Source organism: Dromaius novaehollandiae, chromosome 3 (genome assembly GCF_036370855.1).
Source record: "Dromaius novaehollandiae isolate bDroNov1 chromosome 3, bDroNov1.hap1, whole genome shotgun sequence".
NCBI lineage: Eukaryota > Metazoa > Chordata > Aves > Casuariiformes > Dromaiidae > Dromaius > Dromaius novaehollandiae.
In genome coordinates, this window is record NC_088100.1 from 81,737,488 (window position 1) to 82,025,845 (window position 288,358).

At 41.6% G+C, this 288,358-nt stretch overlaps 2 protein-coding genes, 1 long non-coding RNA gene and 1 pseudogene across 4 annotated transcripts; 2 read left to right on the plus strand and 2 right to left on the minus strand.

Moving 5' to 3' along the window:
* Positions 1-34,500: 34,500 nt before the first annotated feature.
* Positions 34,501-51,732, minus strand: LOC135327896 (uncharacterized). 2 transcript variants are annotated; one of them, XR_010388461.1, is made up of 3 exons: positions 51,246-51,732; positions 50,961-51,149; positions 34,501-34,662 (listed from the first exon to the last, which is right to left on the minus strand). It is a non-coding gene; the product is annotated as an uncharacterized LOC135327896 (long non-coding RNA). The 2 variants fall into 2 exon arrangements; XR_010388460.1 differs by lacking the exon at positions 34,501-34,662 and adding an exon at positions 38,844-39,093.
* Positions 51,733-51,871: 139 nt separating this feature from the next.
* Positions 51,872-151,579, plus strand: GALNT2 (polypeptide N-acetylgalactosaminyltransferase 2). Its single transcript, XM_026117264.2, has 16 exons — positions 51,872-52,092; positions 104,690-104,780; positions 111,331-111,484; positions 116,650-116,748; positions 117,364-117,431; positions 118,451-118,516; positions 121,891-122,012; positions 128,000-128,087; positions 131,812-131,899; positions 133,003-133,106; positions 136,073-136,199; positions 140,096-140,188; positions 140,397-140,480; positions 142,295-142,421; positions 147,101-147,220; positions 148,671-151,579. The coding sequence occupies exons 1-16, from the start codon at positions 51,982-51,984 to the stop codon at positions 148,824-148,826; spliced, it is 1,698 nt and encodes a 565-aa protein (XP_025973049.1). The 5' UTR covers positions 51,872-51,981; the 3' UTR covers positions 148,827-151,579.
* Positions 151,580-164,771: 13,192 nt separating this feature from the next.
* On the minus strand, positions 164,772-240,798 carry PGBD5 (piggyBac transposable element derived 5). The gene is made up of 7 exons (XM_064509266.1): positions 240,111-240,798; positions 208,929-209,356; positions 200,359-200,493; positions 187,199-187,379; positions 181,149-181,346; positions 174,437-174,542; positions 164,772-172,843 (listed from the first exon to the last, which is right to left on the minus strand). The coding sequence occupies exons 1-7, from the start codon at positions 240,775-240,777 to the stop codon at positions 172,648-172,650; spliced, it is 1,911 nt and encodes a 636-aa protein (XP_064365336.1). The 5' UTR covers positions 240,778-240,798; the 3' UTR covers positions 164,772-172,647.
* A 10,974-nt stretch (positions 240,799-251,772) lies between these two features.
* Positions 251,773-258,510, plus strand: LOC112993522 (T-cell activation Rho GTPase-activating protein-like; annotated as a pseudogene).
* The last annotated feature ends 29,848 nt before the right edge of the window (positions 258,511-288,358 follow it).

A 288,358-nucleotide genomic window follows, 5' to 3' on the forward strand; every position in this document is an offset into this window, starting at 1 on the left:
ATTCCTATGAAATAGCCAGCACTTCTGAAGCCAACCCTACTTTCTCTCCATTCTTAGAAGCTGCTCCCTCAGCTCTCTGTACGTGCATTGCCTGGGTCTTTTCCAAGTAATACGGGGTGTAAAAATGCCTGCTTGCGTACCTGCTGCAAACTGTTTACATTTTGCTTTCTTTGGCAATAAATTAGCTCTGCAGAGGAGGTCTGAGCAACAGTTGTTCTGAGCAGGGAGGGAGTCACAGATTCTGTGACAGCCTTTGAACAGCCAGCCCTTATCATTGCGGATGCGAGAGTGCAGGGAGTTTGTTGATGCAAACTAACATCAAGTGAACTGTGGTTGCCAGCAGAATGGCTTCCCATGTGAAAACCCTGATTTCTTTCTTCTTGACAGGGCTGTGGCAAAGCCAAGTCAAGGACAGAGTCTTTTTTTTTCAGACCAGCTGTTAATGGAAAAGTAATTCTGCAGACTTGCCTTTCACATCTCACTCACTTTATATGCATTCTAATTAATTCTGTTGGGGAAAATAATTGGCTTAGATCAGGTTGATCCGACTGAAGTTCTAAATAACTTTGGTTGAGTGGTATTTATATTTCAGCAACTAGTCTTGGGTGAAGCTCTCACATGCTCAGAATGCTAAGCCTGTGCTAACTTGGCATAAAAATAGCACTGCGGTCCATCAAGTGACATTAAGTACCATCTATAAAAAGGCACACAGCTGCCTCTGAAATGCAGCTATCTTAGGAGTGGGGCAGGGGAGCAGACCACCCTGTGTCCATGCAGAGTGGTGGTCGGTACAGACTCCCTGCCCGTTGATCGGTAGGGTAGCGCGAAATGTTTCTTAGTCTGGGAGGAGTGATAAGAATCGCCCTGTGGAGTGGTGGTGGCAGTGGGACACAGGAGCTGGTAAGGAAGGATTTCAAGGGTGCACTCGTGTTGGGAGGTTGTAGAAGCAAGGATCAGACAGCCAGAGGGAGAGAAAATGCTTTCAGACAGGACTGGAAGAAAATCTGGTGTATGGGAGGAGACAGGAAAGGGGAAGATAGGAGTACCTCAGGCAAATGAAAGGCTGGTGTAGCTGTAAGCTGTGACTGTTCTCAGCTGAGGGAGAGACCTGGCTGGAGACGACAGGCCAGGGTGCTGGCAGGGAGTTGTTATTGTGGCAGCCAGACTGTCATGTCCCGGGAGAGAATACCAGCCTCTTATTGTAATGTCGGGTGGGGTGCTCCCATCCAAGGTTATTTAGGGGATGAGCATCTTCATATAAGAAATACGCAGATGGAAGGCAGGTGTTACTGTGCTGAAGGTCAGAGCTAAGCTCAAAGTACCTTTAGTTTTCTTCATCCTACAGTTTCGCTGTGAACATTTGGGCCAATGCTCTTCTCCCCCTTCACCTAACAAATTTTAGATCTGCAGCCAGATCCTCACTCTCCAACTCAGCCTTCATCTCTGCTTGCAACAGCATCAGCCCACTCTCTTGGATCCTAGAAAAGGAAATTCATCTTTCCATCTGGTCCTCTTCATCTCCTTGTTGAATAGGCAGCATTCGCCTGAGATAGCTCACCCCGTACTGAAGAACAACATGTTTCATACTGAGCTGAGTGCCACAAATGGTCTTCTTTCTGTAAGCGGATTGTGTAAACTGGCTCTCCTACCGCAAACCTTCTCTACTAGCCTGGGATGGCTGCTGGTCTCCCTGGGGGAAGCTGGGTAAATGAGCAAGTGTGAAGAACAGTGTCACAGCCTTCTGCACTTCCTCCATCCCTGATGCTATAAATAATATCTCATTTGTAAATAAAGTATCTCCTAGTCTATTTTTACAGTGCTTTTGAGATTTGCTGGATTAACAGTCCCACATCCTGACTTCCTCTTCAATCACAGATCACGTCCAGCATGGGCAGTAGTCGTGCTTGCTGTGTCAAATCACGGCATGCAGTCAGTGTATTTCCAATCTGCTCTGGAGGATCCACCCTTGCCAATTAGAGTAGTTTTTGTTCCAGCTGAGTTTCTAATTTCTCTCCTGGGATTAGCAATATGACATGGACATGGACAGCTTTTGATTGCTGTAATGAGGACACCAGCCTGCAAGACCTACCAGCTCATTCGCAGGTAGCAGCGAGAAGCTGCAGAGACCTCAAGCAAATGTCACTGCCGCAGTCACTTCCCTGCTCCATTCGGGGCCAAAAGCTGCCTGCTGGCTGACAGGGTTTGCCAACACCATCCCAATACTTGCTGTCACTAAAGAGTCTTTATCCCCTTTCTCAACCCTACAGAGGAACACGCTGACATAAATGGTTCTTTCAACCAGCTTTCGTGTTGATGCTGTAGTTAAACTCCTGCAGAATTCAACAGCCTTGAAACAGAATCTGCAAACAGAAATATGGGGGTTATCGTCCAGTCCATAAACTACAGATTGGGCTGCCATCCTCCAGGTATCCTTAAGGTACTTGCTGAATGAGGTTAAGCTGTGAGACAGCATAGAGAAACCAGCTAGTTATTCTTCCTCATTGCTATCCTAAAGGAGCAAATGGGATCATTTTAAAGCTACTATAGCTACTGGACTGTGATTGCAGCAACCGCAGATAGAGTGGAACTAGTCTTAACCCAGCTAATTTGTATACCACCAGCAATAAAATCATGGCAACATAGAGCTCAGGGATGCCATGTAAAAATGTGCCTGGAACTGTGATACTTACTGCGGCCTAGGTCACCGCTGTTTCACCACTGATCAATACCTGAGCCAGCTGCATCAAAGCTATCCTGAGTATACATAAAGAAGCTGTTAGCCTGTCTTCTGTTGGGATGGGTCCTCCAGCTATGCCACTAGCTGTGAGAAAGACTAGACAGTCATGAGTGGCTTCAAAAGCAGCACTCATGGTGGAAAGATGTCCCTAATCCTTTGCAAAAAAAAGTAATTGTGTATCTCCCATGCATGCAGACACCCCATCCCAGTTTGGGCCCTCCAGCTAAGCCTGGACTGAGGGATTCCAGTCAGTTCAGCTGCGTCCCAGCGCCCTGCAGGTTTTTTCCTGCGCATTGCTGAAATCAGCAGTCAGTGCTAATGGGGCACTCCAAGTCTTCCAAGAAGGCTCCAAAAACAAAAAGGAATTTTGCCTCACTAAATTCATTGCTGAGGAATGAATCAAGCAAACACCTCTTCTGGTGGTGCCATTAAATGGATCCAAACTCAAATGCTCAGTGGGAGAGCATAGTAATCCTGCTGCCATCCCAGGATCCTTCCCGCCCCATCGTTCTGGACAGCCTGAGCAAAGCTTGTCTGCGATCAGTTCTCCATGCTCTGATACAGCCTTGAAGCAGGACTGACAGGATGAAATCCTACGACCTGTGCTACAAATGAGATCAGGCACCTTCTGCCTTTAAATCTGTGAATGCAAGAAAATAACCCTACATTAAAGAACACTCTGCCTTAGGAAATTTCTCAGTGAGAGTCTTACCTATTTCTCACTTTCACAGGAAGTATTTTCCCCCATTCCTCCCAGCCCCCACTGAAAGATGTATTTGGTTTCCTCTCTCTCCAGGCACAATCTAATTAAACAAAAAATGCTTTATTCATGTGAGTATTCTGTGAACTTTACTCAGGAAAAATGCTGAATATACCAAAAGCAAAGAACGGTTTTTATGTGACTGGGTTTTTTTCTGGGATATTTTTTTATTTTTTGCTCAGCAAAGCTCCTTTTCTCTTAAGTAAAGAAATGACTGAAACCTCACACTTCAATATACAGACTAGTCAAACTTCAGTAAAATGACAAAAACATGAAATGCTGTTTTATTGGTCACTGAATCCTTTTTCCACATTGGAAGCATTTCCATACCTAGCGATTAACAAAATTGCTTGATCCTTTGAATGTAAGAGGATTTTAAAATGGCAGAATTAAGCTCTTGAAATACAAGAATGGTTAGACTTAAGGTTGTCTGGGCAATATTCATTTGATTCCCATTTCCATATGTATTATCTTTCATCTTGAACCTACATACTTGCATACTAATTTTTCCCTGGGATCCTCTCCTACATTCACTGTCCAAAATAAATTGTGATCTCATGATCAGCTATTTCACATTTTTCATCATTTCTCCTCATTATTCAGAATGTGTCTCATGCCTTATTTACAATGCATGATTCAAACCATGCTATGGAAGAAATGGAGAGCAATTTCCTGATTAACTTTCCTGTGTAACATTTTCTTGTAGCATCCAAGTGCTTCCCAAGTCTTCATGAATTTGTCTAGACAGCTTCTGTGTGAGGTCTAGTGTCTACAGGGCTGCCAGAGGCAGGGGCGTCAGAAAAAGCCTTGGGAAATAGGACTGCTAAAACCCAACATTTGCACAGCAACGTGGAAAAGAAGGAGAAATGAGATACAAACGAGTCACGGTGCTATGAACAGAAAGGACGGCCCTGGTGGGAGTTAGATGGAGGACAAAAGTATACACAGGAGAACAGGAGTCCTGCGAGGAGCTTGGCCAGGCTGCACCAGTAGCTTCACTGTGCTGGGAGACCAAGCTCTCAGCAAAATAGCAAGAACGGTTGGCGGTACCTGCAGCCTTAGCCCAACTTTTCCAGTGACCTGTTGATACCATCATTAATTGTGGAGATACCAGTTAGCCCTCCCTTCCCCCATTGTATTTTTTCTATTCTTTTCATTGGATGAGGATGAAAATGCTACAAAAACTTGCTCTTTTGACTGCTAGTGGCTCAGTGGTAAAATCACTACTACGATGGGACATGCTAGTGAGGAGCCATTTGATGGGGCAGTTGTGCTGAAATCCCCACAGGGAAGTTTAAACCCACCTGACGTGCAAATAACCACGGTGAGATTACTGATGAGAAATCCCATCAATTCACCCCCCTCCCATTATACTCTCGCTTGCTGGAAATTGCAACCACAGCAGGCAGACAAGGGCTGAGTGCAACAGAAAAAAAAGTCTCCCTCTTACTCCTGTGGTCACAAGAACTGAGAGCTTCCCACTGGGACTAATTGCTGCAGCGAACCTAAGGCGTAGGAGTCGCTCTGCAGTAATTTCCAGTGTGCAGCTGTAAAGGGTAGGTGGGGATTTCCCCCTTGCAGAAGAGGGGGTGCCCAGCCCAGTGCAGAAACTCCACTTCAGCTCTCTCTCTTAATCACAGCGTGAAGTAGCCTTTCCCTTCTCCCCCTCAAAACCTGATGATATTTTTTTCTGATGTATTCACAGTTGTTCTGCTCAAGTGTGCTTCAGCTGGGAAATGAAAGTGTGAGTACACCAACGTGCTGAAAGAAGCAGGGATTAGCAAGGAGCTTTCTCAACATTTACAGTTTTCACACTGCTAGTGGTTGTATTTCATATCTTGACATTTGTAGTGATTATGACTCTGTTTGGTTTTTCCATTCCAATGAGACTATTTTTCAATTAAAAAGCAACCACATTTTCTTAAGATGAAAGAAAAGTGGCTCTAAGAATTAATATTTGCAGAGTCACACAGCTGCTTTATAAATATTAGTTGAATGCCCTGTGTGGGAGGAAACTTTTGATGTTCATTTATGAATTGGGTGGTTTTGTTTGTGTACTGGGCGAGAGGTGTGTATAGATGCCTGTATTTTAGGTGTGGTGCAGGTAGCTGTTCTTTAAGCGATAACGGAGTGTGATTATTCCTTGCTTTTCCGACTTTCCGGCCTCGTTACCATACTGCTTTTCTGGACCTTAGAGCCTCAAGTTCCAAGCTTGATGCAAGCGAATATGTTAAATGCTGAAACTTAGCCAGTGAGCTGTCAAACAACAGCGTTCCAGCAGGACAGGGTGTCATGGCAGGGTGACTGCGTCCCAGAGCCTCAGCTCCACATCATCGAAATAGCATGGTAGAAAATAGCATATTGAACCACGGAAAGGTATGGATCAATGAAGTCATTAACAAAGTGACCTTACAGATACGTGGGATGATGCAGAGGCCCCGCGTGATGACACCTGAGAGTTTCCTTTAAGCGCAGGCTCTACAGTAATGACTTGTAATGCAGAGAACAGCAACACATTAAAAAGGCCCTTAACAGCAGCCCCCTCATAACTGAACCTCCAGGAACGACAGGATTCCTCTCCCTCCTGCCAGCGCTTCTTGTGTCTGATACGCTGCAGGCTGCTTGCGGGAAGGCAGCCCCGACGCTGCCACCATCGGCACCGGGCCCCCTTCGCCTCTCGCCTGCCAGGCAGCAGGCAGGGCCCTGCTTGAAAAACAAGCAGAAAAAGGCAAACTGCAGCTTTCCAGAGAAGACCTGGCACAATGGAGCTGTGAGTGAGGCTTTAGCGTCAAGCTATAAACTGTCCCCCACCACATTACTTGGCTGGCTAATATCACGCATAATAAATTGGGTGAGCACACAAAGATTTACTGACTTGAGCATCTCTGTCCCTATTACAAATTCAGCAAGTGGAGTGAGGCAGGAGCCCAGTCTCTGCTAGGCAAAGTAAATAAAATAAAATTAAAACTTAATGGTCCCTAGATTCCTACAAACCTTTGGGAGGACAAAGAGGATCACACTTGGTATCTGTTTTCTCATAGATGTCCTGTCATACTTTCGTTGCCTCATATTACACACAGGCGCGCGCAGTGTCTGCGTATTTCTTCTCCACTCCATAAAAAATGGAAAATAAATTGGGGTTAGTCCAATTACTGAAACCTAATTAAAACAATTTAAAAATGACTTAAGCAATTATCTAACAAGTGATCTCTTTGGTAACAGCTGTACACAGGCAATTTATTAGTTAGTGAAGCCAACACTGTTTTTTCATATAAACAGACTAATTAATCAGTAGTTAACTCTTGTAATGACCAGCTCTGGCATTTAATTATTGCTGCTGTCATGAAGCATAATACCTTATTTCCCAGGGTTGTTATACTAACTGCCAACACTGACCACTGTGTAAAGTTTAAAGCACTTGCCATGGTTATCTCTTCTATAGAAAGACAGACCCTTCCAGAGGAGAGCTGTGAGCTCTCAACGGCTCAAAAGAAGGCAAAAGTCTGAGGCCCCTAAAAGGCTCAATCTGAGATGAACAGCAGAAGGTAAGAAACTTCTTCGAGTCCCCAGAGCTCTTGAAGAGCAGACCGAGAGCTCCCTGTCATTAGAGAAAAGAGAGAAGAAAAAACCTGAGAGAGGTCCTAGTCTTCTCCTTTATCCTGGACTTTAGAAAGGCTTTGGGACAACGAATAACGGGAGTATATCGTATATGGAATAACAACACTTGAAAGGAGGCACGGGCATTGAATAAGGTATATAAATCACTGAGGTGAGCATGCATACCTGGAGTATGTATCTGTGGCTATGGCATGGACAAGTGCGGATGCATGGATGCATGTGTGAGTATAGTCAGCCCTTAAAGCACCGCCCTGCTACTACCCACACTCACCCACCGGGGATGTGCCCCTGCTCTTGGTATTAAACCAGCAGAGACTGTGCGTGCACAGAAGCCTGGGGCTGCCCCTTCTGTTTCGCTGCGCTAATCCAGCCCTCTGTGCCTTATGGAGTTAAAGATTTTTTTTCACAGATTCAATAAACCTGAAATGTCCAGCAACAGATGCCAAATTTGATCATCTTGCTGGAGCTGACAATAAAGAGGCTCACATAAACTCGCTGGGAAGCAAAGCAGGGAGTGCAGGGGAGCTATTACAGCATAGGTTAGTGTGAAGCAATTGCAGGCAGCAGGCAGTAGGGCAGTAAAAGCTAATAAAACCTTGATGTACAAACCAGACTAATCAAAGCACAGCCTCGCATTCGCATCTCCAGGCTCCTTGGCCTTGGCACAGCAGTTGGTGAGAACAGCTTGATTGTTTTTATAGATAAATAGATCCCAAGTAAGCGCTACCTGAGCACCCCTGTCAAGCCGCTGAAGGGAAACAAGCTTTCAGACTTCCTAAAATGAAGCAGTGAACTTCCACAAGTTTTAAAACTGCCAGCTCTCCACAGCCTTGTGGTGGAAAAGAGCACAGTGGTGGCTTTGAAGGTCTGAGTCAGCATGGGGGAAGGGAGAGAGTGCCTTTTCCAGAGCATTTTTTCTGAAAAGGGCAAGTAAACAGCTAGTCTCCATCAATGTCTTTTCCCCTGGCACTTGAAGAGCCAGTCTGGTCTCATGCCACCCGAAACAAAGAGCAACTCCACCAAGCTAGCAGAGTTACTCTGGTGTTAGAAAGATTGAAATTAGGTGATAAAACAGTTGTTTGGGAAAGTACTGGCCTGTTAGACAACCTGCATCAACCTAATGGATGCAGTGGGAGAGTAGGTAGGGGTTATTGTAATGAACCTAAACTAGTAATGAATTTAAATTTTTGTCTACTGCAGTCACCTTTGCCTAACTCTTTGGCTGAAGATGCGCAGTCTTCCTTCCTCCGTCACACAAATTCCTGCCATATCTGCATCCATGTGAGATTAGCTCACATCAGGGGAAAAGCAAGACTCTTTTTCTCAGAGACCTAATTACATATGCTGGTACCGGTCATGAATAGCATTGGACCCTTTTTAAGAAATCGAGCACCATTCCATCACCAACAGCAGAACAGATGGTTTTAAAAAGCACTTTAGACTGTGACCATTATTCTTGGCAAAGAAGCAGTATTTTAGTGGCTAGGCATCCAGATTTGGGGCTAACCCAGCTTCTCCTTAATGCAAACACCAACCACAGGAGGAAACAGCACAGCAGCTTTGCTGGCTGAAAACGCACCATGGAGGCAGCTTTTTGTGTCCTGGCTGCTCCAATGACAGTAAAGTGACATAAGGCTGGACAGCACAGGCTTTTGCTACCGAGCGCAGTGCTTTGGGCCGTAAACAGGCCACACGCATGCCAACGAGTGCTCTCTTCACTGGGGAAGATTTGAGGATAAGGCCTTCATTGTGCACCTGAAGTCTGTGTCTGCTGGACACCGTGAAACAGCTGAGATGTGTGGCCTGTCCCACTGGCTGCCACCAGCCCCGGGGAGCCTGCCCATCAGCGAGGCAGACCAGGAGGAGGCACGCTAGACTGTCTCAGCTGGGCACTGCCCTCAGTGGACATTTCTCAGTTATCTCAAAGGTTCGATAACTGAGCAATCTGTTTTCATGGGGTGGGAAAAGGGCAATTATTGCATTATTTCTTGCTTGTGCACCATGGCGTGTGTCCATTAGCACAGATGCTCTTACAGCTTTTGATGCTGATGGTGCTTATGGCACAGATTAGTCTGGTCCAAAACATCAGATTTACACTGAGTGTCAGTGGGCACCACCGCCCAGGCACTGGCAGTATTGAGCGGTTTTGTAACTGTTGTTCACATCTCCCATCAGAAAGCACATGGAAGTAGGGCAGCCACACATTTCTTCCAATTTGGCATTGAAGTGGAGGCACAGAACGAATGTAATTTCCATGCCAGGCTGGAGATGTAATGGGAAAGACACCTAACAGGTGAAAAACGAAGTGGCCCCGACACAGACAGATACTCACTCCCCCAATCGCAGCCTGCCCTGCTACTCGCCAATGCCTCTGTGCAATAGCAACTAGGATCGCTTTGCAAAGTCACTGCAGGCCAAGCAGCTCTTCAATTGCCTCAGCTGCATTTCTGTAGTTGTCTGCTGCCTTTCCTCTCCTCTGCGGGGGTATCTCCATGCCGCACCTGCAATACTGCATTACCCTGAGTGGTGCAAAACCCGGGCCACCTGCAATCTGGAGCGGGCTGCAGTAGCTGATGCTGCTGAAATGCAGACTTCACTGGGGGGGGCCAGCGCTTGCCTAGACTTGGGTGTCTCCCCGGCAAGTGGAGCCCAGGCTGCCGTGCTGTCCTGGCTAACAGCAGCCAAGGCAGCCAGCTTGGTTGTGCCTGCACTTAACCACAGTCACACCTCTCAGCTGAGGGGGGGCTGTGCTGGAGATGGAAAGCCCTTGGAACGGGACCGTCTTTTCGGTTCTTGCAACACATGGTGCACTGAGGTCGTGGTTGCTAGCAGGGCCCTTGGAGTCACGACAGGACAGAGTGCCCCAGCACCGCTGCTGGGGATTTGATTCAGGGGTGGTGAGATAAATGTCGCAGATGGAGGTGCGCGCAGCTGCCATAGGCTGTGTGGTGAGGCACGTGGGTAACAAGCACGAGGTGCAGGTTGGCAAGGCTTGCTGTTAACAGCCTTCATTGGTAAGTGTGTTATGGGCTTCTAAAACACACGTGCTCTTTTGCTCCGCAGCATCTTCCCTTGGTGGCCCAGTGGCAGGCATGACTTGCTGGCTCCAGGGCTCCCGGAGGAGTCGTCGTCTTCTTGCCGTGGACCACTTCCAGATGGGCCTCGGCACCCCAGACGTTGCCTCCCTCCATCTGAGAATCATTGATATGGGTTTCATTAGCAGGAGAGGAGCTGCTCTGAGTGAGACTTTTCTTTAACAAATGTTAGCCTTTGTAGTTATCCTATCTTACTATAGCAGTCTTGTTTTTGCAATATTTAATCACAACACATGTGAGTTGCCTCTGCTCTTGTTTTGTCTCTGAGTAAACCGTATTTCCCCCCATGCATATTGACCTGCAATAAGTGAGAGCAGTCATTCTTTTAATACCTAGTATCATGAGTATTTGCTGTTTAGATAGCATTAACCCTTAGGAGGACCTTACTATACTGCATACGGCATAAGCCAATGGCTAGATAATTTGTTCATTTTCAAATCCAAATGCATCGTCAGACCAACACCTGGATGACTGATGAGAAAAATAATGTTGTGGCTATGGCTTGATTAGACCATAGCATTTGAAATAAGGAATCTGCTTTAGTGGTACTTACGCTTTTTTCTGCCTCCTCCTCAGTAGCCATTACATGGTGGAGCTTGGTTAAAAGAACACGGATTTCAAAACCAGATTCATATACATGTTCACTTAGACTGGATTTGAAATGTTTAAACACGCTTGTCTGTACTGCCTTCGTGCTCATCAATCACAGAGGAGCGCTGACACATTAGCCATTATCTAGCCAATTAGGCAGCACGGCTCACAAACTCAAAGTAGAATATTGGGCAAGATATCTGTCCCTCAGATTTGAAAAATAGATTTGAGGAGTTAATAGTCTGTTCCCAGATATTTTATGAGCAGAAAATTGGCCTAAATTTGCAGAATCAATTATTCACTGTGAATGATTCTCCCAATTTTTCTCATTCGAAACTCAAGACAGTAAAATACTTGCCACTATCCCCACTTTTCTAGATTCATAGATCTTAAGGCCAAGGGGCTAATTAAGATCATCTAGGTTGACCTCTAGCATAACACAGGCTGAAAACTCTCTTCTGGCAATTTCTGCATTGAGACCATCGTTTCTGCTTGAGCAACAGCACATCTTTTAAGAAGACAGCTAATTATGATTTGAAAACCTCATGTGTTACAGAATACAGTACATCCCTGTAAGCTGTTTGGATAATTACCCTTGTTCATATTTTTGTCTGATTTCTAATCTGAATTTGTCCTGCTTCAGCTTTCAGCCACAAGATCTTATTATGCCTTTGCACCACTAGATTAAAGATCCATCTGCCATCAGAAATCCGTTTCATCATGGTGTTTGCAAGTCACAATGAAATCACCTTTTATGTTCTCTTGAATAAACTAGAAACATTAAGCTTCTTTCGTCTTTTATTCTACAGCCAGTTTGTCAGATCTCTGATTATTCTTGTAGTTTCCATCTGAACCCTTTCTGCTTTTTGCTTTTGTGAGGCAGAGACAAAATTTCCAAAAATCCTAGTTGACAATTCCCAACATGGAATGTGTTTCAGCCAACCTTGCAGAACTCTGAATTCGACATTAACCTGACAACTGGGGTAGATGGGGAACAGAACTGAAAATTACTGGTTGCTAAGGCACAGGTGATTGTTGTTTGAATGTCTCTATTAGATTCAAAGAAGCTAAAGGCCAAGTTAGTAATATATAAATACTTTGCAGTTCAAAAGCCCAGTTTCATGAAGCTGAAAGCCATTACAAGCCAAATCATCCTGCAGACAGAATTTAAAATGAAAAACCTCATAATTGTATGTGTAGTTTTGTTTCCCTGCATCTCAAAAAGGGTTGGAGAGAAATAGAAAGATTCAGAAAAGAACAAGAAGAGTGATCACAGATACGGTCAAAATCATTTCATTCAAGGAATGATTAAATAGACTAGATTTCTTCAGCCTGGTAAAGAGTTGACTGAGGAGGGAAAATGATAGAATACAACTGCAAATGATGTGGAAAAGGTGAATGGAAATGACTGCATACAATAATAAGGATGCATCAAAAGGAAAGGCAGAGCGAACAAAGAGAAATACTCCTTTATCCACCCTCTAATCAAACTCAGATGTTTTTTGTCATGAGGGATGTATGGCTGCTAAAAGTCAGTAAGTTTTCCAAAAGTGACTGGGGAAAGGGGCAGCAGAAAGCCCCACCATGCCCTGCGCAGTGCAAAGCCCCTATCACGGGCTCAGACCGCTCTGCGTGACAAATGGGCAGATGCCAGGGGAAGTCCGGAGGGACACACAACGAGCATGCAAGGGAAGGGGCTCTATAGGTTCATCCTCCTCGGCTGTTTGTACTCTTGAGGCAAGCTGGCCACTGCTGGAGCCTGGCGAGGTGGCCCTGTGATCATGCCCCGTCCGGCTGTTCTCCTGTTTTTACATGTGAAATGCAATGGGGAATTTTATACAATATTTTATTACATGCCCACAAAGCCACACCACTGCCTGACTAAGAGGAAAAGTCATGCTGGTAAAAAGAACCAGGCTGGCTTGAAAATAGGCAAATGTAGCTGAATGCACACACACACACAAACACATGAAGGGAAAAAAAGAGATAGAAATGTGGGAAAACAAAATATATCTTAGGGAAGTGACAGTGCACAAGGAAAAACCTAAAGTGATAGAGTTAATGGAAGTAAAAAAAAGTTTTTAGTGTGTCTATCAATACAAAAACGCTAACAATGATATTAGTCTGTTAAAACATGCTTTTAATGTAGAAATAGCAAACAGATTCAATATGTCTTCTTGTTCCAAATGTTTTTTGAAAAGTCTGCATGAAGAATTCACCAGGGGCAAAGATGAAATCTGTTCCCTTCCAGCAGTAACTTGGCAATATGCTAAATAAGAGGCTGGGGATAATGCAGAAGACACGCCGTTGAGCTGGATTGCTTCTGAAGAGGGGAGCCAGCAAATACTGTGTGTTGCAGCACAGCCGAAAGCCAGGAGATGCTTCGAGGGGGAAGGCAAACGGGCTGCGTGTCCACACTGGGGGTATTAGCAGCCCTGGGAAGCCCTGGAGAGCCAGAGTGCCCAGCCAGCTGAACACAAGCCTCCCTTCCCCGCTCAGCAGCCAAAACAGCTGAAGTGACCTTGGCTAGATAAAGCTAAGAGGCTGTTCCTGGCAGCAGCGTTGCACCCAGTCCTGCTCTTCACGTTCCCCTTTCCGGCAGCGTTAAAGGTTTCAGAGAAAAGCCACGAAGATCTGACAGCATGCTTAACATCGAGGGGCTTGGGGGTTAGTAGAGGAAAGATTTAAGGTAGGACCTGATTGCAGGCTACATAGCTACACGAGGAAGAGAAATCTGGTAGTAAAAGGCTTTTCACGCTAACAAACTGCTAACAAGATCCGGTAGTTTGCAGCTGAAGCTAGAACACTCCATCGTGAAATACGATTCAGTCTTTCTTACGCCAGGAGTTATTAGCCATCAGACTACTTCCCCAGGGTTTCCAGTAGATTCTTCATCGCAGTAAATCTTTTGTTCGAGAGAAAATAGCAAGGGCTTTTATACAGGAGGTCAGACCCAAACAGCAATTTTCACCTTTTTCAGTTCATGGGCTTTTAAAACTTTCATATACCTACTGCTCTTTTCATGGTTTTTTTTTTTTTTTTTTTTTTTTTTTTACAGACCTTCTGAAGTAGCCCACAGACCCGCAGCAGACAGACTGGTGTCCTGATCCCTTCTGCTTGTACTACCAACACACTTACATACAAGCCCCTGACCTGGCCGCAGTATCACTGTAATTGTTTCACTGGCTTTATTCAGATGGTACCTCCAGGTGCTTGCTGTTCGCTTGCCCCCCCCCACATCACCGTACCCCTGTGTGGGATGTGCAGCTGCGTGCCCCGTCCTTTGCTGCATCCTGTGATCGGGCTTCTGGAGCTCAGCACTTTTGCTGTCCCTACACCCATGATCCTACATTGACCAGACCTGGACATGCAAATGAGTTGTCTCCCTTGCTACTTCAAACTTATATTTAGGCTCAGCTAAAAATGTTGCCAGCAATAATTTTTGTAATTTGTTTCAGGCAGAAGTATTAAACATTGATAGTCTGCAGACCGATAGGAAGCAGGGAGCTTTTTGTGCAGTCTAATTGCTAACCGCCTGTGAAGACGCCCTGACTTCAACAGGAGCTGGATTACGATTTGACCAAGTGAGTGAGTGTTAAAATAAGGATTACAATTTAGTAATTAGTTTGCTTTTTCTGCTTGAACTGCTAGACAACACTTCTGTCTCAGTTATTTCTGCAGACAGCAGTAAGGGACAAAGCCAGGATTCAATTAAGGAGACGCATGAAAGGCACAAGGAACCATCTCCAGGGATGTGGGCCTGTTCCTTTCCGAAAAAGCACAGAGAGCGCTTGTTCGGTGTGGGCACCCTTGCCAAGCTGCGAAGCCGCAGGCAATATTGACTCGGGCTCCAGGCTCTTCGGAAGCAGGCGCTGGGCCAAGGCCAAGAAGGGTGAAGCTGAAATGCAAAGGTGGTCGCTTCAATAGGCCATTCTTGGCGAGGGGAGCCCCGTCCTTTCAGCGCCTGCACCTGTGTGCGCTGCGCTTGAAGGCGCACCTGGTGCGGGGAAGCCGAGGGCAGGCGGCTGCCCGCTGCTCCCCGGCCTCTGCGGGGAGGGTGGGCGGCTCGGGCGAACTCTTGCCCCGCACCCGTGAAACCCTACGTGACGTTGTTAGAGCAGTCGGAGGGTCTAGACGAAAGCCGAAGAGGAAATAGGTACTAAGTTTCATTACGAATTTTCGTCGACCCTTTTCCTGAATGCTGATGGATTTAAGCTTTTCGTATCGCTTCGTGATTGTGTAAACCTGGAGCTGAGACCTTCTTTCCCCAGCCATGAGGCAACTCAAGGCAAACTGATTTGGTTTTTATTGTCCAGGTAAGCCCTGCTGGATTGCACAGCAGTTGCTCAGAGGTGACTTGGCACAGGTAAGAAGAAATGCAGCTTCACCAGCCCTTCTGGGCAGGGTGCTTGGACCCATCATGGAAGGCGAAGTCTACATAATTACGCAGTTTTTAGCCATCTGAAAAAGGCCATATTTTCCTCCTGCTGGGGAGAGGTTGATGTCAGCTCTGGCATTTCTCTATGACAGAAATCTCTTCTCCTCTTTGATAAACCTCAGAGTTTATATGATACCACTTACAAAGTTTGTAACTATAGCTGGTTTATATTCGCCGTAAATGTGGAGAGAGAGTGCCAAAGAGGGACAAAAGCACTCCCAGAAAGCAATATGCTGTGAAGGGCCTGATATAGCCAGCCTGCAAGAGAAATGTGACGGCTGAAGCACTCTCTGCTCCCCACAGTACCCCGGGGTCTGGGCTAATCTTGGACATGCATCAGTTCAAACTCCATACGGACAGCAAGATTTTGCTCACACGAGCATTGTCTGACCTCTCCATTTCTGCTGAATATCTGTGTCACCTCCTGATTGCTCTCTCTGTAAAATAATCCTCCTTAAATTATTTAGCTCCATATTCTGCCTTCCCCTCGGCTTGTGTTCTAATTCTGGTGAGTGAGATGACCTCAATTAGAAATTCTTGCTTAAACATACAATATCAGTGAGACGGTTTCAGTTTGTCTTGTCCCCACTTGCCTTTCTTCAAGCCCAATTTTGTAAATTTTTGTTCATCTGCAGCTCATTAGCTCTAGTCATTACCTTCTATTAAAAGAAAACTTACTGGAAGATAATTATTTAGGTCACAAGAAGGCATTCAGAAAAATACCATAATTAAGGTTAACGTCTTCCTTTTCATTTCCTTGGAGGGATACTCTACTCTCTAACTATATGATCATACAAAACCAGGCCCTGTACCCACATACATGCAAGTTTTATACCAACATCATTCTTTGGTTTTGTCAGAAATAATTCCAATTTATGGTGGCAAATTCATTTCCAAATCGTAGTCTTTTATTGTTGCTCAGATTAATATGTACATGTATTCTCATTGAGATGTACAGCACTGTATGTCTCTTAACACTCTGTTCTAGCATCATTTGCATATACATTTTACACATTATTCTTATGTCAAAATCAGTAATAAAATGGTTACAAAAGTAGTTGCTGCCTGACAGACATAGAGGGGACTTCACACTTTATCAATTTTTGCAAAGAAAATTGAATCTTACTCCAGCATCCACTTGCCTACAATTTTTTTGACTTTTTTTACAAATGATCTGACACTAACTCAGAAATTTAATTCTGTGGCCCAACAAAAAAAATTACCATGCTTTTACTTTTTAAGCCAGCTATAGTGAACTACTAGTGCTTCCTCATTTACTTTTTATTATCCTCAAGAAGATCAGGGCCAACAGGCTTGAATGCTGACCGTCATGTGAACTGTGACTCTCCCTGTCATCATGGGCTTTAGAAGGTGACCCTGGGCTGTGATAGCCACCTGATATGAAGTTTATTTGAGAGGAGAATCAAGCTCAATTTCTACCTCATCTTTCCTGAAGCAAGTTATTTTGTGAAGAAAACCACATCTGTCTGACATGATTTGCCTTTCAAAAACCCTCCTGACTCACAATTAATAAGTAATTCTCTCAGAATGTGGAGTTTATGGTCCAACTGTTTGATCCCTAATCTCCAATATTAACTGTGGATTAACTTATACCTGCCTGGCATATTTTATCTGTATCCCACACAAGAAGCTCTTTTGTATTCTTTCAATAATCTCCATAATCTCCAGTTTGCTCTCATTAATACCGACGCATATTCTCCACAGATTTATTGTAAATGTATTTTCTTAACAAATTCAGAGGCAAAGAAAACATTTAGTTCCCCTGTCACTTTTTTTTCTAAGAGCTGAATTTATTGACCCATTATTTTTCTGTAGTTTTCATTCCTCCAGTATATTGATGGCATTTCCTATTTTTAAATATTTATATACTCTTTACTTGATTTCTTTTCTTCCCCTTTTGCCTTATGTTCTAATGTTACTTATGTTTCTTCTCATAAACTACAAACATTGCTGTACTGTTTTCTCTGTACCCGTACTTACAGCATTATTTCTTTACTCAAATACTGGCCAAATTCCACCCTGATAAACTTTGTTGGATTTGACAGATGGAAACCAAACAAACCACACTGGCATTGGTTTAATATGCTGATAGACTGCAAAATTAATCTCGTATTTACTTCCAGTATTTACTGACGTCAAAAGACACCTTTCTTTTTCCTCCTCCCTTTTCTCCCTGCTTTCCACAAAACTCACGTGCCCCATACATTTTTTCTGTCATAAATAGCTGCTCCTCGAGCCCTGCTGGAGATGGATGGTGTCATTGACATCTGATTCCAGTGACCCCGCTGTTCACGACACCAAATACACTTACGTCACTCATGTTTAAGATTGCTTGATGAGCACAGAGGGTTGCTGTCTTCCATTCAAGGCACTAGACAGAATGGCGAGAAAGAGAGAGGATTAGGCCTAGAGCTGTTAGACATTTTTCTTTGCAAAAGACAAACAATCCATTCTCCAGTTCCTGGAAGTTGTTTATTTTGTAGCTTTTTTTCTGCATTGTGTGGCATTTCAAAGAAAATCTTAAAAATGCACTATCTAATGAAAAAAGCAGGTTGGTTAAGAAAAGTTATTCTGGTAAATATTCTGGTAAATTCTGGTAATTCAGTAAAATAAAAAAGAAGAAATATTTGCAGAAAAATGAAAAGAGCTCCTTTTCAAACCCTGTGAGATGAATATGACTTTGCTCTATTTTGGAAAACAATGTCTCTGTTTTTCCATCACTTCTGGTAAGCATTCAGGAAGAGGGCTGAAGCAAGAAGAGATTTATCGAGAAAAAGTACATTCTACAGCCGAGATAAGCATAGGCTTTCTCACTAACAGCAGCCTTAGAAAGATGTTTGAGATGCTGCAAGCACAGCTTCCTGCAGCCTATTGGAGATGTACCTGGTGCCTTTTCTTTAATCAGTGGAAGTACATTATGCGGGTAAGTGTACCAATATCAGGCCTGGTGCTCGATATGCAAGTATGGCCTTTGGTGTTCCCACCAGTAGTTACTATCTCTGGTAATTCTGAAGTCTTCTCACTGGCAACCCAGCAGAGTCAGTCAGTCCTGACCACCTGTATCAGAGCAGGGGAGAAAATCTAGATCAGGCTAGTTAACTCTACTGTCAATTTTGGTGTATTTATTATTTTATCACTTAGACTAGTGACAGCACTTTGAGGCCTTTCCTGTGGACTGGGCCCCCACTGTGCTCTGTGTTGTACAAGGGTCTGAATACTTTACACTCCTCAATAAAAACCCATCCAGGAAGCATGAGAAGATAAAGAAACAACAGTTGTCAGATCAGCAGTGAAGCTGCAGGATTTTGGGCCAGGGTTGCAGCAGTAGCCTTACAAATGGATGGGGACAGGATCACTTTAGCCAAGTCAAAGCTGGAGAAATGGATGTTGCACCAACGGAGGCGTGAGATCAGGAGGAACTGGATAAGATTCTAGCTGGGTGATCGTATCGTATTGTATAAAATAAATGATGCAGAATAAATGTAGAAGACCTTCACAAGCTGGATATGGCAGAGATGACTCCTCCTGGGTGCATGAAACACCCATGGCAAGCTGAACTGGGGATATGATCTGCAGTGGTCAAACCAGGAACTAGTTAGGCTGTTTGGACTGAGTGGAGGATATGGGGGATAAAGAGAGATTTTTTAGCCATGAGGGGGTTGAACTGACATCCCGAAAGAGATGTCTGACAGACTGGCTACGATTATAGTTTGGACGGAAGGAGACAGCTGGAATTGTAGACAGATCTGAGTGCGGTGACGAATGTGAGCTCTGTTTGCAAACGAAACCACCTGGTTATGAGGTGGGGAGAGAAGGTTGGGTGGAACCAAGGACAGAGCCCTGTAGCCCCAGAACCTGAAGGGAGGATGAGGAAGACCTCCCCACTGGAGGGCAGGGAGAAACACATCCAGGGAAGACAAGAAGAGGGTGGCCTGCATTGAAAGTGATGGACAGGCCATGAAAAGGAAGGAAGAGGAGGTTGCAGTCTGATTTAGTATTCTAAATTAGGGAACTGCCTTTAAATCCCTTGCCCACCCATATACCTGGTGACATCTGAACTCTAAAAACACATAAGCTGCAGGCACTCAGTCAGTCCCCCATTTGAGAGGCAGAGAAGGTTATTGGCAGCCCAGAAGAATAAGCAGACATGCCCGTCTGCAGGGAAAGCTGCAGGAAAACCCCCGACTGCGAGAGCTGCAGCCGTGTAGGCATGAGGAGAGGCAAGGACGAGAGTCAGAGCGTTCCCAGCTGCCCGTGCAAGGAGCGGGGAGCTATTGCAGGAGCTGAGAGCAGTGGCAATGCATGAAAGAGGAAGCAGTGAAGTCCAGGCACGATGCTGAGATTGTCAAAAGCACGTGGAAGAAGAAACATGAGGAAAACAACTGAGATGCCAAGAATATCATTGGCAAGGGAGCTGTTGAAATCCACCAAGAGATGAAGAACATCAGGACCAGGAGGGAGAGGAAATGGCAAAACAAAAGATAAAGAGCGGACTTGCGCAGACACATCCCCGCGCATGTGTCAACAGCAGCCCCTGTTCCCTGGGCCACATCCAAAAATATCAATTCACTGTCTTCTCCAAGGAGGCTGAGCAGAGCAGGTTCTGGACACAGATTTTGGCCAGGAACAGAGGCTGTGTGGCTGACGTCCAGCCAAGGGCTCGCTTCTGCCGTGGTCTTTTCCCTCTCTTAATTACCCACAACCAACAGCAGCCCCCCCTGCCCTGAAGCACACATCGGAAGCAGCCTGTTTTCTAGCCATTGTGCTTTTGTTAACTTATCCTACATTTGCCACTGATTGCTAGTGACATAGGCCTGGTGACATTTATATCCACTTTTGTTTCTTTGCTCTGTTTGCTTGTATTTGGATTTAGGTTACTGCTTTGTGGTATATGAAATGGGGTGAGCCTTTGTATAATACATGGTGGATGATGCTTATTTAAAAAAGAGGGACAAAAGGGAGAAGTGAATGATTTGGTACAGCAACTCAATAAGCCAAAATGTATTTTATAAAAAAAAAAAAATTTGGTGGTTGTGTAGTATAATATCACGTACTGAGCAGAATTCGTGGCTCTGCATAAGTTAGTGCAGTGCCTTGACAGAGAAAAAGATTAATGAAATCTTCGCTCTCTGCTCACACAAAAAATGGTTCTCACAGACTCCCTTAAATCTCTTGTCATTGCCAAACTCCCATTTTCTTTCCCCATGAACTCAAAAGCTGGAGATGAAAAGGCTCAGAGAAATTTTGCCAACCTCCAGCTTCATATTTTCTGGCATCGACATTTAATTATTTTTGCAGGCATGTGGTAGGCAAGTCTTTGCCATACATTTTTTACATACAGGGGATGAAATTTCTTGTGGTGATTAGAAGGTGGTACCTGAGGTGGGGTGAGGAGGTTCATTGGCTTTGAAAACGATTATCTGTATATGAGAAAAAGATGTGTAGGACACTTTACATATGATAAAATAAGAAAATTTAGCTCCTGGGGGCTAAATATCTAAGCCTCTGTCCTGCCTACATTTATGTGTATGCTCAGCTTAACCTGTGTGTGTGACTGCTGAGGACTGGGAAATTGTTGGGCTTGATACAGTCCCTGACAGGTGTTTAGTGCCATTTGAGATGCCCTCGGATGGTCTGTGTGGCCTCCGGCTGCTGGTGCAGAGGGACAGGGGTCTCCGGCCAGTGCCATCATACCTGCCACCCCTCGCAGATGTCCCAGGAATTGGAGGCCACCTCTGGGCGACTTTGGGTGGCTCGGAGTTGGGGGGTACTTAGCCCAGGGCTAGGGAGGAGGTTTGGGGAGCCTATGTGTGCAGAAGGTGCCGGGGCCAGGCGACGGCTGGTGTAGCACCAGTGGGACGGGGCTGACCCCGTCGTGTTTCTGCTGCTGAAACGCTCCCCAGCCCCATGGCCTGGCCGAGTAGCACCCGGCTCTCCCTCAGCTACTATGGGAGCTTGAACATCGCATGTGCATGGCCATACCTAAGTGGAAGTGTCCTAATCCAGCCCAATCTGCTTTGTCAGTGGCAGGAAACAACGGTGGAAAAGGTTGGAAAATGAACCTGGCACTCATTGCTTTCCCCTTAGAGAGGACCCAGCCGCAGCCTGGCCTGCTGGTTGTGTTGTCCTGAGTTGCTCATTATTTTAGGCGCCCTGAGTTGCTTAAAGCCTGTCCTCCTTTGCAGCTGCTCTTTTAGCAGCACTGTGGATTGGCAATTGATTTTCCTTTGCTTTTTTTCCTAGTGCAAGAATAAAAATTGGAGTGTTGAACAGTTCCCAGTTTCATATTTATGGCAGATACAAATGCCAGCAGAAAGAGTCGCTACATTGCCTAAAACTGTCCTCCTTCAGCACTTCTCTTTCTGCCCTTGCCCCTTCTTTTCCTCATGACTCTCTTTCTCACCGGGCCCAGCCCAAGGTCTTTGCCCTGCCGGGTCTTTCCCTACGCAGGTGGAAAGGTGCTCCTGCCAAGGTCTGGGGCATTTACCCAGAAGATCTGACTGATGAACGAGCCCATGGCTGCCATAAAGCAGCATGCACAGTTCTCACTAATGTCACGTACAAATAGGTGTGCTTTGCCAAACAAAACCCCCAAAGGGACAGGACTTTTGAAAGTGGCTTCTGTCCAACTTTGAGTTTTGATGTTAAAAAAATTTTGGTTTATTTGGAAAGGCCTTTCACTTTTAGTTATTTCCTTTTTTCCCCTTTTGGAAGAAAAAAAAAAGGAAAGAAAAGATTTAAAAATATAAAGTGATGTGGTTTTCCCTCATGGAACAAAACTGAGCTGAATGCTTTCAACCTGTTCTCCTACCACACAGAGGAGCAGAGACATACATGGCTCTTTATGGTAAGCAAAGAGTGTAAAAATACTTAACAGGCTCTTGCTTAGACAATTATAAAGCAGTGAGCTCAAACTTTCCAGGTGGGTGGATCACGCTCCTCGTCATGATGTTCTTGCCCGTTCCTTGAGGGCACCAAGGAGGTGGCTGTCCCTTGGGCAGTTCATGATGCCTGACCCCAACGTCCTCTCTGCGAAGCCCCCCGGAAGTGGCAGGCAGCAGCCTGCTGGCTTGCGAGAGCTGCCCTGACAGTGCTGGGGCAATTCCTCAGCCCATGGCTTGTTTATTCCCAAGAGAAGGGGTACCAGGAACAGGTTGCAGACTGGGTAAATAGTCCTGCTTGTCTGCATTCGGTCTATATATGGGCTGTGGCCTTGGTACTCCAGATGTGGAGGCCTCTGCACCTGTCCAGATGATACACTAATGGTGCAAGTAAGAGCAATGCAGGATAATACGAGTGGAAAAGACTCAAAAAAAGTGGCTGTTGTGTGAGAGCCCAATCTTGTGAACCAGGCTGAGGGATATGCACTTTGCTGTTGGGTGTTGCAGTTTACTTGCTGTTACCATAAGGAGTTAGCCAGATAAGTAGGTAGTGAGGAAGCTGTTTCAGAGGCAGGAGGTGGCATGACAGATGGTGCCAATCTGGAGGGGATAGTAGCATCCAAGGGTGCTGCTGAAAAGGAGCAAGGGAAAGAGTGGAGGAGGACTGGAGGCTCAGCTGTCAGGAAAGGCAGAGGTAAGGGGAACCGAGGGGAGCTTGGGGATGCAATATACAGCAGAGAGAAAGGTGGTGAATAAGGTCCAGGCCTGGAGAGGACGAAAAAAGGTTAAAATGATGGAAAAGGAGGTTATCCATATAAGTACACTGTGTATGATGGTGTAAGAGCTTGGGGGGCAGTACTCAAATTTGCAGTGCACTTGGCAAGTGCATACTATGGTAGCTGGTAAATGGTTTCCAGATGCTATTCATGTTCCTGCTGTCCTTCTGATAGGTGATACCTTTTTTCCAATACAATGGTATCCCCTCAGTGGAGCTGTGGGTCAGAGCGGGGGAGATGTGGTCTGTTCCAGTTAATTCCATAATCGCAATCTAACTGCTGACAGAAAGTGTTTTGGTAGCTTCTTAGACTGGTCTAATGATTTTACACTGTGTACACTTTGAAGAGCACTCAGCCTTGCTGGCTCTGCCAGCGTGTTAACATGTCGGGGAATGAAACAGTTCAGCTGAGACTGGAGGCGAGCTGCAGGAGCAGGCAGTGGGGAACGGGTTAGATGCCAGTTGTGTCTTCTCGACACTTGTATTGCCAGGGCCACAGAAACAGGCAGACTGGAGCATGAAGTGAGTACATTGTTCTTAATTTATTAAGAAAAGAACAAAGACAAATTGCTATTAAGCCATCTTCTAACAGAGAGTAGAATTCTCCTCCAAAAAATGGCTATTGCAACCACCCTCCTATCCTTACAGAGCCCTTTTTGCCCCAAGATCTTGAAGCACATCTTGGTTTGGACATTATAATCCTCAGTTTGCATACTGAAGACAGGGGCTCAAAGCTGGGAAGATTCAGTTGTCCCTTGCCTATCTCCAGCCTGGTAGCAAAGCCAGGCCTTGAGCAGGGTTTTTTTGAGTGCTAGTTTGGGGCTGTACCTCTTAGGACATGCTGCCTCACTTGCCAAGTGAGCAACAAATTCTGTATTTAAAATCACTCATTCAATAACACCCTTTCATTTTAGACAAGGATTGAACATTTCTGTACAGCATCCCTCAAAACGCCTGTAGCTCAATAAATTGCAGTGGAATTAGACAGCAATTTCTTTTCCACCATATAAGCCTCCCCCATGCATCTTTATTAATAGTTTTCAAATGTTGAAGTTAGGTCAACAGAATTGCAATTGTTTTTCCTATAATCTTCCAGCCAAGGGAGGGAGTATTTATGCAGATACTGCTCAGAGTACTTGAGAAAATATTTGTTTGTGGCTTCAAGTAAAGGACTGCAAATTTCCAGCAGCATCCCCCCGGGTTATTTCAGAGTCCTGTGCTTAGGGAATTCAGCTATGGTAAAGGAGGGCAGCAGCTGGCAGACCTCACATGTGCTGGATGGCTTTTGCTCCTGTGAGTAGCTCCCAGTAGATCCAAGGGACTACTTTTGTAAGCACCATTAAATTCAGATATATTTCAAAATTTGCCCTGGAAAGCCTGGTAGGGACAATTCATCAATGAACTGCGTGTTTTTCCAGTACTCTGAACAGAATAATTTCTTTCCTTCTTTCCTTCCTTCCTTCCTTCTTTCTTTCTCTTTCTTTCTTTTTATTTCTTTCTCTCTCTCTCTTTCTTTCTCTCTCTTTCTCTCTCTCTTTCTCTCTCTCTCTTCCTTTCTCTCTTTCTCTTTTTCCCTCTCTTTCTCTCTTCCTTTCTCTCTTCCTTTCTATCTTTCTCTCTCTTTCTCTTTCTCTCTTTCTCTCTTTTAATTATTTATTCATTCTTTCTTTCGTTCTTGTGTCCTTTCATTCTTCTCTTCTCTTCTGTCCTTTTCTTCTTCTCTCATTTCTTCCTTTTCTTTCTTTTCCTTGACATAGATAATTGAAAAATCCTCATTTTGGAATTCCTTTGTCCCTTCAAAAGGCACTGAATAGTGATTCCAAAATAGCTCAGCCTTTTCTTTTAATCCATAATTCATCATCCTAAATTGTTGTTCACTCATGGCAACCCTGAATGAAATGTCACAGAAGCAGCATAAAGAAAAGAAATCAAGCAAATGAAAAAGGGACAAAAGCAAAAGTAGCAAACCCTGAGGGTACCTGTGAAGAGAAATAATTTAATCCAAAAGGCTCCTGGGCTCTGATATAGGAAACTTGACTTGTACCACGTGTGTCATCATTTATTAGCAGAACACAGGACGGCCTTGTCCTGAGCTGTGCTGCAGAGAGACTGCCTCCACCGGGGCCGCGGCTGCCCAGCATGTGTCAGGATAGTTCAGTAGTTCAGGCACTGGAGGCCTCGTTTCCAAACATGAACGTCTCAGTTACACCTCCCCCATATAAATGCGAAGTAACAATAAGGCAAGGAGGCACGTGAGGCCCACGGCAGCTATCCAAAGGGACACTCACTGTACATGTTCACCTGCCTGCTGTACGCCCCCGTGCTCCAGTTTAAATTCCCAAGTAAGAAATGTGCACAGAACTAAACTCCCCATTTGATTTTATGGAGAAAGAGGTTCTTCCTAGTGGTTTGCACCCAGACTTAATGGATGAAATAAGCAGGGCCAGAAATGAGGAAGACATGACAAAGTTACTGTCTCCAGCCCCTTGGACCTTCACAAACAGGATTCCTGTGAGCGGTCAGGTCTGGCTTTGTCCAGACTTTCCCCATCCCATAGGAGACTATCATGTATCTGTGATTTTTTCCTGCCAGTGCCAAGAGCTGGCACTGACCGAGCCTGAAGGGCCTCCTCTGATCCTCATGAAAAGTTGTAACGGCCATGAAAATGCTGGGAGAGTGGGACCGCAAAACAGGAAAGGATCCAAGGGGGGTCTTCCAGCCTGTGAGACTGATGTAAGGGGGGGTTTGTACCCACAGCAAAATTCACCTGTGCCCCCCAACACACGGGAGGTCTCACAGTGCTATGCTCATCAACATGAATGTCATATTAATCTGGGATTTCTTGAAGATGACTTCATCTGGAGTGAATCCAAAGAGGGAGTTTTGTGGATTGCAAGCTGTAATCTGTCTTTACCTTTAAACCCATCAAGCTCTGGAAGTTGTAATTTGGAATTGGCTCCCTCCATAGGCTGTGAAGTACCATCAGCTTCAGAATTAGGAGCAGATAGCTCAGGCAGAGCCCAGAGAGAAGGCAGGTAGCAAGCCGGGCAGGCAAGAAAGGATCCGAGAGCTGGAATGAATCACATTACTATGTGCAAGCCTGATTGCCTGCTCCTGCTCCCATTGACGGCAGTGGGGAATGCTACTATCACCTGCAGGGGAAACAATATAAGGCTCACTTTTGGGAGGAACAGATCAAAAGTGAGTACAAAATACTTGTACATACGATAGCACTGTGATTTGAATCCTATTTGTCCTGAGCTGCTTGTGCAAGGATGTCTGAGAACATTAGCTATTGGTTGACAAGCTGCCATAAAAAGATTTTAAGGTCCCCCTGACAAAAGAAATGAAATGGAGAAAGCCAGGAGGTTAGTAAATACAGTTTTTAACCCTTCATCTCACTTGTCCCCCTAGGCTTGTCAAGTTAGAGCTGTGCTTTACATACACTAGCCTAAGTCAGTCTTGATTCTCCAAACAACATCAGCAAAAGAATTGACGGTAAACATCTTCAAAGCCTTTTAAAAGCCTGCTCAACTGTGAGAGAGAAGGGTTAAGCCCTCAATCCAGCAAGGTGTTTAAACACGTGCCCTTACTTTAAGCATGTGAGCACTCCCATTGATTTGCACTTAAGAAATCTGCCGAGCGAGGATCCTGGGTATGGCATGGCGGTTACACACAAGCTGAGCTTTTGGCTTGGGCAGCCCTATGACCGTCCTGAGGAAACTCATGTGCTTGGCTCGGTTGCGGCTGAAGGGAGATTCTTCAAGAGGTAGATAGTATTGCAGCATGGCCAGGATTAAAATACAAAATTTCCCAGATCCTTGCTCTCTGGCTCACTCAGCACTTCTCTCTCAACTGTTTAACTGTGCTCAACTACTTGTAGCTTTGGAATAAGCCACAGCGGCCAGAGAGTCTCTCAGAAAAAAACAAACTTTCACTCAGCATTTTGGCACTTACAGTTCTGGCCATCACCGACACGGAAAAGAAAAGATGCAGCCAAAAAGTTTAAAGTCTTGGAGAGAAGATATTGTAAAAGTTCGATTATAATCAGGGAGGACAGTTTCGGGAAGCAGAGAGGAAACAACAATTTGGGTCTGATTGTACTCCTTCTGGCAAAATAGCCACCCCATGCATGAGATCATTAATACGGCTTTTCTCCAAGCTGATAAAAGAAGTTCCTGGTGTGTACGCCTTGCTCACATGCTCAGATAAACCAGTTGCCAGATTAGAATTTAAAAGGCAATTTTGCCTCAGGTCAGACATACTGACCTGGTTGCGCCCTTTGCAGCGGGAAGCCGGGTCTGCTTTCCCCAACCCCCGGGACGTGCTCCCTGGCTGTCTACCTGTGCCCTCAGATGGGAGCAGCTTTCAGTCTTGTACAACAAGACTTCAGCTTATACAGGGACATCAGGAAGGATCACAGGGCAGGGTGGACCTAAGCCCCGCTGCACGCTGCCTGTGACGCCAGGGCCAGGACGCAGCAACACCTACACCGTCCCTTCCCACCTTGTGTTTCTAAAATCAGGCCAGCTTGTTTGCAGTGGGGAGGCAGCCCTGCTGCAAGCAGCAGCTGCTGGTAGATTTGCAAGTAACTATTATCACAGGAAGGGGATAAGGTGGATAGAGAGCACACGGTGTGTTGATTCTGTTTGGCAACCACCACATCTTCTGATCTGTTAACGTGCAAGCGGAGGCCTACTTTCCAAGCAGACCAGAGCCTCTGTGCAGGGCATGCCACCCAGCCTTCGGTGGGAGCTGCGGCGCGCAGGTGGCTGGAGCACACCATGGAGAAAGCCTGGAGAAAGCGAGGGCAGGCAGGCTGGGGAGCAGACGGCTGCCTCGTCTGGAATTCCACTTCCCTCCGCCTGGCCTGGGACTTTACAACTTGTTTATACAATAGTAATCCCGAGCACTTCACGTGACAGATCCCTGGCGATACATTTCGGGGCAGTTGCACTGATTTATGCTGCTCGAGGGCTTGGCCTGTATTTTCCAAAGGATTTTCCAAAATTTGCTAATGAAAAATACCAGTAGGTCTAATCAGCAGAGGGCTGGGGCAGCAGCGACCGTGGGCTGCCCAAGTGGAGGCCCCTTCTCCCCAGCCTCCCAGGGAAGCCCCAGCACAGCCTCCTCCAGCGTATGGGGGGCACCAGCTGAGGTCTGGAGGCACTGCGGCACCCCTAGTTCATCTACTGCGTCTCACCCCCTCTGCCAGGCTGTCTGTAAAGCACTTGGCTCCCACGTGCAAACACTGCGGTGCACCCCTCCCAGGGCACGAGGGTTTGAAAGCCTTGACGTCAATTAACCCTTTCTGCCCAAAAGAGCAGGCCAGATTTGGTGCCTACACGACTGAGCTCTGGGAGAGGTAGGAATGAGTTGAGAGTGCATCAGGGCCTGCAAAACCCCATTCCTCTGAGCAAGATACAGTAACAGCTGTAGAGTCTTGACTTCTGCACCTTCCTGCTGCTGTGCAACTCAAAAACAGAGCACTGCTGTTGCCAGCACCTACCGGGGGGGAATGATTTGGCAGGAGATAGGAAGCAGGAGAAGGGGCATGAGTGACGGGGAAGGAAACACGTGCTGCCCTGCTGGAGCCTTGAACCGGCCTCAAACCTGCATGGGAACAGCCCCACAAGGTTGGCCCCAGGCTGCCCCAGCTCAGGCTCTTGGTTCCCAAGTGGACATCAAGACAGACCTTCAATATGCAACCCTCATCGCCCTGCTGCTGGGCTGGACACGCTCCTTGTCCGCCGGCTTCCCTCATGCCGCTGCATTCCTTTGGAGTAAGGATCAGCATGAATGTAGGCAGCCAAATGACAACTGATGTCCAGGTGGGAGAAATTCCCTCCCTCTGTGTTTATGGATCAGTGGAGAAAGGGCGTATGGGAGAGAAGAGTTGTTGAAAAGACCGTTTAGAAGATAAATCAGATTGTTTGTTAGGATTTCAAAGCCTGTGTACACATTATTAGTATGTAAACAAGTCTTGCTGCTTTTTTTTTTTTTCTTCCTGTTACAGGATTGCAAAACTCATCTCCGAACAGACCTTTTTTTTTTCCTGTTGCTAAAAGCAGCAGAAATGATATGCATGGTCTGGGGGGATCTGAACAGAAAAACCCAGCAAACACCATCCATCCTCTCTCCAACCTGTGTCTAAATTTTTTCTCTTTTCTTCGCTCTTCCCTCAGGGCTCAGACACTTGATGGAGTTACTGTGGCTTCTTGAACTGCCATGGTAACTTGATAGTCTGTCCAGGCCCAAGAGGAGCTCACTTTTCCATTGCTGAAAGCAAAAGGCCCCCCTTTTTGTTTCAGAAGGTGAGAAAGGTTGAGATGATGAATTAAGAACATCACCTCCAGAAAGTGAGGTTTGGTCCTAACCTCACTGTTCTGGTAAGAATTTATACCGTGGGTTTTCACCTGGAATTCATTTTAATGATTACATCATGCGAGCTCTGGCAAAAAGCTTAAGCTGGAACAACAAAAAGACAATATCACTGGCTGTGATTATTTAATCTTGTCTGGGCTACTTTGTTTTCAGAGATCTCAAAGACTTCCTCTGGGGCCACTACCCTCAAGAAAGCGCCTTAGCCATAGGTGCGGTGGCTGGGGTGTGGGTAGTGCCTGTGTCTGACACAGCTCGTCAAAAGCAAGGCACAACCCCACGCTGAACAAGCCTGCAAAGTTAGGGGCTCCTTTGCTGCAAAATAATGAAAAGAGAACACCGTGCCAAAATGCTTTTCTGTATAAGCAATTTACAAACTAGCAGAGAAGAGTGTTTTGAAACGCTTCACTGTGTCATTGCTTATCGGATGCTGAGCAAGTATCTGCCCCCTGTGTTCATCCTGTGGCTTCCCTAAAAGCAATGGGAAGAGCAGAGAGCTGAATGTGGCCTTCCAGGCCCTTCCGTGGCAGAGGCAGAGGGGGCACCCTGACCTGACTCAGGAGCCAAAGTCCAGACTCACACATTTCTGAAGCTCAGGGGAGCTCAGCATCATTGTGTCTCAGCTCCTCCTTTGCTCTAAATCCGATGGAGGTTTGACAGGAGACCTCAGGAGGTCTGGCATTAGCTCCTGCAGACCACGACCAGCGTAGAGCAGCTGCAGGGCTGGATGGGGCCCTGCTCGCTGCTTGCACCACGTCACGTGGAGGGAGGGGATCAGACTGGTCTCAGAGGGGTTTCTGAGGTGGAACGAATGCCTGAGGAAGGGCCTCCTCAGGCCAGAATAGAAGAATTAAATGCAAACTCTGCACCTGATTTTAGTGGAAGGATTTTCCATGTGAGGTTGGCAAGGGTACTTTAATGAGTATCATTAGACTCAGGTAACACTGCATTTCCGTGTAGGGTTGCCTAACTCTCTTGCTGTGCTTTCAAGCTGAACATATGTTTTCAATTATTAATATGATTAATGGGAATGAGGTGACTTGAATCCCAATGAGGTCTATCTTGCCATCATGTGCAAAGCCCCGCAATACAGGTAAGGATTTTTAGCAGGTTTAGAGACCCATAATTAGACCCCTCACTGCATGAAGCCCCTGGGTAGCTCCTTCTTTGCCACCACAGTGCGTACAGAAGCCTCAGAGCCCCGATGGCTCCTGCCCTGCGTCTCCAGGGGCATGGGGTGTGAAAGTCAGCAGCCAGGAGCCAATTCCACACTGCACTGCACCCGCTTGGCATGGGTTTTGGTCATGAGTCTCAGAAGAGTTCAGTAATATGAAACCAGCCTCCAGCCGTCTTCATCTGGGAAAAGCTCCAGGAGTCATAAATCTCCACTTCAGCTGGGAATCTCCCACCATTTTGTATGAGCTCTAAACCTCTTTTTGCATTCTTAGTGGACAGATTTTCCTAATGCGTGCATCCTTTTTACTCTGCCACGTCTTTGAGAAGGGAATATGGTTCAGTATCTAGAACAAGAAAAATAAATTTGGAAATACTTTTATTGTTTAATTCCTCCCCAGCTGCCAAACCAAGAAATCATCGCTATACATAGACCTTTTCCCCCCACGTCAGTTATGCCCTGGCCTAATTCCTTCTGACACAAATATGTCACCCACCCAAAATCTAAAGGATGAGTGTATTTACTGAAGGTCCAATCTAAAAACGGAGGAATATTCTCCTTCACATCAACAAAAGCAAAGTACTGCCATGCGCTGGAACTAATGAAGCCAGCATTCCCACTGGTTGAAAGAAAGTTCCTCTTTAAACTTTCCTGGGGTTGCTACACTTCTCAATTTGCCTCCTCTTGCAGATTCCCTGGCTTCAAATGAGGGTTAGTTCATGTTACAGCCTTTATCTCAGCCATGGTACTGATAGGGGCTGTCTCCTCTGTCGGGATGCCTATTTTCATGGATTCTGTAAGAAATTAATTATCTCCAATTATGGCTGGAGCTGCTGAAAAGGTTCAGTGTTACAAGGAGAGAACAAGCAGGCAGAAGGACACATGGATGATGATTTCATTAATCATTATTTCCACGGGAAATGTAACTAAAAATTGCTATGCAGTGCAAGTGCAGATGGTTTTTGCAGTACCAGCAGTGTGTGCACATGTGTGTATGCAGATAGTTATAAAATATAGTGAGCATCAAGAAGCCATGTGACTAAATCTGCTTGTTAGTTTTGAAATATTCTATACATATGTACATCTGTGTATTTACACACAAACATATAAATGACATGTCCCTGTCTGTCTATATGCATATATGTGTGTATATGTGTGCATTTATCTGTCTAAGCATTCCATATATATTTAGACAGAGTATATAGAATTGTCAAAATAGGCTGGTATATGATTATTTGTAATACTGCACTTCAGACATATACTTTTTCTTTTCAGATTTAGCAAATCTAACAAATAGAGTACATATCAGGTTTCCTAAATTCACTGACTGAAAGGAGTGGGAGTGTGTGTGTGGGAGTGTGTGTGTATAATAGGTGATGTGCAGTCATACAAGGGTTGGACTCACTAAGGTGAGAGACAGCTACGTAATGCAGAAGCAGTAAGGCCATTCCAAATAACACCTATTGCCACGATGATTACTGCAATCTGAGCGTCTGTATGTTAGTGAATGGTCTGAGGCAATCTGCTCATTTTCCATCAAGTAATCAATTTCATCAATTTCAAGCAGGTAATTTTACTGTTAGTAAACACAAAAACTCTTGTTAAAAGAATAATCTGAGAATTGGTTACAGTCAGTATTTCCATGTGTGACTGTAACTGGGATCTGTACAAATACAAACTTGCTTGGTAATAAACTATGAGTTCCCAGCCTGTAAAACACTTCTAATTGAATTTGCACTCACTGCTGTTTTGCTTGGGTGAGCTGAAGTGAAGAAGTCTGGAGTGTTACCAGTTAACTAATGGCATGTTAGTAAAAGCCATGGAATAGACTCAACACAGTCGTTGCTATGGGTGTACGATCAGAGAAGCTGCTGTCAAACAGTAACAATTTTTGGTAATTGCCAAGCATGGCGAGAGGCAGCAATCCTCTATATTCCATTACCCATCCTCTGAGATGCCCAGTTTTGCTGAGGAAGAGATTTTACGGAAAGAACCTATATTTAAAGTCAATCGAAGTCTGAAGAAATCTCAGTTTTCTTGCGTCACCAGCACTCGGTGCAACAAACTGCTGGGAGTATACAGAAAAGGCAAGGCAGAGGGCAAACTGCTCTTGTGTCGGGAGTGTGGGTAGGACAAAAAAAAGCGAAGGTGCTGTGTTTTGTTTGAGGCAAGGCCTGCCCAAACTTGGGACCTCATGCCAAAGCAAGCTGCTGCTCATGCAGGAGCCTCTTCCAGGCTGTGAGCCCTGTTCGGCACGACTCTTCCCTGGCATAAACCAAGATAAGAAGGTTTTGGGAGGTCCTGGGATTTCAACTGGAAAAGAGAAGAGCAAAGGGCTTTTCAGTGTCTCTGGCTGGTGGACACGCTCTTCCCACTTGCCACATTGGCTCCTGGGAGTACTTTTACTCCCGCTCCCGCTTACCAGCTGCCTCCACTCAGGGGAGCAAGCTCTGTGTCCCCCAGGTATTTGCTATAGCAGGGCCCAGCCAAGCAGGCTGACTCCCTCATTCATGTCTTGTGGTTTAGTATGGTAAATATAACTTGGCAATCTGACTTTAATAACAAACGCTCATCAATCCTGGAAGATGTGTACAGCTTAGGACCAGCAGACACAGTCTGTCGTGGCTTGTGCAGCATCGTTAGCTGGAGCCCAGGCAGGTTGCCGTGTTCATCTGCCTGCTGTGCTATCAGGTTTTTCGTTGGCAAACTTCCAAAAGTCTCTGTGCCTTTTTTGCCAAATACTTGTCTTTCACACTGAGCGTGAAATGAATTCAGTAGTGTTACTTTGCTTTTACCAAAGCAGAAACTACAGCACTTGAAATCTCTAAAGTGGATGGAGAGAGGAGCATTTCCAAAGATGTCTGAGGATGTACCCACTGGGCCAGAAACAACAGCCTGCATCCAAAGGCAATGAAGCTTAGCGCTTTTGGCCTACCATCAACCTGAGTCGGGGCAAGACCCCACACGCTGCCCCAACAGCTCCAGTCTGCCTGCTCACAGCCCTAAACTACTCCCAGGGTGAATTAAGGGAAACTGCATTAAGGACTCTCTATTGCGGCACAAGAGCATTCATGCCACTGCTGATTCTGTATCAGCAACTAATCCACTTCCAAAGTCAAGGCAATTTAATTCTCCTGTATGTCCCCATATCGACAAGACTTGAATGTGACTGAGATAAAACTTCTCTTCCATTCCTAAAGTGAACGGAGAGATACTAAATTTCCAGAAGTGAGGGGTACCAATGACACTGAGGCAAACTTGAAGCATCACCATAACCTACTTCCTAAAAACCCTATGAAAACCCTCAAGTCCATGCAAGAGGAGGCATTCGGTGGCTTCAGCAGAGGAGTAAGGGCGAGTAACCCGGGGCTCTGCCATTTCCCATGCTTAGAACATGTCCCTTCAGCTGAAGGCAATGCCATGAACAAAACCATACTCTTCTGTCCACGTTGTTTCCAAGTGCAGTCAATTTTAGATATTGTTTAACAAGGGAAGTTTACTTTTCTGCTTCTTATTGCAGGTTTTAACTTGTGAACAGTACTTAAACCTCTTGATTAGAATGTTTTAGACCTACTTTCATACCAACATGGCACTGCATCAGCACAGCAAGTAGCGCTCTGATGAATCCCAGTATAGACATAATGACTTGAAAGCATAAAGAAGACCTCAAATTCAGTTCTGAAAGAACCATGCAGATTTGGCTAAAATATGCTAATGTACAGCTGACAATCTTGCATTTGTTTTTTGAGATAGAGTGACACTGAGAATACACTGAGACACTGAGAATACAGTATTTATTACTCCCCCCGCTGGTATTTATATGGGTCAAAAATTACCCAAATCATATAGAAGAGAGCACAGCAGAGTGCTAGAAAAATGGCACAAAAATGACAGTATTGCTGTTGGAAGCTATACATTTAGAACATTTCAGTGAGGGACCTGTGTCATAGTTTTTCTAAAGTACATTTAAATTATACATTTATTTGAGAGATCCATTTGAATTACCAAAAAAAAAAAAAAAAAAAAAAAAAAGAAAGAAAAAAAGAAATCAGTAACTGCTCATCACAGGATAGAACTAGTAAGTGTTTGGCAACCATCTCTCCAGTCTCCAGTAAGTATATGTTTCCAGCCTCCATTTGCATCTGATGCACAGTGAGTAAGAGTTGTTGCAAATATGATGGAATGCAATTCCTGGAAAAATAATAAATTTTCACTCAGAAAATGATGGATTTTGTGGAAGACAGTCAAGGTATTCATGAATTGCAGTCAGATTTTTCAAAGCAAAGATTTCAAAACACTTTGTGTTTGTGGTTTTAGAGTTGAATGTTTTGTCTGGGGAAACCCAACCTGTATTGATTTAAATATCAGGGGAAATCTATTCCATTTTTATTAAAGCATAACATAAGTTGAGACTGAAGCAAACTATTTTATTTCAGGTCAAACAAAACATTTCAAAAAAATTTGTTTTGGGGTGGTTGATTTGTTTCACAGAACCTCTAATTCATCCTGGTTCACTTTGATCTGGGCCTGGAGCTTTTTTCGTATTTTTTCCCCTCAGACTGCATACCACACTGAAAACCCAAGTATTACAATTCCTAAGTGCACCTTTCTTTTCACTCTGTGTTTCTGCCACAAGGTCCTCCTGGGCTGAAGAGTGATGGTCCTCATGCAAGTGGTGCTTGTCCTGGCTCCAGCCATGGCAAACTCCACAAGAAGGAGGAGTCCCCTCTGGTGGGTGGGTTTTGTAGGACACCCTCTCCGCTGGCATCTGGGCTCTTTGGTAAGAGCTGGATCACAGGAGTGATTCCACATCAGAAGATTGCTTCTGCACTTTCTTTTTGCTCTCTGTTGCAGACAGAATAAACTTTTCCAGCTCATTCATAAAAATACCACTTCATCCTCTGCAAATCTCACTTCAGTTGTGAAGTGCACACTCAGTCATTCTAAGTAAATAGTCATTAGATGCTAATAACATTGTTCAGTTTTTCCTAGTTGTACCTTCTAAAGAATAAATTGTGCTACTTGTGTGCAGACCTGGTCCATGCACAAATGTCATATAATTTCTAATCCTTCTAATCCTTTCTCCATTTCTTTTTTGGGGGGTTTCTGCTGGAGCTTGGTGATATGTCTTAAACTTGATTTAAATTTATTTGCTTTAGAGACTCTTTTTCCACGTGCTTGTATAACCACATATTCTTGTCTGGCTATAGTAATAACCACATATTCTTGTCTGGCTATAGTATTAATAATAATTGCATGACATTTTACTATCACAATAGCAGGGACATGATCCAGTGGTTTTATTCCACCCCAACTGAATTCAGTGGGAAATCTGCCCGTATCTGTGGCAGAAGCAAGTGTGAGTCCATTACAATTACAAGTCATCGATATCACCTTGAAAGCATACACTGAGGGACTCAGACGTCCTGAAGCCTGGAGCAGGGCTTGGCTGCCTGGCTGAATTTTGGAGGACTTCTTGTGCTTCATGCTGCCTTGGCCACAGCTGGGGACCCGAAGCCAAGCTAGGGGCTGCAAGGTTACCGGCTCCAGTGCAGCAGCATTTCTGATCAGCCACTGGATCTTAAATGTTATCCTGAAGTATCTGAATGTGAAGAGCTGAGAACTCTGTTGACAGCAAATAGCTTCCTATCCAAGATACTGATTTGCAACATGAGCTGTAGTTAATACCAGCTTGAACCAGCTGGTGTTCACCTGCTTGTCCCTAGCTCTGAATTATTTATCTGTCACCCATTGCACAGCACTTTATTACTGCAGCTTATTCTTTTGTGCCTTGCGTTCACTCTCCAACGAATAGTACAAATGCACAGGATAATCTCTCATGTCAGTATCCAGTGACTAGAAACCCCTTGCTTCACTGCAGTGCTTTTGAGCAACATGCAGTGGAAGGACATTTGCTGAGATAGATGTTGTTCCATCAACATACACTTTTCTGCCTGCTGTACTCACCCAGCCTTTTTAATTTCCCCCAGTTCTCTCTCACAAATAACAAGTGATGCGCCATAGACAAGTCTGGCAGGCCATCAGGATACAAAGGTTGGGCTGGATGTTAAAAAGAAGCATTCAAATAACTTTAACGCTTCCATCATTATTCCCAGAACACCATCAGTTTGGTTTATGGACCTGCGGTATAATCTCCGTGATAATTTATATACTATTTGACCTATCACAGTCTCAGATTATTGTTTTTTATCTTCCTAGAATAATTTGTAAAATGTAACTCTTAGTTACCTTAGTTTAAGCTTACAGTGGAAGGACATTTCTCTGTGATGAAAGTGGGAAATGCCATATCTAAGGGAATTCCATACTCAAGTCATTTCTCTGTATCCTTTTGGTTCTGCTTCAAATTTTGCCATCATTATTTATTTATTGAGCGCTGCCAATGAGCTCGGTTTTGTACACTGTGCAGGAAAGGAACACAGAGCCTGACTTGTGGCCAAGTTAAGCTGGTGTGCTGTCTGGGGAGGCTGACTCTCTCTCTCCCTTATCTTGAGGGCTTATCATCAAAGGGTTTCACATGGGTGTATTAGGTGCATTAGTTCCTCTTTGTTTCATTTGGGAGCTGTGCGTCCAAACACCTTTGCGGATCTGGCCTTGCAGAGAAAGCGGGACTGAAATCAGCTTCTGTGGGAATCCAGGACCTCACTCCTAAATCACACAGGCCTGCTTTATTTTCTCTCATCTGTTTTAACCCCCATCTTGTGTGCTGAAAAAGACTTGTATGTCATCGGAAGAAAATGCCACAAGGCTCCTGCTATTTCTTTGACCACAAAGCAAAATTCTCAAGGACATGAATAGCATACGACCAGGGCATTTGGTGATGAAAGCTATAATGGGACAAAAAGTTAACCTTCAATATCCTTGTCCCTGCCAGTCCCCCTAAATGTTGCTCATGAGGGGCTCTAAAAGGTCCCATTCTGGCTGGGAGAAGATTATTTCCTTATGAGCTCTGCAGGGAGCAGCCATGAGGCTGCATTCAAAGGCCATTTGGCAAGCTGGAGGGCAGAGATGTGCTGGGGCATTGGTGGCAAGGGGATGGCGGTGGCTGCCAGGGACGGCGGTGGCTCTCTCCGCTGTTGTTTCCAGGCAGGAGCGCAGCCCTGGGAGGGCACTGGGTGCATCCCACGTCGGCTGGGCTCCAGCAGGGTCTCTACAGTACTCGGGGTGTTCTGGACCAACATGGCCTGATGTTGAGGCTGTTAGCTCCTTGCTGTGCGTCTTACAGCTACACAACTATCCAGAGGTGGGATTAGAGCTTTCTTGAGCTCTGGGTAGCTGTTGCAGCACACAGCTGTGCCACAGCAACCCCCCAAATATTCATTAGGATCCTGGGCAGACTTTGCAATCCATACTAAACCCTGCATATAGCTATAACCTTAAACCTAGGTGTTACATCAGCTGCAATTGCTACTGCCTTGCAGTGTGCCCACAGCTGGAGGGGTGGATTACAGAAGCTCACCCCAACTGAAGAAAGCGAGAAAATAAATAAATAAACAAAACAGTAAATGGCTGAGGAAACATGTCCCTAGGTGTAGTAAGAAAAGTAAGTAGAAGAAAGGATAGATTAGACAACAAGGGCAAAAGGAAGAGCTGACAAAAGAGAATTTTACTGGGGGTTCATTTTTCTTAGGGAGAGCTGGGAGAGGCAATTGCAAATGGAAAGAAAAAAATAGAAAAATTAAGAGAAACATGAAAGGAAAAAAGAAAGATGTTGAAGGATGTTAGAAATGTTTAAAATAAGATGTTAAAGATACTGGCTGGGAAAACATGGCCTGTGAATGGAGGGAAAGAAACATGTAGAGCCAAACTTTACTGTCCTTACCCACTTTGAACACCACCTTTCTGTTCAGTAAGGGTAAGCCACTGAATCCAGGGGGCATGCTCTGGAGAGCAAGGGGCCTGCCTATGTGAGAGGAGGGATCAGACTCTGGCAGGAGGGTGAGGTAGATGGAGAACTGGATGGCTGAGAAAGTGCAAGAGAAAAGAAAAATCAATCTTGCTGTTTAACAGAAAGGCTGATGCCAGGATGTTATGGAAACAAATGTTGATTTTTCACTTTCTACAATGTATGATGCTGAGATGCAGAGGAGGACAGGACAGGTCTGGTGGTGGCTGAATGGTGTGTATGTGGGCCCCTGCACTTTGGGTGCGATTGTGAATGTCCCGCTTCAGAAGTTTTTGTGAGCTTTTCTGAGGTGGCTGGGAATCACCTGAGTGCATTTGTGCAGGGATTTTTCTTGGTTCACACTGATGTCTCAGAAGCCCAACAACTTTTCAGGAGCAAGTAGTGCTCCACCAGGAGCCTTTCCTTGACTTAAAATCTTTATTGAACTAAAATAAACTTCTTTGAATACAGGCAATTGTACTTTTTTTCTTTACTCCTTCCAAGAGAAAAAATTGCTTATACAAAAGTTTCTACATTTCTCTTTACTATTGCTTCACACAGCCTTGGCTGTCTGTCAGGAGGATATTCTTCAACTGTAATAGAAGCACTGCAGGGCGATGCAACGGAGATCTCCTGCTGCTCACCTGCACTGGCCTCACTCCTGAGGTTGCCATCCGGATTTACTCGCTGTGCTAATTGCCTTGTTGAGGTTTTCTGGGCTGCAAACAAAATCATTTGTAAGAAGCACTGCGAAGCAAGGCAAATCAGCCCATGTGGTGCTCCATCCTCCCACAGCTAAACTGCTCCTCATAATTTGTTGTCTTATGCACCTTGGTGCTGCACCACAGTCTGCAGCACATGACAGAACAGAGACCCAGGTAAGCGCAGCAGCTCAAGCTGTTCCCCACTCCCCACCGCCAAGATGGGCAGCAGGTGATGGTGATATCTTTGTTTTCTTGCTACACAGGCTCTCCTGTGGCTTTAGGCTTCTTCTAGGAAGAAGTCTGGCCCCTGCCTCCAGGTCCATGGGTAGTAAAGTTGTTGCAGATCTGCAGTGCAGTGGGATGGCGGGGGGCGGGGGGCATCTGCAAGGGGTGCTGGTCCTTCAGGCTCTGGCAGAGACCTGTGTTTTAGGGGGCTCCTTGGCAAGTAACACACAGAGGGTAGAGTGGGATGACACTGAGGATACCCCATCACCTGGGGGGCTGCAGGTCTCCTCTTCTCCTTCAGCTGCTCAGGCTGGATCCTGGGTGGAGACTGGAGAATGGAGGAAGCTTTGATGATGAGAATGGTCCCTTCTTGTCCAACAAGTGCATTGATCCATGAGAAAGAGAACGGGAAGGTGTCTGATCCTGAATTCATGAAGTGTCAAAGTGTTTAAGTGATTAAAAAACACCCAGAGCTAGGCTTCAGCTCTGTGCTTCTGGAAATAAAAAGGAATTTGATGGAGCTATTGAGAAGATACAATTTGTGACAATAGTCTAATTATAAAAATACAGGGGGAGATGAAAACACTGAGATCATTTCCCTGTTCCAAGTGGGAGCAAATATACCTGCAGCACTGTCTGATCTGTTCAGTAAGGGTAGCTCCTAAAATCTGCCACTAGCACAGAGTTCCCAGTCTCCCTAAGAGAATTATTAGCCAGCCTTGCATTTTCCTCCAATATCTAGTTTAAATCTGCCTTTCTGCAGGATCTAATTGATTCTTTCTTGAAAACTGGACAAAGAGAATAAATGATCATAAACCTTTTTTGGACAGTCTTTCACATACTGGAAAACTATTATTGCATCTCCCTTCAGAGCTTATAGAGAGACCAAACTAACTGCCTGCGCTGTTTCCGATAGGTCACATTTTCTAAATCTCTTATATCCTTGTTGCTCTTTTTTTAAAGTTGGTCACCCAAAACTAGATCCAATACTCCAACTGGGTCTTTACCAGTGCCTTACAGAGTGGAATAATTCCCTGTTGCAAATGATACTCCTGTAATAATACATCCCAGGATGAGATTAGCCTTTAACTGGATTCATCTGCTTTGGACATATTTGCTTTGAGTCCTACTGTAACTCCCAGATCCCTTTTCTGCCGTCCTTCCACCTCTTCTATGATTCCTCATTTTGTATTTGTGCATTTGATGTTTCATTTCTTCATGCAGTTCTTTGTACATGTTGTTACTAAATTACACCTTGCTGGTTTTAGACTCTCTCTCCAATGTATCAAGATCATTTTGAATTCTGATCCCATTCTGTGAAGTGTTTGCATCCACTCCCACCTTGGTGTCATCTGCAAATTTTATAAGCGCACTCTCCACTCCATCATCTCTGAGGATGGTGAGAGGATACTGAGCTAGATAATAAAACATTCTTTTTAAACCTTGCAAAGATAGTGAGTTAAGCTTTGATAAAGAACACTACAGGATGAAAAAGGTGTGAACACAGCTTAGCTCTAGGATTTGCAATCATTGCTTGCATGAATAGTTCACATCTGCTAAACACCCGAGTAAAGATTGGAAAAATGCAATCCTAATTTTTTGTGGGGGACTTTCTTCCCCTATCAATCTAACTTCAAATGAAAAAGGACACTGGTAAACTGCAGTATAAACAAATCCATATTGTACAGCACAAGTTAGTAGCAGAAAGAAGTTTAGTATTCAGGGAACGTACAGCACTAAAATACTTGTCAGTGTTGCAGTATTTTGACATATAAGTGGGACACATCTGAAACCTTATCTTTGCCCTCCATTGCCTAGTGCACAGAATTGGCACAGTGACAGAATTCATCTTGCTCAGGAGTCAAGATGTTACAAGAACCATGTCTAGCAAAAAAAAGAAAAAGAAAAAAAGAAAAAAAGCAACACCTATAGAAGTCTTACAGCCCTGGGTTGGCAATTGCAGCATCTATACTTTTGACAAGGCTGGGACATTTTTGTCTGAACTCAAACATGCACAATTTGTGAATGTGCTCTCTGGGGAGATGTCAAGAAGCATTGGATGAAGAGACTTTTATTAGTCTTTGGGATGTTGCCAGTTCTCCCAAATTGTTGTCATCCTTGCCACTGCTTGTAGGATTTTCCTACCTGTGTAATCAATTGACAAAATATATTTTTGCTTCCTGGTGATATTTTTCGTGCCTTTTCTTGATGCTGTTTTTCCTATGTAGGGTCATTTTCATACCTAGCAAGCTAACTGGAACAACAAGCTGAAAATACAATATATTTCATTTGTATCTGCTTTTTCATCTCTTTGTCTTTAATGAATTTAATGGTTCCAAATGGCAGCAGATGGACAGCCTCTGTACTGACGCTCCCTTTCTTTTTGACAGAACAGATAAGATGATTGGTGCAGGCTTTAGTGAGGCTTCCTTACTGCAGCACATCTCAGCTCAAGAGGACAGAGAGTGGTGAACTCGCTTGGCTGTAGCTTCTGCGATGACTGACAGCACAGGTAACTATTACGAGTGCAAATGTTGATCACAACTTGTGTTGTAGGCACAAATCTGCTACAAATGAGACCAGGCCATGTCACACACAGCTACTGAACAGCTCCGGGTGAATGAATATACTGGCTGCTGCCCTCTGAAGGAGGTTGGTAGTGAGGTCTTGGTGGTTAAGCTCTGTGTGCTATTACCAATTGCTCAAGGCTGCCAGCTCTCCCCACAGAAATATGGAGAGTCTGGTTGCAGTGGGACCAGTCTGAATGTTTCTGGGCTTTGCTGAAAGAAGCAGAGGAAGATCTTGGCAAGCAGATACAGGTGGGAAGGGGGTAACTGGTTACAAACTGAAAAGAGGCCTTGGCCTAGCTGACTTATCTATCCAATTTTCTCTGCCCTAGGTAACGTCACCCTCCATGGCAAGTACAGAAGAAAAGCACAGCTCTGGTAGGGTTTTCTTCTCTGGAATAAATACAAGATATGGAAAGAAAAACTCCTTCAGCTGCTAAATCTCAAACACAGCCCTCTATTGTGTGTTTAGATGTGAGCCCTTTTGCTCTGCATTTCTTTGGATGGCAGAAGCACACTGACCCGCCCTCAGGGATATGCCAGGTACCACCTCAAGCTCCCACCAGGACCTGCCTACTTGGGTGTGGGCATAGGCTATGGGAGTCCTGTCAAGATTCTTCTGGCTCTTGGGGGCCCTTCATTTCAAGTCTTTTTCCTGTGCAGCATGGCAGCACAATTTTTCACAAACTTAAAGAATAACATATGCAGACTGATCCTGACACATACCCCAGATCTGAATCTGTTCAGGTCTTTCAAACACAAACTCCCCATCTTTTCCCTCTCTCTCTTCATGAGTAATGATGTGGGCTCATGGCTGATCAAATTCAGCAGCTAAAGTACCAGTGGAATCCTGAACTAATTTGGTGTCCCATCAAATTCTTTGATACAGCTATACAATAGCTCAATGTTTTAGTGAGTAGAGGGAAAAACAGCTCTCTTGGGTGTATTGGGCCCTGCTGATGTTTTCTTGGCTTTTAGAACAGAAAATCTAACTAAAATAATAATCTTATGAGCTGCCTCATTTTTCCTGTTTATCATTGTTACTCAAGCACATGGTATGCCTGAAGGTAACCTAGCCAAGAAAGCAGTGTAGACAAGCTAATAGCAAGCAAATGCTACGGAGAGCCAGCATGGAGCACCATGATCTACTGAGGGAAACTCCAGCTGCTGAGTAAATTATTTTTATTAGGTCACATGCTAGAGAACATGTGGTTAAGTGCAGCAAGAAAATGCACTGCCCTTCATCAGGTTTGAAAGGACTATGCCTGCCAGAAAGACAAAATTTGGGAAGTTAATAAACTGAAATGGGAGTGAGAAAGGGTAAGATAAAAGCTAAGAGAAGTAATGCAGAGGCTGATGCTTCCCGCTCCATGCAGCCCTTGCCAAAGTCCTGTCAAAAAGCAGTGAAAATCACGGCACCCAAACACTAAGGACATTGCGTTTGTTCCAGCTGAAACCTTGTAACAGTGGTTTGTTGGAGCCCTGGGAAGCTACGGCAGCAGCAGGAGTTATTTCTTAAGCGCAGGGTTTCTCCGCAGCATGTAGGTGTGTGCCTGGCAAACGTGCTGGGACATGGCCCTCCCCCTCTTGGGTCCTTGCCCTCCAGTGTGACGGCATGCATGGCTCCAAGCCGCCGTCCTCTCTGCCTTTCCATCACCAAGACCTCGGGGTCTCACAGCTCAAGAGCACACAGCACGATCCTGAAAGGGCAGGTGACTCCTCAGATGATTAGGTGAGGCTCTGCTAGGCTTGGCAGGGGCGGTGCTGGTTCAGGGTAGGGTTTCTGCTGGTGCTCCACATGGGGCCTGACTGCTAAGGTCAATATTGTGTGTGCACATTTGTCTCAGTGCTGTCATACTGTAGCTCTGTGGGTACATCAGTATCCCTTGGCAAGTATTTAGTGAGCTCTTTTGTAACAAGGACACACAGAGAGTTTCTGGTAAATATTTTATACTATGCAGTATAGCCAAGGATGTTGGTTCCTACAAGATTGTTCTGGGACATCCATGAAGAGGGGATGATTCAGATGCAGTATGGCTGAAAAATAAGTTTACAGTAGAAGTACCACCTCCAAAGATGGGATAGCAGAAATAGCATTTTCCTTGTTCAGCGTCACAGTTTTCCATCCCCAGCTTCACAGCAGAAAGCATTTCCTAACTTGTGGGAGCTTTACCTCCTTCCCAAGTGATGTGCAAGAGGCCACAGTGCCAAAGCATGTCCCTCATGCTGGGCCTTCCTGCAACAACCAGTATATGCCAGCATGTAACCCAGCAGAAGGCAGGTCCCCTCCTTCCTGATTTTCTTGCCTTGCCTTGCCTTTCCTGTCACCCCCCAGCACACACCAGCCTTTGGGACTGGCAATGAGCATTTCCATGCACAGTCTCCTGCAGTGACAGTTTTTAGGACTGCTCTGTGTGTAGGGTACTTAAAAGTGCAGCATCTGTGCAAATGCCTTTTTTTCTCCACTGTATTTAACACCACCCAGTGTGAGAAGGAGCTATATCGGAAATGTGATTCTTTTCTCTACTTGCATCAGCTTTACCCTGTTGCAGTGACATTGACTTCTACAGAGTTACTCCCAATTTACACCAGTGCATGCAAGATGACAATCAGACAAAGTATCTCTCATTTGGAATTACAGGAGGAATTACGTCGCTGGGGAATTTCCAATGCCAAAGTGTTATTTCAACAGGGAAAAGCTCATTTACACCTGTGTGAACTGGAAGAATATAATTTACAAGTAAAATCAAAATTGTTATTTGATCATCTCTCCATGAAATGCATGTCTCTCACTCAGTTCAGAAACCATTTTGAAACCTAGAGAGAACAGTGAAGGATACTCTGGTAGAATGAGAAAGGAAACAGGATCTTAACCTCACTTCACCAACCCACAGACCTTCAGCTTCCAGAAACATGACAGAAAGTTCTTTTATTTGCTGTTCGCCTTCTTGGAAGAAAACGCTTGCTACTCTACCTGAAACTCTTGAAAAAATAAAGGGCAAGGAAAATACATGGTCTTTGCTGTGTAATCTGTTTCTCTTTCAGATTATTTTGTTTCTGTGATAGGCACTGGGGCCAAGCTCACTGCGGTCCAAGAGTGTTACACAGAAGGTGGGGATCTGGCTACCCCAGTTGGAAATGGAACATTGTAAAAGTGATTTCTCTTCATTTGTATTTTTGCCCCCATATTTAGAAACAATGTCTTTCATGATCACAACAGATGATTGTAAAGGTCTGAAGTCAAAAGAGTCATACAGGCTACATATAGGGTCAATTTCCATCCGCTGTGGTATATGAGCCTATTTATTGTCCATTCCAAAGTACTGAAAGATTAAATCTGGGAGAAATCGATATATGACTTCTAAAGGGTATGTGAACTGAAATAGCTATGGGCATCTCTTTTCCTTCTTACATGAAGTATGCTCTTGAGTATGATATAGAGGACCCGTGTAATTTGTTATGATTGTGGGATCTAATGCAAAACATCAAATTTTGCAAATTGGCAAATACACAAACAAACATGATAACATAACGTGTTTTTTGATAATACATCTATGAATTTAAAAATCAATAATATTATGTGAAAAGACCAATTTTAATTTTTAATTGCACAGTGCAAAATATTCTTCAGCAATATCCAGGAGTACACTCTACGCTATTGATGTAAGTACCTCACTGGAGTTTATTTGTTTAGCTGCAGTTGTGATGCAATAAGCAGACATAGGGCTGGGGTATTGTGTGGAGAAGCCTGACATCGAGGAGTCTCCAGGAATGTACATTACTGTGGACAGTCAGGCTGTGCTGTGCCCAGGATGAACTGGGTGAATAGGTTACTGTGGGTGGCATACCAGTTTTGAGGCATGGGCTCCAACAGTATAAACATAAAAGAATGTGAGAGGAAATATAATATTTTAAAAAATAATACAACAGAGACATCAGAGCTGTATTCAGCCAGTCCACTATGGCACCTAAGACTGATCCTATGTACAGTCACCAGAGAGAAGCATTCACAATACCAAGGCTAAGCACTTGTTAGGCATCAGCTTCTCCCCACTGTCTGTACAAGGAGCCAGGCTCTGGCATCCTGGAGAGCTGGTGATCTGCATCACTTATCATTCTCTTCAATTCAGACACTGCAGATAGATGGTCTGAATATGGTCCAGTAACTTTGGAAGGGAAAGAGCTATTTTGTTTCTCTATACTCTCAGCTTCCTTCCTGCCACATCTCTTTCATTCCTCTTTGCATTTTCTTCTTTTCTTTTTCCTTTATTCTCTCATTTTCCCCATTGTGAGCTATTAGATGCGGAAGACTTTATTTAAAGAGATAAACAAAGAACGCTTCTGGTAGAACATTCCTATTTGGGGAACCCTCTTTATGGATGTGTAGGAATCTTATTGTAGGGTAATTTAGCTGCAGTTTCTATGCTTTGCTGTATCACAGATAGATAGCCTCACATTACTTGTCTCTAGCCTTACTGATCCAGTTTATGAGTTTGAACAGATAAAGCACCAGCTGAGATTACAGAACCATTATGTGATGTGTTCACATTTGCCTTTGTTGCTCAAAAACAGACTGCTGTATTATGCATTAGCACTTGGTATTTACCCCAGCCTCAAATGACTTACAGTAGTCTGGCTGTACACCACTGTGATGTGGTCTTGCCTGAGAGGAAAGGATGGAATTTCCTACCCTGTCACAGACCACAGCTCCTCAGTCTTTACTACTCAAGGCAGCTCTGAAGAATCCAGCCTGACCCTAAGAATTCAGATAAATGCAATTGCACAGGGATCAAATTACCTCAATCAAAGGTGAAGTCATTGTTTCAGCAAGTCTCTTTAAAGCTGATTCTCTCTTTCATCTATCATCATTCTCCTATGAGAGATGCTTCTGAGTGCTATCACATTTTGAAATCCGATCATCAGCCTCCAGAATGCTGTAAGAGGTCTGTTTTGTGCTGCTGAACTTCAGGCCAAAATGCATAGTGACTCAGCGAAGGAAGAATAGTTGGCAATGGCAAATTGTAGTTTGTACTGCTTTCTGCTGTCTTTAGCAGGTGGCCTTCCAAAGGCAAAGTTATTCTTTGTTTTTCTTCATCACCCATAGGAAAAGGATCTGTTTCCTCTGTTCCTAAAACTGAACATCTGCAAGGAACATTGAGCCTTAAACTTTAATAGAGAAGAAGGACTTCCAGATTTGGATCATGGCCTTGGAAGCACAAGGGCTTATGCTGATACTGTAAACCTTTGTGAGAAAATACAGTGTTTACAATACTGGCATTCCGGGACATAATGAGCTAATCCATCTCTAGTGGGGAAACAGCATGAAAAACTGCCATCCAAAGAAATAGTAGCTGCTCTGTGCTTTAAAATTGAAGATACTACCTTATCCAAAGCAAAGTCTAGGATGAGAGAGCTTTAGTTCTAAAAGGCCTGGATGTATTCATACCTTGCACAGCATACTCGGTGGTCAGGCACGGCACAGGTAAAATGCGCATGACACAATATTTGTTGCTTGGGGTTTTAACAGCTCAAAAAACATTCTTGGAGGATAACAAGATCTTCTGGAGGCGAGCCACTCTAGAATGCTATTGCCAGCATGTCTGCCTACTCTGGGTAGCATCAGAAACTGTGCTGAAAAATTAAATAAACATAGTTCCTGGCATCTAAACAGATGGGAAAGGACATGTTGACTCCCAAGTCTTTAGCTGAGGAGGTAGTCTGTTCCTCATTGTTACCACTGCATGGTGAAGAATTGCAAAACACCCACACAGATTTTCAGACCTGCTAGCTGCACTTAACCTTTAATCCTGCAAGTACTCAGCCATGAGCATATAATTTTCAACATCTGAGTAGTCCTACTGACTCTAGTGGCAATATGCACTGAATAAAGCTAAACATATGAATAAACGTTTGCAGGATCAGGATCTTTCACCACAACCACAATTCTTCCACTACAAACACAGACTCAGCTCGGGCTGAGTTTTCAGCCCGAGCTCTTAATGCATCAGTAAACCTATATCCTCTACAGATGTATTTTAAATGTCATGTAAATGTGTGGCTTCTATATTATAAGACATCCTATATCAGACTAATAAGTAACCTTACTCTTGAAAAAGAAGGAATGATATGCTTTATGAAATAACTGCATAGTTTTGGAAATGTGTCTTCTGTAATGGATCAGCAACATAATAGCTTCTGTATATACAGTAAAGAGGCTGAGACAGCCTGATTGAAATTTTGGCCTTTTAAGGTCTTTAAGACCTATTTTCTCAGTTTTAAACCTCATCCGAAAATCCTCATTCCTGTCAATAGCCTTTCTAAGGACAAGACTGCTTGCATGAGTAACGGATTGACTCACTTATTCCCTAAAGGTGAGGCCTTAATTTCCATTCACACTGTTGGAGGACTCATTTACTTCTGACTAGATCATTTAACTCCAGAAGAGGATGGGCAACTTCTGTGGTATTTAGCCACAAGGATATGAACACTAACACTCTGAATTAGACTCTGAACTCGGCTGTGTCAGTTTTTATACCTATTCTTAAATGTATACGGTGAAATTACCCCTGGTTTACACCATAGCTAACTAGATCAGAATTTGGCCTATTGAATCTGGGTGTCTGCATTACAGATCAAAGGAAAAGTTTTGATGGTTCCTTCTGCAAATTTCACCCCTATTTGGACTCTCACATGATTGATCTCTCTTTTGTTTAAAGTGCTGTGGTTGATACAGAAGCGTTTATATTCTATGAGTCATTCTAGCAATACTGCTCTTAAAATATGCTAATATTGTCTTTGGAAATGCACTGGAAAATCATTTTAAAAATCTTACATTTTTCTTAAATCTTTTTGCTTTAATTGAAGTGTTTTTTTTCAGTTTTCTTTGCTGACTAGACATGTTAGGACTTTTGAAGCAAAAAAGTATGTGCGTGCGAGTGCATTGTAATTGAACAGGCAGCCATTCCTAGAGTTAAAGCTGTATAATATTTTCCATTCTAAACCTCTGTGTTTTCTGTGGTCTCTGAAATATAAATATTTTGGGATGAAATCTTCTGGATTTGGACTCTATCCAAAAATGAGTATTTTTGAAAGCCTTGAACAAAACCGGTTCAGCCAGTTCAGAATACCAGGAGGGTGAAAAAAAAAAATTTCTCGGGGTAAAAAAATTCTTCTAACCTTTCTTGAGCATTTCTGTAGCTTCATCAGTGGAAGGCTGACTAAGTGAACTCTGACAAGGAAGTAGCCTTCTTTCAGTAGACGTGCCTTTGCCTGTTCAAGAGGAAATTAATTTTGATTTGACTGAGTTATAAACCTTTGAAAACTGTGATTGGGCATGTGTGGTGGATTCTTTCTCTAAGCTTGTGAAGTGTGCAGCTACAGAAGGATTTTCTGTACATGCATGGCTACCTAATTTTGCTGAAAATTGAAAAATCTATCTGAGCACATTTCTAAAATCATTGAAAATACCTGAGGCTTCAGGAAGACCTTTGAAGACTGTCTCAAGATCCTTTAGACTATGAAAGGGGTGAGAAAGGATTCTGTAGGGTTTGCAAGGTGTTTAAAGAGTAAGCAGCCTGCAGAATTTGTAAGGTTAAATGGGACTATGGCTCCAGAATTGAGCACTTAATGCATGCAAGTATCTGATGTTTTCTTCTTGGAACTGTGTAATGAATAGTATCTTCTCCCTGGGTCTATCTTGCACATGTTCCTCAGCAGATCTGCCCAGTGAAGGAATCCTTCAGTGGCAGGAAAGCTGCTTCTTCTTCTCACTTCTAGCTGACAGCAGAGCTCAAGCGGCTGCGGTTTATCAGCACGCTGGCACTCCTGGGCTGCTGAGACTCCAAACTATAGAAAATCTTACCAAAGAAAATTTAGCCTTTGGGGTGGCGCGTGTGTGCGTACCTTTTTATACAGAGGCGCAAGCAGTGCTGTTGCAGCATCTGTGCTCACTTGCATCAACCACACCTTGGATAAATCAAAAAGTCTGGTCCAGAATATCTGCATGTCTGCTGGCAGCCGATATTCTCAAGTGTACCTCATTTCAAGAGATGCCAGTTATTTGATTCCAAAACTTGTATTTTGCACAAATTGTGTGTCTTTCTCCAACTCTCCCCAAAATCAAGAATCATAATGCTGAGTTTATTGAAACAGTCATTTGCACTAAAAAAAGAAATCTCTTTATGCCATTTTACACTTCTTGAATGAATACTTATTTGCAAGGTCTTCCTTTGTCTTTTCACCCATCTCATCTCTCCACCAAGGCTTTGCAGGTGGGAAGGTATGCAGCTATTCACTGAAACCTTTGCATGCCAGACAACTTCTGCGCAGGCAGAGCCAACACTGACATGAAAGGATCACCTCCCAGCCACTGTGTCTGTTCAGGTCTCGACTTCTCTGATGAGACTGTCAGCAGAGTGACTATTAGTCTATGTGCTGTTAGGCAGGTGAGCTAGACTTTTAATTGTCATTTCTATTGGCTACCGTTTCTTTTTCTGATAATGCAGCAGAGTTTCTGCCAGGTCTAATGCTGGGCCCTTACCACATCCCAGCACTGCTTGGAGTCCAGTCTTCTAGAGGGGCTCCGTAGCCTTTGGTGCAGATGGACTGGCAAAAGGGCAGCTAGACTGGTGGAAGTCTGACTTTGGTATAGACAGAGGGAGCACAGAAACGTGGAGTGAGTCAGAACGGGCAGCAATAAAACAGTCTATCGAAGAAATGTGGAGAAATGATAGAGCAAATGTTTAAAAATCAGGAATGTCATACTGTGGCTGTAAAATAGCAGTGCTGTTTAATTGTTAGTGAATGCGTCTCTTCCCTTTTTAGTTTTGCATTCTGGCTTCTTGCTGTCTCACTGTGGGATAAGATAGCGGCTCCTGCTGAAAAACAGGAAACCCAGTAGCATGGAAAACGAGCATCAAACACCAGTTGTGCACAAACAAGTCAGTGAACCTGTGAAGCCAGTGAGAGCCAGAAGCGGTGTAGCATCTGTCCTGAGGTGTTTAAGGGTGGGATTGGATAAAGGTGAAGAAAGGTATTTTACTGGGCAATGCCCCCAAACCAACAGACCAGCAGCTAGCAGTGGAGCCCTACCTGGGCGGACCTCCTGGGACGATCCCTGGAGCTCCCTTGGTCCGGCGTGGGGACCACCATGCCAAACTGGGGCTGCTACATGGGGTAATGTGGTGACCCCAGCAGCACGCAGGGGAGCGGGTGCCTGTCCACAGGGGCACAGCTGGCTTGTCAGGACCTTGAAGTCTGCCGTAAGGGCAGGGTTAAGACCTGTTGGATAACATGAGAAAGAGACTTATCAAGAGCTGCAGACACCTGCCACCCACAGGAGACTAGACATCACTCAGCATGACATTGCTTTCTCACCTTTGCCTAGGACAATTTGCCCTGGGAAACCTTCCTGCTGGCGAGGTAATAGACTCCCATCATACGTTACCGGGGACCCTGAGAGCGGTTTGATGACAGGACAGGACCTGTGGTGGCCAGCCCGGAGCGTCTGTGCAGTTATGTATAAAACCGGCCGAGCTGTAAGCAGCAATAGAGGCCGAGACCGAGGCGAGCCAGAGGACATCCGACCCCCAGCTCAGCGCGACGCTCTGAGCGCAGCAATCGCTAAATCCCCAGGGCCCGGCACCGCCTGTCACTGCCGGGGCCCCATCCCCGGAGCCGCGGGCACCCGAAAGGCCCCGCCGGCAGCTCCGCGCGCCGTGAGCCTGGCGCCGCCACCGCCCCCAGCCCAGGCGCCGCCTCGCAGGGGGGCAGCGGCGCCGGCAGGGGACCGTTGGGCGGGAGCGCGCGCGGTGGGGCGGGGGAGGGGGCGGCCGCTGGGGACCGCGCCCTGCCGGCTCGCCGCGCCGGGCCCGCGGGCGGGGGGCGGGGCGGGGGCGGCCCGCCGGCGGGCAGCGCGGCGTGCTGCAACCATGGCGACGGCGGTGGCCCCGCCCCGGCCCGCCCCGCCCCCCCACGGGGCCGGGCGGCGCGGGATTGGTCGCGGGGCGGGCGCTCGCCCTCTGCCCCCTGACCCTGCGCGGCGGCGGCGGCAGGAGCGGAGGTGGTGGTTGCTGCTGGCCGTTTCCTGGTGGCTTGGCGGCGGCGAGAAAGGATGCGGCGCAGGTCTCGGCTGCTGCTCTGCTTCGCCTTCCTCTGGGTGCTGGGCATCGCCTACTACATGTACTCGGGGGGCAGCGCCGCGCTGGCCGGCGGCGGCAGGAAGGTGAGAGGCGGCGCGGGAGGCGCCCCCGCTCCGCGCCGGGGGCAGTGCCGGGGCCGGGGCGGCGGCGACGGCGGCGGCGGCGGGGACACTCCTGGCCCCGGGGGGGGGGCGGCTCGCCCGCGGCGGGGCGAAGCTCCTTCCGTGGTTGCGTGTGTCCTCCCGCCCGTCCCCACGAGGCAGGCGGCTTCTTTGTGGACTTCAGCCCGCTTGCAGCCTCGTCACGTCGCTCCTCGCCCAACGGCGGCGAGCCACGTCCTGCCGGGCCGGGGGAAGTTCGGGCTGGGGGGGGCGGCGGGGCCCCGCCTCGGCCCCGCTCCCCCTGCCCCGGCCGCCGCGGGCGCCCAGGCTCGATTTTCAGCCTGGCGAATACGCGTGGATTTGTGCCGCGAGTCTTCCCTCCCCCCGCGCTCCTTGTCCTTTTAAAATGCGTAGCGGTTTCCTTTCTTCTCGTCGCTCTGCCTGAAAGACTCGGGTTTCAGCTGGGTTTTGCAGTGTTCCAGGAAATAGCTGGATTTGTCATCTTTCATGTGGATGGTGTGCCTTTCTTTTCTCTCTCTCTCTCTCTCTCTTTTTTTCTTTTCATGGCTCACTTATTAATTTTTAAGAAATTGCCTATTGACAGTACAGGAGTAATTTGGTGTAATTCTGCCCCATGGCTTATTAAAAAATGTTTTGGTATGTTTTAATAGTTCATTGATTGGGGAAAATGGATGGAAGTGTCCTGAGTTAAGTACTTTTATATAGTTCCTATCTGTGCTAATCCACAGTTTTATTGTGGGATAATGTTTGAAGCTGCAACTTTATCTGCTCATTCTCTGTTTAGAAAAATTAATTATGAAGGTTAAAGGTATTATTATTAGTGTAAACTGGTGAAGCCAGGAGCTTTTGGACACTGTTCAAGTCTTATGTCATAGAACAGGAAAAGTGGCAATAATCTGATGATCGTGTTTTGTTTCAGGAGGGAAAAAAACCCAAACAAACACAGAAATGGGAAGATGGCAAGTGAACTAAGTGCACCACAGTTAAGCAGTGTTTTCTACTGAGAAATGGTGTTTTCTTTTTTTAATAGATGAATAGTAACATATAGCAACCACTGAAAGATCTCTCTTGTTTTGATCCAATTCAGCTCAGAAGGGCATATATTCCAGGTTAAAAAAAAAAAAAAAAAAAATCTGCTGATTTGACCTGTTCCTGTGGCAAGTCATGGAAGCAAATAAGAGTACTTACATGAGTAAGGGTCTACAGAATGAGTCTGCACATTGATAATCATTTCGATGTTCTGCTGTGCCCTGTTTATTTCCCCCCTTCCCCCCAGTTTAGGAATGCACTTTACAGCAACTTTTGACGTAATGTATTAAAGTAAGTGTTAAGTGCGTATTACTAAATACAAGCTCTCAATCTTTCAAAGTAGATATGGTAGCAGAAATAGATCAAGCATGTGATTAAAAACTAAGGCAGTAGCCTAAAGCTTTTCTTGAGGAACCACCGGAGTGTATTTAGGAAGCAGAAGCAATCTTAGGCTGCTGCTGATATATAATGGGATAAAGGAAAGCTATCTAAGGTGAATAAATTTGTAGATGGGGAAATATATTGTAATGCTTATAGTGACTTTCATTTGGAGTTTCCAGGCAGATTTGCAAATGAGTTCAATTCATTTTTACTGCTGGGGAAACTGCAGTGTGGGGATTATGATTTGCCCAAGGTCACCTATAAGGCCAGGTGAGAATAAAATAGAACAGAAACCAGTTTTTCTGAGTACAAATCTGGTGCCTAATCTACTTCAACCGGCTGGTGTTTATTATTGACATTAGTAAGACTTTCTATTATGGTTTTATTAAAAGACCTGTGATGCTGATCCTTGTCTTGGTGTTCTATAATCTGTTATCGTTGTGTTCAAAAATTGATAAACTTCACTGGTCTAGGAAATTGGGAGAGTTTAGGCAAAGAGAATTTTAAAAAAGAGACAAAGCTGAAACTCCATGCTAGGCTTCAAAATGTGAAAGTCTAAAGTAAGGCCATGATAAGGAAGAAAATAGGTACTGTGACCACAAGAAACAAGTGGGGAAATTAACAATTATATGTGGATTGGTAATTTAGGATTCTATTTTCTGTCAACGAAGCGTAAAATTTAATCCTGGGCCTCAGAGTAGTTTAGCAAATGTAAGAAGAGAAAGATGTGTGTAATGTAATAGCTTTTGAAATCTCAGTAAAAGACTTATTAACTTAGTGTCAGACCCTGATATAAAGCAAAAGCACAAACTGTCTTAAACTTATGAACAGAAACCCTGCTGTGGTAGATTTCTTGGTCTGTATGACTTTATGTAGTCCTTATTTGCTACTATTCCAATATAATGAAAAGACAGTTGCTTGCAGAATATTGCTTTTGATAGATTGAAGCATTTGCCTTGTTCAGCCTGTAAAATTACAGAAGCCAGAAGGGGATAGTTCTTCATTTGTGTGCATAAGTAATTTTCATGTTAATTACAGATCTGATTGTACAAACAGTATGTTTTTCTGTAAGGGTGGCACCATGTACAAACCTAGCGTGTAATCCAGACATACTGGATTTGTTTGGTACTGCACTCAGTCCTGTGAAGTGATGAGCACCATCAATTCCCATTACCTTCAGTAGAATTGAAGGCATTTGCTGTTTTCAGGATTGCACCTGAGTAAGAGAAAGTAGAGGTTTATTTATTTATTCCTTCCTGGAGTAGTATCAGAGTTGCTCTAAGCTTTTGCTTATTTTGGTTCTCAATTGACAGCCTTTCAAATTAGATCTCTGAAGTTATTTGGATGTTGCAGTGTGCAGTGCAGCATTGCCTAAGTTTTTGGCCTCTGGCAGCAGTAGTGCAATCTCCTGCCCTGCGTGCAGTGCTTAGGCTTGGTAAGCAGCATGCAGCAGGAGCTGAGCCTGTACGAATGGGGCTAACAAAACCACACAAAGTAGAAGCTGTCTCAGGAGTACATAATAATGAAAAACATAAAAGAGCAAGACTTCACATTCTAGACCTAGGCACCAAACTGGTAGAAAGAAATGACATCTTCCACTTCTGGAATTAGTGTGTGACAAATTTTTGGTGTGTGACTCTTCTTTTTCCTTCCCTCTTTCCCCCCCCCCCAAAAAAAAAAAAAAAAAAGTCTAGGCCTTTCATTCAAAACATGGTTAGAAGTGGCAGTCTCCCTTTCTCCCTTCTTTCCAGTAAACCTCTAATTAAAATGACTGTCAGTGTGAGAGAGCCATGGGTTCAGTTCACTCCTTTTCCAGCCAGGTCGCTAGGTTATAGATTGGAAAGAGTGAGTCTGATTCACTTAATGGTTAGAGAAATGGTTCCCCAAACAGAGGCTGTGACAACAGAGGTAAGATTGCAAGCCCAACAGTTCTAAAACTTAGAAAATGTAAGATGCTGTTTTCACTGTATTTTTTTTTCCATTACATAGCCTTTGGAGTGGAGATTGGAACTTCCCATTTTTTCTTGGGTGAATTTCCTAACCTATAGTAAAAGTGGTTCATGCTTGGTGTCTCAGACTTCCACAAAATGGAGCAGCTTCTACAAGATGGTTAGAAAGCTAGTCATATCCTCCCAAGCCAACATCATCCTGATGGTGTCTCCTTCTAAGACTGATGTGATATCTGTGTATATTAAAAAAAAAATTTCTCACCAATTTTGTGAGTTCTTTAACCATTAAGCTGTTGCACAACAGATTTACTGGATTCAGAAACTCTTTTTGAAAAAGAACTTGCTCTAGTAGGCATTCTCAAAGTCAGCCTGATGAATTGAGCCCTTGGGGCAGGACAGCATGTCTACATCTTGTTGAAGGCACCAAAAGCTTCACCACTGCCAAGACTGAAATCCTCACAGCTGTGCCCTGAAGGAGACCTATAGGCAGAAAGGTGATTTACTATTGAAAGCTAAGACATAAAGAGATGCCTGCTAGGTTAAGCTGCTGCTGAGCCAAAGTTTAGAGGCTTCTGGATTTAAGTGCCAGAGTACTGCCAAGCTTTCACTTTTGTTGCCATTTAAAGAATGTCTTTTTTAAAACCTTTGCAACCCTCCTGTGCGCACCTCCCCCTCCTGCCTCACAAATCTTACTGTCTAAAGACAGGAGCTGAAAGTAATATTGCAGTAATTAGAAATGGGTAACTTTTGCCAGTGCTTCTTAAAATTAGAAATGGCCTCCTTTTTCCTCATTTCACTCCCCCTGCCTCCCTGCAAAAAAACTTGGACTAGAAGCTGGTTACTCTCTCTCGGCTCACCAAGTTTTCTGGGTGTAATGGAATGAATTGGAGAAATCTTGATATATGATTAGTTGAGCCACAAGGAGGCAGGCTTCTCCTGTAGAACTGGTTATTACATTGCATATAGTATTAATTTTTCTTTCGGTATTGTTTTTTGGAGCAGACTTTTCATAGGTGGCTTTACTGTGAAGCTAGCTGAGATGGAATACATCCAAAGGGACGAGGGGATGCTTTGCCTCCAGTATGTGATTTGTTAAAAGTAATTTGATCAATTTGGGAAAGTAGCGGGGGAGGAGGCAAGTTGCTTTTTAAGTTCTGTGAAGACAAGATCTTGGAGTTAATTCCTTTTAGCACGTGCAAAGCCGCCTTTTCCTCTTTTTTCCTTTTTGGAAACCCATATACAATTTCAGTTTGTTAAATGAGGCATACCTAATGACAGTGTGAGGGAGAACAAGAGAGTTGCATGTCCTACAAATCCAGTGTGCTTAAGTTTCATTTTGAAGGTTTAAGTGGAAGGAAAAAGGAAACGTGTTTTAACTTAGGTATGTTAAACTATACTTAGGTATGTTAAACTTTTTTTGTTGGGAAATGAAACTGCAGAGTGTAACTTCTTTGATGGTTTCTCTCAAGGAGTCAGAAGGTGGTAGACCTTCTAGGAGTACTTTTTTTGGAAGAGATGGAGAGGTTAAAAGTGACCTCTGTTTTGCTGTCATCTTTTTGTCTAGGGAAGGCATTACCCCATTTAATTGCTAAATAGTGAGAATTTAGTTTGCACCATTTTTAAAGGCAAGTCCAGTTCCTCATATGGTGTGACAATAGATGTGATTTCCAGTATCTTAATTTTTAGACAAGTGAAGATATTCACAATGAAAAAGTCAAATTATCACATGTCCTTTTTGTGGTGTTCACTTCCTAGAAAGTGCAAGAAGATAACAAAGAATGTTCCCCTGTTTAAAAAGGTAACAGTTTTTGCTGTCTCATAGATGCTTTTCTTCTATATAATTCTTAGTAAATGGGAAGAGATGAAATGGCCAATCACTTTGATGCTAAAGCTTTCCTTCTTTTACTAGAGTGTGAAAATGGGTCTCTGAACTTTGTCGTATGTGTATATTATTACTTTAAAATATGTCACTTCATAAAATGACTGTCTTATGTGGTAGCTCTGTCAGTTATCTTTGTGGATTATTTTATCATGAAATTTAAGTTCAGGTGTGATGGAAAGACGGTCATATGCAAGTGCTGTGCAGTCTGTTTAGATCTGTTGTTGTGTTAGGCTCATCCCCATTTCCTTCCCTGCTTTTTCCAATGCTTCGGTAGGAAGGATTGCATTGTTATGGAGGGGTGGGGGGAAATTGATTCTTAGCTAGAAGACGCTTCCCCTCTGCCTGCTACCTGTTCTCCAGTTTAGAGACTGACGTCTCTGGCTTTGGTACCCATGCTATTCTCTTGAATAAATGATAGCTACTTTTGCTTCATAAATGGACAAGTGGAGCTGGGCTGTAGTGCTTACAGAAGGGATTTGGGGAGGGGGGAATGGTTTATTCCTAGTTCTTCCATAGTTTCAAATTAATAAACAGGTTAGTTAACCAGCTTTCCCCCTAGCTTTTCCTCTTATATGGGTATTGTAATAGTTAGTTACTGGTTTTGCTCCTCACTGTTGTTCTATTGTTTGTTTGGGTTGTTGCTTACTGTGGTCTCTTAAGTACAGAAGTTTAAAAGTTGTCATGATGTCCTTTGAGAGATGTAGCTTAAGAAATTAAGCAACAAACTGATGAAGTGTGCCATGAGTGCCCTACCTTTTCTATGTTCTTGTCAGTCATGCGTTTTTAGATCTACTCTAAATAAACTCCAGTCATTCTCTCCTTGTATTCTAGCACCTTCCAAAATGCTGCTTGAAAAGTGATATAAAGCACTATTTTTTTTTTCTAATGGAAAATAATTTTTTTTAATTTAGAAGAGACACAATATTACTTCATATAAAGTAAAAACCTTAAAGGTCATCTCAGTCATGTTTATTAAAATGAAAATAAACAATCACTTGGTCTTCGGTCCAATCTTAAAAAAAAAAAAAAGTATAAACCTTTTAAATATATCTTACAGAGAACTTCAGTCTTTGTCTTCCAAGTTAGATATTCCTTCCATATATTTTCCATAGAAATCCTGATTTCTTTTCTTTTTTTAATCTACTCTTTCAGTTCTTTCATTGTTTTACAGTGTTATTTGGTATCCAAGTGTCTGTATATGACTGATACTGTTTTGTCAAGATGGTGGGTCACACCAGAAGTGTGGTGGTGTCTGCTAGAAAGCCTTCCCCCAATGGTTGCCTTTTATAGAGTAGATGAGATGCCTTTGTGCTGGGTGCCATGAGAGAGTAACCCTTGTTGCATGCATGGAAACTGCTTAAAAACAATAGTTCCAGCAGACAGCCTGGAAAATGCATTTCTGGCTGGCGTTTTGGCACCTGCATAGAATCATATAAAGAATTTCATATGCAGTACCTTAAGTTACCTTAAATCTGATTTGAAACAAAACTTTAGGATTCAGTTGAACATGTGCAAGTTGGGTGATATAGTCAGGTTAAGTTGATTTGATCTGCTTAAATCTTTTCTTAAATAACCTACTCTGACACTAATTTGACTAGAATGGTCGTAGGCATTGATGTATAGCCAGGTCCAGTACCAACAGATAATGTTGTTCAACTGACTGGACTGTGATAAATTGTTGTTAAGTGTGACTTTTATTTGGAATTAGTGGAGAAGCCATGTGTTGCTAATATGTTGGAAATGCCATGTTTTGGCGGTACATGAGAATCCTAGAAACGAATTGGTTGGAAGTAGTAAGACGTTTTCGTGATTTACAGGAATATGAGCTTGAATTTCATTGCCTGGATATATTGGGATAGCAGGGAAACAGAGTAGCTCAGGTACTACCCTTACAGAAGGAAACACTAAGTGAGCTGTTTTGCTTCCTGATGTGCCATCGTGTAACTCAAAGTGGTGGTTTCTTAAGCCTTTTAAATTTTAAAATCTGGGTGTGTTTTGTTATGCTGTTTGTTTTGAAATGGGTATCTGCTCATCTTCTCTTTTGCTTTTCCCTTTCATATAAGCTTTCAAAGAAATAGAGTGATGGGAGGAGGGAAGATGAAAAAACTTAAATGTCCACATCGAAATGTCCTTCATCTTACACATTTGGGAATTTAAAGGCATGGTACAAGTTCCGTGTTAGAAACTGAATCACATCTTGTTCCCTTTGGGCCCATAACAATCTTTCACAAAAAGCTTAATATGGTAGTCCTCTCCCACTTAAGTGGAAGTGAAGATTTTTAAACTGGTAATTTTCATTTTGAGGGATGAATTATTGTGTAAAAACTTGAACGTTATTGATGCATGCTAAGTACATGCTTACCTCTTGTACTCCAAATGTCCATTTTCCAAGTAATCTTGCAGGGAATGAAACAGTCTTGGTATATTTACTATGTCCCGTGGCAGTTAACAGTCAGGAAGGTGAGAAGTTCGTCATCTGTTTCCTTTCTAGAAACAGTAATTTTCACTTCCCCCTGTTGGAATATAGCATATTTTAAACTTCCAAGGTGGCTTTAAAGTAGGTCTTTTCTTGGCTTTTTTGTACAACTTGAATGTTACAATGATTAATTTTCTTCCAAGGAAATAAACTATAGAGACCTGTTCAAATGATAGGAACTTGCATAGGCTGTGTTCATAGGTTGTCAACACCCTCCCCCCCAAGTTGTCTTTTCAGCTCTAAACTCTATTTTTCCTAATGTCACCTTCTAAATAGCACTTCTGTTAATTTTGCAAACTACCTTCATTGTCATTTAAACAGGGTAAAATATGCTATTCCAAATACATACACCACCCACAGAGGACACCCATATAAAGGAACTACCCAGAGCAGATGTTTAGTTTTCAGCTCCATTTATGAAATTCAAATGAAAACCTCAATGAGATGGTAAAAAGAACAGAATGTCTGAATCTTAGAGCTTTCCATATATCAGGAAAAACTGCTATGCAATGCCCATCAAAGGCAATAATTTGGATTTGTCTTTTTTATAGCTGTGTTCTCTCATGGGGAAAAAAAGAACCTACTGAAAAGGCTGCAGGTTTGATTGTTATCTAGCTCTTTAAAGTAATAAAACCCAGGCACCTTTGTTTCAAGGAAAGCATTAAGAGTAACTAGAGATTCTGCTGAGTTCAGGCATTAGCAAAAAGTGTAATGGTAGACTGTCTGTCTTTACTAAGTAACAGAGCTGCTTGAAACAGAAGCATTTAGCTGAGGAAAGATTATAGAAAGTATTGTCATTAAGCTAATGCTATTATGTACAAATCCTCAAAGAGTCATGACTTGCTGAGGAGAAAATGTTTTCTGGTTGTATGAAGTTCCAGATGTTTATCCTTGCTGAAAATAATCAGCACCACTGAAGTTAGTTTGGGTTGTTAAAATAAATTTGCTTTACTTGGCCTCTTGGTTTAAGGTTAGACAGGAAGTGTGTGCTTGTGTGTGTGTGTGTGTGTATATCTTAGTGAAAGATGAAGGCTTTTTAGATAGCTTGACTTTTCTTGCTTCTCCTAAGTTAAATGGAAAAGTCTGATCACTCAAGTACGCTCAGGCTCTCTTAAGACCTTGGTGAGGGAAAAGGAAAGTTTTCTTCCCATTAATCATTTGATTTGGCAGCAGGCTCCTACTAGGTAATGGTGGACCAGCCTATATAATTACTGGTTTCTGTATAACCACTGGGAAATGTCTGTATTGCCCCGCTGCTGTAGGCGGTCTTACCAAAAATGCAGAGGCTATTGGATTACAGTATTCATCTGCTAGAGTGTTTCACAGAATCAGGACTGCTATAAGTTCTCCAGTGTAATAAAGTTTTTGTTATGTGGAGTGATGTGTCTCTCCTGGTAAAGTGGAATGTTGCTGTCTTCATGTTTACTGTGCTAGACCATTCATAAAGAGCAAACTTGCTCATTTTCTCTTGCATTATCTACTTGCAGCAAGTGTTGTGTGTGTGCTCTCTGAAAGAGTCCTCTGATGGGTGCTCTCAGAACACAGTGTGGGTTTTGGATTTTAGACTATTACTTTGCTATGGAAATGCCATTGACATGAAGTTCCGCTATGTGATTTAGTCTTAACAAATTGGTAACTGATTCTCTTTCGTACGTGGAACAGTTATTACCCATATTCAGTATGTTAGTTTGTGCTTTCTTGAAATTTTTATTAGGGAATATTCTTAGTTCCACTGGTACAGCATCTGGCTTTCTTTTGGTGTTCTTTGTAGGTGGAGATTGGTTCTGAAGAGCTTACCAAGTGACAGAACCGTTCCTAATGCCTCTAAAACTGCTAAATGTCTGTAAAAGGTATTTTTTCCCCTTCCTGTTAAATGCAAGGGTACCAGTCTCTGCTATGAACTTTGTATGTCCTGGATGTTGTCATCTGTGCTTTGCTTCACAGTGAAGTGGAGCTAAAGTCTGTGGTAAGGTTTCGTTGGTCACAACCTCAAAAATATTGTTCTTTAGAATCTATTTAAAAAATGAGGGTTTGATACTATTGTTGCCTCAGATCTGATGTTAGGTTTTTTTCTATTTGCTAAATTGTTTGATTTCTGTTAATAGGCATATCACAAGAAGTTGGAAGTCGTGTTAGACTAAAAAGTCATTGGGGTCTGAAATAAGTATTTTAACTAGAAGTAGTTGGGAGTAGAGCAGAAAACAGTAATACTTGTTTTTCCTCTTTAGGTTTAATGCTTTTAAAATGATATTCAAAAAGCGAGGGGGAGGGACTCGCACTTGGCCTCTTTGTATTTAATGTGACAGTAAAAAGTGTGCCTGAACCTTTTGGTATGGGAAGCTAGGATAAGCTCAGGTGTTATTTAGCTGGGTAGATTGCCGAACGGGTTGTATCACAAGATTTAGAAATATGTAAGCTGACTAGTAGAAGCTTATATTGTTCAGGGGAGAAAAATTTTCAAAAGACTTGCCTGCAGTGACTCTCGGTTTTGAGAGACTTAGTAATGATGCATTGCTTTTGGAAGGTGCACTTTTTCAGTTATTCCCAATGCTTTCTCAATGCTCTCTAGCAAAAGTAGGCAAGAGATTGATGATCTTGATGTTCACTTTAGGTTAGGCATAAAGTGCCCAGTTTTATACACAGTGAAAGCTCTGCTTGCTAAAAAATCTTTTTCAGTTACCTACTGAGATAACTAATCCAGATAATATATCTTAGTGGTGTTCTAGAAAGTCTTACTTGTATCCTGGGAACAATAGCTAAAAAAATCAAGATGATAGCATCAGTCAGCACTCACTTAATGTTCTCTCATATATGTGTTTGGAAATATATGTATTCACAAGAGCAAGAAACTTAGCTAGAAACTGTATTTATGAACTTTCACAGTCTTGGAGTGTGTGGGGGTTTTTTTAATTAAAATTATTACAAAACTATCTCTTTAAGAGCTGTAATCATGTCAAATTGCACCATGATTCTGTGTCTATACCTTGAATTAGTGATGTGCTGAAACAGTCGTTTTTAAATGAAGCATGTAGAAAGTCATATTTTTTGACAATTCCAAAGAGTACATTTGCTAAGTCATTGATGAAGTTTTTTCCTTTTTGAAAAGCTTGGCTGTTATAAACACTGTCTGGCTGTATTGGAAAGCCTGGTGAAGAGAATGCCAATACCTGTTAGACCAGTCAAAATTCTCCTGTAATACTGTCTGAATCCCAGCTCCGTTGTGCAAAAAGACTGAATGATCTTAATGGTTTATTTCTGTAGTGCCTTACAAAAAGGGCTTCCTCCTAGCAGGATTTAGGTATATGTTTGTGAAAGTTGGTTGTGGTGGTCTTACGATAGAAGTTCTCATGTGGCTGTCTTCTGGTGTGATTCATTTAAACAAAGCAAAAGGCTTTCTGTCTGGATCTCTCCCAACAAGCTATATTAGAGAATTGGCTCATACAGATTATCATTTGTTAAAATCCATTCAATTAGCAAGTTTCAATGTCCCAATTTATACATCAAATAGAAAACATAGCTCAAGCTTATCACGATCCACAGTACTGAAGTGAGATGTGGCCTAGGCTGCTACACTTTCGGAGGGAGAAGGGGACTAGAATGGCTGTAGTATTGTGGGTTTGCATGTGATACAGTAGTCAAGCTACGCAGAGAAGCATGTCTAATGTCTGCTCCTAGGGTGGCTGATGTTGACTTCTGAAACCTCCACTTTGTGCATGTTTAGTTTTGTTCGGAATTGTGATATTGCAATGTTTATTTCCAAAGGCAGCTACAGCTCAGACATGGGCAGCAGTTTGGAAATAATGTGGGATTTGTTCAGATTAACTGTTTGTAGGTGTCCCCTCAAGGTGGTGGTATCCCAGGTACTGAGAAGAGTTTCCAGTGGAAAAGTACATAGGAAAAATAATCCTCATTTTTGTCAAAAACAGACAGAAATGTCCTTGGTGTTCCAAAAAGTATAAAAATAATGGTGTAACTTAGGGATGCTAAATGAGCCTTGGGGTATCGGAGTACTTCAGATGTTACTTCTTTGAGTGCTTTACAGTGTTGTGTGGGGACCTATTGCTTGTGAATTATAAATTGCTTTGAAAATTTTTACCATAGACTTCATGACTGGCTTGGGTAGGTTTTCTGAAGACTTAAAAAATTATGTAAGGAAACAATGGTTTTAATGCACAGTTTGTGATGAAAGCTGAGTGATAAGATGAATAAATAGTGTTGGATGTTAGTGGGAGTATGTGCTAATGTGCAGGTGGTGTTTTTTAGTTTTTTTTTTTTTTTTTTTTTTCCTTTCTTTCCCCTCCTTTAGAAGTGACTAGCAGCACTAAACGAAATGACCTGTTCCTATGGGTTAGGCTGATTCACAGACATATTGACATTATAGCAATCCTTGAAGACCCTAAGCATTCATTTATGTATGCAAAGCAGCTAAAATTGTCTGTGGCTTTCTTCACTTATTAATACTTCTGTTTTGACCATTACATCCCGTGTTCTTATTTTGAATTTATCCTGAGTTCCCCCAGCTATATGACTGTCACTTTCTTCTTGTACTGACATGATATTTTGCCAGAACATTGGTGGGGGGGAGGGGAGAGAGAGGAGGGTTTTTTTTAATACCTTTTCCTAGGTAAGGCAGGTTTGTAGGTAGAGATTATCTTTTATTACATGAGTGAAGATAGATGTAAAACTGGTTTCGGCAAAATGCTTGTTTTTACTAAAGACTCTGACCTTTATGCAGATAATGATACTTTGTTTGCTGCTGTTCCTCATACAATATTTGAACAAATGCGGCTTTCTCTTTGCCTGGAAATGTGAACTTTGCACTAATACTGCTTGCTGTCTGCAGTTCCAAGTGAGTTAAGACCTTGTCTGCTTTCCTGTTACGGAGGTAAAAGTAATATGCTTCTTTGTTGTGAAAGGATATTGCAGAGGGAGTATTTAACAACCAGTCTGGAAAATGCACTTTTACAAAAGCATCTTATCAGAATAATTCTCCGGGCACTTAGTTAAACTCTTTTGTAGTTTTTGTGTGGTCAGGCAGTGCTTGCAGATACCTGTTTTCTAGCACTGAATTGGTTTAGCCAGCTCCTTTGTCAGTTGAAGAAAGAAGAGTCCAGTGGGAGAATTTTTAGAAGTATGTCAGTAAAACTGTTCTGGCAACTGCACTATGTTTTCATTTAGACTGTTCTCATGCTCTTACTGGCAGTAGACTACAGCAGCTGGGATGTCAGCATGTTTGCTTTCTTGTGACATGGTTTATTCTTTTTCTGGCTTATCAGTTTAAGACAATAATTTTATGGGTGTTTCCTGTATCTGAATGGCCTTTTGCCATTATACAAATAGTGAAGAAAACGAGAATGAAATGGCAGAAAGTGCTAGTACCGGCTTCCTTTCTGGTTTTGGAAGTTACAGTGGTTACTGCATGCCTAGATGCTATATTTTGCTTATAGTTCAGTGATCAAAAAATCAGTTCTCTTCTCCCTCTTTTCCTAAATTTTGAATTTTGCCAAGAAACAAAAGCAGATTTTCCCAGCCCTGTCAGTAAACAGCAGTGTTTGCCAGTTAATGCAGTGGTGTTGGTGTAGATAAACTACTGAAGTGTCCCAGTCATACTGGCTGAATAGGTACATACCTGGTATAAGCTATGTTTCTGCTGCTCCGGTGCACACCAGCGTGTTTTCGTATGTGGTTTTAGTCTGTTCATGTTAAGAATACTGATACTAGATACTCTAGTATCTAGTAGATACTAGATACCCTAGATACTCCAGTCAAGAGTATTCTTGTTTTCTATTGAAGAAAACAATTACTGGCTTATGTCTAATAACAATGCAGATGCCTCTTGTAGTTTGAGTAACTTATCACTATCATGTTATTAATAGCCATGCTGTTCTTAGATGATACAGTAATGAGTAAATATTTCTCACATGTAGTAGTACTACATAGCTTTTGAACTGTTAGTTTGATTCTGTCTGTTTCTGGAAGCAGAGTTCTAATTCATATACCCAATTCCAATAATAGAGGTAACTTATAATGTATTTGTTGTGTTTTATTCCTTTGAGGGCTGACAGTGTATAGCAGAAGCTTTACTAGTTCTTTTTCTCTGCTTTCTGTGCTTTGCTCTTGGGTTTGTACTCAAATCTCTAGTGGCTGTAATCTTCTTTTTATCTTAATTGGAAAAAAAATCTGTGTCAACAAATTGCATGGTCTCTTTTTGCTGGAAGTATCAAAAGCTACAGATACTGGTGTCATGATAATAGTTTTGCCAAAAAAGAAAGAATGTATGATGAATACTTTTTGAGAAATCTGCTGTCAAACCCCCTACACCCACTCGCTCAGTCTCACTTCACAGATAAGATCTCAGTTTCTGGAGGACTTAATGAAAATAAATGTTCAGACTGGCTATTTGTAGCAGTTCCCATTCAGTATTTTTAAGGACACCGGTGCTGCTGAGTTTTTCAGTTCAGCATCTTTGTCTTATAGAGCGTATGCAAGTTTGTGAGATTCTTGTGTGTGTCAGTGTTACATTTTACAGACTATTGAAATAATTCAGATTTTTATAAGGCATTCAGTTAAGAGATTATCAGTGCATGATTATTTCTGCTAATTTTACTTTGAGGAAGACAGTAACCAATCAAAACAGCTCTTTTAGTATTTTTTTGTGGCTGTGAGTCACTTGATTGAAGTAGCAGATAGTGTTCTTGGTTTAGATACTGTCTTTTTATTCATTGGATCAGATAGAAGCTGAGAGAAAAGCGCAAGAAGTAGTAAAGTGGAGATAGCTTTGTGCTACCTTTCAGACCATTACAAGCAGTCCTGACTCTTGTTCTGGCATGACACTATGGCAAGTCTGTTGCCTGAAGATTGTTGCTTGGTCCAAGCCCGTGCTTTTATGTTTCCTAGCCTTGAGAATTAAGGAGATGAGGGATAAGCTCCTTGCTCTTTTCCTTCCCTCCTATTTGAAAAGGAGAGGATCCCCTCCCCTTTTAACCTTGTTGACTTTGTGTAAATGTATTTCAGCTACACCTCAGATTTTTCTTTCCCATGTTCACTGATCTCCTGAAACTTCATAGTTCTGTTCCATTTCATTTGTTATGCACGTATTCATGGTGTCTGTTTGCAAATTTGAATGTGCAATATCTTTGCATATTAAAGACACTGCTGAAGTCTAGAAGATGGTGGTTGGTGGCTCAAAAGCAACAAAATAAATCTTCTGTTTTAATATTTAAAGGAACAGTTTGCTCCATTCACTGGGGTTTTCCTTTTCAGTAAATAACTTATAACAGTTGTGCAGACTAGGAACTGGCTGCTTCAGTTTCTAATGTCCAAAACCAGACAGAGTTTGACTGGAGGAACAAGGGCTGTTGATACTATTAAAATGGTTAGATTCTTAATATCTGGCACACGCCCACAAATGCTTTAATTCCCTTCTGCAATAGAAAAGGGAAAGAAGATGATATAGGCCATTTCTCTTGCTTAAAAATGCGTGGTTTCTTTTGTACAGGATTATTTCATCTTTTTCACTAAAAAGCCATCCTGGTGTAGAAAAGGAAGCAACAGGGAGAAGATATGCTGTGGGGCCAAAGGGGAAGAAAGATGCCTTAAAGAAGCATAGCTCTTTACTACTTTTTTGTCTCAAAGAACCATCATGAGCTCTAAGTGAACAAGTGTCTTGGATTAATTTTACAATTAGTATAGAAGGCTGCCTGTATTACCTGGTATCTACATGAGTCTGATGGAGTCTAACTGAAAGTAATTGAGGGAGATTACTATGTTGCAGATTTTTTTTTCCTTTTCTACTAATGACAACAGTGTAATACCACTTTAGTTATCCTGCTAAATTTGCTTCCTGTAGACATTTGCAAAACAATAGCTTTTATCCTCATAATAGTAATGCAGTTTTAGACTGAGCTGTTCAGTATACCCATTTACTGAGTTTACTTGTAGACAGATGCAATTATTTCCCATTCAGAGCAAGCGTGACTGAAAAGCTGTTCTCTTCAAGTTTATATTTTTTGTGCTGTTGTATCCCTCTGCTTAACCATTTTGTCACTACTTGACAGCTTGACTGTGATTTAGCTCTCTTTCAATCGCATTGGAATTTGGATTTGAGTGATGACAAATTTTTCTTGACTTGAATAGGGGAAGTAATCTTTCAACTGCCTTCAAATTTGCGTTAGCAGAGGAGGAGGTGGCTCTTATTTACAAACAAACCACATCATGATACTGCAGAGTCATGTTTGGCAGCTCTAAAGTGTGGCATATAAAGAGTTAAATACATGGTGTAGGGGTATGTGAAACTAGGAAAAATGTTAGTTTATCATGTTGCATCCTAGGATGCAAGGTACTTTGAACTGTACCCACTTTTGGGCTCACGTTGCGAAAAAGTTAATAGTGATCTATGAAAATCTGAGGTTTTTGTGTAAATACAAACCAGACTTCAGAATCACTAAAAAGATTCAGTTGACTGGGAGAACCTGCAAGCACACTTACAGTTTGAACTATGATGAAACTGTAAGGTAGTGGAAATCATCTTTTATAAGCAGGGTCAGCTTACTCTATTACCATCATTGTGACCCCAACTGCTAAAATTTTGAGTTTCGGTGAACAGTAAAGCTAGCGTGCATGTCTGAATGCTAAATTTAAGCTGCTTTTTTTTCCATCGATGGCTGTTTAGGAATTCATAGTAATTTTTTGTAGAAGAATTAAATTCAGAGTATGGAGCTTCCATGTCTCCCACTTAATTTAGTGCATCTTAGTTACAAAACAAATAGGTAGAATTTGTTTTTCAGTCTTTGTTATCCCATTGCTTGCAAGTGAGTGTTACTGGCACTAGAAGTGTGGCTGACTATCTTAACGTTGCACCATTTCAGCTTGTTTCAAAATTGGTCAGAAGGTGTTTTGAGGGAAGGCCTGCAGCTACGAAGGGAGGCGAAATTGCCAACTTAATTCTCTTCTATTGTTGGGCAGCTACAAATTTTAACTTGCTTACTATTTTAAGGTGATGAATTTGAGCTTTATTTCAAAGGTAGGCTTGGGCTCTTTATTGAGATAAGTTGTATTTTTCTTATGTTTTGCAAAAATGTTCATTTGTCAGGGCTGCATTTTGCAGCTGCTTCCTTAGTGATGCAGTAATTCTGAATGTGTTGAATGTTCACCACCCCTCTTCATCCACCTCTTACTTAAACAAAACCTGTCTTGTCATATTGCTGTGAAAAAGATTGGAAGGAAGATTTCTATTGTCACAACAAGAAATAACAAGCACTTGTTTCTTCAAAATGTTTTTACTGCTTGATATAAGCACATATTATTTTGCTTTATAGGTGATCTGCATTGAGTGGAAGTGTGAAGTATTCTGTCCTGTAAAAAACCCCAGGTAATTCCAATCTGCTCATGAGATTTTTGTCATTGTGCCATTTACAGGCTTTAAGACTTTTTGACTGTTGGAGCTCGTTTCTTTTTGAGGGTGGCAGAATTTGTCTGATTTCCCCTCCCTCGTCACCATTTATTCTGTCCTACAGCTTGAAGCAGCAGGTGTGCCAGAGCTTTCTGTTCTGAGCATAGGGCTGTAGATGACCACCTTATTTTCTAGTTCTCTGGTTACTAGGCAATTGTAGTTGATCATGTTTTCCAAAGCAGAGAAATGTTGACCTGAAATGTAACTGAGAGAAGGAATACTTTAAGTTCTTCCATAAGGTACTGTTAAACTAGGATCAAATTTGTGTGCAAGACATTTCTACTTTATTTTTATCTGTAGGAGGAAATGCACTGTTACTGAAATATCTCATGGCATGGTGCTATACCCATATGGTCAGGATTAATGCATAAGTGTACTTCTTGATTACATATTTAAAAGTGTGTATTTGTCGCCCCCCCCCCACACACACACCCGCTCTCCACTCTCCTCATTGTGTAGCATTAACAAGGAATGAATCTCAGCAGCCTTAACGTACATGATTACTTTTATTCCTTAAGAGTTACTGAAAGTGGCCTTGGGAGTCCTTGAAGAAGCATATTCTTTATAATGAAGCCTTTCTTCTGAAGAGCATCTTCCATGCACAGTGATTGTATGCTGATTTTTTTTTTTATTATTATTATTATTTTTTTAAAACAAAAAGATCTTGGTGCATAAACCTTACTTGAATTTCAAGCATTGGCTAATAGACTCTTTGGATCATTACATAGAAGCAGTGCAGAGGGTACCAAACTTACAAGTTAAAGTTAATGTTCATTTTAAGCTAATACTTAGAAAATCAGTTCTCTGTTGAGAGGGTTGATACCTTGTCCTTCCAAGGAGCACTGTTGTATTCATGGTTAAAGCTCTGCTCCAGGAGGGGAACTTTGGGTAAGTTTGTAAAGATCACCAAGGAACTTCTCCCCCTCTGCTGACTGCTTCCTTTGTCTGATCACTGTGTGTTGTCCCTTCGACTTTTCTCTATATTTTCCCTCCTATCTGATATTTGTTTTCTGAGAATTAGTAGCCATGTGGTTCCTGTCCTCATAGACAGCCTTTTCTGAATATCTCTGTGCAAAGTTCATGCTGTTTTATTGTTCTTAAAGTATTTGGCTGCCTGTGGAATTTTACCAAATTACCTATTCTACAATAATCTGTTATCCTTCTGATGCAAGCCCTACGTGCTACTTCTTGCTTGTTGAGGTTAAGTCAGTAACTCTATTTTCTGTTTTTGGCTGCAAGTGCAGACTACCACCCTTTGACAGAAAGTTGTGTATTAAATTGTTCTTGTTTAAAGACAATAGTAAGTTTTTCCCCCTTGCTTAGGGAATCCTCAAACTACTGTGAAAGGGTGAAGTCCAGAAACAAAGAAAAGAAATAACACGGTGGTCATCCTGCCTGAGGGGAAAGTGTGACACAAGCCTATGCTGATGGTAACCAGAGCCCAAAGAGTATAATGGGTTTGCAGAGTGTGTGGGGGGGATGAAACAAAGCTTCAGTGTACTACATCAGGCAATCTGAAGCTTCAAATTCAACTTGGTCTGAATTTATCAAGGATTTTTGAATGAGGGTTAACTTGAAAATGACTTTTTTCAAGGACATTTTGAAAAATAGTTCTGCCAAATCTGAATCTGTAGTCAGTGTGAGCTTTTTTTCCAAAGAAATCTGCTCTAGTAGCATTCCTGGAGTGTGTGTGGCATGGCATAACTCCAAGGGGCTGGGAGTTCATTTTTTGAAGAGTGGCGATGTAGCTATTTCTTTATTCTGCTTGCATGCAAAATCAACCATCTTTGTTCTGCTCATTCTGACATTCCTTCTATAAAATAGATAACTCTCAGTATTTTTTCCTTGAAGCTCCCCTGACTTTATGAAACTTTTAGAGTTGCTTGACTTGAAAGGAAGAACTGGTTTTCACACCCAGGATTTTGTATTTATTGAGAGGGATGTGAAATGTAGTGCTTCTGCTTTTGATGTTTGGGCTTTGTCCCTGGTGAGTATTGATGACAAGAGATTCAGTGTGTATGTTGTGGGGCAGTAAGCGCTGTTGGTACCGATTAGCAACAAAGCAGGCGAATCAATAGGAACTACAGTAATGCAGAACACCCTCTCCAGTTCAGCCTTTGGTACTCCAGCTATACATCAATAGCTAGATTCAGAAGTTAAAGCATTGCATGGTTGTCATGAGCAGTTGTGAGCAGCTTCCGGATTTTAAAATCCTATTTTAACCTCTTTGACTTTGTTTAGCCTCTACCTTTGTTATACTTCTGTTCAATGAAGCCAGTGTAAGCATTCATCTGATGCAAGAAAAAAATCCATTCAATGTTCTTGCTTTTTTCTTTTTTTTAATAGCAATATACATGAATCCTTGTCTGCCCTTCCTCCCTGTCCATGTGATTGCTCTAAGGCTTTTGGACAGTCTGGTGTGCCTTTCTAGTGCAAAGGTCAGGCAGTCTTTGAAGCAGTCTTTCTCTCCTGTCATGGCAGTGTCTTTTGCTATGCCACACCGATTAACTTAGTAAGAACTGTTTTCTGATCAGAAAATAACTACTGCATGGGTACTTATACACTAAATGAGTGAATAGGTGGTCTCAATATGTATAGAAAGCCAACACTGACATAATTATTTTGCTAATGGCCAAATTTAAAATGTGCCTAACTCACTGTGCTTACTGATTGACCAGTTCAGTAGTTGGCTGCTTTACTGGAACGTGCATCATTAGCCTTAGACCGTTAGTGGAATACACCTTGTCTTAAAGTTTTGGGAAATGTGATGCTAATTGTCAGGCTGCCGCAGGCTGCCAAGACAATCACTCTGAAAGAATGCTGCTGAAACCAAGGCTCTCTAATTCTGCACAAGTTTTCAGGTAAGTTTTAGAAAGAGGGGGCCTTTCTAAAGGGGGTTTTCCCTTGCCTTCTTTCAGAATTTAACTTCTTAGCAAATATGTGTGCTGAGGGAGTGAAACTTTTATGTGGAACTCAAAGGGATTTTTTTGTATATTTATTAAACTAACATTTTTGGTAGTTAAGTGATGCTGTGTTTTTGGAAAATGTGCTTGGAACAGCTGATTGAGCTTTCATGATCATTATGAGACTTAGCATTTACAATATATTTAAACTTCTTGTTATTCTGTTGCCTTTTCAGGGGGTTAAGAATAAGTATTCATCAGTACAGGAAGTGTCTGAATGAAGCTTTTCTTCTCACTGCCTGTGTCTATCCCCCAGCATTGTTCTTCCCTCAGATTTCCTTTCCCTCTTATTTGAGGTAGATTGAATTACTTTCATCTAAAAAGATTCTTAGATACAAATTTTTTTTATATGGCTTTTGCTGTGGAGGAAGGAGAACACAGAATAAAAAAGAATCTGGAGAAGGGTGTTCCTGAGTTCAAAGGGAGTTCTTGGTGATGGTCGCCGGATTATTATGGCTTTTGCTGTGGAGGAAGGAGAACACAGAATAAAAAAGAATCTGGAGAAGGGTGTTCCTGAGTTCAAAGGGAGTTCTTGGTGATGGTCGCCGGATTATTTTCCTAGTCTTGCTGAGAGAACCATGCAGGACAGGGAGTACAATTTTACAAGCAGCTGTGAAGTGTTTTTTTTTTTTGAGGCAGGGAAGTGCTTCGGAGGGATATGCATGGCTGTGTACATTCTTTTTAGCAACATGGTATTCTGTGTGTGTGCTTTTTGGTGTTTTTTTTCTTTAAGTATTTCAAAATGCAAGGGCTAAATCTATCAGTTAGTACTGAAGGCATTTCAACACCTCTAAAAGTACAATGACTTTCCTTCTGTGAGATCTGGATCTCTATTTCCTCCCCTTTTCCTGTTTTGGGGGTGTATGGTGTGATTGGCAGCATCTTGAGCCTGATGTCTTATTCTGTCTGGTTTGACTCAAAAGAGCAAGCCTGTGAACAATTTCACAAATCCTGTGACTTTGTATTATGTTGAAAGCTCTTTTGCTTTGAAACTGAAAAGGCAAACAGTGAAGAAAAAAGCCATATAACCAGGCGTACAAATACTTTCTTCTCTGGTTTTGCTGTATTGTATTGTAATAAGCATAAGCTGTAGAAGGCATTCTGTTACTCTCCTAGTTTCCACTTGTTGTGAAGTTCCTTCCTCTAGTGATGTGACAATTTCCTTTTTCTTGTCTATGCCAGCTATACGGATAGATTCCAGACTCCCTGCTCCTCATAGCCGCAAACATCTTAATGTCATTAGGAAGGGTAGCTGTAGATGAAATAGTCAGAATCACCACTGTCACTCACAAGTTTGCCTGCAGTTTCTGTGATGGTGTGAAGCTTTATTGATAAAGGACCATGGGGTGAATCCATGAGTATAGGAGAGCATCATCCCCTGAGACTGTGGCATCAACATAGCTAGGGCCTTGGAAACCCAGCAGCGAGTCTCTTGCATTGGAGATCAAACCTGCTCTTCCAGCTTATGAATAACAGAGTGCTGCCAGGCTTGACTCTGAGGTGGGTGTGGTATTTACTGCCTTTCCCCATCACATCCACATTTCTAGGATGGCGCTCACACTGCCAGGAAGATTTGACTCTCCAGCCCATGATAAAAGCCTGCACTTGCATGAGTGTTTTGTGGAAAACATAATGTTTATGCGGGTAGGTAAGAGATTCTGGAAGGTAACAAGGGTGTTTGACTGCTATTCACTTTCAGATTGAGCAAATGAATGTAATTCCTCGTTCAGCTGCACTTAGTGAGGTAGAAAATGTCTACAGTCGTTCTGTGTAAACTTTATTTGTACTGCTTGTTTTTAGACTCTTCTTTTAATATCATTAGTCAATATTTTGACCAAATCTTGTCATATGAGACTACTGTAAAACTCAGCTGATCTTAATTTTCTTTTTGTCCAGCCCGAAGTGAATAATAACTCCTAACATAAAGATCTCAAAAGTGTGGAAGGGTGGTGATGCAGGAGAGTCGTCAGCAGTTCTGGTGGACCATTGGTACATGCATTATAGTGTTTTCAAATGCTCAAGTTTGTCTTGAGCACAAGAACTATGATTGGGGTAAGAGAATTCCCTACCATTTATAGTGTGACCATGGATCTCTGGCCATTTGTACATTTTTATGGAAGATGGTATTAGCACATGCATTAAAAGATGTTGACTGCTGAACGAAACAGCAGTGGTAATCATAACAGTAAGTGTGGAGGGGAAAAAAAAGTCTAGTATACTAATCAATATGTTTACTTGTACTTTTTTAGGAAATAAAGGTGCATGGGATAGCAGCATTGAATAAAACAGTTACCAGCCTTTCTGTAAGTGTAGTAAGTGTGTGTGTGAGGCCTAATTCTATAATCATCTAATAACTGGGCTATTGGACAGCCACAAGAGAATGTAGTAAGTGGCCATGTGGGTTTTTTGTTGGTTTTTAACTTTGCCACACTGTTAAAGCTTGTTTGCCCTACAGGCAGTGTCACTAATACCTATATGGTTTTCAAAGAATTTTGAGCCAGTGCCTCTTATCTGTTTTGTCTGTAAACTCTGATAGGGCAAAATGTAGGTTGGAAGCCAAGCAATAGTGATAAGGAAACAATTTTTTCTTTAGACTGTGATTGCCAGTCTATCTGTAAAAAGCACTCCAGCTCAGGTGAGAGCTGACCGCTCTGGGATTTTGCAGAAACCCTCTTATATCAGCTTATTAATAGGTTTTAGTGATCTCAGTTACCGTGTATCAATACCAAGAACAGATAACTTAATGGATGGTCTTAATGGGCTAGTGCAGAAGCTGTGCTAGACCCAGCTGTTCTGTGACTTAAAGCAAGCAGGGAGGAAAATAGTTTGGGCAGGGGCCAGGAAGAAGACTCAAGTGATAGGGTTGAAGAAAGGCTCAAGAAGAAAATATGAAAGGACATATACCAAAGGGGTATCATCAACATAACATGATAAGAATATTACTTTGCTTTAGAAGAGAGTTGGCAGAGCACAGGGAGTGGGCACTGTAGAGATGAAGGAGCAGATGGGTCCTTGTGAAGAGAGGGTAGATCATAAAATGAATTTAAGCATGCCATTGAACTTGAGCCTTTTAAAGTGACAGTGGGTAGACCAAACACCTGTTCTTTATCATCACTTTTTAGAAAATGTAAATAAGCGTAGACTTTAATTCACTACTAAAATTCATGTCAGCTTAAATATTTGCTGGTGTGTTTCATATACAGATGGGAGGTTCTGAGGAAAAACTGGAGGTTTTTGCTAAGAACTCTCTGCTCCCCTCTGACATCCTGTTATGATAGAGGCCTAATTTAGGAATTGGCTAATTTAGGAACCAGTTAACCAATTTAGGAATTAATTAATTTTAGGAATTTGGGGCTTCTCAGTTTTATACTTGTACACACAAGTTCTATTATCCCTAGCAGAACTGCTACTAATGCAAATTTGGACAGACACTTTTATTATGGAATTAAAAAAATAAGGTTTTCTATGAGTCGGTCATTGCTTAGTGCTCCCTATTCTGTCTTCAAACATGTAGTATTGATGTACTGAGTTTGGGTGCATCTCTGTTACTGACTGGTGTGGTGAAAAGAGGTTTGTTTTGCTGTGTCCCATCATGGTTCCCGGACTTCAGATCCACTTGGCATTCTTCCTGTCAATAAAGTTTATGCTAGCTGTCACTCCTAGGAGCGCACTGCACTTGCATAGAGAATGAACTGCTGGAGTACCTTGCATCTGCATTACAAGTATGACATTATAGGTAGTGTTCTGGCATGGGACTTTGGCTTTGGTTTCACCAGGAGGGAGGTTACTTTGAGCATACCTGGATTGTGCCTGAGTATATGCTGTAAAGCTCCAAGTAGTCATGAGTCAAGCTTGCACCAAGGAGCACCCTGCCAGCATGCTGAATCACTATTGTAGATGGAGCTGTTGTGAGCCACATCCATTACTTCAATGTTAATTTTTTCATCCAACTGTAAGCTGTGCACTAAACATCTCATTTGTCCTGGGTAAGTAAAGCAGGAGGACTGGGGGCGCTCACAAGTCTAGACATTGTTGTGATGCTAACTCATACTTGACAGGGTCAGATTAAATGCATTTACTTTCAAAGTTTAAATGGAATCTAGGGAGTTGCAATCTGCAGGAAGTTCTTTGAAGTCTGCAAAAAGTTGGCACCAAAATAGTGTTGCCTGTGTAGAGATAATAGTTGCTTCCATGCTGTGATGATACAGGGGCTCGAGTGCAGTCCATAATATTGTCCACTCTGGAAATCTCTGTCTGCATTTAGTATGTCAGTAAAGTCTGAGAAGGATGGAACTGCATGATTCCTGATAAATATAAAATGTCATGTGGTCTTCTCCTGGTATCAGTATCATGAAATCTCACAAAGCTTTGTAGCGGCAGCTGTGACCTGATCTTAAAGATTAGATGCTTTAGTTAAAAATAAGCAAGGCAAAACTTAGAGAGGTAACACATCTGATTGAACTAAATGATACAACTGGAGAACAAACAGATTTTTGGCACAAGTACCTTCCTTTAGGTTTGAGGCTTTAGCTTAAAAGTAATTGTTGGTATTTATTTACAGTTTTGTGAATGTCACGATTTGACTTCATTTTGCACCTCCCTAAATCGTATTACTTGGTATTGATTTAGAAAGAAAATAGCGTGACAAGCTTATTCAAGTCCTAGGGAACGTGTTTTATTTGGTTTCTGTCAAGGATTAAAAGGCAAGGTTGAGGGCATGAGTCCAGTCTGAACTCACGTATGTTCACCACCTCTGAACTGCTCAGTCTGTTATAAAGAAAAGTGTTGCTGTGAGTAGATCTGTAAAAAAATTAAAACACAAGATCTAACTTGGATGTAAGCCTTGTGTGTCCTCTGTGGTGGTTTCTGTGTGTCTTATTTTCATTAGCTTTTTATGTACTGGGAGTATGAGCATAAACCTAATGGACTCACTTGAAGAAACAAGTATTACTACTTTGCTGCTCTGGTAACATTAGCTGTAAAGGGTTGGGCCAGAGAGAGTGAATGTTAATTTTTATAAGCGGTACCTAGAGCATAGTCTTAGCTGAGAATTGGGTGGGTGTGCACTGGTGTTCCCGATTCCTTCTAAAAGCGAAAGGATGTTTGTTTTGTCCCCTGCCACTTCAAGATACTGGGCAACCCTTTTCCTATCCCCCCCTTCTTAAGGCCACTTCTGATGTTCTGGATGTACTTACACTTGTTTCTGTGCACTGTGTTTTCACCAGGGTACTCATTCGTAGCTGAATTAAAATGATGCAAAGTTTGGTGCTGTTTCAAGAAAGAGCATATGAATGTTTGCTGCACTAAGCTGGAATAGGTAGCAGCCATGAAGCAGATGCTTAGTTGTGAGTTCAGCAAGGTGATGCTGTGCTTATAGTATGCAGAGGTGCCACCTATGGAAATTGCAGGAAACTGGTGAGGGTTTGGTGACTGACTTTCAGAAGAAAGAAAGATGATGTAGTTAATGTGATGCTGTTCAGTGTTCTAAGGAGTGAGAATTATTTTTCTGGTGTGTCAGCTGACTTTAAATAGCTTGTGTAGTGGCACACCTGAAGTGAAATTCTGAAGGAGTCAGGGGTGAAAGTTCATACCAGTCTTGTCAATAAGCTTTTTTTATGCCGTTGTTTGTAAATGTGGCACATGCCTTTGAGAATTAAGATGTAAACTACTTAAGACATGTTTAATTCTCCTGAACCAAAAAAAAGTTTTGTGTAGACTCAGTTGTCAGTATTTTATGTACAATACAGTGAGTTACCATATGAAAATGTTTTCAGAAGTGCAAAATGAATATCCTCTGGTATTTCTGCAATAATACGTTAGAGGGGGAAAAAAAAAAGATCACACATAGTCATACAGATTTAAAATGCTTCCTCACTTACTGTGAGTATATAGGATTATAATTTTAGGTAAGGCAAAATATTCTTGGCACTTCTTGTGATAATGCTTCTTTAGTTGACTCAGAAAAATAGAGAGATTTGCAGTGATTTGATGGCAGAATGACTGCAGAAAAACTATTCTTAGTACTAAAGCAGATCTTGGTTTTGGCTTTTTGTCATTGTTTTGCTATAAGGCATGCTCACCGGAAACTGTGAAATAAGCTAGACCAGTAACGCTTTGTCTGGCATGTTAGAGGAGTATTGATTGTTCTTCAAATTGATTTAGAGGTGCAGCTTGCTGTTTGCTTTTGTGATGGCTATGTAAAACCTGTGGGTTTGTTCCAAATGTTCTTTAGCATTTGTATCATAAAGAGACTCCTCATTGTACTGTTGGCATTGCTGTTCATGTGTTGTCCAGGAAATGGGCAGTGCTAGCATGCTGTCCCCAAGTTTTGATACAAAAAACCCAAAACTGAGTGGTTATTTTGAAAATAACTCCTAATGCTTTTGTATTAAGAAGCTTGAAATTATCTTGCTGTGAGCATGCATGCCTCAATGTTCCTTAATGCTCCGCTTGTAAAAATTGTATCAGTAACGTTTTCTTTAGCTTTGTCTAATGCTACACTAGACAGACCAGTTTTGCAGAATAGCTTATACCTGTTTCTATAGTTTCAAACTTGCACTTAGTAAAGAGCAGAGACAGTCATGCACAAATCTTCACTTTTCTTCTCAAAATGTTGACATTTAAATTTGGATCTCTATTTCTGAAGTCAAATGATGTGTTTCTTCTGCACTAATTATCTTCAGTGATAAAGTTTGAAAACTTTACTTGATATGGGTTGAAACAAGAGTTAGGCCCTGATAGTCTAGGTGGAAATACAGTGGAGCCTTTTTGGGTGCTCTGAACATGGTAATGATTTTTTTTTCCCCCTAACTGAAAGATTACAGTTGGCACTGTATATTGCAGTTTTTCTTTCTAGTGTTGTTCTGTCCACTTACTCTACTTTCACTTTCTCATTTTTTTGTAGTATCTTAACTCTTCTCCTTGGTCATTTCATTCCTTCTCCTCTGTCCCTTTTTCTGTAAGAAAGAAGCCTGGTAGACATATATGGTCTGCTTTTTCCTATATTGCCTGGTTCTGTCGCTGCTTCCCGCATCAGGTGTAAGAGCATCTGTGTTCAGTGAGTTTCTTGATACTGACCCCCAATTCCAATGCATCTTTCATAGATCCTAATGTTTTTGACAACTCTGTCTTCAGAGTATGAAGGTAAGGTTTAGTGGCCCTTATCCTGGACTGACATTTTGGGAAGAAATATGGTTTATTTTCATTTCCTGCCTGCTTGGAGAAGAGAGTGCTAGGAGGCTGGAGGTTTGCTCAGATATTCCAGTTCCTCTAGGCTCTGGTAGCAGGTGTAGCATCCGCTTGGACTGCTACTCCAGCTGAAGGTGGAAGCGAGTATTTTCAAGGGTATTAGGAAAAGGTCTGTAATGGAAAACTTGCTGTTGTTTCTTTGTACAGCTCCTATTTGTTTTTATAACTGTTGGAAGATTATCTTTAGGAAAGGACAAACTTCTAATATCTGACTCTCGTAAAGAAAGCTGAGAGATGACCTGAGACCCTTTGCCTTGATTTTTTTTTTTTAAGAGATACTCCTGTTCCTAGTAACCTGCTGCTATTTTAGAAAGAAGCTGAGAGGAAATACTGTAGCAGGATTTAGGCAGTAGCCCTCACTGAATGTGACAGTAGCATAGAGCCTGCTTGCCTGTTTCTGAATATGACACTAACATAGAGCCTGCTTGCCTGTTTAAATGCTTGTTGCTAAAGTCTTATTCTATACTTTATAAGTTTCCTTGAAGAATCAGGTGCATAGGGTTATTTACAATTTTTGGATAAGGACAGGAGGACGAAAATGGAACAGAGGAAATTTCTATGAAAAATTAGCAGAAATTAAAGTCTCCTTTTCTATATTTGATTCTTGCTTTTGCTAAAATTTCGTTATCACATTATCTAAGTACTTTAAAATTGCCACAGAAATAATACATGTGCCTAAGAGATTATTAGACATCAAAATGCAAGTGTCCATAATATTTCTTACTCCACCTGTTTAGTTCTTTATGTTGTTACTCTTTCTCTGCCGCATATCATATGCTGGTCTTTCTGATCATGTTTTTGTGTGAACATACCTGTTTTTGGAGGAGCATGGATCCCACTTGTGATGCTCTAATGGAGCTATGTTTTAAGGCTGTCAGCTGTATAAATGACTGTAAGAGGGAGTTTATGCCAGCTGAATAGTGGAAAGTGTGATTTCTAACAATTGTCAGTTTTCTTTGGGGAAAAAAATCGTAAATTAAATGGTGGAGAAACATAAGCATACTTCCACCATGTCTGTGTACGTAGTGTTCCATGCTGAACATAACCTAGATGTTTTTTAATACGAAGTTTAACAGTTCAGATTATCAGATAATTAGGGGAAGAGGTGCAAACAATTCACCAGTTCATTGGGAGAGAAACAGTTTGTTCTCTTGCAACTCAGTGGGGAGGGAGGAGAACCAAAAGTTTTCTGCTCTTTAGTGTGGAAGGTGTAATATTTTACAGATAGTTTTGTTCTTTACTTCACCCGTGCCTTCTATTAAGGTGTAGGAATCTGTTATCTTCATCTCCTGAAAAATCTAAGGAGAAGACTAGGACTCAGTATTTTACCTTTCATTCTCTTGTTTTAAAGACCTAAGAGAAAAAATTGGGGCAGAGAGGCATCTTGCAACCAATCATTTGTAGGTCAGCTTTTACGTTGTTTGACTGAGCAAGACTTCAGTTTGAAAAAACTATCGTATCCCAGTTGCTGTTCTTCTCTAATTGAAAATGGTTAGAAGGAATGTTAAGTCTCTTTGAAGCTCATATCTTGGAAGCAGTGGAATCTGCAGTGGTTTGGATTCTTGGTTATAAAAATATTTGTTCAGAGCATGACTGATAAGATAGGGCTTCTTTCCTTAGCTTGAACAGGAAAAGAATACTACTGTTACTTTTGAGGACTTGGTGGATGGGTTACCTGGGGTAAAATGTCTCTCTGGGAATTCTAGTTAGCTTCCTACAAAGATTTTTCTTGAAATCCTTGTAGAGAAGGAAATGCGCCCCCCCCCCCCCGAACTTATTTTGCTTGTGTCTGTAGGAGTAAAAAAGCTGCATCTCGGGAGGAGTTTTTTTGATCTGTACTGCAACCTATGGCAAGGATTGTAGTAATCCAATGGCTCTAAGAGCTGCTTTGTAGAAGCAGGATAATTATTCATTTAAGGTATTTTGTGTCTTTGTAGATAACGAATGCTTTAAAAGTCTCCCTGCAGTTTAGATGGCTTCATAAACTGCTGCTCAGCATTTCAGAACTGAAAAGTAAACTGTTTATTAACATCTAACTTTTTCATATGCATGTTCCGAGGCTAATTTGTAAGGCATTTATGCTGAGTAGTTTGTACCTTCTTAGAATCCATGGTGTTGTCTGACTTTCTTCCATTCCTCAGCTGTGATGATTTTGAATTACTTTAAAGACACCACAGACGGATCAGGATTTTCCCCAAAGAAGCTCAGCAGAACTGAAAGTTATCGGAACTATCATAGTACTCATCTTTAGTATTACTCCAGCATGCTGGAGGATCTTAAGTGCTCAAAATCCCTTTAAGAGCTGCTGATGATAGACATTTAAGAACATACAACTCAAAGGAGTTAATGTGAAGGACCTACTTTTCAATGATAAATTTCTTCTTATCTGTTTGCAGAGTAGATTTTGTAATGCCTCTTCATGAAGTTTATCCTAAACCTATAGCAAACAGACCTAACATAGAGTATTTTTTTCCTTCTCTGTCAAGATTTATGTATCTTATGTTTGTCACTGATGATCACTTTACTGATTTTTTTTGCCTGTATGCTTCTTGTAAATTTATAGAATTTTTTCTCAAGTTAAGTAACGTAAATGTCGTAGTTCTGCCTTGACATTTTGTTGTCACCACCCCCAAATGACTTATCTTTATTAAGAGCCCATCTGTAGCAAATTGCTGTGGGTTTTATTATTTCTGCTTCTTTTTTGTTAGCTTTCATATATAATGTTGAAGCTCTTAACTGACTTAGTCTTGTCACTCTATCCCTTTCTTAGCCAGGGATAAGGTGTCTTCATTGTTATCTGAATTCTTCCCTTCTTTGAAATTCTTACATATATATTTGTAGCATAGTGATATAGCGTTTCCTGTAATCCTGAAAATGAGGCCGACTCTTCCTTGTCCGTGAATCTTGATTACTGCAGAGAACTAATAGTCATGTGAAACAACTTTGTCTTCTAAAAACGCTGTACAGCTACTGCAGTACTAAATGAGGTACTGTAATGCAAGATTTATCATTATGGTGACTTTCTCTAATGTGCAAAAACTTAATTCTGTGGAGTGTTTGATTAAAAAAAAATTAATCAAGTATCTTTGTGTACAAATACAGATTTTGCCTTTATTGGGAATGGCTGGCTTCAGAAAAGTAATCCTTAGAGTAATTGCAAACTTCCTTTTATTGTCTACATAAACTGATTAGTGTCACATTGTTTGGCTTTTAGCATTTGCTAAGTGAAATCAAATTAAGTTACACGTATCCTATTGTTTCCAAAAGAATCTATTTTGGATGTTTGACAAATGTGCTTGCCTTCGTCATTGCATATTCTCTGACACTCATTTTGGGATAGTGTTCCTCATTAAAAATGGAAGTGAGGCTGCCTATGTAACCAACTGGAAAACTAGCAGAGTAGTTCTATATTTAGTTACTCAGAGGAACTAGGCACCAATTATGTCCTAGGTATCTTCTAGACTGTGTAGCTATACAAGCTAAGAAAAATCTATTATTTCACCTTGTCGCATGTTACCTGCTGCTTATTTGGCCCTGTGTGAGAACCCATACTATACAGTGCGAGGTAGATGGCAAGATGGATGGAAAAACTATCTGTTATCTTGTCTTCTGTTTTTTATGCTATTTAATTAGGATATAGAAAGTTACAGATGTCTAACAGGTGAATCTGTGGGCCATACATGTGTGACTGGGGAGGAGAAGGCTTGCCTGTTTCTGAGGCACAGATATGTTTATCTAGTTGCATTGATTGCAGCCAAGGAGAGCATTTTCTAACAGATCACTGACTGCAGATGGGGCTGACTAGTTGCTCAGAGATCAGGCTAAGATGATATTAGCCCTGAAGAGCCTCATAGAAAGGGGACTGGCTGTATAGCAAATGCAGCTGGGGCAGGAGAGTAGTGAGATTTAAGCAGGCCGGGTAGGTACTCAATGCATGGGGCAAGTCTGTTCGGGCACTTTTGTTTTGAAACAGTTAAGTCACCAAAACTGCACGTAATTGATTTGGGCAGGCTAAATGTAGCAGTGAAGGAAAAGCTGATGCTCCTCATGATTGCAATAAGTTAATGGTAGAAAATATTGCTGCCAAACAACAACGTGTGCCATGGTACTTGTTGCTCTTAACTGATTGTTCCTTAAAATAGCTTTATATCTTGCTCTCTCCCTTAGGCTCGTTTCATGCAAGACTGCTTTAAGCTCCCTGTGTCTGTATCTTCACTTTGTTCTTTTTAACTCTTGCTTTCCATCTTCATACTCTCATCTGGCTCTTCATTCCTAGAACAATTAGTACTGGTTATCACTTGCCTTCTGACGAAGTTTGCTGGGTGACTGTTAGTACCTGAAGAATGGAGGGCCACTGGTATGGTTTGTGCCATAGCCCACAGAAGCCCACAGCCTGATGGTGTCCTGGCAGAGGGAGGGCTTGAGCTGGCACTGCTGAGCAGCTGTGTATTGCCAGCTGCGTCAAGCAGATGATGGCCCGTAGCCAAGCAGTCAACTCTTGAGTTCTGGGGATGTTCCTGCTACGGGTCAGTGTGAGGGCACTGCAGTGCGTTCTGCTCAAAACAATTTTCTTTTTTCTTTTTTCTTTTTTTTTTAAAGGCAAGCAATGCCTTAATAGGTAGGCCAAGAAGTATATCTAGTGAACGTCTGTAATCTTATAAATTTCAATTCAAACAGAGCCTTATTTGTGATGGGAATCTTGTCAATCCACAGATACGCATGCACACAGAAAACTTCAGGGATTACTGTGTTCCTTGCATCTTCCCTGTCTCGTTTTGATGAAGTGTTGGTTTTCTGTTTACATCTATATAAATTTTATCAGTAGCAATTTAATTCAAAAATCATTTAACAGATGAAGATTTGTTTGGATGTGAGTCACTGGAAGACTAATACAAGAACTTGATAAGATCACAGGAGTGTAGGGGTACAGAGAAAGCCAAACTTAGTTTTCTTGTGCTGTGATGAAACCTGGAAGGCTAAGAATTCTAGATTTTTCATTTTGTTAGTAATGCATTTCTCATGCTGGATGACATGTATTAATGTATTATCTTTCTTGACAGAGAAGTATGGACTGCCAGGACAGCTATCTCATCTTTTTCTCTTTTTTCTCTTCTTTCTTAACTCCCCCCCTCCCTGCCCCTGCCCCCGCCCCCCCAGAAAAAGAATGTGTTTCCATGGAGTTGGCTGGTTGTGCAATAAAATAAGCTGTTCATCTAAATACTTTTGTTGGTGAGGAACTTCTTATTCAGCCACTGTGGCATTTGGCTTTCTCAAAATACCATGATGGACCAATGGAAAAGGAGGAATACCCTTTTTCTTACACTAGTCAATCATTGCAGCGTGAAGTGTTGCAGAGCATAATATGGGCTGTGAGCAATGGTTGTTAATCTTCTGGAAAGGAAGTGTTCTGAGGAGGAACCTAATTTTACTTTTGGACAGAAACATTATAATGAAAATTAATCTGGTATGTTTCCAACAGATGTTGTTTCACTGCAAAAGTTCACTACTTGTGCACTGCTTTTGTAAAGTTTCAAACAGGCTTTGCTTCCTAGTCCATAAGTGCTAGACAGCTAAGAAAAATGCTGTCCAAAAGGGAATAGGACAAATCTCTCATCTTAAAGTTTCATGCTTTAAGTGTTAAAACATGTTCTGTGGCTTTCTCCACCCACCCCTTCAGTTTTCATTGTTCTAGGGTGCATGGGAGATTTAGGGTAAAACTTGTGTAGGAAGACCTATTTGTTGAGAAAACATGCTGCTGCTTTGAGCTCAGTAGGGATCAATAAAACGCAGGTGGATTTACTGCCAGAAAATTGTGTGGTATGTGTATGTGTTTTTAAATTTGCACATCCATCTGCTGGGTCAGCCTAGAGAAGTTATAGTAGTCTTTTCAGTGGCTGGAGAGGAGGACAGCAAAACCTTACAGGGCATAAATGTGTTTACATCTGTGCTCTGAGTAGTCTAAAGGGCTGCCCTCAAGACCAGATTCTCCTTTTGATAGTTCAAGCCTGCTACCTTGATTGGAGCGTGTCTTCCAAATATGTTATCAATATGCCTTAAACCATTTTGTGTAGCAGTGTGCTGTCAGGTTTGCTGTCTGTGGGACAAATTGCTCCCTGAGCGCAGAGCTGCTGTAATTGGTCTAGTGGAATAGATTTATGCCCAGCGTCTGGGCTCACGCTCTACTGCTTAAATGCTCTTGAGCTTGATGTCTTTTACCTGAGTCATTGCTGACATAGCTGTGCAGCTTGGCCTCTGAAAAGAGCAGCAAGTCCAGCTTGTCAGGTAGTTCCTATTTTAGAAATGGAGTTTCTTATCTGTAGCTGAATACCTTTTGAATTATTGTTTTGTGGCATGACTTATTAGCTATGGCTTATTGGTGTTTATGGCTTTTCATGGAGTTTTGTAGCGCTGAGTGGAAAACAAGATCTTGCCATTTGGATGGAAATGCCATTTAGAGATGTTATAGTTTAAACAAAATTTTTCTTGATACAGTCTTCAAGTGGTCTTGCCATTTGGATGGGATATTAAACTAGTATTTTCAGAGTGACATCAAAAGCAATACTGATGATAGCTTGGAAGCTGTTTTCCAACTTTAGTGGAAAATACAACTGAAAGCTGTAATGTGATATTCTGTTGGCACTCTCTAAGAAATTAATAGTTCTAAAGATAAATGGCATAAGAAACTTTGCTTGAAAATGTTCTTTAACAGTTTGTGTCCCTACTTGATGAGTACTGTGCATTAAGGTAGGGTTCCCCTTCACTATCTGTTTTGTACAGCAGTGATGAATAGCTCCTAAATAGGTGTAGTGGTCTGTTTCTCTACCGCCTCTGCTTTTGTGCTAATATCTCATATATGTTGTCATTTCTTGTGTGTTAAGTAGATTAGTATTTAAATGGCCCAATCTTTTGTAGCACTGTGTTTTGCAGTAGGCTTGCTTGTTTGCATATTTGGAATTAGATATACCAAGATCATTAGAAATAAGCTTTAAAGTTTTTTGAACAGTTTTCCAGCTGTGACTAAATATATTGTCAATGTGCACAAGGAGCACATCCTCCTGTGTGCTGAACCAACGCAGAAAACGGATCAGGAATGCAAATGACAGCCTTGTGCAAGAGCATGGAAACTGTTTGTGTTGGTAAAAACACCCTAAAGGGAATATCTTATTTCCTTCGTTGAAAACTTAATAGGTTTGGATTATCAATAGTACGAAGGAGAAAAGTGGTATTGTTGTGCCAGTAGCTCTTTCCTTTGGGTTCTGTGACATTTTATCTGTGTATCCTGCTTCCCACGCTGTGCTTTTTTTTTTTTTTCCCTCTACCATGCAGAAATGTATGCTTTTTGTGTTTATGATCCGGGATAAAGGCATTACCTTCTTTAAAAGGTCAATGAATTTCAGCCTAGTTTCTAGAATATGCAGAGCCTGCAGTTTTTGCCGATTCTCTCCAAGAAAAGCTGTTGTCATCAGGGATGCAGTTCTGTTTTTGTATATCTAAGAAGGTGAAAATATGAGGACTTAAATCCTAAGAAAAAATAACTAGTATTCTATTTCCTCTCTGAAGCAATGATTTCATTAAGAGAACAAATATTTATTTTCTGTAATCTGAAGTATGTATTATTCATACTGCTATGCTGTCTGGTTTATAGATACTATTGATTAAGATTCATTTTGGACTTCAGAGCAGTCGCTTTTATTTGAAAGCTTATTTCTGCTGGCACAGAGCTTTAGGTTTCTTTTCATTTTTGATGAACCATTCCATATGATCTCTGCTGGCATCCATGAGTTTACTGTAGAAATAATTCCAAGATGCTTTTTTTCCCTCCAGTCAGACACTGTTTTCTTTCATAATCAAACCTGAGTACCTAACTTCCTTTTCTGCCCTTAGATATGAGTGTTCTGGTTTTAGAAGTAAACAGTATCTTTTAATCTCCTACTTTCTAGAGAGTGTTTCCTTACATCAGAGTTGATATCAAGATCCTGCATGATGACTCCCCCCTCCTTCCTTTACAGCGTTTCAGATGAGCCCCTTTCTTCTGAAAAGCAGTTCTGCATTATTCCGCAAAAAATTCCTTTATTTCTGCTCTCATTACAGACTTTTCTGGAATTTAACCGGGATGAATAACTTGGACACAAAGGACTAAACTGATTAAAAAGTGGGAAGTATTACATTTAGTTTGGAAGAGAGGTCTTTTAATAACCTATCAGCTTGCAGATGCCATATGTTCTCAAGATCATTTTCTGTTTTGGGGTTTTTCTGTCCGTCCACCTCCCCTTCCTCCTCCCATATGCTCACACTCCTGGTTATGACAGAGGTCATCTTGAATATAAGGTTCTCTTTACTTATTATTTCAATTCAAAATAATCTGTAAGAGTTGCTCTCAGGTATGTAAGCTATTTGAGGGATATCATGTATTCTTCTTTGGGGAGGAGGGCTAGCAGAAAGACATGTGAAATAAACTCTTATGGGAGCAGAATCCTATCTGGCCTATTTTTATCCTCTGCTAGTGTTAACTCTTCTATAAAGAGTGACTTATCCTAGATCTAAAATAAATCAAAAAAAATTTTAAGTGCAGAAACCTAGTAGAGTGCAAGAGGGTAGTAAAAATCTATTCACATGTAGGGGACCTGGGCTAAGAAATCTAACTTAAAAAGGAGTAGAAAAATGCACTTCTTTATCAACTTGAAAGTGTTTAATGTGAGAAGATAGAGATGTAGGTGCATAAGTGTATAAAAGGACACCAAGAAGTACAAGGTGCTGCTTAGAAAGTGTGGTTGCCAGTGAACCATTTCTGAATACTGAATTCTTTGGGCAAGTCTTGAATAATTGTTACAAGACCTTCTATCCTAGGCTCAAATCTACTCTGTTCTTTACTGTGGCAGTGTCAAGGGTATTTTGTTAATCCATAAATCTACCATTAATTAAAACATTACTGAAAAGCAGTGCAAGAAGATATTTGAAAATCTAGAAATGAAGTTATTTTGTTTCTATATAGTAATACTAGCATCAGTGGTTCTTGGTCACTGGAATAAAATGGTGTTTAAGACAAAATCAATGTCTCTTATTAAAGTGAAGTGTAAACTCTGTAGTGTACAAATAACTGTGTAAGTTTATCTTTGCCTGAAGTTGATTTCATAAATGCAATTTTTCCCTGTGTCCGAAACTAATCAATGAACCTGTCTGTCTACACTGCTTCAGGCTTACTGTGATCAGACAATGAGCCAAGATTGTTCTCAAACTTGTCCCTTTTCTTTACGGATTAAGTCATTCTCCTGATTGTATCTGAAAAGCATTTAAACTAATAGCCTGATTACAGAATAATTTGCTTACAAGGAAGGCTTTCCTAAACAAAAAAACCTATCGCTTCTGTTGTAAGTCATGAATGGTAACAGATATCCGATATTCTACTGGCTTTCATCTGCTTAAATACAATCTTACAATTCTTACAGTTCCCCCCTGTGTCCAAGACAACTTGCATCTGTTTTCTTAAGGAATGTGCCGGCTGTCATTTGCAGCAACTCCAGCTGAAAGAGAGAACTCCCTTGGTACTGATGAAAGCAGCTGATTGAGCAGTGCACCCAATAGTGGTGTTGTGGAAAGGGCATTCCACTGAAACGTAAACTTTCTTGTCCTTGTTGAAGGGGGCTGAAAGGGGTGTTCCAGTTACTGCTGTCAGGGACCTTTTTCCCTTGCGCGAGAAGACTGGGGAGTACCTTTATGTAATCTCAGCATCATTTCTAGATGTGTGCCATCGCAACAGATGGTTAGCCCTGGCTTTGTGGATGATGGCTTTTCTTTCTTTCTTTTTTTTTTTTAATGTTTTGCCTTATGTTGATGGTAAAGGGGTCATAAGCACAAGAAATCATAAAATTGGTTATGGCTGGGTGCATGGCTTGAGAGCAGTAGAAGAAAATAAAAGTAAATGGTGCTTATCCCTGTTTTAGAACCAAATTTGGCCTTCCCATCTTAAAATGTGTAGTGTTTTCAGCTGCAGCTACTGCTGGCAGTAAGCAACTCCTTTTTGTAATGTAAGTGGTCAGAAAAGTTTGAAGCAAAGGTTAGGGAAGGCGTTGTGAAATATAAGCTCAGAATGCTTTTCAGTGTTACTACATGCAAGAAGTAGAGCTGAAGGCTTTCAAAAATGATGTAAAAATGCACCACGATGATTTGCTTCTGTTTGTGCTTCAGCTTGATTGAGTGGTACATGATCAGTTTGAGGATCAAGGAAACAGACTCTAGTTTTAAGGATTCATCCTTAAGAAGACTGGAGCCACCAAGCAATATTGCTGGGGGCTGAAGAGTACCAGATACCTAGCTCTTGGAAAGCAACATTCAGTGGCTAGAAAAGTTAACCTTTGAGGTCATGTAGACCATGTTGACCGCTGCTTGCCAACCCTCCCCCCACCCCCTTTTTTTAATGAAATGTGAATATTGCTTTTAGCACTTCTGTGAATTTAGGGCAATTTAGCTTTCTTTCAGAATTTTCTGTAGCATTTCATTTTCCAGCTCTAATCTCAACATATGAATAATATCCATCAGCAAAACTGCACACATTTTAGAGACAGTGATGTAGATTAGGTCACCTGTTCCTTATCCAATTTTTCCTGCAAGTAAGTGCAAACGATAAATGAATTTTCAAGTGGTCTGTTTTCTAATAATGAACTTCTTAAAGTTGCTGTTATGTAAAAAGTATACATTTGGTACTGAGAATTAAATGTCAAAGAAATGCTTGCTTTGAAATGTTGCTTGGTGGCTCTGATGCTTCGTTGCTTGTTCTTTAGGAGTTTTTTGCATCTGTGTATATTTGAGTAATTTTTAGACTGTTCTTCCCTCTCCCCTTGAATAAAATACCTTTGATGGACTTGCTTCCTTATTCCTCCTCCTCCACCAACTTTTGAATCTGTTGGTCAATTCAAAATATATTTTAGATATCTTGAAGTCATCTTTATGTCAAGTTCTTTGAAACTAGACAAGATAGTAAATGAGGGCAGACTAGATTCAGTCTCTGCTGAAGGAATGGTTAAAACAAAATATTGTGAACTCAGGTATCTTAAACTCCTTGTGAGCTAAGATTGTGAAGCCTAGTTTCTGGTGGCCTTACCTTATAAATACTGTTGCTTGTATAATTCTGTTACCTAGCCTAGTTTAATGGAAGTCCTAAGCAAGAACTGTGGTAAAGTTGCATTTAGGCTGCAACTCAACTATTAATGTGGTTATGTGCGTCACAACTTCAGGAATTTTGACAGGTCAGATTTATTGTTAGTCTAGAAATAGCTCTTGAATTGTTAGTCTGTGCAAATGAGGAGGATGGTTATGCTAAGTACTGCCACTCTGACTCTCCAGTTCATTTTATATGCTAGGGCCCAATATTTTATCCAAAATAAAAAGAAAATGAAGTAAAAATAGACTAGTATGGTATGTGCATGGTGGTGGGGTGTGGTGGGTTGTTTTTTTTTAAATCTGATGGCTCTAACTTTATATGGCTCTCATGACTGGCCTAGAAATTGAAGCCAAAGTCAACTATACCTGGTTTATTCAAAACAGACAAGCTGTTAAGAAAGGGAAATATTTGAGGAGAACTGACTCAAGTAACTTTACGCCCTCTGAGGCTGATGACTGTTGCTTCTTATCTTCGCCTCTAATTATTTCAGATGAAACAAACTGTTCTAGGACTTAGATATCTAGAAAAGTTCATTTTGGTTTGTCCCCGAGGATCAAGCTTTGCAGCTTGGGATGCTGAATGTCTACAGGTAACCTGTTGTTCACAAACCTTATCCTTCAGCCTTGAAGTGAAAGGACCAACTGAAAAAGTTAGATGCTTCTAGTACATCGTTGTGGTGAGGAGTTAGGGCTGATTTGAAAGGAGGAGGAAGGCAAGGAAAAAAGGCGAATGATGGAGCTGTCTTGATACCTACACACAGCATCTCCCCTTGCTCCTTGTTTCCTTCCCCCCATTCCCCTGTTGTCTGGCCTGTTGGGGCTGGGAATCTGCTTAATGTGTTTGCAGAGGATGAGCCTGCTGAAAATTCTACATAAAAATGAGATTCTGTATAAAAAGAGTGAGGTTAAAACAATCTCTCTAATCAATAGAAGTAGAAGACAGTCATAACGATCTGAACTATGCAGTGTTTTAAACTACTACAGGGTGCTTATTTTTCCCTTTTTTTTTGTGTGATGAGATGTCTTTGATAAATGTAGCCGACACAGTGATGCTTCATAGTGGAAAGAGACACTGCTCTAAAGACAGCAATCACTATTTTAGCCAGAATGAGGGTGGCATAGGGATGATGTTATAGTTGGATAACAACTGAAAAAGAGTAGATGAGTAAGCTAGCAGGTGTGAAGAAGAATCACCGCTGAGCAAGACTGAGGACTGCATCAGCAGTGTACGAGGGCATAAATAAAATCCATTATTTCAGACTGACACAAGGAAAGAAAAAGTAGCTGCCTCAAATCTCATATTCTGCTGAGCATTCCTTGGAGTAGCCAATACTAAAATAATCTTTGCTCCTTCCCCAACACATCACCTACTTCATTCTGTCAGTTGTCCTAGTGTCTTGACTGTTACAGAAAAATAGACTGAATAATGATGAGAAATAGGTGAAGTAATATCCTGTGCATGTAAATATGAGCTCTTTATAGATGTGTGCTATATATATGTACATTTTAAACACTGAATTGTATTGTCTGATACTTACTGCATTACCTGACTCTATCTGTGCTCGGTAGACCACCAATGTATCAAGTTAGCATTTTCACATTGAGTAATTTCATATTCATAGCAGTGTAGCTGCAGCAGGGTAGCGATCTTTCTTGCTTATGAAGTCTGCTTCTCAGTACAGGCATCAAACTAATGGCGATATTTTTACTAGAGCTAACTTGTTCATCATTATTTGGTGCCATGTTGTATTTTATAGATGTATATTTTGTCTGTCTTGAATATGCTGTTGACCTTGCTCCCTGGTTGTTTTTAGCTTGCTTTTTTTCTTCTTCTAATGTATATACCAATGTATTTTCAGGAAGCTCAAAACTTAATTAGCCTTCAGGAGAATTTAAAATAAGGCTAATTCTGAGAAGGCTGCTATGGCTTTGTTCTAGAAAGTTGGTACTATTATGTTGAACCTTTAGTTTTTGTGAAATTTTTTTGCTTCCCCTTATGGAGGGGGTGTGTGTGTACATATAGTATAGGTTTTTTGGTTTTTTTTTTGCTTTGGGATTATGCATCTCTTATCTTTGCTTATTATGGTTTCATTTGCACTTTTGAAAGCTCTTTCTCTCTGTGTCTGCCCCCATTTTTCTGCCACAAAAAGTCAGTCTGTGATTTGAGTTTATTTCTGACTGCTGACCTGAAAGAGTACTTCTGGATGGAGATAGATAGATATATGAAGCTGAGGACTCCTTTTCCTGAAATTCTTTTATTTTCTATTTATTATTTTCTAGCTTACTACTGGCATGACTTCTGACTTACATTTATATTTTAACTTGCAGATCTTGTGAGGAGAGGCAGGGAGCCCACTGTTGAAGATAGTGGGGTAATACCTGTTGTGGAAAGAGTAGATGATAGCAGTGACTTTTTGCTGTTACTTTTTATATACCATTCATGAGTTCAGAAACAGCTCCTGGCTTTTACTCCAGCTTTTGGCATCATTGAACATTAAGGCTACTATTCCATTTCCAAGTTGGTAGTAAAAAGCTCATTTGGGGAAACCAATTCTAGAAAATGCTAGCTCATAAAATACAGCAGAAGGGATTAAAGTTAAACTTTAAGTTTTGTTTTAGTAGCTCACAAGCAACTATTAGGCAGCCTCAAAGCGGCATCTACGTCTGCCTTGTCTTTTCTGTTGGAGGCTTTTGAGTTGCAAAACTCCAAGACTGTTGATGGGTTTGACAGCAGTACAAAAGCTTTCTACACTGCACCTGGTTTATCCCTCACGCTTGGATCAGTCTTTAGTTCAGTTTTTTCCCCCTCTTAGGTCCATTTCAATTGTCGGATTTCTTTGTGGCGTCTGTTCTCGATTCCAGTGAACAGTGCACAGTTGGTGACCTCTCCTCGGAGGGGACGCAGATGAATAGGCCACAACTTGAGCTCTCATCCTCTCTTGCCAGGCCTTAACATTCAAGAGGAGGTTTCCCACCTCATTTTAGAATGAGATTAATTTCAGCGTGCCTGGGTAGTGTGGGACTGCTTTCCTGCTTGCTGCTTCTAAGTGCACAGAATTATTGGGATAGTTCAGTAAATGACTCAGTTCTAAAAAATTTTCCCTGTTGGTCGTAGCGCTCTTCAGATACGAGTTTGTGGCTGGTTAGTTTGGTGACCTTCTCTCAGCCCTCACAGAGCAGTCTGCTTCATACACAGTGTGAATTTGGAAGGCATGCTGCACATCGGGCTTAAATCAATTCTAAAAGACTCCTTTCATACAGTTGGTATTAAATTTAGCTGTGTAAAGCTGCTGCTTTACCCTGTGCCTCAATATCTGTATTTGTCCAGGTTTGTGAACAAGTGGCAGTTGTAATAAATGTGCTTTCTCAGAGAGGAAGGACAAACTAATGAACTACAGTTGAGTAGAAAAGCACCACTGCATGCTAGGAGCAGAATGGGTAGCAGTACTGTGAAATGGGTGCCCTGTTTCTTGTCAGAGCATCAGATCAGTTTGGGTGGTGTTTTTAGCAGAAAACAAACGGTTGCTTTTTTGTTTGTTGTTTTGTTGCTAATAGGTGAGTTATTGCAGAATGGTGTCTTTCAAAAGTACCATGCTGTAGCCATTGAGTTGTGTAGTTGTGAGCTGCGTTGAACAGAGATGTGAAGATCTGCATTACTACTCCTGATACAAGTCTTCGTACTAAGACTTGGCAGAGAATTTGAAGGAAGTGTAGATGTCTGATATGATCTCTGGTAATCAGTGTTTCTTCCTGTTGATGCCAGGGGCTGCTTTTCGTGTGTCATGGCTGGTTTGTGATCGGCACTTTTTACATTATAGAATCAAGCTTTAATGTAGTTGTCGAGAGAACTTCAGATGAATGACTATGTCTAGATCTGGCAAAACTGAAAGAGGTTATTGGTGATAATCTAGCCTAATTTCATACTATGGATCCTTTAATGATTAAATGTATTAGTAGAAATCATCTACTGTGTGGAAGTACTGTCAAAAATTTTGGACATTAAAACTACAGTTACTGGGGACAGTTTTTTCTTTTTAATGAGAGTTGGCCTTTTTATTAAGGCAGTAAATGCTGATAGTAGATGTACTGTAATGTGCCCAGACTTGCAAGGATTTGTCTATAAATCCTCATGTTAGAATGGAGAGGGATGGAGGGGAAAAAATGCAGAGTTCTTGGAAGCAAAAATCTGTCAAATGCAAGCTTGTTATAAGGTTATCTAATTAGAGGAGCTCCCAAGTATTCTGAGATTTATTCCATCTGTTTCTGTTCAAAAGGTGTCATTCAAGGAAGAGGTAGAAGGAAACAGTTCCCTTGTTCTTCAGTGGCTCATTTCTGAATTTGAAGTCCAAGTCTTTTCTCTTCTCTTTAAGTCAGTCTCACTTTTTGCTCTCCTATTGTTTCCTCCGAGAACAAAACGATACTTTTATATGCTATAGAAAAGATCCAAGACATGGAGACTTTATTGCTTAATTCTCTTGTCTTGTCCTCTCTTCAGTTTCCTTCTGTACCTGTGATAGCTTCCTGTTAGGAGAAAGAAAATGTGGTATAGTGTCGCATAGTATTGCTTTCTTGCATCATAGACTTGTGGATCTGATCTGGCAAAACAGCCTGTAAAGGGCATCCCCCTCCACCCCAAATAACTCTCTTGGATCCTGGATTTCTATGATGTTTTATTATAATAGTGCCTATTGTTTCTTTTATGTAGAAGCTGCACGAATGACTGCAGCAGCAGTTCTGCTTCAGATATACCTGCATTCCCGGTAAATGTATGTATATCCTCTTGATCTTTAGTTACATTTATATTTTTGAATATTTCTAAAATAAAACTAAGCAGAAAGTGATTAGATCTTGTTACTCTCCTCTTCTGCTATCTCTACTTTAAGACATGTGGAAAAGGCATGAGAATTCTTCCCTCCATTTTCCCTTCTGTTCCCCTTGGAACGTGCACTTGTGGGATTTCCTACTCTTTCCTTTGGAAGTACATAGACAAAGAATTGGAAATACGTGAGCTATTTAGGTACTTAATTGTATTTACAGTTATTGCATTCAGATATTGTAAGCTGAGTTCTACCTGTTGATTCAGTCCCTGGCTTTTCTCTCAACTAAGAACTCAGGTTTCCTGGAGCTCCAGAAATAAAAGACTTTCTTGTGTGCATAAATACTAAAAGCACCACACCTCTTGCTTTTTTTTTTTTTTAATACTATGGAAAAGCATATGTTTTCTTTTTAGAGTCATTCTTGGAGGTAAGAGCAAGCAATGGTGGATTGGAATCAAAGAGGATTAGGGACAGGGCTTTGAAATGCTGGCTAATTCACTGGATGTTTTTGATATTGCAGAACTAACAAGAGATGTCATTAAATCAGGCCTGAACACTTGTTGGAGTAATTGCATATTTTTCTGCTTGAAAGACTGGGCAAGGGTTTTGAGTGAGTGGTTTAATGTTGTATCTAAACTTTTAATCCTGTACTTGTGCTGAAAGGAGTGGCCCCATTACCCTTTTCCCTGCTACCCTGCCTGCATGCTCCTACTGCTGCATCAAATGCAAAGATTGTATGCCTCAGATAATTTGCTGGCTGGTCTGGTATTTAAAAAAAAAAAAAAAAAAAACCCAAACCAAAACCTGTTAGATTTGACACACAAGTGTCTACATGGGAAGAAGTGAGGACAATCCAGCAGCTCAGGATGGAGGCCTGGTGAGGTGTGAACAGCCCCTTTCAGCAGCACCTGGCCATTAAAGCAGCTTTGTTGTGATGGAAACCTGAGCCAGCTGCCTGCTTGCTTTGCAGACTGTTGCAGGAGTTTAAGATTGTACAGTTTCTTCTCCTTGTCAAAACAGTTGTTCAATGTGATCTCTCTGATCTGCTTTAAATAAAATCAATGGGGAGTGTTAAACGGGTTTAGGCTAATCTGGTTAATTTTTTGAATGACTCAAATGTGCTGACTGTATCTGTGGGAGCTGAATCAGACTATCTGTACTTGTATCAAACTACTTGAATGTTTGGTTTTTTTCCTCCTCTTGTTTGGAAGGTTTTCAAATGAGAAACTGAAAAAGCACAGTATTTCTCAAACAAGAGCTATGGACTTTGAATTAAGTGCTCATGAAAGGACTGCAGTGGGCAGTTACTGTATGTGTCTCAAGCCATGCCCTACCCTTCAGGGGTGTCTGGCCACTTTCCATTCCAGGAGCTGATCCAGGATAAGTAATATTTTTAAAGCTATTCTTTGCAGATGTCTTGAAGTGTGGGCAAAGGAGTAGGTGTGAGATGGGAATGCTAAAATAATTACTGCTGCCAAAGTGTGTGCCTCAAAGTGCTCCTCGCGTAATGTGAGATGCATTATAATGACAGAGCTCCCTAGAAGTGGATGTACCAATAAGAGCCTTTTAACAAGTTGCAAATAGTGGAGATTTTGTGGTGTCTTCCTGACTCTTCTTTTTTCTGTTTAAGTTTTTCTGGCATATGCAGCATAAATGCTGGATCACTCAACTAGTGTTGAATCATGATTTATGATTAACTTATTCTTTGATTTCCTCCACCTCCTCCTGATCCAGCGCAACTAAAACAGCAATATAAATGCCATTGCTGCTGAGTGCGCACTTACCATATAAATCATGGAACTGTATGCATCTTTGCTGACATAATCGTTTGGGAACAGAAGACTGTTTTAAGCGTTATTTATAAAAACAGAAATTAACTGTTGAAAGAAGTGTCTTTTGTCTCCCTCAGCCTCTCCTTTTGGGAATTAGAATTGAGTGATGATAGATTTACAGATATCTCGAATGTACATTACTGTTGAAGGTGTCTTGTAGCATCTGACTTCTGCAGTCTGTGGCTGGTAGTGCAGACCAGCAGGTCCCCCCTGCCCAGATGTGGTAAATTAAACAGGAAATACTCACTGAATTGACGGACCTTTTTGTTTGCCACTTCTGACTCTTGCGGTGGTTGGTGGTGTTTGGAGGTGGTTCCTGATTACTGTCAGAGTTCTTGGTGCACTTGAGAATTCCCCCTTTCATCAATCCAGCACCCTGACTGTTCCTCCTCCTCTTTCCTTTCCTGCTACCCCTAGTTATACACACACAGCTTCGTGAATCATGAGAATTGATGAATGTTTTAGAAAGGGCAGCACAGCCTCTGAGCAATTTGCCTGCAGTGTCTCCATTGCAGTCGTGTTCTTTCTGGGACATGAGCCTGCCCCATCGCCCCTGCTGCCCTTGCGGCGATTGTCTCTTTCAGGAGTCAGAGTGAGATTCAAATTCCCTTTCTGGTCCTCCTGTACTTCACAGCAAGTGCCATTCCCACTGCTCTGTGCAGGAGCCTGTGCTGGGGTGGTTGTTTGGTTGGCAGGGCTTTTGTTAGGCATGGCAGGTTTAGATTGACTGACCTTATTAGAAGGAGCCTCTGACAATGAGATGCTTTCTTAGCCACTCATACTGTAGCTGAGCGGACCTGTTTAAATTGCCCTTCTTTGACTGTCCTCTTTGAGGATCACTTTGTTTTCTTCAGTGGTACAGTGAAAATAACAAAACTTCAGTTTCAATAGCTATGGGATACTAGCTTGCCAGTTTTGGAAAGTGGGTAATGTTTGATTTTTTTTTTTTTCCTTTTCTGCTTTCTTGTTTATTGATTAAAGTGGAATCTCTGAGTAAAGAAGAATATGGTTTATCAGAGGTGAGCTGGAGTTCTATAGCTGGATGCCTTAATGTCCACTGAGCTGTAAGAGCACTGCAGTTTCCTTATAGATCTAGGATCGCTTATATGATGTCAAATGTTTACTGAGGAATTTACTGTTTGTTGCAAAATGCTGTTGTAGAGCTCAAAACTGCATGGCATTTGTGGGCTAGTGGGCTAGTCAACAAATCCAAAGTATATTAAATCAGCACAGGGGCTTTCTAGATAAATCATGCTGTTACTCCTAGGTCATCTTCAGATTTATTTTGAATTACTTTCTTAGAATGTACTTAAATGCAGATCTTTGTTTAACAGCTTACGTATACTTAAAAGCTGACTTCCTGAATAGCTTCCTTGCCCTAACCTCAGGGTTTTCCATTGCTCACTGGCTATTGTCAATTGAAAAAGTCTATAATGCCCAGAAATCTTGAATGAAGTTAAACTAGAAGTGCTGGTTCATCCCATTTGCTGTACAAACAAGTCTTCTTTTGTAAAGTTAGGTTGGACTTTCCTCAGACAAATCATATACATTAAGTATGAACAACCAGAAACTTCAGATAAAGTGCTATTTTGTCTAATCCATTCTGGGTTTATGAAATGTCATTTCAGGTTTTGTAGCTGTTTCAGTATTTGCACAAATAGTAGCTGTAAGCAGTAAGATACATGCTTAGTCCTAAGTAAATGTAAGCTTTGTAGAGAAGCAGGGCACTAAGGTGTTTAGTTTTGTTTAGAGACTACAGAGTCTAACTGGCATTTCAGAAATGCTTTGAGTGTATTTGCTGAAAGTATATTCAAAAATGCTTCATGGCTCCATGTATGGAGCCATCCAGTTGTAATCTTGATTACTTTTTGCTCTTTTTCATGTATTTATAATTTCCCTTGCATGTGTGGTTTTTCTTTTTTATCTCACCAGCCTTACTGGCAGCTTCTATTTTTGTTTCAGATACTTACATATATGAAAGGAATCTACCTTTCACAGCAATTTACTTAAACTGATTAAAGGAAGTAGAAGGAAAATTGAACTATTTTTGCTATAAGAATTTCAGACACTACTTTGAACAGCAGTAATCAAACATTGCAAAGCATACATATCTTTTCAGTGTGTTTCTAGTCACTTAGGGTTTACTTCTTGATGTACTCGGAAATTTCCGTTTCCCTAATGCTGAGCAACTTGGCAGCCAAATACAGTCAGCATTTATATACAGCATGTTTCCTGCCTATCTTGCCTGTAAGAATCCATATTCTAGGCATTCTCAGAGCGTGCTTTATGTCTCTGTTTCATACAAAACGTTTTTGCTGGAGAAGGATGACGTGGATTCCCCTGAATGTAATTAGATTAAATTGCGAAAGTACTTGTCTGGCTTGTAGGAAACGCGGATTCATCTTTCTGCAGTAACAGAGACTGGGAGTCATATTTCTTAAGACCTTCTCTTAGAAGGCAGCAGTTGGGCATTGGGTCAGAAAGCAAGCAGACAAGTTAGAGCATGACTACTGTCTTGCTTAAGGTATTCTTCTGGATTAGGGGTGATCAGGATTTTGAAGATGGCTTATCTGTTCAGTAAGAATCTAATACCATGTCTGTTTTTAGGATTGTGAACTGAATTGAAAAAAGAGGTGGATATTTAGCAGTAGCAAACAAGATAGGGCTTTGGCTGCATCCATGGCTTAGGCAGCTGACTGAGCACGCTCAGCTATGGGAATCCTTTTCTTGGGTAACTAAGTCCTGTAAGGTGCTGTTGTGCTTGGTTTGGGGCTCTGAGTTCTCACAGGCACTGAACAGCTGTGATGCCAAGTGCTGCACCACGTCGCATCAAAGCGTTTCCATGTGTCTGGCCCTGAGGGCCTGAGCGGAATAGAAGCATATAAACCGCTGAGAGGAGTGTCTCTTGGTGCAGCAAGAGCACCTCTTCCAAAGTCATTAGCTGATCTGTACTGATCTGTACTGCATGATGCAGAAAAGCCTTAAATTAGTCAGCTGGATCAAATGATACTGTTTGAAGATGTTGCCAGTATTCACTTGCTTTCTAGAAAATCATCAGTAGAAGAAAATCTGTCTGTGACTGGCCATTGGCCAACACTTTAAAAGCAAGTACTGAAACTGATATTAAGCCCTAGCATGTATTTGGTTCCATGCTGCCACTCTTTTCAGTTTTCCTGTCTGAGCACAGGGTAGCTAGGCAAACAGAACTTTCAGTGTTTCACTGAATTCCCTCCTCTGTTTTGCATGAACCTCTGAAGTGTTGTGCATGATGATGAGCAAAACAGTCAGCCTATTCCACGTTTGACATGTGTCTTGAGATCAGTTGGACTGTACTGCACTATGTGTTAGCCCTGAGATGCTTTTCTCTGGCTTGCTGCCAGCTCTCTGGAGGAGGCAGGGAACGGCTGCCCAGGAGCATGTGGTGCCCTCATAGCTCCTGTCCATCTCCTGTGCCTGGGTGTTGCGTGGTGCTTATAGTTGGGGTCCTCTGAGAGAAGAAAGGCTGGGGCTAGAGGCATGCTCAGCTCCCAGTTAAGATGATGTCAGCTGTGAGGGCTTTGAGTTGACCCACCACCTGGAAGTCATGTAAGGTCTTGATTTATCTAACGATGTTATGCATTGGTAAGTTGTTCGCTTGTTCGCAAGTCAGCTGTAGGATAGAAAGTTTTCCCATAACGAGATCTAATCTTATAGCAGTTAAATGTCAAATCTGGGATGCTTGAAACTTAAACCCTGCTTAAAAAAAAAGGAAGGTACAAATAGGAAGTAATATTAGTTGTTTTAAGTAGTGCTTTATGTATAGGAGTAATGCCTTGAGCCATGGATCAGTTTAATAACTTTTTGTGCAAAGCAAAATAATTGACAAAACACTAATTGCTTTGAATTTGTGGGGAATGTAGTATTGGATGTGTGTAAATATACCAAAAACAGAAGGGTGAGCAGTCTGGAAGACCCAACTAACGGTAATGAAATTATCCACTAATGCCTGTCTGTGTATAATTGCAGCTCTCCAAACTAAATCAGCACTTGTCTTAAATTTCTCCCTGCATATGATTGTGTCTTGTTACAGATCTGTAGAAATGCTTTAGAAATGTGAGTTTGAATCTTGCTTTGTATTTGTACTAACGACCGCCTCATCCTCCCTCCCGACCCCCAAGTCAACTCAGCTTTAAATGTGTAACCAGTCATTTGAGTGAACAATTTTTTTTTTTTTTTTTTGCTATATGAACTAGCTGAGGGCTTTTCTAACTGGAAGCTCCTACTGCATCTTTCATATCTGAAATCCAGTTTTCTAGGCAGACTTTTAATGGAGTGAATATGTTGAGCAGGAAAAAAAAGCTGTAATAGAAAGGCTTGTAAACTAACCTATGCTTTCTTGGGCATAGAAAGTTTACTGTTTCCTGAAATAAAAAGTTGTTGCATTGTAGTGATTAGCCAGCTATTTAAAAACAGATCTATTTGATTTTATATACTTTCCCCTCCTGTAGTTAAAGCTATTTGGAGCTATTATAGTCACCCTGCTGAGCAGTAAACACTTCTCTTGTCTTTGCTGGAACATGTTGTTGATTTTTATTTATTTATTTATTTTAAACACAATTAGAGCTGGGTAGCTAATGTAGATGACCATTTTTATTAAATTCCAATGGAGAAAAAAATGAATTGTGATTGTGACTTGCAAGGCATGTTTTAAAGCGATGTGTGCCTACTTAGCAAATTTGTTAAGCATTAAGTTCTGGTCCTACTGGGTGATCTTCTTTGGGGAGAAGCAAAGACGTTTAGATAATTACGTTAAATGTAACTGAAAGAATTTTTAATTTGGTACCTCTAGAACATTGTTACAATATTGTAATAAGACTTGGACTGGACGGGGACAGGAGGTTGCAGCGTTGCTCCTCCGTAGGTCACCTGCTACTGAAGGGGAAAGGAATCGGCAACTGAGCTGAGCGGTGGAGCTAACCTGGCCAAATCCCTGCGATGCCTGCGTTGTAGCTGGGCTGTGCATTGTGTGTGTGGTTTTTTGTTGTGGTTTTTTTTTTCCCTGCTGCTGCTGTGCATCTTGTGGCCTGAGAAAGTAACAGCAGGTGGTGGCAACAAATGCATTATTCTAGTGATGCTTCCCATGCATCTAATGTTTTGTTTAGTGTCTCTACGACTTGGCCAGTTGCCTTTCTGTTTTTTCAATAAGCTGAAAATACCTGTGCAAAATAACTTGTTTTACAGCAGTCAGTGTGTTTTGCCTGACAGCCTGAAACTGCCAGGTTTTTCTAGTATTCCAGATTAATCTTTAGAAAGTTCAGTTTCTACTAAGCTTTAACCTTTGTGCCTCAGAATGCAAATATTCAAAAAAGTTAACTCCTTTGCTTGTATTTTAGCATTAGTCTTTTTAATTTGTTACTTATTAAATCTCTCTCTTGTATACTTGATGTGCTACCCCGTTCTTAAACAGTTTCAGTTGTTTTCAGTCTTGCCCTAAGCTTAGCTTTCTTGTTTGAATGAATTCTGTGCGAGTGCTGGTATAGTCTACTGAGCAGACTACACATCAAATGCAAGTTACTTTGTAAGGTTAGATTAGAAGTTGGTATTTTGTTTCATTGAAAGCAAGCTGCAAAAGCAACTATGTCCTGTAGTGATGGCACAGGAATGTCATTTGACCATCTGGCTTCTTTGTGTATTGCACCAAATTAACATACTGAAGCAGTTTACGGTTAGAGATGTAAAGAAATGAGTTGGTCTGGCATATTTATCTCTGGTTTGACTATGTGCTTCCTTTTTTTTTGTGTGTGTGTGTGTGTGTGTGTGTGTGCGCGCAAAAGTTCTCTCTCCAGGACACAGCTTACTGGGTTTTCCCCCCCTGCTTAAAGGGCCTTGGATGTGTACATGTACTTTCGAAGTGTATTACTGGGAGACAGTTAAAGTGCTTACAGTAGAACATCAGTTTTAACTGAGTATGCAATTTTAAAAATCATTCAAATGGATTTATGGGGGGGGCAGGGTGGGGGGAACGCAACAAAACCCCCTGATCTAGTGCACAAAGCTTTGAGGTTAGTATCTCCTGCTCTGCTGTTCCCGTTCACTGTGTGACAAGGGGTTCTGGGAGGCAAGTTGAGCATCCAGTAGTCTGTGTTCCTCACTCCCACCTTGGCAATTTGACTTGCCTCAGACTTTCTGAAGACTGTGCCCAAGTAACTTCCTAGAATTTGCAAATTTATGAGAGTTCAAAATGGCACTTAACTATTACATTTCAAAACCTAACTGTTGCCTGCGGTAGTTTGTGCTGACAACGCCCCCCCCCCCAATTTTTTTTAAAAACAGTTAATGTTAAAGAACTTGAAAAATAATCAGGCTTAAGAGCACATGCTCCTCAGCTGATAGGAGAGAGCTGATAGGATAGTGGAGAGGTAGAGCTCTCTTGTAAACACTTAGGAGGAGGGAGTGAAGTATGAGGAAGCCCTCATTGGTCTTTGTTCAGCTTCAGGAAAAAACTCCTGCAGGGCTTTTTCTTGTTTGTCTAATGAGTGTTTTGCATTTCTTTTTCAGCGTGCATACTTTTCTTTTAAAATCATCACAGTAATTTGGGACAGTGAAGGGCTTGGAGGAATTTTGCAAAACTTGACATTCTTTATATTTTGGCAAGATTTTCTTCCAATTACAGCCATACTTGCACAGTGTATGAACACACAAAGTGACTTTTCTGTTGAAAGGAAAGTGAGAATCACAAATTCAGGGAAAAAAAGGAATTTGGAGGGAGGAAAGGGGGAGAAGAAACTTATCAACACTTTATTTCCTCTTTAAATGGTTATTATTGGATTTCTCACTCCAGTATTATTGATAGAGTTGCCTGTGAAAACCAGAATAAGCTCATCAAAATGAACATGTGAAAATAGCAACTTCCAGATATTTTTGGAAGGTTTTTTCATCAGGAAACTGCCCCTCAGGATACAACTGCTAGATAACCTGACTTCTTTTTCAGATAAATTTCATATTTGGGCCATTTCTTGTTGGACTAGGGCTTTTTTTAGGCTTTGTTTAAACTTTGTTGTTCTGCATATTTGAGCATTACTGATTTTTTTATTCTGATTTATTATTAAATTTTTATTCTATTTTTCCTAATACATTTTCTTCTTGAGAAATGGACAGATTTTTCCAGATAAGAATTGCTGCATAAATTAGATGCAGAAGCCTGTTTAATTTCCACTTCTTATGTTTTCAAATAATAGAGGAAATAAGTCACCCTTTCTCTTAAAATTCGAAGTTAGCTCTCTTGGACCACTTCATGAGCTTAAAATCCAAAAGCTTAGTTATTTCCATTTGCTTTGAAAGCATAAAATTAAATCAATTAAGGAGATTATTTTAAAGACTATGTATTTTTTCAGGAGGACCCAAATGATATCGACCCAAAAAGGAAAGATGTGCGTGGCAGCAATGGGGAGGACAAAGCACAAAATGTGGAGACGCTACCTCCAGGTATTGCAGTAATATTTCTTTTGAAAAATTCATAGCCATAAAACATAACCACCTGAAAGACTCATAGCCATAAAACATAGCAATTGTTCTGATGCTAACGTTTTTGCGGTTTGGAAGCAACAGGATTACTTTAGAAAACTTGTACCCCTATATTCTTAAAGCTTCAGTGTCCTTAAATCTCACCTGCTTTACCACTCCTTTGGGTTTAAAGATATGTAGAAGCTTTTTCTTTGTTAGTATGTTTGTAGCTGTTGTTCTGCAACAGGTTCTAGCTGCTGGAGAAGCCTCAGGTACACAAAGTCTGTTTCCCTCCATGGATGATGCTGGTGTGTAACAGAAGTCATCTGGGAGTAGGAAGCTTGGTTGAATCTTCAGTTGGAAACAGGCTTTTTTAGTTTCATCAGGCTTTTGTGAAGATGATGTGATGTGGCAGTTTCTCTTAGAGAGCGTGCAGATGGTGTGCCTTCATTTTTCATCTCAAACTTGCTTGGTGTTTGTCACATCCAGGCAAAAAAACAGAGGAAATAGGATTTTTTTCTTCTTCTTCTTTGAATGAAATGGAAGCATGCCTTGAAGATGAGGTAGGAAAACTAAATGTTGTGGAACTTTTGTCTCATGACTTGCCTCCATAAAACTACTTTTACTGCTAAAAATTTCATGTCAATGAGATTTAACATATAGCTAGAATTGACACACCAAGGAATGCAAAAAAGTAAAATAGGTTTGAGTATTTTACACCATATCTAGAAAGTAAGTTTATTGCACAAAGAAAAGAATTTCTCCTGTTCAGATGGCCTCAACATGCATTATTCTTTTGCTACTAACTCTAATGCTTGACTTACATGCTTGGCAAAGCCACACATTTGTGAAAAAGTATGAGGTCTCGAAGAAAGAACTAACCAAGGTGAAGTCTCCTTTAAGCAGCTCTGTGCTTCCGTCTCTAATAAATTGTTAGGTATGATTTCTGTTTCTCAGTCCTAGAATCCTGATACAGCATAAATAAGCTATTGGAAATTCATGGCTTTTTTTCCTTTGGCCTGTTGTATCTTTGCCCCCTGCAGAGGGGAAGCAAGACTGTGGTCATGTATGTGTGCTTTTTGGCAAAATTTATACTTTGTGGATGACTTTGGAAATCCTAAAAAGAAGAGAGCCTGGGTTCCCTATGCAGGTTTCTGGCAGGTCTTTCCAAGTATTTTTCTTTAACAGGAGCCTCTACAAATATATTTCCTAGTTCTCTTGTTACTAGACAGGTTAGCTAATTTCACTCCTTTAGCTAGTATTCCTATTTCCACTTTTTGAAGGTTTAGGTATTCTGGGCCAAACTCTATATGCTTCTTCTAAATAAGATCTTTCTTTCGAAGTAGCTGTTTGACTACTAGAAGAGATGGGAAGGTCATAGGTGGAAAGGGAGAGATCAGAAGCTGGAAGGGTTAAAGGCAGAAGTAAGATTAAATGTCAAGTAGAACAAGCCTGGCCTTTTTTGTTTTGTCTATTAATCAGTCATCTTTGTGACTTGATTTAATAAATAGGAGAATCATCATATTACTGCATAGTAGTATATGGGTCTCTAATCAAATGTCAGAGGCTACACGGACAGAATTATGCACTCTTAAATTACAGTTTTGATTGATTTCAGTTTGTATAGGCAAACTTTTGAATTCTCATGGCAATGAAACTTTGAATTCATATTTGTGCAGGTACTTTGTGCACCACTTTAAAGCATAGTTCTAAACTTTAGGAAGACTTTTTTCCCTTTGGTTCAAAATCCTTTCATGCTTTTCTGTTGTGGTTAGAAGACCTGTGGTTTAGGTTTCAGCCTCTTACGCAGTGTAACATGTTCAGAGCTCCTAGAATGCAAGGAATTGTATACAGTCTTTAATCTTTATACGAAACCATTCTAAAGATAAACTACTGCTTTCTTTCTTTATTTTAATCCTATATACATCAGACTACATATCCTCTGTCATTTGACCTTTAATACGCCGCAGAGGTCAGTTTCTTGTTTTGTGCACATAGTAGTGTTAGCTTTTGTAGTTAAAAGACCCCGAGTTCTCTGCATGAGTAACAAAAGCAAAAATGTATAGCCAATACTTTTTAGATCAGTTATTTCAAGATTATATGTACTTTAGTTGTATTAAGTTAAACATTTATGATCATATGCTTATGAGTATGATCGATGGTGTACTCATATGAATTGTGGTATACTTTTACCAATGTCTTACTGAGTGAAGAGGCAGTCAACTACATCTTTTGAACTTGGTGTTATTTTTGAATACTTCAAGGAAACTAATGATGAATCTGACAAGTTATAAGTACTTTTATGCATAAATAAATATTGCTGCTTCAGCTTTGGTTTCCAGTGTTGGTTTTTCCATTTTACTTAATATTAGCCAGGAAGTGATTCTTCTCAAAGAAAAGGGTTCAAATCACATTGTCACACAAGTGAAAATAAGAATTTCTACTGTTATTCAACCACCCCTTTTGTGAGTTAAAGAGGCTGTAGAATCTCTTAATGCCTGTAGGTCAAAATAATTGTATTTTGAGTATCCTCCTGCTTTTAAACTGCACTCGGTCAGAGAGAGGACATGCGAACTCTGGGGCAACCGTGTATCCATCCATCCATCCATTCCAACTCTGCTGTCTGGGTGTGGATTTATCTGCTATTCTTTTTTTCTTCTACTTCGCTTTGAACAGCTGCTTTTGCTGTTGTTCCCTCACCCTCCCACCCATGGATCTGATCCATATTCCACACAATTCACAGGATTTTCTGCAGGAACCAGAGCCAGGCTTTGCCTGCTTCCTGCCTCCTGAGGCCAAATATACTTGTCTTATATCTTGTAGGTTATTACTGCTTTTGAGTAAATTTAGCCCTAAGACCTATCTTGACCCCCCCCCCTTTTTCTTTTTCCTTCTCAAATTTGTTTTACTCTTCTTGGACTAGTTTTGCATTTTCTGGTTTTAAAATCTTGGAAAATAGTGAATGGTAGGTTTTTAATGAATTTTAGCAAACTCTGCTTGGATTGAAACTGGCATGCAGCAAAATATACAATGCGAGCATTATTTTTTTTAAAAAAACTATGACTACTTAAAGGTACAGAACAAAAAAAATCAAAATATTCTTCTGGTTTAAAATCAACCAGATTATTATTGCAAGAATTGCAGTGAATTGTAGTGTTTCTGCTGATTGCCATCTCAAAAACTAAAATTAGATTTGGGAAATATCTGCTTCTGTATGTGGACAAAAAGAAAAAGCTTCACTGGGCTTTTTCCTCCTTGTTTCTGCTCAGTTTCTCAAGCTCAGAACAGTCAAACTGATGACTAACATGAAACCAAAGAACATTTAACCTCTGCACCTATGAAATAGGCACTTTTTGTCAAAAACAATTTTAGCATTTCAGTGTACCCTGGGTGCAGGTTCTTAGCCAGTTCAATGATTTCTGGCTCCATTTGATTCTGATGGCAAACCTTGCAGTGCATCTAGTGTTGAGTTTCAGTTATTAACTTATTGTAAGCTTAAATCTCAGTATAGTTGACATAAGACACAGTAACTTGAATTTGGTGTTACAAACTTAATTTAGGTTTAAATCATCATTGCATCTTCTGATATTCATTATACCTGGCAAACTGACTGAAACTTGGGAAACCAGGCAGCCAGCTGACTCCCCAGAAGAAATTAAACTGAATATGCTCCTGTGCCTGTATCCTGGGAAACATTTATCATAGGTTATCATATATATCATACCATATATCCCATATCCTGGGAAACCATACCTGCTATTGAAAAAGTATTTATTAGTCAACCCTCATCTTCAAAATTCAATTTATAAATTGTCAAAAATGCAAGTCGTTCTACAAAAGTAGGCTAGACAATATTCTTAACTTTTTGCAGTGGTTCACTTGAATTATTACAGCTTATAATCACCTGGTCAGCCTATGCTGCATATTCTAGTTAGTAAAGAACTCAATCTGTTCAGTAAAAACACTTGGAGTGCCATCACCCTCGCCACCGGTGCGAATGTATTACAGCTCCCTCTCCGCCACAGGAGCAGATGAGGATGGCAGCATGGCTTGACACAGGAGTTGTGTTAGGATCCGTTGGAAATTGGAGGTAGTGCTGCCTGCAGGGCAGAAGTTCTGTATGAGCATGATTGAGGTATAGATCCTAATGAATACATTGTAAAATGGAGTAATATGCTAAAGTCGTCTTTATTTTTGGATGAGAAAAGCAGTGATGTGACATGCTGTATTTTCAATAATAGTAAATATAAGTTGTAGATTGAAGCGATGATATAAATTGGAAATAAAGGTGGTAATACACAGGTAGTTACCAAAGAGGTTGCAAAAATACTGGGGAACACTGTGTTATATGAGGCAGATACTCTTGTGATCTACGCTGTCTCTTCCAGTTCCCTGAATCAAGCCACTCTGCATTTGAATAGCTTTGTTGCAACTAAGGGTAAGTGTGTTTTTTGTAAACTATTCTGTATTAGGCTATTCCTGGTGTGGTAGCTGCCTGAAGTGTAAACTTGTCTTCAAAGGGTAGGTTTATGGAAATAGTCAAAAGGCTAATGAAAACTCTCTTGCCAATCTGTGAGCTATCAGCAGCAGCTAGAGTTTCCTTTTGTTAAAGTTTTTCAGTAACTAGAATTTGAAAATCTGTATTTCTCCACCCAGTTATTTTCCTGTAGGTTCCCCTCAGGGCTGCTTCAAGTGGCTGATAAATGTTTTGCTGTCTGTTTTATTTAACTCTCCTTCTGGCTTCCCCATGTGTGTGTTTGTGTGAGCTTCTTTAGGAAGGTAATTCTTGTGTAGTGGTAGATATGCAGTATAAATTGGTTGGATAGCTCTTAAACCAGCAATTGAAAAACATGGGCACTTTTCTACTCTGCAGCTGAAATTGGATGCAGGAGGTTTCTTTAAAAAAAAAAAAAAAAAAAAAAAAAAACCAAAAAAAAACAACCAAACAAAAAAACTGTTTTTTACCTTCTCCTGCTATGTGAACTGCAAGCAATTTGCACCTTGGGTCCGAGTTGCTCTTGTAGGTTAGCTCCTCAGACAATTCTGAGATTGGAGAATTTTGAATCAGCTTGATGATACACATCTCGGGAAAGAGCAGGCAATCCATTCTATTTGTTTAAGGAAAGTGTTTTCTCAATATTGGCATCCTCTAGCAGAAGTTCATACACACTAGATGGGATATTGCTCATGGCTAGGAAGTTTTGAATGAGGCTGGCCTTAGTTTTCATACTGTGTGCGCTGGGAGAAGGAGTAAAGGCACACATGAAACGTCTGAGCAACCTCTAACTCTCATTAATAGCTATTATAATCATATTCCTTCTGTGCACATCAGCAGCATATGCCTAAAGTGTAGTGTTGTCTAAAAGCTTGGCTCAGAAGGAGTGACATCTCTGCAATCTGCCACTTGCTGAACTTAACAGAAGTACCTCAAAAGTTTTGTGTTGGTTAGGAAAACAGTAAATATAAACTCCTCCGCAGTCTGTAATAAACAGTGACCCCAAAGGCAATAGCTTTAGCTTTATGCCTGTTGTTCTTTCCTTTTGCCAACAACACTCTGTTCACCGAAAAACGGTTGCAGCAGATCCTTACACATATCCATGTTAAATGTCTGTATCAGAATTAGCGCTCTAATTTTGAGTTATGGTAGGTATAAATTTGCTGTAGGTAATGTAGGATTGGCTGTCACTAGGCAATAATGGAAGTGTGCGTTTAGAGGGACTGATAATTTTAAGACACTTACTAAGTATCATACTTTTGTTTTTATAGCCAAAGATGGTGAATGTTCTGAAATTTTGTTCTTGGAGGATGGATGTTAATTTTTCTTTCAATTTTAGGTAGACCCATTCAAGTGTTGCTACTGGTTACATAATAATATGGTATTTATTAAAGAGAAATTAATCTGTGAATCAGTTTTGAATGTAAAGGAGGTTGCACTATGTCACATGATTCATATTGGAGAGCTACCGCTCAGCCTGTATAAAATACTGGGGTTTTGTGTGTATCTTTCTTCTTTCTAGAATAATGTCTTGTACTTCTAAAAGACCTATTCCTCAAACAGGTTAGGTTAAATTATAGGTAGTTACATTTTTACTTCTGTTATGAGACAGTAGTAAATTAAATTGTAATGTCTCTGAAGTCTGAACTGAATTTTTAGAAGTAAATGCGTCTTGGGTAAAACTGTAGCCAGACCATTTGTCACCTTAATGTGTGTGGATACGTGGAGGGTTTTTTAAAGAGAAGTTGTGGTAGCTGGGATGAAGAAAACTGTAGCTGAGACAAAACGTGGTCTAGTGATTACGAATAAGCAGGGATCTATAAAACTGTTCAATTTTGCATTAATTCACAAGGTGTTCTAGAGCAAATTAATGTGCAGAAGTGAATGTGATGTTGTGCTCCTCACAATGCTGTTGAGGGTTAAGTACTTTCTTGCAAAACCAAGACCAAGTGATTTCAGCAGTTAGTTTGAATTGCTGAATTCTGTCCTTTAAATTACAAAGATTAAATTGGGTATTTTTCTGTTTTTCTATTCTAGGAAAAGTTCGATGGCAAGATTTTGATCAAGATGCTTATGTTAGCGCTACCATGGTGCGATCCGGTCAGGATCCATACGCCCGTAATAAGTTCAATCAAGTAGAAAGCGACAAACTGCGAATGGACCGAAACATTCCTGACACGAGGCATGATCAGTAAGTGCCAAACCAAGCCATGTTTGACTTCAATTCGCCTTTTTTAGATTTAGGGCTTTTGAGAAGCAGGTGTTTTTTCCAAAATAGGAGCTCTTCAGCTTTCCAGGTGGCAGTAACAGTGAACTGTGGTGTGATTCTTAAACAGTGGGGTAAAAAACGCTAAATCTTGTTCAGATTCTTTTGTTTTTAGGACTTCCATTGGTGTGTATTCTGTATCCAAACTGGTGCTGAGTTAGACAGTCTTGTTCCTCTTTATCTGATGTTTTTTCTTGGTTTCCACATTTGTAACTGAGGTTTTGTCTTAGCTGCCCTCTGTTGATTGACACCTCAGCCAGCACAACTCTGGTTAGTATCCCTGCAGTAAAGCTGTTGAGGCAATGAGCCACAAACTGAAATACAGGAAACTCCATTTAAGCAAAATAAAAAGTTTTTTTTGTTGTGAGGGTGATTGAGTACTGAAACAGGTTGCCCAAGGAGGTTGTATAGTCTTCATCTTTAGAGATAATTCAAAAATTCCTGGACAACCTGCTCTAGCTGCCCCTGCTCAAGCACAAGGTTTGGACTAGCTGATCTCCAGAGGTCCCTTCCCACCTCCACCATTCTGCCATGCCATTTTTCGAAGTGCGTGAAGTCTCTCAACTCTCAGACCTGAAGGAGTTCATTTATGCACACCTGAAGAACATGGGACAGGTTTAAATGTGAGACACTAAAAACTTGCACAAATTCAGAAAACACTATGCTTCAGAGCAAGAAAAAAAATCTGATTTTTATTAGAGAAGACTTTTTTGTTTTAATAAAAACAGTTTAAATGACTTCCACTAGTCTTGTTTAAGCAGAATTGATTAATATGAAAACATGAGCTGCTCGTTATGACATCAATAGTTTGCTTAAAGGAAATTAGTTTGAACTTCCCTGCAATTTTTAAGTTAGGCATTTACAGTCTCAAAGCATAGAACTAGCCAACAGTACGTAGTTAATTTGCCTAAATGTTATTGCAGTTAGGATGAGTGTACTTTCATAGCTTTGGAGGTAGGAGTACCTGGAGGAGACACCAGAGAGAGATAAGAAAGGTGCTTTTTTCTCTCTTCTATGCCATTCCTGATTAAAGAGCTTTTACAAAGGAGACTTGTATAAAAATTTAGACATTCAACATGTCATTTTAAATCCCTTGCATAATAGCATCTTTTTTGGTTCCTTTAAGCAGGTTGTATTGTAGATAGAGTAAAGGAAGCCTTATATAACTGAACATTAATTGGACTGTGAAGGAAAAAGAAACCAGTGTTTTTGCTGTGAAAACACTGAAAAAGCATGATGTTGCCTACAGAATACCGAACAGTTTAGAAAGGCTTTTGAATTGCTTTCATCGCATACACTGTTTTGTACAAGAAATCTGTTTACTGTTTTTAGATGAGGTGCTCCTTTTCTGCAAGAGCAAAACTCAGCCACCAAATTTACAATTTTTGTAAATTCTCAGATGAGAGTATTCTGAATTTTAATCTCTGAATCTAAGTTTTCTGGATATTTAGTATGTTCTGGCTGGGTCGAACTGGGATGAAATTAATATCTGCTGTGGAGCTGCTAGTTTTTTCTTTAAGAAAAGAAAAATGTAAATGAGGAGATCTTATTTTTTATGTAAGCAGCTCTTACTGTATCGATGTGTAAAGAAGGGTATTTGATTTTAAAATAGCTACCTAATACCTTTTAATGGTGAAATTACCTAGGCTGTTTAGAAGCAGTTTAGCAAGATTGTATGTTAGTTTTGTAAAAGTGTGTGTAATTATGTGCTTCTTTTTAAACTAGATCGTTTGGTGTTTTTTGCACCTGATGAACTTGTACCAGCATGAGGTTAAGACAAAAAGGTTCCACCTACCTTCTTTGTGAGAGCCTTTCAGCAGTACTGGAAAACACTTTGGTTTGCCTGCTTAAGCTGCTTACCTTAAGCAAAAGGGAAAAGTGAGAAACAAGCAGATACAAAGTAAGAAAGGAAAGAAGACGCCTACAAATTCTCAGTTCAGGAGGTGCTCAGACTTTCGCACTTCCAACTGCTTTCAGAAACCTCCGAGTTTCCTTTCTTCTGTTGTAGTGTGATTATGACAGGTCTCAAACTATGAAGGATCCCTATTGTGGTGGTTTTTGGAGACCCAGAAGGTAGGTGTCACAGTCACAACAGGAAACCTCCACAGTTGTCTTCCTGGTAGGGTAAAATAACCTCCCAAATGAGATGAAAGGCAAAATGCTCTTTTATTTCTTTTTGTGGACCCAAGTCCACCACAGTCACTTTGGACCAGTGATTTCTGATCATGTATCTGGTATCTTACTGATAACTCAAGAATCATGCTAAGTGCTTAAGTTGGACTAAAGCACTGGAGCATTAGTAGGTTCTGACTTCATACCCCAGTTTTATTCATAAGTAGAAAGGAAAAACATTTTCCTGACTCTTCATTACCCGGGCTATTTTCCTTGCATCTGTTGAGCTGAATGGTCTTCTTGCATTGGTTAAAATGGATATTTTTCTCAATAGGTGGTTTCAACAAGCCACATGGGTTTCAAATAACCGGATAATGTTAGGAGCCAGTTCAGTGATTCAAAAAAAATTGGGGGGGGGGGGGGGGAGGGTTCATATTTTAACTGATTTCAATAGGTTATGCTAAGCATTCAATGTCTAGTTTGATGTTGTCAGTTCAGGTTCTGTGTTTCTTTTTTTTTTGTGAAAATATATTTTCTACTTGTAGAATCTAGTGCTGTAACTTGAGGAAGTTTAGTCTCCATGCCAAAAGTGGTGATGTTGTTGCTTTGGTTTGTTTAGTTTTAGCTATGGCATTTATTAGTGTCATAGCAGAATAGGAAGAGTACTACAATTGAATTGATTAAAGCAGGCATTTTTGAAGAACTAATTCTAATATAAGTAAGTCGCCTTTGAAATACATGGTGAAAACATTCTTGCAAGCTACATTCTTGCTATTTGGAAGCTTAAAAACCTTGATTTCTCTGTCAGGAATATGCAGTAGTGTTTTCCTCTGATTAGTTTTCTTAAAAATAAGAGGCTTAATTGCCTAGTGTAATTCCACCTTAAGATGTGCTCTGGCTTGATCTCTTTGCGGAAGAGAGCACTTATTTTAACATTACTTTTTTTTTCTTTCCTCTCTCCTCTAATGCATCTAATTTAACATCATGACTTACTAGCAATAGACTCAAACAAAATTTACTCACTTTCATGACCTTACCTTACTAAGAGTGGATTGATACAGTCTTTGAGTAATTGTTGCAATGCTATAATATGTGATCTTCTGGGCCAGCTTTGGATTATTGAATGTGACATTTGACATAAATTTTAATGGACTTCTATTTCAATATTATGTATTCATAGTATGCTTCTAGTATGTGCACAGATTCAAATTTTCAAATTTGTTATTTAAGGCAGATAAAAACTTTAACTACTATGTTTTCCATGGGTGCTGGGACTTCACAGATAGATGCTCAAGTTTGAGGAGTTTAAACCAGGCTGCTTGGTCTGTGCAAGTGCTTCGTGTGGTAATTAGATGGACAGTAGGCTCGCCTGTCAGGACAACTTGTAGGTTAGCAGGGAAAAAGGATACCTTTTTGGCATTGTAGGCAGTTTCTTATAGCTATTTAAATGAATTGCCAGAAGTTTGCAATAGAAGAGTCTTAATTCTTTGCTTTCCAGGAATGCATAATGACTTGTGATTTGTTGCTTCAACATTAGATGCTAGTGACAAAGCCATCTTGTACACCCACCATTTGAGAAACAAAGCTAGATATGGCCTTGCTAATCTGAGACAGAGCAATTGCAGGGTTGGCACGGGCTTAGTTTTTCTCAGAGGGAGTGAGATCACAGCTGCACAATAATGTTTTGTTTCACAGCAAGCACTAGTATTTGTGTGGTGTTATGGATGTGCTTTCCTGAAAACACAGCAATTCTTTAGGAATGTGGGCAAGGGGAAGAACCACGCTGCTGCTCGCTCTTTTATTGTGTGGGAGTTGTAACTTGCGTGGTTTATGATGCATGTCACAGACTGTTATCGAATGGGGAGAGGCCTTCTATATAGGCAGATGACTTGTTTTAAAACTTGAGGTAGGAATGTAATTTAATGCTTTTCCTCTTTCCTTAATAGCTAGTCTAAATATTCTGTACAGCAGTATTAGAATTGCTTGCTGGATTTGCTGTAGGTGTATGCTAAGCTAGCCAGGTTTGTCCACACTGAAGACTTCTAGGCCTGCTGGAACTCTACCTCGAGAGTAATTAAAGGGGGATCTGAAGAAATGACAGCAATACATCAGACCGGTGTTCGTTACTACGTGAATGAGGGTCCTTATCTTGACCTGTCAGACTGTGGTGCTTCTAGCATGAGCTTGATGTGCAATGTTTTCTACTGCTGTTAGTTTCTGGTACAATGATCAATACTGCTTTTTCAGTTTTTTTTTGTCAATGGGTTGAAGCAGCTTAATTTTATGTAGTCCTGCAGGAGTTCAAGTATTCTGGAATTTGCTTCTTTTTGCTTATTGTATTAATCTTGAACTATGACAGCTGGTGAAAAAGGAATTGACTTAGATGGAATATTCCAATATCATTACAATTTGAATGGGCTCGGTTCTATGTTTAGTTGACTCAGCATTGTTTTGGTAGTTTTGTTTTTCAAATTCTGAATTTTAAAATCTTAAACAGTTTTCTATGTTTGTGAGAAGTTGTTTCTATGAGCAAGACCAGGATGCTACAATAGCTTTAAAAATAGAAGGGAGAAGCAGACATGCCATTCTGAAGAGGAGACTTGAGGCAGCCTGTGAACCCATACTTCTTATTAAAATGTGCTCATTTACTTAGTAAATGGCTTCACTGTAAAACAAGTGCTCTGATTTCATATGGAGTTGCGTGAAAGGTGTTTGCAGTGTACTGAAGTGATGACAGTCCTGGGACTTTGAAGCTACTCGTGTCTGGCCCTGACTACTTAGTTGGTTGTGCACCAAGGCAACTACCAAAACTGACAGAGGAGATGATTCTGGTCTCATCTGAGACCAAGACATCTCAGGCTTCCTAGGCAGATGTAGGATGTGCACTAGTTTAATGGATAACGGCTTCATGATGAAGGATGTCTGCCAAGACTGGGGTGTAAATATTATGCTTAAATAACAAGGTGTTTTTCTTTTAGGTGTCAACGGAAACAATGGCGGATAGATTTGCCAGCCACTAGTGTGGTCATCACCTTTCACAATGAGGCAAGATCTGCTTTACTTCGAACTGTTGTCAGGTATACCTAAGAGAGACCTTGATTGCCCTGAAGGCCATTCATTTGTGTCAGATGATAGCTTATGACAAGGGAGAGCAATAACAATCCATAAAGCTTTTATGCACCATTTACAGAGAGAAAGCTTAGTCTTAATTTCATTGGTGCCTCCAGTTCTTACATTCTCAAATTGCAATGTTTAAAAAAAAAAAAAAAAAACAAAAAAACCCCATAATCTGCCTTCCCCTTTGGCTGCAAGTGCGTGAAAAGGTATGGAACCAGTTACCCTAAGATGTTTGGAGGTTGGAAGTATAAATGGTTTCAAGATGAGAATTGAAAAGCTCACAGAAGATGGATTCTTAGTGGCTGTTAAACTTAAGTCTCCGTAAAACTTCCATTTTACAAGTTTCCTAATCTACTGATTTCTGGAGGCTGGAAGGGAATTCTGTGGAGGTGGGGGAATAATTTTACATGTGCCTCTTTTCACATACTACTTCCTCAAGAATAAAGCAGTAACTGTTGAAGATATACTGGGCTAGATCAAACTGTGGCTTAACAAAACATAGCTGTTCTTATGACATTGTTATGGAAAACGAATGCTATTTAGTGGTGAATGCCTTTTGTGTGTGTTCATTTCAGTGTCCTTAAAAAAAGCCCATCGCATCTTATTAAGGAAATCATACTGGTGGATGACTACAGTAACGATCGTAAGTACTTGTATAGGGTCCAAGTGTGTGTGTGTGTGTGTGTGTGTGTTTTGTTTGGTGGTTTTTTTTAATCCCACCCACAAATTTTCTGTAGACACTAGTAGGTGACTCAGTGGAGAAGAGGTCGTGTGAAATGGAGTTTGAAGGGACTGAGCTAAAATCTCATCTTATTTCTTACGTATTTGTCATTGTGGAAATGTGAAGAGTTCTCATAAATACTTGGGATGTATTTATTAGTTACTACTAGCTGCAGAAGCAGAGCATAAAGCAAGAGCAGCCTTTCAATAGTATGCTCTCTGATGTAAAAAATTAAATAGAACTCCTAATACTTGTAACAAATATTTTGTAGCACTTCTTTGAATGAATACTGGTCCCTGTCTACCTTTTGGAAAATTCTTACCGAAACTAAAATCGAGAGTGTGGTGGGTTTGGGGTTTTGGGTTTCTTTAATAGTACTGAGCTATTCTTGAACTTAATTTGAACAGTTGAAATAGACCCTATTATCACTTTTTCTAAGAAGTTAATGTCTACATTTTCATTGCTATTTATAGTGAGATTGGGATATGTTTAAGCCTTAATGTCAGTAGAGCACAAGGCATTGTCATTCAAAGAAAACAGCTGTTTATGGTTAAATCCCATAAAAACTTTTTACACAGTGTAGTAGCACTCTAAAGTGAGCATAGAGAATAAGAGAATAAGCTTAAATAGAAGTATTTCAAGAGTGTAGAAGTAGCTTTAAATAATATAATGAGGGTAGTAATAGTTTTAAAAAAAAAAAAGTGTACACACACACACACACACACACACACACACACACACACACACACACACACACACACACACACACACGCTTTTTTCTTTATTTATGGTGAGAACCAGAAGGTGTTTTTTAAGCATTTTCTAAATTATTTGCAACCATGAACACTTTCCCTATTTTTTTTTTCTGTTGAAGACAGCCACTTTTATGCTATACAGTGCTGGATATCAAACTGGGTCTCAAAGTTTGATTTTTCTTTTAGCTGAGGATGGTGCGCTCTTGGGAAAAATTGAAAAAGTGCGAGTTCTTCGAAATGATCGCCGAGAAGGTAGGCTTAATTTGGTTGAGGGAAGGAAGGTACGAATTCGCTGTGCTACCCTATCTGTTGAACTTGATTAATTCTTTTAAATGAACATTGTGTTACTCAGATGGGATTTTCACTTTAGAAATCAGCTTGCTAGTAGAATGGAAGAAAAATAATGCATATCTGTAAATAAAAGTTATGTTGATTAATACAGGCTTATTGTTTGTTCAGTTGTACATTGCCAGCTCTCACAGTGAAACCAGCTGGAAAAAAAAAAAATTCCCCCTCACCTCATCCCTCCTTTCTCTTGCTGTACTTTGCTGAATCCTCAGTTATGCTACTCCAATTGTATGTAGGTTTTCACCGTAGAGAAATGTCATACGATCCAACTAAAAAATAACCCTTCTTTTTATGCTACCCTTAGTAGGGATCATTTTAATGATGCAGTTGACAGACAGCCCAGCAAACAGTTTGGCAGACTTGACAGGGTTTGAGCAGCTAGGAGGTCAGAAACCAAGTGTTCCAGTTCTGCTGAAGCCAGGGTATCACGTAATAAACTTGTCTTACACTTCTCTCTTTTTTGCGTTGCAAATTACTGGCTCATATCTCTGAGCCCTTCAGTCAGCAGCTTCCTGACCATGGAGCTTAGCGTATTAGATGTACACAATGGTTGTTCTACAGCTGTTTAAAATAACTGAGAGCTGACAGTTGAAATAGCTGACTATGAAATAGCAGATATGTGCATATTTATTTTTATAGGCACTCTGTCTTCTAGGCTGCCAGACTGGTCTTGGAAACAGCTAGAAACATTAGATTGTCAAAAACTAAAAATAACATGCACAAAACCTTTGCTGTCCCATAATTAAAGTTATTATGCACTGATGAGTGCTTAGTACTTGAATATTTTGTTTGGAATATATTTGTGAACAAAGGCTTGTCAGAAAAGCAGGCCTTTTCTGACTTGCCTTGGTTGCAGGGTTCTGAGTAAGTTGATGTCATTTTACTGATCAACACAGCACTTAAAGATTGAGATAATAGTAATGGGAAAACTGACTGAAGTAAAACTCTTCTCTTTTGGTAACTGTAAGTATTAACTCTTGACTGTACTGTACATATGAATAAGTGAACTAGATTTTTCATTCATATTTAAAGATATGCATCAGTATATCTGAAAATGTAGGTATGGCTTGACACCTCTTACTGTGTTGGGAAAGAATGATAGCTTGTAAATTAAAGGTACAGTATTAGCTTACTTGATGGTTCCGTGGGATTAAGATAAAATTATTACCTATTGGACCTATCATTCTGTTCATAAAGTTTTGCCTAAATGTATGCATATATGCAAGCAGGTGATAACTTTAAAACGGAAATATTTAGGGCTTCATTTTGACTGCTGGCTTGTTACGCTTGAGTTTACACTCACTTTACTTTTTGCTTTCAAGCGTGGGCTGATGCTGATATCTTACAAACACATACAAATGAAAATTTAAGAGAATCAGTAGAATGAAACAGTGCATAAGACACTGCAAATGTAATAAGTTAGTATGGACAGCAGAGGAAAACTGTTTTTGTTTTAAAAACAAAAATTAAAATAAATGGAAGATTTCTGTGATGGGGAGCTAAGATATCAATGACTGCCTTGCTTTCTGAAGTATGTGGTAGTAGTTTTGGCCTCATAACTTTAGGACCAGAGTTTGTTATGGGAAACAGAGTATTTTGGAGGATGTGGTAGCAGGTGGAATAAATGTTCAGGGGAATGTTCTGGGTTCATTCTGTTACATGGCTGAATGTGACTGCAGAGGACTTAGTGACCCAAGTCATTTTCATTTCTTTGCCCAAAACTTGAAATTAAAGATTGGTTGGGGTGGGTGAGTGTTGTTTTTTTGTTTGTGGAAGCAGTGAGACAGTAGGTTCTAGAATACTGTAAGTTACAAATAATGAATTCAGGAAAGAGCGTTTGGAGAAGTAGAACAAATGTAGCCAGTGTGCTTGAGGAATACTTTGATGTGAAAAAACTGAACAAAACAAGTTCAAAAGTTGATAGTGGGGATACAGCACAAAGAGCAACAAGATATGATTAACTGCCAGTGCGCAACAGGTAAGATAAAGAAATGACACGGAGCATCACCAAAGCACAGATCTACAAGATACAAGTGCTCACATTTGTTGTAAGAGATCATACGAGGACCTTGAGGGGCGGTTGTTTAGTTGCTGAATGTCAGACTGAGCAAACAAGCCTGTAGCCTTTTTCTCTTAAGCTTCTTGTATTCTGTTTGGTAGAATCATATCTTGCACTTTTATTTGGTAACAAGGATGGAGAGAAATGGAGTTGGAAGAAACCAGTTTTGGTGGGAACCAATGTAGAAAGAAAAAAAATAAGTTATTCTTTGGCTTTGATCTTGAGTGACAGTGAGGTCAATGAATTTGGGCAGTCGCAGAGAAAAGTAGGGAGGAAATTTGCAAAGGGATGAGAGGAAGTTGGCTGTTTTCTATATTGAAGGACATGGCTGGATGCGTGTAAATGTAGCAAGGAACTGTAAGGGCTGCTAAGGTCATTCAAGAAGCAAATATTAATTAAAAGGGAAGGAAGGAGGGAAAGAAGCAGGGTGAATCTGTGAGAGGAACTACGTATTTGAGGGAGTTGTAGAGAAGAAGAGAACCTTCTGGCTTTACTAGAAGTTTCCTCAAAAATCTTAGCAAGGAAGGTTTAACAAACAAAAAAAAAAATGTGAGAAACAGGAAAAAGGCTGAAAAAGGGGAAGAGGCTCTTGGATGTGAATTAACATAGTATAGTGTGAAAGGATTCCAGCATTTCTGGAAAGAGTTGAGGGAAGAATGGACAGACCATTCCTGATAATGTGCCCTCCCTGCCCCCCAATTAAAAAAGTTAATTGATATTTTCATCCATCCAGTTGCAGCTTGATAAAAATAGGGCTTCTTTAAATTGACCCAATAGTAATCTTTCAGTTAGGCTAGTAGAGTCAAAGTGATACTGTCTGCTGTTGTGGATATATATGTTTCTGACAAAATGAAAGTATTTCTTTTCAGGACGTATGGTGAGTAACACTTGTCAATTTAAATGGCATTTGTCATAATATAGGCCCAGCTCCACTTGTATATCACTGTTTTGAAAAAAATGCTTAAATCCTCCTCCTCAGGTCAGAACGAAACCTGTGGACTAGGGTGCAGTAATCTAGAAGCTTGCTGGCTTTTTGTTCTGAAGTCATTTCACTGAGTTGTTAACTAGCATTTGGTTTTTGGAACAGAACTTGTGTGCTTGTGTCCTGACTGAGCTAAAGTAGTATAATTTATGGTTAACTTATGTGGTAGTTTGCCTCATTACTGTTGCTTGTTTTCCTCCCATAACTACCAAAACTTTCTTTTTCTTTGTGTCTCAGGCTTGATGCGCTCCCGTGTCAGAGGGGCAGATGCAGCACAGGCAAAAGTACTAACCTTCCTAGATAGTCACTGTGAATGCAATGAACACTGGCTGGAACCGCTTTTGGAAAGAGTAGCTGAGGTTAGTAAAGTGTTCTTCTAAAGTAATTTCTTGAAGGAGTAGCTTTTAAATTTTAAAGCAGTCTAGTATGTGCTACATTAATTTAATGCATCTTCAAGCTTTTTTCCTCTGAAATGAGATGATGATGTTCTGAGTGTTCTGTGATTAAAACCCACTTCTTGTTCATTTAATCCATGAACATAGGAACATAAAATGTGAACATTTATCTTTCCAAGCAATTAAAATAGATGCTTCTTGAATCTTTGGGGACCTTTTCAGCAAGTGTTGGAAATCTGTAGAGGAAAGCATACTTCTCCTTGACCAATATCATGTTGATGCAATTCTGTTTACCAGAATATTTATGCCTCGCTGAGATCCAGTCAGATGATGGGAGAGGGGTTGAACTGTGAAACCAAAATTCCCAAGGAAACTAATGTGGGCTGTAGGCTCTCAGCTTCTACCAAAATGGTGCTTAGTCTGTGTCCCCAAAAAGCATGGAGAGTACAAAAACACTGTTTTCTCCATGGGTTGGTTACACTTGTTAACTTGCTCCAGAGGAACTCTATCAAAGAGAAAAGTGAATCAAGTGCAACTTCAGAAAGCACTGTGAAACACTCAAGATAGGAGAATTTTTTTTCTTGTGTTCTTTTTCCAGTAAATTTTGCATTTTAATTTAACTTAATTGGACTTGAAAGGATTTCTTTTGAAATGATTTTGCTAAGCTACTCTATCTTGTTAATGTCCAGTTCCTCCCTTATCTTCTACACACTTTCCTTTGCATATCCTCAAAAAAAAGCCATATCTTCAATATACCAATAGAGCAGCTACCAGCTGGTGACTGGTTTTGCTGTTTCTGTTTGGTTCTGTGATATTTCACTGTGTTTTCCAGAAATACTGCAAGTAGCTAGACACACCAGCAGTTAAAGTCCTGTTTTGGAAGAGAAATAACTTCAGGTGACTCAAACCTGGACACTATTCAGGTGCCTAGAACCTACAAAGGAGTTAAAGAAATGTTATGTTAATTGTACTCTGTATTTTTTTCTGCCTGTTTAAAATGTTGTAGCTTCAGAAGGATTGAGGAAGTTTCTGTATAACTTAACCAGGAAAACAGATTTGAAATCATTTTTTCTGTATATATAAATAAAATATATATAAATTAAAAAAAAATTCAGAAGGAAGTGGAGAATGCTTTCTCCTAAACCGCTAGCTGGCTCTAGGATGTGGAAACTGTTTTCAAGCCCATTTCTGTAAATGGTTTGATGTATCTATCTACTTGAGAAAGTGAAAGAGTGATAGTTTGAGGGTCAGCGCAACTCTTCTGTTAGTGGGACAGATTTTGCCCTTGTCCTTTCTCTGCTCTAGGGTTTGTGGGTTTTTTGTTTTTGTTTTTTTTTTTTCCAAGGCATACTCATTTAGTTTTCTAAAAACTGATATGGAATCTGAAAAACATTTTACTTTTTCATCATAATAACAGAATATAAAACCTTTTGTTAAATTGCTGACAGGTGGTTGAAGATCCAGCATTGCATATTGTGTACTTGGTGAGAGAATCCTGGTTCATGCTTTGCCTTGTGCAGCAGCTACTTTTAGCAGCACAGAAGCAGTGAAACCCTTCAAAACTTGGTCCTCACAACTGTCACTCTGCACGCTAATCACGTGTGCCATTGAATAGTTTTCAGCTGTATTCATATAGTTTTGTACTCTTAGAAGCTTTACATACTGTTAAATAACTGATGTGGGATTCCAGTTTACTTTCAAATAGATATAAAAATGGTATTTTTGCCATTTTTGGATAGGGAAGATTCCCAGCCAGCCAGGTATGGGGTTTGATGAAGGAGCTTCTAAACTTTCTGCTTGCTTAAGTGATTAGGGCCTGGATGTTGTTTATATGTAATATATGATAGTTCTTTGTTATTTTATTTAAATGAATTGATTTTGCTCGCAGTGCAGACTGTATGTAATTTGATGTTAATTGGAAGCATTGTCTTGATGGTTTCAGTGGCAAGAAGCTGAATATACATAAACACATTTCCTCTCTGGACTCAGAAGTAACTACTTCAGGTCAGGGCTACTACAAGAAGTGCAGTATTTTCTGATGCTCTTGCTGTATCTGTTTTGTATTTGGTGGAAAGTTTTCCAAGTTCCAGAATTACCCACTTGGGATTGAATTCTGTGTGCGTTTTGGGGGCTTCCTTGTGTGATTTCCTGTGTGGTTTGAAAAAAAGTCATATCTTCTAGAAACACAATCTGAACGGAATCAATTCTACAATGTAACATTGGATGTGCTGTAATCATGCTTTAGAAAGCTGTGTATTAGACCTCTCACTTGTGTTGGGAGCACCTGAGACATCGAGATTCTCTTCAGTTGAAAGATGATCCACTGCACAATTTTCTTCTTTAAGATGGTTCTGTAGGTAGTGTTTATTGACCGTACTTCCTTAGCATTCCTGAAGGGGTTGGACAGTGCCAGGGATTTCTCTTCAGCAATTTGAGAAAAAGCTTAAAGCAGCAAAAACATGCATTAAAAAGTGCTTATTTCAGAATTCAAAACATAATGATATTTGTGTAAACTGGAGTTGGTATGCCTGCTCCCTCCTGCAGAATGGTTGTCTAATTCTCTAGGGTGCCTTTTATGCCCTCCAGAAATGTTCTTTCTTTGGCTTGCTTAGGACTGATTAAACCAGGAATCAGCAGATTTTAACCCTTTGCACCCTTCCCCCCCCCAATGTCAACATAATCAGAAGTACACAATCATGAAAATATTGGTAACTCCTAGCTGTTTCCTGAAAGCTTTTTCTATTTGGCGTTTCCCATTTCCTGTTTCTAATCACTTTGATACATCTTCTAATTTTGATTTTTCTTGTATAACTGATGTAGTGTACGGGTGGAGCATGCCTGGTGCAGAATTTAACTTCCTATCTGTTTTCACAGCATAGCTGTAACTCTTGTATCACTTTTGGAAGATATGTTTAAACAAAAAAGGCTTTAAGTAGGAGAAAGGACTAAGATTAAGGAACGAGAAGGGCATTTCTTTTTCTGTATTTGTGTCACTTTGTGACCTTGAATGAGTCACTTTTAGTTGGCACAGAACTCAGGAAAATATTCATATATTCTTTTGATTATTGTGAAGCTTAATCTTTGAAGTGCCTAGAGATTTTTAGAGCTTGTATGAAAAAGCAGTGTATGCAGAATCTTGAGGATAATTCTGATAGTTTGAGAAATAATAGACTCTACAATGTTAGTCTACTATGTAACCTCCTTACTGAATATTAAAATGAAATAGTATGCTACAAATTTCCAGGCACCAGACTCTTGCAGTATTTGCAGACTATTTCTCTCCACTATCTTTACCAGGAAGCACATGGTTTTTCAATTGTGTGTTCCCTTATAAATTATGACCTAAAACCTTCAGAATAAAGCAGGAGACTACAAAAGCAAGAATTCCTTTCTGCTTGTGTTTTGGTTTCCAAAATGCACATCAGCTTTCTAGTGTCATAACACTACAGGTAAATAATTGTTACTTCAAGGTAATTTAAAAGGAGCAGTTGCTTTTTAGTATTTTCAACGAATGGTTTTGAAACACCTGTATAGCAGAGACTGCATGCACTTTTTAGCACTCCATCTGCATTAACTACTTTAATAGAGCTCTGCAAAGCATCAGCCTGAGAATATGCAAATGTTTTATCCACTTTGCTGAATAAATCCATGATTTGAAACGATGGAGGAAACGGTATGTTTTTAGGCCAAGAAAGTGTAGGTTGCACATGGAACTGAATGGTCACAACCTAGATGCTTGTGTATCAGAGAAATAACAGAGTATTTGGAGCACTTAGTTAAGCATAGCAAGTGTTGCTGGTGTGATGGTGCATTGATACTGGTAGAACTAATCGGAACTAGCAGTGGCCTGGGGAAGTCTCAAACATGTAGAGACACAACATGCTACCTGTTTGCTGGGTGCTGTATGTAGTGGAGAGAAGCTGAAGCCTGCCTGAAGCTCTGTCTAATGTGACAGCTGGCAGCTTGGGCAGCTTTTACCACCAGGTTCAGCTGTGCCAAGTAGAACCATTTGAGGAAATGCAGATTGTTGCCAGAAAAGGTTCTTGGGATAACGCACAAGGAAAGAACTGGAACTCTTTTGAGGAAAACTAGCAAAAAAAAGTTGTTTCACTCTGTTTGTTGATGGGGTGTATTGGGAATTACTGGATAGGTTGGGTATCTTCTGTTTCATAAGTAAAGGAGTTTCTTAATTCTGTCACTGTATCTAGAAATGTTCTGTATAAAATAATGTCATGGGTGCATCTGAAGTGCTTTTTAAGGAGGACACTTAAGCATAGATACAGTGCTTTGCAGTTAAAGTATAGTAAATCATGATTGCCTCCCAAGTAAACCACTGTCAGTAAAGCCAAGGGCTTGCCATTATACACATCTAGACTTGAGGCTATGGCTCGCAGGAGTGTGAGCTAAAATTGTGATTGATAGGGGAAAAGGACAGGTTGATCTGCTTCTTCTTCTTCTTCTTCTGCTTCTTCTTCTTCTGCTTCTTCTTCCCTGTCCTTTTGCATAATACGAAAGTTAGTGAGCTTTTGCTCACTTATGCAAAATGATTTAGCATGTGTGAAATATTTAATTTGGGCATGCTAAAGTCAACATTAAAAGTGCTTGTTTTCATTTATTGAATCTTAACTGCTAAATTAATGTCCTAATTGGACCAACCTAAAGTATTTTGACTAAAGGAGTTGCTTTTACGTCTCTTGTTGTGAGCTTAAACTATTCTCATACCAGTTTGGTACGGATCCATTCTGTACAGTATTGATTAGCAAGGGGGTAAATTGCTGAACCACTCTCTAGACTACATGGGCTGTTTGAAGACTTATTTATGGAATAGGTTCTTAAAAAGCTGAGATTTAGGCTGGCAAATTTTTAACCATGAGAACTATGTCTCTGTAACAGAGTTATCAAAATACTTCCTGTTTGTTAACACATTCTTTATATTCACAGAACTGATGATATACTATTCTGAAGTTATCTAAGCTCTCTGAACGATGGGATCTCGGAGCTCAAAGTTCTGTGAAACTTATTTTGCACTCTAGTAAGGTTTTGTCAGTGTTTGATCGAACCGCCAGTGTTTGAATCAAACTGCTATGCTACAATATAAAACTAACTCTTTTTTGAAGTACTTCATGGAGAGAAAATGGACTGGCCTAACCATATTGCATTTGTAATATCATGAGATGAGTCTTTTTTTAGAAGTATTGATGCTTTGTGATCCTAATGGATGTATGTGGAATTGCTGGAATGATTTTTCCCCCCCACCCCAAATTATTTTGACAAACACGTCAGCTCATGTAAATAATGTATATTGCTGGGAGTAGTATACAACACCGTGTTCAGACAGATCAATGTGGTATCTGCACCACTGGAATCTTGGCAGCCAGAGATTAATAGCGTTCATTAGTTTAAGAGGGTTTTTTTTTTTTTAGGTTTTCTATCTAAATATCTGATTGTGGAGTGCGTTTTTTTTTTCTAGTGTAGAATGAATTAGCTTTAACCTAACACTATGCTGATTGTAGAAAGGCCTAAATGTTCCTTAAAAGTTGAAGACTGCAGTGCACTGAGCGAGTAGAGATTTGCTGTCAAAATAAGAACTGCCTACCTACTACTCTTCTTTGGGCCAGTTTTAAAAGTTAGAATGGAAGTGCTGCTTTCTTACCTGCCTTTTGAAGTATAAGTTTGCTGTTTCCTTCAAAAGCAAGTCACAAGGGAGGGATTACTTATAGAAAAGTAGTCTAGAATAGAAATAGGCTTCCTAGCTATAAGATGTTGCTTCTGCTTTCTGAAGCAGTGGTGAGCAGTTCTCACTGGGTGGCTATTTAGGGCCATAAGTGAAAAAAGGAAAAGTTGGGGGAGAAGTGTTAATGAAATCCTGCTGAACTGTTCAACATCTCATCCTGCCTGAATCTATATATTGATTTCATTATTTCAATATTACTTTCTAATATTTATTTTAGGACAAGACCAGAGTTGTGTCTCCTATTATTGATGTAATTAATATGGACAACTTCCAGTACGTGGGGGCGTCAGCTGATTTAAAAGGCGGTATGTACCTGTACTGGAATACAAATAAAAAGAAAGCATCAAGAATCAAAGCTCATAATCACTGCAGTTGTGGAATGGGCAGTTAACACATTCTTCCCTTTCACGTATCTAGTTGATGTTCTAATGGCCAGTTCTTTCTAGGTTTGGATTTAAAATTGGCCTTATTGTCCTCTACTTAAAACAGTTTCTCTTTATTAGTCGAACTTGTAGAAGCTTATGCTGCCCTTTACCAATGTGCAAGACTCACACCAATATTTGTAGGATTGTTTATGTGTGTCAGAAGCAGCTTGTGGCTGAGCTTATCATTTGCTATTTAGATAAAACAGTCTTAATTACTTCTAGTTTAGAAGCCCATCAGCAATGCAGTGCCTATGAGGTTTTTTCAAGATGCTAGTTTGCCTCGAAAAAAAAATCAAACTCTTCTAAATAAGCAGAAAGCCTTGGAATGTGTTTAAAAATGTTTTTGTCAGTCATGATCTCTAATCATGGGTAGAGTAAAATGTGACCTTGAAAAGTCTGTAATGGTTAAATTATTACCATTACAAAATTTCTCTCAAATTCTGTTCGAAAGTGCTACAGTTTTACTGTGTCTAGTTAGTGTAAACTGTTGACAGCAAACAGTAAAAAGCTCCGTGCAAGCCCTGCACTGTGAGCAGGAATCTGGCATTTAAAACAGCTCTCTTCCCCCTCCCCCCCGCCCCCCAACCCTAAATATCTTTAAGTAATTGTTCCCATAACTCTGGAAACTGAACTGTCTGCCTAACAGATACAAGATAAGGTACAATATAGAAATTATTCAATACTGTTCCAGCAGTGTTTCAGCTTTCTGGATGGGCTCTCTTGAGTGAGGAATGAATTTCAAGCTGTTTAAGCCCATTCAGTCCTTGACATACCAGTCCTTAACTGACTACCAAATGTTCATCCCACTTTACTGGAATGAATGTATATTCACATAATGTTGCATGTGTTTCAAATTTCAGCCAGTGATCTGGAGGTGAGAGGTTCTCTAACCTTTAATTAATGCTCTGATATCAGTAATTACCTAAACTGAAATATTTCATTTGTTAATATAAATAACATCTACAGTGAAAGTATTTACAATATGCTAATACATAATTCCATGTTATTATCTGTGTGCCAGCTTTATTAAATCCTGAAGGTCTTCATCCAGTCTATTTGTTATACTGCAAGTCCAGGAAATCTCTGTAGCATTACGTGTCTCCTGCCATTGTCTGCAGTATGACGAGCAATTCTTTCACTGAAACCTTAGATTGGTTCTTGTGGGGTTCATGCTCTGTAATTCTTCCCAACCAGAGTGGGAGAAGATTGGGAGATTGTTTCACTTGTTACTGCTTTTTATGCTTCATCTACTGAGCTATGTTTCCCAAATTTCTTTACTTTTTAGTGCTCTTCCTCCCCACCCCCCCCCCCCCCATACATGATAGAAATAGATTCTTTAAAATCCATAGAGCCTTTGTACTTTTGAACTGAGGAGTGAGAAGCTGTCTCTTAATGTTAACGATAGAAATTTTGCACATACCAATGTTTAAAGCTATTTGAAGGTCTGCTGAAATGTGAATAATATATTCCCTTCCAGTTCCCAGAGGACAGATTACCACATTAGAAGCACTACTGCATTTGGCATCATGGAACATTTTTGCTGAGGCCAAATCTAAACATGGAAATCAAACTATGCTTTCAACCTCAGATCAGTATCTGTGTGGCTGAAGCACAGAGAGTTGAGACAGCTGGGACAGCATTTGTGCCTGGTCTGTTTTGAATGGACTTAATCACCCAAGACAAGCAGTCTAGCAAATTCGACAAACTTTTTAAGAGGACAGGGCTGAAAAAATTCCCAAGTCCAGTCACTACTGAATCTGTGCACTTGTGTTACAGAATTGTTGGGAGGGTTGCAAAAGTGTTTTTTTTCTCTGAGAAACACTTTACTGGAATAAACTGCAGTTAACTGAGATCTAATAATGTAGGACATACCATATCATGGAGCTTATGCTTAGTAGCATTTCATATTGGGTATGCACTTGTGTTTAAAAATACTCCTTTTGCAGAGTTACTGATACTATCTCACTGAGTGCAGATTTTTTTCCACAGAGTCAGTGAAAATGGAGAAGGAAAACAGTTTTTATGGATAGACAGTTTGTACACTTGTTCTGAGCTTTGCAATGTTATGCTGTGTTCCAAAAGAGACCCCTTGTGTTCACTAAAGTATATGTAATTTTGTCTCTCTACCACTTGTGCTCTAGAAGAGTGTGTTTCTACTAGTCTTCCCAGATGCAAGCAATTTTGCTGGGTATGTAGAATGAAATGAGGCTTTCTAATAGGATCGAAATATTGAAGTCCATTTTACTTTTCATCTTGGAGGTTTTATGCTACTATCAGTTGCAGCCATTTTATCATTTAGCTACCTGGAGTTTTTGAGTATTCCATGAAATGTTATGTTGTAGTAATGAAAGGCTGTTTAAATACTCAGATTTGTAGGAGAAAGAGTTGGCATGTATGTTGTAAGGACTGTTCAGGATAACTTCTCTCTTCTGTGATATAAATATCTTGTGAGTTAAAACGGAAATTGTGTCGTTTTTGACTATCCAAACCAGTTCCTACCATGCAGACAGGTATGCAGACAAGCTGTTCATAGGGCTGTAACTGTTTGGCTTATCTCTTTTCCATGTCCCCAGAAAGTAATTGCTTTACCTCTTTAATGCTGGAGAAAGGAAACTATTGACATCTGTGTAACAGAAATCTGGAAATCATTCATTACATGACTTCATAGGATCTAAATGCTTTTGGCAGCAGGCAACCTGTGTAAGGCAGATTTGCTAGCTATACCTCTTTTTAAAGATGCCCATACTTAAGGGTGTAAGCCAGGTTAAAAACTGTTTAAAAAAAAAAAAAAAGTGCTTCCTTTCTATGAAGTCCACCTTTTTACCTGCTAGGTTTCTTGTGTTGTTGCTGAAGGGAACTAGTTCTAAGCATTGCTGGGCAGCATGCTGCTGTAGATGGCTTGCTGGTCTTGGCTATTCTGGCTATCCCTGTGTTCTTCTGTGCTTAACTCACAAAAGGACTAGACCACCCGTCTGTGTGCATGCACACATGTGTACATACATAAGGGGAGAAAGCTTTTTAACAGTAGGGAAGATGGATGAATTGAAATAAATTTTAATGCGACAAGTTGGGAGCAACATAACCTGTTGAGATCTTCATGATGGAGAGCTCCTGCTTATAGAGAGGAGTATGAAGAGTGCTGTAGAAAGTTTGTGCAAACAAAAATACATAAGCACTTGGCAAGATTTGAAGTGTAATTGTACAACAAGGGCTGTTGAGAATAATTGTAATGGGTGAAAGATCTTTGTAAGATGTTCTGTTTGACCTAAATATATAGGACACTGGATTCATATAAGACTTTTGTTCTCTCAACCATGTTGCTGACTGAGTTTCTTAAATTGTGTGATAGATGGCAACAATAGAAATCAAAGTTTTTTTACCACTTGAGATTACTTCTGTGTTGTCCTATCCAGCGGCTTTTCCCTTCATCTGGAATCTTACTCATTTGTTTTCTCCCCAGAAATTTGTATAAGTTTAAATATTTAGATTTATTTCTAGTTTAAATTGCAGTTCCCAGTGATTTCAGTCAATGTTACATTGTTACAAATTGTTCAATGACCTCATTTTTTAACATTTTACTTTCTCTGACATTTTCTTCTCGAAGGCTTCGATTGGAACCTGGTGTTCAAGTGGGATTACATGACTCCAGAGCAAAGAAGAGCGCGGCAGGGAAACCCAGTTGCTCCCATAAAGTATGTCTGTACCACCACTTCTTCCCTTGAAAGATAATGCTCTAACTTTTTGAATAAAAAACTTATTGGTTCATCTTCTTAGGACTCTGACTGTCAAACAGCATCACTGCAAATGGAAGTGTTGGTTAGTTTATTTTATGGAGACTTAAACATATGATGAACAGTTGGAGTGCAACATTGCTCCAGGACTTTATAAGAAGATAGCCTGCAGCACAGTTTACCACTAATTCTGTTCTGTTCTTCTGCTTGGCCATTTGACTTCTGTTGCACGTGTTGCCATCTCACAAACAGACACACCTGATAGTACCGGTTTGAAAGGTCTGAATGGAAACAAAATCAGTACGGTCTCAGGGTCCATTTTCCAGTACTAGAGTTTATAATAAGTAAAGTATTATAAAACTCTGTCCTTCAGGGAAAAAAAAGTGATTTTTTTTCTTTAAATCACCTTCCCTATTTGATACACTTATATTTCATTATAAATGGTATGTGCATCAAAATAGAGCAACTGTGTATTTATTATTAAGCTTGACATAGACTTAGCAACAGATATGAATTCAGGACCAAATAATTTTTGACTAAATAAAGTAGAAATCTTTTTCCCCAGGTGTGAAATGGATCATTACTATAGCCTTCCAGAATATTGAGATGTCCCTCAGTCATTATTTGAATACCATTATGAGAAACAAATTGAGCATTAAGTAAATTGAGAAAAGTTGACTTCAAAGGACATTTGTCAAGAGTAAATAATCTACTTAGGTAAATGTTGTTTTGTGTTTGAAGTTGGTATGTTTTGAGGGCTAAAAATACAGCATCAGTTCTAATGTTGTGCTCTTGGTGCAAATTGCCACCTTTTATATAAGGAACTTGAGAGCCCAGTGCAGATTTGGAAGCTGCTTCAGAAGCTGATCAGTATCATAGTGCTATACATACCATAGAAAAATTGTATGATGGTGTGCAGAAAAAATCTGAGAAATAATAGATGCAAAATTAGCTGCCTGCAAAAGCATTACAAATGTTTCTAGGAGGTATTAACCTTGAGATGCAAGTAATCTGCCCATTCATGTTTCTTTAAATATTGAACTTAACTTTTCTTGTCTGTTTAGGACACCCATGATAGCTGGAGGGTTATTTGTGATGGACAGATCCTACTTTGAAGAACTAGGGAAGTATGACTTGATGATGGATGTTTGGGGTGGAGAAAACCTAGGTATGTATATCACTTACTTTTGGATCATTTTGGAAAGAAAGTTATGTCTTTGCCTTTACTGTTGTGGATTCATGGGCGTCATGGTTTTATGCAAAAAGTGTTTAAATAGGACTTAAAACTTAAGGTCAGTTATTGGCAAAACTCATAAGACTTGTTTCAAAGGGAGAATTAGAATAAGGTAGGACTTTATGTTAAATATGAGGAAATGGAAGTGTTTGTTCATTGGGCAGTTCCGTTTTTTCATGAAAGCTGACAAGTAAAATAGAAAAATTAGAGGATGTAGATAAGAAGTTATGTTCAAAAATGCAATCTCATTTGAAAGTTGCGTCCTTTTCTAATAATATTGATTTAAATGCAATAATGTTTAAATGCTGCCAGTTTTTAAGGGGTGTCTTAAGATGTTGCTGAGACTTAATCCTGTAAAGCAGAACACAAGAGTTCATGGGTTTAATCTTCTTACTCGCAATTTAAGAAATCAATTAATGTAGTTGACTGAAGAATTATGATTTTCTTTTTTTATCATTGATTCTACTATACTGTCTGGCATGTAAGCTTAATGTTTGTTTCTTATTTTGTACCCGTATTGTAGTCTCACAAGGTAATTATGGTTGAGAAGGCCTTTTTTGTTGTAATTCCTTATTTTCAGATGTTTGTGAGCAGGGATTGGGAGGGAGGGGAGGCTGAGAGAACTTGTGCTTTAACAGCGTTCTCCTTTGGTTTGGTGGTTAAATTTGGCTCTAGCAGAGCTTTTTGGTTCTTTGCGGTACAGTATTGCAAAAATTTTTCTTCAACTCAGGCTAGTGTACTTGTGTCAAAAGAAAGGTTTGGGATGGACAGAACTCTGTAACTTCTTCCAGCTTCCAGTCTGTCATTAATTTAGTTTTTCAAGGTATAGGTATGTCTCAGAAGGTTTTAAATAGTGTGTTTTAAAGCCAGTTATAAGGGTTTAAAACTTCCTTATTGCACACGCTAGCTGTAAAATCCTGGGATACCTTGAACTCCTACCAACCAGTGAGGTTTTTTTATGTACTGAAATAATGTGTGCGTTGAGCATATGCTTGGACTGCAGTAAAATGTCTGCTGTAAACAGCACATTTCTACATGTGGAGACACGGAAACTGAATGTTTAGTGCTCATGTAAGAAACTTAAAATGGTGGAAGAGACCTCCTTACAGTCAAGTTTCTGACCTTCCTATGCAGAAATCCCTTATGTATTCTGAACAAGCTATTTTCTGGCTTTCCGAATATCTTACTATTTTGACTGTACATTGTTAAATTATATTTCTATGAATATCACAATTATTTTCACTTTTTAGAAATCCTGCAAACTCTTTAGACAAACTATTATTGCAATATATTCAGTCTGAGAACCTCTTTTGCTACTAGAGCACTTAAATATTTGATTTGCTGTAAGCATGTGCTTGAGCAGACCCTCTGAATTCTCTTACTGAGAACTTTGCAGCTGCTTTCATGCTTTGATAATCAAGGCCTTGATAGGACAGGGCACAAGGTAACAGCTACTCACTCAAAGTGAGAAGTCTGCTTGCAGAAAGCTGTTTATGTTGCTCCTGCTGCATTCTGTCCTGCTGTCCCCCAACCAGGAGAAGGAGATGAAACTTTGGGGTGCCTTTTCTCTACTCATTCCTGAAAATGCAAAAGCAGTCAGTATAGCAGACAGCTAATGACTTGTTCAATTATTCTGGAGCAGCTGTGAAAATGAAGAAGAAAAATCAAATAACCTATGATTTAATTGGCAATAAATGAGATATGCATGTGCTATGCACACTTGCATGACCTGTTTATTCTCAAGCATATCTTGGACAGGAGGCTTGGTGCTATATACAAATAATCTGCCAGATGGACTTGGAAAATAATTCTAAGCATTTTGCTTATACTTTATAAAACTTAACATTTTTCCTTGAAGCATGTGCAGAACTATGATTAAAATATAATTTAGTTCACATGTGAACATAGAATTAACTTTAGCAATTCCAAGATGAGCCTGCAATATTTTGCCTACTGTTTAAATTCTAGATTAGTGAAGGGACAGCTCTTACCATGATGCTGCATGGTACCAAGGTGGTGCATTTTCTCGTTGTTGTGAAATGTGACTGATCTGTGTTTTGTGCATCATGCATGTGTTAAGGTGTGTTCAGTCTTTTCTTGAATTAAGAAACTCCAATTCTGAGAATCTTTACAAATGCTTTTTTGATAAGCCTAGGAAGATCAGAGTTCACTGGAAAACTGGATGAATTCTTAAAAGGTTTGAATCTAATTTGAAAATCTGGAGTTTTCTTACAAATTTTGCTAAAGCTAATGAGTTCTCCTTACCTTCTATATCAATGAAATACTACAACAGGAGCAAATCTCTTACTGAGAGGTATATGTGCTCTCTTACTGAGAGGTATGTACTTAAAATAATGTGTGACTTGCTGCTTATGCCTTTTTGATGAAATCTGTATTCATTGAAATTTTCAGTATTAAAACTACTTTGACCACCGTTTGTCATGAGAATGGCAAAAAAAAGTGGTTTAAAAACAAACAAACCTTAAGTTTTAGTTTTTGTACATTACTTTTTCTTTAAAAATCTGTGCAGGCTTCAGAAGCCACATTGGTACCAAAAAGAATTAGCTTATCCTTCAGCTAAAACACATTAAAAGCGCATATAGACCTGACTTACTCTGCCAAATTACAGCATGGTTTATGAATTTGGAGGGTGCTGGTAACCTCAGATAAGAGAAGACAGACAGTTTTGCTTCTAAGTTAATACGGTTATTTCTTCCGAGTTTACAGAACAATAAAGTAGAATGCTCAGATATGCCCTTGTTTGTGCTAAACTTTTTCAGTAAGCCATCTTACTGATCTTCTCAGCAATAATCAATAACAGCCTTCTCTGTGAACAAAATGCTGTAATTTTGTAGTATGCTATTTGAGATGTTGGTCTTTCACTCATGTGTTCTTTGCAGAGATCTCATTCCGAGTTTGGCAGTGTGGTGGGAGCCTCGAAATCATCCCTTGCAGCAGAGTGGGTCATGTGTTCCGCAAACAGCATCCTTACACGTTTCCTGGTGGAAGTGGTACGGTGTTTGCAAGGTAACTATTATGCAACTCTTCAACTAATTAGTGGCTTTTGGATTTCTTCAAATGATCAGCAGGTGGCAGTGACTTCACTTTGAGGACCTTTCAGGAGAAATACTTGCAATATTATCTAACATGGAAAAATATTAATTAAAAGGAAAACTAATGACTGATGCAACTGTACAGGTTGAGAAAAGGACCTTAGAGGTGAAAAAGGGAAATTCCTTGTTGAGATGGACTGAGAATCTGCAAAAGAAGGAAGTGTTTGGCTAGACATCCTATCAGTTTTTAAAACTTTATCTGTTTTTTAAAGCTTTATTTTTGGAACCATTCCATAAATTTTCATCCTGTAGAAACAGGTTCATCATTCACTGAGATCCAGAATGCACTGTTATGTGTTTGTGTTTACTTTTTGCTTGTGTGTGATCGGTATATTAGTGATTAGACTGATTTCTGGCGCTAATGCCAGACTATTGAAAGCTTAATTCTATGTTATATTTTCTTGTGATAGGATTACAAATGCTTTTTCTACATACTTAAACTGCAGAGCAATGGGCTTAAATTAATATACACGTTAATTTTGCTGTTGATTGAAAATGTGGCCTTGGCTGAAATACTGAGCTCTTTCCTCAGTTTTTTGTCTGTAGCATGAGAATAGCCGTGCCTGTTTTGACCAAGACTCTTCTCAATCCTAGCTGAAGATCATTCTAGTTCTTGGTTTAGAAAATTAGTTGTTATGCTTAGGGAATTGAAGAAGTACCATAAGTCTCAGCTTAAGGATGTGAGTGTTACAGCTGCAGATCAAATCCTTCATTTATCCTTGAAGGAAACAAAGCCCAAACTCTGACACCAAGCAACACAGAGAGCCCAGGTGTAACTTAAATTCAGAAGAATGTTCCAAGCTGATACATTTGGAGTAGCGTTTCACATTAGATTAAAGAAATTATGGTACTAATGAATTGGATAATCTGCTTAAATAAGGTCACCATGTTGTTTCTTCCAGTAGTTATGTTAGAGAATTTTCCTTAATTATCTGGTCCTCCATCCTTTGAGTTTTGTATTTTATGCTGTAGTGAAAACGAATAATAATACGTGTGAGGAAGAAAAACATATTACAGCTCTATCCCAATATTTATAGTGTGTCAGGAGGGAAGAAAGATTTACCAATTAAGCTAGATTATGTAGGCTCATGAAACTGTTTTAGTTTCACAGTAGGTTTTAAAATGACAATGGCATAACAAGAATCATGTTAATGAAAAATGATGCAATTTTCCCATTGCTCTGCAGCTTTTCTGTTTTTTGGCTGTTGCTACGATGCTGCTCTTCCTGTGAAGTTAAATAGGTACCTAAATACAGCTTAGGACTGAAAACTAAGAAAAGGTGTGGCTGTGTGTGCAAGGATACAACATAGATCAGAAGTGCATCACACCTGCAGTGGTTGAAGATGCTGCATTCATTCATATTGGGGTTATACTTCAGATTTGGCTGCAGTGGGGTCAAATCACCATTGTCATTTGGTCCCTGAAACATCCTGACAGTTACTATGACAGCTTTTTTAAAGTTGCATTTGTGTTTTCCAGTCATTTGTGTTTAAAATGACTTTAAAAAGAGATCCCATATAGACTTGAATAAGGACAACTGAAGCCTGTTGTCTGCTGTCTTGGGTATTTGCACCCCTTTCCTGCTCTACATTTCTCTGCAAGTGGCTTATTGCCTCTGTCCTTGGCTGTCCAGCTGTCTCAAACACTGAAATGCTATTAAAACCTTTGTTTGGTTGGGATTAGTTTTGAATTGACCTAGAAAAGTAGCATATCACTTAAAAGCAGGGTTGACAAGTTGCTATATGCCTGAAGGTCATGTCATCAGTCAGCTGATTTGGGTGTCAAACCAATATAACAGTATGCCTGAACAACTGACTTTTTCAGTGAGAGAGGACGAGAGGCCTAATTTAATGCAATACCTTTGTAATACAGGTATTGCCCAATATGTGTGGGACTATGGTGCCAAGACACTAGGTGCATGACATCAGTGCTGGTCTTGCAATCAGGGCTTGTTGGCTTATCCTGTTGTTAGTCGCTTGACTATGATTTGTTCTTGCATGCTCTGGGTAAGTTTTCTATTTTTTAAGTGGACTAGTCAGTTAATGCTGCCTTTTGGCATCTGGAACAAATTGGTGGTTCAGGATGAGGGACTGGGAGTCCTGTATCACAAGAGGAGAGTGGGGAAGACATCCTGGCTGTGTGGTGTGGACAGATGTAGCTTGTGTCTGGTAGGGTTTATTAGGTCATGTTAGTTTTGCACTTGCATGCTCTATTGCTTGAGGACCAGCTTTAATACACCACTTCACTTCACCTGAGCTAATAAACCTTGCTGACCCCAGCCTGCTCCATGCGAAGTGCTCTCCGACACCGTGGCATCAGGTTTCATTAACTGCGGCTCGGCACAAGCGCTTGGTGCGTCCTACGCAGTGTTCCTCAGTACCCTGGCTGCTTTGGGGTCTTACTAGTTCGGGCAGCTCTTAGTATCTAGACTTTTTCCATATTAATGCTGCCCTGTGCCTGAACTGTTAGCCCTTGAGTATGGGGAAGTGTGGTGCAGAGATGTGCCTTGCAAGTGCCTTTTGAATTGATAACCCCTGGCAAACTGTAGCTGCGCTAGTCTCTCTCCTGCTACCAAATCATTTGGTCTGCAGGCAGCCAGGCTGATGGCTGAGCAAGCAGCAGAGACACATGCTGAGCGGCTGGCTGATGTTCCCAAAGGCCTGATAGACTGCAAGTGAAGGTGGGCTGAAACAGCTCTCTAGTCTGGATTGAACAGGATTTTACTTGCAAAAAATGTGAAGGATTTCAGACAAAAAAATGATTGAGGTCTCTTGTAGATTTTTTTTCTCTCTCCTCCCCACCTTTTTCTCTCTGAGAAGCCTGTAAGAAGCACTTACTTAATTCTATTTCTGTCTTCTGAATTAGAAAGGATCATATTAAAGAAGTTATTGACTGACTGAGTTTACTGAAGTTGCTTTAGACTAACTTATTGCCAAATGTAGAATAAGCTTCAGAGCGCAGCAGCTTTAAATGAAGTAAGTCTTATTTTTCTAAGCATAAAATTGCAAGCAATCAAAGTAAATATGAGTTTTCCATAGAAGCCACAGCATGGAAAAAGGCATTATCCTCTTGCAGTCCAAGAAGAGATTTAAAGGCAGTGATTTACAAATATAGTAATTTTAGTTAGAGATCCTTTTCATCAGCAGTAAGGAATTGGGTTTTTGTTTTTTTAACCTTTACTGAAGTAATTAAATCTGCCTGTATCTTACAGCATTTAAAACATTTTCTAATATACTGTCTTCCTCTGTTAGTTACAGAGGAAGCTACAGCATACTTGCTTGATTCATACACTTAAATGTCATGGCAACTTATGTCTATTTGGAATGTTGAGGACTGTGATGGTAGAAATAGACACAGATTGAAAATGCCTAGGTTAGCCTGGCTGTTTTCAGGAAGGTAAGACATTAATAAATATTGCCAACTATTGAGATTTTAGAGGTTTCCAACTAGCGTACTTATCCAGATGAACATTCAGTGAATTTGGTTTCTTTCAAGTTACTCTTAGAAGAAAGAAAAGAATTTTTTTTCAGAAAGAGCTCTGTGAGACAACGTGTATTAAATGCTGAATATAAACCTGAAGAAGTTATGAGTGTGGAGAGGGCATAACGTTGATTCTAAATATATTGATTTCAGTCATGTATTTTTCTAATTCTTTTGTTACCCGTGTCATTAATAGGGAGTATTCTGCCTGGTTTGAGGCAGCTGACTATGTAGTACTAGGAAGGATTAAAATCAAATCAAGAATGAATGACATGGCTTGATTGCAGCTAGCAAAAATATAACCTATGTGTTTCATGTGATTGTTCCTAGAAATACACGCAGAGCAGCAGAAGTCTGGATGGATGAGTATAAAAACTTCTATTATGCAGCAGTGCCTTCAGCCAGAAATGTACCTTACGGCAAGTAAGTCGCAACTGCTTCTTTCTGCTGTTCATTTATTCTTCACAAGACAGCACCTTCTGAGGTGATGGCAGTGCTAGCCCTCATGTATTATCTCATGTATTATCTCAAAGATACAGTTCTACCAAGAAACTTAATTTTGTGTGTCCATTAAGATATATGAAGCACAGTAGCCTCACTTTGAAAACTGCTTTATTTTTTTGTCCTCTAGCATTCAAAGCCGAATGGAACTCAGAAAGAGACTTAGCTGCAAACCCTTCAAGTGGTACCTTGAAAATGTTTATCCTGAGTTACGGTGAGTTGCAGCTGCATCTGGGGTAGTGTGGAGTTGTCTTTAAGTTTTCCCTCTCCAGAAAGCATCAGTTTCTCTTTCCCTTTCCTTAGACTTAAAGCCTGTGTATACATCTATATTTTAATTGATTTGCAAAAACAATGCCTTATGGGCTTGCTTGCTTTTTGTTTTGTTAGTTCCATTCCAAAAATGCCATTTATCTCCCAGTAATCCATTTTCTTTTCCACCTACTCCAACTGCATGCTGCAGTTGCATCCTCTGTTTTAGAGAGCAGTGTCCATATGTCTATATTTCACCTTTGAGCCTCATGTTAGTCTCCTACGTAAGCTGCTTGCCTGAAGGTGCGTGGTTCTGCATCCTGTATTCTTCCCTTTAAAGCTCTTGCCTTCACCTGGGCGCATGCTCAGTTCAGTGAGCAGACTGAATCCCAGTGCAGTGCAAGTAACTGAAGTCAGCAGATAAGAAAGCTGTGTATGTTTTGCAGGCATTGATAAATGCATAGCTAAAGTTGGATCTTCTGCTTTTTTCTGTGTTACTGCATCATAGGGCGGTCATTAACCTTTGTGCATGTGAAAAAACAGGGAAATAAGAGGTAACCTTTCTAACAACAGCTTCTGTGAAATAAACCAGTATTTACAGAATTTAACCTAATACATAGTGAAAATTCATATTTATTGCTTTAGAATGTGTCCTGGTGAATGAAAAAATCTCATAAGATAAATATTTTTGTAGCACTTCTTAAATGAATAAACTTCTGTTCCATAACCTCTTGATAAGTACGGTTACCAAATCTGAGCCTATAAACTAGTTTGTCTGCTGTCCCTCTGGTTGTGGCTCATAAGAATATTCTCCCCACCCCCCCTTGGTGCACTTCATGTCAGTTATTCCCTTAGTTACTCAGATAACTGCTAGTGGCACACAGGCTTTGAATGCAGAAGCATCAGCTGTTACAGCCTTAGTAAAGCTTGTACAGAACCACAGATACTAAACAGTCCCATGGACTATGACAGTGATGCAAAAGAAACATTACTCTTTATTTTCTAAAAGTGCCAGAGGATATTTATTTCTTTTCAATTTAACAGAAGAACTGTGGCTTGCAAGCTGTCCTGGAAAATGTACCAAAACAAGCATTGCTCAAGTGTAATGTCTTGTCTTATTCTGTGTCAGTTCTCATGTTCTCAGTTCTGCTGGATTGAACTTACTCTTATGGAACTCTGAAGTTTTAAAAGGAGCTAATACGCCATTACTTTACTGTCTGCTCTGAACCAACAGTCTTTACCTCACAGCTGTACTCTGTTGAATGGACTTGGTTAAGTGTTTCCAAACTGCATGAATTTCAGTTTCTGTGCAACTGTCTGAAAATAGATAACAGCAAAAAACTAATTTTTCTTTGACACCATTTCTAACACTTCAGTAGAAAGAGTCTGGAACAAATGTGAAATGTCAGATTTCTGCCACAAGCTAACTTGGCTGAAAAAAACCAAGAAAAGTGCTAGATGACTATAACAGATAACTTTAAGCCTTGAATGACCTTAAATGATAATATTATCATCTTTAATTTGTATGTTGTGATGAGTTCATTTGTTCCTCCTCGTTCTCTGCTACGAGTCTTTTCATACTCTGTTCAAGCTTGCAAGTCTGCTCATGTTTGATCAGTTAATGTCAAATAACTGCCTTCCCTCCTCAACAGACGATTAAGTTTTCCAAATAGCAGTCATCACTTACTTCTCATCTTAAAAATATTTCAGGTAAAGAGAGAGGAAGTTAAAAACAAAAGAGAAACTACATTAAACAGATACTTCCTGTTTTATTTTTAGGGTACCTGATCATCAAGATATAGCTTTTGGGGCTTTGCAGCAGGGTACCAATTGCCTTGACACTTTGGGCCATTTTGCAGATGGTGTTGTTGGAGTTTATGAATGCCATAATGCCGGGGGAAACCAGGTCTGTATGCCATTCACTTTTTTTCCCCCCCCAAAGCATGTGATTAAAAAAAAAAAAAAAAAAAAAAAAAAAAAAAAAAAATTGAAACTTTAACTCAAACAGGTACTATGTACTGGCAACAGGAAGATGAATCCAAATCAATAGACCAGTTACAGACTGGCTAAATAACTTTTCCCTCAAATATAACTTTGCATTTTCAGGGTTAGAATCTCAGAGCCCAGAGATTCATTCAGTATACATCAGATTATTCCCTTCCTCTGTCTCTCTTAGTATTTGGGTTTACCCTAGAGGCCAGTAATGTCCTTCCCCAAAGTTTTATACTTCTGTAGAGAGCTTTTATCCATGAACCGGTGGGGTTTTTTCCCCTCCCCCTGAAAAAAATATTTGGGTTGGAACTTTGTCCTTTATATTAAGTATATAGCCTATGGTCAGCAAAATCAGAAGAATGCATTACTGTGGTGCTCTCTTAGTCATTTTCAGTGTGCAGTAACGGAGTGTGAAAAATCTGTCTCAAATGCCAGCAAAGCTCTTCCAGAAAACAGAGGTTCCTAAATGTTACCACCTATTCACTAACAGTAAAGGGAGTGTTTCAGTAAATCCTTTTGAATTGTACCCTTAAGCTAATCACAAATATGTCAAATCTGTAAACAACATCCAAATAGGAACACTAATTATTGCAAAGAATCTAATTATGCAGTTGTTGTTTACAGGCATCATTAACCAAGCATATACATATGTTTCACTAATTGTGTGCTGTTTTGTCACTAAATTCTTTTCAGAAGCAATCTGATCCTGAGTCAAACAAATATAAAATTAGTACATCAAATACATCCCCCGTTAAAATAGCTGACCAATTAAAAATCTACTATTGAATGAGTGAATGTATCAGAAATTTGATCTCTGATTTAAGTTAGAAGGGGAAAACCATACAGTCAAACAGAACAATAAGATAAAGAAGTTATTTCAGGAGATGTGCCATATCAACTTGAATGTATTGTTGTCATACATCTGAAGTATGCCTTAATCTCTTTAATGATGGAGAAAAGCATTTATCCAGTGAGGCCTTTTCTATTTATGAAAGTGCACTCATCTTTTCAAAACACCAGAGTGTTTTTAGAAGAAAGGGTGGACATTTGCCTTGGTGCGGACATCTTGGACGTTTCTGGTGATGTTGTATATTTTCTCTAGGTATATAAAGTTGTCATCTTTCAAACTTCCCTCCCCCGAGTCTGACCCTCCTTTCTGTGAAGTCCTGTCTGTGAAAGTGACCCTAAAAAAAAAACTAATATACATTTGCCCTGAACAGTTCCCCAGGAGAGGACATTTGGGCAGATTAAGAGACAGAATGGGTGAAAAATGTTTTGTATGTCCAAGCTGAATTCATACTGGATTGGAGTAATTCCATCCTATCCAAAGAAGCACAGGTGAGACATTATTCCCAGAAAGAGCTGAGAAAAGGAGGGAAATAAAAGTTAAAATTGCATCAGGTTCCGCAATAATGTTGCAGCTGGCACCTTGCTCTTGAAAATGATAGGTGCAGAGAGAGCAGGAGATGCACCAACTTCCTAACCTTTGCAGGGGGTAGGAAGCAATGCTCATTTTCAGCTTTGACTTTTGTTGGTTTTCTTCCTATTCCTTCACTGATTGGAAAGGTCTCTGGCACCGGAAGAGCAACATGAGAGAGGCTGCCAGGTTTCTTCCTCTCTATTTAAAAGGATTTTAGGAAGACTCATGAAGTGCTTTTAGTCTGAAGGATAAGAAATCTCTCACTTGAGTGTTTGGAAAAGAGATTTTTCACAAGGAAATGAGTTTAGATGAAAGGTTCTGTGCTTTCAGCCAGTGGTAGAGTGATGGAAGCTGCCTTATTTCCATACACATCAAAATAGCTTATGCTATTCCTAAGCCAGGAGAGTAGGTACCTTTCTCCTAGCCTTTTGTTTTTCTGTTTTGTATAGAAACAGAGGTGCTTAAAAAGAGCATTCATTTTCAAAGACAATGTTGTTTTTGCGTTTCTGGTGTATTTGTCTTTTTTTGTAATGGAAGGTGTTTGTTTTCTTCCAAAACCTGAGTTCTCTTTACTTTCTTTGAAACTTGGGTTGAGATGCACATGTGTTTTCCTTCCATGTCTTCAGTGTGTTGTGGGGGGGAGGGGGGGAATCCTTTCTATCAATATGCTTGAAAAAATTCTGCTCTGTCTTTTCCATCTTCGGTTTATTGTTTGAAGAAATATAGTAGAGGATTTCAGTTTGGATGCTGTTGTGAAAAAAAGTTTAGATTTGTTTCATTCAGCTATGACCAGGACTTTACCGGACAGAGGCCTTTCTGACTGGGGACAGGAATTTGCAATATTTCTTTTACTGGAAATACTGAGGCAGCAATGAGATGTGGAATATGGCCTGAATCTTGTTCAGATTTATGCTGAAACCTTACTGGTGTTCCCTTCTGGGGCCCAAGACAATTGGGTTTTAGATCTTCAGAAGACAGCATAAACATAGTTTAAATTCTTGACTTTTTTTTTTTTTTTTTTTTTTGAATACTGACACTTCCTCATTATGTTAAATTAAAAAGGCTTCAGCTTGAGAAAGTAAATCTTATTTGGGAAGAACTCTCAAAATCTGCTCCTTCATGATTAAATGGGAATGATCAGTTGTTTATGACCATAGATGAAGGTGTAAAAATTCTTAGGCAGGAATGAGCAGAGTGAGCTTAGCATGGGAGAAGAGGGTTGGGGAGCAGACCAGATTCTTTGACTCAGCCCTGTCTGTTTTGCATCCATTCTTGCTGAGAGCACTTTAGGGGATCAGGAGTACTTATCTATGGTGGGCTGTGGAGAGCTTCTCCTATAATGTGGAGGGTGTGCTCTAGGTTATGCTCAACCAAACTGAAAATATGAAATTAAGTGGAAATGGGATTCTTTTTTCCTGAAACAGGTTGGTGAAATTTAGTGTTTAAAAAGGTAGATTTGCACCTATAATGGGTTGAAGAAATACTAGTGTATTGTTTGACAACTGTGTACAAATATGCAGGGTTATGATGAGATTAAAAAAAAAAAAATCCAAATGTACATAGATGCAAGGGAAAGGTCTAAGGCTGATGTTCTACTACCTTTGTAGTTCTGATTTATGGCACACTTAGTTTTTCCAGATGCCATGATTTTTTTTTCCCAGTCATTACACAGAACTGTCCTATTTCTAGCCTGTGCCCTGAGCATGTACACACACTACTGCGATTCCCTGCCCCCCCCTCCCATTTGGTTTAGTGGAATTCGCTCAGTGGTGGAATTCGCTCAGTGCTCATCTCCATTTATAGCTAGTCATAATTTCAGGTGACCAGAGGAAAGCGTCTGTGCACTCTGTTTCATACAGTGAAAGGCCCTCGTGTAGCTGCTTTCAGCAGCAGAGCTTGGAATTTATGAAGTTATACCACTGGCTTTTAAGCATGTTAAGGTCTTGCATGATTTCTGTTATGTCTGGGACTCTTCCAATCTTCTGATGGAAGGGTAAGGATGTATAAGGCAAGATTTTTTTTTGAGATTCTGTGGCTGTCTCTGACTGGAGGGTTCTCAAACAGGTTTTACCACTTAACCTAGCAGTGCTTAAAGATTTCATGAAGTATTAAATGTGAATCTTAAGGGGGCCATCAACAAATGTTCTTCAGTGGCTCTTCTGTTTCTTAGAAATTCCGGATAAGTTCTAAAAATACTTGTGTAATTTCTTAATGTTAAATCATTATTAAAAGTGGCTATGAATGGGTCTTGATGATGATGTACAAATTGGAGGGAACTGAGAAAGCAAGTCATTTTAACTGTCATCTGAGATGAGTTGCTGGAGAAAAGTTGATTATGCTGGGTTTTTGTGTGTGTGCGCGCACCTTTAAGTAGCAATGAGCTTGAGTTAGTGCGGCTTCAGAGGTAGAGATCAACTGCATTCCTCAAAGAATAATCAGACATATGGAGAACAATGTGGATCCTCGAGACCAAATTTTGGGGTGAGAGGCATGGAGAAAGTCTGAATATCAGGGCAAGATCAGGCCTGTTGTAGGACACTAAGACAGAACAAGTTAGACGATGTTTGAGCAACCTCTAAAAGTATTGTACAGACAGTATATGCAGAATGGCTTTTCCTTTTTCTCCATTTAAGAAACTACACATTTAAATGTATTCAAAAGAAATTACATGTTGTAAATTACACCTTGGATAGGAAGTATCATTTTCCCTTTTGCCCTGGAATTTGGCTGTCTTCTGTATTGCTTTTTTGTAGTCTCTGCTGTATTAGGAACTATTATTTTTTCCCTTGCATTACACATGCGTTATTTAGTGGATAGTTAGTGGCCAGTGATGCTGCAACCCAGACTTGTGTGTGAGTGTATTTACTGTAAAAGGTGTCTTTTACTTAAATTTGAGGACCTGTATGACTGCCAGTTGTAGCAAAGCCAGTAGAGGGAGCAAAAAGCTAGCCCAGCCCAGAGCCGATTTGGGGAATAGTGAAGCAATTGAATTTACTGTGTTTCAAAATGACCTTCTTTTCCTGATCTATGTGGAACAATGAACTGTTCTAGTGCTCATACTGAGCCATTGACAGGAGTTTAAGGTGTGCTAGAAATGTAGAGGTAGCAGTGTGTACCTTGTGCATATGTTTGCATATACAATTTTGGTTTTTTGCTTTTCTTCCTTTTTCTAGGAATGGGCCTTGACAAAGGACAAGTCAGTGAAACACATGGATTTGTGCCTTACTGTTGTGGACAGAGCACCTGGTTCACTAATAAAACTTCAGGGTTGCAGGGAAAATGACAGCAGACAGGTTAGTATATCATGAATGCACACTGTAAGCAGTGGAAAAACAAGTATTGTGTGTGAATGAGAGTGTAAGAAGGTGCACTGGTAATAGCATTTTCTACTATGTCTTCTACTCTTCACTGTCTCCCCTATTGCTTGTGTGTGCAAAATTAGAATGTGTGACATCTGGGCATACCAGCTCCAGGAAAATGCTTGTGTACTGGGCTTTTCCTTTTATAGGCAAGTGTCCATGTTACATTAACATACAGAGCAGTTATCTCAAGATTGGCCTTATGTAAAGGTTAACCCAACAGCATTTGTGTGTAACAGTCTTCAGTTTGTTGTGTCTGTTTTTTGAAACAAAATATATATTCCAGAATGTATTTTTGAAAGATCTCCTTCCATGAAGCTTGAAGATGAAGAAGCCTCTCAGAGGAGGGTAGTTTAGCTTTTCTTTCTCCTTTTCAGCTGTGACCAGCCCAAATTATACATGAATGTGCATCTGCAGTGGTGGACACCTTATTTTACATAGCATTTGAAGTAATAAGAAAAGGAAAACATTATTGAAAATAGGGAGAAAGCAAAGGAATGAACAAGCTTTATAACAGCACTCTATTATTAATGCAGCATAGTTGCTTCATTTATTTGCCATGCATAAGTAAAATCACATTTGCAGAGTCATACCATCTTTTTGATCTAGTCCTGTGACAATTCATCTGTTTCTGCAAAGTCATCAGTTACGATCTTCTGCCAACTTCCTTGCTTCTGTATCTCAGTATTTACAAACAGATCACTGAAATGTTCGAAGAACATTCTCTCTGTTTTACAGATAAGGAAACCAAAGGAGGAGGATTCTCTTGACCAGGTTTAAAGACAGAATGAGTCACAAGTATCGGAGAAAAGCGTGTGTGTGCATGTGTGTCTTGTACTTGGGCTCATCAGTAAACACTGCTTTTATGGACTCTGTTCTATTATCCCTAGCATCACCTTGGGTAACAACTTCTTGACAGCAGAGATTAAGTGGTTGTCTTCCATATATATGAAGGGCATCTGACTGATTTCTGGATCTCTGTAAGGTTGCCTTTGATTGTGCTCTCTGCTTCTTTTTGTTCAGAATTGTACTGATAGTGATATTGTGGATGTGTTGTAATTTTTTTCTTCACATCAAGGGCTTTTCACACAGGCATATATGGTGTGACAATGTATTTGGGAAGAACTCAAATGAAGAAAAATGACTTGTTGCATTCTGTATCTAGTGCAGTGTTTTAGCTGAATGTGAATAGCTGTTTTTGGCAAGGCTTGTGGTAGCTTAGATGAGCATTGAATATATACGCTACATACTATGGTTGCAGTATTCAGAGCTCTCCCAAGCACAAGCTAGGGAAGGATATGAGGATTCAGACTTCAGAGGACAGGATGTGCAGCTCAATCTTTTTTCTGCTTTTATAGCTTAATGTTTTTATTTTCTCTTCCAGAAATGGGAACAAATTGAAAGCAACTCTAAACTCAGGCATGTTGGCAGTAACCTCTGTCTAGACAGCCGAAATGCCAAAAATGGTGGTCTCACCGTTGAGGTCTGCAGTCCTTCTTTGTCACAGCAATGGAAATTCACACTTAATCTGCAGCAGTAGAAGGACTTACATGCAAAATGCTGTTTCAGTTTGTAGACTTTGGGCAAAGTTTTGATTGCATTACTGATGTATTTCTTAAACTTTCCACGGAACTTATATACCTCAGTATTCCACCTTCATCTGAAAGTAGGAGAGCGCTGAAGCAGACACCAGGGAACCGGGTGGACTTGGAGCACTGCAGTGACTTCACTGAACATGACTGCAGCACAGTTCCTGTTTGGTGTGAAGACTTTAACAGTTCCTTTGTCTTCAGTTACATACTTGCACAGCAGAAAATCAACTCTAGGAACAGCTGATGTATAATAGAACATGGATCTCAAAAAACACCTGTGGGGAGCAGGGTATGGGAGGGAGGGTGGGAAAAACTACTTAGGAGAAGATCATTTGAAATCTCCATTTGCTTAGAAATCATTGTTTGTGGTTTCCAGAAACAGAAGTGTCATTTTGAAAGGTTTTTTTCCTGTGTGTACTTGGTATATTTGAATATGAACTTTTCTATGATGGACTCTAAATATAAATATATAAAATATATATAATCAGCTCCCAATGATTTATATCAATTTTCATCATCCTATAATTATCAACAAAGTGATTGACATATATAACCAGAAATTGAATTGGAATGTTAGGAGAATGAAACTTTGAAGGTGCAGGTTTTGTGCTGCTGAGTATGATGTCCGTGGTAACACTGGATGCTTTTGCTTTGCAAACTGGATCTACTTCTTAACACTTCACCCTCACTGGAGATCATGCAGCTCAGGAGGAGAAAGAAAATAGCAGAACAAGCTGGTGTATCTGCGCAGACTATTGCTTGGATTGTTTATTCCAACTTGGAAATTCACAACATGTGCTCTGGGCATCTGTAAACTTTTACTTGATGTTTGTGTTGATCATTTCTGTAGTACTTTGTCTTTAAAATACTTCTTCCTTTGTTTAAAAAACACTGTATAAACAGTGCAGATCTTTCACAGCTGCAGCCACGCAGGTTCAGCACTGTTTTATGCTGGGCCTAATCGGAATAGTTTCTTTGTCTCAAACTCCCCTTTTGAGTTTTCAAAGTAAGATAAATAGTAACATTACTGTCTACAGATAGCACAAGACCTTAATTTTAATTTGCAAGGATGAGCAGCTACATAATATCTCTGAATTGCACTTGCTTAACTTACAGACCTACTACTGGGGAATTTTCTTGAGCTGTGTTTCTTTAAATGGAGTTTTTGAATGGATTCAGGCTTGGCTCTGGGAATCAGTCTGGATACCAGCAGATCCTATATGGTGTTTTTTAAATGTAGAAACAATCCATTTTAAGTCCAGCTGATGTAATTTTTTTATTAAAATAATACTGTCAAAGTTGACCCCAACTTTGACCTGTGCTTTCTTAGATTTGCGTAGAATATATACTTTTTTATTAAGCAAATGCTTCAGTGAGCTTTTACAATAAAAAGGAGAGGTAAATAAGTAGTTCCAGCACTAATAAGCAACACAGCCTAGACAAAAACTAGTGCAGATGTGCAGTGTCAGGAAATGGCTTTTGTAAGATTATGGATCTCAGAAAATGTAGATGATAAACATTTACTGTACTGTAGTATGCTGGTACACTTTTTCCTTCTTTTTTGTCTCTGGAAATAGAATAGTTCCTGATTTTCAGTTTCCTTTGGCTGCATTTCTACAGTAGGTGTAAAGGTGGTACTCTTGTGGGCAAAATGGCTTTAACTGTGTCAGTAAATGTGCCCATAAATCCCATGTGTGCGCATACCTGTAAGTCTTGCATGTCTGAAGCTGTGACTTGCAAGTACCTGCATCCCTTTTGAATGGGAACATTAAGGGAAATGGTATATCCAACTTCTCTCATCTATCATTTGACTTTTTCTATGAATATTTTTTTTTTGCTTTTTCACAGTGCACTTCCCCTGAACTTGCCTGTTTTAGAGGCCATACAGCAGATAAACTTGTTTTCAGCTTTTAGTCTCTCCCTAGCTGTAGCCTTTTAACCTAGCTGAGAATTTGATGAAGAATGTGATTTACAAACAGCAGTGGATTTCTACTGCTCTGCAAAGTAAATGCTGAAGTATGGGCTCAGCAGCAAGTCAGTTGTTTGCAGGTTTGGAAAAATGGAATATAAATAAATAAAATCCATGCAGCCTCTGCTCTGGATGTTTTCCAATTGCAAATTTGATCATAGTAAACATAGTAGTAATTGAAATCAGAAATTGCAATTCTGACCTGCCTCTTAACTCCAGGTCAGAATAATTAGTAAAATTCCCTACTCCACCCCTTAACCAAGTCTTGAATGTCAACGTGTATCATGTAAAGTAGAAATATTTCTCTAATTCCCCACAGATGCTGTGCATAGGGATTTTAATATAGGAACTGTATGTTTTACACAGCATTACTTTTCTTTGAGAGAACAGACACAAAGTGGTATCTTTTTGTTTTGTTTACATGACAGCGTGCCAAAGTTATTTACTGTGATTTTAGGGAATTTTAATGTTTAAGAAATCAGCCTATTTGAAAGATAAATTAAGAGCCCTTGAAGCAAATAGTGATGGATTCTTCTGAGAACTTTTCTTACAGTCTTCAGAGCAAGAATGGTAACACGTTTGTTTTGCAGATTTTCAAGACATAGTCTGGAAACTTTTTTCAGTTGGTTTGAAAAGTCTGCTGTACAGAGCTTGTACTTTGTTCATTTTATAGATGGAAACCATCCTTGAAAAATTGTTTAACTTAAATAAAGAAGAATGCTTTATAGAAAAGTTCGTGGTTGCTAATTTAACTGAGTGAAAGCAAAAAGTCTCCCTGGAGCTTATAATTTGAAGCGACTTCCGAATGCCTCAGTTGACTTGGTTGTTTCATAAAGTTTGTATTTTAAAAAAGTGTGTGTGTGTATACCTGGGTGTACACTTCTATTTATGAGGAAAAAATGTTGCTTGTATTTAAATTAATGTGACAACCTAAAGGAAATGTCTTAATTTAGAGCCTGTTTTCCTTTGAGTGAGTTAACCCTGATTGTAGTCACCTGAAAATACTGGTAAGGGCAGGCTGTTTGTGTGGGGTTTTTTTTGTTTTGTTTTGTTTTTTTTGTTTTGTTTAGGCCTACTGTAGAGACTTCTACTATCCCTCTTTTCACTGTCAAATTACTCTTCCAAAACAGTAAGGCCTCCTGAAGCCCAGCAGGGGAGACTCAAGATGGGGGATTCCAGCAGTTGCCCTTGCAGCTGACTTGAGTGCCTGTCCTCGTCTGCTCCTATGCTCCATCAGAGCTTCCCCCTTCCTTAATCAGCTGTCTGTGGTGTGTTTTGAGCTGGAGCCAAAATACTCTGCATTAGATAAAACCCGAACACTTTAAAGTGTTGGTTTGAGGTGTTTGTTTTTTTTTTTTTTTTTTTTTTTTTTTTTGAGTACTCCACAGGTCTAGTTAAGAAAGCTTGCAACCAAACCATTGGACTGGTACGACTAGAGGGAGAGCAAATCTTGCATGGTGGGCGATGAAAAGCTGGGAGCATGAGAGACAGGAGAGGCTGGGTCTTCGGCACCTGCTGTTGTAGGAAGGACGCAGGGTGGCCAGGGCCCACAGCTTGGTTAGATGGTCACCAAGGCAGAGGTGGGCTGCAAGCTAAGCAGGTAGGGGAGGGTAAGACACTCTACAGGAGGGTAAATGGAAAGCAGGAGAAGGAAGCAAAAATCTTGTCTGTGACACTTCATCCAGCTTCAGAGGCTCCTATGTCACTTCTTGGGACACATCCTTCTTTCTCACTATTAATAGTATGCAGGAGTAGGGCCTTTGCTCCTGCTGTAAGAAACTTAGCTTTATAGCTGGCCTCAAGGAGATGACCAGCTGGCATACCATGCAGGGGCACTTGTAGGAAAGATTTAAACACTTCCACCCTTTCAGTTGTATTGACAGGAAGATTGTTCCTGTCAGGCTGGAGGAAAGGAGAGTTCTTGACTGCAAACTTCCTGTCCCTCTATGCAGAAGCCAGTAACTAGCTGGCACCTTTCAGAAAGTTGAAATGAAATCAAATGGATTTTTTTGTAAGAAGGTAGACCACTGATTACAATTAATGCTGGGAGAGAAAAAATTGGCTCTGTCAAACTGCAGTAAACAAGAGAAACAGCCTTGCATTTACAGATGATATTTGAGAGCTCAAATGAGATTTCTCCATCTGAAATGCCACTTGACACTTCTGAGCTGACAGGTAACAAACATGTAACTGTAGCAGGCTTCTGGCAGTCGTAGCTGTTAATCTAATCCAATGTTAAATGTAGATGTCTTTGTCCTATGTCTCTCTGTCTAGAGTCTTACATATTTTTGATGGGTGCTCTTTCCTGTAAACTACTTAGTTTAAGTATCTGGACTGAATGAACTGTCCAGCAGATTTTTTTACTTCTGACCAAAACTCCATAGTTTCTTTCCTCTTATTTCCAAATATAGAGATTTTCCATTCAATGTAAATTCTCTGTTGGAATTTCAGGTCATGCTTCTTAGCCTGATGTTGGTTGTTTGTATGCATAGCTTTACCCTGCTTGCCTATCATTATGCATAAAATGAGATATATTGATACCCTTTTTGTAATGGAATCTTGAATATTTCCTCTTTGAGATTTAACCAAAATGTTTTTTAAATGCAGAATTTTCAAGAAGATGCCTAAGTGTGTTTGGGAAAGTAGCTGAATATTGAGAGAGATGAGAAGTTTATAAACTGAGATAAGTTGAGATAAGGACTGTTGTCTTGTTTGAGGTGGGTCCTATGGTCTGGTCCCTGCCTGGAGTGCTACTGCCATAAATTTAGTTATTTTGAAAAGTTCTATTTTTGTATACAAATATCACTGTCTATCCTGTCTTACTTGGGTTTATATTAAATGTAGATATACTATAAATTAATGTGGTCTTGAGTCACATGCATGCATTGGCAGTGTCCTTATCTAGCCTGAAATACAAGGAGTAATTTCAGAGCAATAATTTGTTGTAGAATACTCCAGCAAGAGGTTTGTTCCTGTCTAGAATGATTTTAGATGAATAGAAACGATTGAAAAAATAGTCTGGGATAATAGGCCGTGATTACAGAATGAGCACAAATGTCAGGGTGTATCTTTTGTTAGACTGCACATTTTATTTACAGCTTAACATCCAATAGCTATTTTAAGATCCATTAGTAATCAAGCTTGAAAAATGGGAATAAAGTCAGTCCACAGATGTTCTGTCTGTACAGCTTTACAAGAGGTTGTCTGAATGGGTGCAATGTACCCTTTTTACTTGATTTTTTGCAACAAAATCATATTGTTGCTCTGTATGTGGAAAGAGAACTGCTTGAATTCATGTCCCTATTTCTACCAAGCAGATATCTTTTCTATGTCTTATTATTATTATTACTAAAAGGGACCTGGAAATCAGTAAGCTTATCCATGTTTTCTACCTTACTTCCATATTATCTAAATCCCACCTTCAGTGACCTCGGCTTTGTGGTTTAAAAAAAAAAAAAAAAAAAAAAAAAGGGGGGTTAGGAAATGACTATAGTGTGTCTGTTTTGGTTGTATGGTGAGCAGGTTGTTTCTGAATTGGAGGTCAGGGCTGTGTCACTAAGAGCTACAAAAACCTGGAAAGATGCTGTCCTAGTGTCCTGTTGCCTAGGTAAAAAAAAGTGGAAAGAAAAGTGAAGTGGAAGGGTCAGAGAAAGAGGCGCACAGTGAGGAGGAGGGTGTGGAGAAGCAGCTGCAGAGCTAAGTCCCTTGCCTCAAGAAACTCAAGGTCCCAGTTTTTTCTGTCTGGACTCCTTAGCTTATATCTTGCTATGTAGTTGTCTCATCTAGTTGATCCAGGCTTTAACAGGTAGGAAGACACAAAGGGTGGTCAGAAGAAAGGGAGGAGAAAAAAGCACGATAGAAACCTTAGGTTTCCTTTTTCTAGAATAGCATCACTTATGGCATGGTTCGCATGCCAGTAAATCCATAGTCTAAGGTCAAATGAGATCTAACTCTTCCGCACTCTGCAGTGTAAGCTATAGCATCTTCAATAGCAATATTTGTGCCACGTCCTCCAGCTTCTGCTTGGATATGACCTCTGACAAAAGCATTCAGCCTCGTTCCAGGCTGGATGTCTTGCTTCAACTCCCAAACATTTTGTCTGCTAATTAATAATTTCACTACTAGGAATGTTCTCCCTCCCACAGAGCTGCTAGTCTGATGTCCTCAACTCTTAACTTTTGCTTTTATGGACTGAGCCTCTTAAACTGGCTGAGAGGCAGGTTTTCCAGACCATCAGTTGTTCTTGCAGTGATTCTCTGAGCTATTCCTAGGTCAGGTATGGGCTAGTAAGGAAAGAAAGGTCCTCTGTAGTGGAGTAAAAGCTCCAGTGAAACTTCTCTTCGCTCCAGCAGAAAGAGTATTGGGCCCTTATGGCTGTTACTTCTGTAAGCTGCCCACTGATGCTTATCACTCATGTTGGACTTCAGGGCTTGCAATAAAGACAGATAGCTTCTACACAGTGCTCTGCAAGGCTCTGAATCAATAATCCTGAGGGCAGTAGATCTTAACTTCCAGCAAATGCAGTCCAGTAAGATGAATTTGCATGTGGCCTGTAGGTCATAAGATAGTCTTTTTCTGTGTGAGAGCAATAAACAAAGCACTTTAACAGAAGTCCATGAGCAGTGCTTGCAGGCTGCTGATCTGAACTGGCAATTTCGAAAGTCTGTCAGTTTGCTTAGGGGGATGACCCAAAAACTCTGCTTGTCCAGCTGGAATCTCTGACCTATTGTGGTGGTTCTTTATTCAGAAAAGGAGTACGTGGTGGAATAGATAAGTGTTTACATGATATTCTATGAAATTTTGAGGTGTGGCGAAAATGGAAGGAGAGAGGCAGACATAGCTAAAATGCAAACTAAGAGGCACAGAGCAGATACCATGGCCCACTTTATATCCCTGCTCATTTGATTCTTCATCAGCAAGAAGCAGGGACCGCCTTGGTCCATCTGATTTGAGCTGGAAAGGAATGGTTCCTGTACAAGAGCAGGTTACCTGGTGAACACTAATGAGAAGATGGATAGGGAATAATTTGTTCATTGTTCATCCTAAACAGTGAATGAAAGGGTGAAAAAGCATGTAATAAGGTACCAAGTTTAAAACAGAAGTACTTCACACTGCTGATAATTACTCCCTGGATCTTAAAGCCAGAAGTATGTATGATTCCAAAAGCTGGTACACTATTTTACAGCATGCACCAGGAAGTCTTTCAGTCAGAGGCTCATAGAAGCTGGAAGAGCAGGTAGAAGAAATATTACTTGGTGGTGTTCTCATTCCTTTGATCTTTCCTTAGGCATTTGCTGTTGTTGGAGCCAGGATATTTGATTATGTGGTCCTTTGGACCATGTTAGCTAACAGTTTTCAGCTGAAATGCCCTGAGCAGCTCACACCTGAACCTGGACGAATACAAATACTTAAATGCACAGCAGGTTAGGCAAGCAAGTGTCTCTAGGAAGGTGCAAGGTGGCAGTGCCAACTGTGCGTACCTAGAAGTAATTACCAAGCAGCTGATGTTTAATGTGCTCTTTAGGGAATCCCATCTCCAGCTCTTGTTTCAAATGTTACCTTTCTTTGCTACAGCTTACTTATGAAGTGTTCTAATTAACATCTTGCCTAAAATGTGAAAAGGGTTTTGGTTGATCTCGTAAATGTAAAAGGCTGCAAAAAGACTTAAAATTTCAGACTTTTTTTTAGAAAGAATAAACATGAAAAAAATCATTCTAGAAAGGGTTAGGAAATGAATTTTTGTAATTATTAATAGCAGAAATTTAGTGCCTTCAGGTCAGGGATCAAGTTCCAAATGCCATTTTAAGAATTTTCTTCCTTTCCAAAACTGCCACAGATATAAAACCATAAGAACCAGGATTTTTCGATAAGGTCTTGGGTGGAAGACAGCATCTTCAACACTTTGACGCTTCATTGCACAGTCCCTGAGGGCAGTCTTTGAGAGCTCACATAGCTTTTTTCCCTTTGGAAGTTTTTCATGGACTTTTCAAAACATGCCATGGAATTTTCCGTTAGCCTGAATGTAATGGTCTTTGTGCTGTGCCTGAATTTAGACCTTTATTTGCAGCTCTTGGAGCAAGGCTTGTATGAGTTGATGAATATTCTCACCTGGCACAAAGGGGTCCAGGTCTAAGTAGCCTGGGCTCCATTGCAACATAAATGATGAAAAGGGGAAGTGGCTATTGCAACCGGAGGGCCCCTGCATGGTGTGAGATGTGGTGGCAACCAATCCCACCATTTTTCTTACTGGCAGTACTTTACATGTTTTGTGACCCATTCACATGCGGGTGAAAAACACTTTTTGGCAATGAAGCTGAGGACGTGCAGAGGCTGTGTGGAAGAGAATTGAGCCTGGCAAAAGTGAGCAATGCTTTTGGAGCAAGGACTATTCAAGTGACTTTCCTGAAAATTAAAAAAAAAAAAAAAAAGAAAGAAAGAAAAAAAAAAGGGGGGGGTGGGGGGGGGAAGAAGCATTTATTTTAAGATGCTCACTTTCTTCTCAAAGTTACTTAGACCCAGCTAAGTAAAAGGTCATGGGGACCACAAGGGGTGGGTCCAAATCCATGTGAGCTGAACCTGACCTTTTAGCCTAATTCCCGTCTACTCCATCCATTCTGCCTTTGTCTAAATATTTGAACCGGCTGTGGTATGCAGGTATGCCTCTCCTCCTCCATCTGGGAAGGCTGGAATAAGCATAATTGCAAACATGTTCTAAACATTTTGTCGAGTTTAGGTTAAAACATCTTAGCAAAAGCTCTGTTAATGAACTGATCTTTTCTGTGTTGTCAGGGACTGACTTTCAGGGCACAGGAGGTTACTGCTCTTACCCATCAGGGAAACTTTGAGGGGATATTAGTCACAAAGAAGTTTTCTGAGCATAAGGCATCCATAGAGAAAATCCTTTTCCATAGGCACTTTATACAGTACCGTTATTTCTGTGTTTATTTACACGTATTAATCCACTGCTTTTTTTTTCTGGTGCAGGTAGCCTTTCCTTTCTGCACAGACCACCTACTGTTTGCCCGCCTCCCCCAGTGGGGAGAGATTGAGGTGTATTTCTTGTTGGCAGCTGTTTTCTTTGAGTCAGTGCCCTGGAGCATCAGCTTCCTTAGGAAAGCCAGAGATGGCAGCAGGACAAGTTACCTGCTGACTCCCCTGTTCCAATTTCCTCCTTTTGGCAGAACACAACTTGCTTTTTCTCGCAATTATTATGGGCTGCAAAGAACAGCTCTTAAATTAGCCCTGAAGAGGTGGAAAGGTAGAAAGCTCGCTGTGGGGAGTTCGGTTTGATGCAGATAATAAGCACAAGTTCTACCTGACTTGTCTGAACCATGTCATATGCAGAACCCTCCTTAGTTTGTTTTTGTTGTTTTAATTAGCTTTTGGCAGCCATGCCAAATGCAAATCATGTGTGTTTTCCCAACTGCCATTGCTGCAAGTTTACAGCACAGACCTCCAGCCAGAGCTGGACTTGGATGGCTCAGCTCCATGTAGGGAGCATCTCACGAAGCCCAAGGCCCGTGTGAAGGTATCTAATATCTGAAATGTCTCCTGATACTCCTCCTAGCTCACCCTTTCCCAGACGCTCCCACTCCACCTTATCCCCAAAGCTTCATGCAACTCTGAGCAACCTACAAACCTGCTGCTGTTCTTGCTGCTTGCTTGTGATGCTCATGTGCTGTTTTGCCTGTGCCATGCTCTCCTTAGCGGCCCACAGAAGCACACACGTGCGCAGCCCCTCTGAGAACCGAGAGAGGCTGAGTCAGGGCCCCTCAGCCTTGGCGTGCTGACGTGCCCCTCTGTGGCAAGGGGCCTGGCTGTGTGACACTGACTCTGCTACTGTGCTTCTGCTGGAGAGGGGCTGACTACTTTTACGGTGCTTGGGACTGTGGATTTTTTGTGCTGCTCCGACCTGAGAGGATGCCCCTGAGGCGCCCCGTGGCGCGTGCTGCAAGGAGAAGCAGCCTGGAGTACGTCTCACCGATGCTGAGGGGAGACGAGGCAGCGCACAAACCCATTCGGTGGCCTAGGGTGCAGGATTTAGGCCACTTTTCCACGAGGGGTGATGTGCCCTCCACTGAATATCTCAATCCCGAAGCCCTTCAGCCCTGAAGAGTTGGCAAAAGAGGAAGGGTAAATTTTCCATGGGCTTGTAAATCCTCTAGGCTTTAGGTAAGATGTTGTTCACTGTTTGCAATGAGGGGAGATAACTTTACAGCCACCCATTTTAAGTAAATCTGCAATGACTTCTCCTTGCTGCCTCAAGGGCTGCTGTCTTAAGAAGACAGAGCTGCACATACATTTATGGGTGCTTCAGCCTTTGTGTAGGATCCCAAAGAACAGCAACAGCAGCAAGTCTCATCCACTGCTGATTTTCATTAACCAAATGAGAAAGTGGGTTAAGTTACCTTGGGTAAGCTATGGTGGGGCTGTCATTGCTTGAGAAGCTCTGTCAGCTGGGAAAGGGCATTGTTGTCTTGCAGCATTGAACCTAGTAATGCTATTAATAACTCCTCGTTATTAAAAAAAAAGAAAAATAGGAGGGGAAAAAGTGCTTGTTTCTCTCTTTCTGTTCCAGTTTTATCCATTTTGGTAGCTTTGAAGCTATTTGGGTATTTGCAGCATGAAAGCAGTGCAGGTATTTGCTCTGCAAGGGGAGTGTCGGTCAGGACCAGCAGCAGTAAAACTGAAGAGATGGGTAGGGTGAGCATACAAAGAGAAGAAGAGGGGGTTGGTCTGGGCTTATTTGGTAGTTAAATCTTTTGCACAGGCATGAGGCTGGGTCCCCTCTGCGTAGCTGTGGGGCAGTACTTCCAGCACAGCTGAGGTAGCAGGTGAGGTCCCTCAGCCCAGTTTCGTTAGACGCCTGGTCTCCCTCGCTCAGGGGGTGCGTTTCCTACCTCATTGCACAAGGACAACCCTGGCTGTAAGGTCCAAGAGTGAGACCAGCATTCAGAGGCTTAAAGTGAACATCCTCCTGCCCTGGCCAAGTCTTTTGGTTCCTGTTGAAGGAGATAAACACTGCAGACAAGGTTTCTACTGTGACTGTCTTGTCATTGCTCCTGCGGGCTGCTCTTTTGGGAAGTAACTGGAGAAACATGCATCCCAGTGCCTTGTAAATTGGCCACAATAAGTGGTTTACAACTAGTCTGCTGAACCACCATGCCTCCATAGATGTTTTCAATGAAAAGCTGGTGATGTTACTGGGTAAATCAAAAGAAACAAGTTGTTCACGGTGGCCTGTGGTACCAAAAGCTCAGGAGTGTCTTCTGCTTATTGCACAAGCAATAAAAAAGCCGCTGTTAGCTCCCACTGTGTGCATTTGAGTGTCCACACTTTGTGTGTGTGTGCTGGGAGAAGGTAGGTATATTCTGTGCAATGGAAAAGCAGGTTCCAAAATCAATGTGCTGCACAATGCCTTGAAATTGGCTGCTAAAATTGGCCCAGTTAAGAGAGAATACTGCTAAATATGGATGACTTGTTTAAATTGTCTCTTTACTGCACTGGCCATGACCACTGCAGGGAATGCAGACATTTAGCAACTAGTGTGAGTACAGTAGAGTTTTTCTAGTGCAATCTTGGCTGCAGCAACAAAACATCACTTGATTAAAAGAAATAGAATCTCTCATATTCTAATATTTTTATTAAACCCAACTTGCAGTATTTAATAGCATTGATTGCTCAGTTGGCTGTAGACTGTGGATTTTCATCCACATTTGGTTTAGCAAATGCTTGACGTTATTCTTTTTTTGTCTGGAAAAACAACTGAGGAACCCAACAATGGCATGTCTGAAATTGCCTTTCTGAACAGAGCTGTGCTCTATCTGCTCTGTATTAATCACTAGATGGGAATAAAAGGGGTGATTGGCTGAACACAAAAATGTTTTGCTAACCTAGTTGTTGGGATATCTCTTTTCCATCCAGGCTCAGAAATATCTCTGTAGGAGGTGATGGTGGGTTGCTGGGCACAGTAATGAAGAGAGAACTGAAAAGAGATGACTCATGAATACAATGAAAATGGGCACTAGGAACAGCAAGTACAAAATGGAGGAAAGCTGAAAGGTGAAGAATTACCCTTTGCAGGTGTTGAGTGGGAGAAGTTCTTCTCTGGTTGGGTGGAGACACAGTTGCTTGTATTTGGGGACAAGGTCTTTCGGTTTAAATGATCAAGAGACAACAACACATACATATGTATATCAGTTCATGCGTGTGCCTACCCCTCCCCCCCGTTTTGGTGTTAAAAGGCTTTTGGATACAGACACACTAGTAGCCAACTAACCTTTCTAATTGCTGAGTGATTTGCAATTTATTGTGGCATGCCTGGCCTCAGATGCTAATCTCATTCACAACAAATTAATGTCTGCCTTATCCCCAAATTCCTTCGTAACTTCCCAGTTTTGTACATAATTATTTGGCATCATTGCAGCTGGCTGCTGGAAGCTTGACAAGTTTTTCCTTTTTCTAATTTTGTGCATCTGTCCAGAAGAGATTAACATGTTTTGCTTCACTGTTTCCCTGAAGGATACGAAGCAATGCTGTGATTTAAGTTCTGCTTTGTTGTTCTTGGGGAATCTGAATCTGGCAGAGGCAATATCTAACCTTTCATTTAAGGTTGATATCCAGCCCAGAGTCAGTGTACCTGAAAATGAGCATATTTTGTCTTATTGCACCTCAGTGTGTTCCTGTTGCAGTACCAGCTACCTCACGTTCAGTGCTGAGGGAATGGCTATGCTGGGGAATATGAGCTTGTCTGCTTAGGGTTGGTTATTGTCACCTAGATTTATGGACCATTAATTCCCAATGAGTCTTAGAATTTGCTTTGCCACTCCTCTTGTTTTTTGGGTGAAGAATGGATTTCGGGTTCCCAGACTGTTGATCTGAGACCTTTTACAGGAAACAAATTCTGCAAAGAACAGCTAGAGTAAAATACATGAATTGCATGTCAGCATCTCTGGTGACATCAGAGCAGGCACTCTTGGGAAATCCCATTCAAGCCTTGACCTAGGGAAGGGTTCAGGGGAAGAGCTAGTGCCTAAGAGTGTTTGTGACCTGTAGCTCCTGGACGGCAGTGGACATAAACAGGAAGGTGAGGTTTTAGGCTGATGAGGAAAGGGGGGTTTCAAGCAGGATGGAAGTTTTTTGCTTGGGGAGAGGACAAGGTTATGAATAGCCCTTTGGGCTAAGCAGGCAACAGGAAGCTGAAGGGAGCAGAAAGGAGAGAATGAGGGAATGCTCAGTCAAAAAGGAGGGTATGAAAAACAGTGAAGTTGAGGAGGTGACATATAGTTGGAGCAAAGTGGCACACCGTTTGATCCAGAAGTGCTGTGTGTTGTAAGATTTTTATTTTATTTATTAATGTTGACTCCAGTTTGGGTCTTGAGTGTTGAGCTCCTCAATTCTCATCAACATTTTTCTTTCATTGTGTTAAATTCTTAATTTCCAAAGATGAAACTGTTACTGGCTGTGCATCTGACCTGGCCTGTAATCTAAGGAAGCTGGAGCACAGAGACATCTGTGAAGAGCTGAGATAGCTTTGCTTTGCAGGGGTCTGATGAGATGTGATTCATTAATGTGTGTAAAGTACTTTTGCCAGCCGTGGATGAATGTGTTTTAAAAGTGCCTGTGCTTTGACTTAGCGATCATTGGGTGTATCTTTTTCTGCAGTGTCTGTGACTTGGCATTCTTTTCTCTCTTCTTCTCTGGGGACAGAGGACTAAGCAGAACAGCATATTAGAAAGTACTGCAAAATGGAATGTTAAATTTGGCTTAATTAAAAAAGACTACGTTGCTGGAATTATTAATTGAAAATTCTCTTGAGAAAAATTTCATGGGAGATTGAGTTAGTACAGGCCCTGGCCTGATCTAAACGGATGGCATTGTTCTAAATGACAGCACTGAGGTTATGCATGTGTATGTGTCTCGGTGTCATTCAGATCCTGGATTTTATGATTTCACAAATTAAATTCCTTGCTTTATTCAATTAGTGTTAAAGATGATTTGCATTGCTTCTTGCAACTCTGATTATGTAGCCTGATTACACACAGCATTAGCTCCCACTCAGGTCACAGCACGTCCAGGGACCAGGGAGCAAAGTGATATGCTGTTGAGGAGGGTAGAGGGAAGGATTCCCCAACTATAATAGTCACTGAATTCAGAGAAATTCCCATTTGGTTTATGGCACAGTTGAACATGGCTAGCGTGTGGCTGGCTGCACCGCAGGGGCCTGTCATCATCATCATCTCTTTAGATCCCTTCTGGCTCTACATGTCTGTGGATGTACAGGTTTACCTGTAGTAGCCCGATGTGTGTGGATGCTTTTACCGGGTGCAGTGCTGTTTGGATATCATCTTGGCTCCAAAGAGCAGAGTGATCTGTCAGCACAAGGCTGGTCCCATGCTGGGAGCCCAGTCACCTGCCAGGTGCTCATCCATCACCCTGATGTATCTGCATATTTCCAGCCTCAGCACTGGTCTGGGATGAGCTCTACTGTGTGGCGCAGGCCAACACTGCAGTTTGATCCCGATCTTTGGCGACGTGATGTTTCAAAGTAGGAATTTGTGGGTTCCTCCCCAGTTACCCAGCAGTGACCACTGTGGCACAGTGTGAACACAAAAAATACAAGGTATCAGAGGAGGAGAAAAGAACCTGTTTTCTGTGGGAGCTGATTATATGAAGGGTCCAGACTGTTGGCTTTAGACCACATCATTAGAAATTGTCTTTCAGACCAGCAATTAAGAGTTGTCAATTCAGCTACCTATATGTTGATTGGATTTCTGAGAGCTTGGAGGTGTTGAACTTGCCAGAATCTCCTCCCATCCTTTTATTATTTTTATTTATTTATTTATTTTAGACAAGCTACTTAGGAAAGATAACCTAACCGAGGCTGTGTCCATCAAGATACTATGTAGCTAATGTCAAGGGGCTTGCTGATGGTGTTTTATTTTCACTGAAAATCTGGATGTTTCTATGGATGATTTAGAGGCAAACTAAAGTTCTTTCTGTGGAAAATATCAGTTACGATGAAGAAATACCCTAAGCAGTCATTGTCCCTAGCATGTTAGGGCGATCACAGACACCTGAAACATCACAGCAAGAGGTCAGTGTTGAGCCACGCTAGTACACACCTTGAGGATGAACCGCAGCTTGTTCCTCTGTGCAGGGCTCTACCATTACTAAGGTATGATGAGCACAGGGCCAAGGTATAGGGGAAATCTTTATTTTCGCTGCTGGCAAAGACCCATTGTAACTCCACTTATGTTTTATCCTGCAAGATTTCTACTCCCTTTGTGGAATAAGGTTTAAACATGCTCCCAATAACTTGTAGATTTGAAGCTGTGAGACAGAGGTCATCTGCAGGTAATAGGGTCTAGTTCTGTCTGCAAACACCATGCATTTGGCATACAGGTCACAGTTTTGGTGGGTACCTTCGGTGGTGCAAACGTTTCAAGGAAGGGTCAGAGTGATAATGCTAAAGGGCTGGCACTGTTCAGTACAGACAACCACGAGACCCAGACCAACAGCTTGTGTCCTTGTGTTTGCCCCCTCCCTGCTCTGGTGATGCAGTGCTGCTGGGATGGCTGGGAAACACTGTGTGTGTGTGTGTGTGTGTGTGTGTGTGTGTGTGTGTGTGTGTGCGTGTGTGCGCGCGCATATGTGTGTTTGATGGGGTGGGAGTCCCCTCTCCTATGCCTGTGAGCAGACCACATTGAAAGGCTTAAGCACTTGCTTTTTACCCGCTTTTTATGAAGCAAACACCCTTTATACTCAGTGAAAGGCAAGTCTGGATAAAGATTTCAGGCTTCTTAAGTGAGAACATGAAATTTCTCTAGCAGTACTCTTGATATCCTTTCACCTACGCGCACAAAGGATTGTCAAATGTCTTCCCCCAAAACACTAGAAAAGAACAAGACAGAAAAGCAACCAGTAATATATCTGACTGTATTTCAAAGTTGTTGTTGATTGATTGTAAACAAACTTTGTTGAAGAAATAAAATCACATGACAAGATATCAGAGTGATACTATAAATCCTTTTTGTTATTGTTGTTGCCACACTTCACATTTTTGGAACTCAGAATTTAGCTCATGGTGTACAAAATCTGTAAAAATTTATTGCAAGCGTGCCTTTGTGTAGAACAAAACCAGTGTCACAAAAGTAGTTCCCTGTCCCACGCAGAAATACAGTTGTGGATCTCTTCCTGTGAAGAGGTCACACGCATGCATTTCCTGAAAGACTTGGCTGTTATAAAATTGCTCTGAAAAGTTTTGAAAGAAAAAAGAAAGCAATTGCAGTGTATGATTAAACTCTAGAATTTACATTTCCAACAAAAGTCTTTAGAACTGTAAGGAATATGGAACTTTGCAACAAAATTGCAGTTGTTTATGTTGTGAGCACAGCCTGATGGAGTCATTTTGAAAGCACTCAACTAAGGCCTATCTCTGTGTTTGGTACAGTCACTTCATTTGATGGAATGTAAAAGTTGCACATTTTAAAAATAAATTTAAAAAAGAATATAACTGGGAAAATTCCTTTTCTGGAATTCCCATTGTTCCTGTTTCTACTGTGGCATTTCTTCAAAACGTCATCTCCATGCTGTGCCAACATGCAGCAGTACTTTGACACCAAGGTCTATGACTACTGAACATGCATAGTTTAAACAAAAGCATGGAATGAGGCCAGTGATGGTTTATGTAGCTAAGACAACTTTGCTGACTGGTTGTGTTAAACATCATCCTTTTCTTTTAAATTCAAATGCTGGGATAGAGCAGGGGCAGTACACATGCTGGAAAGATGAGATTTAGACTCGATCATCCGGCTTCTCTCCATTTGCATTCCCAACCTCTGAACCCTTCCTCTGCCTCCTCAGATGTGCTGTTCCTCTTAAACTCTTCATTACATCAGACTGTGGTGATTAGCTCCATCCATACTGTATCAGATCAGTTTGCATAATTTAGTTTTGCTGTCTCTAATCTCACCCCAGAACACAGGGTAAATTTATTTTAATTTCTGTATCAGAATGTCAGGCAAAGACTTGGCTTATGAAGAAAAGAAACCTCTCAGTTGCAAAAGTAAGTCCAATAGACTTGCACTTTGTTTTCCATCAAATGAGTAACTTGGTTTCATAATGAGGTGTGAGTTGTCTGGTAGTCACTTTTTACACACACCTTGACAGAGATTAATTGGAGAACACCAGCCCAGTTACTTTGTCACGAAGTGGCTTGGGATTCTGGACTGATGAACCTAGTGTACCGGGCTTTGTTTTACTGTTTCTAGGCCTTTCGTGATTGGTGAAAAAAGGGAAATGCTCTATTTGAAATCCAGAGCACACTGTAAAATGAAAGCATTTGCTAGCTTCTTTTTAAAAACAGATTTTCCAGGGTTGTGGGCAAATTTTTATGGACCTGGCCTTTCCTTTGCTTAGCAGAGCTTAAACTTTGCTCCTTCCAAAGTCCCTGTCATGACCAGGGTATGACACTAACTTGGCAATCTCTAGCTCTCCTTTCCCTGAAGTCTGTTTGTCCAAGGAGCTTGGATCCCAAATTACACTCCTCTCTCTGCCATTTGTTCATCCAATCAGATACAGGACATTGCGGCCCTGCGTGACGGGGTTATGGTCCTTTATAACTAGGTTCTTCATCCAGATTCCCCCACATCTCCATGGACTGTTGCAGTTGCATCAAATGAGCACTTTTGCGGAGTGATGTTTTCATGGATAAATTTTTTGCACTACACATTGTGTGGTCCACCTTGACATCAAATACAAGCAATTATTACTTAAGAGTGATACAAAAGGGATTTTCCACTTAAAGTCTTTTCATGATACCTAATAGTTGTTCACCAGAACCATTAAAGTGGTGAGAGTGGAAAGGGTTTTTAAAACAAACACACAAACTATGTCAAAAGCCCCTCTGACAGCAATCTAGAGCTGAGAAGAATATTACAGCCATTCTAATGAGAGCACTGGGGGTGGTACTGCTATCTGTCTTGGGCCCAGATGAACCTAATGGGGCAACACAGGCAATGCTTTCACAGTGGTGGCAATTAGTATAGGCTTCAGAAACAATACCCTGTTTCATCTGGAGAATCACAAAATAGCAGAAAAGGTCAGTAAACTAGTGCCATAAAAATAAACTGAAAGCCCAGCTCTGTGTTGTTACCTCTTCCAGACTGACCAACAACTAGCAAGATGATTTGGATATGGTCTAAATGCATGGAATGGGGAAAGCAAAGGAAATCAATATGTCAGGAAAATTCATCACAGCTAGATTTCTGAAGACACAGAACAATCTCCTTAGAGAAAAGAAAGAGACCCAGCTGACAAAGCACAAATACTCTTAACTGTTCTGCAAGAGTGAGATGGTGATACAGGGGTTTTTCCAGCTCTAGTTTGTAATGCTTCTGGGAACAAAGAAAGGTTTGGGAAGAACTTTTACAAGAAGGAATATATATCAAGCAGCACTGCTGATAGGTTTGCATTCAAGCAGATGACAGTATGATCTGTCTTTGTAAAGTATCCTGGTTAATGGCAGGCCAAATATATACGTGTTTTCAACTTGCAGTAGAGCTCCTTGCCTTTGTAAAACACTGCTGATGTTCCTTTGACACTTGAATGTCCCTTTCTCAACCAGATTGAGATGAGCTCTTGTGCAAACAGCTAATCTTACATCAGTCCTAGTAGCATGAAAGTGCCATGGCAAACTCCATAACAGAGATAGATGGAAGACATATTTAGTCTGAACCTAGATGACTTTTCTTCTCAAGATAGTCTTGGTAATTATTTTTGCCTGAATTTTGCACTGCTTATTGAATTATAATGGAGCTTCAGATTCTCCATATGTCTCCTCTAAGCTTTTCCAGGTAGATTGGGCTGCTACATTCTATCCAGAGTTTTCTCTTACGTTTAGTGCAACTTGGTTTTGACTCAATGAGACCTATAAGGCATTAAAAAACATGTGGTGTTGACATCCCACAGCCCTTACTCCACAACAGGGAGGTGTGTGGCTTGCTTTCAGTTCTAATTTGAAAAAGTGCATTTGAACAAAAAACAAGTCACTGAAAATTCAGGGCATGGGCTTAATCAGCAGGAAGTGTAAATTCCATTTTCCAGCTTGATGGCATGTTTACATGTGCTGTGTCCAATTATGGAAGGGGAAGCTCTATTTGAGGAGCATTATAAAGGTATAATGACCTCTTTTGAGTACTGAGGTTGTTAAAGCACTTTCCAATCTTGCATGGAAAGTAGCACAGAGATGCAGAATTATCAGTGCAGCATAATCCTCCACTCATCTCTAAAATCAGCTCTAGGACTAGTGCACTCTCTTTAAGCCATGTAAGATTGAGCTAATGGAGGCTTCTTTCACTACCCATCAGCTCAAGACAATCTATTAAATAAATGTTAGAAGGAAAAAAAAAACTCTTGGAGTGGGGAGTAAAAGTAGCTGAAGGTGAAGAATGAGAATGGTGTTTTAAGTTGCCTTAATGTCAGCCTAGAAACAACTAAAATTGTCTTTCCACAGGAACTGTCTTACAAAAACAAAGTTTGACCTATCCACGACACTGAGAGTTCTATAAATTGGGGGGGGGGGGGGGGGGTGTCTAGGACTACTTTGTAAATGAAAAAGGGCTGGAGTTAGAGAATAGGAAGGGAAATCAGAAGAGATTTCACTGAACTGTGCCTTCATGTCTAGTGCACAAACGGGCTGAAGTAAAAAGCGGCAGAGTTTCTGTAAGCCCTGTAAGCATTTTTCAACTCAGACAAAGACAGCAGTGGAAACCATTTCACAGTGGCTTCTAAGCTCTGGTGAGTGTTATATTACACACTGGGAAAAGAGACTTTTTCCAAGAATGAATCATGGTAGGACATAAATTCCTCAAATGTAGTGCTGCGTATAGAAAGTGGTCAGTCTTACTATGTTCTCAGTTCTTTGAAACAAAGTTTGCATACTATGGATAAATAAAAATATAGATTGAATGAAAATCCAGTTCAACAGGAGAGAAAGAAACCTTCCTGATCCCTTGTCTATTCCAGCTTCATCCTTTTTTCTCTCTGGAAAAATTCAGAGAAGTTCCTCTGAGCTGGTTGGCATTTCCACTTTTAACTACTGATGAGCTTTAAGCTCTCTTACCCAGATTGTCCTAAGGATACAAAAAAAAATTACTCTCCAACTCGATATCATTTCACAAGCCATTACACAACTAACATACACATGTGCGCGCGCACACACACACACACACACACTATAACTAAACAATCTTGCACTATTTTGGGACTAACCACCCCTCCCCCCCTTTTTTTTCTTCCACCTTTAACTGGAGGGAAGCTCTAGGCTTACAAGCAGGTGGGGAACCAAATTGTTAAAAGCCAGTTTGAAGTAAAGGAAACGCTACAGAATCTGAGCTGTAGTTAACAAATTTTGCTTTTCTAAAATAAGTAAATTTCTTCCTTAATTACTTTGCCTAGATTGTAATAACTTAGAGAAAGTGCAAGATGCTTTTTCAACATGGAGAAACCCTAACTTTTCCCACTCCTTTCTCTTCCTGATCAATAAATGGAGAAGGTAAGGTGGAACAGCCATCTATGGATATAGACTATGCTTTGGTGGCTTTTGTTTGTTAGCTTCAAAAGCCAGAATTCAGGTATTTTGTATATATAAATATATATAAATATTTTTGCTTATTTATGGAATGCTTGTGCATGTTTAGGGCACCAGCTCAAAGTGATGCAGGATGGTTAAGGCTAAAGAAATTAAAATCATTGCAAAGCTATAATTTTTGTCTTTTCTCCTTTACAAAGGAGACTAAAGCATCTTCCCTGTAATAGTCAGCCACTGTGTAATCCCCTGTCTACACCAATTCTAGGGAAAACTACTCAGGACCCAGTCCCTGAGGCAACAAGCTTGGGCCTCAATAATTTTAGCTCAAGTAATCCATATAATTAACAGAACAAGTTAGTGGAAAACTAAACATTCCAAGGCCTCGGACCTACTGTCACCTGAAAAAGAAAAGGCATTTTCTGTATGGGATGGCCCAGATCCAAGCCTCTCAGCGTATATGGAAATGTACCAATTGGCAAAGGGCTCCAGCTCTGCTGGGGCACGTGCACCTTGTAGGTGTGCCGGCATTACAGGGACATGCAATAAAGTTGCATCCAGTCCCTGCAGCTACTGTTCATTCAGGCTGTTGGAACAGCAATGTTCCAGCCAGCCCTTTCCTCACTGCCCTAATTTTGACTCCCATCTTAACTTACAGGACATAATGAACTTGCAACTACGCTCCCTGTTGTAATATAGGCTGGCACTGTCTGAGGTGGGGAGCTAAAGATAAGAGCTCCACCTGCCTTCAGCTACCTCTGTGAGGCATTTCCTAAAAAAGGAAACTCTGGGGTGTATATTGCTGAAGGTTATTTCCCTCCCCCCCCCGCCCCAAATGCCTCACTCTAGCCCCTCTCTGCCTTTGAATAAATGGCTGCCTGCTAAGAACTAGCTATTTCAGTTCCCTGCATGGACAAGTCCTGAACTCATCCTTGCGCTCCTAGGTAGCCTTGCATTGTCATGGACTAGAGCAGTACAAACCCTGCCCTTCTTTTGGAGGCTAGCAGGCCTTTCTCATACTCACACCCTATGTGGAAGCCTTGAAGGCTGAGAAGGGAAAAGGGGTGCTTAGGAAACCGGTTAGTACTGCTCTGCTGTACATTGTGTGGTTGCCAGGCAGAGCAGGAAGCATGGGACAGGCTCCAGCTTATTCTGCAAGCGGAGTCACTGTGGAACTAGGTCTCATTCCCTTACTTCTGCTTAAACCAGATGAGCGCTGTTTAAGTCTACTCCTAAAAGTAAGACTTTGGTGGAAATAGTGGGATATCAGTGCAAGGATGCTCTTTGGACTAGCCAGTAATTTATTAACCACTGACGGATTCTTGTTCTGTAACAATTTACATAATACACATTTGCACAATGCCTTAGCATATTTGATGGCCCTAAATATGAAATTAGGGGAGGGCTCAAGTTCGTGTCTGTTTCCCTCTATTGCCTTTTGCCAGAAAGGTACATAAAACCTGGTGAGGTTTACACTGATAAGGAAATAAATCAATCACTCCATTCCTCTTGAAGCAGCCTGAGTCATTCTTCTGTAAAACATTTTCAGTAAATGCCAAGCTTGGGGAACTAAAACAAGTCAGGTCCTTTAAGCCCAAACAGACAGCATCCACCCTGTCAAAGCCTGATTCTGCATCCCTCATGCAGAGCAAGGGCTTTGTTTTCAGCAGAGCAGGTCCAAACTGTCAACAAAAAGTAGCTATGTAGTTTGTGCCCTGTAAGTTAATGCAATTCAGTTTCCATCACTGCTAACCTTTAAAATATAGAAGGGGTTTTTTGTTGTTGTTGTTGAGTGAGTTGAGGGCTGCAAATCGATAAAGTGTAGAGGGAAGGGTGCTCTTTCACCTCTGTGTCAATTCTTGCCTGTTCCAATCATACCTCTGTCTCTCTCTCTCTCTGCGTTGTTTTCCCAAGTGTTAGCAGCCTTCGGATTCCACCAAGAGCACCCAGCCACGGAGTTTCAGCCAAGGGCACCGGCTCATGATGATGCTCGTCCTCTGCAGTGTTACTCAGAACAGACAAACTGTTTGGGTTCGCTCTGTTTCAGTGAGGTTTAACATCTGGTTGCACCTGGACTTTTTTCTTTTTTGTAAAACAAAACGCCTATGTTAGTTCACTAAACATGTAATCTGCAAAACTGCAACTACTGTGACAAGTCTTGAATTCTAATGAGAAGAATTCCTACAGAAAACCCCACAGTGATAATGCAGAACACACTGCTATTAGTGAATTATTTTCTTCCTGCCAACTGTGTGCCAGATGAAGTTCTAAAATGAACCAAAAAAGTCTTGACATTTACAAAAGGAAAAGAAAGTTGTTCATAAAAACTTAACAGTCCATTACATTAGATTTTTAAGCAACATTTAAGATACAGCTGAAACCAAGAAAAAAACATAATTGTTATATCCTGATTTCTCACCTGTATGCTGACTGTGGAAGTTAAGATGTGAGGCAGTATTACTTCACCCACTGTTTGTGTATAAAATAAGTTTCATCCCATTAAAATAAAAAAAAAATAAATTTCACGTTTTCACATTTTAAATTCACCAAAGTATTTGGTTTCTCCTAATTTTGCTATTCTAACCGGGATCCAATTGCCTTACATTAATTAAAAAAAAAAAAAACAACCAAACAAAAAAAAGTCTTTACCAGTTTTTGGTTGCCTGCTTTTAAAAGTTTTGTTTGTCAAGACGCTTGCTTAAGTGTTTGTAAATCTGAACTGTTTCTTTTAGTACATTGTGAGGACAGCAATGAACTCTCAACCACAGCCCATGGTACAGACTTACATTGCTTGTCCCAGAGTGGAGTAACTCCAACTAAGGTATAGCATTTTCTGTAATGCCCACCTGGGACTTCTGAGCTATGTCAGCTTATGACAAGCTTTTAGCCCAGGAGAAACTTTACAAGACGACCCTGTTCAACAAATAGTACTGAGAAATGACTAATTTAAGTCCTTTTCTGGTGTACAGATACCCACAGGGCATTCACATATGCAATTTTGTGTCAACTTTTCTTGTGGCACTTTCTGTAGGACATGTTTACATCCAGCTGCTACTAGGAACAAAGTTTCCACCTCTCTAGTGACATCACTTGGCATTTTTGGATAAGGACAGCACTGGTGGTTTCACAAGTTCCTTGCTTTGCCATTCCAGATGTGGTATTTTCTTCCGCTTACCCTCCACCCCCTGCCTGTGCCACAATGAACAATGTGTCAATGGGAAGGTGAGATGTCTTCCAAGCCCAGAAGTTCCTTCACAAGTCTTTCACCAAACTGTGCGCGGCTATACCTTGTCACATGATAGGCCTCTGACATTTTGTAGAGGATGTAGGCATTGTTTATAGCAATGCTAATGGCAAACCAGAATACTTGTTGCCAGGTCTTGTTTGGTTTATGAGAAATGAAATACCTGTGAAGTCAAGAGAAAAAGGGGAGAGGGAGAAAGCATTCAGTCAAACACTTTCAGCTGAGAGGCAAGAAATAACCCATAGACAAAGATTCTGCAGTCCCAATGAGGGAGCAGGTGCAAGACTTTCTGTCAAATGCAAGTATTGTCTACAGGAATTTTGTACAATGTATGTGACAGCTGTTTATGGTTGTCTGTCTCCTCACTTTTGGAAATTCCTGAGAGCACTCCCTTGCTCTCAGAACCAAAATTTCAGCAACACTATTACCTCTGTATCACTGCATGTAAGCAAGAGTGCCAGTACAGACTCCTAGTGACAAACACCCAAATGATGGGAGCTGCAGGTCTGAATCTCTTCAGATTGTAACTAAAACAAAAAGATCTGCAGGCATATTAGGTTACAATTTAGGGAAGACTGCTGATGCTTCTCCTCTCATTTAGCTCTTTTGCAGGCAAAGAATGATTTCTGCTATTATCAACAGTAAGTGGGAGGATGTGGGGGTAGAGCTAGAGCGTGCGGTACCGCTACGTGGAGCATCTCTCCATAAGGCAGAAGAACTGGGAAGGACTGACAACCTTATATTTAGGTTCTGACTAATTCTACGACTACCAGAATCTTCTCCTCAGTCATATGATTTCCCACTTTTCTACTTTCACTTTTTAAATTTAATTCTATTACATCATCTCTTTTTTTCTTTTGTATTTCTTCAGATCAGAGGCTCAATATTGGTCTCCAGCAACCGCTTCCTCCTTTTTCATTTCTTCTTCTACTGAGTTCTTGCTGCCTTGCTCAGAACTGATTTACAGAATCCCTGCTGCTTTGTCCGTCTCTTCGCAGTTTCTAGTTCTTGAAATCTTCTGCACCTCATTGCTATTCCCACAGCCATGCCTTCCTCATGTGCCTATTCTTACTTGTTTCCAATTCTCCCTGCTACATTAAGAGCTAACAATGAGAACCCCAACCGGAATCCAGGAGCCAAAGGATCTACATTCTGTTCTCAGCGCTCATCTAGATCAGTATTGCATCCAAAACTGAACATCCTTATCTTCTGGTTCGAGGAGACACAAATATCACTGGGACAGATAATCACCTAAACACCATCTATTTATAGAAGGGGAGAACTGAGGTAGCCTGAAAAACTTGTGGGGCTTGTAGACTTGCTGAAACCTTGATTTAGCCTTGAATTTGATGTGGCCGAGAACACCAGCCTGCTGGTTCATGTTTCCAACTCTTCTCACACGTCATTTACAAAATGCTTAGAACATAGGTCTAGTAACTATTTTGGACTGGTGGATTGGCAGGGAGAGCCAAAATAACACTAGGTGAAAGGCAGGGGGTAAAAAAATACAATGTGTTTAATGAGAACTACTCATTCATCTCTTCACTCCTACACAGATTCTCTGCAGTATGGCTAGCAATGTAACTCTCTTCCTTTTGCAGAGCCAGCTTCTGATCTTCGATTTAAACAGGAGTTTTGTTAGAGATTAATTCAGTGAAGAAAGGATTGGGCCCTCAGCTGCAGCTCAATCCAGAGAACCTCAAGCACTCCAGCCACAGGCAAGGAATGAAATACACACATACATTCGCGCACTTACTTGCTGTATTTGTCGTCATATTTGCAGATATAGCTAAGGTGAGCAGCAAATGCTTCAACTGCCAATGGGCATGGAATTTCTCCGCTTTTTCTCTTAATTATAACTCCTGCATCAATTAAAAACATAACAGTTTAAAATCTACATGATAGGTCTAGTAACTAAAAAAATACCCCAAAGAACAGCTTGGGCTCAAGAATGCAACAGCAGCAGCCTTGGCTTATCAGCATGATTCTTGCTTCTTGGACCAGCTATGCTGGTCATAACTTATTTTCTGTTGCAATGCCAGTTGCCCACTCTTCCCCTTCTGCGGGTTGGTTCCCAGGTGTGCAGTACCTCTGTTAAAGTGACTGTACTACTGCAGCTGAATGGAAAAAGCCAATTAAAGGTCTATCTTTTTGGACTCTTTCCCCAACTCCAGTTCTGACAGTCAATGTATGACCCTTTTTATTGCACCAATACGGCTACTAATGCTAAGCAGGTAAATCAGACTTTGTAACAGAGTACGGGATTAGCTGCATGCACTCCTGTAGGCTCTTACTACATACCCAGCACAGCTTTCTACACTCTGATGGTAGAGGCTTGTGAAGAATAGCGGTTCCCTCACAGGATGCAAGAAGTCATCTTCTCTGAGGCTAGTGGAGTCTACAGGAACTACTGGAATTGAGATAATTCTGGCTCTGGAAACATCTTGAGAGTAACTGCTGTCAGTTTTGCCAGTTCGCTCCTGTGCCTGAGGTGAGGCTAGTGGGCAATCTGAAAGATCCCCAACCACCACAGTGCTTCTCTGCACTGAGGAAGCCTGTTCGCTGCTGAGGGAAGCCAGAGCTCAGACATACTCTTTGGCCCTTCAAGGGAGCTAAGCACACGTTTCTCTTTCTGTGAGTGATGTTTCCCATCCTGCCTGGTCAGCTGGCTAGATTTCAGCTCATCCGAGGTAGGTGATAATCCTGCCTACTGCAGAAAGGCAACAAGTCACCTGTAGCTGCAGACCAAACAGCCTCAGCATAGAAAAAGATGCAGTGCTTAGAGCAGGTTCATCTGAGAACAGGCCCAGTTCCCTCGTGTGGTGCTTTTTTTGACCTGGCTTTCTCCAACACTACAGCAGTATATAAGAGCCCATTGCTCTCCCAAGACATCATGTCAACACTCGTTTGTCTTCTGTCACCTTCCCCTCCGACCCCCATCATAGCTGTTAACAACTGCCTGCCCCCTTAGGTCTTCTCTGCTTCATTCTTCCTATCCTTCATGCTTTCTCCATCAAGGGGGAAGCTGCTTGTAGGAGGGAAGGATGAATAAAGCAAACTTGTGGTACTTTATTAAGCAGTCTGTTCCCTAAGTTTTGACTTCATTTCCCTGCCGGGTTTGCTAGTTAGCTCTACAGGCTATGGACTGTCTCTTGCTCCCTGTCTGTGGTGCATTGCCTAGTGGGGATCTCTGTTCCCTCTACCCCCCACAGAACAATAATATTTTTCTCCAGGTTTCAAGAAACACAAGTTTGGTTGCATCCTTCCTCAGCACTGTTTCACTACAAATACAGTTCTGGGCTTTCTGACTTCTCAAGCCTTCAAACTTGCCCATCGCCTTGCTTCTGCCAACTCTTTTACAATCATCCCTAAAATGCACCTCACGTTTTGATTACAGACTTCACCATTTCTTTCCTTCAGCTGGAAGTCTCATTCCATCCATTATCTCTGTCAAGCCCCCTGTGCTGTCCTAGCTGGCAGACTCTATTTTGAAGCAAGACATATGACACATACTAAATGTCCTGTTACATCTGAGCCATGCAGCAATTTATTTGGGGTCTTTAAAGTCAGATTTTTCATGAATCCAAAAAGATGTCACCTCTAAATTTTTCAGCTTTCTCCCTTCACCTGTGCACCCCCCCAAATGGGGTGTAAATGTAGCCCATGGGGAGGAGAAAACACAACTGAATGAATAAATCTTTTAAAACCTTCACATACTTATTATGGACTCCCCCCCCCCTTCTTTTTTTGATCCCTTTACTGACAGAATTGTGAAAAATATCTAGTCAGCAGAATGAGGAAAGAGGGTTGATTGGCATCAGCCTGTTGCACTGGTTCTGCAAAATCACTTACTATCCCAGCTGGGCAGGTCAGGAAACGGTGACGGTGTTCCTAGTGCCAGTGCTTTATAAAGAATCTCCTACTTTCTCTCCCCCTCCCCCTTTAGAGAATTTAAATTTCCTTTGTTTTCTAATCACAGTCCTTAAAAACGCAGTGTGATGGCAGCTATGTGAGCACCACATACTCCCTCTCATTTTCTGTTATATCCCATGTAACATTCTTTTGTTTCAGGAACATAAATAGCTTTATATGCACATTATTTTTATAGCCTTTCCCAGGCTTGTTTTGCAGCCATAGGCCACCTCTCCCAGGAGGCAACTGCTGGAGCTGGGTAGTGCCTAGCTGCAAGTCTCTGTGGCGAGCAATCCCAAGCAAGCTGACTCCCAGCACATCAGATGAGCTATTTCCCCTCCTGGTCCTCCCCCAGTATCACTCTGTTCCCTTCCCTGGCAGCACTCCAGGGCAACACAGCACCCATGCTGCAGCCCCTGCCGGCCTTTCCCTGCAGGCTGGAAGCGGTGCAGGCTGCTGGCCACACACTGCCACAGCAGAAGGCATCAGCTTTTTGGTTTTTGTTTCTCCTTTACAACCTCAGTGCTAGGATTGAGGTGATTAGCCCAGATTGTGGGAGTTTATTTCTAAGTTTCTAACCTATACGCTTAGGAAATATGACCGCAAATGAGGTAAACAGGCAAAGGCATACATGTTTGTTTCCATAAATACTTATTTTACACCAAACCATGATTTTAGGAGCTAAAATCATGGCTTTTTAAAATGAAGGCTCAGTAATATCAGCACCTGCATCCACCTTGGCAGGCTCTGAGATTTTGTAATGTAATTTAAAAAAGGGGGCATTGCACATTCCAAGTGTATGGCTATTTTTCGGGACTTCAATTTGCTACAGCTCTGAATCAGAATTGCAGACAGTTAGGATTGTACAAGTTCTAATATTCAAAGCCTTCAGATTAGAGCTCCCACTGGTCCCAACACAGTCTCATCATACTTGGACACAGCACCCTGAATGAATTCTCACAAAGGACACAGGGAAACTTAAGGTCAAAACCCTAAGCATCTCTGATTGTACTTTTAAGCTTCTCTGATTTTTTTTTTTTTTTAATGTTATGCCTCTTTCCGCAGACTTTCCAATTCTGTGCCTATCTCATAATTTTTCAGGAAACCAGTTTGTCAGACAGACAATCCTTGCTCCAACTCCCCCTGGGCTGAGAACCACACAGGGACTTACACAACTGTTTTATACAACTGTGATATCTCCACAACATTTGCCATCTTTCTTGTTCCAGTTGCATGGCCTTTAAGGGAGGAGTGGGAGAGAAAAGGCACAGACAGCAGGGAGAAGCTAAGTAGAGCTCCCTAGGGAAGCTGCAGCCTTAGACACAGGCTACGTCAGCAGGCTGTTTTGTGTAGCTGACTCCTGATTCTCTTTCTCCGCCTCAAGTGTTCTTGTCTTTACCATTATTTCTTCTCCAGCTACTCTCCATGCTTCCCTCTGGTCTCACTTTATCTTTCTATCTAGTCTGTACCCCTAACAACTGTCAAACCTACCAAGCCTTCTATCACCACAAGTCGCCTGTGGGATGCCAACATGCCATTTGCAGCTCTTCAGTCCTTACCCTCTGCTTATGCGGCCCAAGCTTCCTTTCCTATCCTTAGCCATTGTCCATTTAGCTTTTAAGTAGAGCTGGTTGGTGAAGAGCATCTGTGAAAGCGGGGCTGCTTCTCAAAAAGATCCCGTTTACAACAAGTTTTTGCCAAAGCCTAAGATGTTTGGAAGAAAGCAGTCCAGTTCCCTCAAAGCTTGCAAAGGAACCTCTGCTTCCAGGTCTGCAGGCTGCCTAAGCCATGGGATTTCCAGGGTTCGTGATGGGCTGGGAACCCTACTTGGCAACCAGGACCCTGGTTCCCCAGCACCAGGGGACCTGAGGAATCCTGGCTCCCTACTGCAGATCAGAAAGCCCAGGACTTCCCAAGTTTCCCCAAGTAGGATGGCTGCCCACTCCAGTCTTCTTTGTGTAAAAAATAGAAAAGACTGTAGTTATGTCTAGAAAAAAGTCCTGGAAATGGAGGGAAAGCAGGCTCCAGATCTAGAGTGGAAAAACAAAATGCATCCATGTCGCACAGACTGGGAATTCTGGATCAGCTATCACCTGCTTTAGAAAAATGGTCACCTTTTTTTTTTCTTTTTTTTCTTTTTTTTTTTACTGCCTGGAGGTCCCCATCTCTTATGGCTTCTCAGTACCTCTGTAGTAGAGGCACAAGGGAAAATTCAACTCAAATTACTGCTAAAAGGAAATTAAAAACTCCAAAAAATTTTGTTCTAGGTAGAAGCTTCATACCTGATAGTAGAGTAAGCAATTTACTTATTGTTGCAAGACTAAATGAATAAGACTCATCCCTTAGCATATGAGATGATGTATTATGACACACTCGTTCAAAACATCCATAATAAATACCAATGCTGCATCTAAGAATAGTATTCATAGATCATCTCTGACAAGTGCACTGTGCCCTGGTGCCTCTAGCTTGGGTGCACTCAAGATACATGCAAGATTTACCTTCTCCACTTTCCTTTAAATTGCAATAACTAGCCCATTATTTGTTACAGCCACCTCTGTTCTCACCTTAAGTCTTGTCTTGACTATCTCTTGCCTTTATTTTTTGTAGGTCTTTTCTTCATGGCCTTCTCCACCCCCAACAGCACTTACAGTTAACATAAAATTTGTTGTCAGACAATGCCACTGGCATCTGTCCCTGTCCAAACACCTTGCATGGGTTTTATTCCAGTTCATCCCTACTTCCTCTCCCATTTAACACCCTTGCTCAGCCTGTCTGTGCTACAGACTTGCCTCAAAGAGCACAGATTCCTTCTCTTCCTTCTTCTCTGTATCACTTGGAGGAGACTTTGGTGGTCAAGCTTCAAGATGGCTTAAACTAGCATTGCTCCACTGACTTCAGAGATGCCAAATCAGAGGCAGGCAATCTGGTCTCCTATCTTCCTACTGAGTCTCCATCTGTTCTCAGATCTTCATAGAGACTCTTCTTCCCCCAGTGCAACTCTCTAAAAAGCCAGCCTCAGTTTTCTGCTCTGATTCACTGTGAACTATGTCAACTGTCCCAGGCAGTATTTTGTGAGCAATGTTTTGGGCAAGTCTTGCCTACCACACACACAGGTCCTAATCAATGGACCTTAAACTACCTCACATACAATCCTGTCGAAGCTACGACATGGCCAAGGTCATTCATAAGCACAAAACCTGACACCTCCATGTGCTACTTGTAAAGGAGACTGCCAGGCACATTCACCTCAGAGTCTGCTTTTGGCCCATTTTTTAAAGTGGCAGTTAACACTGACATTTACATAAAATATATTCTTCTAACTGGCTTTTAAGTAGTATTTATGAATCATACCCAAAGACAACAGTTTTGTGATAGCATGACACTTAGCAGGTCCATTCACTGCAGCTGAATAATCTAAACTTGGCAAAGTGCACATGGGAAACAGCGCAAATCCTCATCATTAATGCCTTCAGTTTAATTCACTTTTAGCAGAAGGTCCTGTTAGCACAGCAGAACCGGAATGCTTCCCACGCCCAAGTCAGAGACTGCAATCATGGAGTAACACTGCTCCAGGTACTGGCTTCAGCAGGATCACTGAAGTGTCATTTTTCCTTCATGTATGTATTTGCAAAGTTAGTGCTCAGATTCCAGTCCCTCCATGTTGCCAAGTTCAATTCAAGCCCTCAACTTTGCTCCTTTAGCCTATATGCATAAGTGGGAGTCATTTGGGACTCAGAACATGAGCAAACAAGATGTATTTGAATTGGTAGCTTTACATATAAAGGTTTAGGTTAGTCTCAGGTAGTTTTTCTAGGCATTTTCAAACAATACATGCTTCTATAGATATTTCTCTCTGAATAATAACAATGAAGAGAAACTGAAGTGACGTTTTCACTGAAAGATAAGTTTCAAAGAGTTAACTAGTGATACTGGATCTTACAGAGGTTTCCATGCCTTCTTAAAAACATTTGTATACTTTTGAAAAGAAAAAGATTTGAGTCCTCATGAAGCTCTCTCCAATTATTTGTTATCCAAGTTATCTGTTTTGGTTCCTTTTCATCAATTGCTAAAATCAATTTAACATAAAACAGGAAGTTTTAATCATATTTACTTCTGGCAAAAAGACATTTGCTTGTGACTAGGTTTTTACTGGATAAATTAATTGTAGGATCTGCTCAGAGTTCTAAGTACATTATGACATGTATTAATATTCTTGTAGCAGCAAATGCGGATAGTATAGTGTTATACAACAACCCCTCTTCTCTTCTCTGACCATCAGCAAAGACATAATCTTTATACCTGAAAGGATATAGCCTCTACCAGTCCAAGCAAAGGAGACTGCACTAGGAGTAGGCTTTTAACTTCTGTGTAGGGAAAAAATAATAGCTGTAGGAAGACACAAAAGGTAAGTAAGTGATCACTACTGCTACCATTTATCCAGGATATTATGATCAAGCTCTTTGTTCAGGCTTATTATCAAACTCAGTGACTCATCTTGCCTTGTCACTTAAAGCACGTGTACTTCCCAGATGAGCAGTAGGAATATTGCTTACCTTGTTGAACCGGTGAATAGGCGTTAGTCAGAAAACGAAAGTGCCCTTTATTGTACCAGCAGATCAAGGACATGTTTCCCTTCATTTTTATTCTGTACTGTCCTCTGGACTGGGGAGTTTCAGGGTTGTTCAGCATGGATGGAGGTAGGCCTGTGCAGTCACTTTTCCTGGCACTCAGCAACCCACAGCAGTAAATCTCTGCACGTGAAGAAAAAAACACTGCCTATCAGCAAGCCAGTCTATGGATCTAGAAAGCAAGGGCAGTGGAGCAAGCCTGACTGACATGACTAGACAAAGAGCTGTCTTAAAACATTCTAGTTCAACAGACATGTTGGCCAACTGGGCTTTTCCTACAATACCTAAGATTTGTGTCCTAAATGTCTCTGGAATCTGAGACAAGTGCAGAAAGCTTGTGCCTATTATGAAATGTACTGACATCTCATGCACAGATACAATGTAATAACAAGGAGATGAATTCAGGATGAGTATCTTCCCAGCAATGAAATCTATAACGTGTGTAATATTTGGCACAAGATGTCTAAAACCAGACTGAAAGAAGTAAAGGGAGATATACATTACGGAACAAATCAGAATTTATGATGCAAGAAACTCTTCAATGTTTAACTAAGAATAAATTGTAGAGGGTGTAGGGAGGGAGGGAAGCTATAATATCTTAGATGCCAGCTGAAATAATTTCTCCTACATGATTCTCATGATGCTTTTAATCACAATATAAATAATGGACAAACTTTGGTTTCATCTACTGCTTCATTGTTCAATCCAGTCCTTGTTTTTCAGCTTGGCTTTCCTTACACCTCAAATATCTGGCTTTTTAAGGAAATGATGCTTAAGCAATTGAGAACTACTGAAATCACTGATGCATGTGCCAGAAGGATGGGGAAGATGGAAACACAAAGTTCTTAAAAGTTCAATGAAAATGGATTTCAGGAAAAGGGGATATACCAAATCAGTGCCCCTGCTGAGGGAGCAATGATACAGCAGTCTTCTCCTGCACAGACACTAGAGGCTCTGCATACAGGAGACCAGGCCACACACTTTGCTGCTCAGAGCTTCTTGGCTTTTTCATACATGAAAGAGGCAATGGATAAATTCTAACACCACAAAACACGTCTCAATGCAGCAAGGTGGGAACAAACAAGACATTGCAACGCCATTGTCAATGCCAATGCTTGAACATGTCATTAGGCCATGAAATAATGGTCTACTTCTGTTAGTCCAAGCAAAGCAAATCTTCCTGAGGAAATTAATGAATCTCAAGGAAAACTTAGACTGAAATTTCCTTGGTATCCCTTGGTTTTGCATTAACCTACCCTAATGGAAAGAATATATGGGCATGGAAGCAGATGACATCTGTGTACACCATTCATATGGCAGCTGAGGCCTGTGGTAGTTTAAAGCCAATCTGTTAGCTAAGACTACTCGACCAAATTTTTCATCATGCTGAATTGTGCATATTAGATAAACTGTCATCTTTACCAAGGAAACGCTAAGTCGGACTATACTTACTGGCTTTCCCAGAGCATCTACCTGTGTTCTTTGGTTTCCATTTACATGCAACGGTATAAAACCAAGCTAACAACTGCATTACTGCATTGGAACTTCAGAACAGCAACAGTCATCCTCGAGACCCCTCCATAATTAATTCTAGCCTTTCCTTTAGCTCAGGCAGTAAGTCCACAGAAAGATTCCAGCAGATGTTTCACTCCTCCTACAGAATAATGGGAACCGTGTCCTCTCTCAGGAACACACTGTAACCTCCCTGCTACATATCCTCAAAAGGTGCAACAGTTCTGCAAATTTACTAGTATCTCTCATCATGGATGACCCCCTTAATCTGCAGAATTTTTTAAAAACACCCAGTTACTATAGCAATAAAAGCTATAAAAATTAAGTCCATCTGGCTCAATTAAGTTTTTGCATATAATTAAATCTGGATCACACCCGGTGTTTGCCACATACACAGGAGTCAGTGGAGCCTGGCTGTCCTCATCTGGTCTTCTAAGCTAGGTTGGGCACTAACAAAAGCAAAGATGAGGAAGTATGGCCTAGCCACTCGAGTTCATTTCTGGGATTTCTAGGACCTGAAGAGCTTGTGCTGAAGTTTATTTCACCACATCTTCGTTAGTACCACTCGCAAAGGCAGTGAGACTCAAGCTAATTCAAGCAAAAGTACACATTCTGCAACCATATATCCTGAATGCAACACTGATTTGAGTCGGAGTTAGGGCAACTGCAGGGGGCCACCATGGGAAGGAGAGATGACAGTTTGTTTTATTCCATGTACTGGAGTTGCAAGATGCTGGGAAGGTTGTGTGAGTAGGGGTGACCATGGCACAGTCACCTAGGCTTGTGATTCCTGCCTGATTATATGCAGTTTGTGCCCACCCCAGCTCTTCTGCAGGACTGATCCTGCTGCTCCTACTGGTGCAGAAAATGCAACGTGGTGTTTCAAAGAGGTCATACTTTTCAGGGAAACATGAGGCAACAGGCTTTGGGAGGTGCTACCCTCTATAAAAGACAACACTCTTGTTTAGAAGGGGAAAAAGGAAAGCACACTATGAATGAGTGTTCCAGCAAACAACAATGACAGCTCTCTGCTTGCAGAATAGATAATTTGGAGCATTTCAGTGCTTGTTTCCAGTTCTATTCAGAGGCCAGAAAAAGAAATGCTTTATATGTCCCCTGAAAAAAGAGGATAATTCAGGCTTTTGATTTTTAAAAAGATCAAAGTGCCCAGCCTTATTTTCTGAAGTTTTCTCAGCTCTTGGTATCTTCAAAGACCTGAGAATTATGTTCACTGATATCCTTTTATATTTCTAGACACATATTCTTTACTGTGGTACAGTGGTACAGTGAAGGTGCTACACAGGAGGTTTTCAAAAAAAGAACATTGTGTTTTTGCAGTAACACAAGTGTGGGTTTGGATTAGGAAAAGAAAATGATAGTTATGGTTCCACAAAAAATTTCATAGGATCATAAGATTATAGGATAATTCAAGTTGGAAGGGGCTTCAGGAGGTCTCTAGTCGAACCCCCTGTTCAAAGCAAATCAGCTGTATGGTCCAATCAAGTTGCTCAGGGCTTTATCCTGTTGGGTCTTGAAAACCTTCAAGGATGGAGACTGAATGACTTCTCTGGGCAACCTTGACTGTCCTTGGTGAAGGTGATTTTTCCTTGTATCTACTCTGAACCTCTCTTGCATCAACGTACTCCCGTTGCTCCTCGTGCTTCCACCATGCACCACTGTGAAGAGCCAGGCTCCATCCTCTCGATAACCTCCTTCTTGGTACTAGCAGGCTGCTGTTGGGTCCCCTGAAGCCTTCCCTTCTCCAGGCTGAACAAGAGCAGTTCTCTCCTCACCATGGGGCATGTGGTTCAGCCTGCTGGGCTTCTGCTGAACTTGCCTTAGTAATCAATGTCTCTTTTGTTTTTGTTTCAGGTTTTATTTTTTGGGGGGTGTTTTTTTTGGATAGGGGGTGCCAGCAGTGGCCTACTGGATGTAGTATTCTAGATGTTGTCTTAACAAGTGCTGAGTAGGAGGGGTTAATCACCTCCCTTGATCTATGGGCTACACTCCTGTTAATGCAGCCCAGGGTAGTGTTGGCCGCCTTTGCTGTCAGGGCACATTGTTCAATTTGATGTCTACAAGACCCCCAACCCCTTTTGATCAAGAATTTTGAGAGGAACTAATATCTTTTTGATGGGTGCCTCTTTTTCTAGATTTTCTAAAATCCCCTTCAGTTTCCTTAAATACCAATTTAAATGCCCAAACAACTAATAGTTTCTCAAAATTAGCCTATTTAAATCTCGCCCTTTGTCAAGGGTCACAAAAGTAAACATAGAGGAGTTAAGATGAATACCAGTTTCTTTTTGTCTTCAACTCTCCATGGGATCTTTCCCTTTCTACCACTGATCCAGCTCTAGCTCAGAAGTGAATTTTTCTTGAACAGGAAAAGTTAGTTTGACACTTTAAGAACATGAGCACCCAAGCATAGATGCTGTTGTCTTCTCCAGGCTCTCATGACACATTTTGGCCATGGTATGTACCTGTTTAGATTTAGTTAGCCAACCGCATGCTAAAAGAGCATCAAGGCCATTGCTGAGGGTGGCTGTGATACACTAGGAGAGATCTCTCTGAGGAGTCCAGGCTTCTCTGTTGGCCTTCCCAAAGTGTGCAGCCAATGCAGTGAGATCCCAACAGGTGCCAGCCGTACATTACCTGCTTTGCAGTACAGTCAATACACACCATCTCCTCCAGTGCTCTTACTGACTTTACTGCTGGCTTAACATTTCTAGCATCTGATCTCTCCCACTATCTCATAGTTCTTCCAGTTTAACATTCCCTTTCCAAAGTAGTGAGCTGGCCCTTAGTACCCTGTGGCAAATGCAGACAATCCCATGTCCTTGTTCAACAGAAACACTGCTTTCAGGTTCTCCCCATAATCATCATTTTCCAAGCTGTTTTGCAAATGCCAGTAAACATGCTTAGGCCACCCCCCTCCTAGTCTCAACCCTAGGAGAAGTGATGGTGTGTATCAGATCAGAAATTTCATCTTGGGAACAGCTCTCAAATATCATAAAAAATCTCGTGAAGCCATATAACAAAACAAGAATGAAACTAAAATCTCTTCAGTGTAAAGCCTATTAATAGTTTACAGCTGTCAACAATTTGAATTACCTGTAAGTAGCAAACATTCAGCTGCTTCAGTAGGCCTGCACCTTTTTCACTGTGGTTACAGACCAGCTGAGTCATGCCATATTGTCTTTCTCCTTTCCCAGTTGGGCATAAAGGGTGTGACTCAGAAGTCAATTTTTTTGTTTGACAGTCTTTACTTTTAAACTTGAAACACCTCAAGTACTGGGAGTATGTGGGGTATCCTCTATATTTTGTGATCAGACATTTTGCATTATATAGCTTTGGTAGTCTTAAAATGTAATGGTTATAGTCAGCCATGAAATCAGTCATTTGCTAAAGAACAATTTCCAGTCAAAGGAAAAATGCCAGTGAACTATAAATATGCTTCACTTCTTTCCCACATGGCTGGTTGTATCATTTGGTAAACCATGACTGCTTTTGTTGGAGTATGGTGGTATTCCACTGTACTCTGTGAGTCTCCAGTTTATCTGAAAAAATTTAGGAGCTAAATCCTATACTGCGCTCAACAGAGACAGTCTCCTCAGTGGTAGTGCAAACTGAAGTGCAGGCTTGAGAGTCTCAGCTACAGCACTGGTATAACTCAGTAGAATTCTAGTTTTAAACAGGAATCAAGATACTGTCTCAATTCCACGTCTTTTCCCTCTGGTCACATTTCATGAATATAATGGCCCAGGTGGGTTTAGTTTTCTTCAACATAAAGCATGACAAAAGCAGAACTTATGCTGAAGGGACATTTGATAGAGAGGATGTCCTGGGCTTACTCTGTGCACTAGCAAGAAGCTGGCTGATACAGCCACACTGACACATTGATGGTTATTCTGCTGTCGAGTGTGCTTTTGCTGGTGTAGTTTATGCTTTGAAAACTTAAAAACTGCCTTACCAAGGCATGTTTGTACCAGCAAAAATGCAAACCATGCTAGGGTTTTTGCAATGACGTATAACTGTCAGTGGGACATCACATCTGTAACAGATATTAAGCCAAAGATTTCTAAGGCACACCTTTAAAGATTCATCCTATCCCTAGTCTTTCACAACTGGCCAAAAAAAATCACAGGCAGGAGATCCCTTGAGAAGCCCCCCAAACCATGCAGATTAGACCTCACATTTTTAAGGCAAAGAACAAAAGCAAGAGCCTTAAATATACTTGTTAAAATAGGTTTACACCTTCATTCTGAATTTGGAAGATTCACAGAGCATAAACTCAACTTAAAAAGACCTCTGCATAGTACTTTCTCAGGAATGAGACCTTTTTTAGAGATGACTGACCTATCTACACAAGGAATTGAAAAGCCTTTCAGCAGTAGTTTGAATTCAGTAGCAGGAGGCTCCTAGGTCTTTCATCATTAAAACCCAGTAAATCACCAGATACACACCTTGCTTCTCAAATTCTTCAAAGAGATTCAGGCTGGTAATGCTAGGGCCAGTGAAGATGATGTAGTTCTTTCCAGATGCATTCTGACAAAGACTTTTGGCCACCATACTGTGGAGCTGCGGTTTGTTCTTCAAAGCATCCAGCCCATCAGCACCACTCCCTTCCTTGAGATGGACATAAATCTTAAATGAGAAACAGGAAGAAAAATCAGAAGGTTACAGGGAATCTGGAGGGAGCAGATGCAATTGCCAACACAACCGCCCCACTCAACTGGAGACAAACTGAGGATTAAAATGTATCTGAGCAGCAGATACATTTTAAAAACTGCTAATATTTAAAGCCCCTTTGAAAGGGCTGTTGCTTTAAAACTACCACAGGTTAGCTGGCACAGCTACAGATAAACACAGGGTTCTTTGCCTCAGCTTAAGAGCTTCCTGAGGTGGTTGTTGCTGTTGTGCAGTTGGAAGACTGTTTGCTTGGCAGTAAAAAATCTCAAGTCATAACGGAGACTATGTGCTATACTGAATCTGCATAGCATTTATTGCTGCCAGCCAAAGGGTTGCGTGGAAACTTCAGTTCCAAAAAAGGCCTCTACAAGATGACCAGAAGGAAATGGTCCATTAGCTTTACTGCAGTAATGTTCAGATTTATTTCTGTTGGCAGTGGCCATTAGGCTGTGATGCAAGCGCAGGTGCACCCCCATAAATGAGGAGCCAGCAATACACACACTTAACCAGCCAGAACATCCTAATCAGGCTCTCCAGGCACAGCACTAGTTCTTAGCTCCTTTTCTTAGATCATGATTTGGAGACAACCCACCAAAACAGATTGAACCAGAAAACAGGGTACAGTGCAATATGCTGCTTTTCAGAGTTAAATGCCTGGTTCCTTTGTAGCAGGCTGCAGAAGCTTTAGCACATATCTGCCAGGGGGCAGCTCGCATCATTCTTGCAATTAAAGAGCTGTCATCGTCATCCGTAGGTGGACATGTCTGTTTGTGCTAGAGAGCAGGAACATTTGCCCCTTAGTAATGTGACTATAATTAACTGAACACAGCACAGCTCGCATACCTGCACCAATTGAAAGAGGGCCCTCCAGAAGAGGAGTCCTACGCCTTGCCATGCAGAGAGAGAAAGCACATACCCTTTCTGTGGATAGAAGCCTTCCATTTTATTTCATTGACAGTATTTCACAAGCATAACTTTCACTGAAGTTGAATACCTATTAAAGATCAGCTGGGCACCTGACTTTCTTCTTGCTCTTAAAGTCAGTAGAAATATCCCACTGGCAAGAGAAATGAGAAGATGCAAACTCTGTATTCAGTCCCTAAAGCAGTTTGTAATTCCATAGGACTTGTGAAGATTTAAATACACACACACACACTTTTTGAAAAATTTGCCCAGACGTGCCTTCATGACTTTGGCTCCAAAGTACTCAAATCAGAGGAAAAGCTTAAACTTGCTCGGGCACTGAGGGACAGGTGAAAGAAATTCTGCCTCGTTTGTTGAAGTGATGTATCCACGAGCTTTTCTTGAACTTGCTTGAGACCTCAGCCATCCAAAATACACAGCACAGCTTTCCTGTATATGTATCCATCTCTCTTACCAGCAGACTCCTTCAAAAAGGAAACTTCATCACAATACCTAGAGAATAAAAATGCTAGCATGTTTGCAGTAGTACTCTCAGGAATTTATGATATCTCAGTGATCTTAGAGGTGAACAAAAATCAACTAAACCAGTTTCTCCCTGTTTTTAGATGGTGCATCTCCCAGCACTGGTATTTGAGACATACCAATGTAATGTTCCCTAGCTATTCGTCCATCATGGAACAGACCCCAGAGGAGTATGTTATGTATGAAACCTCTGAGAGATGAGACAAGATTTGCATTTTGAAGTAATTAACGTGCTAAAGAATAAAGTTGGTGCAAGGATAAGATACACACTAACTCCAGAAAAGAAAGCCATGTTTTAAAAGAAAGCCTTAAATATACATTTCAAAAAACATTCTCTTTTGGATAAAAATAATCTCCTGATGAGGACAAAGGCAGGAATGCTGGCAGACTCTCTGACAATGCTCCACTCAATTTTGAAAGCTGTCAAATTTTCACTTCCACCAATGCTAAGCTTATGAGAACGAGCTAATTACAATAAGTCATTTAGGTTATTAATTGGGGCTCAAGAGAGCAGCTTAACAGTGGAATGCATACAAAAGGCAGATCATTCCAAAGTTAATGGCAGAGATATTGCACTATTTTTGGTATCAAAACTAAGATTAGGTTACTAGTGTGCCAGCACAGAGACCCTACATCAAGCCCTTAACATTTACAGACAAAGCAGTGAAGACACAAAGGATGCAGACAGATTAGTTTTGACCTTGAGTTAGCAGCTGAGTTGTAAACAAAGCAATCATCTCTAGGTCTAGGAAAGTGTCCAACAACCCCCCCCCCCCCCCCCATTGCAGTAGGTCTTAGCCACCCAAGAGCCTCTCTTACTAGGTGCTCATTTGCCATTCCTTACAGAGTATTATCCAAGGTATGAGACAATCTGCCAGTGCTGTTGGTGGGCCAGTTGGTTCCTTACCATACGCTGGTTTGGGTCCACAAGCCACTACTATAGAGAGCATACCATGCAGCTCTCCAATGATGTATCAGTACTTTCACATCAAGATGATCCATATGCCATAGACTTTGCTAGCAGAGTTCCCTGTGCACTTGGAGCATCTGGCACTCTCCCTTTGTGTTCCCCTCTTGTTCAAGGGTCCCTGTAACAGCCACCTTGTGATTCTCATGCCCCCTTGCTCCTGTTCACTTCCCCAGTGTCATTTAGCCAAACATCCATGTCCACTATTAAACTGGCCCTCACTCCTGCCTCCTCCTGTATTAACATCCCCTCCTTGGGCACTTCCTTGCCTATCCAAGCACAGCCCTTGTTCACAGCACAATTATTTCTTGTTTCAGAGAAGCATCATTCAAAGCTTTATCACGTTCAGTTCTACTGGGAAGACAGGTGACGGCACCACAATGTTGGAAGGCATTAAGGCCTCTGTAAAACAGCAGCTGCATACAGACAATTGGCAAAGACATAGCTGTGAGCACCCTTGCAAGTGGCTACGATCCCATGTGGCTCTTACTTTCCTTCTCCCCCTTCTCTCATCCGATTTATTTCAGTTCTACCTCCAGTCTTTAAGATCCTGACTACTGAAGCCTACAGTATTCCCTCACATTCTATAATTCATTAAATGTGTTATTTAGCAGTCACCAATCTGCAGACAAAACACTGAATTGTCATGAATTGACTTCACAGGCACAGTCAGAAGCTGCTTCCTCAAAAACATTGGTTAATTCATTCACCAGAGCTGCTGATTTGCCTTGTGTCAGTGTTAGAGCTTTGTGCTTTTTCCACATGCTCCAACAGCAAAACAACATCAGAAGCACCGGCCCTAGAACTGCTGCAGGACAACAGACGGAGATGTTGGCAACAACATGCACTACTTCTGAGAGTGACAGTCAAAGCAACATTTCTCAAATATCTGCAGAGGTCACATTTACTGAAGTGACAGTCATGTGGCTTCTAGTTGCTATTGATCCATTCGATCTACAAGACCAAATGGGATTTTCTAAAGATGTGACATCATTTGTCTAATAAAGCAACTACAGGCTGAAGCTCTTTACCCTGCAGTGCTGGAACAGGGAGGAAACTTTTTCTAGTCATCCCTCAATTCTTCTTGTCTTACCAGCATGCTTATGCATTCAGTTCTGCCATCTTTCTATCTGGTGCAGCCCTACTTCTTTTTACCCAATGTGTTTTGATCCTTTGTGCACAATACAAGCTCTCTTCCCACTCCTTTTAACTCATCCCTCAAACCATCCTCTTTTCTGCCTTTACTCTCCATGCAGCATTCTATCAGTCTCTTCCCCCCAAAAAAATGACAATAAGAAAGGACTTTCACAGTCTCTGGCTCACCTTTGCCTTCCCTTCCACTGCAACTGCTTCTGCCTCCTTCCATCACAAATGTGGAAGTAGATATCAAATCAATATACCTGATGGCAGAGCAACAAGCTATTCGTGAAGACTGTGCTGAGCAATTCCAAAACAGAAGAAAAACAAATAGTGTAAACGATTCTGGAAAGGCCAGTTCACCTACATAGCAGCAATGAGAAAAGACATCACAGTTCTGAACAGGAGATTCTATACATTGACAGATGAGAGGCAATTTAATCTGTCATTCAGAAACTCAAAACAAGCATGTTTGGCTACAGGAACAGACTGCTAGAGAAAGCTACTAGAGAAAGGAAGAACAATAAGACAGAAATCACTGCTGCTTAAGGTCTCAGAGTAGTCATTCATGCTACAAGCCAACAGAGTTTTCCTGCTCTGTGATGGCATCTACTATCTATGGAAAATTCATGTGGAGGGTTCATAAGGTCTTGCCATGAATTGGGGTAAAAAATGAGCAGTTTGGAACAAAAGCTGTATCTTGACTGTACATTTAAGAGTGCCCTAGAAACTAAAATATTGGTGATTCTGTTCATATTCAGAGCTCAGATGGCAAATCGAAAGCACGTGTGAATAGCACATTCCAAATATTCCACATTCATACATAATTGAAGCACCCCAGGGTATAATTCTTAAGCAAAATAGATGACATTTGGAAGAAAAAAAGGTGGGAGTAGTAATAAACAGGAGGAAGATTTTGAAGGCTACATTGTGCAAAATATCTAACATAGGGCAGACCCTAAACAACTACAAAACAGAAGCCAAGTATTTAGATGATGCAGCTATGAAAGCAAGGAAACAAAGAATGGTAGTCATACTTTTTGGATCTTAAACAGCTATTGAAAAAAAACCCCTTTTTTTCCTATAGACTTCACGGCCAAATACTCGATTGCTCATTCTGCACCGCTCTCTAGATCCTACCTCACCCTATCTTCCCCTTTTACCTAAACCCCATTTCTTTACTGTTCCTGTTACCATCAATGTTGGGAGATCCTCCCCTCCAATTCCATCCCAAACCTTCTGCAGTCAATATCCCACCCCTTTTTAATGCCCTCTTCTCAGCCAGTTCCTAGGTCTAGCTCTTTCTCAGCAACCATTGGCACCAACGACTGTGGTCTTCTTGAGACTGGATCTTTCCATTGATACTATCCTCACCTTATTCTCCCCCTACTTCTCCGAAGCCTACTGCAAAAAAAGCATTCAAAGGACACGCAGCTTGCCCATCCTATTCACAAGCAGCTCTTGGAGTTCCCTACAAAGTGTTTTCCTTGGTCCCCCTCTCTTCTCCCTCTGCCTCCCATTCCAAACAATTTCAATCCGTAGTAACACACAGACCTAGCTAACATCTCTGTGCTGAGGAATGGAAAACCTCTATTTCTTCCGTACACGTTCTTCAAAGTTTTGAACATGATATTGGTGACACTGGCAGAGAGAAACTGCTAGATACATTAGTTGACATCTCAAGCCCAATATGGCTAAAATTAAAGCTCTCTGCTTTCCTTCCACCAACACCCTTCCTCCACATGATTTCTCCATCACTGCGGCCACTACAATTGTTTATGGCAAACCTACAACCTGGGCAGCATCAGATGCAGACTTCTCTCCCTAGCTTCTCCGAGGCCGGCCACATCTAAGTCAGGCAGGTTCATTATGCATAACACCTCTAAGATACAGCTTTTCCTACTCATTCACATCCCTAAGAACCACCTGGCTCTCATCTCAATTACTGCAACCATTCTTCTTTCCCTTGGCCCTGCTTATGTGTATCTTGATACCAGACAGTGCACTGCCTCAGAGAACATTTGCCTATTTGCTTTGACCATGTCAGCCTTCCATCAGTTCCCCCTTCTTTATAGCATCAAGTGGAAGTGGGCCTGGAAAATGGAAACCAGCCTTCACAGTTTAGCCCTCTCTCTTCAGCTCTTCCTTTACCTTTTCATTATACTGTTTCCTGCCTATGTTTGTCCGATGACACCATACACCCAGCTATTGTTGCCAAACAAGGCCAATTTTATTTATTGCCATACTGCTCTTCTCCTGCTTCGTTGGAAGCAACTGCTAGCCTCTGCAGAGCTCTTTGCTTTTGCTCTTCAATACTCTTCTTAGAAAGGATGCAAGCCTCCTCCAACTCAATTGCTAAGCTATGCATTGGTATTACCACCCTCTTAACATGGCTCTACCAGGATCCCTCGCTGTAACTGCCAGCCCAGCTCAGGTCCGTGATCTGAGGCCTCACTCTGGTACCACACCGTTGCACAACCTTGACTCAGTTTTACTGAGCAAATTGCTGTTGAGCTGTGAAAAGATACGTAACTGAGGAATACAAGATAGCAAAAGTACCAGTCAGTGATTAACAGTTACACCACAGTTAGAAGCAGTGTAACTGTTGAGATGCTAATAGTTAGCAACTCAAGAAGAAAAACATTTGCATAAGGAGTTATAAAACCTTAAGAAAAATTAGAAGAACCTTAAGAAAAATCCAATTCAATAACATCGAGGACCCAGCTCATTTCGAAGGAGCAACAAGGCTGACTTCCAAGGAGCAACATGACTGCCTGGCCTGTGTAGGCTCACTGGGAGCAGTGAGTATATACACGCTTAGCAGTGTTTTAGTCCTACCTGTCTACTGTATGTATTAGCCAACAAATAATGCTGTATATGTTCTGCTTGCAGAGTCTCTGGGCATGCTGAAAGATGCTTGAACAGAAGTGACTTGCTGAGGGAGGCTTACGCCTCCATCTTGTATTTACATGATAAACTTGCCAGGCTAGGGATTATCTTTTTGTTCTGTATTTATACAGCATCTAGCACAAAGAGATTCGATCTGTGGGTGGAGTTCCTATGGCAATACTATTAAGTAAGGAAGTAAGGAGGCTCTATTGCTTTCATCCTCCTTCAGGCAGAGTTGCACTGAGTGAGAACAGCTTCAGAAAGGAAAAGAATATCATACTGACTATGTAACTGTGAAAAGCATCAGCAAAACCCCAAGCACCACAGATTAGAACTAAATAATAAACCTCACTCCCACCTAAAAATAGACACTGGGACTGCCCACAAACACTGGTAGAGATCTCTGCATTTGAGTTACATTTGGATATTTACTTTTCCCATACATCTAGAAACACAGTAGGATTTTAAATTCTAGAGAAATGAACTGGGCTGGCCCACCACACATCTGGAAAGGTTACTTCCTACTCAGCATTGGCAGGCAAAAGAATTACTGACTTTCAATTAAGATTTGAGATTCTCAGATGCTGACAATAGAGATCTACACACATTAAACAGCCAGAGCCAGTTGGTGGGAGTCAAAGGAAGAAAGCAGACAAGATTTTCCAAGCAACAATGACTGAGGACTGAAGGTGATCAGCTTTCCTGGCACCCCCTCCCAGCCAAAGTCTGACCTTGAGAATCTGTTCAAAGCAGCACACTATGCCTGTGCAGTCCAGATGCAACTGTTTCACTGACAGTGAATTTATCCGGGCACTGCTTAAAGAAACCCATAGGCTCAGACTGTTTTCTAAACAGAACTTAAACAGGCTGAAACAACAACATTTCTGAGTAGCTTTATTAAACAAATACACAGATGGCTAGCTCTCCTGCAACTCTGACCTTGAAAACCAAATTCACCCCAGGCTTATTTCCCCCTCCCTCTTCTCTTTCCAAAGGGAATGGGTAAAATCAATTATGGCTTAACAAGTGACTGAATGCACTTATGTGATATGCTGTGAAATTATAAATTCTTCAGGGCACCTTCTCAGATTCCCTTAATTATGATTATAGGGGACTCTGGAAATAAGTGCTTACTGTGTAAAATCACCAAGGTTATTAAGCTATTTGTGATAGCTGTACTTATCCTGTAAGTAATCAAGAATGAACTATGGCATTTATTATAAAAGCATGAGGCTTATATTGTTTTCTCCTTTGCTACAACTGAGAGATACTGTAAGAAATCAAGACATTCTGCAGTAGAAAAAGCAACAGAAGGCAGCAGCTGAGGCACTGCAGTTTGAGTCAGGCAAGCTGAGGTTTATTCCCAGCTCTGCCACTGAGCCACTGATCTGTGGTGTGACCTCAGGCAACTCACTTTTACTGAGACTGCAGCTCTTCAGGGAGAGAGTCATTTTTTACACTCTCATTTGGGGGCCACCCTGATCTGGGTGGCATTCCTTAAATACTACTGTAATACAAGCCGTTGATAGGTCAGTAATGTGGGAAGACTTGAGTTGCAGGGACACAGTTCTTTTTCCTAATCTGTTCTGACTCATCCCTTCTTCAGGGTAAGCAGCAGAAGGTGGAAACTCAAATTCAGTCCCAGCAAAGGCATCTAAAGGACACTATAAATCCAAGAGAGATGTTAAACAGAAACATTAGTGAAAATTAGATACATTCTTGCTAGAACTTTCTGCCAATGAACAAAACTAAGTGCACAGGCCACACAGTTGGGGCGGGGGGACGTGGGGTGGCGAGAAGGATGGCCCAGAATAGCCTCAGAGAACAGATTTCGTCCCAAGGAATAGGAAATGATACACACATCCATAAAGTCATCTCTTCTCCTCCTCTGCCATGATGTCAAGATTTTTTAAGTGAATAATTAGGTTGATGAGCTAATTCCATTACTGCCTATCATGGCAATTAATATTGCCTGTCTCTGCATCGCTCTCTATGATCTATTGCCTTTCATTTTGTTGATTGACGACTGTTTGGGTCAGGACCACCTTTTGGTTTGTGTCTGCGAAGAGGGGCTGTGGTCCAGAACTAGGCACTGTGCGAATACCTAATCCTGCCTGGCTTTGTGTGGGATTCTGAGCAAGCCACCAGCTTTTTATGTTCCTTTCTCCACCTGTAAAATGACCAGAAAACATTTTTGTCCAGGAGATACTTTGCAAGGACTAAGCATCACTTATTAACTGTTATTCATGGCCAGGTTCATTTCTTGCAAGTCACACACGAAAACGAAAGCATGATGTGTCCTACCAGAATAAAATAACTAACCCTGAATATTTGAGAACTTTCAGCAGTTTTTGATAACCTCTAGTGCTATATCTAGAATGAGAGAGACCTACAAATCACTTTTATGCACATCTTTTAAAAGCAAGTGTTCCAGACTTTTTGAGAGAAAAGGAGGGAAATAAAACTGACACATCTAGAGTTCTGATTTAAAGAGGATGAGTTACTCTGCAAATACTCTAAGAAAGAAAGAAAGAAAGAAAAAGAAAGAAAGAAAGAAAAGGATTTCTAAGCTACTGTGGTCATTTAAACAGCAACCAAGATATTAATATACTGATTAGAAAAATATCTTAGTGGCAAGACATATGTAGGAAACTGCACTGGACAGTCAGCTCACTATCTGAGCTTGTACTCAGATCTATATGAGTTGTCCTGAACAATCCAACCTAAGCGCTACTGCTACAAAGTGTAGCATTCCCAAGGGAAACAAATATAATCCATCTGCCTATAACAGAGCTACTATGGGAGTGTAACTGTGTAGTGCTTTCCAGATTTGGTTCCCCCAGCACCTTACAAACCACAAATACTTCTGTATTTGTTATGGGGGAGGAGTTAATATTGTGAAAAACTAGCTATTGTTTGTATAAGAGACCTCTCTCTCTCATATCTACCTTTCCTCACCCTAGTACTAAGCTGATTTCAGACAACTTACTTGAGCATTTTTGGCCTTGCAGTGCCAAGGGAATCCCACCGGCTGCTGCTGGTAGTGTGGGTCTCTGCCTCGGGAGCAGAGGAAAGAGCACTGCCTGGCTTCTGCTGCTGTGAAGAACGTGACCTTGGCACGCAGCGTGGCAGCAGCCAGGAGAGTGTGCGTGGCCACAGATGGGGAGAAACTACAACCCTGAGATTGCAGATGTAGAAATCAAATTTCTGAGGTGGGATGCCCACAGCCACACTAGATGTGTGATTCACTAAAGCTCCCACTTTCAAGCAATGTGTTTTGAAGAAAGAAGGTGCTTTCAGCCAGCAGGTGAGTTGCTGATTCTATTCTAATGTTATTTTCTCTATATACAAGGGTAACTAAGAATGCAAAAAGGATGATCAAGCAGGAGAGTTGGGAGTGACTGCAATTTCCCCATCACTGGATGTTCGCAAGCAAGGAACAGTCCCAAAGCTAGTTCAAGGCTTCCCAGCAGGGTCAGCAAAATCAGCTTTTGCTGCTTTACAAATGAAGGGTCCAAGCCTGGTGGGAGTGGGCTTCTGTTATGGAAAGGAGGAAAGCAAGCAGAAGATGGAGCAGTGAGGGAGACCCAAGGTACTGAAAGCCGAGCTTGTTGTTCTCACTGTACTAGAGAGCAAGAAGTTAGATTACCCCAAGCCCTCCCCTGCAGCAGCAGTTGTTGCCACCTTGGTTTCCAGGGTCAAAGACAACTGAAAGAGGCAATGCTATCGGGGCACTTTTGCTGCCTACTTTGCCAAAGTCAGCTCTCCTGCAGCAGGGCATTTATTTTCCTTCTAAACCTCTAAAAAATTTTGCTCATGTTCCAAGCTGCTGTAGATGTACATTTACGTTGTTTGAGTGATCTGCCCTTCCTGCATGTTCCCATGCTGACCATGAAAGGTACTCAGCAACAGTTATTCATTGCAAAATGATTCTTTGCTTTGGAAACTCTGAAGCAGAGATATGATCTGAAATTGAGCATCCATCCTAAAACAGAAACTTGATTGTCAGTGGTGGAGTCATTTGTATTACAGGAGCCAGAGCTGGAAAAGTAGTATAATATATATATACATTATTTATATTGTGCATATATAAACCTATGCATCTGCTTATACACACAAGCAATATTTGGGTTTTATGCCACTTCTGTTCCATAAATGACTTATTGAGCAGAATTTTTAACCAAACACCATTTGCTTACAAAAAGCAAATGATGTACCATCAGACAGAAGTGTATTTTGGTGTATTTACTTACACCAAAAAAGTGATTCAGAGTTTTGTTCATGAGAACAAGCAAACAGAGGAATCTGGGGAGTCAAACACCTAAAACTCTTAACATTAGCAACTACCCAGTGAGCTGCCAACTAGGAGTTGTTCACAGAGTACATCTACATGTGGCTTCAAAACACTGACGTGTATTTTATGTTAGGAAAACAAACCAACCAACCTACCAGATCTTTTCACTGGAGGAAAAACAGACCACCGGGAAAACTGGGATGTCCCCAGATAGATGTTTTTAACATCACACATCACAAAGGTTTAGAGGACCTTGCTTTGGGTCAAGAGCATCATGAACCTCCTGAGGTTCCTTCTCTTTCTGAGGGCCAAAGATATGTTGCTCAGCTCTCTCCTTTGTCTGGGCTGCTTCACCTTTTTATACCTATATCTTTTTCAGACTTTTGAAACTGAATTAACCTGATTTACGAAGTGTTTAGTGCCATGTTCCACCCTGAATAAAATGACCCTTGATGTCAACATGCAGAAGCAATGAGAAAATTCATCCAGTGTTACAGAATTTCCAAATGTTTCCAAGTGGAAGTGGTGGGCTTTTTTTGAGAACACATAGATGGCAGACCAGTCAGTCCTTGTCCATTTAAGCAACAAGTCCTTCCTGATGATGGCAGTTTCACAAGAAATGGAGGGGAAGGTATGCGCACACACAGAGGGGAAAATATCAAATTATTTTCCTGTTTAGATCAGTTCTCTTCATATGTTAAACACAGAAAAAAGCCTCTTTTTAATACAGTAAATAATACAAGTAGCCACCAAATAAGTGCTCTGGATTCCTCAAGTTCCTTTGTAAGTGTGCAGGGAAGGTAGTAACACAACTGAATGTGGGTGGCATTTCAAATGTACCACAGTTGAACATGCCTCTCCCAAGACGAGGTTTTTCCATTTTAGCAAGAATGTTCATGCTCCTGAATATTCACTTTCACCCTTCCCTAAGGCCGCTATCACCCAATCATCTTAGCACAATGATGATTAGAGCCAAGTCATGGAATGAAGATAGAAGGCTGTTAAGGAGATTCTGGATGTCATCTGGATGCAAGTGAAGCGTGAGTATCTATTTTATTAAGGGAGCAAGGGGCTTAGGAGGGTGCTGAGCATCTATTCTGTTTCAGTTGACATTCCATTAATTTACTCTCTCAATGGACAGGAAGAGAGATGCAATATATTTATAGTTCAGAATCTGAAACCTCTGACACACCTGAAGATTTATTAGTTTGGTGGTGGTTGGCTGGAGGTGGTCATGGCAAGGGAGATCAGCAAACTTTATTCTTTCTGTACCCATTATGTATCAGTAATAACCTGCATGCAGGACAGATGGAGTTCACCTTGGAGATAACGACACTGCCTCTGTATAGCAAAATCCACAGGCCCTGTAGTTTTGACATGCATTCGGTCTGAGCAGTCAGTTTGCATGTCCTACCTGCACTTCAGAATCGCTGCTCTGGAACATGCACGACACCAAGTTTTCACAGAAGCTCTTGAGAAAAAGAAATATCAAAAAATATCCGCCCCCTCTCCTCTAGGTATCAAAATAAATGTCCAGATTTTCAAGAGCTCTAAAAAAAAATACATCAGCAACTGCAGATTCTGAGAATTTGAAAATTTGGCCCCAGTGCTTTACAGCACACCAAATACAAATCCTTTAACATGTCTCTCCTGCTAAAGCTCACATATCATCTTGAAGTTGTGTTAGATTTTATTTCTTCGGCAGAGAAGCAGAGGTGTGAAAAGAGATGTAATAAACAACCCTGCTAACAAGTTGCTCACAGAAAACTGTGTATCTTGATACCATATTGACTTAGCCTGTTGGACATAGCTGCCTATCACAGATGCAGTGTTATCCTCCTTGGAGAAAGGAGCCGACTCATTAAAAAGGACAGGAGTCACAGTACCTAGATGTTTAGATAAACTTCGGATGTACCAATGGACAGATCCTGCAACTCTGTTTCAATTTAATGAGCTTAGGACTGGCAGGCAGAGGGACAGTGTTAGAGACAGGCACCCTCAGTTAAATCATACAGCAAACAGACCACTGGGAACTTATTGCCACCAGCCTTCAGATCTAGTATCTGTGGGAGTCAGGGGCCTGCTGCGTTCAGACTGTAGTCCCTGGCAAGGCTACAAACAGAAGTGATTGTTACCACTGGTCTTGCAACACACATGCCCGTTAGGAACTTAATCAGGAGATCTTAAGAGGTAAAACCCACCTGGCAGATGAAACCAGTAGATGAGCACTGCCGAACCCAGAGACTGAATTTCCTCTTTTTCCTCTTGCGCAGCTCCCTCTCTGTGCACGTAGCAATGAAAACAGGATCCTCGTCAATCAGGGGCTCATGTAGTACCTGCAGTTAGAAAGAAAAGAGGGAAAAAAAGGAAAACAGTAGAGTATACGATTACTGAAAAGAAATGGCACTTTAAATTCTTCCAAGGAAACACAATCTTTGCATTGTTTGTGAACATCACCCCTCATACAAAGGAGCAGCACTACTTTTGTTCAATGCTTCCACCCAACAAAAAACACAGCCTGACCAAGTACCCTCCTTTGTGAATGGCTGCTCTACATTTGGTTTGCAAGCGTGGCAAGGCACAGCTCTGCACCTCTCACCATCAGCTATAGTTTAACATCCCTCCAAAATGAAGCAATGTTAAAAGGGAAAAAAATTGTTAGTGGCATGCTCCTTCCAGCTTCATCACAAGCTTAATCTTGTTTCGCAAAATGTCTTCCACCCAAACACCCCCTGCAATATGTTGTAAGCTATACTCCATGGTTACAGCAAAGGGAAGCACACAGCAAAGAGGGAGAGAAATTAAGGTAGAAAAAGATATTTTCTGCTGCCACTTGAGGAGATGATGAAGAGACAAGGACATTTTTCCAGGTGGCAGCAGCTTCAGCAGAGTCTCTCTTGCCTCAGAAACTGAAAAATGTGACAAAAGGAGAGAGAAAGAGAAAGGAGAAGAGACAAGGATAGAAAAAGACAAGGTAGACGGGAGCAAGTAATGAATGTCTGTGAAAATGAAACAATTTTTGCACTCTGAATTCAGAAGATGTAAGTGGTTCTCTATTGCTTATAGTTGTTTCATTACTTTTCTCTCCATTTATTGTGCACCAAAGTTGTTAGGTTTTATACTACAAAACACACCTGTAGAAAAGCACTATTATCTCCTCACAGGCCATAATTCATGCTGTCTTTAAAGACATATGTAAAATAGGTCAGATGGGTTATGCCCAAAAGGAGCCCATTCTTTTCCAGTGACCATGCTCCTTTGGGGACCATTTCAGATATAAGTATCCATAACACAAAGGCTGTCACTCTCAGATGGACTCTTCTGTGTTTCCATGTGTGTTACTTTTGTGTATATACTCTCCACAGGTGCACATCTGCAGGTGCCCAGTGACAAAAATGAGAACAATGCTGCATTAAACCTGGGAGCTGTGTTCATAAGGGAGATGTGGTGGGTAAATAGTTAAGCACCACTGATGTATTCAGGAGGCCAGCAGCTGCTCGAGATGTTGATTGAACATCACTCTGTCAGCCCAAAATAGGCATCCATGCTCTCCCCATGCAGTGGTGGCTGCACACTTTCATTTATACACACTCCAGTTCTTAACAGCTCTTAAAACATTCACAGGACCATCTGAAAGCACTCTTGTGAAATGTGCAAATTATACACCAAAATGCAGATGTGAGCAAGGAGAGTCGCATATGAAACTACTTGTTCTTCAATCTGCAGCTGCACCATTACCCCACTGGAGCCAAACCCTGTTCCTTTCTCAAGGTCCACATGAAATACTGCCCTTTCTTTCCGAACACCACCCACAATGTTTTGCAATTCCACCTCAAGGAGTTTGGACAGTGATTTACAAATACTAATCTTGACCTCATTTTTTTATGGCTACCTCTTCCCTGCAGAGGGAGGACCACATCCCTTGGGATGGCGTTGTACACGCTGTTAAGAACTCTTCAGCTTTTGGAAAGGCCCTCTTACCTGCCAGATCCTGTCAAATGGTGGGGTTCAACTGTTTTAATCTCCTCCACTGTAGGATGGGGAGCAGCAGATAGAAAAGGCTGTCAAATTTGAAGACATTTTTTTACCCTCTGCCCTTAGCTTAACTCCCTCTTTCATACTGCAGCATCCTTCTTACCCTTTGCCTTCTTTCCCCCATACTAAGACAGCATAAGGCCTACCAGCCTTAAGTTTAGAAAGCAAAACTGGATTTTGAAAACCTTCTCCCCACCCTCCTCTTCCCCCTTTCCTCCCTAAGCCCAGCCTTCCCCTAGGACCCTCTTTTCTCCTACCCCAAATGTTTAAGTCCTTTCCATTTCTCTGTAAGAAACCCCTAGTGAACTGCTGGGAAGGGGGAAAGAAAACCAGACAGAATAGGGCAGAATTTGGCCTTGCTGCTAAGAGGGAATGTGGCCAGCAGGGACATTGAAATGAGAGACCTGGAGCTTGCCCTTCTTGCTTCCTTCAAAAACAGTGGGGAGATGAGTGCTGTCATCCCTCATATACTCACTCCTCTTTCAAAAGCTGTAAAGGACTTGCAAGCAGGACAGCATTTGGGATGTGCCTGCTGTTGGAACAGCTGATACCCGTCTCTTTTTCAAAAGAGGCAATTTGCTGCTTCTGGCACTGACATGGTTTTCTTATGCCAAAAGGTAGCCCTGCTGCTGCTGGCGAGCCCTATTAGTTCATCTTCCCTCCTCCGCCTTAGTTTCCTTGCTCCTCCTGTTATCTCAAACCGATCTCTTTGCCAACTGCCCCTGCAAAGTGATATTTGCTCCTTTCCCATTCCTGTCTTGCTGTCTTTGCAATGCCCTCTTTTCTAGGACTAGGCTTACTGCCCCCATGCCATATTCATTCTCTCCTGCTTATCTTCCTAGATAAAAATCTATTTTCCAGGCTTAATTCACTGCTGCACACACTCCTGGCTGCCTCTTCACTGTGTTTGACTCACTCCCCAAACTCTCCCGTCTTCCTATTCTGTCTTCCTTTGATGCAAAGTATCTTACTTTTTTTCCCCCCAGAAATCTTCCCCATTTCCCTCTCTCAAATCTTCACTTCTGTTCAAGTATAAGGAACTTCTCGTGTGGTTGCTTCTATCCCCCCTTCCTGACGCCCTCAGCAATCCCATTCTTTCTCATCTTCTTATCTTCTTTATAGCCATCCTCACTCTTGCTAGGTCTTCTTGTTAAGCTTTCACTCTCCATTTTACCCACATATTCTAAGATCTTGGAGTCCATTCTTGGAGTCTTGCCTCTGCAAAATTTGTCCAGCTCTCAACATCTCTCAGTACATTGAACAAAACAGCTAGTCACTGTCTGGAGTGTCTTCTTTCTTCTCCATTTTAGATCTTCTGCAGACTTCTTTCCACCCTGCAATCCCAGTCATTGTGCTCTCATCACAGTCCAAATAGGTTGGTAGGCAAAGACCTGAACCACCAACTATCCTGTACTCATACTCTTTGGCCTCCACTGCCTTAGATAATGAACTAACATGTGCTTGATACCTCATGTTCACTTGGCTCTGTGGCTGTCCCTCACACAAGCTCTATCTTCAGACTGTCCCCTGGAGGAACTGCCTCAGCTTGGTCTGGTTTTCAGTGGGTACCATCCAGCTCTGGATGCAGCCACTGGGGTAACTGGACCTGCATGCACAGATTCAGCTACTGTTTCTGCAGTAGTAGCTTGCATTTCTGCTTCTTTGCTTCAGAGCTCCTCCTGTCCAAACCAAATTCTCTGCTGGTCTCTGACATCTCTGCTCAGGTATCTAGCTGTCAGTTCTGTTTTCACTATGCTACATTTGAGGGCATCTCCCCTTCTCTTAAGATAACTTCTTACTATCTCTGTTTTTGGTCACTGCACACTCCTGCTGCAGATCACTCTGGCCAGCAAATCTGGATGTCAGTCTTTACCTCCAACTCCTTGCAAAGTCTTCAGAGCCAAGCAGTACCTGCATTTTCTATGCTTTCTGAGCAACAGCTCTAAAATATGTAGCTTTTCCTACTCAGCCACAGAGTAAAGTTTTCATCCAAGCTCACAGTCATCCTGCAACAGTTTTCCTTTTGGCCTCAACATAAGGCAATCCTGCCCTTCTGATTGCTGCTGGAAAATCATTTCCTTGTCCATCATATTGACCACATCACTTCATTTTATTTCTCTCTTCTGACTCTCCTTCTCCAATATATCCAACATCCTCTCTCTTCACTTTCAGAGTCTTGCAAAGCCTATCCACATTTTATTGACCATCTTTGTCATCACTGAAAGGCCAAGTCCCACCTGCAACCGAACCATGAACTCGGGCTCCTTTGTCCATTTGTTCAGTTTTCAATCAACTCTCTTTGAAGAAAAGATATCAGTTCTTACAGCATTCCATTACCATCAAGTAATTTAAAAATAGCCACAAAATTTCATTATTATCTGCTGTCAAACTCTTCCCAAAATCTGGCTTTACCCATTAAAAAAAAAAAAGTCAGCTGTCCAAGAGCCACAGGACATCAGCAATTTACCTTCTTATTCAATAGTCTCTCGTCTCTTTCTCTTCTTCCGTGTCTTATACTTGGCCCACAGCCTCTGAATACTTATGATCTTTGTGTTATATTCATACAGCCCCTAGTACAGAGAAGTCCTGGTTTATGACCAGGAATGCTAGTCACAAATGATCATTTTGAAAATAGGGAAACTGAGACACATAGGTATGACTTCACCAAGATCTTACAATTCCAAAATGCCCAATACAAAAATCAACATTTAACCACAAGGACACGAAATAGCTAAGATTTGATCAAACTGTTATTCCCCTTTTATGTTTTCAGAGAAGCTGTCATCTAATGCTGTGAGCTCAGGTTGGAAGAACTGTATTGAAACTGCTTAGCTGTCCTCTACGAAGCCGTTGAGAGTGAAACACAAACAAGCCCTTCAGTAAGTGGCCAAATTAGAGCACCATGCTTTTGGAGCAAGAGGTTGGATTACATCCCTGTTTTTGCCAGGGAGTTCACTGTTGCCTAAGGTAAAGATTTAAGTCAGTGGCACTCATGTTCCTAACTGTTCCCCATTCATATTTAACTAGGTCGATGCAGAAATGTCTGGTTCCACGATGCCAAGAAGGCAGCAATTCAGAGGGAGAGGGGAAAGGAATGCAAGGAGGTGTGTTCCTGACCTCTCTCATGCTGGTCAGGGAGACCACAGACAGCAATCCTGTCTAGTCACATCCCACTGACAAGCACATAAGTACTCAGCAGGCAAAGAAGGATGTTTGAGCAGTGATGCTATTTTCTTGAGCTCCTCTGGTTTCTGCAGTTCAGTTTATATCCTTGACAGGTGAGTACCCTTGAATTTGTTACAATATATCCTCTGAGCTCAATCAGGACATTTTCTCTGTTTTCAGGCTTCCAGCTTTTAGAAAGTAGCATCGCTACAAAGCAAAGCAGCAAAGAGAAGACACTGATTCCAGAAATTGAACCCATAACTCCACCTCTTGTGGCTCAAGTACAGGCAGAAGCGATTTATATATCTGTTTTGGGGGAGGGGTAGGATCTAGAGACTACTCTTGTTATGCTTATACAATCTAGGTCAGAACACCATTTCTCGCACTTCTGAAATTGAAGCTAGTGCTGCTGATGATATTGTTCTGAACTTTCAGTATGTTCATAAGCTAGAGAGTAATTATTTCCTTCTGTTTGTGCAGTATATTCAGCAAAATAATTATAACTCACTAGAATGTATGCTCTGTTTTGGTATATTGGCATAGTTCTCTCTCTCTCTCTCTCTCTCTCTCTCTCTCTCTCTCTCTCTCTCTCTCTCTGTTTAGTATCCTTTCACAGAAAGTGTGATGTCATTTTTGCAATGTGTATTCTTTTGGCTCACACATATGAAAAAAAACTAAATATTTTCTGAGACAGAAATCCCATTTAAAGAGTCTTACTTAGTTTTCCAAAAGGAAGAGATCAGAAATACAGAAGAAATTACTGTGAAGGCAGGTGTTACACTGCCTGCCTGACACTGTCTGTTCTGTCCATGGCAGTCAGATGAACAGGGCATTTCCCTAACCCCTGTTCTGTGAGCCCACATTGCCGAAGGAAAAAATGAGTAACAAGTCTACCTGTAAGCCCTGAACAGCCTTGTGCCATTCAACAGGAAGAAGCCCAGGTCACTTGTTTGCTTAATGCCATTTACAAGACATTAGGGCATAAAGGATCAAAACTCTGTCAAGACAGGCACAAAGCTGCACATTGCAGGACCCCATGGCAGCCTCACTCAAGCTTTCTTCCTTGCATGATTCAGAGGTAGCCTAAAGCTGCAGCACAGATCAAGGCGCAGGTACAAATCATTCAGACACCATAAATCTCATGCCTAAAATACAGACGTAACTTAAGCAACAAATCCATTTTGAATACAGGATTCCAGACCTTCACTGACCACTGAAACCTGGGCCTCTCTTCCCAAAACGCTTTCAGAGGCAGCAGATCCACTGGCCCATCTGAATAGGTCTTTTCCCTTACCTTTTCCCTTTGTATTTGTTCAACTGGATTATTATTTCTAATCTCACCGGGTCTGACATTCTGAATTTGATGTTTGTCGCAGTTTGCTGATCTGCACTCCAGACAATTTCCAGGGAGAGGTCTTTCCTGCTGTTTCGAGCAGATGGGGTCCATGTCTCTCGCGACACATGGTTTGTGGCTCTGGCTGATGCCACCCAGAACAGCGCTAGGCACAAAGCTTCTTTTGTGAGGAGCTCTGGAATGTCTCCAGGAGGCTACTGGTGCTACACTAGGCTATTTTTAACAACAGATTCAAAACCTTCTCCTTTCTCAGAGTTATTTTTGAGGTGGTATCTTAGTGTTTTTTGTTCCGCTCAATACCCCTGAAACAAGCTGTATAGAAATCACTGACATAAACACTGAAAAGGGAGCAGGGGAGTGGAGGAGGAAGGAAGAGAATTTGACTGTCACTTTTTCTCCTCTCCCTCCTCCCCCTTTTTTTAAGTAGTATCTCTTTACTAAGCTAAGCAAAAGCATGCATTCTGCCTGTGGAATGTTTTGTCATTGCAAATAGGGCACTATCGGTTTCATCAATTCAGTTTGCAAACCTTGTTTGGGAGGGGGAAGGGAGAAGGGATATACATGCAAATCAAATTTTATCCTCTAATGGATTTGCACTCTCAGCATGTCCCATAGCCCACCATTATAAGCATTTACATTAGACACAGTGATCACATTTCTGAACCCTTTATCTTCTGCCCACTGAAGTCAGTGGCCATAAGGATTAGATTTCATATCTTAATGAGAGCTTGGTCCCAACGATATCATGTTTTTAACTGCCTGTTTTGTCTTGATGTAAATGTACCTTGCAAGCCTGGCTAAGTGAGAACACTTCTGTCTCTCTTCTCCCACATCTACCCTAATAGCTTTTTGGACAGCTGCATTGTCCTGAATTTTACAGAAATGATTTTTATTGTCTAGAAAATAGACAAAAAAGTCTCTAATTACTCCCAGGTTACTCTCAATCTTATTTTTAGGCACACTTGAATTGATAAGATGTATCTAAGTCTTCACTCATTTTGTGCAGTGGGCACAAAAACTTGTGCTTTGGAGGGGAAACAGGAAAAGGACACACACAATGCCCTTTCCTGACAGCTATGTGAAATCAGTTTACACTCTGAAAACTGAGAGATGATTAAAAACCTACTGCAAGCAGTAACATATATGTCACATTTGCTCCTTTTCTTTCCAGGCTTTTGAACTTGATCAGTTGTAACAGCTCCAAAAGGAGCATTGTAGTGCTTCCTACCACACTGTAGGAAGCACTACAAGGAAGGAAGCTTAAACAGCATATGTTGAACATTAAAAAAAAGATTTCTTTGCACTTTTTAAAAATTTTGTTCAACTGTGCAGCTGTAAACAGACAACAACTAGCTTTATATGTTTCTATACTTAGTTCCTTACATTGTTAGCCCAGTCTACAGAACAAATTTCCTATAGAACAGCTTTCTACTGCACCCCTAATTGTACCTGGAAAATTCAATAGGGACCTGTTCATTTTTATTCCAGGTGACCCAGAAATATTTCCAGTTTACTGGCACTTTGTTTGGAAATACACATGGCAATGATTTCTTCTACCGCAGCATCACCCATCATCAAAAATCAGGACTGGCACAAGGCCCAGGCAGTGCTGCTGAGGGCAGCTGACAATTGCAGTGAGCAAAGATATCTACCTGTTCTGCTCATTTTTCCTTTGCCCAGTCATGGGGAGGTAGCTGCTGCTTCTCGGGGGAGCTGGACATACGGCAGGCACTGACAGCTAAGGTCAGGGCTCGTCCCTCCTAGCAAAAGCAGCTTCTGCCTCCAACCTGCAAGCTACAGCATGAGCAGCTGCAGCTTCTCCCCCAGGCCTGGCTGTGCCAGCTCTGCCCTTTCTGCTCTCCCTTGCAGGAGCTGCCTGCAACCTCTCATCTTCAGAACAGCCAAATTCAGCCGTGCCAACATCACTGAAAAGTCTCCAGGCTTGTCTTAACCACTAAAGCAAAACAGCCACAGTTCTGAGAATTTCTGCTGAAATATTCTAGGTGACTGCACTGCAGAGCTATAAGTCAGGTGGTGCTGAGTGCCTGCGCAGGACGGTGCCACTTTCTCTCACACTTCACAGAGGCACTGCAGTCTTGCTTCACACTGTGAATCCTTAGCTCTTTCTACAGGCAGCTGTGCTCTCCATTTTCAGTCATAGCGAGACAACTTAGGGCACATAGTTCAGATGTTTCCTGGCAACAGGATAACTCTTACCTGGGTTTGCGAAGGTCTAAACGCAGAGTCAAAGCCATTCTGCAGAGAGTCCAGAAAAGGCTGGATTTTGTAGAGGCCATGCGTTGTCTGGCTTGAGCGGAAGGCCACAATGTGGAAGTACTTCAGGATCTTCTCAAACCTTGATTGTGTCATGATAAGTGCAATGCTCTTGTTGCTGTAGAAGCCACTGCTCCAGATGCTGAGAACAGACTCACAGTGGTGGATGCTGGTTGATATCATATAGCCTAAAAAGGCCTTCATTTCTGTCAAGGTGACATCAATCCAGGCATCATCACTGCCAAACCTCTCCTGGTATTTCTTGGCATACATGTTGGTTTGGACCACCATGTTCTTTAGTACATTGTCAGGAACAAAGAGTTGAAAAAAGTCCATGGCACTGGCAGTCAAGGGCATTTTTCGTGTTGGACCTAGGGAAAAAGCAGGAAGGGAAAATAATCTCAGCCCTGATCATCACAAGTATGTCTACTCTAGGAATTTAAAGCAGGACTAAATTGAATATTTGACATAAATTATCATATTCAGATCCAAATCAACTCCCCTGTCACAGATGTAATGGGAGTGCAAGGAGCTCAGTCATGAATATTTCAGGTCAATACTCAGCTTTAGCTACCATGAGGAAGCTATCTGTGTAGACACAACCATGGTACTTAAAGCAATGACCATCAGGTCAGCAAGGGACCTCAACAGTCAGGACGCTTAGAAAACCAGGCCAAAGTGAGTGAATGTCAGCTAATTCCTTTGGAAGTACATCCACTGTCTGACAGATCTCATCAGGAAACTCCCCTTCTCTTTTCTTTCTGTCTTCCTCTCTTATAAGTGCAACACACTCTGAATAGTTGTTCCTTCACTTTGCACACTCATTAGCTCCTAAGGCGACTTAGAGGGAATGCAGGTTCGTGAAGTAACACATTTAATTTTTCCACATATGCGATATCTGTATCTCTTACTCTCAGCAGCTATTGTGGCCTTTTTTCTGGATAGTCTTTTATTTAAATGTGTTAAAGCAGTGCCTTTCATGTAGTTGTCCAGAAGCAAGGATATCTGTGCCATCTGGAGAGTCAATATTGCCCCCATCCCAGGTGACACAATTCCCTTGCACTCATATCCTGATCCAACCTTTTCTTTTTTATTTCAAATTCCTGCTCAGTTCATTGTCTATCATTAATCCTGCAACTTTCATATCTGCTCTTGCAGAGTCTTGCAGATCATGTCTATGCAATTTTAAGTCCTGCAACCATGCCATCACATTTTAGAGCCTCATTCCTCATACTCTGAAATCCACAAGAGACAGCACACATTAACAAATGAGTCAAAAACATAATGTGGCTAGTTTTACTTTCCCACATCAAATGGAATATTTTTATCATTATCATGCATAACCCGATCCTCTTTCTTCTATAATACAATAAACCTTGAAGTCCCAGGCTGTCATTACTCTAGATTTTCACTGATGTTGTACCTTCTCTGCAGTTTTCAACTATTTGGGGGGTGGGGGGCAGAAAGGTGGGGGGCACTAACGTTCAGTAGCATTGTATCAGTGTGAAAAGGTTATTCAGTCAAACACTAGATTACATTACATTGAATTAGGAACATCAAGCCTGTCATATCAGGGTAGACCCAATCCCTACAGCCCTATCTCCCTTCCACAAACTAATCGAGCTCCATCTTAAAAGTAGAGTTTTTCATGCCCACCATGGCAGTGCTTTTGTCACCAGGTAAGGGCTAAGGGGACAGGGACATTCTCTGTTCTCCTGCAGCAGCTGTGCCACTGCCAAACACAGAAATCAATACACCCAAGAGGGGCAGCATGTAGATAACCTAATGGATAAAGCCATGGTTAAAAGCAGTTCTACATCCCTGTGCAAAAGATAATCTAGGGTCAAAAACAAGACAATAAGAGTTGGACTGAATAAATCCTGTGCATTAGTTGAACAGAATCCCCTCAGTCTCAGGTCTGTCTGAACAATGTTCTTCCTGATTAAAAGCAGAAAGTGTACGTTATCTCATTTGAAGTTCTGCCTAATGGGAAAGGGTCTTCCTTGCACTACCTGGCTGCTTGGATCTCAAACTTCTGTTCTTCTAGCTGAATCAGAAGAAGATATTTGTGATTCTGTGATCTGGAACTGCAAGGATTCCTTAATGTGTTGGTTAGGTCACATGGTTTTGTACACCCCATACCTCAGTTCACTTGCTTCGTTACAGCAACAACTACAACTTGCAGTAATGCTGCATTAAACAGTATTATAGAAACTACAGAAATGCTGGAATTGGACTCACTCTTAAGCCTTAATGTTTGGGTATATCCTGCTGAACAGGAGGAACACAAGCTATTAGAACTACAGCCAAAAATTACACCAAGACATTAAAGTAGTAAACCTTCAGATAGCAGGGAGTGCCAAAAAACAGAAGTGGATTTTTTTTCCTCTCAAGTATAGTGGAGAAAGAAACATATTTAAAAATTAATTCCCAGTTTTAAATTGTGAGATTGAGAAACTGGAAGTGAAATAGTTCAGTTAAAAGTGCATTCCTCTATATAGCAAGAACAGAGTAAAAGAATACCACAGAAACCATGTTCTGGAAAGGACACAGCAGAAAATTTCAGCTTAAATGATAAAAGGTCTTCTTTATCAGCTGAAAACTATGGAGCTAGGATAGATACACTTACTTAACCTTAACTGCTATTCCAATAAGAAAGCCAGTTACAAAGACTTCTCTTTTGATCAGGAGATTTATATTCTGCTAGCATGCACTGGACTGTTATAGCTGACATAAAATGCACTACAAATGATTGCGTATGAATGACTTATAGTACATCGCTTTCTCCTTCCCCACAACTTAATCAAGTTTTGACATGCTACGAGAGATCTGGCTTTCTGATAAGAACACACTGCACTGAATGTGTTCTTAGTTATATATGAAGTCTTGAGTAGCTATTGAATTCAACTCCAGCACTCAGGTAATCCACCAGGTAGTGCACAAAGGTGGTTTTTAAATTCTTGCCTTTAGAAGCAGAAGCTGGGAGCAAGGGTAACATTTTTCATCTTCGCTACAGCAACCAAAATGCATTCATGAAGGACCAAGTCTTACAAAGTGAAATATGCTGGTCTAGAGACAGGTGACTATGCATGATAAGTATGTGCAGGACCCCATTTTTTGGAAGTCAAGAGCAGTCAGAAGCACAAAATGGTAATTTTGTATGTAATTCCATTTTCAAAAGCTGCACAAGTTTACCCCAAAAAGCTATTATGAGAAAGAGACAGGTATACTGGATAGGATACTTTCTTAGCCAGCAGACCTGCTCCATTTGCATGGAGAATCTCCTATCTGCTCTCCTGCTTGAAATAAATAAATATACAAGATTTGTATTCTATTTGCCATGCTGCACTCACACAGCTCTACGCGAGTCAGCTAAATCACCTTCTGGCTCAAACATCAACCCAACTGTTGACTAAATATGATTCTGAAAGCCCCTGCACAATCCTGTTGTCTTAAAAACCACCCTTGATTGGTGAAACTAGCACCTTTGATTCATAGTTTACTGAGATGCAATAGAACAACAGTGAAACTGAATTTCTGTAGGAAGAGAACGGCATTTTTCAACATGCATTGAGTTTTGCATAGTTAATGACTAGTCTAAAACAAATTACTTAAACACAACCCTCTAAGTATACATGTATATTCCATATACAGAGCAAACTGTGTAAGAAATTTAAATACTGAATTTACCCTTTTCAAGGACTTTTACATTGACTTAAATGGAACCTATCCAAAAACTACAGATATGAAATGAGTTCCAAATTCCGTATGTGCACCATTTATTCTTCAAAGCTTTATTTGGTCAAAATTTTGACTAGCCTTCCATTCTCTTTCAGTGAATGGGACTTCAATAAATTGGAAAAAAAAGCCTACTAGATTTTTCAGAAATTCAGAATGAGTATACAATTATGACTGCAAGTAAATTTACAAATTCAGATTCTTCTGTGTTCTCTGCCCTAAAGTATGTGTACGGTGAAAATATATGTGTGTGTGTACATAAAGATATGCATATGTATGTAGTCTTTTTAGCTTTAAAAATCAACCAGGATTACCAATAGTAGTTACAGAATCAGGGACAGAAAAGTACTCTTGGAGTTTCCAAGCATACAGGTAGATCCAGTAGTGTGTGTGCATCCAGGGTGGGATCAGAGCTTTACTAAACAACCTCCAACTGGGCAGCATACATACCATCACTGTCATTTTGGGCATTCTGGCTTAAGTCCCATTTTGCAGAATATGGAAAATAATATAAACTTCCTCTATTATGATAGTGCACATATGCTCCCCTCTTCCTTTTCACTCTGCCAGTAAAAACTAGCACATGGAATTAGCAGCAGTTGCCTTTCAAGTCATTGCTCTTACTAGGTCCTGTTTTGACCAGTCTGGTTCCATTTTGTGTTTTGCTCTCAGAGTAGTCTCTCTCTCAAAGCCAACCAGGGCAGAGCGACACCCATTTAAATTATAAGAACAAAGTTGCCAAAAATAAAGGTAAGCAAGGAAAGCCATTTACATGTCCATACTAGAGCTGGGATTGTGGAGCAGAGGCTGGCAGCTAGCCCGCAGACTGCGTGCACTGCAGAGCACATTTTGGCTCAACAGTGCTAAAACTGCAGCAGCCTTGCTGGCTCAAACACCTAGCAAGAGAGCAGGCTGCATGCTCAGCTCTCAGTAAACATACATGCTGCAGAAAATCCAGAAAGATTTAGGAAAAAGTTCAAGTGTAACTTCTATGCAACAGTCCTTCAGGCAACCCCCTGTGCATCCTCCTGCAACCCCGGGCTCTCTGTCAGGACAGTCCCGAGCAGTCATACTTTTCCCACTACTCCAGTCTCACCACTGTTTCCCTCCTAACTGAGTAGCATTTCAGAAAAAACAAGAACCTCAAGTGAATGAATTGCTTTTCCTTTGCTTGCCCAGTTTGCAGGACTAAATAACTTGAGTGCATATTTTTAATAGGTTAATTTATCCTTTTCCATTTTTCCAGTTCTCATTACCAGCCTGTTATTTAGTAGATCAAAATTCATAGACTCAGAATAAAAGACGGAAAGTTTGAAACCTATTTTAATCAATCAATGCTTAAAAGGTAACATATAAATCTTAAAGAGGTCAAAAAACATTGTCATTCTGGGCAGGATAAATCGATGTGCAAGAAAAAAAAGACAGTGGAAAAAAATTCTCTTTTTAGTTTGCTATGCAAAAGACTTACTGCTCTCATTCAAAGTGTCACCGAAGTTCATGATATAATAGCCCGTTACCTCGACAGGCCCAGGTAATAACACATATATGCCAATTCAAATTGCATAGCTTGGAAACAAAAACCTTGTACAGAGCTAATCCAGAGTCGTCTTTGAAATTAATTAGCTTCGTGAGCCAAGCGTTTAACTCCTGAATCAGTTATTACATATTAGTGGTGGAAGCATCAGTTTAAGAAACTGACAATTTAGAAGTCATACTGTTGCCCTCTTTGAGCAAGACCCTGCTAATTTATAGACAGGCACTAAGACAGCATGTTTACTTATTCTTTACAGACACGTATCTGAGAAACAAATCTGTCCAGAATCCGTTATCTTCTGGTGAACGGGAAGTATTTTCTCCTCTGACATATGGCATAACTTTCAAAGATGAGGGTTTGACAAGCCAATTAATTCTTTCATCCTAAATCCAAGCAATTAGAGACTGTTTTAAATTCGTAAGAAGCTACCATTCCAAAAGTGCACAACATGACATTTGGGTCTTATTTAGAGAAAGTCAGAAAATGTTGATGCAGCTATTTTCTGTCGGAAAGCGCACATTCATCAAAATCATTATGTTTTCACAAGAAAGTGCCAATTGATGAAATATGACAGAAAGAAAAGTCTAAACAATTTTCAGCTTTTTCAATGAATGAAAAGCAATATAATTGAATTCAAAATAATTGAAATTTTTCAGAATTTGTTTCACACACAGTTTCCTCATATAAGCTTTGGAGGCACTGGAGCTTATCTGGCTGGCCAGAAAATCAGTTTTCATATCAGCTCTGTTCTTAATGGCCTGGAAGAAATTTATATCAGACCATTCTCAAACCATATCCAGTTTGATGGCCTTATGACAAGCCTGTCAAGACAGCTTGAGCTAAGTGCATACAACAGTTCTCTTCAGCATTTTACTCCAGCTTATCTCAGATATTGTTCTCCTGCAGAAACTGGGCAGCAAATATCCGTATCTTTAACTTGGAATATTATGCCGCATCTGTTTCGCTCATCTTCTCAAGACATAGCAACCAAATCTTCCATGACAACTCTACCAGGACAAATCAAAGTAGCCCTCCTAATTTATACCAGCTGTGGCTCTGGCCAATATTTTAGGGCAAATAGGATGTTTGTTATTTTGATATATAAATCTTAGTTTTCTTTGGAACAGTCTAGTACAAGTGTTCTACATAAATTATCAAAACATGATCCATTGTGCCGAGTTATTTGAAGCTCAGAGCCAATCTATGATGATGCAAGGATAAAAAGCAACTACATTGGCTTTCTCACATTAGAAAGAACAAACCAGACATAACCCTTCCAAAGATGCTTCTCTGGTTGGATTATAAAGGCTATTTCAGCAGCCTATGCTTCCGCCTGAATTTTCACTAGATCACCTTCCCCCAGAAACTTATTTTACACCCTAGCCTTGGCACTCAGTAACACACACTTTTCTTTTACACTTGTTTTTGGATGAGTTTATTCCAAACTATTTAGGGAAATGGGATTTGACTGCACTTACCCAAGCTCTATAAATAAGTGTCTGACAATGCCTTCATGTCTGCATATAATAAACATAGTCATAAAAAACGTTCCAAGCAGATTCAGTGAAAGGGTGCTTTCTCTTCCCTCACCAGCATTAAAAATTGTTTTCCTCACAGCATCAGCAGTAAAGCGATGCGCATATTGCATCCTGATTTCCATCCACCAAGAGAATTTGCAGCAGCATCTAAAGGTGATCCAAGGACATATGAAAAAGGACTGTTCATACTGGCTCTACCACTGAAAACAGTGCACAGCTGTTCAGTGCTGACCAGGCAATCTTTGGCCTCTGGCCTCCCCAACAGACTGCACTGAGTTACGATGAGCCTGGACAAGCCAAAGAGCAACTTCCTATGAGGCAGCAAGAACAAGACTGGGATGCCAAGAGTAAAGGATTTTGGATGTCAGTCAACAGGTTACCATGTGTCATACAGCATCTTATGAAAATATTTAACTTTCTAGATATAATTAGAGGACCAAGCAGGCAGGTCATGTGCCCTTCCCATTGACCAAATATAGGCTATGCCACCAAATAGCACTGGTTTTAAAATGAGAACATGTAAGAGGTGTTGTAGCGTTCTTCCATGACAGCTTGTTTTGTCTTTAAGTCATAATCAAAAAACTTTTAATTAAGAGAGGACTTCTTCGTGTTTACAATCATTTTTAAGATCTGTAAAGCCTTCAAGCTGTGACAGGTGAATTAGAAAGAACAAAAAGCCCACTGCAGGTAGTGCTGATGCCTTTAATTATGTAGCTACTTCATTTCTGTGGTGAGATCTTACAACCTGCCAATTAGCATCATCAGCATCCAACAGAACCTCTCAAATACTGCTACAAGGTCTTCTGGTTAAAAGTGTAAAAAAAACAACAAACAAACAAAAAGACCAAACAAGCAAAAACCTTAAAGCAAAAGCCTTAAAGCAACAGAGTCAATAATGAAACAATATGATATTGTGTCAGCTTACATAATATTTTGCACATTATTCATTTGGCTGTGGGACTGAACATGCGTGTGCCCCTTGTCGAGGGAATTCCTGCTTCAATGGCTTCCATGGCAATATTCCATTACACTGCCGCTGTAGTTTTCTATTAACATTTTACTGCACTCAAACAACAGAGCAGATAGGCTGCTCTGACGGTCCAGCTGATGCTGAGTGCATCTAGCAGGTTAGAGACAACCATCAACAGGCTGACTTTATACATCATCTCTAATACAGCTTTCAGCAGATCACAGAGCAGTTACACATCTGGCTATAGGCACGGCTGTGCATATTTATCTGAGATAACTCTACAAAGCAGCATGGAGAGATTTATGTCAGCAGAGTTTCCATTACTGGCAGAATGACCCTTGTAGCTAAATCCCAGAATGCCGCTTTGAGATGGCTCTATGACCCATGGTGAGGACCCTCCCACTAGGAGCTCCTACAGATGCAATGCACTGCCACATCTTTTCCTCATGGGTTTCTGGTGAGTTCTAGTGCATACGGGTCACAAAAACCATTATCAACATGTCACTTGCTTTTATTTAAAATAAGAATCCACCTGTACAAGCATACATACATACATACATACATAGGGCCCTGCCTACAAAGGGAGAGATTTTGTGTTTGAAGAAGGAAAATAGCCCAGTATGTTTTCCATGCGAATCATCAGGACATTTAATTTATCATTTGCAAATAAAAGTTAATATGGAAGTGACCCAGGTAATGAGATACTGAAAGCCCTCAAGTCAACTCCTGCATTTACATGCAAAACACACATATGCCACTAGGAAATGGACCTTGGCTTTTGAACAAGTTTCATGAGGAAACTGTTTTCTGCTTTGTTCAAAAATTGATTTTTTTCCGAGTCTGAATGTAAAAAAAAAAAAGAAAGAAAGAAAGAAAAAAAAAGGAAACCCAGACAGCTCAGCAAAGCATTAGAGTCAATGCTATTACCTTTTCATGCAAGAACATTCATTTAAATAAAGCACCTCCTAATGATTCATCCCCGTCCCATATGTACAATGCCAGCTACAATATCGGCCTGTGAAATTACTTCCCAGCAGTCAAAGCCTCTTCTTAGAGAAAACAGGGAACAGTTGTTAGGGCAAGCACACACCCCCAGAGTTCAGTGCTACTTCCTTTGCGTAGAACTAAGCTCCTGCCACCGTGCCCATTTGGGAAAAGGTGATGAGGCTGAAGCAAACTCTCCTCCTCATCATGGTGCCAGGCACTGAGCTGGGAGCTCTTGCTGCAGTCCAACTATATTGGTTCAAAAACTGGAATCTGGCCAGGAGGTTGGTGCCAAGGGCTCTGTGAGATGATAGTTAGGCTCTTTTTCCAAGCTTGCTTCCTTTGGGCTGTGGCAGCCTCCCCTGGATTTTACTGCTCTCTAGTAAAGCATGCATATGCATTTCTGGGTGAGCTTTGCAATTTGCCCCGTAGGGCAAGGCTTCTCTGATGTGCTCACCCCAAACAAGGAGGCAAAGGAGAGAAAATGGTCCTCCTCTGCTGAAGAGGACCATTAACACATCTGCGTCCAAAGCTGATTTTAGCTTGTAAGCCTGCAGTTTCATATTCTACCTGCTGCACTCCTGACCCCCTCAAAAAACCTTGGGACAAGCAGCTACAGACAACACGTTCCTTACTAACAAGGAGCTGGTTCATTAGGCTTAGGGACAGACAAAAGCCTAAATATTTTCACAAGAAAGCTAAGAGGATACAAGTGGAGTGTATTTGCAAGCCCTGCCACAGCCAGGGCTCCTTTATGCGCTCACAGTATCACTCTGTGCACTTTGTTTACTTTTTGTTATTTTACTCCCGCTCCTCTTATTTGACTGTCTTTTCCACTCTTGTTCTGCCTCTCCTTAGCAGAGACCAGTGCCACAAGCTGCCTGAACATCTGACCTCAAAAGAGGCAAGTGGCTGGAAAGTTTGATAATTCCCATCTATGTACCATACACATCAACATCCTTAATCCTCTTGCCACATGCAGAACACATGATGCACTCCACAGTTTAGCCTTCCTAGTAACTCTGCTAAACCCATGACTTCTCAATTTTAAGAAACCAGAGCATTTCTTGAACAACGAAGTGTTTAAAAAAAAAAAAAAAAAAAAAAAAAAGTACAATCACCTCTGCAAAAAGGTAGGATTACTACTTGTATTACCTGTGTTAACTCCAGGGTGACACAAACGTGTTTACAACCTACTGTAACCTAGAGAAGGCTTTCAGGGAGTTGTGTTTACAGAGAGAAAGTTGGATGCACAACTCGGAGCTAAAGAGTACAGTGAAGTCAGAGCGAGATCCAGAAATAGCAGACCCTCAGCAACACAGCACCGCTCCTGCAGCCTCTTCCCAGCTACCGCATGCAGCCAGCATAACTGCTTGGCACCCAGCACTGACCTCCCATCACGGCCGATGCTGTGCTCATAGCTGCCAGAGGGCAAATGGAGCAGGCACTAGGCCATGGAATTAGGTTTGTGAAAAGGAGCATCACATGTACTCCTCCATAGCCTTGCAGAAGAGATGGATTCTTACTCTGTACCCAAAGGTGGTCTCTTCACGCACAGTCTCACTCTTATTTAGCTGCACTCCGAGATCAGGCAAGGAAAAAATCAGAGGTGACCAGACAGGCAAAACATACTGCTAACCACCCATCACACCAGATTCAAACTCAGCACTGGAAAAGATTCCCAGTTGATGAGCCTGGAGACCAAATTATCCCTGGCTGGATAGCCCAAGAACAAGATTCTCCTTTTTCCTCCCCACATTGCCTTGCCTCTTTGCTACGCTTTAAAGTTGGAGAAATCACCTCAAAAATAAAATCACAGCTACACTTCGAGATCATCTTTTCCAGGCTTCTTAGAGGCTGCCAATACAGGAATGAATAAATGCTGAAAGATCTCATAGGATTTAATTACTGTAAGAACATACCTCAGCTTATAAGAGAAGGAAGTAGTCTGTATCCCTCATTTTAGACCTAGTCCAATAAAGATTTCACACAGCAGAAATTTTCAGAGAGCTTCATTATATCCTCACATCAAGAAAAATGGTCGTAGATGATGAATTCTGGGTCACACTAAGCAGCGGGGTGGACAACAAAGCCAATAAATCTTTCTGACATACAAAAAACAGGCCCCACCCTTCAGTTCCTTGAACCTGCAGAGATATGATCATACAGGATGCACCTGGCAAGGTAAATTTAAATTAGCAACATGGAAACAAGCACTGGAAAGCATGCTTTGCTGCTTGTAAAGTGCCAAGAATTTCACACTGAGGATTCTTACAAAAGGTCCTGGGCATTTTCACAACAGAAATAATAGCTTCCCATTCTGTACCATGGATTAGGACATTCATAGCTTAAGATCTCAGTGACAGAAGCTTAGTATCTACTAGCTACATTCTTCCTCTTACAATCAGTACTTTCTGCAATTTTTCAATACTCCATTTTCTTTTAAAGCATTACCCAAACACTTAGAAGTCTGTAGAATACAGTCTTCACGCTAGGGTTCAGAACAGATCTTTGGATTACTATCCCAAACCTAAATCCTCCAGAATTTGGAAAAATCTCAGTCTGGAACAAAAGCCCATGACTGATTTGAGGCAGTTGCCAGAGTCAGTGGCATGCTAAGGTAATGCTTTGCTTTTATTTGCTCTAATTACATATTTGTTTTTAAATACATATTTGCTTTTAATGCTTTAATCACACAGGAATAAGGAAGTTTGAGTGTATGTTTCTGCTATGTAAGCACTGGCCCCATATTCTGTCCTTCATGCTGTTGGACATTTACAGACTGATTTTCTTGAAGGAAAAAGCTATAAGCTTCTGTTCTCATAAAAGGCTGGTTTATGATTTCATGAGAAGCTGAAAAGAACTGTATTGACTTAGCAACAAGTAACTGGAACAGTTCCCATTTAAAAGGGGCTGTGAAACCTGACTGCTGCTCAGACAAGACCAGTGCTTCCCTTCTGAACCACCTGCCCACCAAGCCAAAGCAAATATTTTCTGGATTAAGGAACTGTGAGTCAGCCTCCCTGAATGCTCTACTCTGCTACTGATAGTGCTGTGCTATCGGAGGCTAATCATATCATCTGTGCTTCTGGTTCACCCATGTCTCAGGCTGGCAATGGGACTTATGTCTTGTTTTTCTGCTTTCCATCTCCACATTCCCAGCCTTCCACTTCTGCTTCCTATTACGTGATCCTCATCTTCCCCAGATGCCATTTTCTCAGCTGCTTCTTCCTCCTTTTCTCTGTGCTTCTCATTTTTGAGATGCTGCCATGCTGCAAGAAGTTCCCTGATCCCTTGACATTTTACTTATGTGATGAGATGAGGTGAGGCTTATGTTAATACGAATTCTTTAAACATGCAGCTGCTGGTTACGTGTTTCAAGACAAGGATTAGCTGTCAGCTATAACAGGTGGTCAGCTGAATCAGTGGTGGTTAGGCGTGTGTCCAACTGTACCTTGCTTTGTTGTGAATCACTGAGAATAAATACTTGCACCAGTGTGGCCTGCTTTCAGCAGCTCAAGAAGGAAAGTTAGACATACTGAACCCCTCTTGTTCTTCCTCCACTCCTCTCCCTTACTTCCAAGCACTAGCCGAGACAAATTAACGTAGTACTAATGTCTACAGTCATACTTTCATGTAGCATTTTTCTATTAATTCCTTTCTGGCAAGGAACACCTAATCAGCAGGTAAGCACAGATCAAATACCACAACTACCAGTGAAGAAGATCTGCAACTGGCGATTTCTCTTCCCCATTTGGAAGTCAGTGTAATGTCACATGAAACTGTTGAAAGTTGCATTCCCTGCCTCTTTTCCTACAATCCACAGCTTTGAGTATAACACCTAGACCCTCTTCAATCATTCTCAATTTAATAAAAGAAGCATTCATAATCTAAAGTGTGCATTCTAATTTTGAGAGCCTGAAAACAAAACACCACCAAAAGGGTTACCTAGGTATTTCTGCAAATGAATAAAGGGAGAAATGAGTTTGTAGTGTAGTCCATCCATCCTCCCCACCCCACCAATATCAATTTCGTTTCATGGCAGATGCGAAACAACTGACAGAGCTGCTCTTATGGGTTCTGTTGTTTGTCCTGACCAGTCCCTGCTGACAAAGAAGCATCCAAGATCTGTGCAAGGACTGCTCTTTCGTGTCATGTCAGTGTTTATCTATCGCAACATTTTCTATAAGAAAAGCTGAATTCTCTAGGTGCCTCAGAGCTTCCACCTAAATAACAAACAACTGAGGGTTATTTAAACAAGTCACTGCTCTCACCTGGCGATAGTCTTCCCTTTATAATGACTGACATCCAAGCACCTCTTTACTGCTGCTTTTTCTAGAAAGCCAAGAACTCCCTTCATGCTCTCAATGAGGCACTGCCTCTGTCAGTCTGCATTTGTCAGAAACCCCAGATGTCAACTCAGTCTCCTGGAGAGATCAGACTACCTTGCTGCTACTCCAGCAAGGACAAAAGAATTGCAACATCCCCTTTGGTGTTAGGATGAATGCTTGCTCATCTACCTTCTTTCACTTTCTGATTTAGTTTTAAAGTACTCTTTGCATTATGGAATCTTACAGGAAAATGAGTACCTGAAAACTCAAGTTTTGATTGCTAAGTCTCTCCCAGCTCTCGTGGCTCTGTATTCACAAATGGCAAGGCAAATGAAGCAGACTATGCATCTCCACAGGAAGCCTCCTGCTTCCTAAGCCTTGAGGACTTAGCTGCTAAAGTTGTTTTTATATTATAGACGGAGATTTGCTCCCTTGTTATAGCCCTTCTGCTTCTTCAGCTGCTTGTTGCTGTGTTCACAAAGGTCTCCCATTAAATAAAGAATGAAAGAGAAAAAAAATTCTTAATGTTGAGTGCCTCATAAAATAAAATTAAGAAAAGTAAGAGACCTGCTGTGCCTCATTCAATTCCATCAGCTTCTTCCATCATCTCTGATGTGGCTGCTTTCCTCCTCACTAACCGTGAATTGCACTGAATAGGTAGTGTTTTCCCTTCCACATCAAGAATTGATTACATTCTTCCCTTAGGACCAGATTCTACTAGGTCCTAAGTGCTATAAACCCCATTGACATTTTAGTGCAAAGAAAAAGCCTGCTGATATTGGCAAGGCTGGGCCTGGAGTTATAACCTAGTGTCATCAAAACCTCATAGCCGCTAGGCAAGCTAGCTTAGTATTTATTTGGAGAGGAAGAAGAAAGAGAGAAAGAGAGAGAGAGAGAGAGAGAGAGAGAGAGAGAGAGAGAGAGAGAGAGAGAGAGAGAGAGAGAGAGAGAGAACAAAAGAAGCAGGTAAATATGTTGCTTTTCATCACAACTAAATAGGAAGCTGGGGTCTGGGAGTACTCCTGGCAGATAAGAGCCAAGCTGTTTTGCAGAAGTTTGTGTCTGGACTGAATTAGTTTGGCAGAACTGGACACAAATGATCACAGTCCTGCTCGCCAGGCACTGTCCACTCTACCATATAAGAACTTCACAGCAAGATGCTTTCACAGGGCCTAGAGAACTTCAGTGACAGTGTTCAGGACTAAAGAAGCCTAGCAGATTCAATTCAGCCTCATTTTAGCAGAGCTGAGTGCACACTTGAAGTGGTTCTCTTATCAGCTTCAATTAGGCCTGATCTGCCTAGTGGGTTTTATACACCAGTATAACCAGTTTGATTCAAAAAACAGTTATTTCCCTTTGCCCCCCCCCCCCCCCAGAATATTGATTTTCTTGTAAGAACAGCAGAACAGAACACTACTATAACAGCTTCCACGTTAGTCTGGTTTTAGCATGTTGCTATACAATATCATTCAAGCAGTACCAGATATGTATTTATAGAAAAGCTTATGATTTAAGCATGTGCTTACATGCTTCTCTGGATCCAAAGCATAATGTGTTATATTGAGATCCCTTAACACTCACCTTCAAGTTTTAATTTGTGCCACTCATAAGTCAAAAGGATGTTTAACAGCCTTGTGTTTTTCTCCAGTGGAAACGAATTTCCACAGCACGCACTCATTGTGCAGTCAGCCATTTCAAGTTATTAATCCTTCAAGCAAGAGTGAGCCTGCAATATGCATGCTGGTAAGACAGGAGAGAGATGTCTTTTCACTATAAAAATCCTCTGTTGTCTTTCCTGCAGCCTAATTCCCCTCTTTTTAGGGCCTTACCACTTTCGCTCTTCTCAAACCTTGGCAAGCAAATCACAACTGATGTGTTCTGGGAACACAGGATTTTCCTTTCAGTTATGGGTCTTAATGTTAGTTTCGACCATTTATATCTGATACCAAAATTATTACTGTTCTATCTAAAAATGTTTATTAAAAGTTAATTAAATGCAATGTTTAGGGAACAATCCAGTTACCCAGCTTGCCATTGAATTTCAGGCATGTAGCTAAAGAAACTTAAGCTCCTTGTAGAGAGAAGCAAAAAGGAGGTGCTTTTGGGGAGACATCAAAAGGGATCTCTCTATTTTCAAAAAAATGCTTTCCTCTGTTATTTAAGTAGCCAACTTCCTCATCTACTACAAGAGAGCAGGTGGAATCATTTCATGTGAGAAGCTGCTTTACATAACTTGTGATTGCTTGCAAGTTCACTTCGCAGAAACATGCACAGCTGAATTTTGTCCACAACTGGAGAATAGGGCCAAGAAAGATGACAGGAAAAAAGCTGCAACTTCTTTGTCCTAGGGATCAGGAAAAGGCAAGTGAATTCTTCTTTGGAGACAAAGGGAGACTTGTGTTTGTGCACACTTAACAAGGCTTTTTACTCCAAAAGAAACACACAAGTTGTACTGAAGTGACAGAAAGAAGGCAGGATTCTCTTTTCAGTGTAATACACAACAAAGCATAAGGCAGGCAACAGGAGTACATGACTCTGTTGTTTTACAGGAAGCTCCAGAGTAGCACTGAAAGCTTTTTACTTCTTAGAAGCGGATACAGTTGCTTTACAAAGCCAAACTGTTTTTCCTCGGTGTTTGTTCTTCCACATACAGCTATTTTTCCAGCTGCTTTGACAGTGCTGCTAGCAGTGCAGCATTGTTCACTTTCATATTACACACTTCTGCCTCATCATTTCTACCATCCTTGCAAGCAACATATGCAAAGGCTACTCCTACTGAAGAAGTAGGTCTCCATTTCAAAGCAGAAGCCAATCTTATAACAAGTTTTCTGGGGTACAGTCTGGGAGTTAAGCGCTGATCTCTGCCAACACTGATCTCCTTAAGGGTCTCTTAGGCTTGAGTCCAGCAGAGACTACTTGAGACAGATGCTCAACTTTAAATTACAGTGATCACATTATTCTTAGGCACTAGTCCAACATTATACGGAATTGCATGTTTATGAAGAAAGGATAAGCATGTTTCCTATAGCCCGGTGTTACTCCAAAAAAATGATTTAGTGGTAAATATACTCTAATGTCAAGTAAGTGATGGAATCAGTAAACAAACCAGAAATTTCCAGTTTGCCACATGCATATCTTTCTTGAACTTTTTCATCACTTCTGCTTTTGCTTAAAGAAAAAAAGATAACTATAAAAGAATGTGTAGTGAGAAGTAGAACACACAAAGTCCTTAAAGACACTGCAGAAGAGGAGCTTAAAGACACTGCTTAAAAAAGCCCTATCTTTCAGTTTTGAATTTGAAAGCTTGCTTACCTTCTCCTCTTCCTTTTAAATTACAGACAAGATAACTTAAGTAGCTTTCTACACCAGTGCTCAAACAGAAAGCAAAACTTAAAATGTATCTGTGCTTATCCTTTCTTTGAGAAGCATTCATGCTCCACCAGTATGAGTATACAGGATACAGAACAATGAGCTCGGCTAGTCTCATAAATAAAGGAGAGACATACTAATACAGCTTAAAGAAATATAACACTGTTTTCTTTGTAGAAGTTGCCACTTGTTTTCAGTCTCCTGTCTCTCAAACCAATGTTTGCAGTGTGACAAGCTTTCCAGGGTAGACTGTGCCAGAGAGGCAAGAACCGGACATAAGAGACCCAATCCCTGCCCCCACCAAGAGGAGAAAGAGGGAAGAAGGCAGATTATTTCTTAAATGCTTGATGCAAAGAATTTGACCTATTACTCGGTGCATTAGCCTCTAAACTTCAACTAGTCTCTAAACATTCAGTAGCTAAAGTGACGCTTAAGCAGGATAGCGGCAGGATAGCAGCAGGGCACCTAATGGAGTACAGAGGCATTCACACCTGTTTCAATTAAATGCTGGCCCAAAACTTTACATAGAGGCAGCTGCCATCTCTGAATTGCAACCCTCATCCAAAGGGAAGGTGGTTTAATCATAGCATAACCAGAACACATAGAAAAGCACTGCTTTTGTTGGATCTTAAACTCAAATTTTTAAGTGTCACGCAGCACTCCTTCCAGCTTTTCAATGCTAAGTTCAGCATTGTGGTGGGTGTGACAGTTGTTCCAGATCCGTGTGTGTGGGTGATGTCATATGTGAACATCAGCCGTGGTGGGTGTGGGTGAGCAGCGTGGTCTAGGGGCACCTGGCCATCACTTTGGTATGTAAAGAGTCATGGCCGTGATCTTTATGTGACACTATGAAGACAATAACAGGCGGAGTCTGGTTTCATATGGCTTTGTCTCGCAACATCAACTGGCTGTTGTCAGAGGAGATGCTTTTAGAGCCTAATGGCTCTTCTCACTACAAGTCCGCTGTCTAATAAGAACTGAACTCCAGCACACCATCTTTCAGTAGGAGTGCTTCAAGGGGCTCTCACCCCCATCAACTGTTTCTACACAAAGTGGCTGAGAAGTCAATACCTGGAAGACGTTTACCTTCTCCTCCCACAAGGATGGAGCTGAGTGCACAGGACAGAGCAAAACTGCAAAAATCCTGGCTTACTAAGACACAAAGTTTAAAAAATGAACCCCTGCCCCAGAGTACCCACAATTTTAACAGGATAAGTGGAGACAGGGTGTCCAGCAGAGCCTAGAAGAATTAAAAAAAGGAAGTTTCAGATTGACTAAGAATATGATGTTAAAATGGCAAGTATTAGCAGGATCTATATTCAGATGTAGGAGAAACATTCACTTTTATGACAGCAAAGGATTCTAGGAAGCAAAGTACAATTAGATGAACTAAATGCTGCAGCAGAGTAGAACAGGCTAGGAAAAGGTTATAGTATAGATTAAAAGGATTCAGCAGAAATGGAAAGCTTCAAAGTAAAGTTTTGAACTGCTTTTGTTATACTTGTTTCTTGCTCCTTTTCTGATTAAAGCATTGTGCTGAAGCATTCTCCCTTTAGCTGCGCATTTCAGCTTAAAGAGAAAGAATCCCATCTCCTTTTTATCTTAGGAAGAAAGCTGACTTTAGAACAATTGGTGGCACACTGCTCAATGTCAAGGTGCTCCAGGTCAATACTCAGTCTTCTTCTCTCCCTTTCAATCAATCTTTCAGCAAAAGACCTGAAGAAAAGGCATGGTTTGCATTTTAACATTTCACTCGACTTCAATATCTGTCCATAAAATGCTATCAAGTGTTTCTACTTCAGTATATAATACAAATGACTGCTTTTAGAAAGAAACTAATGCTTATTTAATTTCTTTTCATTGATTCAGAGAGTAATAGCCAACAACTAAAAGTACAGAAAAAAGTTAAAAACTGATACAATCTTGACAACGGCAATAACAGTGTCAAGTCCATTTCATATTCCTAGAAGAATTTCATATTCAGTGCCTGCTTTACAGTACCATGTCAAAAATATCCATAGCTGAATGTTTCAGACTCACCATCTGTCCCAGAAAGCAAGCAGGTTTCAGACTTGCAGATACAGAGCTCAAATGGGTTTGCATTTACCCCAGTCTGGTGGGATTGTAGAATTAGGTAGAATTAGCTTCTGGCTGTATTCCTACCCCTCCTAACTGAAAGCAGCTGTGCCTTGTAGAGAAAGAGCCAAGAGAAAGAAAGGAAAAAAAGTGAGGCCACTGCAATTTTCAGGTACACAGAGATTTGGGATAACCTAGGTGTGATCCAGCTGTCAAGCAAGGATTTTTGCTGCAGTTTTCAATAAAACTCATGAATTTCATAATATAATAAATTTAAAAAATTTGAGGACAGGACACTGGAAGCTGTAATAGCTGTGGCAGAGGAAAAAATGTAGGTGGTCCAAATCTTGTTTAACACATATGTTTGTTCCTAATCCTCAAATACTAGAAGTCCCATAACAAGAGCTTAAGTGAATCCAAGTTCAAGGGTTTAAGGTAATACCCTAAAATGAGAAAACAGTAAGTCTGTAACTAATATTTTCAAAGTGAAAGAAGAAAACTGGCAACCCTAGGCTCATTTCTCTGATCTCAATACTCCTCAAATACTGGACAGATTTGTAGGAAAGACAAATCAAAGACATTGAGACAAATACAGAGCAGGATGAATTACACATTGTATCAAAGACAGGTCACCTTAGATACTTACCTACTAAAAATGATTCTAAGATACTACTTATAGCTAGTTGACTTCATCTATTCTGATTATAGCCAGGCACTTGCTAAGTGGCAGTGATGGGGATTAGTAAAAGTATTATCTCCTCTTTACCCAGATCCTTGATTGAGAGAGTTATCTGGGTGAAGGCACGTGACTTCCGGCAAGAGACTGATCCTGTTTGTTTTCTTCCTAGAACATAAGAGTGCAAGAAGTGAGTTTATGCCTAAGATACTAGTGGGCAATGCTGAGCTGAGGGCCAGATCATCCTACTAGAAGTAGCTGGCTTTGCTGGCCAAAATAAGTTTAGAAGGGAGCATACGCAATAGAAAAAGATGTGGAGTCATGTACTTAGAGACCAATAATGAGAGTTCTTCCTATAACTGGGAGCTGAAATCAGAGATGGTATCTGAAAAGTCAGTTGGGCATGATTTTTCAGCAACATAAAACAGTGGCTTTCTAGGTAGCATTAAGCAGGCTTTTAGTGGAGATAGTGACATATTAGTATCTTTGAACAAGTAACTATAACACCTCACTTGAAATTCTGTGCAGCTTGTTACCAAAAAGCTGATCCTAAGCTGAGAGAGTATTGCTACTAGAATAAGTAGAGGTATAGTCTTGCAAGGGAATATTGAGAGAAACCTCCTGTTCCTTTTTCATCTTTAGCCTAGGGAAAAAAAAAGCAGCAAATTTCTTTTGAATATATTTGAGGTAAGTATCAGGAAGACAGAAGAACTAAGCACCGATATTACAAGATGAAACAATTCTGCAATGCTCACAAAGTGAAGAAACATCCTTCTGACATCCAGTCCATGAACTATTGAAATGTGGAGTAGACATTTGGTGGTCCTTCCTTGACAAGACATTTGTTACATGGTCACCAGTTACTGCAGGCAACTGGACTCTGACTTGGTTGGGCCTGTTCCAGTCCTGTGCCCATCTTCCTCCAAACAGCCCTCCTGGGTTTCTGTTGGCATTTGGCTGCAAGAAGGCCCTCCATAGCTTATGAGAGCCACTACATCCCTCCTGGAGAGGGAGGCAGGGACAGAGCTAGGCACCATTGGAGTTCTACATAATTAGGTGCCTAAGTGACTCCAAAGTGCGTTACTGCTAGCCTCATAAGTATTCAGATGGTGCTGCATCAGGCATCCCTGACACCGCAAGTCAAGCTTTTAATCCAACATTAGTGTGATTTTCTTTTGCCATTTTCTCTTGAAAGTTTGAGGTACTTCAGTCACCTTTTGAAGTGTTTTCTCTGCAACTCAGAGTTATTTTAGCTTTCAGACTGAACACATAGAAGGAGCCTCAGAATTAGTCACTTGAGTAGAGATACAAGATTCATGGTCACCCCACTCATTACCACGGGATGAGAGTGATAACAGTACTCCAAGTAACGTTTAGGCATGCCTGGCCCACTATACTTGGGAGTGGGAAGGGGGACAGTTTGAAATTAATAGATCAGAAAGCCTTCTGCAAGCACACAGCTCTTTCCCACAGCCCATACAGCTCCCTCTCTGCTACTGAAGCAGAGGCAGGAAATGCAAGTGGGAAGACTTTTGCATAGCACTTTAGCATACAGCTTGCTACTAAGATGCTTTCCACCATTTGCATTTATCTTAACCAATCTAAAACAAAGGAAAAGAGTGCTGGAAAGCACCTCAGGAGGTCATTTAATCCAGACCGCTACCCCAGATCAACATTTACACTAGCTGCAACTTTCTTGTGACAAGTTAGTGCAGCTTTTTCTTTGGTCTCCAGTGACAAACCTCACATCTTCTACAGCACTGCACTGTGTTTGAAAGTTTCTACCATGTTTGATTTAATTCAGTTTAAGCTTGTTATTCCTTGTATTTAGTTTCTATGGCATTTAAGGCAGGTTATTCCCTTTTCTACAATAGCCTTTACTTATTTGTAAGACCACATTTCAGTATTTTCCTTTTAAGCTAAATGACCCAGTTGGTAGATTTTTCTCCTCAATCACATCCTCTTGACACTTGCTTATTTGCTTCTCTGTAATTGGTCCACGTCTGCATTGGTGACCCAGACTACCTCTCCCAAATGGCAAGCCAGTCCCATCACAAGTCTTGTACACTCCTCTGGTTATATATCTGAGGAGAGCATTAGCCTTTTTCACAACAACACAGCAGTGAGTGACATTGATCTTATGTGCAACTTCAACCTCCCTTTCCTTTCTACTTTCTCTTCCCCTCCATTTTGCATTTGTGCTTTTAATTATTGCTGTCTTCAAGCTAAGCATCTCTCTTTTGAACTGTACCTTGTTCTCCCATAGGCTATTTCAGGCTGTCAACAACCTTCTGAAGCGCTAAGCTCAGAACCAATAATGCAGAGGCCGTTCCTGCCTCGAGAAGTTACCTCCTTGCTTCATATAACGAATCCAAGCTAAGTCTGTAGGGGAGCGCACACAATGACAGTGGCAAGTTTCCTCAAGGCTTAGACAGCTCTAACTATGCACAGCTGCTCCACCTCGTTTCACCAGAAAAAAATAGCAAAGGTAATTTCAGCCATGAGGAACTTGCAGAGCACCTACAAATAGAAAGTTAACAAGTGTACAGGAATTCAGAGCTATCTCCCAATAACTCAATTACAGCAGCAGGCCTCTCCATGAATGATGGGAGGTTTAGTACTGAGAGCTAGAGTCCTTTACACAGGAGAAGTAGAGAGACCAGACAGTAGTTTATGGAACAGCTGCCCAAATGAGCAGTACTAAATCGCTTTTTACCACCTTTTGTACAAAAGAGACATTACAAAAAGGAAGTATCATCACTTTTGCAAAAGCATTTGTTTCACTGGACACTGCCAACCCTCACTGTCCCTGCCACTCGCACCCAGTCCTCTCCTACACCCCTACCCCCCACCCCAGTCCAGGCCCCCACTTCAGCCTGGTCCGGGGCCATCAGTCCCTACCCCTGCCCAGCCACAGGCACCCCAACTCCCAGAAAGACTAGAAGCCCTTTGAAAGAATAAGGATTTATAACCATAATGCAACATATCCAGCACAACATATCTAAGAGCCTCTCACACTTTCTAAGATCAGCTTGGGAATCTCTTGACCCAAAACCAAGGTGGTTCAGTTCTGCCAGGCCATGGTAACAAGCAAGGGTTTGAGAAACAGCACCCTCCCCTCTGGGGGAGACTTGCCACCTCTTGCCTTGCAGTGCTGTTGAACTGTTCTGCCTGTAGCAGGGCAGAAAGGAGTCACCCTAGATCCCAACCCCAAATGCCGCAAGCCATTTGCATAACTGCATACATGCGAGAGTTTCAATATACATAGCTTCTTCAAAGTAGTGTTTCAGGGCAGGAACTGACAAGACTTATCATTGCCCAAGCCCTACATTAGCAGGGTGCATCCTGCAAGCAGACAGCACCACAACATATATAGTGGAAATAGTCACCGGCCCACAGTTACACACAGATCCCAGGCTGCACACCTACAAGAGCTACCCACCAGGGAACTGGTTAGCATCTACCTTAAAAAAAAAAAAAAAAAAGAAAAGAAACGAAAAAAAAACCCCACACAACCACAGAGATGACGTGTGCTGAACAGTCATCCAACTTTCCACAACAGTGAATTTCATAAGTAACTTAAGATACTTTTTTTTTTGCTCCAATTTAATCTATTTCATACACACCCACCTCTCTGCCATATGTAATCTGAAATGAATCACAATTATAACAGCAGCTGCTTTTAGTCTTTTTTCTGCTTTTGCTTCACTAGAAATAACACTTCCATTTGCACCCACTGATGTTGTATCTCTTATGTCGGTCCAGTAATCTTCCTGTTCAGTGCACAGCTATTTTCCCATGCACACACACGCAAGGACATATACGATGTTTTTCACTCCAGTGTCTCCTGTGTATTCCTCTCTGACATGATTTTTCCACCCTTACAGCATGCCTCAGTGACTACACTTCAGTGTGAATGGGCAAGTCATACATATGAGCTAGGAAATTTACCCATTCAGCTCTTCAGACTGCACATACAGCAAGAGAGGAGATTCACTTCTGTCCAGGAATAGCTTTTGCAGCCAATTTGCTGTGGAAGCATGGAGAATCAGTAAAGAATTGTGCTAGGATTTCAGGTTGAGATGAAAAGGAAGCTATTTAAGCATGAAGAACGTCTGTTCTTTGTCTGAAATATTCTTTCCACAAAAAAAGAGATCAAAATATGCTCCCAATCTTGCCAGTTCTGGAAATTCTTCTGCTCCTTCCAATTCTCAAAGTCTCTTCCTTGTTTCCTGCAGAATAGCTTCTGCAGGCAATGCATAGGTCAGGAGCTGTCAAGAGCCTGAGCAACTTCATTGCTGCTCTCATGCTGTTTCTTCCCATTCCAACTGCAGCTGAGCAGCTACAGCTTTTTATTGCTGCAGAATAGAAGTTGCTTGTGTTTGCTCTTTATCCTCCTTGAAGGCAAATACAGTTTGTCAGTACAAGTCACATGAAGCCCCATAGTGTCTGAAAAGGCAAAATGGAAAGCATGTTTTCTATCATATGCCATTAATACCAGTCTTCTCCAAAGGCAGAAAAACAGGGGATATAATCCAAAGGTATCTATTAGCTCTACAGAGACTAAAAAAGCTAAGGAAGCTTATTCCCTTGCAGTCCTTTACCATACGAGCTCTGGCTTCATTTTTAAGAGACCCACTACTATGTGTCCTGTCATTTTCAGATGTATCCAGCAACTAACTAACATCCTGTTCTTTAAGGAATATGGAGCAGGAACTTGAATAAGCTCCTAGAAAGAACACCTTAGCACAAGGAAGCGAGATGTCAAATGCTTGTATTCTCATGCATTTGTCTTAACCACCTATTCCTTCAGAGTCCACTCATTTCTATTTTTCTAACATGCCCAATTTTGGCAGTATTGGAAATAAGGAGGTAAACAGAGAGGGGAAAAAAATCATTTCCTAGCACAATATCTACTGATTCCTTCTATTAGATATAGACCTTAATAGTATTTTAGGGATTATATTCCACTGATCTCTAGATAAAGTGTGCAGCTGTATCCACGATTACCTCCCCTTTATGAAGCACCTCATATTTCCAAACTGCTAAATCTGCTCCAAATTTTTGGAAGAATTTTGAGCATGGGGGGAAAACAAAACAAAAGAAGCTGGAAGCTTCTCTTAGGTCTTTTAAGTCTATGGCATCCATGAAGGCTTGTGAGCTTGCAGTCCATACAAAATTAGCAATTCAACTAAGCCATTAACATCCTCATTAGACTCAGCTGAGAGGCTAATTTCCTCTCCAGGTTGATTTGGAGGTACACTGACAAGGAAATTGTTTGCTCTGCTGTTTCTGTGATGTTGACAAAAGAATGTGGGTAGCTGTAGGAACTAATCTACTTCTTTGAAATGACCCCATCAGTAGCTGCAAGAAGGAAAAGAGTCATTTGATACCATAACAGAGCTAGGAGTAAGTCTGCTTTTTCTCTGTAAAAGGCTAGACAGAGTCTATGGAGAAGACCCTAATCTGCAGCACTTAGACTTTCATGTCTCAAGTACTGAACCAACAATGGTTGTCTTTATATAAGCAGAGAAAAAACAGGTTTTTCTGTGAAGTTTATCAGAATTTTACCGTATTCATCAAATGCAGAGCTATGGGCAAGAGAAGGAAGGGAAGACAGACAGTTAAGTTGCACTAAAACTTAAGATCCAGAAGGCTGTCATAGACTTGCATCACTCTGGTGATGACAGATGAAGAAAGATGTGCTCTAAGCCCAGTAAAACCATCTGAAAAGCACACTTAGATTTCATAAGACATAGGAGATATTAAGGCTTTGCATAATTCACTTATTTAGCAAAACATCAAATCCTTTAAGTCATCCTATAAAAGGATCTGCAAAATGATAGTGTGCGTCATTGTTATGTATTTATCATAATAAGAGCATCACATCACATCTAGGTAGGTATAAATAACTTCTCTTACTTAGAATACAAGAACAGCTTATATAGATGTGTCATTTTGCCCATGGTTACACAAGTCAAAAGAAGCCAATTTCTCTGATAAGAGAAGTAAGCAAGAACAAGTCACATCAGAGGCACTCTATCCGCTTACAATTAGAGAATTTGGCCCAGATATTTCTAAGGAAGAATCTGGCATATACAACTAAGTAGCATTCATAAGAGTTTCTAAAGCTGCAAGAAAACCTAAGTACTGACCTCAATCGAATAGGCCTCTACTGCCTTCAGGTTCAGTTCAGGATTTGAACCAAGATCAACACCATTATTAGATGATGGCATGTATATGGCCCTCTTTTATGGCCCAGTCTGAACCAAGAGCTCTTTCTCCAGTCTACCTGCTGCTGGAATCTGCCTTTCCACGCAAGTCCTCTACTCTTGGGAAGAGTATGTGCATTTTCTCTCTTCCAACTCCCTGCTCAGTTAAGATTATAGCCATTCAAATCATAAATGAAAACCTTTCCCCCCTTATCTACATCTCTTTCCTCTCTTTGGTTATTTAACTGTAACTTAATTATTTTACTCTCCTAAAACAATTTAGAACACAGGTCAGATGAACAACTCCATGCTATGTCGATATATATTGTGTTGTGTGAATCACTGGAGACTAGCTTGAAGGAACTAAATTCATTTCCTTTATTTAGCACTCATGCAATAGTAACACTGAAAGAATCCAAACGAGAGAGAAGTCTTACCAAGTGCCATGCAAACAGGCTCTTGCAATCAAACATACAAAAAATCTTTCTTACTGTGAGGGTGGTCAAACACTGGAACGTTGCCCAGAGAAGCTGTGGAATCCCCATATTTGGAGATATTCAAAACCCAGCTGGACACAGCTGTGAGCAGCCTGCTCTAGTTGACCCTGCTTTGAGCAAGGGGTCAGACTAGATGATCCCCAGAGGTTCCTTCCAACCCCAAGCACTCTGCGTGATCTTCATCCCCTGAACTGAAGGCCAACTGGCTGTGCACTTCCCCCATGCAACTCTTCTCACTAGCTAATCCACATTCAAGCAAACTTTTAATCTGGGTTTTAAAGGCATTTCATCTGAGCTTTAAAGGCTTAAGTTCCAAGTTTCAAATCACAGGCTTGGACTGCCTCTCCAAAAACACTTCGGAAGCATTGCTACTGTTGCTCAGGATATTTTAACTAGCAGATGGGCCTGGTCCAATGTCACATCCCTCACTATTAGGCAGAGCTGCTGCAATGTATGTGTGTAAGATAGAGAAGCCTATGAAACAGATTTTAGTCTAAAATACTGAAAAAAAGGAAAAAGAAAAAAAAAGAAAACTAATGACAAACGAAATATTAGAGATCATTTTATGCAGAAGCAAGTTGCAGATGCAGCTATATCTGACTGGCTCCCAGAAGTTGTAGCCAGTTCACTGCATCAATTTAAGGTTGCGCCTTGCTTCCCTGATAGCATCTGGAACATGCTGTCATCCTATATGCAGGCTCAATTCATCTGTCTCAGATAATGTACCCTCTTTGTACAGAAGATCACATCTCATTGGCCAGCCATGATGGAATAAGTGATTGTTTCCCATAATCTGGTCTTTTTGGAAGAGTATTCTCATAAAAAAGTAGATTTAAAAATGACTTTAAATATTCATTTAAACCTCTTCAAGGTGACAAGGAGAGCTTGATTGCTAGACATGGTCTATGCAACTTCCCTCCGAGAGCATGCTGTTCTACTGGCACGCGTTCTCCAAAGATGGTAACTTCACAGCGCATCCTATGTTTGACAAAAATACTCTGGAAGTCCATACAAAGGTAGTTATGCTCTCTAAATGTAGCCTGCTGAGGAGAAGCTGCTGCACACTTTCAGCAGGAAACACTCTTAACATTTTATCCTTGGGTCTAGGCCTAAGAACAGAGTTGTGAAGACATGGAAAATGAGGAAAACAGTAGCACTGATTGGCTGTAACTTTGCAGACTACAGCAGTAATTTTTGCTCAGACTTTCCTGCTATTGCTGCTACCCTACAACATTATCCCTAAGAACAGGGGTGCTTTTGCATCTGCAGCCCTTTGTTTGGGTTGCTCAGCTATATGGATGCAGGCAGCATTAAATGCTAGGAAATTAACAACAGCTATCCCAATTCAGGAAGAACACATTGCAGCAATATCAGGGAATTTAAGACCCTTTGAAGATCCTCCACAAAGAAAGACAAGAACCAATAAGACCTCTGGGTATTATAGATTGGTTTTCTGTCCAGATTACTGAACTAATAAGGAAAGGCACCCAGAGCCATCCAACTCTAAGAAAGTAAGAACACACTAAATAAGGGAAGTCTGAGGCAGCAGCAACTAGAATTCAAGGATGTGTGTGGATTACTGGCACTTACTAGCCTGTCGCTAAAGCAGTAATAGTTGCTTTCTTTACATTTCAATTATGTTTTCCCTATTCCAGCAGGGCTCTGTTCTCTTATTCTTTCTCCACTTCCACAATTAGCTCTGTTCTCCCCTCAGAGGAAGGGAAGCCAGATAAGCCCCAGCTACCCCTCCTTCCAAAATAAAAGCACTGTTTGAGCAGAGGTCAGAGCACCTTTCCTAGAAGCCTAAAAATCAGTTCTGCTTCCCCTTCACAGTGAGGTTTGGGGAGAACAGGAAGTGGAGGAAGCAAGATGCCAGAAACACACCTGGATCCAATATCTGACCATGAGTATCATCATCCTTTTAAAAACACATGCTGACCTACTGATAGACCTGTATTAGTCCGGCACTCTTTGTGAAAGGGAAGGGATTTGGGGACCCTGCCTCCAAGCTCTCCTGCTTACTACTCAAATGCCAGCACATCAGAACTCACATAACTGCTTTGATACCTGTGACAGGCACATGAGCTCCCTTGTTTCTTCGACCTATTTTAGTCGGAGCCACATCCTGCCACTAGTTAGATCAGTCTAAAAAGCAGAACATCACAAAACGTGCTTTATTTTTCTTAGCAACTAAAGAGAACAGTTTTGCAGAACAGCTTAACTGGAAATAACACCAAGGGCCAGCAACCCTTTTGTTCTAACCTCTGTGTTATTTCTAACACCTATTTTGGACTTCCACAAAGGAAGTCAGCTAAAATTATTCATTTCCTCCCTTCCCCTGGGAGACTAAGCACCCACTTCCCTCCCCCCCCCCCCAAGTGGAACATTAACTGAAGAAGTCTGAAAAAGGGGAGAGTTTAAAAGAAAAGTATATGCTGTCTGCATCACTGTCTGAAGTGTTGAGTAATAATGCCATCTAGTCACTTCTTTCCCCACATGGAAACCAATCCAGACCTTTCCCAGTATGTCAAATCCTGCCACAAGGGGCCAGGCAGCCATCACCACAAACACAAGCAGTGACTGACTACAGGTTGAAGCCATACTGAACCACCTACCTCTGCCTGCAGTCCCCAGCTCATTTGGGCCTCAAGTATTTCTGAGATGAAATATCTGTTAGCCTGCCAGTGCTCAGGACTAACTCTAAGGACAGATACTATGCTTTGTTAAGACACCAGTTCAGTTTCGAGGGTAGGAAGGAAAGGATAGCATTAAGTAATTTACTCAAAAAAACCCTCCTGCAAATTATAGTATTTTCTACTTCCAACATAGTTTAAGTGACTCTTCAGTTCTTCTTGAGAGCTTTAGCTCACTTTCACTAAGTAACTTAATCTGTTTTTTGGGGGGGTTTTTTGTTTTTTTTTTTTTTTTTTTTTTTTTTTTTTTTTTTTTTTTTTTTATGATCTTCACCTCCCCTTCCAGAAAGAGGCAGTCTCCCAAAGTGAACAGTTTGACAGTAGGTTGCATCCTAGTCTGAGTCAAGGATACATTTCTCAGCACTGATGTAGCAGAAGTCTTATGAGACCAGTGCAAGAGAACATTTGTCTTCTAACATCAGATGTCAGGTATTTACCACTAAGGACAGCAAATTAGATCTTGATACTTGAGATTTCACCCAAAAGGCACTTCTCAGAAGCTTTGGTGCTAACCTAAGATAACTTTTATCTCAGCCTAATGAAAAACTCTTCCTCTTAAGCTTGGAATCTGGAGAGAAAGGATCCTTTCATCCAACACATTTTAACCAAGAATATGGTTTGTTAGTGCTCTGTGCTTCACCCCACACTTTTTACTTGCATTTTTCATTACATTTGTCTTTTAGTGATTGAAAGATACTCTGCCTTTACAACAGACAGCTGTCTTCATCTCAGCCAAGACCTTTTGCTCAGTGAGTATGGATCCAAACTCTTGGGTCAGAGCAGCATCCAACGAAGTGACAATAGTGCAAGTACAATTGTGCTTAGCATGATTCTAATTGTAGTACAGGCGTGGCCTAAAATTAGTTGTCTACAAACCAGAATACAAACTAGAATTAGAGCAGCTTAAGTTATACAGTGCACTAGTTTCCATAATTTGTAATTTGAGTAGTCAAAAGTCCATGTTCCACACACAAAGCACTGCACCAACCAAACTGCTGCCAAACCCTATCACCATGCTATGAACAGCATGCGGTGTCTATCATCATCATTATGATGGAGAATGAAAGGGCAGCAGCAACTTCCATCTATTACTAGGAGGAAATATTCAAAGCAATACCCACACGCCTTTCTGCAGAGACTTCTGCATCTATTTCTGATCATCATAAATAAGACTCCTTTACTTTGAACAAAATCTGAATTCCAGAGTTAATAGGTCAAGTTAATTTTCTTTTTCAAACCATCAGTAAAACACTAATCCCAGTTCTATTTATGTTAAAATGTATATTACTTTAGAGTAATGATATAAGCCAGAAAGAGCAGAGAAATTAAATGATAATTGATGCTGAAATAGCATCACACCATGAGGCCTATGGTCCAGGATCTGATCTCAGATATGCTTATGAATGACAAGCGCCAAGAGGGCTCAGAGCGTTCTTTTAAGAGTCACATGAGCTTTTTGTATTGCCACATGATTTTTATATATATAACAGTGTCTAGACATTTCTGGAGTTAGAGGAGAACAGCAGCTTTTGTTAGCACATCTGTGAGGAGCATTACAGAACTTTCTCTGGGCACCAATGCTAGCTCCACCTTCCTCCCCCCGCCATCCCAATATTTTTCCTCAAATAGGTTTCTACCTGCCCCATTGCACAAACTTCAGCATACTACACCAAGTTCTGCATTTATTTTTTATAGCAAAATGAAGCAATTAAACACTAGAGAAGTCAGTGAAGTTTGACAAGCAACCTTAAGATGGGCAAGCTGTCAGCGCAGCTGAGGATGGCAATATTTTTCCATCTCTGAGCAGGATGCGTTATGTTTTATTTCGCATGTCAGCTATTCACAACCTGTGATCTTTTTTCGCAAAACCTTTCTGCTGCGCTGTCAACTTAGTTGTTCAAACGCGTTGACTAAGACGTTGCAACGGCTCCCTGTGAAAACCAGTGGAACAACTTGCCGTACGAGTCAGCCTACGAGGATCTCAACGCCGTGCGCTGTCACGCCAGTTCTCCCCTCAGCATTCACTGTGGCCAAGGACCGCGCGAGAAGGGTCAGCACCAGTGGTGGCTGCGCAGCAAGCCTGGTAACCGCGGGCAATCCCACCGCCGCCCCGGGAGCCCTCGCGCACCGCGCCGGGCAGGTCCCGCAGGCCACCGCAGCCCTGAGCTTCCCCACCCGGGCGAAGGGGCCGGGATCCAGAGCGCCGTCGGACGCGAGGCCGAGCAACCGCCCTGCTCCCCTCCGCGGCGCGGCCCGGCCCCGAGGGGCGCCCCTGCGCCGGCGCCGCCTCGCGCGGCCGCGCCATCGGCGAGGCCCCGAGCGGCGCCGCCGCCGCGCTCCGGACAGCGGTCGCCCGCGCCTCGCCGCCCCCGGCGGCACCGGGCCCCCGCCCGCGCCCGCCGCCCCCGGCGGCACCGGGCCCCCGCCCGCGCCCGCCGCCCCCGGCGGCACCGGGCCCCCGCCCGCGCCCGCCGCCGCGGGGCCCCCGGCTCCCGCCCCGCGCGTACCGCTGCTATCCTTGAAGTGAGGGGGTGGGACGTCTCGCAGCGACTGCGTCCAGCCCCCCTTCTCCGCTTCCTCCTCCTCCATGGGGCCGGGGCCCTCCGGGACGGCGCCGCCGGCGCCCTGCCGCTGCCGCCGCCGCTCCGCCGCGTCGGCCGCCGCCCTGGAGGCGCGGCGCCGGCCCCCCCTGGCCCGCGGGCCCGGCGCCTCCGGGCGCCCCTCGTCCTCCTCGTCGTCCTCCTCGTCCTGGGAGGAGGCGGCGGAGCGGGAGTCGGCCGAGGTGCTGTAGAAGGGGTTCCCGCTGCTGTCCTGGCCCGACTCCCCGAAGACGTCGTCGGAGATCTGCAGGCTCTCGTAGCGGGAGCGGGCCGCCTCCAGCAGCGACACCGCCTTCCTCCGCGCCGGCCCGCCGCCGCCCTCCGCCATCATCTCGGCCGCCGCCAGCAGCCGCCCGCGCTCCCCTCGGCCTGGCTCGGCCGGGTCCTGCGGCCGCAGGCAGCAGCCCAGCAGCAGCAGCGGCTCGGACACGGCGGCGGGCAGGCAGGCAGCAGGGGAAGCCCCGCCGCCGCCGGGGCTGAGCCCTGCCTCCCGCTCCCGCCCGCACCACCCGCCCCTATGTGTGTGCAGGGACATGGGGGGAAGGAGCCAGCTCAACATCTCCAAGTACCACATCCAGCCAATTACCGCGGCACTCCGCGCCCGGGAGGTGGGGTTATATGGGCGCCGCGGGCCGCCGCCCACCGCCCGCCCCTCTGCGCCGCGCAGCGCCGCCCATTTAAAACCACAGCGCCGCCGCCGCCGCCGCCGCCGCCGTCGCCGCGCGGCCGCCGGAAGGGAGTGCGCGCCGCCCGCCGGGCCCGCCCCCGCCGGAGCTGTCCGCCCGCCCCCAGTACTGGAGCGGGGCGCGGCGCGAGCCGGGCGGCCGTTGCCGCCGTTGCCGTGGTGGGCGCGGCCGCGGCCGCGGCCGCCCCGTGGTGACTCTCAGTGCCCCCGCGCGCGGCGGGAGCGGCGCCGCCTCAGCCGGGTCGCCATGTCACTGCGCAGGGCGAGCGGGGAGCGCGCGGTGCGGCGGCTCCGGGGCGGGGGGGGAGGGGGGCGAGGGAACTTGCTGGAAGGCGGCTCCGCGGGCGCTCGGCCCTGGGGAGCGGTTACGGGCGTCGAGCGAAGCCTGCGGGCCGTGTGTGGCTGCATGAGGCGCTGCGGGCTCTGCGGGCCCTGAGGGTGGGCTGGTGTCGCTGGTGACCATGGTGGGGATTTAGCGTTGTTGCAAAGGGTGCGCGTGCACCTGCAACTCATTTAAAGGCGGTGCGGCGGCACACGAAGAAACACAGGAAAGGAAAACGACTGTGCCCAGACTGGGTTAGTTAAGCAGAATTCAAAATAATCCCTAGAATAACGTAAGAATTTCATCAAGCACTTAAAGTCGTCTTCTGTGCAGAAATCGGTGATCTGTTTGGTATTACACTAATGTCTGAAATCTCCAATCAAGGTTTATTATTATTAATGTTGGCATCCCACCATGCTAGTCACTGTACACATACTCATTAAGACAGTCCCATCTGCCCTTCACCTCAACAGTAATAGTAGCTATCAAGCCTAGCGATAGTAATGCTTTCCAAAAAATATATTAATCAGATTGTATGGAATCATTGTGTACAATTGTGGGGGGTAGGTTACATATAGTGTACATTTTTGATGCCAGCCTTCAACATAGGTTAATCTGAAGCTCTTTAAGTGCTACAGATTTTACAAATATTATAATACTGAATGTTTCTGCCTTTTCAAAACTGATGGCTAATGATGAATCTTGAGGACTCTAGTACAAGCTGGAATAAGCTAAAGGCTAGAACACATAAGTATTTAAGTGTCCAATCTTATGTTCTATTCAGATATTTTTAAATTGCAGTGCCCTCATTAAAACATTAAAGTGCTATATAGTGCATGCAGCCAAACCCAGAGAAAAGAATCCCTTTCCTATGCATCCTTAAGCACACAGAAAAACCCAGTGTAGTTTGGGTTTGAAAAATCTCACGGATGTCTCATTGATTATATAAAAAATTACTAAGTGCATACACAAATGGATTTTTTTTTTTTCACTGCCCACTCTACCAACTCAGCCTGTAACTTGGGAATTACACTGGGTTCCTTTCATCTCACTAGTCACCAGAAACCATACTTTACTCACATCTGTGCCACCTTATTGTCTTCGGAATAGGTCTTCAAATGACACCCTTACCTACAACAAATCATCATTTGAAGACAAGTTGCACAGCCGTCACTGAAGGCGTAACTGGACTTGCAGAATTTTTCTTGCTGGTGAGAATGAGCTTGATCCTCATGAGCCCAGTCTGCTGGGCTGGCATATAGAAAATCTGAGATTAGTCTTTACAGATGTTGCCTGTTTTATATGCAGTCCACATGAAACAAAAAAGCATGGTGCTCTGTGATGACCTTCTCACAGAATGGTTCTGAAGACTGGAAAAAATACTTCAAAGATGTTGGCAGGTTCTTTATACTGGCAACATTGAAAGAAATGTTCCATTTGTGGATAGACAAAACTCTCCAGACTGGTTATTCACCTCAGCATCCAGGATCTATCAGAGCGCCCTTGAGACATAAAGAGGTTGAACTGTCTGTAAATCTTCTGTATTTCAGTAAAACACAACAGCAGGAAGGACTACTCTGAAGTCCAGGACGGAAAAGAAAGGCTCATCGGAGCGGGCACCCAGTAAAATTATCAAAGGGAATGAGAGGCCAGAACTTCAGTGAAAAGACTGAAGAAACCCTCACAGACTTCCCTGGCTGCTGGTTGCTGGGAAGACTTTCTTCCAACTCTTGCATGCTTCCAAAAGCTGGCACCCCTTACAGCTGGTTGAGATGTTCTGCCAGGACCTCTACTCCTCGTGGCCAGGAGACCAGAGCTCTGGAGGGGACAGCTACACCAGTGGAGAGAGGCATGACTGACCCTTGCAGTTACCAATCCAACATGACACTTTAAAAATAGTGTCCTGCTGTACACACACAGACCTTTTGTTGGTGACTACAGCTGAGTTTCCCCTCTTTCAGCCTAGCCTGTCCAAAGACAAGTAGACCTTCTGTCTGGAAGGATTAGATGACTTCTCGGAGACAGTGCTATAAAGGCTGTATGCCTAAGGTTTTAGTTTGCCATATCTGATCTAACACATAGCTCTTCATCTATTCCTCTCAGATTAGCTGTACAAAATGCTAATTGGATTACTGTAAGCCAAAACAAGGGTTCTGAATTGTGAAAATTGCCATATATGAAATGCTAGTAGTCATTTGATTAGAAGTGATTGTGGAGAGGCAAAGATAAGAAGCGCAGTTCTAAAAATGGTCACCATCAGGGTTGCTGGGTTTTTTATTAACAGTCAAGAAAAAGAGTCACCAATAGTTGGTTGCAATTGAAAGAAAGAATTACAAAAACCTAATGGAACATTATAAACATAGCTGTATTTTCTCCTTAATCAGTTATGCTTGTGCTTAGCTGCTAGAAAAGTCAGAGGAAACTGACTTCTGTATCCATGGCAACCTGTGGATCCACTTTTAATTTGCCCACACATAAAATGTTGGAAGTCTTTTTTTACTCCATAAAGTTCTCTATTTTTACTGCAATAATAATGGTGCTTTCTGTATGTTTCTTCTGATCATTACAACCTTCAAGGTTAAGGCCATGATAGGACTGAGCCTCTCATCTTCTGCAATAGGTCACTGATGTTTTTAACACTTCCCTTGCAGCCCCAAGGGCCTACCTGCAGTGGCCAATCCCTTAAATTATACTTCAGCCAAGTGATAAAGTATTTTGAGGAAGACGCATGTATCACATCATCCATAGCAGAGCGTTCAGAGCAGTTTCAATACATGCAGTCAAATGGTTCATTGTATTCACTTTGCACAATTTTGAATCTAATCCTGTTTCCACTTCAACCAGAGGTATAGTAATTCCATTCCTGTGGTCAGTACAATCCCCACTGGGAGTGGGATCACGCCCTTATTCTGTTACTCAATCAGGTTGCAGAGGAAGACCACTTTGGTTTAATCTTTGACTGCTTTGGTGGTTCTGCAGCAATCATCCATGGACTAGGGACTGTCTGAAGAACTCTTGCTGAGACACTGAATCACTGAAATGTGGCAAATTACAGGTTTGTAACTCTCCTCCTCTAGCCACCTCCCTAAGAATGTTTAAGGATGGCTAGAAATATATCACATAGTCCTTGTAGTGCTATTCCAAGTGTATCTCCTTCAACTAACATTAGAACAGTGTACATACAGGAGGTGGTAATCTCCTTCTAAAAATACACATGCTATGAGAAAAGGATTGTGACCCCCTGAGTAACTGAGCTAGCCTGTAAAACTTACATGTAACGTGCTGGATTTTAAAACTTAGTATGGTAAGAAAATTGAGGCCTTGTGCCTGCAGAAGGAAGTCCTGCATTTCTCTCTTCTCAGTAACTTACTCTTAATATTTAGATATCAACCTCTTTGAGGAAGGATCTTCACACTGACAAACCTTGGCCCAGATCTAACACAATATTGACATTTCTATCTCCTGTTTAAGCTTCCTCACTTCCTATTGATTTCAGAGACTTTGTAGACCTAAGCTCTGGTCCAGGCCTGGCGCTTTCACAAAACAATACTTTGAGATGGAATAGTATTTTATCAGTTTACAATAGTATTCTTTTTTAATCCCCTGTTCTGCAGCTCCAGCCCAGAATTTGAATATCAAACTGTCTTCCATCTCAGTACCTTCCTTAAAGAAAGAGTCTGTATGATCAGAGTTGATTTGTTCATCAAGGATGAAGTGAGACAGACTTCAGTTTCCTCTTTTGTTATTGTACTACCTCAGGTGAATAGGAAAACTATGGAAAAAGGTTTCCTCAGGACTGAAAGCAGTGATAATTTGGAGGAACAGAAAGCATAAACTTTGAGTCAGAAAGTGCTTGGTTTTACCTGTCCACTTTTCTGACAACAAACACACTGAAGAGAGAAATGGAGCTACCATGTGGTTTCCTCCTAAACCCCAGAGAAGAGGCAGTGAGGGGCTGCCTTGTCCTAGGCGAAGATCATGGACCATGCTGTTTCTCAGCACATCACCATGTGATGTGTGACTTACCCTCACTTGACAGGGAAGAAGTCTACAGAGCCACAACTAGTAATCTTACATTCCTCTCCATGCTCTGATACAAAGGCTTCTATTACTTGCCTGGCTGCATGGCCTGTGGAAAAGCAGCTCGATAGGGGTTGATCTGCCACAGTACTGCCCTGCATAATATAGTTACTCCATGCAGGGAGTTGTGGACCTCTTTCACCTTCTTCCTACAACTCTCCTGTTTGAAGTAACATTGATAACAGATTTTTTTTTCTTTTAAACTCCTCCAGTAGTTACAGCATATGGGATGTTGGCAGTCATAACAACAGTTGTTGAGATATTTCCTTTTCACTCTTTGGTTTCCAGCTTCTCAGGAGTGTCTGAACACTATTTCTTGGACTAGTATTTCACCTTGCCCGAATATGATGTTTACTCAAAGCTCAAGGAAAAAAAGTCATGGTTTTCATGGGAGAATAGGGGAAAAACACATTTTTTCCATAATATAAAAGGGGGAGGTGATTTTTTTGTAGTCCTAACTGAAACAGCTATGGGATGAAATTTAAAATTTAGCAAAGAAACTTGGGTCTTTCAGTGATAAATGTTTTTGATTTGCTTGGCTTAAGAGCCTTGGAAAACATGTTTTGTGCATGCATGGTACATTTTTAGCAAAAGCTCTATTATGAAGAGCTCTCACCTAAGCGCCAAAAGGGAAGATAAGATGTGTTGCTCATGCATGCATGGAAGATCAGCTGTTTCATCAATAATTTATGGAGGGTACATAGAGTATGCTGCAATGGTCTGCAGGAGCCCTCATTCTCCTTGTTCTCAGGCGTGTGCATGGAGCAGAAGCTATATCGAGCAGACCAGGGACACAGAATTGTGCTATCTATCTTTTAAAAATCAAACATCGAGTGCGCTAATGCTGCACTTATTTTTCCATTGAAAACCACACAGTTTTGAAATGCACGTCTCGAAGGGCTGACCCAATGCATACACTTCATGGTAACGCCTGGTCCAATAAAGCAGAGCCTCATAGGAGTGCTGTTAAAGGCAGCAGTTTTTAAGCCAATGCTCTACAACAGTCTGTCCCCCCCACAGTGTAAATCATGTTTAGCTTGTAATCAACACAGGAATGGATCCTAGAGGGTACCTGGGATTGGCAGCATAGTAGCATCTGGGCACTCTTTATTTAGCTAGTTAATTCTATTAAGAAGCACTAAAAGATACTTAAGTTTGCATGGCATTGAGCCCAAAGCTAGTGACAGAAGCTTAGCCCCACAGAAGCTACAACAGTCAGGTCTTTGATAAAATGATCACTCATTACTATCCAAATAGCACATTAAAACATACATGTATTTCTAATGTCTGCAACCCTGTATGCAGCAAATAAATAATAACTTCAGGTCTTGTCCTATTTGTTCTTTTGCTCTGTAGAAAGGAAAGAGCTTATAACTTCTTCTTGGAGATTATAAACATAGACTGTCAGAGGGTAGAAGAGCCATAATACCCCACGTCAGTTCCTCAGGTTGTTCCTCCTTGCCATCTAGCAGCATTTGTCTGCTAAAATGCTCTCTGGTTTTGAGTACCTTTTTTCTAAAACGTATTTTGAAGCCACCAGAAGATAGAGTATCCCATTTAGTAGTTGCAAGGATGTACTGGTTAGCCTTATCTAAATGGGTTTCAAACCATTAACAATCTATGCTAAACCTTCTCATAAGAGTTATCTCTTTTTGTGCTAGTAACTTACCAGACAATTAAAATCTCATTGAAATGGGTAGACCGGCCAGGTCCTTTAAAAGCAGTACAGGTTAGTAAAGTAAGTTTAGATTGACAATCTGTTGCATTTTATCAGGTATCAAATAGATTAATTTATGTTTTGATCAAAAGCAGCATTTTCAGGGGATTCAACTTTTCTCTAGAGAAAAGAACAAGAGTCTGAAAAAGCAAGAGATCTTCTGTATAGGTGATAAGAAAAAAATGGAATCATTTCCAGGATCTCAAATGGAATTACATCTTCCCACAGAAAAGGAAGAATGCTAGTCATAACGTAAGGCAGATGGCTGTTAGTCACCATCAAATGTGGAGAGTTTACCTACTATTCAATTGATATAGCCATGAGATAAGCCAGTTCCCAATCAGCTCCTGCAAAAAAAAGTCTTTCAGATGTCAAAATCTGATCATAAAAGGGAGCAATATTTAAAATGCAGGAGGGAAGAGGGAAGAAGAAAAAGTGAGAGAATATTTTTGTTAACAAAAATAATTGTTAATTTCAAAAATACCTTCTGTTTGATATCTGTTACCCTGTACGAGCTTTTTTTTTCCCCAAGCAAAGGCTGAAAGTTCAGCCATCACAAAGTAAGTAGGCTTTGCTCTTGAAAGTAATTGAACATCTGCAGCCGTGAATGAAATGTAGAAATACTTCCCCAGCTCTCAGGATTTGGCCCATCAAATGCTCCTTTTAGGGCATGTCAATGACTGTTAACTCGGCACACTTCGAATTTCTATTCTGAGATGCACCACTGGAAGCTACCAATGTTCCTGAAGCTGTAGTCTCTAAATAGCTTGCAATGTTGCTAGAAATAGGGTATTTCAAAGACATCTGGAAAAAATGATCATGATCTGCTGTCAGAAATGGTTTATTTACATGCCAGTTTCTCTCCAAATATATACTCCGAATTCAAAGCAGGACCATTTTCAAAAAGCACCATCAAGATAAAAATCAGACTTCTTGATATCACAAGATGGAGGAAAGGATCAACTGATATGCATTTTTTAGAAATTCCCTGTATGTGATAAAAATAACTTTAAGTTACAAAAATGAAAAAATAATGCAAATAAGCTTTTATGTCAGATTTATGTTCTTCCTTTACTTTTTTGCCTGTGTATAGCTTAGACAATTTTGTTAATGTTTGCTACTTTCATTCAGATATGCATGCCCTAACAAACTGTGTTGCTTTTTCAGAGTTTGGTGACTTCGTTGTGTGTTGGACTGACTGCATTTCTGGGGAAGCTTAAAAGTGTCTTTAGAAAGTCTATTTCCACTATCTTAAGAAAACACAGGAAAACATTCTTAGGTGGTCAAATCCTACTCAAATCCTTTCTGCAGGGACATCATGTGATCTGGTAGGCATCAAAGCAGCATAGGGGGACCAGCTGCAGCTGACTCACAAGCCAGGACACAGTTCTTCCACGTATCACTTATCATTGCTATTTGGCAAATCACTGAAAGATCCCACCACTGTGGAGAGCTGCAGGCAATGCCCTGATTATTGCATTGTCTCTCTCCTGACGGTACCAACCTACAGATTAAGTCCAACATGCAAGTTATATAGTCACCCTTCCTTATTGTACCTCCTTTTATGGAGCTGCTTGCTGCTCACTGGGACTTCATGGTAGAGCAGTCTGGTCTTCCAACTTTGGAACATTTCCTAAGGGCAATTCACCTGGCTTTGCTGGGGACTTCACTACTTTTCTTAAATCTGGAGAGACTGCTTGTAGGGATCGCCTCAGTCTTTGTGCTCATCCAGTCAGTGGTCTGTTTACTCAAGCACTCAAGCTGTAGCTTGTTAGGAGTACCACCACTGTATTTCAGTTAGAGCCTTGACTAGACTATAACACTACAAAGTTAAGGCATCAGCAGCTTGGCCTCAGTTTGAGCAGACATTTTCTCCGACGTCAGGGTATTGGCCCTTTCTACTGTCTGATTTCTCCAGAAAGGGACAAAGAAAACACATCTTTTTTATGTTTTATTTTATTTTTTCCTGCTAGCAGGTGAGTACTGCTTTGCTGAGAATGTTTTTTGTTAAAGCTATGTGTGCTGAAAATAGCGTACATGGAATTTTAGCTATTGCTGTAAATCTGACACAGCTTCATATGTCATGTCCTTGTCTGCTTACTTTCATGAAGCAAATGATAAAACATAGTGGATAAAGCACTGGATCTTTACTAAGTTCTGGAGTGACATTGACATTTGCCAGCGACTTAAATATTAGTTCTTCAAGGTTGCTCTGTAATACAGAGATTCTAGTAAAAAGAAAAGACAAAGGAGAGAAATCTTTCTAAATGCCAGTTTAGTTATTGCAGTTTAAAATAGATATTATGCAAAATATCCTAGCTTCATGCAGAAAAAACACTCATTTGTTCACTGCAGTGCCCACTTATTTTTCCTGATTTGGGTCACTTGCCTTTTCAAAGCTCATTATGTGTGAGATTAGTCCCTGGAGGAGGTTACACAAACAACATACGGAAATAAGGCATTCTCTCATGATATACACCACATCTGCATCTTCCTCCATAAACAACTGTTGCCCTCTCCTCTGGGAAGACTGCTGTCACACATGAGAGCCTCCGTTGCGGTCTAAAGGCTGTGGACACAATGGTTCCCTGGATTTCCCTTACATATAGCCCTGAATCAGTTTCCATGATCTCCTTTGGCCAGTCTCCAGTCTCATCAGGACCAGTGGGTGTTTTTGCCACCGGTTTAACTCAGAGTAGATTCATGGACTTCAGCTTCCTTGTATGGTTCCCCTGGCTGATTTTTTGATTAGCGGCGTCTTTTCTCATTGTTCCTCTCTGTTCTTTCCAAATTTTCTTCCCTTCCATGCTCAAAATACAGAAAGTAAATTGCAAATTAATATTGCTACCTGCTATCTATTTGGGGAGCAGTAAAGAAACAGTATGTTACATTTAACTGACTTTACTGGCATAAATATTTCTTGTGTTTTCTTGATTTATAATCATTATTCTTAAAAAAAAGTTGCATGACTTGATTTTTGTCCTGGTCATCCTCATTAGTAGATTGCAATGACTGCATAAAAAACACTATCTTCTGACTTCCTTACCCACTAAAGAGAGGAAATCGTGCTGGTCATTAGACACGAGCGTCACAAGCTGTAAACCCTTCTCAGAGGTAAGGACTGAATTGCCACAGGGTCACAAAAAGACGTCGTGGCCATGCTGTCAGCCTAGTAATGTGCCTATAGTCCCTTTAACTTTTCTCCTTTTTTCATCCCTGGGTCCCTTACACATAACCTATGGCATTGCCTTGCAGACAGAAGGCAAAATCTACTTCAGGATTTCTACCTCTTCTCAGTTACTGCTAGCAGGTGTCTTCTCTGAGCCAGTCTTTCCCAGGAAGACTTCTCGACCTCTTTTGCATCTTGGCCATCTACAACAGCAACACCTACTAGCAAGGTGGCACCTCAGGCAAATTCTGCCAGAATTATACACCCCTCCCAAAGACAATTAGTCTTAGCAGTACTTAAAGATTGGTATGTAAATTACATTTATCTGAAACCTTGAACTTAGTAAAATAGAAATTTGCTGCAGGCAGCTGCAGTACAAGTCAATCCAATTTATTTAGTGTAGATTAATAATTCGATATAATTATTTTCCAAGGACACTTACTGTGGTTATTTTTGAATGTTCAGTCATTTCCCAGCTTTAAATGTGCTGTATGATGAATGTAGCTGAAGTTATACTTTTAAGAGAGCTTTGTTTCCTTTCAACTCCTTTTCCAAGCAGGCAGCCTCCAAAGATGAGCAGAGGTCAAATCAGCAGCTGTTGGCTGTAATGCTGTCCCCTTTCTGATAGTTCAGTGAGCTTAAATCCCATAAATCTCCTTGATCTTAAAATTCACACAAAAGCACACTGAAAGCTAAAAGAAAAGCCTGAGCCTTTAGCTATCTTGGAAATGTCTTTCCAAATATATATTCTGCAAGATTTATCTTGCAAAGCTAGTTAAACAGATCTGTTCAGCTCTGGGTACCTTTTGTCTGGTGGTTTAAATAAAGAGACATTGATTCCATTGAGAGAAAATAATAAGTAAAGGCTACTGATAAATTAGCTGACCATATATCTACACTTCTTCAGAAATAAGGACATGCATCTGAACTGATATAATTGCTGAAAATGTATTCATGTTTTAAGAAAAATCTGGCTACTCTATCATCTTATAACCATTCTGTATTTAACATTTACCATGTTAATTAATGGTTGCTTGTTCATGAGGATATTTGTTTATGACAGGTACCAGGTGGGACCAATCAATAGGTTAGGCCAGATAATCTGGGGCTGTAAATGTCCAATTCAATAATATTAAGCCCTATTAGCTTCCATTTGACCATAAAATGTATGTTGATCATGTTTAGGAAGCTCCTTATTTGTTTGTGCTTGTGTCAGCAGTTTTTCCACTCATCTATCTTGGACACAGAAGCAAGAGAGGCACAGAAATGCAGACTCACCAGGTCAGGCCTGCACTCTGTCCAGCCACTAGCCCAGATCCAGTGATCTCTGACAAGATGCATCTTATCTGTGCCGATTTTTCTTTCACAAAGACTCTGCCATATTCTTTCAGAAAGGCTCTTCAGATACAGCAGAGAGCAGGCTGCTGGCTAGGCGAACTGCTCCAGCAGTGACAGCTGGCTCCAAGTGACTGCATGTATGCCTGTCATGAAATTAAGAGGTTGGTGTTGTCACCAGGTGACAAGTATGTATCAGGTTGCTTAACTGCAAGGTCAAGATGCCATATGCATGTCCTGTCACATAACAACAAATGGACCATGGTCGTGGGTCCTCCAGCAGAGGTGTCCCACTCCAGCATGAGTATGGAGCCTCCTTTCCATGAAGGCTCTCCTGAGGAGGATTTTCAGATGTCTTTAGCACTGTCTTAAATTTTTCTGCATGAACTCAGATGCAAAAATGTCGTTCCCTTGATAAATGCTGAATGTGGAATGCGCCCATCCATCTCTTCTTTCTATTATTTCAGTTTTGCTATTGATCTCTACTAACACAAGAAAGTATGAGAGATGTGGACATGATATTATGAAGCTGAAATATCCAGTGACATTTCCTTGTCCTTGAATGCATTCCCAGCAATCTGCAAATGTTAAAAATGGATGACCCCTTCCAAAATCAATTTATGCTTCAATTCAGAAGGCTATGACACATACAGTACATAGCATGTGTTTTTAGGATGACTCAATACCTGGGAATTTCTGTTAAATTGATGGAGGGTAGGAGAGGTTTATGGTAGGAAAGATGACCTGCTGGAGAGGGAGACCAAAAGACAAAGGGTTCCAGCAAGAGAGGAAAGAGAAGAACATTAAAATGGTAATGCTGAGACAGATCAATGCTGTCTCTTGCCCATATCCTCTCTCTCTTTAAGGTCAGTAGCAGAAGCTTAGAGGAGAAGCCTAACAGGACAGTGCTCTACTGCAACCACCGTTTATCCCCTGCCTTGAGCTCTCTGAGTCTTAGGGACTTCCAGATCTCGATGCTGTAACTCCATCTCTGTCTAATTGCCCTGGTATTTACTTCCAGTCACTTTTAGAATTGCTTTTTGAACAAACTCATACTTTTGGCTTTCACAACACCCTTTGCAACATGTTGTGGCAATGAATTCCACAATTTAAGAGCAGTATGTAAAAGAGTATTTCTTTTGTTTTTAACCTGCCATCTGATCATTTCATTTGATGTCCCTCAGTTCTTGCATTATAAGAAATAGCGAATAATTATTCCCTATTCATTTTTTCTGTGCATTCATGATTTTATATTCTTTTGTACCTTTTCTAGCTTCACCATATCCTTTTAAAGTGAGTATTCAAGAAGTAAGCACATTGCAGATTTTTACAATGAGTTGTTGATGTTTTCTGTTTTATTTTATATTCTTTTCTTACTGGCTTTTAACCTGCCATTTTCCTTTTTCACTGATGCTGAACATTGAACTGAGGTTTTCAGAAACTGTCCTCAAATAATCCAAGTTCACTTTCATGAGTAATAATTGCTAATTTAACATGATAAGATGCAGAACTTCAGATTTGAGGTTTTTTAATCTAATGTAGAAATAGAGACAAAAACATGGAAACAAGGATGCAGAATCTGTCTGAAGATGAATGTTTTCTTTTTTTTCTCAGCCTATCTTCAGCAGGAACAGGTAGTTGGATGCAAGGAAGTTAGAGAAAAGTAAGTGGCAATGTCAGAGGTAAGAGATGACCCAGCTGTATACTATAGTAACCTTGCTTCTTGCATTTGGATGATGTAGACATATTATCAACGTAATTCCTGATGAGAGGAAATAATCAGAGATGCTGAAATTGTGAGAACGATGGAACTCCAGTGTAGACAGATGAGGATAAGGAAAGGGTTTGAGAAGAAATAATGTAGCTATTCAGCATGCAACTGCACTAGGGACCACCTGTCAGATGAGGCCCAGGTACAGCTGAGAAAGATGAGGGAAGTAAGGGGTGAGTGTCAGCAGCTGGCAAGGTAGACAGCCTCATTTCAGTTATTGTACTGCTGCCTATACTCAACACACTGTAACATTAAAGAAAAATGCAAAGCAAGACGACTAGTCCCGAAATCTCTTTCTATTATTTTTTGAATTGTGAAAAGGTGGCATGAATGAATGAAAAGAATTATTTTGATTAAAATTTTCCATGCTTTTACTGGCATCAAAGTTCTTTATGTGTAATCTAATGCTCTGTTAATGAATTACATATGAATTTGCAGCCATTATTGCCTTAAGAGGCTTCCAGCAGTTCTGTCCTAGAGTCTTTCATAGGAAAATTCATGTGCTCCAAGCACTATTACTCTTTATTGCACCCACAGGATTTTGGTGCACACGCCATCGCCATCGCCAGTTTCAAGTAAGCAGATGCATCCCAGGCCTGCTTGCGGCCTCCCCAGGGCTCTGCCCCGGCAAAAGGCTCTCCCAGAGGGAGAGGACAGCTGCGCTTGCCCCCGCCGCAGACACCCCCCACTGCCTGCCTGCTGTTGCTCCCCGCAGATGCGGCTCCACCTTCCGGCTGAAGCACCGAGTGCGCCTCAGCGAGCTGTGGGTGCTGTGCTGCGAGAAGGCGGTGGCGGCGGCCAGGCCAGAGGACGAGGAGGAGGTCTTTGGCCTCAAGTGCAGCCAGAGCCTCATCCTTGTCTGGCCCACCAGCTTCTGTGTGGTCACTTTTGTGTGAGTCTGGGGGACACGTCCCAGGGCTGGCACCAGTGCCCGTCCTGGCCCACGGGGCTGGGCTCTCTCCCGGCAACTCTCCCTGCGTGGGCGAGAACTCTCCGGGGGCCGTGTGCCTCCAAAGGAGGAGGAGCAGCGTGGGCTGAGGCTGTTTCTGCTTTGTGCTGCAGGTCGCAGGAGGTGCAGCAGCTCTGGCTGGACGCCATCGTCAGGTCAGCCCTGCCGCGGCCTTCCAGCTGCCGGGGGCATCGAGGTGGAGGGCAGGGGGTGCTCCCAACGGAGCTGCCTGCAGAAATATCCAAGTAGCGGTGGGGGAAAGGTGCACTCCCTGCCCCGTGTAGCTCCTGGCAGAGCAGCGGGAGTTGCTTCGCTTTGTGCTTGCAAATGAGCAGCAAGCCCTGGGAGCTGTCAGCATAGCTCCTGGCTTGCAGGCCTGGGCACCCCGAGCCACTGCTGTGTGCCTGCCTGAGGAAGAGGCCCATGGAGAGCAGGAGCAAGGGCCTTGCAGAGCTTGTGCTCCCAGCCAGCGCTGCTGGAGGCTCTGCGGGGTGAGGGGCAGCGCTGGGCTGGCTGGCAGGAGAGACAGCAGCGAGGGCTGGGGGTGACAGAGCTCTATGTGTGCCCTTCCCCATGCACAAGCAGAGCCCAGGAGCCAGAGTCACCCACCTGCCCTCCCTGCGGCTCCTCACCAAAGTGGTCGGCTTCTACCGGCCCGTAAGTGTCCGCACGGCCTCCGCTCCACCCTGAGAGCCACTTGGCTTTGCAAACCCCACCACGCCACAGGTTTCTCATGGAGCCTCTTTGTTCTCTCACCCAGGAGGCATCACTCACTGCCAGGACCGTGGAGACATTGATTTTGACAGAGGTGAGCAGGGGCTGCCTTTGCCTGGTCCTTGCTGGCTGTGGCCAGGAGATGCCTCATCAGCACAGGGTGTGCGTGTGGGGGGGGAGGGGGGTGGGGGCTCTCCAGGGTGTGCAAAGGCAGGGAAGCCCCCATGCCGGGGGAGAGCATGGCAATCCCTGCATAGCTGGAGCAACTGGCTCGAGGCCCTTGCTGCTGCGGGGCGGCTCTGTAAGCTGCACCCCCTTCTTGCAGGCCGAAGCCAAGAAACGCCCCCGGGCGGACCCTTTGGCCGCTGAAGAGGGACTTTGCCACTCGGCTGGTGAGTGTGCAACAGAAAGTGAGTGGCAGCCACCTTCTATCCTGCTTGCAAACTCGCGCCTCTGCAGGGCTGTCTGTCCCGCCACCAGCGGTGACAGCCCGGAGCACAGCAGCACGGTTGGCAGCCGCAGCTGCTCTTGTTTTCTCTCCCCATGCAAAACCTCTGTGCCTCTCAACACTCTGGAGGAGACTGTGTGGCACATGGCACTGCATGCAGCCTGAAGGCACCATAGCTGGCTGCGCCTGATTTTCTGAAGCGCTCCTTGCTTTCCTTTTGCTCGCAGCAGATGGAGGGAAGAAGGTGTTGATCTCCTGCCCCCTGGCTCCGAGAGGAACCTCTGGCACCGAGGACTGCCCAGGGCAGGGAGGCTCTGGCTCCCAGGTGGCTCTCTTTGGGCAGCCTCTGGCTCTCCTCTGTGGGCAAAGTGATGCTCTGCCCCAACCAGTCCAGGTAGGCGAGCCTGGGGAGAGAGGTCTCCTGCAGGGAGGACTCTGCGGAAGTCAGTGGAGTTCACCAAGCCCTACTGAGGGTGCACTGGGGGACAGTCAGGTTACTGCCAGGGTCATCTCAGCGGAGCAAGAACGACACACTCCTCCAAGGCAAGCAGAGTGCAGCGCCAAGTCCAAAGCTGTCTGTTTCCGCCTGCAGGAGCTCCTGGCTCTACTCTATGAGGAAGGGCCAGCCACAGAGGGCATTTTCAGGAAAGCTGCCAGCGAGAAGGCACGCAGGGAGCTGAAGGAAGACCTTGACAGCAGCCGGAGCATTGATCTGGCAAGCAAACCCATGCACCTGTTGGCAGTGGTGCTGAAGGTGAGTTCTGCTGACTTGTAGCTGGGAGAGCACATGGCAAATGGGCATGGGCCCATGCCAGTGCCTAGCCTGACCTAGGAGGGCCTCCAAGCTAAAACCCTCCTGAAGCCACCACGCTGCGCGGTTCAGGCTTTGGACACTTTGGCCTTTTCCTTTGCCGCGGGATTTGCAGTTCTGCAAGTTGCCCCTCTCAGAGCAGGTAGCTCAAAGCTAGCTGCCTGCTGGTGAGCCCAAGCCACGGGCAGGCTGCCTCTCTGCTGCCTGCTTGTGTGCAGAGCCTCACCTATGTGCCTTGGCCTTGCAGGACTTCCTGAGAAATATCCCCTCCAAACTCCTCATGGCCCAGCTCTATGACAGGTGGCTGCTGGCGCTGGAGAAGCCCAGCATGCTGGAGAAAATTGCGGAGCTGAGAGAGTAAGTTTGGCAAGCAGTCCCACCGCTGGGGCTCCAAGCAAGAAGCAGCAGCCCCTGCAGCCTGCGCTCCTCCTCCTGTTTCTTTGTGCTCCCTCAGGGTGGCTGGCAAACTGCCTTGAGCCAACCTGCTCTTGCTCCGGCACTTGCTCGCATTGCTCCACCATATCAGTGAAAATGCAGAGACCACCCGAATGGATGCCAGCAACCTGGCCATCTGCGTGGGGCCCAACATGCTCAGCCCCGACATGGACAACACGCTCCCACTGGCCGTGCAGAAGGAGAGGAATGACAAGGTCTGTTGAATTAAGCACCTCGCTCCCCCCTGAGCTGAGGCTAAGGCTGCCTTGCTTGTCTGGGGCCACACACGGCTCTGAGCTAGAGAGCTACAGCTGTGGCTACAGAAACGTCCACAGGGAGCACAACAGGCTGCTCAAGGTGTTTGCAGCCCCTGGTGCTGAACTCCCTGGCTTTCTGTTTGCAGGTGACACTGTTGGTGGAATTCCTCATCGACAACTGCACAGCAGTGTTTGGGGAGGACGTTGCCTCGCCGTTCAGGCCCTCGACCGAGGGCTCACTGAAGCACACAGACAGCAGCTCCACAGGTATGAGCACAGACCACTGACTGTCGCGGGCCAGGGCTGCTGGATCACATTCTGGAACTGGAGAGCAGAAGACATCTGTGGAAAGGCAGAGAGGTGCAGAGGGCTCCATACAGTCTTGTGGCGTTTCCCTCCTGGAAGGCTTTTCAGTCCTTCGAGTAGCTAGGAACAAAGGTTTTGCCTTTGCATCTGCCAGGGGGCATGGTACCAGAGGGAAGGTCCCCTGTGATCTTCCCATGGCCTCTAAAAGCTACCTAACAGGCTCTTTCTCCCCACAGAACACCCAGGTGCTGCTCAGTAGAACCCTTCTGCCTGCCACAGCCACAAGCCGGGAGCTGAAGGCAGCCCTGCCGCCTCCGATCTGGAGCAGCCCAAAGCAGGAAGCGCTTCAGTGAGCAGTGGCTATCCAGCATGCATCTCTGCCCCTCCGCTGACTAATTGGAAGGAGGAGATCGGCAGCATGCACAGGAGCTTCTCCGAGCCACCTCTGTGCTACCAGAACAACAACTCAGAAGGCAGCAGAAGGGACCTGGAGATAACCGCGAGGCAGGAGCATTTTCCCATCCAACAGAGAAAGCAAAGCTGGGAGAAGAGGGCACTGGCAACACCACCTTGCCATCCTGAAGTCACGCTTGTCAAATCACACTCTCTCCCCAAAATGTCCTCCGGCTGCTCCCTGCAGAGCTCCTGTTCTCGTCGGATGGCTCGGTCTTCACCAGCTGTGCACTAGTTTCACTCCCCAGCCCCCAAAAAGCTGCTTGAGTAAGACCCAGGCTTTTCCCATTGAGCCCAACGAGGACAGCAGGACAGCCAGCAGCCCCATCAGCAAGCACGCCAGGCGTGCTCTTTTGCAAACCGCAGCAGAACACTCAGAAAGGTCCCACATTTCGGAGGCCTGGAAGACATGAGTTTCCCGAGAGGCAGCTCCTCAAGGAAGAACAACCAGCTCTCCTGCAGAATTGTGCAGGAGAAGAGGCCCGACGACAACAAGCCATTGCCGGTGGTGTATCAGCAAAGGCCCCCGTTTCCGGTCAGCCAGAGCAGGTGTTTCCAGAGCTGGTTTAGAGCAGAGGAATCCGGGAAGAGCCCTCTCTCAGGAAGAGCCTGCTCAGACCTGCCTGAGCACTCCGGTTGCTTCCTACAGTTCCAACCAGGAGACCCACAATGTCACAGCAGGACGCTTTGCCACCCTACCCTTGCACCAGCTGTGCACAGGACACAGCAGAGATGGTGCCAAGGCATCTGCTGAGGGACAGAGTTTCTGCCCTGAGGGATTTGGAGGTGGAAACTGCAAGCTGCAAGGTTCCTCCAGGAAGAAAGCCGAGTGTGAGTTTCCCTGCGACGCCTTAGCGGAGCTTATTGACTGAGAGACTTGTCTGGATCCTGTCAGGAGGTGACAGTCTTGGGCAGCCGTTGGAAAGGAGAATGGAAAGCTGCACCAGAATCTCTATGAGCGGAGGTCCCAAGCCTTCGGATCCAGAAGAACTGCAAACCTTATAAGGAAGGTTGGGGTTTGGAGGTCCCCCTTGCCTGCACGCAGTAGTCTCGGAAGACCGCTGCATGATTTGCTGAAGAGAAACTCAGCACGGAACCGGGAGCAAAAGCCTCAGGAAGACTCAGCTGCTTCAGAAGAGCACATTTCTGCTCACAAAGCTGTGGGGCACTGCCACCCTGAACGCCCATTTACACTACGGACACACAGAAGCAATAAGGGCTATCAATGGGGATTCTCAGGCTGCGTGCGCCGATTCTCATTTACAAATCGACTGGGACTGGCACGCGGTTTCCCCCGCGGGGTAGCGCAGAAGACTGCTGTGCAGCAACGGGCTTTGTACATCCATTAGCAGGTGGTGCATGGTGGGACAAACAAAGGAAACAATGTATCAGAGCGGGTGGAGAGCCAGGACCAAGGGAAGAGGTTACATTCCTCGGCAGCCGATGGGTACGAGCACGGAAAAGAGTGCCAGAGTCTTTCTGAGCAGAGGTCCCAAACGCTGCTGCCCCTTCAGATCCAAAAGCATTGTGAGCTTGGCGAGGAACTTCGGGGTGCTGGCGATCGCCCTTCTGTGGGGTCAGTGTTCTAGCAAGACCTCTGCGCGATTTGCTGAAGAAAGCCTGTGCACGGAGCTGGGAACCAAAACCGCCGGCAGTATTAAATGCTTTAAAAGATGAAAAGCTGCCTTCCTCATCTCTGGCACCCCCCTGCCTACATGCCTACGTACATGCCACATAGGCCTAGGTGATCAGGGATGTCAGTGGGAATGATGGCAAGAAGATGGGTGGGCACTTTGGAAAGGAGGAGCCTCTTACCTCTGGCTCGAGCTCCCGGCCAGGTTCCCAACCAAACTACCCTGCCTTGGAGAAAGTGCTCTTAGCTCCATCCATAGCAAGGGCTGCTACCTCCCGAGCCAGTAACTCAAGAGAGGAAGTCAAGTTGTGTGGGCAGGTTCCTACTGGAAAGCTCCTTATAAGTGGCCAACCTTGCCCGTGCAGGGGAGCACAAAAGACGCCTCTGCAAAAATGGGCTTTCTGCCTACCCTAGCGGTTGGTTAACGAGCGGTGGGTCAAAGAAAGGAAGCAAATCCTCAGAGAGGGTAGGGCGCACTGGGGGAGACCTACTGAGGGCTCCCATCCACCCTGCTCGCCCTGGCACGGCGAGACAGGAGCAGGGGTGCGGGTCCCACCGTGTGGGAGCGCCAAGCGAGCAGGGAAACGAGGGAGAGGCAAAGCTGGTGCTGCAGCGGCAGCAACCAGGGAAGCTTTTGCTGAGGAAATGCAGGGCTCAGCCCAGCTGGCAGAGCTCAGAGCTGTGCAGATGGCGCTGCAGCAAGGAGCCTCTGGTGTCTGTGCGGACTGGGACGCTGCATGGGCCGCTGCCACCCAGGGGCTAGAATCCGAACAGTTTAATCATTTTAGTCTCTTGCAAGGAGATGACCATCAGTCAAAGTGATTTTTATTCCCATCTGTTGACCCTATTAATGTCTAGATGGTTAAATTAACCTCTTTTTCTCCAGATTATTCTAGCACAAAAGGTTACTCACTTGACTAGGAACAGAATGGAGAATAGACACTTTCTCCATGTTTACAGTTATAAATCCGATTTTTTCCCATTTATTATTTTGACTAACTAATTGATTTGGCTTCAAAATTGTCAGGGTTGCTTTGAAGTCTAAGAAAAAAGTGACTGTGCAAAGAAACATCTTCTTTCAGCTATCTTTGCTTTAAAATAACTGTTTATTGTAAAATATGGCAATTTCTGAAATTATCAGGTCAGGTGTATGCAATGAATTACAAAAAGACCATTGGGAATTGTGATGAATTAGGTTATTATAAAAGCAGACTTGAGTGGGGGAAAATAATCCAGTACTGAAGAAATCCACATAGTAATAGCATCTTTAGAAACTGGTTTGTTCCATTCCTTTAAAAACGGGTCAGAATCCAAAGAGGTAGGCTAGCCTCTTCCAGACAAAAGCAAACACCACATTGTTACTCAGAAATGATCCAGACATACAGCAGGTTTCACCAGGATTTCAAGAGCAGTTCCTCTCTGATTTGTCCCACTGCTTCACTAGAGGTCTCTTTCACAGTGATACCAAATCTCTCTTATAATCTGCTGGACATTGGAGACAGAAAACGTAGAAGAGGAAAACCTATTGTGCTTTGTTGGCAATTCCCCCTCTTTCTGGCAAGAACAGCAAAGACAATTCAGTGTACCTTGTCCCTAAGCACTATGGAAAGCTAGCAGGAGCAGTCCATATCGCTGAGTGTGGCTGGGAGTTTCTCCCCATGCTTCTGCAGAGCTGGGCTCAGGGTGCCAACAGGTGGGCTGGGCTAACACGTGTTCAGTTCTGCCAGTGCTGAGACCACCCAGTCCACGTGAAAGAGATGTGGGGTCCAGGCTAAAGCATCCAACAAGCTTGGGCATTTGTGCTTCTCTTTCAGTGCCTGGTCACTCTGCCAGAGGTAGCATCTCTAGGCCCACATATGTACCCCTATGAGTCTAATCTTGAAATCAGACTAGCCTCTGTGTTTAACTGATGTGGTAGACAAACTCTTTGATATCTTGGAGCACTACACACATGCATGGTATTATGAATGGCAATAAAACAGCAGAGAAAATCTGCCTCCATCTCCTCCAGTGCCTGGGGTCAGACTCTATTGATGTCCAGAACAAGGAGCTGTTGCCACTTACAGAAACTCTACTACACCAGGAGAGATCCCAGAGAAATTATGAAGCTTCTTGGGCCTCCATGAATTCAAGAGCGTAAAACAAAATGCAAGGTAAGGAGTGAAGTTCAAGGCCTTCCTTTCCTCAAGACAACTCCTTTTCCACTTCACTTGTTATTTGAATCATGCCTTGACTAATTTTAAAAATCACCTCCTGCACAGCAGCCTCTTCTCATATTCTGATTTCAGTCATCTTCTGGGACACCTGAAAGCTAGTGGCTGCGGATTCAGGAACTCACAACCCTAACTGCTGTCCCTGAACTAGAGGAATATGCCTTTTTTCCACATGGCTGCACTTTCAAATCACAGCACACTCACACAACACAGTTATTATCTCTGGAAGAGTAGATGTCTCAGGAAGTCATGTCAGAGACTTAATCAGTCTAAGAAATCACATCATACTAAATTGCTTTCCAGTGTGACAAAAGTCTCTTCTAGACCAACCCAGGGAAAAATGTCAAATCGAACAAGAATTGTATTAATTTTATTTGGCACACTGACAGCTCTGACTTCATGTATGGAGTATACAGTATAGCTATTTATTTCACAGATCCAAAAGGTATGGGCCAAATGATATCTGACATTAGTCCACTGAAGTAAATGGAATTAAACCAGGGTGAATCAGCTGTGACAGTCTAACAGAATGTATTAATTTGAAATATTTTTTCTCTTCCACTTGGTTGCAATGATCGATATACTACAGACAGGCTTTGGGGGTTTTAGGCAATGGAGTAAACTCTGGAGAAACTTTGATCAGTGATTCCTGGTGATGGTGTAGAACTGAACACAAACTGTTCTGGCCTCTGAATCAGGAGTCTTATTAGTCTACTGAGCAAAAAGATTAAAAAAGCATCAAAGTATGGCAAGATTTAATATCTGGGCAATATAGAACAGAGTGAGAGAAGCCGTCTGCTCTGGGATTATAATTACTAAGCAATAATTCTCTGGGCTTACAAATACTAATGTTTCTCACCTGGTGCAAATCCTGGAGAACTGGTGTCAAAGGTTCCCAATCAGCTCCATATTCTGCACCAACCTGGCATTGCTGGCAGCATGCTGTCCAACAGCAGAGCGAAAATGGCTGGGCTTGTAACTCAACAGAAAAGCTACAGACTCTTAGCCACAGGTGTCAGTGTGCTCAGAGGGACAGCGTTCAGGCAGAGACACCTGCGTATTGTGGGAGGTGTCCCACTGCAGTCTCCTTGGCCTTACCAAAAAGGGAAGAAGTGATCCATTCTAGGAATTGATAGTCCATTCCTAACCTGAAAAGTCTTATCTGAAAAACAGAAAGAAATGTCTTACAGCAGGAGAGACTCAAACATGCAGCTTAGCTGAGACAGCCTGCATTTACCATGCTGTGTTCAACCTGAAACAAAACTGCTCTCAGAGATTTTACAAATCCTGTCCTAAGGAAAAAAGTTTATTATCCTTGCTCTTTGTAAAGAGTTTAAAGAATTTAGCTCTGCACTTGATTTATATCACCATATAACTTTTGTTTACACTCTTAGCTCTCCAGAAATATCCATAAATAAAGACAGACTACTATGGGGAGAGTCCTGCAGGAACTGGGCCAGATTGTTAACGCCCAGAAATGTCTACCTCTATTTCTTTCCATGCCTTCTTTGTTCTGTCCCCGCTCATTCTCTCTCACTGCCATATAATGCTCTTCATCCATAGCTGTTTGTAAAGGTGCAAAGCAGGCAGGCAGGAGCTGCTCAAGATGTGTGGGAAGGTAAGAAAAGCACTGTTCCTCAGGCTTACTAGCAGTGCTGACAGAATGAGTTATTTCTCAGATAGAGACACACAAGGCAAGAAGTGGTGCCTCAGGTGAGTAATTGCACTTGACAGCTCTTCCCAATGCCCTAAATACTGCACGGGGTTGGGCAAAGGGCTCTGCTCCTTTCATTTAAGAAATCAGTAAGCAGGCTTGGCTTGTGAGGTGAAGAGGAAGGAGACAGCGGTAATGACGCACGAGCCCCTGCTCCCACCCCAGCCAGGGCAGCATATGCTCCCGTATTGTACGATTTGGATCTACATGTTTATAGGGTTTCAGTGCTCCCTGGAAAGCAGGGCTGTTCCTGCCCCCATAACCGTGCCAAGCTGCACTGCCCTCCCTAAGCTATGCATATGGCTTCATGGCACTCACAGTGCCCTGGAGACCCTTGAATGACCGGGGAAAGCCACGTCCCTTCTCCTGATGTGAAGCAGAGCTGCCGAGAGCCAACCAGCTACTAATTAGCACTTGCTGAAAATGCCCCTAAATTGAGCACCCTCAGTGGATATAATTATGCCAACAGTGCAATGTACAGCCACTGCTCAGGTGGTTCTTTCTTCATCCCGTGTCCATTTCCACCTCTCCCTCTGCCTGCCATTCTAGTCCCAGATTGTCACCCTGCCTCAATGCACTGATCAAGGTGAAGTTTTAGCCAGCTGTGTAGCCAGGCAGCTGTGCTGTGATTCCCATGGGATAAGAGCATGAAGTCAACTGTTTGAGAGTGGGAGTTAGTGTGCAGACCCAGCAGTTACCAGGTGGGATCCAAGTACTCAATTTAGCCAATATCCAGTATATGATGTTTACCAGTATTATCCAGTTTTCTGCAGCACCTCCCTGGCTCAGCTCCCTGCTCAGTTTGGGCCCACCTAAGCAGAGATGGAGAGGCAGGTACAAGAAATAAATTATGGTGTGACTCATCTGTTGAGAATATTCTCCAAACCACTATCAGTCTGCTTCACCAAGCATGAATATTGATGTCCCATATATGCACATACATATATAAAAGATTGTGCTTAATATAAGTGCTCCATCTGTGCTTCTGGTGGGTTTGGTGCAACTCAGGTCACCTTGGTCCTGTAGATTCAGTGCATCCAGCCATCTTAAGAGAGCAGAGATTTAGCTGCAAAGTGCACCTGATGTGTTCATTATCTTTCTTCTTTCAGACATCTCTTAATGGTAATTTGGTAGGGACTTTTAAAATTTGCAGAATGCGCTCCTGTTTCTCTGCTGAGCTTAAGAAATTGAGACTTTTGCTCTATGCTTATATTTTGGAAGGAATAGAAAAGTTGTCTTTGATCAGAATCTAGCTGCTCTCCTGGGAAGGCACCATTCTGGGTGGGCCTGTGGAGCTGCAAAAGCATCAGGCACACAAGTAAGAATAAATAATAATAACTGACAATTACTTTCAGTATTCCTTTGTTTTCATGATATATGCTGAACTCTCAACTGTCTGTTACCAGACAGTGAGCAGAGTGTTATTTAAAAATGCTTGCTGAAAACACAGCTATTAAAAAAATGTCAGTATATCCATTTCCCTTAAAAATGCCAGATGTTTCACAGAAATGTGTCAATTTATGTCATATTTTCAGGGGGGAACAGTCGAGAATAGCTTTGTTTTGTTTTGTCTTGATAATTTTATTACAATTGCATTATTTTTGTTCATGTAATTTTGGCTCATTAAAATACTAATTTTAATACTGTGCTACATAGAATGTTGTATTTATTAGTACACGTACTAAATCTTTTCATATTTTATAACATTTCAACATTATTGAAATAAATGTTTCAACAGAATCTGAATAAAGTATTTAAACATTTTTAAATGTTTATATAGTTCAGAACGTAATTCTTAATTTAAATTTTTATTGTTTTAATTAAATTTCATTTCAATACAAAATATAATCTCTTTCTCTATTTTTGAATTGTCTGCCAACAGAAATTCAAGTTTTGGCCATTTTTTCCTTGTGCTTCCTTTCTGTGGGTGTTGGGAACTCTTTGAATAACTGCTTCCTCTGAATGTCTTTACATTTAGGATCCCAACCTGCTGAGAAGCCTCTGCCTCTGGCAGAGACGCCCATTTTTGACTGAAGACACTCACAATAGCAAAAACTGCTTTATTATTTTTTTTTAATTTGTTTTTTTCCAACCTCTCCAAAATTTGCAAATCCTTCATTTTGGAGTCTGGGCTCAGCCCCATCTAATAATAGAGAGAGGTATAATCACTTACACCTACAGTTGTCTCTGTACCTCATCAACATCAGCCATGTTCTCCATATACCAAAAGATGTCATAAAATACACACAAAAATATCGGATTTCTGGTCCCTGGAGCCACCTAGCCTTCTCAACCAGTCTTTTTTTTCTTTTTTTCTTTTCTTTTTTTTTTTTTACATTTCTTTCACTTTTACTCAATCCCATTTCAGATTTGACTACAGCTAGACCCTTTCTTTCCTCTTCTCTTTTATGCCTATAGTTAAAAAGCAGAACTTCTTGCTTCTTTGCTCAACTCCAAGAGAGCATGAAGGCTGAAGCCTGAAAGAATGGAAACTGGACTGTATGGAAACTGGACTGTGACGAAATGCATGTATATGGTCACCTTACTTAACAGGGGCTCAGCTTTTTAAAAATCCATCATGTGATTACAGAATTAAAGAGCAAGGAAAATCTGAAAAAACAAAACTGATTGAAACCAATTATCAAAATGAAACAGACTAACGTACCATAAGATGAGTAATGCTTACTTTAAAATGATATTTTTTTGAATCAGGCATATTTTGACCTGTATTGGTAACTGAAGGAATTATAGCGATTATGCTGGGATAATGCCAGAAAGCAGCTTGGCTGCATTATTAAGCTCGAATGAATCAGCTTCAGCTATAAAATGCATTGCTAAATAGACAAGGACAGTAACAAATTATAGAAAGAAAAGTGAGGGAGTAGAGAGGACATTTTATCACTGCATTCTAAGCATGCAAACATTGATCATCTGTCTTGCAGAGGACAGTCCAGGGAGGTGGGGAAATACCTGTACTCTCAGGAGACAAAATCAAAGCTTGGCACAAGGCCTCTGTGAAAGGATTGTATTTGATAGTATTTAAACACAGGTAGCAGCCTGTGGATCAGTACATTTAATAGAATACTGGGGATGGATTGAGGTCCTTCAAGAAAAGGCAGGTCCTGTTCATGTGCAGGGATGGTCTCATGTTGTGTCTATTTATCATCTTTCTCTTTCTAACAAGGCAAACAGTTCAATGTGGGCACTGTTTGTTGAAGATGCTGATAATACAAATATACAAACACTTGTAATACAAAATATAGTAGCATGAGGTGCAAGTATGAGATGGGCAATTATAAAGGAAGATTAATTCAGTCCTGGTTGTGCCTTTCCTACCTTTCCTACCTCTGCGATGCTCACAGAGTTGCTCAGCTGTGATTAAATTTGTTGTTAAGCCAAGAAGAAGTGAATACTATCTTGCGGTAGCAGAAAAGTAAATCTGTTCTATATGTGTCTGTGTTTTAAGGCAAATGTTCTCGGAACCAAGAGATACTAACTCAGTAATCAAAGATGGAAGGCCGTACGCCAGGCACCCTTTTGCTTCTATAGGACATACGCATTTAAACAGATACAGCCAAACGATGTTGGGAGGGGTAAAATGTGACATTCACTACAGCATCAGTGAGTGGAACCATCCTGATGCTACCTTGGACCAGAAGGTGGTTGAATGACAGAAACTGACCTACTAGACCAGAAAGATGAGGATGCTCTTCATCATAAAAAATAACTTGTTATTTATGGGTTAAAATGGGTTATGTTTAGTAGGAGGTCTTTCGGAGGTACTATGCAATATGACCACAGACACTAAAATTTAATAGTAGAATTTAAGACTGTTCTTGAAGCTTTCAACCGCAGAAATTTCCATGGCATTAATTTTAGTTGCAGGGTTGAGAACAGCCTATAGAACTCACACTGGAATTTCTAGACCTTTATTGTATTTTTACGAGCTACAAGCCCATTCTCTTCTGTTGAAGAATCTCTCAGAGGCTTGATTCACCATCTGTAATTTCCTTATGGTGCTGAACTTTAAGACATCAGTTTCTTTCACAATTTAATCAGGCTCTTTCAAAAAAGGAATAAGTAGATACACTGCTCAGTGTTTTGAAACTCTTGTTTCTGCCCAACTTATGTAATAGTTCTAGGTAGATTATCCCAGGCATTTCTTAGGAAAAATAAAATAAACAAACAGTTTCATTTTCCCTAGAGAAAGAGGTGAAATCCTGGGATTTGTTGTTTTTTTCCTGAGTAAACTAACAAAACAAGAAATAAATTTAATTTGGGTCAATTGTTGTGTTTTAAAAACTTTGAAATATTTCTATCCAGTTTTGGCAATTATCTTACTCAAATTAACTACAAATTTTGTTTTAACATAGGAGACCCCTCCAAAAACAAGGGCAATATGCTGAAATTAGAAAACTAGTTATGTTGAAACTTTTTAAATCACTTCTGAAAATTTTGCATGCTAAAAAGTTTGTCACGACTCACTTTTCTGCAGTTTCAACTTGAATGAATCCATATTACTCCATAGACTCCATTACTACATAGAAAACCTTCTTGCTGTAACTAACCTTGATGATCCTAATATTCATTCAAAGGACCAAATGTATCAGAAGAATCATCCACTGTAACTCTTTGGTGTAAAAAAGCTGCATCGTCTTCAACCAAGAGTAAATTTGGCCTGAGAATTCTTTAGGACAGTTTATTTCCACATAGTCTCTTTCCTAAGTGCATAAATTCTGACTTTTCAAAAAACTCTGGAAGGAGTGCCTTGGTGTGTTAGATATTTTTCTAGTTTAACTCAGACATTACAATTTTGATCAACCATTTTTTGTTTTTGGAATTTGATCTCTCAGTGTCAGCCCAGTTTGCCTTTTTGTTTTTAAGCTTAAACAAAATTCATTTGGCCACCTGAGTTTTTCAGCTATATGTAATTTAAAAAATACCAATTTAATAATTAAGCATATGAATTATTCGGAAAAGAATGGGAAAAATAGAGCTGAATACTAAATCCATTTGGAAGGGAATTAGATCAGCTTTTTGAAAATACCAACAGTTTTCAGTGGAATCATTGTTATTTGTGAAAGTTTGTTTTTTTTTTTTTTTTAGGTTAATCCAGTTTGGATTGATCATGAATGCTACTGTGCGAAATGCTAGATGTTAAGATGATTCTCTTTTTTGATACAAAATGCCTCTAGGTCCACAGTAATATGAAGGAAGACTAATCTTAGGGAATCTAGTTTCTGAAAAGGAGAGAGGAAGTCAGGAATCACAATCAGAGTTAATTCTTCCATTAACTCTGGTGGATCCGGGATCTCAGCCTTGTTTTGTAAAACTGGAAAAACTACTTATTTTTTCTCTTCCTTAGGTAATATTTCATGCAGCGGTGCTGTGGATAGTTTATGAACATTTATTAAACATTTAGAGTTCATTCAGTGGAGGGTTTGCCATAGGTTCAGTGTTTTATAAAAAAACTTCTTCAAATTAAGACAAGGCAAGATTATCTTCATCCAGGACAGTATTTAAAGAAAACAATATTTTTTATCTTTTTAGCTTAAGAAGACAAATGCTTTCATTCAGTACTTTAGAAATACTTAGATGTGGCATTTTTGTCAAAATATGGGCTTTTATATGTAAAAAACAGAACATCTAAAACTCACTAACCAGAACTTTTCCTGTCTCAGCATTTTTTGTTGATCTCTCTGGGAGGTACAAACTCTGCATACTGTAAGGTATTAAGTCAAGACTATAATGGAAGTAGTAGTCTGTATGATATTCTCTAATGCATTGCTCAGGAATACATGGGAAACAAGGTTGGCCGCATCCTATAAGCGAACAGAGTAGTGTTGTCCTTGAGTTACGATGAAATTAATTGTATTAGCTGAAGATGTGCCCCACTGTTTTGAAACACATGCTTGTAAACAGAGTGAGCTCTGCATTTCAATTTGAATGTCTGATTTCTTACCCTTATAATTTGCTATAGTTGGCTGCTGTCCTGCCTACACTCAAAATATCTGTTAAGGCACCAAAGTTTAGAAATCTCCGCCTCCCTTTGAGGTGCAACACAGAGAGCCAAAGCTGGTTTCCCTTCAGTTTGCTGTTAGGCATATCTGACGTCTCTGTCAAAAGGACCTGTCATACTGCATTATTTTTTACTACACTTTGCTCCTTCCACCTCTCCCTTAACTCTGCATGTTTAAGGAGAGCATGGAGGAAAATGCCAGCTTACCAAGATTTCTAATTCTTTGCTCCTAAGCTATTCTGAGGACCGTAAGTTGGGGAAAGAAACCAATCATGGTGAGTAATAGATCTGTGTTTTTTCATTTGGAGAACCAAGAAAAGATGCTCACACAGTAAGCCTCTTTGAAAGAACACCCCTGCAACAGTGTTTAGCATCTGTCTATAAAGATGCTGATATGGTGAATGGATGAAAGGCCTTACAGCACTAGGTGCATTTGTATTGCATAACTTAAAGCTGTTTGTCAATACTTTCCTGCAAGACAGAGATAATACTGGAAACTGTTAGGAGCAGTGTCAAATTTCTCTCCTGCACACACAGGCAGCTTAGGCATTTCTGCAGCAAGGAAGTATTCAGAGATCACTGTTGCAGTGATCAGTGTGTTGACCCAATATTACTTACCCTTGGGATCACCTCAAGCACAGTAAAAAAAAGTCGCAAAGCCTTACTGAGGATGCTCCTTTAATGGTGATGCATAGGCAATACAGCACTTGCTCTAACCCCTGGTAGTTTGGGGATTGGCTGGAAATGCATGTGCTTCTTGGCAGAGCTGTTAGTCCTGATGTCAGTGGTGATCCTAAAGTCTCCACAGGCTAATTTGCCATCGAAAACTGGGTCAAAGCACTTCAGAGAAAATTGTCAGTTGCGTGCATGGGTACAAAGAGAACTCTGGGTCTGACAGTGAAAAAGGGGGAGTTTGGTGGCAGTGGGAGAGTGAACTGCTTAAGAGTAAGTTGATTAGGCTGTCACATAAAAACACTCCCAAAGGGCCCTCCACCAATCTCAATGACAGCCATGGACCTATTTAAGGTGCTATTGCAGCTCTCAGCCTTTTCCTCCTCCTCTATTCCACATAAGCATGTCTCAGAGTGTCCGATAGAGCAGCAGCAGCAGCATTTTCCTCCCTGGAGTCAGAACAAGGTATTTTCCATTCCTCAGTGGCTTCCGTGAGCGTAGAGACATACCTATGCTTTCAACAGATACCAGGAAAATACATGAGAAATACCCCATGGAGAATAATTCAGAATTCTCGTATTTATGTATAAAAGAAAAATTATGAATGAGATCATTGCTGAAATCTGGATGCTTTCTTACTTCTGTAATATAGATGACTCTTGCTCCTAGTTCCTTATATTCTTAGGAGATGTCGCTGCAGAAATCCTGTTATCATGGTAACTATTATGGCAAAAATGTTGAGAGATATTGCTGAGTGCAGCAACTGAGGTGGGAACAAAGTGGCTTTTACAACCTTTCTTTCACCTTTCCCGTATTGCTGATATGGCCATCAGTGAGCTCAGCCCCCAGCACAGCTCACAGTAACTCACAGGCTGCCCTAAATCACTCCCCTTCTTCGGATTATCCCAGTTCTCCTGTGGGCGTCACTCCTTCACAGACCAGCCCTGGCAGAGGCATCGCCGGCCAACGGCAAACCTCTGGAGAGCACTGGGGGACTGGCACAGCTGCCTCCAGCCTTTTTCCCCTAGCGAAAGGCCCCGTTCTGGGTTATGGTGGCCACAGCCGTCACAGCCCAGAAAACGAATCCGGCCCCTGGGATGCCATTACTGGCCCGTCTGTCATGTTGTTATTAGCGTGACTGAGAGGAATGACCCGGACCAGGAAAAGGCATTAGCAGAGGTCATTAATGAAAGGTTCTGGGTATTCTTAGAAAATCGCAGCATTAGTGGAATGACTTGAAATATTTATTAACGTGGGGAATTATGTCAGTTAGAAGATTTCTCTCATTGCCCTACTTTTTTTTTTTTGCTCGTTGCAAAGCTACCAAGCAGGCCTATGAGGAATCCAGCAGCGGTCTCTTCAATCAGGGAACGTGCTTTTAGAAAACATTATGGCAATGCTCAACATTAAACACTGAAAAAAGGAAAAATCATTGCGAGGATAGCAAGAAACTAACACAGAAATAAGAGTGTTCTCTGCAGGAAAAGAGCTTCTTCACTCCATCTGCAAATGTTTTTAGAATTCCAAAATCAAGATGGCTTCAAGCAACAAGATTCAGACGGTGAATAGCCCACAGACTTGGACCCAAGCAATGTGCTAGTCAGGCAAGAAGCCAAAATGATTGTTTTCATCACCAGATTTCCTTTTGCTTGCCAGGGATGTTTATGACCCAAAAGAAAGCATGCAAACATGGTTAAGGAACACAGATTTTGGCCAAGTTTTTGAAATGAAGATCTAATATTCATTTGAAGGTCCTTTGTAGGTGCTAATGTGTCTGGATGCCACAAAATTTTCATTGTCCTTTTTGAGATAGCTTAAGCTGACTTTCAAATGTCCATCCTTATGACTTTCTTTGGCATCATTTGGAGCCACGACATCCTTTGCAGACACTACTGATTGCTGCCTACAAGCATAGGCAGGGAAAAGTAGAGAACTTTCACAGGATGAATTTAGAGGAGGGTCTTTCAATATACCGTCTCAAGGCCCATGCAGAATCTGACTCATGTAGGAGTGCTGCTACCAGAAAAATCCTCTTTGAAACTTTTGCACATTCACACCTCCACCTGAGCATAAAAGCCCACTCAAAGTGATTCTGAGCACTGAGGAAGGTGTATGCTTGTTTAAATTATTGTTGCAACAATGGAGAGGTTGTTAGACCTACCTCATGAAAGGAAAAATGATGATAGCCTTCAAATTTATGGGAAGAATTTAGGTGATTGGCATAAATAGGCAAAAGAGCATTTGTCATTCGTGTAGGATGCCAGGCAAAAATTGCTGTATGAGTGTGTAGCTGTGCATATGTTTTTTGTGGTTGACTTCCATTAAGTCAATAACTCTTCTCAGCATAAGAACCTGAAATGCAAGAGGCAAATCAGGGAAATAAAAAGCAGGTGTCTAAATTTCTCTGGAAGCCAAAAAAAAAAAAAAAAAAAAAAAAAAAAAAGTGTAATGCCTGCAAAGTTACAATCGAAAAGAAATTGGCAGCCATTTCTGAGCAGAATTTTATTCATTGTGGAAAACTACAAAAATATAAGAATTTACTAGGCAGGAAAAATAAGCAAAGAATTTTGTTATTATTGTTGTTTTTAGCAATCAATGTAATGACTGATCATTTACCTTCCCCATATTAAAGACAAGCAAGGCTAACAGGCAGCAAACTGAGACACAAGTAATCATATAAGCGTGGGCTTTAGAAATTTCTTCTCAAACCTGCAACATCTATTCTTCCTGTCAGTGGGGGAACATGATGAGGAATGAAGCACAATGTGAAATACCTCTTTTTTAAAATGTAAATGAAAGCATGAACAACCTAGCATGTGTATTGACCATTTGAGTCATTAAGGGAACTTTGAAGGACTCAAGGTTGGAGGAAAAAAATAGTCTTAGGATTATACCATGCAAATCTGGATATTACATGGCAGTTTCCCACAAATGCAAGAGGAAGCATTTTGTTACTGACAAGCAGAATGCATTCTAAATAAATAGCTGTAGTCAACACAAGCACTAAATGAAAAATCAAGTTTACCATGCACTGCCCAAAATCGCGTGGAAACAACAGAAGGCGATTTTAAAATCTTCATTTCAGATGTTTCCAAATCTGGATATCTAATTTAGAAATGCCTTGTTCATCTGTCCTCTTCTGTTTGAGAAGGAACAAAGATAGCATTGATTATATTTCTTCTCAAAGTTACATGCAATTATCTACAGAGATGCAGAAGTTCCAAGCTATTCTCTCATTCATTTAAGTGGGATTCCTTATGCAACTAAGCATTCATCAGCATGAATAAAGCATGAATAAAGATTAATAAAGCCTAGCCCAGGAAGATCTTCATGCTATTGTCAGATGGATTTTCTTCCTGTATACTTTATTAAAAATGTAAGATATCTGAAATTGGAGCACTGTTGCCTAGATTTAATTAGATATATAAGTAACATGGTAAGTGTGTGCCCCCAGACTGGAAGAATACCGATTTCAAAAGTACATTTCTAGAGCAAGTCTTTCTTTGTATGAATGCAAAATTTATTCTCATTTTTTGCTAATGCTTATCTTTTTTTAATTATTATTAATGAAAAATCTTTCCAGAGAATCACTTGCTGGAGTATCCATGGAAAGCAAACACAAGGATACAGTTACAATTGTATCCAATTATTTTTTAAAGACGAAAATTTGCAGTGTTGTCGTACCACAAATTTGGATCTGCCACAATGCCTGAAGGAATGAAGGAGCTTCTTCATGCTAAAGAAATTAGTCAGAACGTACGTGGCTTTCAAATTTAAAAAGGAAGGGCTGAGAGACAGCACTGTCACACATGCAAAGCGAGAGTAAAGCTCACAATTTCCCCGAGGGAGCTCGGGGAATGTGCTGTTACACTCCGTGCAGCTGAAAATGTGAGAGGTTTCTCCTTTCTTTGGTTAACACCTTATTTTTGTTCCTTATGCCAAAAACCAGTTTCTGAGGTGTTGCTCCTGTCATCCTTCTGCCCAACGTGGTAGGGCCTCAGGAAGGCCTTGCCTCTGCGTGACCTCTGGCAACAACAGAGTAGCTCAACTAAGTGCAGTTCAATTGAAATCCCTCTTTAAAATGCCTACGACATTCACTGAAGAATGACACCTTCCCCAGGATTTTAAAACACTGCAGAAGGCACAGCAGTTCCTGTGAAAAATAGTACATATCTACTTGAAAGGGTGAGACAGCAAGAATGAAAAATCCCTCAAATGAATAATATCTGAAGCCCCGAATTACAGTGACGCCTTTTGAGAACCTGTCAGCGGCTGCAAAGATGAAGCTGTACCCCGACCGGGTTGGGCTTTACTGTGAGGAACGCGTGTGGCTGCTGAAGAAGTTCTGCCTAAAAATAGCTGCCGCGCACACTGCTTTAATCCGCGGTGACGGCCCCTGCTGCTCTGCGCGCGGGTTCAGCAAGGTCCTGTGGTACGGCAAGGCATGGCTCCTGGGGCTCTGCAGAGAGATAAGAGACCTGCCACTGTGCTCGTGAAATCAAACTGCAGCCCAGACTGCCGAGAAAAATGAAGGCAACTTGTAAGCCTTCACAAGCTAATTGGCAGCATGGCCACCCTCATTTGCTAACACACAGGCATAAAACCAAATTTCTTTCTCGTCATGATAATACTGAGGATTTTTAATACCTTTTCTTGTAGGCTTTCATCCCTTTTACTATTTTGCCTCTGCAGTTTTCTTCATTCCTTTTGTCTGAACATTGTTTTTCCTTTCCCCATTGTCTCTCTTAGTTCTAGCATTTTTGCTTTTCTCTGTTCATTTTTTGAAACACTTTTAAACTCATGTCTATTTTTTCCGTTCGATAGTCCCTTGGTTAATCAGTGTTTCAAACATTCTTTTTTTTCTTTGTCAGTCTGCCTCTCTCATCCCCTATGTACCACACACACACACACCTATTAATATTTTCCTATTTGCCTGGGAAGAGTGAGTTGAATGGGCCACAGGTATTTCCAGAATAGGCATCTTCAAGTCGAACTATCTTGGAGCTGAGTTCCCAGTGAAAACTGCCCAGCAAATGCATTGGGGGAAAGGCAGAGAACGTGGTTAGGAGGTTTGTGAAGGTCTTGTTACCAAGAGAGTTTTGGACAAAGATTTTTCCAGACAAAAATGTTGCCTGAAAAAACAGCCTCTTCAGCTGCAAGTATGTTATTACTGGAAATCTTGTTTCACTGGAAACCCAGTTTTCAATGAACCTGACTCCCTGTGGGGAATTTGGAAGCAGAGGCCAACCCGTTCCCTGAACATTGAGGATGCTTTGCTCGATCTTTGGTCAGTCAGCAAGACAGCGTCGTGCCACACTGTGAAGCAACCATGGGCTGCTCCTCTGGTCCATCCCACCAAGTCTTTGTTTGATGGAGACAACTTGGAATCTTTGGAATATCTCTGGTTGTATATGTCCTGCAGGACTGCTGACCACAGCCATGGGCTGGGGTACCCAGGGGCTATGTCTGCATAAGCAAGTAATTTGGGGCAGTTGGGGGAGACCAGCTGAGGCTCCTCTGTCTGCCGTGTACCTGGATAAGAAGGTTTACTTTGAACTACCTTTGCTCGATGGACTCTTGGACTCTACCACATCTGTGGTTCAAAGTTGTTCCAAGGACCAATAATTGATGTGGACTTTTATGTTTCCCAGTAAGAGTGAGAGGGCATTTGGGGCACAGACAGGGCAGAGCTTCCAGTCTAGTCTTCTCTGAAAGAAATCTAGTTTGCGGGCACAGACACTATTTGGTGAACCAAAGCAACAAGTGATAAGTAGAAACAATCAGAGAATTCTCATAAAAACTTCACTACTTCCCTGAATCGAAATGTTAATTTAGACGCAGGCAATGAAGGCAACTGCTGAGAGTCATGGCTCTATGTGTGTTTCTAACTTTTCAAGCTAATAACCTTCTGGGACAATTCACAGTAGTCTGAAAAGAAGAGAGACACACATTGTACTATCTCTGACATGGAAATTTTATTTTTTCTTTGTTATCTGAAATTTAAATTAAAGTCATCCAGACTGAAAGAGTTTTCAGCTGTGTGCATGGAAATAACAAAGTCACCACTAGCACAGAACAGCAATGTATCATACTGAACTGTGCCTTTTTATGCAGCAAAACCAGTTCTTCAATGATGAACCAAGTACATTTCTGTGATGAAACATGACAAGACTCTGCAAAGAAATGCTAGCTAATTTCCCAGTAATTCTGTTGGTCACATAAAAACACACGTGGAAGGAATTTTCAGTCAACTGAAACATATATTATTTTATATAAAATAAAATTCCCTGTCAGCCATTACTTTGCTACAATTAGACCATGAGGTATTTTTGTTTCCTTGCCATTTTAAAATATATATCTCAACACTGCAGAAGGAGCAGTTGGAGTGAATGGAAGTCTAGGGAATAACAACGCGTCTGACTAAATACCACAGTTTTATTACTGAGTAGGACAATTAGGTGGCATCAGGTTTCATGTACCCCTACAAAGATGGATGGGGCACATGGCATATCCAAAGACCAAGGCTGGGGAATGAAAAGGCAACTCCAAATATTTTCCAAAAACATTTTTCCACCTCTGCTCTCTCAAACTAATGTAACGTTTATAAATAACTGGGTCAGAGGTAAGCAATGGCATAAACAGATAACAGGGTAGGTTGAATGAAAGATGTCACACCCCTAGAATGGTATGTCTTCAGCCATCAGTACCAGCCCATTGAAAATGGATTTGCTGGTGGGGTGAAAATGTGGTATTTCCTCCTTCCCAGTCAGTTTTTGGCTTCTCTGCTGGTATCCTGCTAACACCCTTCATCACTAACAGGCTGATAAGAAAGCCAGCTCTGGGCTCTGACTCCTCAATATTTATTGTGGGACAAACTAACAAGACACCCACCTCCACTATCTCTCTGAAGAGCTATACCTCCTCCGAATTTATTGCCACCCAAAGGAGAACAGTTCCTAATTGGGCATTTTAACACAAAGTGCCATCCATACATACTATTTGGCTTGGTCATGAGAACTGGGCCAGGGATGGAGCAGACACCCAGAAAAAATTATTATGTTGCCCCCATTTGATTGACTAGAGCTTGCAAATAGAGAATCATACTGTACTCAGATGGGCCACAAGATGCTAATAAGTCTTCAGCAATACAGCCCTGATCTGGATTTAAGCTGACAGTCGAAGAGGAATGAGACATAGAGCCTCTCCCTTGAGCCATCTAATCCTTTCTCTGTGACATGATTTTAATATAATTCTTTGCATTCACATAGCAAAACTTAATCTGAATTAGCTTTCTGAGCAAGATCTGACATGGGCTGATTGTTTAGCCTCTCCAACCTGTTTTCTGCCAGCCAGATCTAACTTTAGGTCTCCTTAATGTTTTTTCCAGCTGTTTTGTCATGACCTTCAGCAGCTCTAGATTCCCTCCGGCTGACCCAGATGCTTTGTTGCTGGTAATCTGAATCCCCAGCTCTCAGAGGTCACCCCTGCGCCAAAGCGCCTTTCTAAGCTTTCAGTAAGCTCTCTCATAGAAAGCTCTTAAAGGAATATAGTAGTCATGACACAGGAAAGAAGGAGCTCTTGTCATTAAAAACTGCTTATGAGATAGGTAAAAGAGGATAGGAACAAATGGTCAGTTTTCATAATGAAGGGAAATTACCAGCAAGGATCCCAAGGTTACATGCTGGTCCCTGTGAAACAGTTACAGATGACAGGAAAAGGAGGTGAATGCCTAGGTAACAAAGTTTGTCAGTGATAAAAAAAGATCTAGGGTAATCAGCTCTACAGCTGGCTGCAAAAAGTGGCTGAAGGATTTCACAATGCTGAATAGCTGCAAGATAAAATGGCAAGTGAAACACAAGGTTGATAAGAACATAGCATCACATATAGGAAAAACACTTCTAAGTACACATACAAAAGAGTGGGCTTCAAATTAGCTACTGACATTGGGAAAAAGAGAAGGAGAATTGGGAATCACAAATAGAAACTATCATTAGATAAATCCATTGTGTGCCCACATTTTTTTAGAGAATTAGGCAAGATACAGAAAAAGGAAACAAGACTTTTCAAAGCGGTGGAAATAGTCTATATCATTTTAACTTGGAAAAGAGGTGATCGAGGGAAAATATGATTAAGCTTTCTGAAATTATAATGGTTTGGAAAAAGACAACAATTCTTCAGTATTTCTCATAATAAAAGAACAAAAGAGCACCAAAACAAAATAACAAGCAGCAAATTTAAACAAAACAAAAGGAAGTGCTTTTTCACACCTCAGGTGGTGAAACGATGGAACTCCTCGCCACAGGCTGTTGGGGAATAAAGTATGGATGGGTTAACTGGACACATTCACTAACGCAGAAGTCCCTCTAAACATACAAACCAGTTACAACTTCTAGCTCAAGAAAACCTCAGATCACCAATTGCCCAAAGCTGAGGCATCAAGAAATGGAAGAAAGACTTTTTTATATTTGTATTTATGTTATTTACATTTTATAATTTTTATATTTATATTTTTTATATATTTTTTTATATATATATATATTTTTTTCTTCTCAATAGCTATTGGCCAGCATCAGAGACAGGATGCTGAGATAGAAGAGTCTTTGGTCTGACTCACCACGGGCATTCTTCCACAATTAACAGAAGGGCTGTACTGAAACCATCTACCACAAGCACCTTTATGCATTCAGTGAAGAGAAGTAAACATGTCAACTCGGACACCTCCAATATGCAATCAACATGGGCTCCAAAGAGTTCTTACGGATGGCAATGATATTTGAAAGTGAAAGATCTTGTTCAGATCTTGCGTTGCCCAGATCTTTGAAGGCAGTGTTAACGTAAGCACCTGTATGAGCCATCATGCTCAAGAGAATTTTGTGAACCAACTTCCGTGATCAAATATTCTTCTGCATGAGGGAAGAGCTGCTGATGATTTCAGATGAACTATAAATAAACTGAATTACATTAAAGAAACAAGTGACATGATTATTGTGACTGAGATTAGCTATTATGAGAAACAATAACAACTTCTCCTGGGTAAAAGAAAGAGCACACACAGTAGTGGTTCTGCTAATAAGCCAGGCTTTGTGTCAGGCATAGAAAATAGCAATAGAAAGAAATACAAGCTACATATATTCATTGTCAAGGGCAAGCTCTGAATGTGACAAGCCAGAACTAGCCTACAAGATAGTCCAAAATCTGCTTACAGAACTATGGGGGTGAAGAAGAAGGAAGCTAGAAATGATCTGATGGGACACTGTATTTCAGGACATAAAGTGGGAAGTGTTAGTCACAGCGTCTTTCATCCAATGAGAGGAACTATCTGTGTAGAAGCATTGGCTCTACTTTCCAAAGCTCTCTGGTGCTCTGTATTACTAAAGGATGCAATGAAAGATACTGAAATGAGCCTTTGAATGGTGGGACATGTCATGTCAAATGAAGAAGATAAATCTCCTTTGCAATCTCTCTAAAGTACTGCGAAGACTGGAAATTTCATCAACTACTGTCTTACTAAAACAATGTTCAACTCACTTCCATCCATCCAAACAATGAGAAGCCACAACTTTTGCTAGAAGCAATGCCACCAGAAGCTTTTAAGTTAGAAATTGCTGAGGTTTCTGAGCTCCCATTAATAAAAATGTTTCTAAGAAAATGCAAAAATAGGTGACATGTAAATTCAGATAATCAAGGTAACAGATGAACATTTTTGTCATCTGTTTCAAAATTACTGATTTCCCAAAGTTCAGGATCAAATGAAGATTTGAAGCCAAAAGCTACAAAATTATTCAAAATCTGGTAACTCTTACCACTTCTACCAGTGACAGAAGTTTCAGTTCAGGGTGTATTTATAGAACAGCATTCTGAATCCATCTATGACTGATTTTTCAGCTTCACTTAGATGATACGGTAGAACTGGTAATCAATTATGTAGATAAGCAAAGTTTCGCTGCTGCATGTCATATTTAAAATGTGGCTTTGACCAGCATATCAGAACTCAATAGAGAAATGTTTTCTATGTGATACAAGGACAAACAAAATGGTTTTTGTCTTCCACTTGTTTCAGAAGAGTTCCTTGAGAACACAAAAGAAAAAAAGAGAAATAGTTCATCACCTCCTTAGATTTATAAGTCATTGATTTTACTTGTATTCACGAAAAGTAATGCTTTGGTGAGTACATTTGTATCATGACTAATTTCCCCAGTTTTTAGTAATATTGACATAAGTGAGTTTCTCTTCCAAAGGCAGTGTTTCCTTTATACACTTATAAACAATTCAGAAGACTGAGGACCAGTCCCTAAGGCCCCTGTGGCTCATTTCTGTGTTGTGTGCCTCAGAGCAGTCCACTGGGCACTCACTGTTCACAGGAAATGAGGTCCATCTCTGTCACATGCAGCAGATCTGAAGTTGCCCTGCCAAGACAGGTCACTGACCACAGACCTCTGGGGCAATAATTTTTGTTGTTTGCTTTCTGCAGAGGGAGCCACAGCAAAGGGATGTGGGCAGCATTTAAAGCAATGGAAAGGATCCATCCTTCGCAATGAACCAAGAGTGAACGTGAATGAACCGAAGGATGAACACGAGCCTCAGTAAGGCATATGTGGGGTGAGCATATGCAGGGTTGGAGGCTGAGGAAAGGGGTAGGGAGGCCTGCGGTAGAGTGACAGTCTTGACACAATTTGTCTTTCCACACAGGAGAGATGTCATTTGAGCCATCGACAAGTGAAGTCAGAAAGCGCTACTGGAGCACTAGTCTCCAGGAAGAACAAAGGAAGCAGTCGCCTTGTCAGTCTAAAGCACAAAGATGACTGCTTCCTCAACCAAGGATGTGCCACTGCCTTTGCAGCTCCCAACATTGAGTAAAACTGCCTGTTGCAAGGGTGAAAATACATATAGAGGTTTATCCTCTCCTCTTCATTACTTGCAGTGCTGCCCACCTTTTTTTCAGTTTCAGAAAAAAAGATCTGATATACTGCACTTGCAGAACTGAGAAGCTGTCACATCCCATCACAGAAAGACGGGTGTCTTAAAACGGGTATGTCACTGAATGAGACTGAGGTTTCCAAGGCCAGGGTATTGCTGCTTAGATTAGAGAAGGAGGAAGCCTTTTTATTTGCTCATGTTAATAACCACATAAATCATAATTCATTAAGAAGGCTTTTCTGGATAGTCCGGGCCCATAGGATGTCATTCTAGAATCTACTGTTCTGGATGGTGAATATCATGGCTGGCTTCCTCAGGGTTTCTTCTCTGTCATTGAGTATTTGTCTGGCACTAAAAAGAAAAAGAAAAAGAAATCTATCTGTGGCAGACACAGCAAGGCAGGTTTCAGCTAAAGAGTCATGTAATTAGAGTCAGCAGAAAGCACAGTCTTATCTGGGAAATGTCAGGCAGCCTTACTTATAGGCAGTGATATGGACTTGGTCCCTACCAAAGTATGTTCTTCCATGTTTCTTCTCCTTTTTTACTGTTTTCTCTGTGTAACTTTGTGCCCTGATTTTACACTGCTTGTATTAGTCTGGTATTAGTCTTCTGTAAAATCAATGGGGATGCTAAATTAAAAAATACAGATTAAAAGGAAAAAGAGGGGTTTTGCCAACATAATATTAATGACTTGCCAAGACAGCTAAGCTTGGCATATGAAGATAGCTTTCTTTGGCTATCCAAAATAATTTCTATAGTAATTGGCTTCTTCCTCATACATTTGAATGATGTATCCCCTACACAGTACTATACAATTGACAATTTATGCTCCTCATCAGAGTAACGAAATTGTAAGAAAAATAGTACTAAGCCACCCTGGGGGAAAAAATGACCAAAATTTAGCTACTAGAAGATTCTTAAGCCATTTTATTAAGAATTAAGGAGTGAGGATACTATACTATAACAAATCACTCAAATTAGTCAAACCTAGGGTTCTCACCCTCGACTTGCAAAGTCATTGCAATTTTCAATGGATGGAGAAATTATTTCCTCAGATGGCTGTATAATAATTTCTACAAAAAAATCTTTGCTGTTGTGGAGGAGGTGTTTCCAGCAGCTGTGGTGCATGCCAGCTTTTGCTTTGGACCTACCTGTGTGCATTTACCTGTAAGGTGATGCCCTCTGGCTTTGGGAAGGAGGGGGAAATGGTGACAATGAGAATGGAGGTTCAGTCACTTCATAAGCACTTCTCTCTGGTGGCTTCGTGAGGGGATTAATCAACTGTGCAGGGCAGAGCGTGGCTGGTGCACATTTCGGTGCAGGCGGAGCTCTCTGTCCAGCCAATTGTCCATGTTGTCCCCAACCTTTCCACATCATCACTGCCAGGCCCTCGGTATGGGGCATCCTTGTACGGTAGAACTGCCTGTGTACCCATAGTAATGCTCCCACACACCCACTGCCATGCTTATGCCTTAGTGACTGGTCCTCCCTTGCAGAGGGTAGGAAAAAGAGGAACTGTTAGGCAAGCAATGCACACATACCCTTCCCTTTCTGTGAAAAAGAATGAAAGCCAGGCTTTTATCTAGTCTGGCAGCCAGGAATATCCCCTGTAAGGTCTGATAGTTACTCCACAAAATCTGTGTCATGGGTAAAGAGACATTTTTTCCAACAGCAACACAGTTCATCACATATAAGAGAACAAGAAATTAAAGAAGTGGTACTGGGTTATTACCTTCTGTAATAATAAAAGTATCCTAATGTAATATAAGGTACAGGTGTTAGAAAGTGCTGTCTCAGCAATGAAGGCACAAATCCCCATAGCTGTGCTTTCAAGCACTCTGCATCCCATTATTTTACAGAAGCCTTCATAAGAACACAGGAACTGGTGCTGGATGATATACTGATATCAGGATCGTATCACAGCTTGCAACATTCGCTTGACCAAAAACCACCAGAAAACTGTGCAGCAACACTTCCAGTGTGTCTGTGATATGCCTCTTGTGCCTCACTGTGTGCCAGCTTTGCTGTGTGCCAGCTCTGCTGAACATCTGTCTGCATCCTGCCTCACTACCTTGCTCAGAGCTGCATGTGCTTTAAGGTTTAGCTGAAGGAGAGGAGAGAGGCAAAGGCCTGAGGTGGGCCATGGCCTTCATCATCCACAGACTGACAGTGCTCTCTATGGAGTTGCCTTGTATTTGAAATCAGTGACGGGTCTATGGTTTTGGGAGGAAGTGGGTGGAGGAAGAGATTATACACGTAACAGCAACCCAGTACACATATCAGCAACCCAATCAACCTTTTCTAAGCAAGCAAAGTTCTCCTAGTTCCTTTTCCTAAGATCCATTTCCTTCCACCCTTGTAAAAATCCTTGTGCCTTATGTTGACACCATACAGCCGTATTCTCTAATTCTCCGTTGCTGGCAGAGTCCTTCAGAGTGATTTGAGTTCCTCCTAGCTTGTTGACCAACTTCCCCATCGTGCTCTATGCAGCTTAATCACACTCGGTCAGACACTAATGGGGATGCTAATGCACTAATTAACATTTATTGGTAGTTGAGCTTCCTGGGAATGCAATGGGAGCCACTCTTCACATATGTCACTAGGACAGCCTCTGTTCCCAGCTTAATCAGAATTTCCACCTGTTGTGTTTTTCTCTTCATTTGGCAAAGCTTGATGGAATAGAAGGATAATGTGAATCAAGGTTGGGAAGAGATAAACTGCACAGTCATTCTCACGTCACTGATCCCAAGAACATGCATCCATCAATGGGACAGGCAGTAGTGGGGAAGAGAAATGGAGGATCAGCCACCTGAGTAAAGCCATATATAGCCTGTAAATGATTCTAAGAGGCTGGGCTCAGTCCCTGGGGTAACACAGATTAGAAGAATGATATATTTCTCTTGAACACAGCAAGAATGAGGAATTAAATGTCTGATACATGAGATAAGATAAATTAATTGAGTGAAAAAGGACATCTTCAAAAACCGATTCCAGGTTTTTGGCAAGACTTAGCTTGTCCAAGAAAGCCAAAAATATTATGGGTATCATCCTCAAGGATACCCTGATATTGCTGTAAAAAGACCCACATTCATAACTGAGCCTGGGTGTTAAAAATAAAAAAGCTTTGGCTAATTTAGAAATAAGGAAACATGCACTAAGACAAGCAATGGATTATACCTCTGCAAAGAAAAGAAACTGGGACAGATTTACCAAATTCAATGTGTGATCTGTGCTTCAGAAGAAAATACCAAATATACCAAGCTCCAGGTCTTGCTTTCCTATTTTTGTCTACAGCTGAAACGGAGAGATTGTCCTTCATTAAAATGGATTTTATATCTGGTCTGGTATGCACAGGATTCATTTGGCTATCTAGGCTGCTGTTGCAGGAAGGTTAAAGTGAAGAATAGGAATGGAAGGGTGGAGAGAAAGGAGAGCGAAAACTGTTGGAAAAAAGAAAAGAGGAGGGTAAAAAAGAGAAAATGAAGGAATCTGCGTCAGAAAGTATATGTAGGCAAGAGATTTACTATACAAAAAAAAAAGTGGGATAAGGCAACATAATGAAAGAAGAGAAGAAAATATTTCTATTGACACTTCTCTCTGCTTTCTGATAACATCAGAGGGACACAGCACTAGCACTGCTAAAACTGCCCTATGGTTGTGGGATGGAAGTACGCCGGTGCATTTAGGGGAATAATCAAAGGATGGCTACTTGTGTTTTGCATGGTTTGAACAAATGATGATTTGATAAGAGGTATGGGAGATACCCATCCAGCTATGTACTAGCTTTCAGGGCAGGGGAGACAGAAATAAAAGTGATAAGTTTTGGTGCAGTTGCCACTTCTTTTGAGTGTCATGCCATTCTGATCCTGGTACAGGACTATAATTTGTTAAAAATGTGCTGCTGTCTCCTGTGCAGCACTGTCCTATCAATCATTGCTGCAGGGTGAGAATTTCAAAGCGCAGGTACAACAGTCACAGAGTTGCCATATGACTTTGAAGAAAGGAGAGTCCCAGAGCACAGGTTTCCAAAGAAGTGTTTTGTGAGTCTGAGGTACAAACAATTCACACTTCCATATGTTTAAGGAGAGTATGCATGAACTTCAGGAATTATTACCTTCAAATCAACCCCAGAGAGCTGCAAAAGAAGGAGGATCTGCAAAGAAGAAGGAGATTGAATAAAATGAAAACAGCAAATAATATTCTAAAAGTATATTACAATATTACTACGTAATGCTCTTAAGGTTTTCGCTTTGATTGGGTATTTTCTGAATTCTCTCATCACTGGGGTGAAATAGAGATAGTAAAGGATTTGGTAAAGCAGTGTGATAGTGGGGATCAGTTCCTCACTCTACCACATATCCTAAGCACAGCCATAGACAAATATCATTATTTTTTCTGTGCCTCAGTTTCCCCATGAGTAACATGGGTATTCCTGTTGCTAGCTTTATGATTACTCCATGGGAATGAGATGAGGCTTAAATAACATTAAGGGTTTTCAAATCCACTGATAAAAAAAATTAAAGTGTTGTTAAGACAATAATTGTGTTTTCACAGATAACAGTAAACACGGAGATAAGATGGTAAATGATAACACTCCTGAATGACCAGTATGACTTTTCCAGGTACAATTCCTTCCAAATAGGTTGGGTGATTTTTTTGATTTCCCCTGAGTTAGTGTAGCATCTCATCTGCATTATTGCATTTTTTTTATCCAGACTCTTTTAGCTGAATAGCTAAATGGGTGAAGGGAGTCGGGGGAGCTGCACTGCTTCATCCCATAACGCAGGCGCCAATGATAGCCCAGCTGGTGGTGTCTGGGCAGCTGATATCCCTTCATCTGCACTGGTAAATCTGTTTTTTTCTCATTGCATTAGAGCTGTGGAGAGGCAGAAATAACTAGGGCAAAGTTCTTAAGGCCAGCATCTCTTAGCTTTTATTCCCTCGTTGCATAACACATTATGTGAGTGCCTGAAAAATCAAGTTAGGACTTATCTTGAATTTAGTGATGCAATTGCCCCATTCCATACCAAACTGCAGGAATCACTAATTACATCTCTTAGAGGCCAAGCTATTCAGCTTACATCAAAAGAGAGGCTGGAAAAAATAATTACTGTTAGAAAGTGAACTGAAACTGTTATGCAGACTTCCCCAGTGTGCAGAAGCTGCAAGCCATAATCTGAACGAGATCGAGGATAATAAACAGCAAATGTTGTTAGAGCACGTGGAATTTCCTGTGCCCTGTTGTAAAAAAAATTAAAATAAAAATCTGAGAGGTCAGTGCAAAAAATACCCACACAGATTTCTGCCCTAGGGTCACAAAGACAAATTGGGATGCTGATGAGACACTTGCTCTCTGCCAAGACTTCCAAGCTGAAGAAACAAATTATACTATTGCCATCAGCCAGGCCAGCTAAGACCAGTTCAAAGTCCCCCTTCTCTGTCCCACTCTCTCTGATTCCAGCTGGTCCTGTCAGCTCATATGTTGTGAAGAAAATTCTCCTCTTTTTCTGATGAGCAGTGAATGTGTGCTATAAAGACTGGCTTGAAATAAAACTGGGCCACCAGCCAAGCTTAAATTCAAGGCTGTAATTTTTTCTAAAATAAACACATTTACCTTCCCCCATGTTGTAAGAGCCCATCCCATGGCTGTCATCATCCTTGCCACCTCTCCCACATCCTCTCTGCTCGTCTCCAGCACATCGCCCTCATGGATCCTCCTTCCGCAGCCTCGCCAGGACCTTCACGTGCAACTGCAGGTCCCAGCTCAGCTTGGCCTCTGCACAGGGCTCTGTGGAAGAGGTCTGGGGGCTGCCACCCACCACCGCCCACAAGACACATCTGCTGCTCTGTGGCCATGGCCAGCTTGTGCTACAGTGCACATGCAGCTATTTTCCCTTCCAGGGGAGAAAGACCTTCTCCCCTGAAGGGGAGACCTATATCCTGAAGCAAAAGCTTGCACAAGAGCAGGTGTGTAGAGGGATGGCTTGGTGGGACACAGGACTGGGCAGTGTGGCACCTAGCAGGGTCCTCGCAAGCACGCATCACAGCAGTTGCTTGGAGAATTTATGCCTGGAGCTGGATCTAACTATAAGCCTAAGTGTTGGTCTTCTGTTTCACTAATGGGAACATTGTAATCACTGTTTAGGATAAGCACAGATTTTTTAGACATCTCAGGTTGTTAGTTTGCTTTGAGGTATCTGAGTCCGTTTGAGAATTAGCTAGGGAGGTATTTCAGTAGAATATCTTTCCTGGATTCAGTAAATATCCTTGTTGTTCTTAGACACCATCAAAGACAGCACATGGAGCCAGCTGATCTGTCAATCAGCCTTTCTGTAGCAACTGCTATCATCTTAAAAAAAAAAAAAAAGAAAAAGAAAAACAAAACCCAAATCTGCATTAGAAACATTTCTAACTAACTTAGAGATGGGAACAGAGAAAGCACTTTAGAAGAGTGATGTTTTAGAATGGCAGAGAGCTAGAACAGCAAAGTGGATCTGAAACCTCACCTGCCACACTTTCTAAGGCAATGAAAGAAAATAGCAGTGAGTTATACTGATAGCAAGGTGACCCAAAGCGCTTTCACAGCTGAACTCACAACTTGCACAAAACAGTCATAGTTAGGGCCTGTGAGCCAGAAATAAATTTTTAAATTCAATTTCCTACACTGCAAGCATTACTCCTCTCCTTCTTTTGAATTTTCCTGTCCTTACTGAGTGTGACACCTAGAGCCTGTGATCTGAGGGAATGTAGAGATGGGAAGCAGGTGTGATGATAGTTTCAGTATATTTATATCCACTCTAAATGTGCTTCAACCTTGAAAATTCTCCTAGGCTCTTTTCTGTCTTTTTCAAATAACGTTGCTGTAGTTTATATATGGAAGGTAACATCCCCAGTTGGGAATCATGCTACTGTAACCATGTGAAATACAGTTTATGAAACTTCAGAGGGGTACAACAAGCAATCAGGCAACAGCAATAGATCCAGAAATGCTGTACCTGGCCAAGTGGAATCAAACTGTGAGCAGTGAGGGAAAAAGTAATTGAAAAGCACTAGATATTTCTGCACTGCCAAGAATTTCAAAGGCTTTCGGTCATAGGTGGGCTTCAAAAAGGCTTAGAGTATCAGAGCCTTGTTGTTTTTACCACGAGCCTCTCCCATAACTCAAGACAGACACTATTTCTTCTCTTGAGTTCAATCCACTTTCTTCAATATTTGCAGCTGTCCAGTTGCTCTTCCAGGTTTGTTTCCTGTGGTTTCTTTCCTTCAAATCCCTCACACAGCACTCTTCGGCACCTTAACAGCAACTTTCAGTAGGCTCATTGAGTAGGTTCAGAGCACTTTCCCTCCCTCAATCCCTTTCTCCCTGTGCTCTTGCTCCCTCTCTGCCCTTAGCATTCCTTCAGCCAGGACACTAAATACGCTGAGATGCCAAGCAGCTCTCAGTATGCTCTGGGGCTCCTTCAATGTTATATAATTTAAAAGATAGTAACCCTAAGAAACATATCAGCCTGATTCTGTGCTGTGCCCAATATCTA

What these genes read in the sequence shown, in the direction of transcription:
- GALNT2 (XM_026117264.2), top strand. Translation starts at nt 51,982, where the DNA reads ATGCGGCGCAGGTCTCGGCTGCTGCTCTGCTTCGCCTTCCTCTGGGTG. An exon ending in TGGCCGGCGGCGGCAGGAAG is followed by an intron (nt 52,093 to 104,689) that starts GTGAGAGGCGGC and finishes GTATTTTTTCAG; the next exon opens with GAGGACCCAAATGATATCGA. An exon ending in TGTGGAGACGCTACCTCCAG is followed by an intron (nt 104,781 to 111,330) that starts GTATTGCAGTAA and finishes TTTCTATTCTAG; the next exon opens with GAAAAGTTCGATGGCAAGAT.
- PGBD5 (XM_064509266.1), bottom strand. Translation starts at nt 240,777, where the DNA reads ATGTGGTACTTGGAGATGTTGAGCTGGCTCCTTCCCCCCATGTCCCTG. An exon ending in TCACTTCAAGGATAGCAGCG is followed by an intron (nt 209,357 to 240,110) that starts GTACGCGCGGGG and finishes CTTTTTCCCTAG; the next exon opens with GTCCAACACGAAAAATGCCC. An exon ending in CTATTCACCGGTTCAACAAG is followed by an intron (nt 174,543 to 181,148) that starts GTAAGCAATATT and finishes TAATTGATGCAG; the next exon opens with GAGTTATAATTAAGAGAAAA.